Consider the following 288,358-nt stretch of genomic DNA (forward strand, 5'->3'; position numbering starts at 1 on the left):
TAATTGCAACTTTTTTTTTAAAAGATACAATAGTGTTTCGGCGGCAAGTACATACATACCACCGAGCGCTAGCGTGTAACATATGCAGCAAGCTTGACCGTCCCAATTTTCAAACTGATTTATCTTTGTGAATGATCTATTGTCATGATTGAAGTAATGCTTTTCTTGAAATGGTTTTGAACAAGCTATTGTTTGAGACCATGAACATCAAAAACGGTTCATGCAATCTGGAAATCTCAGACTCTGTTATCTATATATAGGCTAAAATTAAAATTAGACCTAGTTTTTTCTCCTGAAACTAGAATGTTTGTCTCGACTATTTCTCCTAGAAATGCTTGTTTCGACCTGATGTACGTTGGCCGAACAATTCACATCATTTTTTCAGTACTATCAAACTAAATTTCAGCTGTTAGAAGAATTTTATCTGCTGTTATTTTTATAATAAAGTTACGTTTATTGCGATAATGTTTTTCACATAAATAATAATTACTTATATTGTGATTTTTAATGTGACAATTTTTCAAATTTAAAAAACAATTTAAATAATAATGATAGAAGGAGAACATAATTAGATAAGTATAACTTTATAATTTACAATACATGATGAAATATACTTTGTGGAGTTTCAGTTATAGGTTAAAATAAAATGAAACATTCCTTTTTTCATTGCTAAGGATAGAGGTGACTGAATTTATTAATATTGATATTTAAAAAATATTACTATTGAGAAGTTTACATTCAACGTTAATGTGCATTGATTATTATCAGGAGTATATTAATTGATACAATTTGTTAAGGTAATTGAAAATCATATGCTACCCTTTGAGGCATTGAAATTATTAACAAAATGCAGTTTTACTTTTTCTTTTCTTTAAACTGATATTACCATCTTTTAAAAGGCTATATCCTACATCCCCACAATGTAGCAGGAGACAATAAAGCTCTCTTATTATTACGATCAGATTTAATTAGACGAATATATGCTGATCATTATTTAATATTCAGTTATAATTATAAAGAAATATCAAAACCAAATATTAATTACAGTTTCAATCTCTATTCAGAATAAAAAGAAATTATTATCGTCCCCAACAAATTTTTCTAAATTTGGGATATGATCTATCAAGAAATTATGAAACGGTAGTACATACACGTAGATTTGACAGTTGGTGTACTTTTGAATTAAAAGTAAGCCAAAATGTTAATAGAAGCCGCCGACAAAACCAAACGAAGTCTCGATTTTACTGAGCGTTTCGTTATAGACGCTGCGAGAAACGTTATAGCCAAAGAGAATCTCACTGGAGTAAACCAGAAGGAGAAACAGTTTCCATGGATTTACTGAATCGCTGTGGCTTACGGTTCCTATTGGCTATGAAAGATTACAATTATATCATGAAATTTTAGCTACTGAAAGAGCTCAATTTCAAAAGCAAAGGATCTCGATAAACAAACTAGTTTGACCCATCCATTCACAGTCCGAAGATGAATTGTTACAATTGGTACCATCCCATACAGCACACTTGAATAAAAGTTCTCTAATAGACATTTTTTAGTCATTCAATTGACTAAAATAAGTCTTAAAGATGTTTTTTAGTCACTTGGTGCTGTATGGGATCTTACAGCATGGGTTAACCAAAATAGCCTGTACTGAAGTAACTAGGCGTTGATTGGTAGATTAGGAGTAACGTAGTTCTCAGAAAATATGTAGAAAAAGTAATCTAAGCAGCTTTCCAACAAAATCAAGATCCAGTGGACGCAGCGATTTATTATTTCGCCAAAGAGAAGAAAAATTTTGTTTGGGGTCTTTCTACAATTCAGATAGACGAAACAATGGCAGCATTCATCTTTAACAACTGTGCTGAGGATCGTAGAAGAAAAGCAACTTTTCAAAATATCCTTGTTTTTCTTTGGGGAAAAAAGATTTGAGTATGCAGCAGCATTTTGCTAATTAGCCAGGGCATTAAGGGATGCTATTGAAATTTGTTTGAATCAGTTAAATGACCTATAACTTGCAATGGTGCTAGGGAGCCTTTATAAGGACGATATAGCGTCACTAAATATGAAGAGTATATTGTACGAGGAATTTTAAGGATGTGAGAAGGAAGGACAAAATTAGGATATGCACTAGGTCTATACCGATTCTTTCCTGCGTAGTAAGGCGTTTCGGATTTTGAAAGACCATTCGGGCTCTCTGAATAAATTGCTGTTAACCAACGTCGGTACGATATATCCCCAATGCAATGATTAATCCTTTAAAGGTAGAAGGCACAACAAATAAGAACCGATATCTCTTAAATCATTCTATTATAATTTATTTATTTTGTTTTGCCTAATATACTGTTTTCACATTGTTTCAGCAAATCCAAATGTTTTCAATTTTTATGTATATTTTAGGTACGCACCCACCGTTCATCAGACAATATATCGCCTCAACAATGCCAGATAAAAAGAAGAATCATTCTGTAGTAATTTCTGGGTTCAGTTATGGTATTGTAAATCTTTTTATCTGAAATAAGAATTATTCCTTTAAACAGGTTTTCTTAGCTAAAGTTAAAAAAGCAATTCTTACCAGAACTTTTGCTTCTTCAGTTATTGCATTAAATTTACAATTGCAGAAATCGAATATCCAGGATACTTTATTTTTTTGTGTTGTAATTCTTAACTTTTCTCCATCAAATGGATATGCGTTAGTAAAGCAGCGGAATAATGTAACTCCCAGCGCCCATATGTCTACCTATATAAATCGTCTACCGTAAATAATATAGTAATATAGAGTTATTAATTTTAAAGAAACTGAAATTATTTTATTTCACCGTATTATACATGGATACAGCAATGCTCGCATCTTCGAGGCTTCGTCACGACTGACTCGACCTACACGACATTCACACACAATTTCCCACCCTCACTCATTACCCAATCATAACAATCACACACCTCATAGTCGAATCATACGCGCTAGGCAGTTCGTTAATTTCAAATATTCCTACAGTAATATAAAATATTTCAATTAACAATATCAGTGAAATCCATATTTTAGACAAGTATATATATATATATTTTTACCGTGGCAAAGGTTAAATTTAGAAGAAAAAAGTAGTAACATAAAAAAGTTACTTGTCGAACCTGTAATGTTCATACGTAAGTCACTATCTTACAATACAAGTGTTACTTTTTGTAATTTTAAAATATGGCGTTTTAATTCCACTACTTAAAAGCCATATTCAGTTATTAGTGCAAGTACATTTCAAGTACTGAGAATCTATACTTTATGTGACATAAACTATAGAATTTCAATACTTGAAGATTATTTGCAGTAATAAAGGAACACAACCACAACAGCCCTGGCAAGTAATTATTTGTCTTACTATTTTTTTTCAAACTTTAACTTTTGTCACGGTAAAAATATATACTTACCTAACATTTAGATTTCATTAATATTTTAATAGGAATATTTCATTTTACTATATTATTTACTCTAGACGATTTATGTACTTGCCGTTTTTGTACAGGCGAAACTTGTTTTTTTCTGGGATATACCCATATCTATACACGCATACTCGCATTCCACTTTTCATTGGCAAATCTTGCTTTGTTAACTGCACAATTCGATGCGCTTCGTTTCACATAATTAACTGGTACTATTTAGCATTATTGAAAGTATTATGACGCACTCGCTGCTTATTTCGCGTGAAATTCTATATATGTTTGTATAAAAGCATGCATATATATATATATATATATATATATATATATAGAGTAACGATACAGCCATACAAAAGATCGTTAATATCACGCGCTTATGCGTCTATTATTATTATACTATATATATATATATATATATATATCTGTGTACATAGAAGTGATGACGCAAATATAATGCTTCTTATTCGTTAAGCCGATGCTATTCCAACTGAGAGATCCATTGTGTCCCAACCAAACAATTCAGACACCTTAAACAAACATTTTACCATGATTGATGATATTTTTTGCTTGGCAGTTGAAACTATATGAAACCGTCGTTGCAACGGTGTAAAGTTTCTTGCGAGCTATATATGGCAATTCACGTGGTGTTATTGCTAAGTCTTAATTATTCATTCCTGTTGTTTTATAATGTAAAAACCCTGTCGGCACTTTGTTAACAGATACCGTGGAACTAGAGATGGTTGATGCGAGGCTCTGGCTCCCTGTAGTTGCTACGAGCTACGACTGGGCTTGATGCTTTGATGTAGGTACCTGTATCGGAAGGTTAAATTCGGATGCAGATTTCAGATGTTTGCGTGGTCTTCCAGCTACTACGAAATGGAGAAGCTGAGGCTGATTCGCATCACTAGTGTCAGTTGTATGTAGCAATTCGATTCATTTATATACGTACCATATTGTTTCGGCTCCTATACGTCGATTGTAATATAACAGGATTCTCTATTATCATGTGCCTATATTCATCTCTATATACGTTTATAATATATTGTATACAATCTCGTCGGAATCGTGCGCTTCGACCAATGACGTTTGAAATTCTATAGGAGAGAGGCAATTAAACGGAAAATCTTGGCTCTGTTTTAGCAGCGAGGGCAAGCGAAATTTTCAGCCATGACCGTTCGTTATCGGAGATCGATCTTCCCTCGTTCCCAGTTTATTGGTAAATACGCCAGTTGGACGTGTCGGCAGTTAGTCGCGTTAGACGAAGCGTGTCAGGTTGGGCGCGAAATTCTCTGCAATGCTCGACGGGAGAGAGAGAGAGAGAGAGAGATGGTGAGGGAGAATCTAGAGTGTGGGGAGGGGAGAGGGGATAGACAGGGTGGTATCGAACATATCTGAATGGAGATAATACGTGTCAAGTAAGTTATAGGCTGTGAGATATATATATATATATATATATATAGGGCGAATGAAAGGTAGGGTCGAAGGTCGGGGGAACGTGGGGTGGAAAAGGGGTGTACGGCATAGGCCAAAGAGAGGCCGGATTGGTTAATGCAGCATCAACGGCAGATCATATCAATAGCATTAGTAAATTATGCAGCCGACCTGCGTCATGTCCACGTATTCCGGGGACTAGCAAGTGCATAAGCAATATTTAACGGCTATTAGTGCCAAAGAGAATTTATCTTATGACCCTGATGCAAAACACAGGCCTCTTCGGCAAATGAACAACGTACAAATTATATAGGTACGCGTGATCGTTAGTTATCTGTTATTGATTTACTTTGGAGTTTACTGGTACCAGCTGCTCGTATGTTTATATATATATATATATATATGTAACGGAACGAATTTTCCCCCGTTATGACACATTATACCGCGAGAGTGTGCGTCTACCCTCTGGATTCAAGTTTACCGATTTGCCTGCCTTGGAAATTTCTGATTAGTGCTTTCCACTTCTCTCCCTCTCCTCGATCTTACACTAGCTAGGTGCCCGCTTTTCTCAAATTCACCTTCCAAGCTCGGCTATTCATTGCCGTTGAATACTCCATAGAGAGAAGTATGAATTTAGATCGATGGAGAAACTTCACTTGACATTCCCGATCCTTATGATTCAGAAATATTACTCCGCGTCGCGGAACGCTTTCGCGCAAAGAATTGTTTATCTTTGAAACTACCCACTAACGTTTTCAAAAGGCGCGGCGTGTATCAAGATATTCCAGAAGGAGAAACTTGCCTTCGCCATAAACGTACAGTGTGTTTGCAGAGGAAAGCTTTGATGTAGAGATAGAAATATAAATTACCAATACATTTCCATATCGCTACAGATGCATTTCTATAGTATATGCATTAGACAAATATCTCCTTTCGACGCTTTATTATTCTTTCTCTTAGAAGAAGAAAGAGAATTTGACTCGTTCGTTTTATTTTCACGAGGATCGTATCAACCCCGTTATTCGATATAAACGGAATTAATGGACAGAGTTTATTGGTTTTCAAAGTATGCCGAGATGAAGCCAGCGGTGATAGTAATGTTGCAAATATTGTTGTTGCGACTGTCTCCGACAAGTGCAGAAGAGATTCTAACACCGACTCCCGACGATCGCGGATAAGATTGTCTGCAGTGACGTTTGTACCTTTGACACACAGAGCAAGCTGTTTCCCTTGCTGTATCAGTGCCTGCGCCTGACACACGGAATCAACCGAATTAATGATTTTATCATTCTCTCAGGAAATGTGCTTGATGAAAAGCTTGACGAAATCCTTCAAATCCAATTAGCGAGTCCAACCTACTACTTACCCTACTACTTATATACCTTCTGCCGAATAATCCTCGACAGTTCAGATATTTATCTCTTGATAAATTGTTGAGAATATAAGCCTTTCGAGACCCATTATAAAATTTTAATCTGTATCTCTGACGTACAAACTTCTGGTAAGTTTTCTGGAATTATCGAATCCCGTTAAGCTTGCTCTTTTCTTCTCTGGATTGTAATAGATGCATAGTAAGCGGATTGTTTGAACATTTTCTGCTGGGTACTCAAAGTAGACAGTTCCTTATCCTTCTGTATATATAGCTATATATATTTAGTTTTATTCAGAGCTGTGCTAAATTACAGAGCTCTCTGACAGAATGCCAGTGAAGATCTGGTGAAAATTGCATGGGCTTAAATTATTTGTAAAAAATAAACAGAAACAGGATAGGAGGCTATCAAGGATTACTTCGGGAAGCAATAAAATAAAAATTAGTTTTGTCAAACGCGAATTTTTCATCCCTATTGTAGTTGATCTGTCGCGTCAAAATAAAACGCTACATTTTTTTCCCTTTAATCTTCGAGTGTTGTTGGACTTGTTTGACAAGTTCATAACTCGTGGTCAGTAAAATTAAAAAGTAGATATTGAGTTTAAGATCTCGTAAAAGCGGTGGTAGAGCTCTAGAAACAATATATCGCTCGTGATATAACTTACTTCTTTACTACGAAAATCTGAACGAATTCAATGTTATCGATGTAACTGTTATGGCAAAGGGACAAAAAAGGTAGGAATTATTTCTTTGCGAAGAGATTTTATAATGTGAAGCAGCTATGAAACGAGCAGGCATAAAACAATATTTATGGAAAAATATTCTACCGAGATAAAAAAAATCTAATGGAAGTTATCGCCAACTGTACATCAGGGTAAGTATTGCAGTCCAACGTAAGATTACGTCTGGGCACATACCTTATAATATTGTGATTAGTATTTCATGGACCATTAGCTACGTAGACATATATATAGGAAAACCTTTCAATACAAAGCTCTAAATTATTTCTGAAAACTTCCATTTGCGATCCGCGCATTTCCATCTATATCGCGTTTTAACTTTCCTCCAAAGTTTTACAAATAACCCATTTTTATCTGCGCTTCCTCTCTGATACTCGCACATTGGGGGGACTCTATAAAAACTTGGAAGTTATATCTCTACACGCACGAATTAGAAATATTTCAAAATAAATTTATATATTATTTTTCACTAGAAAAAACTAAAAGTTTTTGATTAAATTGTGCAGTATACGAGGATCGACAGCAGGTGTATCATATAGTTATAGTATTAATAAGTGCGAAGGATCGCTCTGAAAATATTTCACATCTACCTATAAGAATAATCGTCGATACATATTCCGCAGTGAAAATAGTGAGCAAGTGCGACACGAAGGAGAATCCAATTACGTTGGAGCATTGGTTTTCGCCTGAGGAAGCAGCTCTTTAATTCATTGATGTTTGGAAAATGGCGAGGGTCTGATAAAATCCCTGGTAGCTCGTTATCTTATCAGAGACCCTTCCGTCGTCGTAGCTGTAGCGCGTCCTGTACTCCCATATACCGTAGATCGGACTGAACCGGACGTCCCGCACCAAACCAACCCTCGCGAGAGTTGAGCGATAATAACACACGCTACTCCGAGTAGCCTCTCTCTCTCTCTCTCTCTCTCTCTCTCTCCACCTTTTCCTACCTCACCACACACATATATATACACACAAACACATCCTCACGCACACAAAGTCTCCACACTCCTCCACCTGCCACCAGGGAAAACTGATTTATCGTTCCGTAGTGCCGACGCCAACCAAGGCCGTCTTCGCATAAGAAGGACTCTCAACTCTTTGCAACTCGTCGCAAACCCTTGCAAGGACTTAGCTGGTAACCCCAAATACTCAGATTTCGACTGCCAACCAAGAAGGTTATATTTTCTTCCATTTTTCTACACTCTTCCCTCTCCTTTTTCTTCATTTCCTATACACAGTACACAGCTAGTCTACGTTCTTTTTATAGCACGTGTATATGGAAACGCCAGATTTCCCTATATTTATAAACTTTTAAGCAGCATCAAAACTATCAACATTTTTCTTTATAATCAAATAAATTGGCCAACGCTCGATTACTCGATGTGCATGCATTAAAAACTAATGGTTTTTGAGATTTGTGAAATTGGTGGGACTCGAGGAGATAACAGTGAAAACGTACTAAAAACGAGTGCGTATATACATATAACAGTTGGGTAGAGTAAAAATTGTAATAGACTTTGTGCACGCGTGCTATATACGTGATTGTAAAATACAGCAGCCTATACGCGGTGGGCGCGTTGAAAATGATAAGTAGCTATATTATTTTTAAAACACGATCCCGTATATCGATGCAAAAATCACTCTTCTTTTAATAAGAGGAGCGATCTTTTGTTACCTATATATGTATACTGCAGTAATAACATTTTTCTGACCGTAAAGAATGTCCGATGGAGTTTTTTTTCTGATTTAATGTTAAACTCAATGGGATATTTAAAAAGTGCGATAAATCAAGAGAGAGAAATGTTAACCGACGTAGGATGGAAAATTGATTTATCGCGGCAGACTATCGATACTGCTTAAGGTGCAAGGGAGAATCTCGAGCTTTATGCACGTGTGCATTTCTGGGCGAAAACATGGCTGCTTTTGAGCCGAGGGGGCGACGCACCCCGAGCTCCGTGAGAGACTACTTGTTATTAAGCATGTGTGAAATATTCTCACGACCAAATTGCGTCTTTTCCCTAGCTCGGATAAAAACATGAAATTTTCAACTTTTCTCAAATTCCCACCTCCCTTATTGCACCTTTCATTATATATAAAAATAGTTAAACTCGCTTGTGTGCTATTAAGCTTATTAATTAGCTTCATCGTAAATGAAATTAGCGTACAAAAGCAGATTTAAACTTGGTTTCTAGGTGACTATGTTTGCATGTGTATACATATGCACGGTGAGTATATGTTCCAAGTGCGTATGTGCGCGTGTGAAATTTCATGATATAAAACCGTGTCTGATATAAAGTGGGATATACTACTGGGACAAGCACTGATTCGGCTCTCGATGGATTAACTTTTTGCCGAGAAGCACCGCGCGTCGGTAAGACGCATGTCTTTCTAATATGACGAAAAAATATTGTTTGTACGTGGGAGACATTATTCATTGACGACATGGGAGCGGTCGTATAAGATAAAGGGGCATAGCAGGGGAGTCGAGGTGAGTGGCGGCGGATCAGCATGCGAATAAGTAGAAAAAGTGGAAATTCAGGGCAAAGCTGGAAAGGCAGATTTCAATAGGGCTCTCGAGGACTCGGCTGCTTTCATTCATGATCCACAACCAGCGTATATTGATTTATTGCTGGCTGACCCAGCATTTCACGCGAGGCGCAGATATTTCGTCTCGCACGATAGCCCGCGTGCTGCACTCGAAAATCCTGATACGCCATACGCCATGCGCCCTCAAAAATATGCTAGCCTATAATACACACGAGGCTTGACCTCGGCGAGCCAACTCGGCACTCCGTATAGCATTCGTCTTCGCCGACAAACCGAGCCGTGTACGATTTTTCTCCCTGCAGCCGAGCTTGACAGAGACGTAACGTGGCTTTATCGCGCCGGTCACCCGGGTTAAAGCGGCAAAAAAAAGGAAAAGAAAACGAAAAACGAAAGCTTTCTCTGATTTTGCCTTGCGTGAAATTTTCCGAGGGCACAAATAGGGTCGGGAGATAACATCATTCAGGACGAAAAAACAAAGGACAAAGATAAAATAGTGCTTTTGTTGGAGCAGGAAACTCTTGCAAAAGAATTAACGGAGAGTAAAAATGAGAGGACTATTTAGTTACCTGTTTCACAGTGCGCACTGTACAATATTATATAATTACGCGAATGTAGGTAAATGCATCCAGTAAAAAGTAAGCGAGAAGCAGGTGTATCCGTGTCAGTGAGTCAGTGAGGCAGCAAACGGGCACCGAAGGCCAAAGTAAAAGGGCGCGCGCGCGCTATTTTAGTGTCATGCCGAACAAAGTGTTCCTTTAAGCTCCCTCGTGTAATAAGCAAAAGCGACATGTCGAAGGATGCCAATTAGGGCGCGCTAGAAAAGCTTTTACAGAGAGAATACGGCCAGATAGTTGTATATGGATGGCAACAAGCGCCCATTCATAACCAGCTTTTAAAAGTAATTGGGTATTTAAGACCGCTTAAATGGAATTTACGAAAAAAAAAAGAAGAAGTAGAAGAAGATGAAGAAAAGAAAAATGAAGATCTTTCTGCGCTAAAGGTTAAAATGCGAGGTCTAACGCGAAGGGCTGTGTTAAGAGGGGAAGCTCGCCTACAATTGGACAGAGTATTAAAGGTGTAGGTAGTAAAAGGAAAGAAAAGTGGAGCGGGTATGGCATTTGTGTACTTAACACGGTCGAAGCGATTAGACTCGAGAGTTACGTGTAAAGAGATCCTCTTTAATCGCGCGCAATTGTGTTAAATTAAGTGCTGCAATGCCACGTTTTAAAAGTATAAAAGAAAACCGAGGAAGGACTGGAGGAACATTAAAGGCGAGACAAAGCATAGAGAGGAGAGAGAGAGAGAGAGAGAGAGAGAGAGAGAGAGATACTGCGAAGCAGCTGCAAAGATAAATAGACTATTCGCGTTAGGTATACGTAGGTCTAGTCTGACTTCTTCCCCCCCCCCCCCCCACCATTTCTTCCCTTCCCTCCCTCTCCCTCCCCCACCCTCATACCGTATATACAAGCCACACTATAAGGATTAAGATATACCAGCGAGAATAATATCATGATTGCGCGTAACAATGTGTACTCTGCTGCAGTTGTTTGCGAGGTTCTAAAATATCAAGAAAATTATTTGCCTCTCGAGTAAAAAGAAAAGTGATGCGTGCACTTGCGGATTCTGCGACTATCGCGATGAAAATTCGTCGACTCGAGCACCAAGACTTTTTGCACGGACGATCGATTTCAAAGTCCTGCGAATAAATCATTCGAGTGCAGGCTGTGAGATTCGAATGACGTAAGCGAAATTGGCCAGGTTTGTTATTGGACAAAGTTTTTCCATACAGCCTCGTATAGAGACATAAATGTATATCTATATGCATATATATATATATGTATATACTGGATATAATAATGGAAGGTAGCAATTAGGGCAGATTGAAACGATTCCAAATGCTAAATTGTACAATTAGTCATGGCCTCTGGCATGGCTATTGTGGTTTAACATCCATTCGAATAAAGGCAGTCCGGGATACATGATTAGAGCGATTGGTGGAAAAGGGTGATTTTTGTTGGTGAAGTAGTTTCGGAGCAATTCCGAGTGCTCGGTTAAATCGTCCGTTAAAGCGTCGAAGCTCCGAGCAGCAGGGGTGGCAGCCTTTACTGCAGGATTGGCTCTGCCGCCACGGCGTTCTGTACCGTAGACAGGGTTTGACGCAGAAGGCTCAAGTTTGACTAATCAAGGGAAACGGCGCGGCGGCTGATTACCAAATGGACGCGAAACTAATTCCGCAGGTATATAGGAGGGAAGCGTGCGGGATCTCTCTGCCGTTCTCCAAAGCGAATGGAGAGAGATCCGATAACGAGTCTGATTATATAGAGGCCTCTCAATTTCTTCCGCTCGCTATAGCACCGCGCGGCGCGGAGCGGCCGTTGCTTTCCTGCCAGTCCCACCCTTGTTTGACTTTGTCTTTCACTTGGCAAACGAGCCGAGGGACTCACCGGGCAATTAATGAAAAACATCCACTCTCGGCCCACTCGCCACCGCGCTCCCTCCTTATCGCTATAGACGCTAGACGCTGGCAAGCCTTCTCTATTCCCTTTTTCCTTTGACCACCGCAATCGCACCAATGCCTTTTCCTCCTCTTCGAGATATACACCCGCGCGCCCAATATAAGCTGCTTTATCTTTTCCCTCCTTCCTTGCACCTTTAGATGTTTCGCGTCGACGGTACACCCCCGTCTCTCGATTCGTTTCGTTCTCTTTCGACAAATATATCCCATCTGCGATTATTAGACTGGTTATAATTGCAGAGCTTGGGTTGAAGGATATAGAAATTCCTACGAAATAATACGCGTACATGGATCTATATCGTTGAGCCGCTGCTGAACGATGACAGAGGCAGACACGCTAGGAGAAATTAGCCAAGTGACTTATCGATTGCTCTTGGACGCGTTGAACTTGCTGTCTAGCCAAGGGATTTTGATTGCTGTATAGAAGTGCCCTTTGACATGTTGCAATCTCTCGAGTAGAACCTCATGCTCAGCGTATGTAGAATGTCAATTTGTAAGCAAAGTTCTGATTAGGAGACTCAAGCTAGTGACCAACGAGATACTATAGGGGATGGACTCGGTAGATCGATGAGTTTCCCCCTCCAGCATCACTAGCACCAGCACCAGCAGCAGCACCAGCAGCAGCTCAGAGGCATAAACTCCTATAGGAAACCCTTCCCTGCCGACGTGACTCGAATTAACGATCACAATTAATGGAATACGCTCATAGTGCAGTATTCTATCCTATATCCTATCCTATCCTACCCTATCTCATCCGATAGCAGCCCTCTTCCATAAATGATCCACATTGACTTCAAAGAGAGTGTAATACCAACGACGGAATAACAATCGAGCGACGGTGGCGGTGGTGGTGGTGGCGGAGCAACGGTAGCCCCTATCTTTCGCGATATACTCGTTGAGATTAAAAACGCGTGCCAGTTTTTCCGATGCTGCTTTGACGAAGCCGTGCATGGGAGCGAAAATTTTTCACAAAACCCTATTAACGTCTGGCTTAACGCGACATTATTCATATCCTTCTAGAATAGCACCCGATATATATATATATATATATATATATTCATCTATTAAATTGCAATGGACGAAAAACTTTGTAGTGCAGATTTGTTGAATTGTTTATTACTATGTCCTATTTATCGTTATATTGTTAATTTTAAATGGAAATTTCAGTAACGCTCTGCAGATTATTACACTGGATAAACAGTCTAAAATATCTACTAAATTATTGCAATAATCTAACAGCTGATAGGATAACGGGAGTTTCGTTCTAGATTTACTTTAGTTTTGAAGTTTGCCCATGCAAATATTCAGGGCTGCACGTGTGCATTATTATACTATTTCCAAGTATATAATCGAAGCTTTAATTAAATCTGCCAGCAATTCAAATCAATGATCTATTTTACTCCCTGTCATTATCTATCTTGATTACAAGACAAGCACTAATAATCACTAATGCCCTCTAATAACGCTTGGCTGATGGTAATTGGACTGATTTCTGTGGTCGAATGACAACACGTCTTGTAAATCATGTGGGAATATACCATTGGCTGAGTCCGATATATTCACCCCGTACACTGAATTTACAAATAGCCTTAATTGTTTACCAAAATTTGCACACCCTTCGAAAAATATAATATTCTTTATTTTAGCATTATCGACTATTAGCGTTATTATAATAATATAAATAATACACGAAAAATTTTCCTTGATCCATAATTTTGTCAGTAGGGTAAACGTTAGCTTCACATCACTTTCAAAGTTACCTTTTACCATTTAGTGTAGATGCGCGTAAATCTTGTTGATCTTAAATTATCATTATCGTTGTAGTAGTCCTGCATACGAAATTCGTATTCAGACGTACGAATATTCTACTTCAACGCTCACCTACCATGCTTACTCGGATCCCTATATACATATGTACAGGCTCGATCTCCTGCGAAATCCAGTCGAATGAAATAAGTAATTTAATATACTTGTTTATTTTTCCTTATCTTTGCCATAGTATATATTTTAATAAACTTTATAGTGATCACGATACTTTATGCTGAATATCATTCGGATATTCATTAGTGGAAGTAGCAAACTTTACAACAGATTAAGTTAGTCCGCTTATCAAGTAGTAAAATCAATCTTTTAGTCGGCAGCACGACCATATGTCCTTCGTACATACCAATAAGTAAATGAAAATTTTCTTCGATTCAAATTATATGTTAAAATAATTATTCAATATTGTTATACTTATAAAAATCGAAGTAAAAAATGTATGAAAACAATCGGTCAGCTAGTATAATAATAATGACATTATTTGAACGAACGAGCTCGGCAGGTGATTTCGAAGATTTGGGTAACTTGTGATAAGCCAGGATTAGAATTGGACCATTGGTATGTGTATATATATATAGATAGAGAGGATTGAGCGAATTGCGCGTACGTAGAAGCATGGTTGGCAGTTTGTAAATCGGTACATCCGGTTTATGCCGTACGCAAGCATGCGCGCGCTGGTTCATGGCGAGAACGATGCGAGCCATAAGCTTCCATTATACAGCCGGGGAAGTCACTTAGTATGATAATTTCGTAATTTGTTTCCCATTGTGCCTCGGCATATGATGTCCTGATCGATTTCTCATCGGATGCACGCGCATGAAATTGCACTTGCAGCACGTAAAGATTTATATTTTACTATTATAGGGAACCTCATACCGAATACCATTCAAAAACAACTCTAGAAAAATGTGAGGTATGAATAAATATTTCACAAACCAACTTCTTCATTTTAATAATAATAAGTGCCTTTATACATATATTTTTAAAAATCTGTGTGCCGATGAGTTATCGCCTATAAATTTCTTAATCGTTTCAGCATAAATCAATGATAGAGGAATTAGAAAGCCATAGTTATCCTCGTGTACAGTCGAGCTGTTGCAGAACTAATCTCAATCGGAGGATCAATTTAGTTTTATCAATTAAAAATAATCTTCGATATTTCGTACTATTATAGAAGCGGTCGCTTTAAGTATGCAAACTCGTATATAAATATATGTGAGTAGAATACATTGAGGCTGGACTTATTTTGCAGACTTGCCACCAACATCGATTGCTCTCCCTCTGGGACAAAATCGGCTAATTTCCCTCCGGACATTTTCGCTTGTACAATGTTTTTTCGGCTCTGTTTCTATTACCTCGTCCCTTTCTCTCTTCTCCATAGCGTTTCTTTCCTTCGCACCCTCTCTCTCTCACTCACACTCACACCCTTTCCGCTCTAGGTCCGTCCGTCCTTCTCCCACTCGTTTCCCAATACTCTCTCTATTCGAGTCTGCCGATTCACCGAAACGCAAACGAGTTGCGTGTTTGGTGAGTGCAACTCTCCCATGCTTTGTTTCAACGGTCAGTACATATTTTATCGAGGAAATCAACATTTTGCAGCGCACAGCGTGCTCCAACGACACTAACATCACTAGTCAGCTTCGATTGCAATAAAAACAAACGGCGAGTTGTAGGCGAATGTGTACGATTACTGATCAGGGGGATGTACCCTATTACAATTGCTCATCACATTGCTTTACCAAACCATACAAAGTTAATAGTTATATACATGTATATATATATATATATATTCCAGTAGAATAATTAATCATTCTCACTCTATTTTTCCTTCGACTTTGCACGGTATTTAAGGAAGAATAAAACATTCTGCTGTGGCGTTTGACAGTATAGGAAATTGGAAAATGAAGATAGAACGCTGTAGCTGTGGGGCCGTTTAATAGCGTGCAACGTATTTCAAAATTAGCATGCGATAATCACTAGGAGGATATAGTTCTGGAAAATTGAAGCGAGCGTTTAATGGTATATAAATACTAATAGAGGTTTCAGCATGTTTATTATAGATTAGGCTAACTGTCCATAATTCAATTCTACACATTTTCCAATGCTTTTTCGACGGTAGTTATCGAATCATTATTTGCACACATGTATTGCTTTCCAATTGAATGATAGATTGCTTTTAGATTTTGCTATTAAACGTCGATACACACGCGGCACGTATGCTCCTCCATTATTACTATTTCCTATTTGAAATCGTTTGTTACCATTCTCTCTCACTCTCCTGTTTTTTCCTCCTTTTTTTTTCAAAATTACCGTATGCGTTTCCATATCGCTTTTTTGGTTCACGGAATATCATTCGCACGATTCGTACCATATCCGCATATCAGAATTCACGTATCTTTCATCGGAAGCGGCTCCGGGCTATGCGTGAAAAAGCAAGGAAAATAAATCCTGACGAATGGAAATTAATTAGAGCGTATAGCATAATAATTTTTGTTCCACGATAGTATTTAAATTACAGTTTAAACAATTTGAAGCGCCGACTATACATGTTTGGAAGAAATTCCGTGGGTTTTCAGCATTACAATAGAAACCACAGAATTGTACCAATTCTCGTTTCGTCCTGATGGATTTTCGCGAATAAATTCTCGTGTAAAAACGCCTGTTTCCGCAGAGTATGTGGCAAAGAACATGAGAGAGAGAGAGAGAGAGAGAGAGAGAGAGAGAGAGAGAGAGAGAGGTGGAATATATTCCATTTGCTGGCTGAACTCGAATATCATCAGTGATTGAATTAAGGTTACGTAAAATCTAAGGCTATCGAGTATCATTTGGTAGATTCCTCATTGGTGCGGGTCGAATTGATTTTAAATGTTCAGGTGCATATGTACACGAACCCTATATATATATATATATATATATTTAGGGGAAGAAGGATGGAAATATATATATATATATATATATATATGGACACGATAACGAAGGTGAGAAGGTTGGAAGGGGTGGGTTTAAATCACCAGTAGGGGAATGTGCGTGCTTGGATGAAATGATGCTGGTCTCGTTTGATATCTGCACCATTTGCTAATTTGGTCGTTGTCGGATGGCCATAAAAGCATCCCTAAAGCCATTCCCTAGCGGGAAAAGGGTGCGATTTGAGCCGATGCGTTGAGCCGCATAGTAAATCCTAGCTAATTGCCTCGGACCCGGCTGATTTCAGTCTTCGCATTCGTTTGAACATTGCTGTAGCCACGCGTTGCGAGCTTTCTCGCCAACCTCTTAAATAATTTCCTCTATATATACGTCTCATTGATTAAAAGGAATCGTTGATGCTCATTGGGTGCGTCTAATGTCCTCCTTGGTGGGTAACGAGGCCGAAAGTAGGCAGACAGGCAAACAGGGAAGCAGCAACGCAGCAGCAGTGAATCGCTTCTCTGCAAACTCCCTGTAAAAGTCGAGACAGGATCGGGAGGAAAGTTCGTTCCAGCACCGTTGGGGAGGAAACGTCTTCCGGTAAAGAGGCCACCGGAGGATGTACATGGCTCCACGAAGACTCTATTTACCAACGCCCTCGAGCGTCCTTCAATTCACCAAAACAAATCATAATGTTAGATAGACTATATATAGTGCAAAACTTTCCGAGCCTTTATCAGCATTCAACATAATAACATTTGCGATAGTCAAGGTATGTGTATAAACGTGGAAGAAATTTTTTTCTAGTTAGTAAACATTTTTCATTGTTATATCAACCATTATCATTATTCCAATAAAAAATGCTTACTGCTTGAAACTATTTTTCTGTTCTTATATACATATATAAATAGGTATAGTGAAGGGAACGAGGAATTAAATATTCTATTGCTTGGATATAACCTGGAATAGAAACAGTGTCGAGTGATATTCAATTATTAGTTTTTTTTAAGACCATGCTAATTATTTGGATTCGTTTGAGCTGGTGTTTCGTAAACTATCAATTAAGTCGGCGAACATACTTAATGTTTTGCTTGGAGCTAATGAGACAGAGAGGAAGCGTTGCTTAATAACAAACTTGGGACGAAAGTCGCGAAGGATGACGAAGTAAGTTCTCCTAGGTAAGTCATTGACGAGCAAGCCTCTACGAGGAACTAGAGCACCAAAAATGTGCCAGATCCGGCAAACTTATTAGGTGGTTAAGAAAAATGAGCAGGGTTAATTGCTGAAACTCCCTTCAACGACTCAACGTTTCGTATATATACTACCAGCTAAAAGTATTATGAAAATAGTTTTTTTCCTCCTTTTTTGAAGAAGAAAAAAAAAAGAGAGAAGAACTGCTCGCTCGCGAGAGTCGTGAAATCTTTAATTATCTGTTAACTCTGCACACTTTATACCTTTACGTCAATTTTTCACATTAAATTTGAATATCAATATTCATTTTTGCGAAATCACTTTCCCGTTGGAGCATGATGAAAAAGTCATGCCTGGGTAACTAACAAAATGTCACGGTTTCTCGTTTCAGCTTGAAAAACCGTCATATTGCGTATCGTATGCAATGGCGACAATTTGCCGGTAAAAAAGTGTATAACTAAATTACGCGGATACGTCAGTGACATAAATCACCTTGTTGAAATGGCCACTGACGGATATAAAAGCAGCTGGCTGGATGCTGGATACCGATAGTAGCTGGAAATATACGAATGGTGTTGCGATCAGCCATTTAGCCTTATTGTTGTTTTATCGCTGCTACTGCGATCGATTTTAATTGTGAGGTAGCTTAGCTGGCGGAAATGAAGTTCCCGACCAATATATAGCTATATAGACCCGCTCGGATTACAACTACTATAGATACGAAAACTCGATAAAATATTCTACTTTCGATTCTATTATAAACATATCAAGTAACGGGTATCCATTAATTAATGTTAAAAATTAATCCTTTCTGGATGCACTTAACTCACGGTGCTTTTAGCTCGGCGAATTATCATCAAACTTTTATCGCTGTTGCTATCAATCATGCCTGCGATGCTCGAAATAATTTTTAATATAGTAAATAAGCAGCGCCTTCCATACATACCCCTCTCTATACTTGGCGTTTTTTCTTATTTAATCGTGCACGCTGGATCAAGGTAGTGTGCAGTGCGCACAGATAGGCATCTGTCCAACCGTCCATCAGCGGAGAATTAATCGATGTAATTAGAGGCGAAATCAGAGCGTCGAGTTGGTTCATACGTTATTAGATTTCGCAAGGTTCTGTAAGACAGATCGTAAAATAAAGTAGATTTAAATCCTTGCTTTGTAGGGGAAGTTTCTGGAAGAAAGTACGCTGCGCGTCATGCCAATGCGAGCTAATTTTAAGGACAGTCCCTCGGGGAGAAACAAAAGGCAAAGTAAACTTGCCGGAGAGAGAGAAACTTTCCCCAAAGATCCTCCACGTTCGAAACAAAATTTTAATTGAATTCATTTGTGGAAAGGTTAATGGAGAATGTGAAACGTATTTCTAAATAGCGAACGCTGTTAAGTTGGAAGGCTTTCTTGAGATATAGCTCGCGAAATGTTTAAGCTTTGGCGAAGAAAACAGCATAGCCATGGTGAGTATCCAGCAGCTATATAGTGTACCTCGACAACCAAGGAAACGACTAGAAGGGGGGATGGACTCGGGGATGAAACGAGAGCACAGATATTTGCGCGCATTTTAGAAGTTTCGCCTCGTTACTATTCGCTCGCATTCGCCGGAAAACGGAGGCAATATTTTTTAACGTAGAAATATATATATACGTCCTCCGGTTCGTTTTCCTCGTGTGTATACTGGAGGACGATCGAAGTAACGATATTTCCTGCACCGATACTGCATTTTTTTTTCACTCGCTTACAGATTTTTTCGTGTACCTATATATATAGATAAAGCATTTTATCGCTACGAATATTTACGAAGCTGAAAGAAAATTTAACAGTCTCATCGAGAAGCATCGAGATATTTATTGGGGGAGACGTTCGTGTGTGTATATATATATAGGAGCATTTGCCTAAATCTCGTTAGTGCCATGCATGACGATTTCGACGACACGATATGCATATATACGTGTGTCTGCGTGTACAAGAGAGATTCATTGAAAATATATATACTGCAGATAGGGTGATCCTTTTTCAAGAAGGATTTGTTTTATCCATTTGCTGGTTGGGGAAGGCTGGTGTTGGTCCGATATCGAAGGAGCGTAGTCAGCGATTAATACTCGTTTAGTAGGACGACGTATCTTCATCAGACAGAAAGTTATCAGCGGCAGCCACCGCAGCTATCGGTTCGGCGCTTCGCTATACAGCACGTCATTAACACTTGCTTAGTAAGGGTTATCTGAAATGAGAATGTACGCTATTACGGCCGACTGATTTTGCAGGAAATTCTCTTCCGGCAGTTTCATCCATTTTACTTCGTTTCACATCAACCACATCGCCAACTACCCTATTTTATGCAAAACCATTTCCATCCGAATTTTACATTACACGCATTTGCTTCTCATAACGTGAATAATATGAGAATACCCTACTTTATATGTTATCAACAAAAAACAGTAGTATTTTAAATAATTTCTAAAGACGCTCCACGTATAATATTCCATATCATAGAGAAAAGAAAACTGTAAGAGCTGCCATTATGGCATGCTACCAAATCCCCTCGATTGCGAGATATGACAATATTTCAATGTTACCAGGCAGAATTGGTAAAATAATAAATATTTTAGTGTAAATCAGTAAATTTGCTGAAATTGTCTTTAAAATGGATGATAATTGTCATCTAGCGATTGAGACGGTAATTTCTGCTTTTTTCCTACATAGTGAATTTTACCGTTCTGCACTGTAGTAATAATCGTTTCAAAATCGAGGATTTGCTGTTACGTATAACTCGAAAGATTGCCCTCATATTAGAGTAATTTTTAATATTTCCTGGAAAATTATGAGATTTTTTTAGGAAATCGTATATATTTCATGGGAAAAGTTGTTATTTTTGCTAAAGCGTTAAAATCACATTTTTCGTGTATCGTTTTTCGTGTATACTTTGTACAATGTATTATATCTATATATATTTATGTAGAGGGGAGACTGCGCGGAATCAATTGTAACAATTTGAGAGTCTCATTTTTTCCGAAAATCTTACTCGTGTTAAAATTCTAAAAAAAATGGTGATACTTACCGAATGTATCTAGAATACAAAATTTATTTTTATTACAGTGATATTTTAATTACTCTACACGCAAACTATATCTATACAGTATCGTGTGTGCAATTTGTTATGTTTGACACCAAGTAGGCTTCAATTAAAATACACTGATTTGGAATTGCAACCAGCTGCCCGTAATTTCTATTGTGTATGGGTATAAAAATAGTTGAAGGTGGTTCGGTAAAGCAAAAGTATATTCTCGAAAGGTTAACATACTTGAAGAAATGAAATTTACTTGTAAATTAATAAAATAACAACACTGACTGTTTTATAAAAATAATATTCTTTATTATACTTATATATATACAAAATAATTTTATTTTTTGTAGTATTTGAATATTTATTTTATAAGAACAATACTTTCATATTATAGTATGCAATAAATAATTGTTAGTGCGATAGAAGCATCTACCATTCTTCCCTATTCAATTGGCATTGTAAAAACAACACCAGTTTACTTTTTACAAAGGAAACCACTCGTTCGAAAATATTGCATAGTAAAATTTCGTCAACACACTTTAATATTTAAAAATCGCTCGTCGTTGAAAAATTTACTCAAATAAATGACAATTTCAGTTATATTTTCAATTTTAATATTTACACAATAGTATAAGTGAGCAGTTTGATGTTTTACCAAGAGTGCAGAGAACTTATTTTCTCATTTCTACAAACAATGGCTTATCATTGACAGCTTGATACTACTGCAACACAGCAGCTTATAGTATTGAAGAGAGGTACTGAACGGTTTTAAATTTCATTAACGGACGGAGCCACAAATTTGAATATTGCAATTGATTCTGGTCTCTTTTATATATATATTTATATATATGCTAATACTTAAACCTTAAATAACTAGGGTATTTCGAGGACTGTAACAATAAAAAAAACCGCGTCGAGTGGTAAAATTCGATTGATGAAAATTCTTTAGAGGTTTGATGAGAGTGGAATCCCTGGCAATTTTGGTAGAGAGGAAGTTATCGGGTCTCGTTGCAGGTATCGATTCAATGTTTGCCACCATTAACGAACATCATTAACACTTGTTTAGAGAGGGCTATCTGAATGGTGGACGCGCGCGTTGAATTACCAGCGTCCGAAAATTTCTCGTCTCCGTTTTTTCCTCTCTTTCATTGAGCAACTTGCACCGAAAGCTTTGGAAGCACAAAACTCGCCCTAGCCTCGCCTCGCTCGTGTAGTTATCTCGGTCCCTTTACACGGTTCTCCCTCATTCAGTTCTCAAATCAAAGGAAAACTCCCTTGTTGTTCAGTCGCTCGGCCAATTTCATTACGTACGGTCTGCTGTCGGCAGGACACCTTTCTACCACAGAGCACAAAATATTAATTTTACCTTATATTGAAAAACTGAAAATTCCTCCTGTCACTGTAAAAGTCACATCTCTTTCTCTCTCTATATATATATATTAATTTTTCGTTCAAATTTTTACTATTCAAATGACATGTGCTCTCTATAATTATACAACACGTATATGTATGTGACACAGGCTTCACACGGATAGGTAAGAATCAGCATCGTTTTTAGATGGTCCATTTATTCAGTGGCAGGCGGGAAACAATCTTTAATTAAACGCGGATCGGCCAAGGGGAGAAGATCAGGTGGCTGGTTTAATTGTTTCTTTCCGCTTCAATCTCCACGTTAGCCATTTAAGCTGTGCATCGCTTGGCACGCAAAGTGACACCTAGCCACTTGGAGAAGCCTGCGGTATCAATTTTCCGACTATCCTATTTATACACCGAGTAAACGGCCAGTCCCTTTCAATTAAGGGTATATATATTCCGATACCTATATATATATATATATATATATATATATACATATCACAGCTAAATATTTTCATCCGCAATTTCTGTCCGTGCGTCGCACATATATACATATATATATATATATATATATACGTGCATACAGGGTTTCTCTCATGGAGAAATTTGAGATTAGCAGCTGATGAAAATTAGGACGGTTGGACCTCGGGGAAGTAGCTGCATCAGGAAGCCATTTATCGAGGTCTTCTCGGGAAACGCGACAAGGAAAATGTGGGGAAAGTCGTCTTTACTCAAGTTCTCCTCTACGTTCTCCTTTTGTTCGCCGCTGCTAATGAGCAGCGCACGACATTTCAGAGGGTTTCGGGGACCGGAAATGGGATAGCAGATCGCGGACTGTCGTCATTGCAGAGTATATATATATATATAGCGGCGTAGCTCGATTGAAACGGGACGGCACTTTTACCATTCGATCGAAGACTGCAGCTTGATTTTTCCTAAATTGCAGATTGATGCAACTTCAACAAGTATTATCGGTGAAATATCATGCTCGCATTACTACCGAATCATATTTCCTTGATTTATGATAGTCTCTAGAAATTTAGCTGGGGAACAAAAGAGAGCCTGCACCGTCCCCTTTCGAAACTACTTTTACCATTTTCCAGTACACTTCGTAACGAGCGAGAGCCAGACGAAACTCTAATGATGCCCAGCCATGAGTTTCGCATTTCATCGCAAATAATCGTGAATATCGTCCTGCTAGTGACGCGAGGTTTTTCGCTAGATTTACCATGGCATCTCAAGCGCAATACGCTCCATTTTTCGCTTCGCTGACGATTAACTGAAATAACAATGGGTATAGCCAATGTCAGATTTTCGTTATGTACTCGCTCACTCTCTCTCTCTCTCTCTCTCTCTCTCTCTCTCTCTCTCTCTCTCTCTCTCCCATATCCTACATGTATATATATATAGATATGTACACCTGATTTTATCAGCTGACCGACTCTGACTGACCGACGAGCCGAATCTAAAATATTGTAGAGAAATATCTATATATATCGTTATACTCGCGCTTGTGAAATTGAAGTGGTGTTTTTAGCCGCTAGCTTTTACGCGTCCTAGCGATGGTAAAAGTCGGGATTTCTCGATGAGTCAAGGTTTTCACTGATTACAGGAAGCAGAAACGAAAGCCCGATTTCTTTTGTGCACTCTCAACAATACCGAAGAACCCTTGTACCTCTCGGAAACTTTGCTTTTGTGGCTTGGCCACTTTAGGGACCATTCTTTTTACGGTATGTCTTGATATGGCTTGTAATTAATGGTTGCAACAGCGCAGCTGAGATATTCTGCTAACGAGTACCCTCTCTGCACACTACGAGAAACTTACAATTTGCCATTCTCCAACTTACGACTGAATTCTGAAAGCTACAGGAACCATCCCTAATCAAATATTACGGATTCGAAGGAGCCAAAGTACCTTGCGAGCCTTTCAGGGTTCGCGCTGAGAGAACCAAGCCGGAACTTATAAATTGGTCGAATTAATTTACAATGTTGTCGGAATAATTTATGAATGCAAATGATGTGCTTGAATCTTGTACAAGTGCATTGAATAAGCTATATAAATAGGGCGGGGTAGCGTGGCCCTTTCAATAATTTTATATCGCGCCCCTTATTCAATATAGGTATATGTATCGCTATATGCTGGTTTGCGTATCGGTAAGTCTTATAAAGGGTAAAATAACACGTATTAGAGTGACGGCCGGGGGGGGAGGGGAAAGATGGAATCGGTTTAATAAAGTTCGATGAGACTATATTATTTATACGTAAGGCTTTTTTCATTGACTATCTCGAAGGCCCGTAAAACATGTATTGGCCTTTAGCGTCGTAATACCTTCTTGCATAAAAGTATGCTGCACAGATATTTATTAGAAAAACTGGGTGGAGCGTCAAAGTTCAAACCGGGTAAAAAGCGAGTTTCAGGGGGAAAGGATGGAAGGGGAGTCTGAAAAGGGAGGTTAAAGGTTTTCTTATCTGAATTTCAAGTGCCACCTGGTGGTAAGAAGAATGTTGTGCTTCCTGGTGCACAAGCTGTGCTATAACGTAGAAAACTTTAACGATATCGTTCAGGCTAATTAATGTACGATTTAAGGGGAAGCAATTACAGGCGATTTCATTTCATTTCTGTCCGACTTTAAAGTTTAAAGCCCAGTCGGAAAACTGGGTTGGCAGATGGTATTGGACATTACGGGGAAGTACTCTTTGTAATCTTCTCTCTCTCTTCCTCCCCCCTTCTCTCGATAAATTCTCTATATATATATATCGCTATCTATCTCTAACATACACTCTTTTGACTTGCAATCGCACATTTGCTCTTCCAAAACATGAAAGATCGTAGAAATATTTGATGAAGTACATTAAACTTTAATTTCCGCTACAAAAGCTTTGAAATGTGTTCGTCTTTTTCTTTGATGTAATATTTCGACAAAAAACGATCGAACAAATCCCTGAAACATCGAGGTATAAAGTTTAGCTTTTAAATCAATTAATGTAAATATTTGTACTTCTCTGCAGGGGTAATATAGGGAAATATGCTGATAATTTTCAAAATTGCGTAACAGCATTCTTGATTAATTAATATAGAAGTGCGGTATTCGTACAAAGAAGGTTAACGCGATATAATCCTGCAGAATGTTTAAAAATAAAGGTCGAGAGTGGTGTTTGGGAAACTAATTTCGTCTAAAACAATATTAAGAATTAATAATAAGCACGGGAATATATAGGGAAAGATCGAGGCAGAGGATGGTGCGCGTTCCTTGGTAGAATGCACGCAAGCTACGCAAGGTGCGATATAACTTTCTAAAGTTAGACGCGTTAAGGTGGCTCCATTTAAGCCGTGCTGTGGCTGCAGTGACACGCTTAGCACGTCGCCGTCGTCGCCCGTTGAACGTCAGCGTTTATCTGATTTACGGTGGAAATAATGAAAATTGCTGGTGCGACCGTGGAAGGACCGTGGCAGTTCAGGCCAAGGCGCATGTACTCCTCTGTAAGCACCCCCCCCCCCCCCCACACTTCAACCGGACGAATTTCGTTCTTGTCGCCCGCGTTTCACGAGCGGATAAGAATTTCACGATTCTCCTCCTCCTCTCTCTCTCTCTCTCTCTCTCTCTCCCGGTGTCCCTTTTATCGTCATCGGTGCATGAACGAGGAAGACGCGGCGCGTCGCGACACGGTCACGCGTGCGCGCGCTCGTGCACACCACGAACGATGAGATGCGATGGTGCAGCCTGTCGTTTTGTCGAGGCAATGGCAATGGGAAGTGGAAAGGTATGCACGAAAGTGGCGCAGCCACGCTCACAAAACTCTCTCGGTTGGATGATTAAAACTCGACGCGGATAGGAAAGTGGATTATTGCGGGACGTTTTCAAAAGTGCCGGAGCCGCCAATGGGAATTCCCCAACATTGTGTAGCCCTACTGATAAGTTCCATTGGCTTTTCCCATTTTTCTTTCCTTTTTTTCTCTCATTTTATTTCGACCCCTAGCTTCGACTAGCATTGTTTTTCCACCAACCGCGTTCCCTGCCAATATTTCCCGATTACACGCACCTATACCTCTGCTATTAGATTTACTTTATAAAAAAGGAGCGAAAATTTACTAAATTGAAGGTAGAGAGAAAGAGAGAGTATTGTACGCTGGTAATAATTGGAGATTAATTCTTTACCATAAATATTTAGAGAGCGGCTTTAGACGTGTAGTGGGTATATGATCGATAGCGCGCAATAAATATTTTACCTTTCAGTACTACGTTTGGAAACGAGGCGACGATCCGGGTCGATGTACTATAGAAAAACAGTATATACTATATAGCCTATATATATATATGTTATACTGGTAAGCTTACTTTTGAATGGTTCGGTTTTGGCAAACTCGCTGGGAAATCACGTCGACCAAAAAGATAGACGCGTTCTTTTCATCCCCACTCCCTTTTCATTTCATCCTCATCGCTTCCATTTTCCAGCCATTCTTATTCCCCAATGCATTTTTTAATAATGAACCACTTTAATCTCGAACGAGTAGGGGGTAGGCGGGGGGAGGGGTTGGGTAACCACGACTGCAATTCAGTTTCTTCGCATTTTTACCGCTGAAACGGGAAACAATTAATCAGGAACGAGAGCAAGAAATAATTTGATAAGCTCGAGCGCGACCATTTTCAGGATCACTCGTATAGCTGATTCTGATACGTCCCCTGATGAACCAAATTATGCGCGCACAAATACGATCCACGAGAGCTGCAGTGTGTGTATGGTAAAGCACGTTAATAGCTTTTCAACCAAATCTGTCAATTTCCTCATCGCCTGATCGCGCGCTAAATATAATATCAATCTGCCAGAGTGTTTTCCGTTATTAACTTTTAATAACCGTAGCGTTCAACTCGTAACTTTTGTTTAGCTAATTACGGATCAATAGCGCGATGTTACATGCGAAAATAGCGAGGGAGTGATAAAGGTTTTATTGATTCGATCGTTGTAAAAATAAAAGCAGACCTCCTGCATGTTACATATATATATATATATATATATATATCGATTACAACATTAACACACCGCCGTCTCGTTTATCCAGAGTTGCGATCACGTGTGACGAATCTGACATTATTTCACAGCGACGTACGTCGATGGTTCCCGTTTCGTAAGCAGAGTGCATGGTATCGCATATTCCATCGGTCATTCACACGTCGCTCTATGCAATCAGCTCCAACAGCAGAAGCCGTACTTTCCCTTTCAACGTCTATGCGCCAGCAAAGTTCACTCATGGTCAGCTGCAACTAGCTCCAATAATCCTCCAGTTACTTGCGGGAAGTATCATTTAATCAGTTGGCAGTATAGCGACGTGTGCACGATGATATTCCTATATTAAAACGACGCGACACTGTATATCGCGAGAAAATTTCTCGCACAACTAATATATATATATAGTGGAAAGAAAAGAAGTCATTTCGCATTGATGAGGGTTCTGTGAAAATTCAAAGAAATCCTCCATTAAAGGCAACAGCCCATAAAAGATTCAAGATGCAACGAAATTTTTTCATTTACGCAGTTGCGGTTATTGGGTTTTTGTCTGCGGTAAACGCTACCAAAATACTGGCCATTTTCCCATTCCAAGCTAAGAGTCACTACAAAGTTTACGAGCCACTGTTGATTGAATTGGCGGAGCGAGGCCACCAAGTTCACGCTGTCACGCACTTCCCACAGAAGATCAAACGGGTCAACTTTACGGATATCGACATCTCGCCATCGCTGCCCAGTCTAATCAGCAATCTACCCTTGCAGTCGGTACAGGACTTTACGATCTGGAAGAACACCAGATACCTCATGAGATATGCCGGTGTGGATGTCTGTCAGGCTGTGTTCAACAATTCCAAACTTCACAAACTTATTTCATCCAAAGATAAGTGAGTATTAATTATAGCTTCCTCGTACCGATCCTTTTGTAATTTACGTGCAGCTAGGAAGATGAAGAATAAGAACCCCGGGAAGAAGAATTAAGCGGAAAAGGATTTCATTTCAACTTTTGTCAAGACGATATAGAAGTAAGATAAATTTAATTATATCGAGCTCTAATATATTTAGCCAGAGATGGCAGAACTTATCATCCATATATATATTATATATACCATTTATAGGATATTATTATTATATATATATAGACGTTATATAGTTATTGAATTACCGCTCGATCCATTTTCACTAGATGTATCATTCGAATTCATTTCTTCAGGTACGACATGCTGATAGTGGAGATATTCGCAACGGATTGTTTATTGGGAATCTCGCACGTTTTGAAGATTCCAAGAGTGGTAGGTGTTATAACCAGTGTTGCCCTACCATGGTCGAACGATATTCTGAGAAATCCGGAGAATCCGAGTTATATTCCATATTGGTTTAGCTCTTACACGGACCGCATGAACTTTTATGAGAGGTTGACAAACACGATTGGCCTGCTGGCGAGCAAGATCTCTTACAGAATTCTATCGGATTGGCCGAGCTACGAGATCGCAAAAAAGTATCTGGGAGAAGATTTGCCAGACTTGGATGAGCTTCGATCGAAATTCTCGCTGATCCTGACGAACGGGCATCTGGCAGTCGGCGCTGCTCGTCCTTTGGTGCCAGCTTTCAAGGACATTGGCGGAATTCATATTCCGATATCGGGCCCGGATCCACTCGTCAACGATCTCAAGGATTATCTGGATTCTTTCGGCCAGCACGGAGTTATTTACTTTAGCATGGGCTCGCAAATAGATCCTGCCTCGATGAATCAGGTGTTTACCGTCCTCTATACAGCATTCGAACGAGTACCTCAACAAATACTCTGGAGTTGTGACCCGGAGAAAATGCCTGATCTTCCTAAGAACGTTAAGTGCATCGGATGGGCGCCTCAGCTATCCATACTCTGTACGTATCTATATATATATATATATGTTTTTTCGAGAGTCTATAAATATGCTTTACAGTTTTATACTCTACTTGTACATTTACTCATCCTACACATCATGTGCACTCTATATAGCATAGCATTTACGATGTTATTATTCAGCCCCGCGCGATGAGTCCTATAACTTTTTCAAGCATTCATTTGCCAAGATTATTATTGGAATTTTAAAACTGTATATATATACATATACAGGAATCGGTCGAAGTTCGATATATATATATATATATATATATATATATAATAAGCATCGAGTTATGAGCCCCTCATCTCAATCAATAAAGCTTTTTTCAGCAATATTCTTGGCACGTTATTGTCAGAGAGCAGCTGGTGGCCTAAATTGTATTTACTCCTCGTTCATTTCGTTGTTGAAATCGGCAGGTCATCCGAACGTTCGTCTGTTTATCTCACACGGAGGATTACTCGGGACGCAAGAGGCAGTTTATTGCGGAGTTCCGATCCTCGGAATGCCTCTATTCGGTGACCAGTATTTAAACATGGCCTACTCTGTGCAAAAAGGATTTGCCTTGCAGAACGATTTTCGACGGCTTACACTCGACAACTTCTCGGACAGTTTAAATCAGTTACTCACGAACAAAAGGTAGAATTAATTATTAATTAGTATGGAGAAGCACAATTATTAAATTCCACTTTAAGCCTCTTATGTAATTATCCTCGAGGTAATTAACTTCAACCGTCGAGCAAATTGTTTTCTGTTGTCCGCGAAATTGATAATTTAACTCGAATCTCTTTTATTTATTCGCTATTTTTATTACAATTTGGTCAATTATTTTACAGCTATGTGGATGCGGCGAAAAGAGCCTCATCGCGATTTAACGATCGACCGATCGCAGCTTTGCACGAAGCAGCTTTCTGGGTGGAATACGTACTTCGACACGGTTCTGAATCCCTGAAGACTTCGGCGCCAGATTTAGAGTGGTACCAGTTTTACTTATTGGACGTTGCTTTGGCAATTGTGCTTTTATCAGCGATACCTCTCTGGATGTTACACGTGTTTCTAAAGTTATTTTTAAAAACTCTTCATTTACTGCTAAAAAGTTTCTCTCGGCTATTTTGTCCTATCGAAACACCGGCTGCTCGTGAAAAGAAAAAAAAGTGATTATTGTAATAGCGATAAAGTTTCAAATAAATGTTTTCATTCGTTTATACATGCTAACGGCTCCATTATTCCATTCCTATCACGTACCGAACGTACGTGCTAACTTATCTTTGTCCTTTCTCTTGATAAAAATGCAAAACGATTTATACGATCGGCGAAATTGATTGCACCTATAATTGCGGCAAGAAGAATAAAGACTGCATAAGAACTTCCTTTCAGTTTCGTATCACGTTCAATACGTACGGGGAAGAATGAATCGACCAATCGATTTAGCTGACAGAATGACGTCAATAATCCTAAAAGGTTGAATTCCTGCTGCTCTCTAACCTTATCTATATAGATAGACAGTGTCGATTATATACCAAAAATTTCCAAGCACTAATTGCGATGAAATTCACTTGGAAGAATATCCTTCGTAATATTCATTAACACTGCAGAGTGTTTATTAAATGTATAAGAACGTTTCATCGCGATTACGAGTACTCTTATAAATATTAAATTATGGTGTTTACAATAGCTTATTGGTGTATCGCATAAATAGTATATACATATGTATACTCTTTGATTAATAACCTTAAATATGCATTGATAAATATTTGTTGGTATATACAAGCCTCGTGCAGCAGATTGCCGTTTGCACGAATTTAATAGTGAAATTTATGGTCTTAATGAACATTTTTACGGATATTATATCCTTTTTTTCGTCGAGTGTGGGTTAATAATAACGGTGCTCTGTGTGTGAAGCCGGTATAAAAACAATGGAGTTTATTGTGGTTTTAATTGTTGGTGGTTGTATCTTACGTTCAGGAAAGAAGCTTTTGCATATTCCAGACTTATATCATTTGCGTATTATACAAATGCAAAGTTGTGTAGTGGCAAAACAGGAAACCGGAAAAGCTAAGTGAAAGCAGCGTGCACAGTCGCGAGGAATAAAAGCTCTATACTATAAATTGGAGAAACCGAGTTTTCTTTGTGTCTCTGAATGCAATTAAATGAAGCATTTAAAAGCAGGCATTACGAGTGCAGTCTGACGATAAGAGAAAACTATGTAAAGATATCTACTGACTTTAACTTGAATGCGAGAAACCTACTTTGGAAAGAATACACGAACCTATTCACCATTCAAGAGAAATATAATTATTCTCAAACAATAACAATAGTTTCATAATGGCTACTCTACTAGATTCAAATAATTTTCTGAATTTTCTTAATTGCTTCCATTAAAAAGTGAAATAATTGCGATGATCAATTAGCGTAAGAATATTAGATTCTATTTATTCATTCTTTGATGTGCGGGAGACGATGATTTTATAGAATTAAAATGTAATAAGCAGCAGCGTGGTGCCTCGGCGTATATGTGGGATATTGTAAATCTTTAAAGCTACCAATTACTCAACAGGATTCGCAGCAAGATGGTCAAAAGAATAACTTTACAAAAGAACTGCTTTATGTTGAAGTAAGATACTAGGATGATGTATTGCGTTGCATAGTAAAACATAAGCAAGAAGAGAATAATAGCAGCAGTAAGAAATCGATGCATAATTTTTTACTGCACTGTCTTAAATAATATATGCTCTGCTTTAAAGTATCAAATGGTAGGCGAATTCTTTATTCTTCTCTGTTCATTTCTCACATTATCGATCCTTGGGAAGCAACGTGTGCATATCATTTTGTTTATCTCTGGTTTTATCACCAGACAGGTACTTTCTTTTAGACTGGAGAGCCTCATTTTCCACCCTTGCTCGTTACTGGGCATTCTGTTTTACACTATACCAGCCGGAAGAAGGGGACAAGACCGACAAGTTTGTATCTAATGAGCCTCTTGGTTACTTTATACGAGGACAGATAGGTGTGGATTTTCTGTGCCAAGCAAGCTGCCTCTAGTGTCTAGGAGCAACGACGCTCTTACATGTAAAGTTTCAAACTTTACACTAAAATTAAAAACATGTTGAATACATAATAATCGTCTCGACGTTTGAAAAGGACACGCGACACACGAGTCTAATGATCAAACGTTTCAGAGACGTTGCTTGCTGCGTTTAGTAACATACAAAGGATTTTTGTCCAACAACCAAACGAAGTAGCCAACTTCACTTTACTCGATTACACATCACTCGAACATTTTATAATGATATTTATAACGAACACTGAAGATTATCCAACCAAATTGATGCAAAATTAAAACTTTTGTGATACCATGAAACATGGATTGAAAATATTTCTATAGTTTAACAACTCAATTCCTATACATATATATATATTTGACCTTTGGAAAAAAGAGCCTGCAACATATCTATAGTAGAGTTCTTTTGGTCGAAGTGCGTGAAAATTTCACGTAATTCGTCGCTTTCAAAGCGAGGCTATGTTCAAAGAGCATAATGAAAATTGTTAAACGAGGTTAAGATAGCTTGAGCATTAAATTGTTATCAAGGCAAACGGTGAGAATGGCAAAGCAAGGTTTTCACTACTTTAGACACGGACATCTTCCCATTTACGAAGTAACATCTTTAAGAAACTTATCTCGTTTAAAGAGCTTTCATAGGGCATCTTTTGTAGGACGACTGTTCCTATGTGTGGAACATCCCCGTTAAGAAACGATGCGAATGGGTACGGACCACGAAGGATTGCTCATCCGACTCGCTGATTCAGTACGCTCAGCTGCTATTCTGCACCTTTGGAACCGAGAACATTCCTATGTTTATTCTGGGCCTAACGATCATCATTGCTTGGCTCCTCTATTTGTTCGTCATATTGGGAAGTACCGCCGACAACTTGTAAGTACCCATATAAGTTCCTTCCTAAGCCACGTACGTACCATGACACACAGGGACTATACTCGGACACCTTATATTGTCAATCCACCGTCATTCATGATATATCGCAATTTAACGCGTAACCGTGAACGATTAATCGGGATTTACGTCACTTTCATTTTACGAGAGCATTCGGAGCTGATGGAAAAACGCCAATGTATACGAGCTCATCCATCGAACGAAGCTTTAGAGATACTTCCGGGAACAAAGTAGTTGGAGAAATATATAAGATTTGTAATAAGTCGCGAGTAAATCAAGGAATATATCGAAAGAAATAAAAAAGTGGGAAACGTGCAGTGTGCAGTAGTTTTTCCTGGTGGTTTGCTTTTTCCTCCGTCAAATCCACCAATTTCGCAAGAGTTTTAAGCAGTGCGAGGGATTTCGTACAATTTAATTTTACGACGCGTAATATAAGAAGTACGCGGAAGATGATGGAAACAGAATCCGCTTCTTAGGTTGCTGCCTCTCTGGGAAGATAGACTTTTGTGTCGAATTTGGCACGATGCTGTATATAGCAACAGCCAGTACTCGATAACAGTCTGCTTGATAGAAAATAGTCTTTCGAAAGTAGACGATGATTCATTTTCTTTCAATTTTAAATACAATTGGACAGAATTTTATTCGAGCCATTCGCTTCGCCGTTGCAACCTAAATAAAAACTCCCGCTTGCGTTTAATAAAAGAAGAAAAAAAAAGGTAAAGATGCACGATATATTGATTTTTTCGCGAGCTAGAGATGTTACCGGTGTTTAATGTACGAAATAGAAGAATCGAGTTGGGTGTTCGTTTGATTTTTAACGCGAGAACGAAGGCACAACTCTGCGAGTACTAGTTCGTGTATGAAAAATTGGGGGAATTTTTCGTGTTATTGGATTAAAATACAGAATCATATGGTAAGATGCTGCAGCCATCATCGTGACTGCCTAATGAACAAGTACTGGTGGATGCTGGAGATAGGGAAGGACTCCGTCCGTCCGTCCGTCCGAGGCTGCTGGTTGATTTCACTGCTGACGTCATAAAAATCTCTTTCGATGATTTGGTTATACTTTATAACCACGAGAAGAGCGTGATTTAAAGAGCAAAGATGGGTATAAATTTGAGGATAATCGTTGCGAGTGTTTTACAGCTTTTAGTTTGAAAGAATCTTTGGGAAGTGGAGCTAATATAGAGCTGTAATTTTTATCGGGTGAATCAATAAAGCGTCGATGGGGTGCGGGGGGAAATCGCGCGCGCGAGGTTATCGTTAATCCATACTGTCCATTCATGTCATCATTTTATTAAGATAAAAAGTGGTCACCGGTGCACCGTTTGAATCACTTCTTTTAATGGGGGATCATAAACCGACTACTAGCTAGATTAAAATCAGATCGGTCACACGCAAAATGCAGGGCCGATATTAAAGTCGAGATGGCAGTTAAGATTCATGGCCGCGTCAAATGCCATACTTTTGACGGAAGCTTTATGCGCCATCATCATGGCTCGGCTATTGCAAAATTTTTATGAAAAATTTTAGTAACGAGGCAACCTACTTTTTTACCTGAATAAACGAGAAGCATTGGGAGACTGCCGGATTTTTCTTGTACCATAAATATTAAATTCCAATTACCTGTACGGACTGACTGCTCCTGTGTACGCTATGTGACAAAAAAATGAGAAACGATGAAATAGTAGAGTTGATGGAATGTCGGCTGCATCGAGATTGAACTAGATGACAAATTTTGCAGCTTCTGTCCATCGCTGGCAACAATAGCAGCCGTAATGCGGTTGTCCGACAATATAGCAGGTGTGACAATCCTCGCATTTGGAAATGGAGCACCGGACATTTTCACTTCGCTCGTGTCAGGCGGCACCGAGTCGATAATAATGTTGACCGAGCTGATTGGGGCTGGTGTCTTCGTAACGTCAGTGATCGCCGGCTCTGTTGCGGTGATAAGACCTTTCCGGGTTCATCTAAAGCCCCTGATGAGGGATACGTGCTTCTACATTATCGCGGTTGGCTGGATAAGCTACGTCATCCAGGACGAGAAAGTTTACCTGTGGGAAGCCATAAGTACGTGCCTTCCATTCTATAATAACAATAACTGGAAACTGAAAATTTAATTAAGTCACCCTTTCCCTCTCCACCCTCTCCACACCCCTCTCTATATACGTATCATTTTATTTTTCTATCTCAACACCAACGCGCTGCTCTCTCTCTCTCTCTATCTCTCTCTCTCTCTCTCTCTCTCTCTCTCTCTCTCCTCAGCCACAAATGCGCAATCTGACTCTCGATGAATTTTTGTTGGAATTTTGTAACGCACGTCGGCCAGGGGCTGAAATGAAAACCGAGATTAAAACGGAAAGCACTCCGTGGAGAAGAGTGAAAATATTATTTTTATTAATATTCAATTTGGACTTGTGCGTGTCTTTAATCTTTTCTTTGTCTCTCGCGCGAGCTTAAATTGCACACCTATTATACGCTTCTCATGTGCATCAGCAAAGGACAACCTACCTTTTCCTCCCTCTTGCAATTAAAGCATATATTCTATATACTTTCTTCATTTTTTTTTTCTCCTTTCTCCCGGTTCAATATTTTTTATTTAATTGTAGCAATTCAATGTCATTTCGTGTGCGCACGGTTTAATATACCAAAACTTTGGTAAATGCATAAACGCATCGATTGTAATCTTGATAACAGGATAAAGTCATTATTCAGCGTTTTAGATTTACCAAATGTCTGTATATGTATATATAGATACTCCTCATTTTATTCAATTAATATTATATAATTTATCGAATACGGATTTAATTTGAATTAAAACTTGTAATATCAATGCTGCATTATTGCAATTAAATCGAGCAATTTGTAACGTTAATTGGTATAACATTGCAAGAAATCCGGTGACTTTATTGCAGCAACATTTTGACATAATTAACTGATATTCGTGCAACGTATGCTTCAAATGCTGCAACTTGTTAATTTATCACAAAGATTCTCATTAGCTTGATAAAAAATGAGCCACTGGCCATTCGTTACATTGCACCATTGAAAGCTGTAGGGAAAACAGCTTTTAGCCTGCTGGTGCAACTGTGTTAGGTTAACTGTGCATATACTGATAAGTAAGTGGAGGAGGTACTAATGCACTTTAATTCTGATAAATTTTTATTACAGGTCTTATTTTGATTTACGTCTTGTTTATCGTGGCGGTGGTGCTGATGCAGATTTACGATAGCAGAGAGACGAATCTGAAAAGTGCGCCATGTCCTATGCCAGCTTCGAAAGTATCGATCTTCATGGCGAACGCTTACTCACGTTCTTTTAGGCAGGATCCCAAGTGTATCAGATCCGGATGTTTTGCGTACTTACCTAGCAAACCAGGACACCATCGCTATCCCTCGGATACCCACGAGAACGCGTTCTTTTGGTTTACGTACCAAGATAGGTAGGTAACGCGCGCGCGCGCCAAAGAAAGATCCTTCTCGTTTTTACTGCCACACAGCTCTAGCTAGACCTTGTGTCCCTCCCCCCCCCCCCCCCCCGCACCTCTCGCCCTTTTTATATTTACCCATAACAGAATACTCCTCGCGCAATTCGCTCCAACAAGTTTTCCTGTTCCATTCCTAGCACCAATTTCACTCCAATAGGGAGGCAAGCAAGAATAAATTACATTCGCAAAGAAGGATTCGACTCGCGTTGACGGATAAGAATTCCATCGAGATTACGTTTCACTCGCGCTCGTGCGTTATTTCTTATTTATTAATATTTATTTTTAGAAAATATTGCGTTTCCCTTCTCTCGCTCTCTCTCTCTCGCAAATGCAAAATCATAATTCGCGACGATATTATTATTGGCCAAACGGTGATATCCCGAACCCCCCCTCTTTTACTTCTCACTCGCTCCTTATACCTTGGAATTTGTTTTCGTTGAATAGACGTTGCCATTGCTGCGGAATTACAAGGTAGCCACGTAAGAAGGGAAGATGCGGAGACGACGAAAGGACCAACCGATCGACCGAAAGGTCTTGTGAAGGAATTTTTGTACGATGTCAATCCGATTAGTAGAGATGACTGGAACGAGGCAGACCATCTCGTTAAATTCATCCTCATTATACGCTCTCCATTTATGTTTCTTCTGCAATTATTTATACCAGTTGTAAACATAACCGCACCGAAGAAAGGCTGGTCTAAGCTACTAAATTGCTCGCAGTTGTGTCTAACGCCCATTCTGGCGTTGTTCCTACTAAATGGTAAGTTACGTTCTAAACACTTCAAGATGTTATACCTACGTAGAGTTTCTCTTGACCGTGTCTGTTAGTTTCTCCTGCACTGGTGTAACTTAAACTCCTGTGAATGTATTTATACTATATATATGTACCTTAATTGCTCAAATTCTCTGCCTCTCCCTCTCTCCATACATATACCGATCGAAGGAATATCGTGAAATACAGCAGACATTTTTTTGTTTTAAGAGAACTGATTGAGAACCAGTCGGAAGAAAGAAAAACGAACGGTTTAGGCAAACTCGGCCAAGGTATCAGAAGTTTGCGAAGAATTTCCGCTAGTTCGGTGACCTCCATTTTCATTCCTGGCATTCTTTCGCAGTCTGGCGGAGGACAATTGGCCCAGTGCCAATACTGCCGCTATTCCTCGTTGTCGGTGCCGTAATTGGTGTAATTGTATTCTTAACGAGTCACGTGGATCGTGTACCAAAGTTTCATAGCGTGAGTCTATCCGGCCAGGCAAGCAAGTCCTACTCGAAAAAGCATATCAGCCAAACTTTGCAGTTTCCAGCCCTCGGAAATTCCGTCTGGCAAGCATCCTGATGAGGATAAATTAATTGCAGGTTTTTGCATTTCTCGGATTTTTGGCTGCCATGCTGATAGTCTACTTGGTGGCAGGGGAAGTAGTGTCTGTCTTGCAATGCATAGGCTTTGCATGTAGCATATCCGATGCAATGCTGGGAATAACGTTTCTTGCCGTTGGCAACAGCGTTGGAGGTCAGTCGAATGTCAAACTTTTCCAATAAACACATTTTCTCTCTTAATTTACCAAATATTTCTGCGGATAAAAATCTCATCATCTCCCCTCCCCCCCCCCCTTTTTCAGATTTAATATCGAATATCACAATCGCACGACAGGGTTTTCCACGCATGGGCTACGCGGCTTGTTTTGGTGGGCCAATGTTTAATACATTACTGGGTCTTGGTCTGACCTATGGCGTAGCAGCTGCTTCGAGTCCAGATCACGCAGTAAAAATTCGTATAAGCGACATGGCACCTGGATGCATCGCATTCCTTTTATGCTCTTTACTCATTTCTATTATTTATTTGAACGCCACTGGTGCTTTCGCGCGTCGCTCTTATGGATACCTATTGTATTCCATTTATTTCATTTTTTTATTATTTCAGTTTCTCAGTGAATTGCACGTTATTCATCCCTTAGGCACGGATCATCGATCGGACGAGCACGATAAACACAATCCATTTATTTAAAATTATCTAACAATTTGTTCTTGGAAACTTTTGTATTATTGAAAATATAACGTTATACTTTTTTCTTGAAATTTATTTCTACACCAAACTGCTTCGATGTTTCACCATCGATAATCGCTAATATTCATTAATTCGGGAACACGGAAAATATCGTTGTGTGTATTTGATTGGTAGAATAAATCGTGAAATATATGGAATTTGCAAAGATGTAGGGATTTCATCCAAAAATTGCACAAAGCATTAGCCTTTGTTGCTTATTCTACGAGTGATAATACAATTAAGTCGTAGCTCGTTGGTATAATTAGCATCAAATTTGTGTAAGAGAAAAAGGATACGGAAAGAAAATAACAAACAAGCCGCTAGAGGGTAGAGTTAACGAGCTCATTCACCAAGCAACTGTTCGTCCTTGTATGTTAAAGCAGCGTTCGCGTCTTCAGCTCGTTTTTCGTATAAACATCTTCTGGTAGCGTTTAAACGAGTTTTCGCAGTAATTACGAAAAAAATCTTAATGACTCGTTACACATTTCAAATCAGCAAAATCAGTAAATTCACCAAAGAACTAATCAACGCTGTGAATTATGAACAAAACTTATTTATAAGAAAATGCAGCTTTGACAATGAAGTGGAAAATTGAAAGGAGCGGAGAGGACAATAGAAATGGTGAAGAAAACGGTGCGCGGAATAATAAGTAACATGGTTACCATGGAAAGAAATATATATATATATATATATATAGGTTTTTCCCCTTTATTTGTACGAAGGTCGAAAGGGTCTCTCCTCTTGTCAGAGGAATAATTAGTCATGTTTAATAACTTATAACTATCGTATAGGGACCGTGCAGTAGCAGTATTGTTCTGCTCCACACTGATGAATGCATATCTCGAGTCTCGACGTTGTAAAAGGTATAGGATTTATTCCGTCTGTTTGTTCAAGAGGAGGGACATATAAGATGATCGGGGGTACAGCTTCCAAGGTTAAGGCTTGCACGTGTACAAGGCTATAGAATTATGAGAGCGCAAACGCTAACATTCATTATTAGGGTAGCTTCTGGATACGTTGTCCGGCCATTGTTGCCCGACAGCTCTTTCACCTCTCTCTAATGCAACTTCACCATGCGGCCACTAATAATTTTCGTCCCATTGTTCTTGAATATAGTCAAGTCGCATCGGATAATTACCACGCTAATAAGCTAATAATATCCAATCATTCCAATAATTGCTTCATCCTCCTCAATTAGCAATATCCCTTCGGATCGTTATTCGTAAAACTATATGCCGGAATAAATCATTGGAATTAAGAGTGGACGATTATTTTATTGTTTACGAAATTCTCGAATTTACATTAATGCTCTTATGTACAGAGTCATTATTTTATGAGTTCATCAACCTGAATAAATGGAGGGCAGTAATAAATATTGAATTTTCCAAAGACACGTCAATTTTTTATTCGGGGGGGACATTGAATGATTATGTAAAAAATATACCAAGGGGAAGAGTATAAAAGTATAAAGGTCGCCTTGATTTTTTGCATGGAACAATATATTTTTTATTGCATATTACTGTAGCTCATATCAAGAGCGTTACAGAACCCTTCTGTTAATTTATCATCTCATTCACAGTGGTTCACCAGGTATTTTAATTTTTAAAACTGCTTTTGATATTTGTTGGTTTGAGTAAACTAGCGTATGCGTGACAGCTACACATACGCATGCATAGTTCCTCACCTACTTATAATTTCAAATCGCAATATCTGGCGATAGGTTAGTTCTAATGAGAAATTAATGTAGCGTTTTGGAGAACTTTTGAGATAAACTGCAAGAACATGCAATACGAAATATAGGATTCCATTTAAAGAAAATCAAATCGATCTTGACAGATTATATGTTTCGCGACCTATCATTTAAAGTCCCCCAAGAAAAAACAATTGACGTGCCTTTGGAAAAATCAATGTCTATCGCTGTTTTCCATTTACTCATGGTCGATGTCAATACTCATAAAAAAGAATGAGCCTCCATATCCATTTTAGGTATATTTATCGAACGTTTCGTACATTATTTAAAGATGTGTACACAGGGGTCTCGTCTTTGGGTCAAGATAATAAAATTATAGTAGCAAAGTGACATAAGAATAAAAAATAGTCGGCAGAGAGTACACTCGAAGCTCGCTGCCACGAATACTGTTCATGTGGAATAATTTTGGAATTTTATTGATCGTGTAAAAGCGTTCAAAGTTTTCGAATCTTCCGCTTCGCTAACTTTAGTGTGGACGAGGGGTACATACACAGGAAGGTATATGCAACGGGCGGCATGATTTGTTTACGCGGGCAAATGGGGTGCTATACGCATGAAAAGTTCTTCTAGTATAGTCAACTTTTCTCTATGCATGCTAGCTCATATACCTCGTGAAAACCATGAATTGTACAATTTTATTTTACGGCTTTCGGTGGTTTTTGATTTCGCTTCCTTATATATACGGTACCTTAGTTGAGATTGAATTTTAATGACACAGGACAGAGATATTACGCGTACGAGGAAACAAACGAAGGTTATGCTTGGTCTGTGTGCATAAGTATAGGTGCAAGCAGTTACGAGTTGATCCTTCAGGTTTACGCGAAGGGGTTAGCTGACGGGAGCACGCATAAAAAGGAAGACGCGTGGTTAAGGGACTGTGCAAGTAGTGCAAGTATGTACGATAGCAGACGGTATCGTTAATGTTAGTCCTGGCTCTTCTTCAGACCCCTTCGGGCCCTCAGATATTACGAAGGCATTGTTCCCACCAGTCCTTTCACCGTGTATGTCAAGGGAGCAGCTCATTGTTTCTGGCCAAAAGTTTAATTCCTAACTACCCTCCTGCGAGAATGCCGATAGGACAATGAACAAAGATGCCTTGACATGAAATGAAAGTTTTCCTACCGTTCGAATCATCCAGATTTCACTCACTCTTTGCTACGTCCTTGCTATGTATATACATATATATATAGCTAGTACATTCTTGTTAGATTCTGTAGGAATCTTAGCATCAGAACTTTGTCAGCTATCAACCAGCACTCCAGTTCATTTCTCTAGCAGTCTCTTTGCTCCAGTCTCATCATTCACAAATATATGTTATGCATTATATATATATATATAGGGTGGTATGGGAGAAGGACAACGTCGATGAAAAGAAATATTCCCATTTCGAAAAGGTGCATGCTTATATACAGACCTTAAAGAGGCCACCGAACAATTTTCCAGCGATCATCCCCTATAGTAATATATTGTAAATACTGGATCGATACCCGAGGTCTATAGAAAGTCTGGGATTTTACTGTATGCGCGCAAACTTGCATTCCTTTTTACCTGAAGCGTTTCTTTGAGCATGACGTTGCGAAGATATTGAATACTAACAAGCCCGAAGAATACGGAGCACGCTTACAATTTTGTCCTTTTTGCAAACTGGCCTGTCGAATTTTCTCAAAGCTTGATAACAAAAATAATTTGTAGCTTGCTAATGTCGATAAGGAAAATATGAGTAGTAAATTCCTATGGTAAAAGAGCAATTTAAATTTTGTAATATAGGTACATTGGTTATATTTGTAGCACACGTTTCTATAGAATTCATTGGGTAATAGTATAAGTATAGGCCGTCATTCCATGTTAATATTACGATCATCAAGATGTTTGCAGCATTTTGCAATACAACATATTGCGTTTGGATTACAGCCAGCTTAATGGTGAATGCATTTCTATATAGAAAGTACCTAGCAATATTTTTTGTCGGATTTAAAATAAATTTGTGAGGGACCAAAGTATCAAAGCTCCATATATTAGGTGAAATCCTTTCTAGTTTCTATCTGGATCAGTGCCCAATAACCGAAGGGAAAGAGATACTTTGTCCAGACTTCTCCGTGCCAAGAAGAGCTAACGTCTATCTCATCGGAGGCGCGTTCACCCGTGGTGTGGCGAAAGTAAAAAATATTACGTTTCGTTGCATTGGAATAACACGTAAGATACAGTATTTATTGCAGTTATACTTCCGAATTTGAAGTTTTTCAGAAGCTCGGCAATATATTACCTTGAATAAGAGGGTATCGAGTAAACTAACGGTATCAGTATAGCTGTTTTATCATTGTTCAAATCTCGGTAAAGTTTTAAGGATTTTCTTTAATAGAGCTTGCTGCGATGGAAAATTGAAATATACGGCCAGTAAGGGTAGTCGAGTTGAAAAGGCTAAAGGGGACATATACTGGACCAATGCCCATGATTCACGTGTAACATTCTGCTTGCGTGGTTGGAGGCTTCTATTAGGAAAGAAAAGGTTCGTGTTCCTATCCGGGGCGTTTCCTTGAGGGAGACTACACAGCTAGTATTCGAGACGCCGAACATTAACAAATAGAAGTAATGCCAGGACGGATCTACAGACGTTTATGTGCAAAAAGAAAATGACTGGAATCTCCGGCATAGAGGGGGCAAATGCTACATGTAGTTTGCCACGTCAGCGAGTATCGATATTGCCCTTTCCCTTCCATCCACCCTTTGTTCCTTTAACTACCTTGACTATAGCTGTAACATCCCTTCCTAGCTCCAAAAATAAACTTTCTTCAAATTTTAAGTTTTTCTTTCTCAACATACAAATATAATCTATAACGAGCTATTTCGCATGTTTAATTAGTAATTCGTAGCTGGCATGACAGCATATTATTGCATGATTCGAAATATTAGTTTGTACAATGAAAGTATATAGGAATTTGTGATTGCAACCTGTAAATTGTACAAACGATGAATGTTAATAATGTTGCTATTGATATAATGCGTTACATCAACATGTTACTTCTTATAAATACATCATTATTAACGCCAAGCTATTAGCATTATTATATTTATTACACTACCTTATTCAATATTGAATAGTGTTGTTGTCGGTTCCTAATTATAATTACGTTGATTATTGACATATTTCGCGCTACGCCAATACTCTTTAAATCGAATATGTCCGGCAAAATGTGCTTTTTACTTATTGTTTTGAGAATAGTTTAATCCCTGTCTATACAATTTCCAGAAAAGTTAATAAATTTGGGAGATATAACTTGCTGCATCGGTCTTTCCAGTGACATTTTTCTCTTGATACTGGTATACTAGCTCCGCGTTCAATGTTTCAACTGAATAAAGTAAAGTGGCCTGTGGCTTCGATATTGCTTTTGGACAACTTCCCGTATTAATTCGTCAAACTTTTAAAGGAAATAGACAAGTAATAACTGTCAACGTACTGTGAAATCACATCAAGTTTTTCTGGCTTAGAAATATTACCGAGATTGAGTATCATAGAATTTAAATAAAAATTGTCAAATTACAAATATATACTGTAGCTTGTAAGAGTTTATAATACATTGAAATATGTTGTAACTTTTCGAGCGAAGAATTTATTTTATCCTATACTGTAGAAAATCTGCTAGACTAATTCGTTGATCGGATACAGCTCAATATTTTCCGCTGAAACGGATCTTTCCGTTGGTCTGTATTAGCTTTCAGCCCAGTCTTGCGAAGTTTGATATTCTACCAGAAAATATATATTGTATTCAGATAGAATATATTACCCATGTGAGATATTATGACCGTATTACTTGCGCTGGTAAAATGGGAAATGGTGCAACTATGATAAACTGCACACTTATAGACAATTCCAGATGGATAAATCGATATCGGGCTTTTCGGTTTACCAACTGTGATTTACATCAGCGACACCCGTATCTTTGCTAAGAAACATGGCTCAGATTTATTTCTTAAAATAAATTTCAAAACCTACAAACTATAGAAACTTAAAATCTTCCGGTTTCAACGAAAACATAGCAATACATTTGCTTATTTATCCTTCGTGAAATTATACAGTATAGTTTTTAAGAGATAGGGTTTGCGTTTGACCGTACTATAATGCATTTTAGTACATATTAAGTAACGAGAATATAATAAAAGGATAGATGGAAGGATTATTGCAAACTAGGTTAAAATACTCCAACATTTCCTGTTATTATTATACACTCGTAATATTATACTGTTACATTGTGTGTGTGTGTGTGTGGGTAATTACAGTTATTAATTATTAAAATTAAAAGAATAATAATAAAGTAATTACAATTCCAACAAAATCACCGTGATTCTTTCTGAGACCATTACTTTATTACACCTCTAACCTTAGTAAAAACAGTTTCTTGGGCTAAGAGAGAAATCCTTAAAGGTCAAAGCAATTCTCTAATGAGATAGTTTTAAAGCTACAGAGTACTACTTGCAGCAAAAAGATTGTGCATATTCAAGTACTATTTTATCTATAATATATATATATATATTTATACTAATGTCCAATGTTTTTAATGGAGAAGCTAGACACGGTTTTGTAAAGAAAAATGCATAAAAATAATTGAGGAAAGGGCAATTTAGGTAGCCCCCCCCTTCTCTCTCTCTCTCTCTCTCTCTCTCTCTCTCTCTCTCTCTCTCTCTCCCTCTATTTATATACACCTATAAAAGAATTTATTGAAATAATTCTTCCGGCAAATGTACGTGATTCCACGTTAATGGCAGTGCAGTTCAAAACCGTGGATGGTATTTCTTTCAGAGGTTCTGGTCGGTAGAGACTTTCAGGCGCATGGATCGCTAAGCGAAATTCGAAATTGGAATAGCAGTTGCGCTCGTGCAGTCGTAAAAGCTGCGGGATTCGAATCGATGGAAGAGCTTTATAGTGGTGACTACCATCAGACTCGCTAACTTTTACGACTGGCCTGCTCCTGGGACCATTGCACGACCATCGTTGACTTTTCTCTTGAGAAAACAGATAGTTGATTGATGTGTATACCATTCTATACGTACGTGCTTACTAACACGGTGGGTTTTATTTTTCAAATTGTGCGAAGGACGCGGCAGGAGTTATTTGTCTTTTCGAAGTCTCGAAAAAGTATGGCTTTCTCTATATACATGTACGAAAGTATCGCATGTGCATGCATGGTGCATGGAGGATAATTTATGAGCGACTGAAATAAACATGCCTCGTTAGAGGAAAGGTTATCCATAACAGTATGAGAACAGTATACTATAGAAGGATATTTTGTTTATGTATATCTGGCATTCCCTCGGGCAACCAAGAGCGTTTATACACACTGTATATATATATATAGTATATGCGACCATGCGATATACGTAGGTGAGCAAATCCGTGCGTATAAGCTGCCGGTGGTAGGTCAGCTTTGGTTTGATCATCTTGCGTGTGTATGCATGCATCCTGTACTCACATACTTGATCATATCTTACCCACACAACGCCCTCGTACCCCAGACAGTACTAATTAACCATCGCTATTAGGCGATCTTGGTCAATTATACTTGCATCTTACCGTTGACGAATTCCACGAAACAATATTCATAATTTATAACAAACGAATAAATATTGTTTTATCACATCTTTGAATTATTATCGGTATATTGAATATCTTATCCGGTTTTCAAGGTTAACGAAAACTACTTATGAACTAATCAAACAATTTATGAAAGTTTCGCGTAGTCGATAATAAGCTCATTGAATAAGAAAAGTGTATTAGAATTCCTTGAAAGTTTAATAATTAAGTCTGACATACTTTGTATAATAATAGATGTTTTAATAAATTAAAATTCAGTTGGATTTGTAATTTGGCGAACTTATCACCTTAGCAATGTACGAGGTATCACATAGATCGGAAGATCAAAAGGGAAATTTATTTCCAGCCAAGTCGACTTTCCTCGAGTCAATTGGATATCTATCGAAGATCACGTTCCGAGATTGGGCTGAAATTGGCGAAAATGACCGAGAGAAACATCTCTTTTATGGGCCACGATAAAGTCTTATTTACTGCTTAATGTGGCAAACAAAACAATTCCCATAAAATTAGTGATGTCACTTAAATTCTCCGTATACAAGCTATCAATTGTTATAAACAACTAACATTGTTAGTATACATGTAATTAGAAAATAAATAAAAAAATATTCGAGAGAGTTACATTTGAGTCGCGTATAGTCGCGTACCAACGCACTTTACTATTCATTCATTTTATCGGAATGCTTTATTGCTTTGTTATGATCCAATTTAGTAAATTATATCAGTAAAGTTTCCTCTTCTGAGCAGACATCAAAGCAGCACCATTAATCCGTCGTACATTCCACGCGAGAGAGACAAGATATAATCGAGGTCAGCCTTTGATTCCAGAGAAAACTCAAGCAGTATTTCTTTGACCTAAACGTTTACTTATTAACGAATCATAATGAAATGATACTCCTTGTCGACTTGACTCTCTGACTGAGAAAGCCTGGATAACACTCTGTGGCTTTGCTACTCCAGCAGCCACCATTCCTACCAATTACTAATATAATTGCAGGATAATTAGTGATAATAATAAATATATATACATATTATTGAAGAGAGAGACGAGTATCTTTCATTTTTAAACTATACAAACACACACCTATACATACACACACACACAGAGATGGAGCTTGAATAAAATATGATTTGAAGCTGATAGAGAAAAGATTTGCTTGTTTTAGCTGAAAAAAGTATAAATGACTGAGGTTGAACCATTGTCGAGTTGTTCGCGAGGGGCAGTACGGATAACAATCAGGATTGCCCACCACACTCTCGGAGAACGACTAGAGTTGGCAATGTGTTGCGATATCAACATCGCAATATGACCTCGCTATATATATATAGGGAGAGAGAAAGAAAGAGAGACGGGTAGATAAGCTTTGTGCGATCGCAAAATTTTCTCCTCTAGTCTTTCAGGATTCCTGGCAGTATATATATCCTGTCCTCTAATTTGATGTCTCTCAGCAAACGGTTTTTATAGCCTTTATCAAGATTTATATAAACATTCGACTTCACAAATGATACTATCTATCTTTAGGTTTTATACTTTTTCCATACTAAAATGCAAAAAATATCTTTGTACACGCCGGGATACTTTGAGCTCGAAGCTCGATCTATTTGTTCCAGGAAAACGCAAGGAGTGATTGCTATTGTCGAAAGAATAAGCTCGCGAATAGAAAGATTCGGATATGATTTACCTAAACTACTCGCGGATAGACCGGAAACCATTCAGAAGCTATTTCATACTATTTTAGGAAAAAATTTTATGAAGAAAAAAATAGGTATCCGATATTGATTATTTTATTAAATATTAGTATAAGAAATTTCTCTACCGACAAGTAGTATATATAAGAATTTAGACGACTCGGAAAAAACTCGATAATCTCATAGTCTTATTATAAATAATCGATGAGCGCGCTCATTCGATTTCCAATCTCTCCTCTGCTCGTAAATTCTCTGTTGGAATAAAGCTTCGTGCGGTTACGCTATGCAAGCTTCAGATTTAATTTTCTGAATCCTGTGAACACTTTGACGGTTTCCCTCCATTTTCTCCTTGGAAATACAGCTTAGAATTGACGGGGGGAGGGGGGGGGGGGGCTGGAAGATATAGTATATATGGTTGCTTCGCACTCTTCTTCTCCTAATCAGTTACTGTAATGCTTCTTTTACACGCACATTATTTACTACGTTGTGTACTTTTTTCTTTGTATAACTTCTACCCCCATCTTTTTAAGAGTAGAATATACTTTTTTTTTAACCATTTACGTTCATCGTGGTTTACTACTTTTACTGCTTATTACCATTTGTACGTTGCAGGTTTCGGCGTACAGGCAGTTTAAAAAATTCATAAAAAGTTTCTTATCATTTATAACAGGCGAGTGTCGTAAAAAATACGAAATACGGTGCATCAAGAATCATAGTACGCTCGAACACTTACTAGTAATTATAGACTGTAATTAAATTTTCTCATACTAGTTTACTGTACCCACTATATCAATAAGTATACGGTATGGGCTCTCGGCTCGGGGAGAAGTAGAGCTTATAGAGTATTACTTGATAATTAAACACATGACTTGCTTGATATATATATATATATATATATATACCCAGCAAATTTTGTTTCGTTTCCAGATGTTGATTAATTTTCATGGGTATTCCTGATTTATTTCTAGCTTGTGAAAAATGTTGGAAATGACGGTATTATAAATGAAGCGAAGTGACGGTTTCACGAGTCCAGCCACAGCAATAAACAGTGGTATGTCGAAGGAAAGCGTAGTAATCCGAAACTAACAAGGCTGTCTCCGCACATCTACATGTGTATGTGGTGCAAGGGTGTAGCGAAAGATCGAGCTACCGCAGGATGAAGCGACGTCCGCTGGGAGGACAGTCCTGGACATAATTGTGAATCCGATGGCTGAACCTATATATATATATATATATATATATGTATCTACAAGTATATGTGTATGCAGGTAAAAGCACACAATTTGTTCGCCATATTTTCTGCGTATGTAACAGTTGTTCAACCTTCAATATTGAGTTTGAAAGCACTTCGTAGGCATGCCAAAAAGTATGGATTCCATTATATATACATACATATACCTATATATACACACTGCAGATGTAGATATAGGCACTAATGAAAGAAGCTTGCTACATGTACAACGTGCTACCGAAATATTGCTCAAGCTGGCCGATATCGTTTTTCGGATTGGAAAAGACGAGTTATTTCCGGGGTTTATGATGTTTGACGAAAAGATAATGCAGCTAATTTCAAACGACTATGTATATAGCTCTTTTCTGGTATATTGCTTGTAACAATATGCTATGATATATATGTGTATCTTGTGGAAGCAAGGCAATCGGAATAACATATATCACTTAAGCTGTGTAGTCTTGTAAATTTTTGTGAAAAAATTGCACGATTTACGTATAATCGCCAGGTTGAAAATCGGTAAATTACTGTGCACACGAAGCTGGGCGAAAGAGCATCTAGGCAAATATTTACACGAGGAAAATTGACCACGTTGGAATGTTATCTTACGGTAAATTGAGGTTGCGGCGTTTAATTTAAACTCAATTCAAACATTAAATAAATGAACCTTTACCTTTAATGACGAAAGAAGCCACTTTGCTTTCGGAGATCACTGATTTCCTATACCACAACTTTCGCTATATACCAAGGCATTTTCATATAGGACAGTGCCGCCAAAATAAAATAAAGAAAAAATTGGACTATTTCAAGCATATTTTTATTCGTATATATCCACAGCTGTGTATATAGATTATCCTCATTTAAATAATCTAATTGTGCGATGACTATATTTGGTTCGTGAATTCACGTTCTATGTCTGCCTTTGATTCGACATGTAGATATATATTATATTTTTTCTATACACTATTGCGGGAAGTTTAATTTTATTTAAATATATGGATCAAGAGCATTTGATATTGGTAGAAAATTTGGTATAATATATATAGCTTTCCTATTATTGAATCGATTCACCCACGCCAATGGCATATTGAATCAGTAACCATCACTTGCTCGAATTTAACGAGAATAGCCGTTAATAGTCAGCCAATCTCTATCGGTACGTGAATAGAACGGTGAGTATGTCATTTCGGTGAGTGGGACCAAGCAATTTCGTATTACTTGTGGGCAGAACTAAAAATTACTTTTTTCGCTTATGCGAAAATTGAAAATGCTGAAAATCAATAAAGTATTATTTACCAGCCGTCTATTTTACAGTTTTCGGAACTAGTCGTGTAAATTATTAGAGTCTCCGTTAATTGGACCTTGGGACGGATCGCATTTCTTACAAATCAATCGAGAATCATTTTAATATCAGTGAGTTTATTTTATGTAAGCTTTAGGAAAAGGTTTACTAGCAGACGTAAACTGAAGGAAGGCTGTAAAAGCCCTTATATCGCGTCTTTTTTTATTTATAGAAAAATTCGCCACTACATTTTCAAGAAATTTAGTTTACTCCGTCCCGAGATAAAAATGTAAGAAGTTTGAGGAAGGAAAATTGGTGATACAGTTGCAACGATGGTAGAATATTACGTGTGAAGTAGTAAAAAAGAAATGACACGAAATATGAAACCGTGGCCCCCATGCACACATTGGTATAAAATATGGATTTAAATGCAAATATAGATGCTATGAAGGGCCAACATCTAGATCTTTCGATTCTGTTTTATAAGATTTCAGCTAAGGCGCTACAGACGTTTTTAAGAATGCACTATATACACTTGTGAAACACGAAATAACAATGATAGAGTTACCATACATAATTCACACACGAAGCTGGAATCCTGCAGTATCCTCCTTATGGACTCGCCATTATATTTCTATTCCTTCTCGAAATCATGTACGGTGATGTACGAATAAAAATGAGTGAAAACGTGGATCGAAGCTTAATTGGAAGAGAAAGGGTAAAATATAAATAGGAGCTTTCTACCGATGTGTCGCGGGACGATAAGTCGCTGAATAAACGCTTTTAGTACCAGTGCTGCCAGAGCAAATATTATCGTGTGTTTCAAATCGCGTGCTCCGTGGAGTGCACCCTAATCGTGCTTGGCTATTACTTTCAGGAATATATTACAAAAACTACGTTAAAACGATAAAGCTATATATATATATATGATCGTTATTTTTCAATGGTCGCATCCCTCCTAATATTCGCAAATTTTATCCTATATTACCTGTAGCTTTTACGATTACATATTGTTCCCCAGGATGCTTTGTAACCTCGTTCTCACATTTACAACGTACACTCGACATCTAGATTGAGCAATTTGTGGTTATATGTCTGTAGCACATCGCACGTGGATCAACTGACTATTCAAGTTTAGTTCTACTCGAACGATTAATTGCTTTGGTCGGACTGTACTTGTTTAACACAATGTCGATACCCTTGCTGGCTCGAGCCCTCCCTCTAACGATTTTCTTTAAATGCCACCCCCTCTGTTCTTCGTAAAAGTGCAAAAGTCAGAAATTTACAAAGAGCTCGACGCCGCAACATTTATATTGGTACCAGGCTCCTATATATATATATATATATATATATATACATATAATACTATTTCCTAGCGTACGAATCTCGCTCGCCTGTTTTCAATATCTATTCTTGAGAAGCATATTGTGTAAATTTTATGCCAACTCGCTTAAAACGCTATAAATATTCTGATAATTGACTCGCTGATGACAGTCTTAAATGGTTTATATTTTATGACATTCTTATACTGGTATGCCGAGTATGCTCCTTCGCTGTTCTGCTTAGAATATCAGCATGCACCTCTGACTCACACAACTATATCTCGATGCTGGAACATATATATCTCTCGTCGGACCATGCACGATGGAGCTAAATTATCACTTCTCTCTGACCCCAGCGTGAACTTCGATAAACCATTATTTTCAATTATAAAACTTTCAGTGTTGTAGCCCCAGGATGGAGAATTTTTCCGCAAGCAGTAAGTATTAGCCTGATACTGCATCTCCTCGAATTTAGCTTAGTTTGTTTTTAGTTTAAAGGTAGAAAACTTTAAAGTAACCGAGTTAACATTATCCAAAGTTTATCAACATTAATTCCCATCGATCCACTTGTGCAGGGCTGATCGGTGATATTGCGCGAATAAGTACTGATTGAGTTACTGGCTTCTTTCTGGCAGAAACACAAAGTATAGTGCTGTTTGCATGCAATAAAGGTATAGTTGGTCGACTCTTTTTTGCCGCAAGATAGGAATGTAAAAGCCGTTTGAAAAGCAATCTGTTTCATTGAAAGAATATATATATATATATATATATATATATATAGGTGCACAAAAGCTATGCTATGCTGGCTTCTTTACTTTTCTCTTTGCATTGGTGGGACGAGCGCGTTTAACGAAACGACCGCGAATTCAGGGTTCGTTGAGTTGGATCAAAGGTCTGCTAACGTAATAACACGCTGTTTACACACTGCCATAACGTTTCCTCCTAAAAGCTCGAGTTATTTTTTGAATTAAATATGGAAACAGATCATGGACACCCAGCGCCTATTTTCCAGTTTGCTTCTTCGCGTGCTATGCTCCTCAAACTTTTTTTTCTATCATCGATCATATATAAATTAAGTTACAACGCTACGGACCACTTTCGTAAAAACTACCGAATGCTGCACATTAAGTTGTATCATTGGCGTACTCTCGTTCTGGAATATAGATGCTTTTTCGTTGCTTTCATCACTGGCTCGTTCTGTTCATATTAATAAACTTTTATATACCCCCTGTGGCCCTTGTAATAGTCGAAACGTACGACGACGAAAGAGAAATTAAATAGATGATGCGTACGAGTGAAAGATTCATTTTGCAGCTAAAGATCTACTGTGAAGTTTATTAGGTCTATAGTTCATAATTAAAGCGTTTTCAAGAGTGATATTTTTCTCTTGTGAATGAGTTAGGCTCTCGAATAAAAAATTTTTTAGTCGTAATGCGTATTTGATCTAAACATTTACAATATAAATATTTCTGTACCTTCAAACCTATAGCTATATATATATATATATAGTTTATTTAATACTTATGGATACATGCAGTTTTGAACTAATTACAAGAACACTATATATCTTGGTACTCGACTTTTAATTGGGTCATAATAACACTGAAACTTTAAAAATATAAAGTTCGATTTACGGCGATTCCGCTGTCTTCGCGGTTAATTGGAATAATGAGTTGTTTGAATAGTTAAATAGAAAATAGTTATCGAGAGAGAGAGAGAGAGAGATGGGAGAAATGGATAAATTAGAAAGAGCGAAGGGTAGGATGAAAAAATAGAGATCCGAGTCCCTTTGGACAAGTTATTTACTGGTGTTATTTTGTGCTGATCTCGTTCTATCAGCTTTCCCTTTCTATGTACGAGTTAGGGTGGAAACAGGATGAGGGCGCAGTATCCCGTCAAAAGTCCCCTACATGACGGATCGTTCGAAACATTAACAAATGGTTTTATCTGTCATAATGAATGAAAAGTAACAGGCGCAGGCAAGGCTGATAATTTATTTACGCAGTCTACCATATAACAGTGCTCGCAGTAGATACGTGTAAAGGCACTCTGTTAATTCGCATGCATGAATGCCCGTTAGAAAACAAGTGGACAAAAGTTAACAAAATGGAAAAAAAGTAAATAAATAAAAACTTATATCGCTTATACATTAGCTCGTTGGTCATTGCAACTCCACAGCTAATTGTCAATAAGGTATTGAAATGATAGACACTCCCGCAAATTTTATCCGTATTTATATACTTTTAATGGGGAAATATTATTGGTCATCCATGCATATAGCACGATGTTCCATCGTCGTTAATTCGTACATTGAAATTTTTACAGAAATATAACATTGATTCGCTTTGAAAATCCATCGGATAAGTTAAAATCGTAGGTAGTTATTAGTCGTGCGCCAACTGTTATTTGAATGTTAAGTTCAACGTATAGGATATCCATAGAGTGTGTATGGTCATTCATGTAGCTCCGAACCATTGAAAATCAGTCACCTCATTCAACATTGGTTGCTTTGACGAAACTAGACGAAAATCAAAAGCAGAGAAACGAAGTATTATGGCGATGAAAGGCTCCCTTTTCATTCGGCAACGAATAAAAACCGAGGCACCACCGATAACATCTCCCTTTTTTTAACCAAATTTTCATATATACGCAAGAGTTGCACTTTAACTTTTTTTTCAATGCAGATTTCGTAGCTGTTTATCGTTCTATTCTCGGGAGATATAGTGTTTCGTGCGAATTTTGCGGTAAAAAGGAAAAAAAGAATCGTCATTTTTAACCTTTCAATTCTGCATAATGAGAAAATTTATATATGCGTTGTGATAATAGGTACTTTTTGGAAAATTTCTCCAACACTCTGGAGGAAGATCAGCGAGCTCAAAGTTTCTAACATGGAAAACAATCGCCTTATTGCGACTTCACTTAATTCACCGCTTCCATTCGTTTGCCTACTAGACAGTTGTGTTTGCGCACGGTGAAACTTACAATGTTAACTATATTAACTAGTTAACAGTCAGATTATGCACACGAAATTTAGCTGCCGACTTTGTAGTATAGAAATGGGCTTATATGGTTCTATAGTCACGCTATAACCGAGAGGGGAGAGAGGTATATATATATATATATATATGTGTATAGTATATGTGCCAGGAGACTATATCTCCGTACATTGTCAAATTGATTATAAACTCAGGGATTTTATTAACCCTAAGGGAACCATGTGTAAATTACTAAAATAATATTAAACAATTTTATTTGAACATTTAATTGGATTTTTTATTAAGAGAGGTCGATCTTACGTTAATAACAATAATAAAATTATAATATTCAGTATTTTTCGATCCATTTGAAAAAAAAAGACGGTTTTTGAGTGATGAGAACTCCTCGTCATGTAAAGCTCGATCATCAAAGTTATGGGATGTAACGAGGACCCCAGAGTGGGCTTTTTGTCATACGGTAATAGTGTGGGGCTCTAGGGTTGATTGTGATATTCCGGATAATGAAATTAGCTACGTTGTAATTGTGCTTGTTGATAGTTCGAATGGCCTTGCTTATAGTATTATTAACGCATGTGCTTAATATAAACTAAATCTTTGAGGTTCGGTGTAAAAAGTTATGGTTGCTTATAGTATGATATATGTTTCCTATAGCTTTTTCTCCTTTTTAGTGAATTTAAAAGAAATCGCTCAATAAATTTTCTTCTATGCGATTTCCTGGATTCGATGCAATATTTTAAGCGGACAGAATAAGTTACGAGAAAAGATCGGAGTGACCGTACGATTTTCCCGGTTTAATATCGACACCTTGCATTATCGAATTTCAAAAAAATGGCTTTCTACCAATCGACTGGAACGCACACGTATAATAAATATATATAATATATACATAGGTATATATAGGCGCGAGTGATCGTTTAGATCAGAGAAATTTTTACTCTTCAAAGGAAATTCGCACTGATTTTTTACGAGTTATGTCAGATTGGAACCAACAGATATGTTTAACGTGGTATCTGCATCTCAGTAGTATATTGACTTGTCCCAAAAGATTTCATTTAAATTGTTGTGAAAAGATGAAAAATAATTTATAAAAAGTAACCGATAAAATAGGTACCTAGTTAGATCTCTTGCGTAGTGCACGCGCAATACTAGTGTAGTGCACTACTACGCAGACGGTCAAGCCAAGCCAGCCAATCATATGATTTTCTGAACTCAATTTAATTCCCGCGTTTTCTTTACCTGTTGCGTTTCGACAACATCAGGAAACGTGTTCATTCTTCGAAGGGATTTTCAATTTTATCTGCTTCTATTGATAAGAGCCTAAAAGGGTGTTAGTGTTTTCATTAATTAATATAGTAAAGTGTTTTCATTAATTGAATCGTTTTTTTTTTTATTGAACTAAGAAGTTTTTTGCTTTACTTAACCTCATTTTAATATCTGGTGTGCTGGTATTGTTTTTGTGTTGTTTTCATTTATCTCTATGCACATATTCATTAAATCGTACTCCAATTTTATATTAATGACAATGTGTCATTTAGTTTTTCATTGTTATATTTATTTTTTAGAGCTGCAGAGCACTATCCGTAAGAGATCCAGCTAACATGGCTGATCACATTTCTGCTGAATTAGCAGCCACTTGTGAGGCTTTAGGATATTATGATGGTCATAAATATCATTTAGATAAGCATTGTTTAGGTATAGTACAGCTGGTTGATATTTAAGTGACAGTCTTAAAAATTTTTGTATTTTTACATATCAATTAATTATTTCAATTTAGATGTAATAAAAGATCTTATCAAGTACTTAAAAAGAGATGATGATATTCATACAGTACGTCGTTACCTTGGTCAAACTAAACTTTTGCAAACCGATTTAATTAAAATTCTTATTGAGTATCCAGAAAAATATGAGTTGTGGGATGTATTATTAAGGTATTTGTAGACAATGTTTATATGATTTAAAAAGCAGCCATTCTTAAGACAGCTGGAATAAGAGCTAAAGAACTATGTACTTTTTCAGATTGATTATTAATTTAACAAGCTCTGCCTCAATAATATTTAATGAGCAGATGCCTACTGATAAAACAATGTGTAGCATTTATCAGGAAATAACAATATTCCAACAAACCTCTAAAGTAGTAATGACAGACGAACGTGTTTGGACTGCTATTAAATGTCGACTGGAAAAAATATTTATACTAGTAATTTTAAATTTCTGTTTCCATAATAACCCTTATTCAATGAAGATTTTAAGAAACTTACATGTTTATATTTAAGGAACCTTTTGAAAGGGGAGAGGAAAGAGAAATGACAATTGACAGAATCTTAATTTTAATTAGAAACGTTTTGCAAATTCCACCTGATGATAATGAAAAACGAGCAGATAATGATGCAACAATCCATGATCAGGTGAAAATATAATTTGCAATGTGAAATTTAATTTCTTGATACCATTCCCTAGTGACCAAGACCAAAGAGAAAAGATTTTTTACTTAACGAATAGCTATGTCAATGATTTAAATTTTAATGAATTTGATTTTAATGCTTATAGTGATTTGTATAAAAGCATTATATATTTTCTCTCTCTATGATCCTTCAATGGAGATTAATATAACCAATTATTATTAATCAAAAAACAAAATTTTTGTTTTAACATTTTTTAAAATGGTGCCTTGATTATAATATTTTTCTGCTCTAAAAAAATGTGTTGACGAAAATATTTTTTTAAATCACCAGGTATTATTTGCTTTGCATTCATCACAAATAGTAGATATACTTTTATATGTTGCCACAAATCATAATGAACAACAATATCATATACAAGTTTTAGAGGTATGTGCTTAACAAGCTTCATAATAATAGCATTGACATTGTTGAGATTTGTTTAATTGTTTGACTTTACATAGATAATATCCTTAATGTTCCAAGAGCAAAATGCAAGTAACCTGGCTTCAGCTGGGTTGCAACGCTGTACTGTAGAAAAGGAAAAAGACGAAGCACTTTTATTATCTGTACGTCAAAAAGAGATACAAGAAAAAATGGATAAAATGAAAAAATATGCTGGTTCAAGGTAAAAGATTTCTTTAATTAAGTCTTGTTCTACCTTTCAAATAACTACATGAAGTAATTAAACCTGTAATTAGAACCTGTTAGTTACTTTAAGGGTGATGAATAATTTAATGCACATGTAAATAAAGTCAACTGATATAAGTATGGTATGAAGGCAGGGACTGCATCTTACTTTGGGTGAGCCTTGAGGGAGAATCGCTTTGCTCTCGTGAAGCGATGTGAGACGTGTAATGAATATGACCTAATTCTTAAGACAGGCTCTTCCTCTGTATAAATGGAAGCTTTTATCCACTTGTTGGGGAAGAAGCTAACCACATTCTTGTAAGGGCTGCTAGTAATACCGGAAATGATACCATGCTATAAGATGATTTTTGCTGCTTAAATGTAGATAAAGGACGCAGTAGACTAATTAAGTTGCTTTTTACATCTTTTGTCGGTAATGAACGACGAATAAATCAAAAAAGGCTAAAAAAATTTAATCGAGCGCTTCCCTATTTTAATTAAACAAGCCTATGATGTTTGAAATTTGTAAATAAAATTTAGTATTTTTTTATGTAAGCTTGAATATTATTTGAAATGTTTAAGAACTGTAGGAAAATGAGTTGGGGTTGAAAGAATGGCCTTGTCGATGGAAGCACATCTTTGTCATTTAGCAAACTTTCTGTCGGTGACAGCCGCTTTCTATTCTATTGATTGGATTTTCAGGAGTCATGTCTGAAATTGGATTTAAATGATCATTTCCTTTTTAGTCTCGAAATAGCACTAGCTACTGATTCTTTTTTCGTTACAACGTAATAAATATGTAGCTTTTAGTTTTTTTATTTCAATTTACATAATTTTTCATTATTAGACATTCTCAGTTTGGTGGCACGTATGTTGTAACAAATATGAAGGCCATTGGTGAAAATCAACTAATTTGTCACAAGCCATTCAAGAATATAGAATCTGTGGAATTTGGTCTGGAAAAGGTAAATATAATTATGATTTAATTACTATACAGGGTGTTTTGCGTAAGACGCTCCAGAGCATGAATACAAAATGACGCGTATCTCTTTAACTGTAAAAGATATTCAATTTTTGCATAGGACCTATAGGACCTTTTCGAAACGTCTTACTATTTACATTCAAAAAGGTATAAAAATTGTTGATTTCCCTAATAATTATGACGATACGCGTCTTCTTGTATTTATGCTCCGAGGCGTTTTAAATGATGGACCCTGTATAAATATAGATATAGATCCAAATAATCAATTAATCTGCAATATTATATCCCCTTGAATGTTTGTATTATCAGTATGATTTTTGTCTGTTATAAATTAGAAAATCCTAAAAAGGCCGAAAAATAAACGAGCTATGATGGACATTAGTAGGGAACGTACTTCCGCCTTGAGTGTAAGACTATTTCTAAAGGAATTCTGCGTGGAATTTTTAATTGGTGCTTATAACCCTATCATGAGATATGCTAGATCTTGTGTTGTAAGTGGTAGCCACGAGATTCTATCGGATCCAACTTGCTATCTTTGGGCGTTGCGATTTTTTATGGAATTTAATCGCCATTACAACTTTCAGGTGAAATACGTAAGGTAAGTTCTCTGTGTTACCCTTGCACTAAAACTCGCGTCGTCGAGTTTCAGAGTGAATGTTTTTATAAAATTAGAAATATTTCAGACATTCGTTTAATTAATATATTTTTAAATTATAAATTAAGCGTTGACTGGTTTTTTGTTTAGTGAGACTATATCCACAGAGGTATTCCACTTGGTCCAACGTCAAATGGAACAATTTTATGAAATGATGGTAACCGATAAAAAAAAGATTCCTATTTGGTCACGAAGATTACACACTGCTCTTAAAGCTTATCAAGTAAGAATTTGTTTCCTATATACTCGCAGATTGGTATAACATATTTATCTGAAATATGTTTATTGGTGTCTAGGAGCTTCTTTTGACGCTATTAGAAATGGATAAGAGTAGCGATCAAGGCGTTAGAGATTCGAGTAAAGTTATTAAGAGTAACATATTTTACGTACCTGAATATAGAGAAACGATACTGTGCCAACTGTTAAATTTCGACGAAGTTAAAATGTCTCGGTGAGTAATAGAAATTAAATTTTTCATTGAAATAATATTAAAAGAGCGACGTGTATATAATTCTAAAATAAATACGCTATTTATCACTGCATTAATAAAATTTCCAATCGATCTTTCTTAAATGCTATAGAGCGTACTTAAAATTAGATGAGTCTTAGAAGTTCGTAGAACTAATTAATAACTTTCAAGCGATTCATCGAGTATCCTGGTAGTAACGAGATTGAAAAGTTTTAAAGTGTAGCAGCCGATGCCTGGATCTCGCGTCCGAGTTTTCAAAAGTTTACAAATTTTTTGTCTTTTTCGATTTGTCGTGGCATTGCGAATTTTTTAGTAAGATCTAATAATGCGGCATCTGTATAAAAATCTGAAATTTCTATTCAGTCACACGTATAAAAAGTTAAAAGTCGATGAGTTTACTTTTGCGAAGAAATAATCGGCAATTTTCGTTAAAAGTTTATTTCCTGCAGGGAGGAGAATAGCTGGAGTATTTAAGTTTTAGACATTTTATTCAATTTCTACTAATTTACGACATTTCCATCGTCATAAAAAGCTACGTTTGTTTATACAGCAGTCAATATGTAAAGAGCTATTTCCTTTCTTTCTAAAATGCGTTTGTAAGTTATTTTATGAAAATTATTGTACTATTTATATGTTTATGTGTATTTTTGATCACTGTCAAATAATTGATTTTCCGTGTATATATAGCAAGAAGAGGGTAACAAAGGTATAGAAAATGTTGCCAAATGGAATAACTGTTTACCGAAAGTTTTATCTTCAGCAGACAGGCATATTCACTTTCGGATCAATCGGATCGGCTAGTCAGGAAGCCACTCGTGCTCCACCCGATTTCGTTTGGCCATTTCTCTTTCCTTTCCTCGATTTTCCATCCTCTTTGTGCCTCTCACTATTTTCTTTCTTCGTTTCTTGGCGGAATAAACAACTTTTATCGACCTTCCGGTCGGTGAAATGGGAAAAGGCGGTGGGCGTTTAACTTTCTAAGAGTTTGACGGGTTTAGCAAGGATTTTCGCGACGGAATTGTAAGAACGAAGGTATATGCTGTGATACTGCAGTTACTTGACAAAAGTGACAGTGACGAAAGCGCTATGACATGTTGCCGGCGAAACTTTGCTAAAGATACGAAAGTTATTATTCTGATTATTAAATTGCGGTAATTTTGACAAGGACTCTTCAAACTTTTTCCACTACTCGTTATGAAACTCCCAATGCATTCTCCCCTATTAAATAAACAATCGTACAACCTTTTGTAGTTGACAATGTTATTGTGTACAAAAAATAGTTTAATAGTTTCGTTCTTTCTTACAGAAAATATCTGGCTGACCTAGTTACAACTACTCATATTTTCTTGAAGATGTTGGAACACTCCTGCAGCAAAGGACACCGCAGTCTGGTTGTACAGAAAGTTAAGCATAAGAAAAAAACTAAGAGTCAGAAAAGTGAGTATTTCAGATATATTCCTGTGTTTTAATTCTTTTACCTTTATTTATTGCATGTTTATCGTAAAAAATTTAAATATTGTTCGTTAAAGAAAAGGAGAAGCCGAAAGCACCCCTTCCAAGCTTGGACGAGCTTTGGGACGATACTGGTCCAGAACTTTCCGCTGTGATGCGAGAAGGTGTGATTCCAGAGGTGGTGCCATTCGATGCCGCTTCGGATAAAGCAATCGATGATCAAAAGTACGTTTCCCATGAATCGACACCTCGAATCTCGCTGAGAATTATGTAGTCTTATTTAATATTGATGTTTTAGGGAGGATGCCATGAAAAAAATTCAAAGACTGTTACGTCAAAAGCAGTTGGAGCAAGCTACCGGACTGTTTCGTTCGGCAAGGTAAGCGTTTCTTTCTCGGAGAAGAATGAAACAGTGGAGAAGAAAAGAGGGGAGAGAAAAAATCAGCTTATCTCATAAGTGACAGTGACATTAAATCGCTGTAATAGCACGAAGGGCGCAGTGTTTATTTTGAAAATCGATCTTGCTTGTAAAGTAACTCGTTGACATGCAAGGACTTTGCTCCGCTCTTCAGTCTTCCAGCGTGAGGATGAGATTGGAAGTGGTGCCGTGCCGATAACGTTCGTCAACCTCGCTGAATTTCAGCGCGATCTTTAACGTCACGGACAATTTTTACTCGGACCAATTTTATTGCAGAGAGGATGGAAAGAAACCCCGACTGTATAGCGTGTCTCGCCAGAAGCTTGCTACTTTTTAGTGAATCGCGCGACCCCCTTTTTTTTACAGTGGAGCACAATACACTTGGACCGAAGGTGGCGAGAGTGGCTCTGAGTAACTGTGTGACGCAGGGTTGGGGCTTCTGCGGAAGCTTTGTTTTAGCAAACAAAGGCACTCGGTGTAATGGGGTTAGAAAGTGAACGGAAAGTTGGGATTTATTCTCCTGCAGCTGGGGGAATATTTGACCACGGCTCTGGCGAACCTTGTACCGACGACTGACTTGAAAAGCATACCTCTTTTATACTTGGCACTTTCCCTCTTTCGAGTGTTACCCGTTAACATTAGCATGACAAGAATAAACTCTGCTGCGAGCAGAAAAACAAAAGGTGGAATTTACGTTTATAAAATTTGGTTGGGAGAAGGAATCGAAAGGATATTGGACGGTGAGCCAGCGAAGATTGAGAGATTTTTGGCGCTGTGCTGCACAGGGAGCGATATCGATTCGCTATGAAATTTTCGTCGTTCATCGTTCCTTCAGACTCTGCGGCCAATTAAGCAACGAACGGCCGAGCGCTTGCGTTACCGCAGATATTTACATTACATTAAATCTGAAAGGGGCGCCTCCTTCTGGAATATAGGGGCGTATATCGGTTCATCGAAGTGCACTGGCACCTACACCCGCCTCTTTGAAGCGCTCCACCTCTAAACGCGTCCATTTGTACAGTTTTGCCTACTCTACCCGGCTTGTTTCTCCGTTCCACTTCACCAAGCTTTCCAGTTGGAAAGCTTAATCACTGTTCCAAGCTATCTTGTTGCAAAACAGTCTGTAGATAAAATTCCTCCTCGCGAGCGAACCTTTTTTAAGACGTCAATTTGCGTTACTCTGCTTCCGCAAAGATAGATAGGGCTGCGTTAAAAACTCTACAGTGCGGAGGTTGCGTTAAGTAAACGTTAAGATTTGTAATTTTTGTTATCGCGTCACTGTTCCCTTCTCCACACGGTGAAAAGCTCGAGATGGGTTCTTCCCTTATAATAATTCTCGAGTGCTCGTTTCACGGGTAGGAGGATAAATTTATCTCGATCCACGATTAAAATGGAAGCTGGCAATTTCATGGTTGTAGGACGACCTTGTGCACACAACATAATAAAAGGGGAGATCATATTGTTGACTGTTGCATACAGCTCCAGATGGCTGGAGACAATATTATTAATAACACGTTTATGGTAATATCCTCCTAGGTATTAGAGTAAACAATCTAATACCGGATGCAGTGGCTCAAGACTATATATACATGTTCCTTTAGAGCTTACGAGTGGTTCCCGGTGATCGTGTTTCGTTTGCCTAGCAAATACTTGGTCGTTTCGGTATCAGCTTCAATCCCTAATTTTCTCCTCGCCGTCTGCCAGCAGCGGTGCACTCGGCAATGTATGTCGACTTTGGTGCGGTCTCGCCTCGCGCAGCTAAGATAATCAAGCAACAGCAGTTGTATGGAAAGAGTCCAGTCCTTTCCGCTTTCGACCTGACTTTAAAAATTTTAGAAAAAAAAGAACCGTGCGATTTTTCGGAACAAGCAAGGCAGCAGCGTTATTCGCACATGACAGGAGGATCGGACAGCGAATGCGCTCTATTACGGGGAATGGAGGAGAATGGTGGTGGTAGGACGCGTGGGATGACCGAGCGATAATTATTATTCGTGCAGCGCTGCTATAGCGTGCACACCTATTAGGATAGGAATAAGAGATGTGCGCGTTCGATGGAAGACCCCGATGCTTCGCGTCGCGTTGCGTCGGGGAGAGATTCCATTGTCACGGGACTCGAAATCGGGGGATAATGGGGATTGTACGGCGGTGGATTTCTATTCAGACAGACTTTGCCCCGGCAGAGCTACAGCCCTGCACCCCTTTCGGCCCCCGGGCCGTCGAGACTCTTCTTCCGCCTCGGGGACAGCGCCAGCCGAGCCCAGTCGCTCTTATTGGATTCACCCTGGACGGGGATTTTGCACTTTCGGGAAAGCTCTCCCCGAGTACTCGGGGGTTCCCTGACCCCCCTCCCACCCTCTCTTCGATACGTATCCCGGATTACATCTTTCGCTTCGTATGTAAACGAAACTCCACGCTCAACCGTTCCCATTCCCATTCCTATATGTATATATGCATCTTTATTTAATATATAGTAGCAAAACTCAATTCCTCCAATATTCCGATTGGCCTTTACGATTTTTTTCTCCATCCTCTTTCCATACACCTCTAATCGCGAGGGTCGAATTCAATTCTGGACCCTGTGTATATTTATGCTCGAGCGAAGGCGATACACGGTGACGCGCGAAGAAGATGAATAAGCAACTATAATGTCTTTGGTTATTCAGGATATTGGCTGAAAAGCAAGTGCTTCGATGTAAGAAAGAGGCCAACTTTCCAGTTTTACGTTAATCGGGTTTTACAAAGAAGCTAGCCAGGCTGCTTATAGGATTTAGCTTGATTCTGCGCTTCGGAAGAGTTTTCCAAGTTGTCCGTGGCATTCGCCGCTAAGCGCCATGCACCGTGTATGTATACGTCTATATAGTATGTGTACGTAAGTATCTCGCGTATAGGATTACGTTTCTGTTCGTATGTAAACTAAGGGAAGTTTAGGGTTAGGGGTGAGCAGGGAACGGACGCGCGTGACTCTGTGTGTACACAGAGGCACCATTTGACTAAAAACAATATGAAACGCTACTACACGTGGAGAGAGTGACAGTGAGGTATGTGTAAGTATATATATATATATAGTTAGACGCAGGAAAATACTATAGGTGTGCACCGCGTGGTCGTTGAAATCGCTCCTAAGTGGAATTTCGTGTCAAGTGACCGAAGCGATTCTCAGATTTTAATGCTATTCCAGCATTGTGCGGTAACATCGAGAGGAAATAAAACATGGGCTTTCCTGGTTTTCCAACCTCTTTCGATCTTTTGTTTCCACTGACTTATCGGTTCCGTTAAAGGCTCGTTAATTGCATCACCGCGCGCGGTATTTGTTTACTACTGGAGCGTTCGGTACAGCAGAGATCGAGCTGCTGCTGCGATGGGCTCGTACGAAAGAAAAGTAGTATTTGCTTATAACGCAATTAGAGGGAAGCAGTCCTATGTAGATGCATCGAGTTTTATATCGCAGAACGGGCAAATCCTATTACGCAGCTCAACTTTTATCCACGACTTCTTTTGACGTCTTTGAGATCTCTCACGATATTCCTCCAGATATACGTGCTGCACTTGGTTTTTAATGAAAACTCTGGATGAACAGAGCATTTTTTACGCGAGCAGCTTGGTATCTGGCACAGGGTTAAGAGTCTTCCACCATTAACTACACCCTATTCAGTGCCTTCCGCCAAGGTGAAGACGTGATTTTACCTTTGTCCTCCAGTCACGTACGCAGACTTTCGCCGTTCTCCTCTCTCTCTCTCTCGACTCTCACAGGGAATAGGACGTTCGTGGAACCGTCGAGTCCTCTTTTCCTTTATGGAATTGCAAAGTCTCCCTTATAGACCTTCACGGAGAACGGAGGACCGTCGACCGCTGCTTCCACCATTCCTTCCAACAGAATTCATAAAGAAGGCCCCTTAAATAAAATTGAAAACTCGCTCTTTATCGATTTCATTATTTCTCCCTGAATAGCGAGCTTCATTGAAATTCACTGTATAATGGTACACTACTCATTTCCCGACAGTTTTGCAATGGAATATTTTAAGCTACCATCAACAGAGATACGTATTAGATCTACGGTGGAGGAGCACGCTTGGTAACCTGGTAACCTATAGCAGCCTTGCCAACCTGGCAGCCTGGCTACCGATAGTTGCTCACCTCCTCTATGCTTGATAGATGTAATGAAAGTCAAGCAGGGCATGCTCGTGCCATCATTCCATCGGAGGTTTTCTTCCAAGGTCCCCTGTTCTCCGGGCTTGGCCTCGAGAGTAACTTGGTCTCCCGAGCTGACGGGAACAAAGGCACTTTGCAAAGGTGATGCATGTACGGCACAGGCCACTCGCTACGGCGCTAGTGGTCGTCTAAAGGTAGGATGCGCCCGTTGGTGAAGAATGGGGAGGGGGGGGGGTGGGTGGGGGTGGAAGACTATGACGCTACGAGGCTAAGGCACTTGACGCGCAACCAGCCGGATGTTGGTATAGATCCTGCCGAGGGAGGCTCTCGTGCTTCGGCTAGCCTCCTTCGAGACCCATTCAGTTTACCACCCGGACCTCCACCCCCCCTATACTTCTTCCTTCGCCCAACGCCTGCTGCGCTCCACATTTGACACCCCCTCCCCTCCTGATATAACGAATAACTCGACGAACCGTTCGACTGCTCGCTTTCGATCTTCTTAATCATGCGTCACTCGTTAACGCTCAGGTTTGATGGCGATCCATCATTTTCTTGGCGAAAAACAACCAAGCAAATATATACCTCCCGCAGTGATGACACGTTTTGCCTCGTGTAAGCAGATCGCTACTGCAATTAAAAGAATGGATGCTGATGATCAAAGCGTCGATTCTCCTCTCCGTCTCACAAGTATCTTGTTCCTTTTTCATGGTTTGCGTCTGACGTTTCGCCATTAAACTGTCTTTGCGTGTTTGTTTTTTCAGAGAAGTGTGGCCGGAGAACGATTGTTTTGGTCGTGCCGGTATACCTGTGGAAGAAGAATTCCTAGCTCTTCGCGAAATCTTCTTTGCGGATCTCGGTGGTGAGTAGTTTTTCTAATATTTGCATACTCAGACTCACTTAAAGTTTTCAACCGGATTCGTATACTATATTAGAATTTTAATCTACCGTTACTTCCAAAGTAATCTCGTATTATAGCATGATGTAAATTGGCAAAATTACTTATTTTATGCCAGCATTTAATTTCTCAGTTTAGGGACCTATTAATATGTAAAGCTTTAGGATTAAACGTTACATTTTATGAAATCCTCCTAGTTAAAGGCCAAAGTATATAAGTATAAGCTGACGATCTTTGACAAAATTTAAAAATCATTTATTATTGTCTGGGGTAATGGTTCATTGAGCATAAAATTTAAGTCTTCCATTTTTCACCTCGAGCTTATATAAGTATACGCGATAACTGAAGTTTATTGAAAAAATGATATGCTCGGCATACTAATCCCTCGAGAGAAATGCATCCGTTACGTTACAAACTTTGCCATTACAAAAAAGTTAAAGTAACTTAAATCGTGGAAATACGAATTTTCTCTAAGCTCGCGCTACGTTGAAAGTTATCTATTTCTTGAATAATTCATTCGAGCTTGAGATTTGAGCAGAAAAAAATGATGATTATTTCCTAGATAAAAACAATATTTGCCTCTGTGAGGTTAGCAGGTGTTATTTCCTTTAAGAAAATATAAAGCGCGAAAAAACTTATAAATACGTGATTTTACTGAGGGAAACTCAGACAGGGGTGGTTGTAATAACTGGCACATACATCATGACACGAATTTAATTAAACGCGCTGCTGGTATTCATTTCACGCTTCTAATTTATGTATGAATAACTGCTCCGTTAACTGTTGAGATTTTCTGACGATCCTTTCCCGTAATATAGCTATTTATCTCTATTTATTGCCTACCTAGCAAAAGCAACCTGATTTTCAACCGTTTTAAATGCCAAATAAAGAGCAGAAATCAATATTGTTGCCAAAAGAAAGGATTTATAATTAAAGATTGAACAGATGGAAAACGGAATATTCCATGATAAGCGAATCTATTTTATACGGAATAACGATCGCGAAATTATATAAGGCTACCAGTTATTTCGGCTCCACATCTGATTTCTATACATTTTTGATAACAAGTTAAAATTCATCGCGGTTACGACTTTACGAATTACTCGGTTGAAAATTTTTTCCTGTTTCTGACGTGACAACGGTGGTTCATATAGTCGTCAATGGGCTGGTGAAGTCGTTAAATGTTAATTCCCCTTTTACAACTTAGCAGCGCCTTGCGATGGCAGCTAACCATTCACGATGGTTTATATAAAACAGCCAAGACGACATCCGGACAGCTTTATTTTATGACGCGAGCAGTCCGAAGTGCACCCCATTATCTCCTTGTCACTTCAAGATTTAGCGTGGGCCAAGGACAAGCGCAGTGTATTGTTCTTTCTGCTTATTCTTTATTTTAATTAGAAAGCAGCTAGATAACCGAGCTGCGAATAAATTCTAAAGCAGAATCTTTTATACTGCGTCAAGTGTATTAAGAAAAAGTTTAAATTTCTTGTCCACTGTAATTTATCGCGAGTGTATACTACTCGACGAGTTTTTCTTAACTGCAAGGTACATTTACAAACTTCTTTTTTCTGCAAATTCAATATGCTCGTGTAAAGAGTTCTATTTATTCACGTCACTTTTGAGGAATGCAATATACAAGTACAAATTACTTCGCGTTTCGACGTCTTTGCTTTCTTTAAAAAATATAAATACATGCAGGGTGACATGCGATATGCTCTGCTTTTAAAAACTCATTTTTTCCTAGTTTTCTTTACATTTACCTTCCCTTTTGAAGGGAAAACGTACACTTATGCTTACGTTTCGCTTCGGCCTCTTTCATACGTAGATACAATTCTAGTCTGTTGGCCAGTGATGGATGAATGAAAAAAGAGACTACTTTCTATTTTTCACAGAGGGATCGTTTGATGAATGAAGACTAAGTCGAAAGTCTAACTGCTGATTCGATAAAGCTTGTAAACATTTACCTTTTGTGTGTGTTCAACCGATTGACACATGGTGAAAATATTCAAGTCAATTTTATTGCGTATCCGCACGTCTAACGTCATATTTTTACATTCCAAGGAAAAATTAATGAATTTCAATGGCATTTAACGTTTTACACATCAGTAATTGTAATAATATTATTCGTTTAGGAGAAAAAATCCAAACATTTATAGAGATATAAATAAATATTTGTAAACATTATTTTTTACAAATGTGCACAAGTTATAAACATTATGAATGATACTTAAAAAAAAGTTAAATACAATTTTTCCTGTTTATTACGTTAATTTTTCATTCAAAGAAATTGACATTGAAATGAAAACTTCAATATTAGCATTTGTATCAAACGTGTTTTCTACAGTAAACTTTGTACTGCGCGATTAACTAAATCTTATTTAGAGGTTTATAATTGTGCCACTTGAGGCGTTCTTAACATTATTTCACATATCTCGCTAGTATACCAAGAAAAATGGAAATAGTATAACTTGATCTTTACAGTCTCAACTATATATATTTACAAAATACCTTATCAAGAACGATTTTATTATCGTTGTCTATATTATATTTGATATATATGATTAACTATAAAAGTATAATAGTAGCTTGAAAATATAGTAAGTCTTATATTGTGCACAGTGGGTTTAACAAACCGCTGATTTAATTACGGTTAGTATCAAAATGTATACATAGATATTCCCCACTGTGTCAGAAGACAGTAATCTCATCTAGAAAATCACTGGAAGTATAACCAGCATACAGGGTAGACCGGGACTAAAAGTAACAGGGACAGGCTGTAACAAAGTTTATATCTTAAGAGAAAAATAAATATGCAAGATGTTAGAAGCTTTTATTTGCACATTCAAACATTGAGAAGCGGCGTGTGCAAATGTTTTATATCAGTATAGCTTAAATGCATATGCAGAATGATTTTTTGATTCAAGAAGTAAAAGTATCACCTTAGTTTAAAATTCCACTTATTAGGGAAGAGAGTGGGGTAAAATAATCTCTCTAAGGAAAAATCCATCACAGTGACGCTAATATCGATTTTAACGTAGCACAAATTGTATGGAACAAAGATCATATGTTACTTTACATTTTTGCATGACTGCCACAAAATTAAATTGTTAAAGATATACTTTGTAGTAATCAATTTAAAGTAAACCTTACAAAAAGGTCATTTTATCCTTACTCGTAGGATCAAATGATCCCATGGCGAATAATTTAAATTATTATCTTTTACCTATATAGATACGATAGACAGAAGCTATAATATTTTCAATAAGGAAGTAGAAAAGTATATTTTAGTGCTAACATTCTGCTTTTTATAAAAAAAAAAATTATTCAAGTATGAGTGAAAAGAGTGAAAAAAGTACATTGGATTCAATCTTCTCTATAAAACTCAATTTTTAAACCGTTTTTTGCCTATAAAATACATTAGTCATCATCATCGTTACTACTTTTTGTGCCTTGGACTGATTCTTACCGATGAATCCACTATAGGATCATTTTGCCCTAAATGCGTTGCTCATCTTGCATCGAATTTTAAACTTGACCAAAGTCGATTTTAAATTAATTTTAAGAGAAAATGAAAGTTCATACTTATTATTATGATTTACTCAATTGAGCGATTTGAAAAGTATTCCCATATTATTTTTCTGTAGATGATTGAAAAATCGTTTATTTTACAGGAAAACGCTGATGAACATATAAATGCTGCTAACAACTTTTTACGTATTAAAAATAGACATTGTTATATTATATTATGTATTTCAAAACTTATGTTTTGATATGGATTGATTTTGAAACGAATGATACACTGATAGCAAAAATTGTTTTAATTAAATAAATTTTGCTTTCTTTGGAGTAAATATTTATTTGAAGATTTTCACGAGTAAATCGATAGATTTCATTTTAATGTGTGTGTGTGTGTGTGTGTATCTGCTTAAAATTAAAAAATTATGTACTTAAAATATTTACTTAAAAAATGCAATATTCATTTACAGCAAGCATGTATAGAGTATACGTAAATGTTAATGTGTTTCGTTTATAGTGATATATATAGTTGCCATTACTATACAGCTCTCTATAGCTGAGGAAAAATGTAACTACATATTTAATAGTTCCGGGATCAAATCTTTTTTCTTATCGTACATATAGTGCCTCTGGATTTGTATATTTAAGGGAAGTTTGACTTTACATAATATGTATGAAGTACGCGCGCGCGCGTGATACTTTCCATATACTGTACTCTATGTATATACATGTATGTTTTCTATGACAATTGGAGACTTTTTTAAATGTTTTATAGAATTATAAAGCAAAAGTTTGTTTTTGTAATAATATTTGTTATTAAGCAAATGTTTGTGGGTTGGTAAGTCAATGAATTGTGCAAGCGAATGTTAATATTTTGAAGCTTTTACTGCAAACACAGTACAAATTTCTAGTAGATCTATACAAAAGCCACACTACTCAGCAAATTTAGAAACTAACTGAATATTACTATAGCTTTTACTTACGGACATTGGGATCACAGTAAAAGCTCGTGTTTCTTTTTAATAATTGGGTTTTTGTTGATTTTTACAGTGTGCGCTTTATAACTTAGAAATTTGAAAAGATATGACGACAGTGCTCTAAAATAGAATATAAATGTCTGATTTTCACTATATTTAGCTGTAATATTCTCTCTATATGCGCAGTATGTTACTTTTTTGCCACATTTTGTTTGCATATTGATTTCTCTGTTTATTTTAGACTACATTTAATATTTTCTATATTCTATCAATGCATTTTTATCACAATTATCTTGCAGACATTTTTTTGTATCCTGAAAAGAGATGCTGCATCTTTGAAATTTTTATAATAGATTATAAATGTGTTCTACATTGATACGATCAATGTATTCCTATCACTAACACAGTGCGCGCAGTATACCTGAGAAGGACGAATAACATATACGAGATCTGGCTGATTCCGTATTGTTCAGACATGCAAACGCTTATACTTGTGTTCTTGGGGGAAAAAGAGGGTCGCCAAGGGGAATCGAGTTGTTCAAAGACAGTATTCTTTCGGTGTAACCTTGTTTATTTGCTCTCGGCCTTTCCCCCTTATCAACTATATCTTCTTTCATATGTTTTTCTTTCCCTGTTTTCAACGCGAGCCAGAAAAGTAATGACAAGAGACACAGTTGTGTATTTCTCCTTTTCTACTTCCCCCAACCCCCCCCCCCCCCCTCCTTCTCTCACCCCAAAGATTTATAATTCACAAATTAAATCGTCAGTGGGTCAATCCTCATGATTGCTCCCGTATATATCACACACGAAACCCGTATAAAGTCAATTCCAATAAGTTGAGCAGAAATACTTTCATTATTGTCAACTTCATTTAACTAATTAATTGATTCTTGGAGCTCAAAGCTGACTTGTGCAATTGATCGTTTAGTGGTTGAATTTAGTTGGAGAGCACCAGGGATATATAGATTTCCCGTTCGTTCTTAGCTTCCCATTTGTTTCAGCTCGCAATTTGGAGCATTAATGATTGGATTGGATAGCATTGTCGATATAAGCGTTTGCGATGGAGAGGAATACAAAAGCTGTTGATTCTTCGATTCTCCGACTGAATAAAAATATAATTCGCATTTACGTGTAGAGGTAGCGGAGCGTTTGATTCTGTTTAAAAGTATGAAGCGTGCGTACACCGATAATAGACTCATATATTACAGGTTTTGAGTGTGTGTGTGTGCGCGCGCGCAGCAGCGTAATTCCGAAGAACAATGACTGAATGGAACAATCGTAGCGGGATCCTTGAAGTGGAGCAATGGTTGGAATTTACATCCCTTGCTCGCCCGGACGATCGCCGCCATATGTCTGCATCCCCGAGTCATCCCTTGGCACCGCCTACGCCCTCGTGACTCCGCTGCTGCTTGCTCCTCCAATTTACCTAGAATCGGCAGCACGTTCACCTTCCTTCGATCAAATTGCGATTCGCTACGTTACTTCCGCGATTCCGGGACAAACCAATTCGACGTCTGCTGTCCGACTACAGCTTTCCCAGCCCGAGCTTCGCATAAAATATGGACACGAAACTATTGCGAATCCGATCGTTTCGTCACGATTGGAATTTTGCACCGAACCTCTGCATCCCCTCCGATATTTTCTACGATCAAATCTTTCCCCCATAAATTTAAGAGAATTCTTTAATTTTATTTCTACTCTGGAATCGCTGGCATTTTCTGTTCCGTCTTTAACACTAATTTTTGGGGGAATTTCCGCGAAATGCATGATGGGGCAATGGGTAAGAGTGTCCGTTTTTATGGTGGGAAAGCACGTTGACACGGTGTTACCGCATCAATGTTCGAGCATTAACGACAATTGCTCTTATCTTTTCGCCCGCGTGCTTTATGCCTTTTGTTGAAACAAGTTTTTCTTTCCGAGTCACGCCATTTATCCATGGCTATAATCTTGCGCTACTTGCCTTGAATACGACCTTCTTATTCTCACTTTATACTCGCCGAGGGAAAAACTGACGATTTAAAAAAAAAAAGAGAGAGAAGAGAATAGAGACAGACACATTTGTTTGCGGGGTGAACACTTTTCGCCGCTATCTGCAACTTTTATAAGGTATACAAATGGGATACCGAGAAGACCAAGAGTGCTTCATGTCTGTAAGCTCCTTATACCCTCCCTAACCTATCCCTGCCACTTGTTAATGAAGTTATGATTGAAGGTTAAATTGCATGAAATTGCTTCGCTTATTACGGATACGGCTTACTATAAATGCAAATTAGAGTATAAGGTATATTAATTTTTTTGTTGCTTCGGACGCCTTTACTTAAATGAGTTTTTGGTTAGTTAGTACCCACGCTCAGACGTGCTGTACGCGTATACCGTTACATAAATACTCTTCCTCTGAAAATAATAAAATCGAGAAGACGTGGAAAGTTTCATTTTAAAAATAGCTTCTCCATCGGTCGGGGTATTTGATAAAGTCGGTGCGATAAGGGGATCCATCGAGTTGGCCGACGACGCTTCTTCTCTGAATAATCCGGAGAGAGTCTTGCGATTCAAGGTCAAGAGGCATCCTTTGTACGGGAAACGACTTTGTACTCTCTACAGGGCTTATATTTTGTCTTTGTATTATCTCCACGGAGTTTCGCCTTCTCGATTTTTCACGGATAATTCAAAGAAAGCCGCGGATTCGCGTTTCCTGCCGGTAGCGCGTACACCGTAAAATAATAATGCATTTGTGACTTACGTAGAAATTGAATAACAGTCGTGCTTGAATAATACAGATATGTAAATGGAAGTTAGTCCAAACTGCACGGGGTGCCGACGGGATCATTTATATTGTATCCAAGCCGACGTTTTCTCTCCTATCTGCACAGCCGGAGTTTCGAACCTCCGGCACGTTCCTCCTCTCATTCTCTCCCGGCCACCTCTATAGATATGTACCTACACTCTCTCCTCCAATTCCTCCCTTCTTCACTTACAAACAACCGTGAAAATCTAAACATTCGAGCATTCGTCTGTGTATATATTGGCCACCCTCGCCATCCTTTTCCTTAATTCCTCTTCTTCGTTTCATTTTTTCAACCAATCCTTGAGTCCTGCAATGTTCGATTATCAACATTTATCTCGACGGATAAAATCTTTTATCACATCTCTTAAAAGTTAAACAATATTCCTAACTATATACATATAATAATTATTTGAAATGCTGTCGGTGTTTTAAGTGTGCAGGATTAGCTCGTCAAATTCATTGTTTACATTATACTGTTATCGATTTTTGTCAATTATCTCTCGGTATCACCGTCAGTCGTCGTCCTTTCGAATCCAGTACGTGACGCATATTGTCATTTAATTGTAATTTATTCATTTTCGCTTCGTATGGTAGAGTTTTTTAATCACTCAAAGTTCAATAAAATTAAAAGTATGCTATAGGTATATACACTCAAAAATATTGTACATTGTGTTTTCGACCCCATTAACAGTCAATCCCAGTATCAATAAATTTAATTTATAAATGTTAATGGGGTCAAATACAATGTACAATTTTTCCGAGTGTCTATAGAGAAATGGTCAAAAGACCAGAGCAGCATATTTGTTCGAGTTTTTGAATGTTCAGTGGAGTAATAGGTATATAGATACCGGGAAATATTTCTGTTGCGCTCATAGAGAAGCCCGGGCGCAGTATTCAGTCGGCTTCTACATTTCGCTTGTCTCGCATAGATCATGCCGTCGACATATCGCCGGGGGTGAATTCGCTCATTCGTTCGTGGAAAACCGCGCGGAGCAATGTCTCGTATAATACCTACGGCATTGCGGTTGTTGGATCCTGCTGAAAGAAGCTCTCATCTTTCTATCCCGTTCTCGCGCGCGTCTTTCGTACCTATACATTCGAATATTTCAAATCTCAGAAGGAGGAATCTCCAAAATATAATAGCGAGCAATGGAATTTATCCGAGTGTCAAAATGGCAAATAAGCCTCCGACGTTATATATATCCCGAAAAAGATTTGGAGAAAAAAATGAGCGAAATTGGTAGCCATCATTCTGATATATATATATATATATATATGTAGGTACATGTGTATACGTATAGAGAACCGTAGGACGATTATGGAAAATTTTGCTGGACTCGGTGCTGCTGCGCGTATAATTTCGCATTGATCGGCAAAAGTTTCTGGTACTTTAATAACTGGAGATTTCGATGGATTATATTCGATCGTCACGAAATTCAAGCTTACGGTGCTCAAATATTTCTCTAGTAGGTGAACGCTTGTGTCAGCGACCACCTATGGTATTTCGGAACCCTCTTCTCGCCTAAAACTTTTGTCGGAAAATTGAATGCGACTCGATGCCGTGGTTTCCACGATAATTGGTTCTGAGAATTTGTTCGGCTATGCGAAATCAAGCTGAAAGCTTGCCTGGCAGGCGTATTTAAAAGGGGTAGTTAGGGGAGGGTAAAGGATACTGGCACAGCGAATGATCGATGGACTGTATCAGCGGTGATAAATCTGACTTTTCACGAAGAAAAATGATTTTTACGAATTGCCGTTGATGGTTTGCGTATCTGAATTCAAAGTATTCGTATATTTCTTCAGAGATTTTGCACTCGCAACGGCATCTCCCAGCACCCTCTTTCCGCGCGAAACTTTCGCCAGAAAATTGAATTCGAATCGATGGCGCGGCGAATGCGCTTCTACCGAGTTATTTATTTCGCGACCAGAGAGTCACTGCATATAGAGAGGTCTTGAATTGCGAAATAAAGAAAGCTGGAGAAAGAGAGAGAGAAAGGAGATGGAGGAAATAGTGGGGCGGGGGAAGGGGGGGGGGGGGCTAAGAAGAGAAGAAAAGAAGAAGAGGTGAGGAGGAAGGGGAGGGGGTGGTAAAAGGATAGGAAAAAAGTGCACAAGCCGAACGGAAGCGAGAGCGTAGCTGCAAAAGACAGGGAGCAGATGAGATATAGGAATCGAAGCGTGAAGGAATGATCAATGCAGAGAAATAAGCCGAAAGATGAGAGTAAAGTGGAGAGGAGCGGTAAAGAGTGGAGGCAGGAAAGATGAGAATAGCTGGTCTGGGAGATGGAGAGATGCGAAGCGTTGGAGAAGCTGGTTCAGCCACGAAAAGATATAGTGGGAGCACGGTGGAGATTGCGGAAGACAGGTTTAAGGGTTGTGGGAGAGAGGGCAAAGGAAGCAGCAGCAGCAGCAGCAGGGAAGAGAATGAGAGAAAACGGAGAGAGACGCCCGGGCCGGGCTTGGCCCAATGAGATAGGAGATTTCATCTGAGGAACTCAATGACTCAATAACCAATTATCGTTTTTTACGGTCTTAGAAAGAACCGCATTTTACCGTGGGGCTATCCTTGTGTCCCTCCAGCACTATTTATGCAAATTGCTACGAGGCTTTGGTGAGGCAGGCTAACTGTAAAGTACGGTTAGGAATTTGGTTACATCCTCGACTTCTCATTACGCTCCTATCCGGCGCTCCCCTATCTACACATCGAGATTTCCTTCAACGACCAAATTGTCCTTTTACTGTCCTATGAAGTCTCCTGCAAAAGAACGAGGAGGAAGAAAAATAGAAAACCGCGTTATCCGAACGCCTTCCGGAGCTTTAAGCGCACATACAGAATATCGAAATGTGCGTGTTATATATATATATATATACACAAATACCATATATACGACAGTTATGAAAAGAAAGAAAGAAACCAGAAGAAAGAATTAATCTTATTCTCGGTGGTATAGTGCAACTAAAAATGTGCAAAGTTTGCTTTCTTTGCCACGTAACTTTTTTATTCAATACAGCCAGGAGTAAGGAAAAGGGAAGTTTCGTTGTGGAGAACAGCAGAGCGGTGAGAAAAAGTCTTTTGTATGGAAATCACGGTTGCACAATTTTGAGCAGTTGCATTTAAGAATAGCGCTACCTTTTACGGTTTATTAAGGTAAATCATTTGGAGAGGTAGTATATATATATATATATATATATAGGTGTGTATAGCGTAGCTCAGGGGTAGAGGTGACGCGATGCGTTATTCAGAAATATTTTGGGCGGAAAATATAATATGTGCATAAGCTACCTTGCATCCGCTTGAGTCGACAGCTTCAAAGGCTTGCAAGTGACAAGCTAGTTTTAATGACTTCTCAACGACTACAATTAAGTTGGCGCAAAACGAGGAGAAATAAATTTGTGTGTATCAGTCCAGCGCGCAGGCTTTCGCATGGAGCGCGAAAAGGAATAGCTGGAGAGGTTGGGGGTGGCTGGCGCGAGAGAGGTAGGCTGCAAGTATATATATATATAGTGCATGCGTATAGTATAAGCCGGACGAAGCTTCGGTGCGCTAGCTCAGAGGGAAATAGCCCGTTGCCTTTTATCATGATCCACTATTCCTAATAAGGGCAAAAAAAGTAGGAAGGTAGGTGGGCATATCGTCGTATATATGCATGCAGGGGGCTCTCGATGATCTATATTGAAACGAAATTACAGCACTGAGAGATAATGTAGGTTTCGTTGCAGGGATGGGCTAGATTCAGCAGCAGCATCACGCGAAACGACATTTTCACGCTAATGGCCTTCTACGCAAATCTTACTCGACCATAAAATTTTTTATCACCCGGAGCTTCTGCTTTCCTTTATCGCCGCTTTGACTAATGAGAAAATCTTGCCCGAATTAACGAACGATTTTAGTTGGACCGGCATGCTCTTTGCTTCGACTGTTTCGCTGGATTAATATTCGATCATCAATATTTATAAATCGTAAATCTTTTACAGCTGCACACTGGCTATCGCGAGCAAACAGCATTCGATGTTAATTTATAGATCGACCAACGGTCTCCCGAACTTGGACACTCGCCATAACACTCGCAAGCTGTAGGGTTGGTTTTACTATACGCCGAATAAATTTCCTAAAAGCACACGGAGTTGCCCATAAAGAAAGAAATGTTCGGTAGGTGGCTCTCTCTCTCTCTCTCTCTTTCTCCCTCTTATCATACATTTTCACTTTCATCCTTCTTCTTCTTCTTCTTCTTCTTGTTCGGCCCGCTTTATTTTCGCAGGCTTAAACCACGGCCACTTTTTGTTGAACAAGCGGAGAAAAATTGAGGAAAAAGTGATTTATTAAGGTAGATTTTGGAAGATGAAGCATTTCCTATATATTCGCAGATAGTCGATGAGGTTGGCCACTACAAGAGAGCCAACCTTTGCTTCGTAAAAAAGATGGTCGGTAAAAGTCGCAAGGGAGAGACTAGACTTGTCGTTACATTGCTGAGCCATGATTTGTCCGAGTTGACGGAAAATCAATAAAGACCCGTCAATAAGAAGACCTCTACTTTCTGCGTCTATATCCATAAGCTTCCAACGATGACGGTCAAATCTTGTAAATTATGCTCACTTTCTACTCTTTTTTTTCCCTCTTTCTTTTTTTTTCTCCAAGACCAAGCAACGCGAAATCTGAAATCCAAGCGGCAAGTGAATCTCACTTTCAAAACCAAGTCTTTTTTTTATTTGATACGCATTAAAATGGTAATTATCGCGCGAAATTACTTCAAGTGTTTTATCCGCGCTTACATTTTCCCTTCAACTTCAAAGTTTGTTAGATCTTGCTTTTTGAGCTTTGTAGGTCCTAATGAAGGATCAAGATAAAGGGAAAGTTGAAGGTGGCGACCCTAAAGCATTCGCTTTCCATCGCGATGGCTGTTGGCGACCCGTGGATAAGCAAAGTTCTTCAAAGACCAAATGTACTTACGACAAAATTGTATGTAAATTAAAAGAAAGAGGGGGTAGGCGAGACTGCTACAAAAAATGTTATTGCGGTTTCCGAGAGAAGATGGTGTGATTTGGCGACGGGGTTCCGAGATTGAACGAGCGACTTAGAGAGGCTCTTAGAAGTCAAGAATGGTAGAAAGTCGACGGGGTACACAGAGAAACGTACTCGTTTCGACTAGATTTGGTTAGGCAACCCCTCCTGGATAAAAGTGCAGAGCAGTTGTCTTTTCTCCACCGAGAAATCTCGGGCATAATAATTTTATACTTGTCCCCGCGCGTATTTCGCCTCTCGGAGAACATTCTCTCCCCAAACTACCTGCAGTAGTTAATTGGTGGCATAATTGAATCCTAAGCTGTAGCGCTGATCCAGTATTGATAAAATTCAGGCAATTTCTGCTGGCTAAACGAATGATTCCGACTTAACTTTAATCCTATAAATGTCATCGTGGCTCGTTTAAAGGACAGATTGACTTATTAATATATAATTTAACTTTAATATATTGGAATATAAGAAAATGTGAGACGTGTATTACGGTATATACAATGACCATATAGTTTTCGCAGCAACAGGCGGTAGTTGAATAACGTTGGTTTAAATGCGAGCCTTGTATAACAGATTTGTAGACACGTCAAGGAAAAAAAGAAGGAAAAAAAAAGAATTAATGGAATACTCTATTGAAACGGTATCGTATTTTCTCCTATTATGCGATATTTCGTATTCAATTTCCATACCGAGCTATAGTAGTCTGGTGATTAGGTTTTGATAAAAATTCAGAATTTATTTCTAACAGAGAACTGTGTGGAGGACACATAACCCGTTTGTCTTGTATCCCCTCGTTTGTGATATGGTTTATTGGGATCGTCTACGTGTAACGCTGCTCCCCTAATTTGGTGTATTCTCCGCTTCCGTCGGAGCCAATTATCCGTTTCACCTTTGACGTTAGCTACCTTTCATGGATGTTTGCAGCAAACAGCTCGATCCTGCCTCGACAAAAGGTCTTTCTGCAAGTCGCCGTTGGTAGGAGGATTTTATTTTCCCAATAGTTTGTTGCCAAAAGCAGCGACGAGCAACCATATACTTTTATCCAAGAACAAAACTACTCGACCCATCCAAAGATTTACTTCCTCTTAAATACATGTTCCTCTCTACGAAGCTGTCGCGATGAGAAATTTTCGACGGGAATACTAATCGCAGTCTCGCATAGCAATGTGGAAGATAATTTTTCGAAGGCTGAAAAGTTTGCGCGAAGCGCGTTTGTACGATTCGTCGAGTGGCTGGTGGACCCGGTGTTAATTTCATCTCGGAGATCGAAAATCGTAAAGCTGTGGACCGCCAAAAGGAAAACGGCTTAAAACAGAAACGTGAGGGAGTTACAAAGTCTCCGGCAGAAATCCGAGCCTTGCGTTGTGGAAAATTTTCACCGAAGAGATTCCATCTCGTATTTCTCAATTGCGACGGATATTCGCTCTCGTCTGTACACGGCAAGTCGTAAAATTTCATGACGCGCGTATGTTATCCCGGTGAAGAGCCGTCGAATAAAATGCACTATTCTTCGAGACCGCGAAAAACGTCCGTTGCTATTTGCAGAATACGACATGATTTCAATTTGCTGGCATTTCCTGTAGTCTCATCTTCCTCCTTGTCGCTTAAATAAAAGCCACGCGAGGCAGATTTTTGGTTTACTTGATTTGAGATTTGCCTGTGCGCGGCCGGAAACAGATTTCCACCGTTATATACGCGAATTAAGCAATTTTTTCGCGGCCTCGATCCTTGTCTACCTGAATTACATTAATCATCTCGGCTTGTAAAATAATAAAATTGCTTTATTTCGTTAAACTCGCGCTGCTAGCTTTGTTAAAAAAAATTAATTATCCGTTTTTTGACGAACGCTCCTCGGTCTTTGTAGCTATACATATACCTAGATATACATGGCATTTATCATCAAAACATTTAACCATAGTTATTCGTATTATTTCTTAATCGTCTATTCGAGCGAATGCAGTTTATTACTTTGTATCTCATTTAAAATTAAACGCTGTGGTATTAGTAAAACGAATTAAAGATCTTTTGTCGTATTTGCGATATCGAGAATTGGTCGATTAAGATAATTGGATTTTAGGGATAAATGCGAGCCTTTGACATCTAATTTATTTGCGAATTTCCAGTCTCAAATTATGGCAAACGTTTAAGTTATCGTAATAAGTAAATTTCGAAGGGTTTATTATCATTTAATGTTGTAATATTGTATCGACGAATGTACGAGTAAATTTAGCACTTTGAAACATGCGTATTGCAGGGATATTGAAAATCTTATTGTATATTTCAGCAGTGTATCAGATGTGTGTACACTTAGTCTACGTACTAATTAGATGAAGCTTCTTACGTTTGCATTTCGTTGGCTCTCCATGCGTTTCCCATTCACTTTCGCTCCCCTTCGTTACGGGGTTCAAAGTCGAAAGCAAACAAGGGATGAATTCTTTACTACAGCTATAATAAGGTGTATTAATATTTGTTCGTTATTCAAATAATAAGTTGGAGGATAATTCAAAGTCTCCGAGGGCTGGAGATGGACTCATCGTCTCGCACAACTACTAATTTCCTCGTGCAATCTGAGAAGAGTCATGTCTTATGCAAAATCCAGCTACGTAATATCGTTGTATCAAGTAAGTGCGTGCATTTGTTATATGTTCCTTTAATTGCATCTAATTCCGTTTTGTGGTATATCGAGCGAGTAAGAAAGAGAGATTTTCCCCGAATCTAAAATCTCATGCTGCAGTTATGTGGTAATATCGAAGTAGTAAAAGACGTTCAAGTAATCCCCCGTTCTTATATTGGCAGAATACTCTTGGCTCACACACAGGCACAGTCATTCCAATTTGAGTATTAAGGCAATAATTGCAAGACTCTCTTGTTCGTAATTGGCTAGCAATAAGATAGTGCAGGAAAATGAGATGGGCTTCTCTCGACATGTTCGCATTGCTTTTTTGTCCTACTTTTTGCAGTTATCGTCTTTTAAACTTTCGAGGTCATATATATTACCGTTATCTGACCTCGCCAGTACGAACCGTCTTCTCAAAATTGCATTTTTATGTAATTAAAATGTGCCTTGCCACCTATTACAAAGTTCTATAATAGTGCTATTACTCTCTCTCTCTCTCTCTCTCTCGCTCTTTCTTGGTAGAATATTCAGCGAATTTTGAATATCTACATTTAAGAGATTGGCACTTTTTACTAATCATGAACGATTGACGAGGACTTTAAAATTGTCCTTTCTCTTTTTATTATTTATTCTTTATTTTTATATTTATTGTTGCAAGGGAAGAACTAACTAATATCATATACGTAATTGCGGGAGGAGCTTTGGAAAAACAAACAACGATATATTTTTTAGAATCGAGTTCACTCCACTCATTATTGATCCTCAAAAAACCTTATTTTCGCCACGAGGTATCACTTGATATTATAAGAGATCGATTCGTTTGGCTTTATCACTTGATGTATCGAAGTTTGGGTCGTAAATATTCTCGGAGATTTCCGCCTCGGAGATTGGTAATCCCGAAATATACGAGCAAGAGAGTGAGACAGAGAAGGAGAAAAAAAATCGATTTTCGTACGTATTTTTAGCAAATTGCTACTGTTAATAGCGAACAAAGGTACTGCTGTATGATAAAAATAGAGATAAAATTTACAACGACGACAAAAATTCAATCTCAAACAAATATTACTGCAAGCTTTTTATTGTCCAAATATAGCCAGCCTATGGGTTTGGCTATCTGCAGTAAATGCAATTAAACAGGATCTTTTAGCAGCTAAAACCGTGATGGCTAATTTGGTGTGACAGTAACTCTGTGCTCGATCAAACTAACTGCTGTAAAAGTTAGTATTGCAATTTTCATATTGCATCGGGTGTTGCGCAATTACAGGATTCACCAATCAGCGCACCGCTTCTTAACTCTTCGGGAAGATTTCGATACTAGGTTTTTTCCGCAGGTGCATTTTCAACTAACCTTTCTTTAATTCGAAGCATGTAATTTTTAGAGTAAAACTTTTATCATTTAATAAATTGACGATATTTGTGGCGAGAAATCGCCAATGTATGGCAATTCAATGAATATCGGTGCAAGCAGATATATATATATATATATATATATATATATACCTGTACGGTTTAGGGCTGAGAAACTGCAAGAGAAGCATGACCGTACAAGCGAGGGCGGAAGGCGTGAGTTGAAATTGCCACGTGATTCTCTCAGCAATCAATTTCAATTAACCGCCAGTTAGAAAGACTCAGCTTACTGCAAAAGTATGCGCTACAATCTCCGAGGGGAAATGAGATGCTTGGGTCAGCTACATTGAAATCAATCTCGAATCATCTATTAAGCGAGAATACGTCGCCAATTATTTTTCCGTCCGCTAAAGCAGAATTAAATTAATCGTATGCTCGAAACTGAATTGGCGAAAATAATTTGTCCTTGTCGGAAGAAACCTTCGTTCGTATATCAAGCTTATTTGAAAAACAAAAGCAGATTTTATTTCGCATAAAAATAGTTTTATATGCAAATAAAACAAATACGGAAGCTAGTTATAAAATTGATTTACGATTGCAATTTACTTTTTGATTAGTTTGCGCTTTTAAATAACTGAATTCAATCATTGTAGAAGAATTTGCATTTATTGATCTCAAATAAATATTTTTACGAAAATGTTATTACGAGCAGTGCGCGTAATTTTGCATCGTAAATGAAATTTGGTAACTGCTAATGATAATATAAACCTTTTACTAAACAATAAATTTGGAAATATTTATTCATGCAAATTATACCACAAAGTAGTTATGTAAATTGTATAATTAGCTGCGAATGTGAGGGAAACGCGACGAGTAAATAAAATTAATATAGTCGGTCAGCAAAAAAAAAATGTTAATTGTATCCTTCATTAAGTGGTTGTATGTTTCAATGTGAATTTTTTAGGGGCAATAGTCACGTCGTAAAGTGCTTCATGTTCATAAAACTAGTAAAAGTGGTATAAAGTTTCAGTTATACTTCGCTTCACGAATTCCTTACATAGGCGTCCAAAGATTCCTCGCTTGCCTCGTGCCTTTTTTCTTTACTTCCTTGTCTGACTTACACTCCCTTACTGCAACTGTGCGGTCGTACGAAAAAAAAAAAATGTTTTCTACCAAATTTATTCATCGAGTAATTCTTCTATTTAGAAAACAATTTAATATATTTGACACTGGCGTATTCTATGTTTATATTTATAAGCATATCTGGAAGAGGAGTCTCATATTCTCTATTTTATCATAACATTTTTAGGTGAAAATGCATGACATCTACGGACTTTCAAGCAGTACAAAGGAAGTGTTATAATTCTCTATTTTATATATGGCTCGCTACTACAGGATACTTTTCTTGTTCTCATTTTCACCTCCGGCGATGTACTCGTACATTCATTATATGTTGCTTCTCACTCCTGAATTTATTTAGCTTTAATATACCTATGTAGTATGTTTTCCTCGTGTTAAAAGAAAAATGAAGAAAATCGATAGTAATTATAAATCATCTATATATAATAAATTAGTTCTTATTCGATTGCAGTATAGTGTTGCGTATGAAAAATAATACTCAATGGATAAAATGTCAATACGAATCAATAAGAATATATTTAGCTTCAAAAAGCAGTTAGCAAACCGTTGGTTTCGCATCTGTTAAAACTCAATTATGTTAGTAAAAGTGGAACATTGGTGCATTTTTAAATAAATATCGATATACAGACTTTGCTATTAAAATATAATTCTATTGATTTTTTGTTGCGTTATTCAACTTGTTTTTCAATCAAATAAATAATGTAATTTCGAGCAGCAGAAATTGTAATTATGATTTGGTTGTAATTGCTCGGGAAGAAAGAAATTAAATAAAGGGAGAATCATTAATACAATTTAGTAGTAGAAAAGGACATTTCTTATTCAACTAATGTAAATTATTTCATTTTGGAGGATTATAGCTTTACTTGAAATGACGGCTCTAACTTTGATTGCGAAGCGTAATGATCAAATCTTCTTGGTCTAACTAGTTAAAACTCGAAGGAAATAAAAATACTGCTAAGTCGGAGAACCTGTAACAGCTGGTAAGATTGGTGGCTTTAAATGACCAATAACGAATGTTCCACTATTTCTCCTGCAATATTCCCCTTCTCGTTTCCTCAGTTCGAATCTTGATATATTATTTACACGCTTTAATTTCTTGTAACATTTCAGTTTTACATCTTTCAAAGGATAAAGTTTTTTTGAGAAAAGTATGAAATGATAATAATCGTAATCGTTTCGACGGAGCTATTTGATAAATTAAGGATTCGTATTACGTAATTTGCAACATTTGAACGAGGCGTTATATCTCGTGATGATACAGAATTACCAGTTTATATGCTGATTAGTTTGAAACTGAATTCTGTTTTTCATCGATGAAATCAATATTGCAAAATAGCATGAGCGTCTGGGTAAACCTGGTTGGTATACGATGGTACGGGTAACGAACTTCTGCAAGATGTTACTAAATTTGCCAGTTCCATAGCCTGAGGTGAACTGAGAGCTGCTATCCAGTAATTAAATTTATGAGTTCCACTTTGTAAAGGATTATTTCAAAGGAACTTCAAACAAAGACTTAAATAATAGGATTTTTGTAATGATTCACTTATCTGATATCCAATATTTCCGCGTGCATTATATTTGTGTCTCGATCAACAAAAGATGATGCAACGTACTATTCAATCTGTCAGGCAAAATACTCAATATTCTGACATGAATAATAATGATAATTGAAACAACGTGTACATTTTCCTAGTTGGTACAGAGATGTATTTATCAATAAAGAGTTAGAGGCAAGTGTTTTTGGTGGAAAGAGATTGAGGGTGATCGTGGAAGAATAAAGCGAGTAACGTGCATCTTTGTACATCGGTTTATTATCATAATGGTACTTTGACACTGGTTATTTTAAGAAAGATAATATCTAGCCTCTTCGTTATTTAATATCTTTTCTCTGTAATTTTTGTATTTTCTTGAGGAGTTTTGGAAGCATTCCAAACTGCCAGAATTAAGTTCGGAAGCAAGATTTCTGTACACAGGAGCTACCGTCGAGAGTGGTTTCTAGCCAGAGTTCTCCTCGCAATACTCGATAAAAGTTCCTCGGTCGGCATTCGCTCTCGCTTCTGTCATTCTCGTTCTGTCATTCGAACGGACGATCCTAACGCCACAATGAATTCCACGGCTTTACCATCCAGTCTATATCCCTACACTGCTTTACCTGTCCCCTCCGACTACTTCCACCGTTTCACTCTCCTTCCATTCTATACACCCTTCTTTCTTTTCCCGTCAACATTCTCTAGTCGCAGGATTTTCCAGGTATGCCGTGAGTCGTCGGGCTCGTAGCCTGCGGTAATCCGATAATTATTATTGTCATTCTTTTGTTTCTACTGTCTCTCCGAATTTGAACGAGCAGTACTTATTATTGCCACCTACAAAATTTCGATGCACCCTTCGTTACAAGGACGCTCTGCCCTTGTTTCTCCCTGACTCCCAATCTCACCCCCTCCCCCTCCTCGCCCCGCACGTTTCACAAAGTTCAACCAGCTATGAGCTGCCTCGTAACGTGTCCCAACTTTAGAGATTTAGTGCCGAAAACTTTCTCTACGTTTTTTTTTCGCTCTCACTGGCTAATTTCTCACTCTAATGCGCTGAAAAGCATAAATACGATGTTTGACAACGAATCTTGATGCTCTCTCTATTAAAAAATATTTTCAATCTTCCCGATGACGCACCTTTCTCTTGATGGCGGCTGCAAAAGATGTGAGGGGACAGTGTTTCACGATGAGTAAGCTCGGAGGAAGAGAACACAAAACTTGAAAATGATTTTTTCGTTTGTTCGAGTAGTATACATCAACGTTCATCCTTTGTTTACATAGCGCGCGAGAAGAGCTTTCACAATTTCATTATTTTCCTTAAAAATACTATTTCTCATTATTTTTGGCACTATTATAGCTCGCGATTTCTCTTCCCTGTTCGAATAAGACTCTCATTTTACAAGGGACAATTTACAAGGGAGTTTTGTATAAAACCATTTCTGTAAATTTATCTCTTGGAGTAAATTGGCCATGGCAGAGTTTATAGCTTGTCAGCATAGGTCCATTCCAAGTTATTCTTTCGGAAGCTGGATAAAGTTCGTGCGTCATTTATATTTTTTTGCATTCCTTTTTCGAGCAATGTATTATTAAGAAAGAGTATAAAACGATGAAAAGTTGCGATAAGGTATGATTGCAAACTTCGTAGTGCAAAGCAAGTTTAGTTTTCGTCGGTTGGCCAAGAATTTGACATTTGATTCTTACATCGAAGTTGGTAAACAGTTATTGCGAAATCTATAGGATGGATGGATGTATCTGTGCGTGGTACTCGTCGGAATTGATATTTCGCCAAACTCTCTCGAGGCTCGTAATTATCCAACGTTCCAGCAAATACTCTCCCCATCTATGGCTACAAAACGAATGAATTTTTGGAAACATCTGTCCTCGGACGGCGGATGCATTGAAACGGTGCTGCGAAGCTAGCAACGCATGGTCAACGTCTCCTTGTCGAATTATTGCACGTATCGCGTCTTAAATTGCCGCAGTCCTCGATGCCCACAGCATTTGGTAGAACATTGTCGTTTTGGTGTGTCATAGCGTGTGTTGCGCCATCACGATAATCGTTTGAACATTGTCCAGTGTATGACCAGGTTAAAACGCGAGATGACAGGATGTCTGTCCGTCCGCACGATTCACATACTATATACATCCGTTTCGGCAAATGTACGATGACAGGTCGGTGCAGATGCTACACTCGAGCTAACTCAATTTGGGTCAAGCGAGGTTTCTGCGCTGTATCCACACACAACATGGGCCAACGTCAGGCAGCTGTTGCTATTATTTCCAAATGGCTCGGAAGCATCGACCGATAAAACGTGTCTTTGCCGAGGGAGGCCTGCCAGAGATATCCTCGGTGCTCTGGCAGCAACTGTTGGCATTCGATGACTCGCCGTTATCTTGCTGATCGAAGAGCCGGGTGCAATAGTCCGATTCTGGTCACCAAAGTTCCATGGCCGGGGTCAGGGTATGAACTTCGATGTTCTCGTGGCGATGATACCTCTCCCGTCTGCGAATCGTGGCCCGCCTCGAAAGAACCACCGTCAGTGCCGCGGCTGCGCCCAGTGCTGCACCGGTCAACACTAACATTCCCGGATGAGTACCCGCGGAAAGGGATTCCGAAACCTGAGCACCAGAGTCCGTGGCTCGACCGCTGAATTCCTCGGCAATAGTATTCGAGCTCGAGCTATCCTCCATGATCAAGTTTTCCTTCGTCAGATTGTTCCGCTGCGTCAAATAGTTTCCCAGGCCTTTCTTCCGCTCGCGATCAAACCCAACTTTCGATGACGTCGACTTTGAGGGAACGATCTTACTCCGCGATGCGTCGAGTTTATTCAGTCTTTCGCTCTTCTGCTTCCGCCTTGTACCATCCACGCGGCTATCAGAACTTTGCAAATTTGAACTCCCCCGCACTATAATGGGCAACGAGACAGTGCCTCCTCTGCCGGTGCTACCATCGTATTTCGAAGAATTTCGATCAACCGCTGATCCCTCCGCAGTCTTACGGGACTCGATATCAATTTTTTCTTCGTTCCTCGGGCTCTTTGACTTGCGCAACGTTACCTGCTGCTGCTGCTGCTGCTGCTGCTGCTGCTCCTTGGTAGCATTCCTGAATGACGTCGGAGCTTCGTAAATTGGATACATGGCTGTAGTAGCGACTGTTGAAAAAGCCGATTTGCTCGAAATGGCTTCCGTCCGAGCGTCGCGAATATTGCCTTCGCTACCTTTCGTACTGACACTGACAGAGTGTTCGATATCGCCACTTGACTCCGTGCTTTCATTCCAAGAAACGCTGCTAGACATACTAATGTTGTCCATCCTGGAAGAAGCGGGAATATTGAATGTGCTGGAATAAATTGTTGGCTCCATCGTAGACGGCTCATCAAGCGTTGTTGTGGGAGGGTAAGCGGGTAGTGGATCACGTGGTACCGGTAAGTCGTGGAGAAACGTGCCGAGTAGTTGCTGGGGGAGGGAGCATTGCGCCAGATGATATTCATTTTTGTGATGTCTGATCCAGTCACCGAGCCAATAAAGATCTTCCGTGCAATTCCAGCCATTGTCGGCCAATTCCAAACGTTGCAATTGTGGTAGCTTATAGGTCAAATCGGATCTCAGGGTGGTTAGATTATTACCAGCGAGATTGAGATCCCGTAGGCTCTTGCAGGCTGACAGTGTCGCGTCGTCGGCCAGGAATTGTCCTACCAGGACTGGACTGCGCGAAACATCGAGTACAACGAGCCTCTCGGGGCTTGGTAACGGGAACGTCATGTCACCCTGCATTTGCCTCTCCCATTGGAGCAAACTTAGACCGGACATGCGAAGTGTGGCAAGATTGCTCGGTCCAGTTAGGGCATTAGCGGCTAATGCTTTGATGGGATTATCGGATAGATCCAACTCGGTTAAAACGGGCAGTTGACCGAGCGAGCCCTCTTCGATCTCGCTGATGTCATTGTCGTTCAGGATCAAGCATTTGAGATTGTACAATCCTTGGGTATCGCTGAACCTCAACGCGGTTATGGCATTCCTTCGAAGGTCGAGGTGCGTCAAACTATTGGGCAAGCTTCGGGGTATGTTGACCAGTGCATTTCCAGATACGTTGAGCTCTTCGAGTACTTCGAGCCTTCCCAATGCGTCGTCCTCGACGTCCACTAAGAGATTGTCCGAGATATCCAGGGTACGCAACAAAGGATAGCTATCCAAATCGCCACCTCTGATTATGGTAAGCTTGTTACCGGCTAATCTCAACGTTCTGACCGAACGCGTTAGGGCAGCAGGGACTCTGGCCAATCCCGTATGGGAAGCATCGACCGTCTCCAGTTTCCTGCCCGTTCCCAACAGCAACGAGACATCTCTCTCTTTCAATGGATTTTCAGCCAATCTGAGCACTGATAATCCCGGCAAGGGCTGAAGGGCTCCGGGGGCGGCTCTGGCCAGACCATTTCGCGAAACGTCAAGCTCCCTCAATCTATCCAAGCTTTCGAACAGTCTGGCACCCAGGACTTGCAGTTGATTCCCACTGAGATCCAATTTTTGCAGAGAGTAAAGCGACGTCAGGGCACTATCAGGCAAATCGGACAAACGGTTATCCGACAGATCTAGACTCTCCAACTGATCCAAACCGTGGAAGGCATCCTCGTGCACCGTCGCTATAGCATTCCTCTTCAAAGTTAATCGCGTCAATCCGGCAAGCGTCCTGAAGCTATTGGCACTGATGTCTGTCAATAAATTCTGAGAGAAGTCGAGATTCATCAGTCTGGTGAGATTGATCATACTGTCAACTTGCGCGTCGCTCAAACTGGCGAGGTCATTGCACGAGAGGTTCAACGCTCGCATACGTTCCAGCCCGAGCCACGAAATGTTCAAGGATGCCAGGGAGCAGTTGGTCACAGCCAGCTCGTCCAGGCATGGCAATCCTCTGGTTGTTCCATTGGCCGCGCTGCTATTGCTGCTGCTCTCGTCGAATCCGTCCAGCCTGGACAACACTTCGAGTTCCTTCAAAAGACTGGCCACTTGACTCTCGTCAGCACCATTCACGAAAAGTCTCCTGGTCTCTGCGGGCAATTCCGAGAGTCCTGGTGCACGTCCGTTGCACACCACATCCGTGAAGACAGGGGAACCGCTCGGGCCACTCTTCCGACGACACTCGCACAGATCTGGACACGCAGAACTGCTCGCCATCAAGGCCAGCAGCATCACTGGAAGCCACATTGCTTCCCGTGAGTCGTCTTCACATTTCGATTAGTCGCAAATTCGTCAAGGTACACGTCCGATCGGAACACTGGGACGATCCGGACGACCTCACCGTCGTCGCACTCATCTACGAAAGGATCGCAAGCGTCGACTCGATCGAATAACTATGATCACGGGCAACTGCCGCCAAAAATATACGTCAGGAATGGAGGACTATCAGCCGCGACGGACGTGATATCCATACGAAGGACTGACAAATACTGCGGCACCCAACTCGCAGCTGCACCCGTTTCTCTCTTCTCTCGTCATCTCTCTTCCCTCCCTCCCACTACCACCCCTTCCCCGTCCTTCTCCTTCCCTTTCCCTTCGCACACGCATCCCTCCTTTTTTACCACCCTCGATTCGCCCTTTCTATCGCGTACACTTTCCCCTCTATTCCTTCTCCTTTCCACCTGTTCTCTATCGTCTTTATACTCTCCCTCTATGCCTCGTCTCTTCTCCACCAGATCCATCCCTCTCTTTCACCCTTGGCTCCAACTCGACTGCGCGCTACCATCAACTACCCGCTACCACCCTCCTCCCACCATCTTCCCCTCTATTCTACCTTCCTACCACCGTCGCTTTTGCTCTCGAACTCGATAAGGGGGTGCGCGCGCGCGCTCTTGCGTCCTCTCGCAACCTTTTCATGCGTAGCTGTATCTACGATTTCACAAGCTACCGCCGCTGACCGGCCGGCCGGCATTGCTCCTGCCTGCCTGCTTAACTTCTATACTACTTACCTTAGCGAACCAGTATAGCGCACACTTCTTAACCACTCCTTTCTCTTTTGGTATACTCCATTGTAAATCTATAATATTAATTTCAATTGATTCGTTTCACTTTGCTGCTGCACTTATACGCCATTACACACGCAGGTGAATACCTCTACACAAGTTTGATTCTATATTAAACGCAGCACGAATGGAAATGGTTGCGCTAGCTCAATCCTTATATACGATGACAGCGAACGGTTTGACGTATTAATTTTGGTCAATTTTTTATTCATTCTTTACGTATTTTTATATCCTTGTCTGTGTATGTTTATAGTGCAGCAGCAATCGCAAAACAAAGTTTTGAACGATCAGTTTCTATGGTTCTTTGATAGTACGTCACTTTTCCTATTTTTATTAATTAAAGTCAGAGAATAAAACATTAGCGGGTAAAAAGCTGTTAAACAAAAAGTATTAAAAGTTTATTTTCACTGAATAGCAGTAGCTATATGTTTTCGCACATATTTGCAAACGCTACAATGATTGATTTTCTCTCTTTTAAATAAACCTCTTAAATCACCCCTTCTTTTGTTTTAGTAAATCATAATGTGGTGCGGCGTGAAAAAAGTTTTACGATCATATAGGATGCAATAAAAATTAATGTGGATTTTATATTGTTAGAGTTTGTTAGCGGAAAGGGTTGCTCTAATTTCAAACTGTTCCTTGCACGAATTTCATTTTATACGGTTTTACTGTAGCGACAACATATAAATGACGAGAGAATAATTCTGCTTTTCCTGTTTCACCGTTTCTAACAAGGGAGTATTTGGACATTCAAAGGACAGATAGCCTGTGCAAAGCCGGAATGCTTTCCCGGTCCATAAATTAGTTTCTCAACGTGTCTAAACCCCAGAGAATTACAACACTACTAGCCAGACTTGGAAACGATCGAATGTGATCTTGAAGCGAGCATATCGCTCGATATTTCGCTCCAGCTGTTGCGAAAGCATTAATTCGTCAAGGGCAGTCTTTTCATACACGTGGATGGTCCCTGCAGAAGATTCGCACAAACTCACTTGCGCAATGCGCGTGTATCCTCGGTGAGCGACAACCTCCTTCTTATCGACCATCTGCAGTGTCTCTGTTTTTACTTAAAAGCTGACTCGATGATCGAAAGTTTAATCAGTCATCGAGGAGCTGCGGCTACCTTTACCGAGCACTCACAGAAAGCTATTGATCAAAGCTTAATAGGATGCTTTAATGGTCGACTTGACAAAATATTCATCAGATCCGCAGTGTATTCGGTGCAGCCAATATCGGATTTGTGCGGAAAGCAGAAATAGACACGTACAATTAGTCTTCTCGGACCCAGAACGCTTTCGAGGACCATAAATTAGTTGGCCGCGTCTGAAATCCCCCTGGAATTACGGCAGTACTTGCCGGACTTGCGAAACGATCGAACGTGATCTTGGCGTACTTGGGTTACCCGATATTCCGTTCCAGCTGGTAAACGATCACTGACAAAGTTACCGCCGGTTAAACACTTGAGCCAGAGGACTTAAAGAGAGATCTCGGCGGTTCCTGTCGGCGGCATAGCTACTACGCGACTTCGCCGACAAGATACCTACTCAGACAAAGTTCCAAAGTTCGAAGAATGGGCTAATCTCGCGTCAATGCTACATAAATTATAAATAATATATACCGCCTGATGAACCCCTAACGCGTTAACCACTCTGAACTTTAACCTTCGTATTCTCCAAATTCAATGCAAATATATAATACAATAATTTTCAAACAATTTAACTTGATTCCTCTGACAATTGTTAAATGCATTTTACAATTGGTTGAATTTTATTCTACGCAGAGGTGAGAAAGCGATGAGAATTTTGTGGATTTAACTTTACGTTATAAAAGTGTTAAGCGCTGTTCAATATGAATATCACTTGCGCTTCTTCGCTGCGTTAATACGAACGAAAGGATATATACGAAAATTTGATAATAGAATAACATAATTTTGCTCTAAATTTGAATTTTACAACTTTAAACAGTTTCCACTTAATCTCTCTTTGGATTATATATATATATATATATATATATATATATATATATATATATACGTTTATGCACGGTTCATGTATTTTGCTGAGAAAATTGAACGTTATAAAATTAATAGTTCTGACATAACGAGTTTTGAATTTGGTCGTTTCGTTAAAGGGTGGTGAGAATGAATTCGGTGCAGGGGGAGAAGGTACGGTTGAATAAGCGAGGGGTAAGGAAAGTGAGATAGAGAGTCGTCTTGATAAGGGAAATCTTTCGGGCCTGTGGTGCAGGAGGGCATGTAATTTCAGCGAAATGGAGGACAGAATCCTGCAGGATACTGCCCGTGCCAAGGTTACAAAGTTAGTTTTACGAGAGGTGTGCAAATGTAAATGCGTAGTGCGAGCTGAAAAGACGCACAGAGAGGGGTTGCACCAAAGGAGAAAGAGAAAAATGAGGTGGCTGACTAGGGGAGAGGGAATGTTAGGGGAGTAGGTGGGAGATAAAGATGTGGAGCGAGTAAAGCTCAACTATGGGACGAAGAATGAGAGGGAGGCCGGGTAAATGCTGACAGAGCATGAGGCAGCGTACCGAAGCGGAAGTACCGAAAGAATCGGAGCTTATACAGAGCTAATTTACGGAATAGAGAAGTTTAAGCGAGAAAGCTAGCATTAAGAATGGAGCGCGAGGAAAGCTTAGGCTTGGATAAAAGGTTAAAATTTTGAACGAGAGACGTGAAATAGCTAGAGCGAGTGATATATGTGAATTGAGAGGAAGAGGAATTGGTAGAAACAAATATGATGGACGCAGTGGGAGTAAGGGTGGGTAAGGGACACAGGGGCACAGCCATGGAAGCGAGAGAATGTAATAAAGCGTTACAGAAAATTATGGTGTGGGACTGTAGTTTGAAGCGTGGAGAATGCGAGTCGAGGGTGCACGAGTATAAGAAAGAGATAGGGAGGAGTAGGAGGAGAGGGATGGGGATAGTGAAATAAGGGAAGGTAAGGGGAATGGAACAGGGAGAGTTTGTAATTGCAGCGGCTTTAACGCGCTGGTGATAGCCGATGGCACTCGGAACGAAGGTAATGGTCTGCAGCAAATGTCTTTTCTTGCACGAGAGAAAGCCGCGCGTATAGAGAGAGAGAGAGAGAGAGAGAGAGAGAGGACACGATGAGGCTGCTGGGCCGAGAGAGTCTGGAGAGAGGAAGAAAAGAGAGTAGCGAAGAGATCGCGCGCAGGGTTGGGCTGGAAACTGATCGAGACACACACGGATCCCCTCGTCCCTTTCCCGCAAGAATCTTCGCTCGTTCGCTTTTCCCTGCACTCGACGACCCTTCAAAGCTGCTGGCATCAGCTTCCTCTTGCTTTGCTATTTGCTCCCACTGATCTCCGCCAAGGATATAAGCTGCTGAGCAACAAGCCACTTGCTGTCGAAATATTTATGCCTGATGATTCCGAATATTTCGCAGCAGTGCTGCTCGACGAATCAGGCTAACCTTCGCAAGCCTCCTCTACACCACTAAATGCTACTTTTTTCCCATCTACATTCCCCTTACTCGGCATACCAACTCGTGCTTCTTTCCCCCAATCCTCGCAACGCGCTCGACGAAATGTATTATTTTTAATTCGGCTCCTCTCTCGTCGATTCTCTTTCCTAATATTTATATATTGGTCCAACTTAGTACCCAATACGGCTTGCTGATTTTTGTTATTTCGTTAAAATCCAAGCTAAAAAGTATCGATTGGGGGGGGGGGGGGGCGATGTGATAAAAACTGTGGAATCAGAGAGCGAAAGACTCCGACGTCGTAAAAAATTTCCGTCCCTCCAGCCATGGCTTTACTTAACTTCTGCCGTGGACTTTAACTTTCTCTTCTTTTTCCCCCAACGTTCGGGATTCCAAGTATCAACTATTGAATGTGAAACAAGCCACTTTCTGGGCAAATATTTAAATTGTATGACACTGCTCGTTCACTTTCTCAAGAGAGACAACTTTATCGTCAGCTTTCGGATTGTTTACATGAAAATTATTGGGCAATGCGAGGCTTGAAATCATTTTTGAAAATTGCTTTTTCATTTTCTATATATCTCAAATGACTCAAAACGTTCGTTAAACGTCTTTTCTAACCCGACCTTATTATTAGAATGCATTCATATCTATTTTTAACGAGCAGCCATTACGTAACCGTGTATGTATGTGTTATTTATTGAATTTTATCTCGGGCTTGATGTGTGTTCTTAAAAGTCTGGTCTTGCTTGGCCTCCAAGGACAATTTGCATAATGCTGTGGCTTTGCGTTGGTCGTAAGATCAAGGTTCAATATTCAGTAGCCCACTTTAAGGGAGGAACTCAATCGTTGTTAAAAACTTGCACGAATGCGGATAGCGCTTTTCTTCCTACGAAACGTCACGTTCACTTCATTCCAGCCAAGATCAGCCAGAGTGTCTTTGAAACGACAACGCTTATGCTATATGACGCATACGCGAGCTGTATGGCTTTAATGCTTGTCACGCGAAACAGAGGCGATGGCTCAGCTCTCTGATAGACGACTTCAAAATTCAAAGGATTTTAGACATATTGATCCGTCAATATTATTGTGAGTCACGTTCTGCTATTCAATAAGGATATATATATATATATACCTATAGCTTGCCTATATAATAACGATATAAGAATATTACATGTTATTTAACTGTGCTATAAATAAATATAAATATATCTCTGCCACTAATTTTTTGTCGTTCAATATTAAAGTATCTAATAACGGTGGTTACTTAAATTTTACATCGTGGATAAGCGTAGATTCCATTTTAGTGATATTACGTCCCCAATGAATAAAATAGAGAGTCACAGGTTCGCAGTTATTCCCAAGAGTGTTGCACACGGGATGGAATTGGGCGTAGAATGGAGGACAGGTACAAATGTTACGAGAGATGAGTAAAAGGGAAGAAAAGCGTCTAGGGGGTCATTTGATATCTTACAGATAAAATAGGACCAGTAGTACGGTTAGAGAAAGGAAAACTATGCTACGGTATGTATGTCACGGGGCAGGATCTTATTTTCGAACGGTATACTATATAGAGTATGTACACTTTCAAGCGCAATCCTCTTCTATCTTAAACGGGTCGTTCTCGATATTTTGCAGTTTTGCATCTGATAATCCCTTCGAAAGAATCTGCTAAATTGACTATTTTATATGGCTCAAGATATACGCAATGTTGCAATTCATTTTCAACCGCAAATTATATTTCCCTTCTTGATAAGATCAACAGAATTTTCCCTTTCTTAGTTTTGTGTAATTTTATCCATATTGCATGTTTAGGATACAAAACACCAATGTAATTTGCTATTTAACGTTTTATACGAATCTGGCATATACACATATTTCATTTTGGTGGTATAACATTGGTGTAATAAGGGCACTAAGATAATACATTTTGTAATTAAAAAGTCAAATTTAAGAAAATGTTACGTTTTAAATAAATTAAGGGTTTGTTGTTACATAAACTTATTATGGCTATCAGAAAGTTTTCATCAGAATTTAATTTATTTTTTTCGCTAAACAGCAGTGATCTATTGTTCTTTGTCGTCCCTTCTTTCACGAAATCTTGATTTCAACGGTGAATTGGTTGAACACCATTTCGTGGTCGTTGAGTATTTGATGGATCTTTTGGGATAAGTTAGTGGTAGTGCTTGTACATGCAGGAAGGTCACAGTAACACTTTTTTGCCCTTATCTCCATCACTGTACAATACTGAAGCTTTTGTAACAAAAGATTTATGTTCATGACATAAATTTACGTCCTTTTCTCGCTTTGAAATCTTTTTCACAAAGTAGCTTTCCTCATTTTTTTTAGGAAGTAATGAACATTTTATTAAATAAATGAATAAAACCTTAAATGCAATAATTAATTTACAAAGGGCACCCAACTAAGGATTCAATTAGATCGAATTGATAATTATTATGTTCGATTTTATTAAGAAAACATTTCCAAAAAAAAACATCTTTTCTGCCAACATTTGAGTCTTAGGTAATATTAATCAGGCTTCTTTTGATTGAGCTTGCCAGCTTTGTGGTTGTCTTATATCCTGAAACGTATAATTAATCATCAGGAATCGTTGCGCGAGCGATCATTTTTTATTCGAGTCTCTGGAGCTGTCGGTAAAACTGCCTCAGCTGCTCTTATATATAACGTCGATTCCAGTTTTTGCAACTGATTATTTCTCGTCCAATGTTTACATTTTCTAGACGCACACATTCGACAGAACCAATTACATAGCGTTCTTAAATTACGTAAAGCCATAATCAGGACGAAACACGGATATATTTCGAGGAAGCATTCGCAATATCATCGAAAAGTAGGAAGGTATCTCTGAATGTTTAATTGTATTTACTTCGTTGTAACTATGTAAACTATAACGCGATGCACGGAGGTGATAATATTACACTATATTGTTGAACCACCAATTTGTGAACTGACAAGCTATCGGTTATACGTGGTCAATGCTTTGAACCAGAACGTAGTTGAAGCCTGTTAAATTAGTGAAATCAACCCAGAAAGCGCAATCAATTTAAACCAATAGCGTTAGAGAAGAGTTCGCTCAACTTGCGCAATAATTTTTATTTCAACCGTTATAGATGTAATTAAGCTTATGTTTAGTTTTAACGTCCCTTCTCGTTGCATATTTTCCATAAGGCATTGCTAAATATTTTTATAATACGTTTGAGTTTAACAACGTCTTCTGTGAGCTTTTGCAGAAAACTAGTCCTTCCAGTCGTTAGCCTCGGAAATGATAAACAAAGCCACGCTCGATGATGGAAGACACTTGTGCATTGCACAAACTGAATTAGTTAGTCAAACATGGTGGCATTAGAAACTTTCCTTTGTGGGGGTTTTGCACGAAACAATGTAAATTCTAATTAAAAAGCTTCGCTCACTTTGACACAAAATTTTTACATTTTGCTTTCGTTCTTCAACATAATATTTGTGTAAACGTTACTGAACAAGTAAAATACTTGTCTTGACTGTAGAACTTTATGGTGATAATACGAGCGTTCAACGACAGCTTGAAGTGTACCTCTCAGTTCGCACACAACTCTCGGTCTTGTTATGCATGCTTTTCGAGCATGCACTACACGCGCTACAGTTCCAAATCCGGACGACCATTAATTTTCAGATGCTTAGTTTTGCCCCTACACGTCACTTTTCAGTCATTCTAACGATATATTACCTTTTTTCTAACCTATCACACCACCATTTTCTCCTACCACACGTTCTTTCGATCTTGGCCCGTAATTAATCATAACAGACGACCGACTTATATGCGATATTAAATTATATCATCTGCTAAATAATATGATAATGCTATGAACAATCATATTGCTTCGTTAAACTCATAGAGAGCAGCACAAGTTCAAAAGATTTTTATTTCTCTATTTCATTCCGAATTAAATTATTTTCAAATTTAATCAACGTTTAGAAATTACTATACTAAAGGCTGCTTTATTGATTTGCACAAAATACGAGTAATGATAGTTTGATTATACGATATGCACATGGTGTTATATCAATCATCAAATGGTAATTGTGTTTCAAATAAGGCTAAATTTGTTTGTATTTACAATAAACGTTTAGTTTCATATTAGTTTACAAACTAAGGTATAACTTGTATATTTGTAGATTGTAACGATTTTATCTGGTCAAATAGTTGGGCAGTTTACATACGTGGCTAGTTATATGCATTTGTCACATAATCTAGTTTTGCTCATCAATACTCCCTTTCGTCCAACGAATGCATTCAAACTTATTTTAATGACATGCGACTATATATGATAATAGGAATTTAATTGTAGCATGCTTATTCTATTTGCATAATCAGCAATCTATCAATCAAATGATGTTTGAATTTTAAATGGTTTCTTATGTATCTGTTAGAAATAGCTCGACTTTTACACACAAAAGTTATTTATACATTGCATCAGCAATGTACGACAAGCCCCAAGATCTTGGAGCATTCTGTATGCGGATAGCAACCATGCTATTAGTATTTAGATGTATATATTAATTCTACGATTAGGTAATCTCTAAAGGGAGGAGTCATAATAGTTTAATTGACATGCAAATAGAAACAACTAATATTTGTATTATTAAATCATGCAAAATCATTGAATTTCGCAATCTATACTCGGAAGATAGTGCTATAATCGGTACGCGCGCGCGAGTGACATATTTAGTGAATCAAAACAATTCGATAGAGCGTTATTAGTTTATTTGAAACTCTGTTATTAGCAACGGTAGATATCACATGAAAATATATTAATAGGATTAAGTTATTTCCAAACCTTAAGAGCATAATACGTGGATTCAGCCAAAATATTTTAATTAAATATTAGACTCTGCTCAGATTTATATATATATATATATGTATATCGAGCGTGTCAGTTCGCAGTCGTCGCAGCATCAACGTACTTAGCGTAACAAGCGAGGTCGCATCTAGCGAGAATAATCCGACCGATAATTTTAAAGACGACTGCAATTCTCCCACAGGCTAGCAGAAGGGTTCTTCCCTTGAGGAGAAGCCCAGGATCTGCAAACACCAAGATCAAACAAAATTTCTAGCACCGAATCCATGCATCCTTATGCAAATCCCCGCGAGCTCGCTAGGTAGAGTCTAAAAGGAAAGTATATCTGTACACATAATAACCAAATGACATAAAGAAATATCCATGTATGACGCAATACAATAATGCAATCCTCAATTTCGCCACAGCTAAACTGCGACAGAAAATAAGTAATATATGAGAAATTCGAATTATTAATAAATATTACTTGGTACAAAATTGTAAAATCCCACCAACTTTTTCCAGAAATTCTTATAATAGCCTTTAATGTCGTTTGGAGTCAATCAATATTTTCAATGAATTTGTTTTCGTGCAAATATCTGCATTCTTAGCTGCATAAGGTTTGTGGGGTGGGAACGTATAGCTATCCCCGAAATGGCCCCGAGGAATATCCAACGCTTAACGCAGTAGTATACATAAATAACAAGCTCTACCAGGTATATGTAGGCTTTCACTAGCCGTGCACAGAGCAGTAGATGCGTGCAAAGTTGAAATTAATTCATTTTGCACCACAGTTGGGCCCACTACGAATACCAGTACTTATTTGCCACACCATCCATATTCATTCACTTGCACTATCATCTCTTAACATGGTATACCCTCGGGTGGTGCATATTGGTCTACTTAAAACATTTCCACTCTCTCACACAAACGCATATCCACATACACACTTGATTTGGATCACTGGCAAATTAGGCTAAATCTCCTTTTCTAGTTCAAACTAACTTTTCACAGAAACGAGTCTTAAGTTTAAATATATTAATTTATTACACCGCAAGAGGTACACAGATTAATTGGATGCCTGCAAAGTAGCGAGGTACCTCGACACTTTATTCACCGATACTTATCGCAAGAGTTCTTACTTTTTCTTTGTTTTTCTTGGCTGATCGTCAGCCAGCGCAGTAATATAAAGCTTCTAAATTGACTGACTTTTGCAATTAATTTCGAATCAGTGCACAGTATAGCTAGTACAATATAGCTCTTCCTTACCTTAAGTAGTGTTAGCTAAAGTACAAAGACTAAACGCTTTCCGCGTGCCTTGTTGCGGTAAACAAGAATATATTTATCTTAATATTCGGCTATTTTACGTCTTGTAAGTTACGTATAGTGAGTTTTCATTGTCGTGAAAATTAGCCCGGGTAGAGTTTCCCAGTTGGTATTATTCTGATCGTATTTCACACTCTATTATGAACTCCACATTACTTCACCCTCGTCGCTGCTGATACCTCGGAACTTTCCAACTTTTTAAAACTAGTGCGTCAGACGAATAATTCTTTCGTTTACACAGTGTAAGCTCCCTACTATGGCTCTCCGCCTGAGCAAACTGAGAAGGACAATATACTAACAATCTTTTGAATTTTGTTTGCACAGTATAACTTTACAAACGATCATACTAACAGAATAGCTTTCCTTAATTAATTATAATTACCTTGAGTTTTACCTGTATTTATAGAAATTCTATTTCTTCCTTTCAGTTTTCCTTCCACTATTGATTTTTCTTTGCCATCTCAAGTGATGGAAAGCAACTGTTAGTGAATGAACAAGTTTCTTCTGTTCTAGTTTTGGCGAGATCACATTTCTGAGAGAAGAAAGCAGTAGCAATAACAGAAGCTAGGTAGTTTGCGAGCTTCTTTGAAAAAAATTTAATTTATATCCTGAGACTCGATTTGATACACAGCCGTGAGCGGAAAAGCTTGCGACCGCGAATCCAATTCCTCTTAAAGTTGGGCTTACTGGATCGTACCCGTTATGTATCATTTTTGCTCCTACTTTCAATAACACTGTTTACACGGTGTCGAGATGCTTTCTGATACTCGAGGTTAGCACTGAATATGCACGTGTGTCTATTATACAATACCTTGATTCTGTCAACCTTGTCCAATGGTGATGCTAAGTCATACTCGCGACCCTTGTAAAATCTATATGTCCTACAATATCTGAACGATAATTGAATAATAAATCGATTTGCGGGAAAAAGAAAGTAGCAAGTTGAAGCTTTGCCACAGGTTTCCTGCCAAGTTTGCATTACTAGGCAAAAATCTCTTTTGACCCCAATCCCCCCATTGATATTATTTGAAATAATAAAATATATCAATATACCTTCATATTGTTCGTCATGGGAACAACCGGGCAGAATATGATTCCGGTGGCAACGATATCTGTACAATGAAAGGGATAACAATGACGAAGGATACTGCCCGAAGCTGCAATATTCCGTATTCATGCCTTCTGAATAAGCATTTCTAACGTTGCCATTCACAATAGATCCGCTTAGGAAGATTGCAGCCTGATTGCAATTGTTGTTCATTAAACGGTTTATTGTCGAGTTGGATGTCTGTTATGAATATACGCCTCATAAACTAACTCTCTTATTGCACGAAATCCACCTTTTAAAAATCAACAATTATTTAATCAAAAGAAAAGAGTAAGAAGAATCTTGAATCTTGAAAAAAATTTATTCTCATTTTACCTTAAAGATTTCTGCTTTTAGCACGAAGAGCCAGTTTGCAAAAGCTGAGGATGAGATGCATAAAAGTCCAATCGTCTTCCGCGAAGTTTCATGAGAAAAGGAATAAAATTAGTAGAAAAAAAAAGATAGGCAGTAAGAATTTAAACTTTTGAAATTCGAGCTCGTATCATTTATGATCTTTTTCTTCCTTATCTGGCAATATGGGGGGACTCTAATAGTAGAGAAAATTTTTGCTATGGTAGATTTTGGTCAGCATGAATAGCTGGCTGTATGCAAATTTACATTGTGCATTTTTGCATTCACGTGCAGGCAGAGCAATGAGGCTGGATTTATTCCGGGCCTGGGGCATGAGTTAGGCAAGAAGGAAGAAGGGGAGAGCAACGATAGAACGTTATCCCGATATTCTAGCACTGCAACGCAAGTTCATTAAGCCGCATTGTCTCGTAATGGGGCGTAAGAGACGCCTGCGATACAGACGCGTGCATTATACCCCGAGGAGCTCCCTCAAACGTGGTGCCTACACCTTCAAACATCTTATATTTACACTTTTCTTCATAAATATCGTGACGATACGCGAACAGTGCTATTAATAACAAATGACAGTATTTTCGTCGAAGCATGAATACAGTGTGCTTCGGAAAATGAACAATTACTCTTTTGCCCAATTGAAATTAATTCCACACCAATGAAGGAAATATTATTTCTTTTTTAATTAAATTGCTTTGATAGAAATCTAAGCATGTGTGTGTATACAAGATGCGATAGAAGAAACGAGAGGGATAGATGTGCATGGATAAGAGGTTATTCGACCGAGGTTACGGACGTGACAAAGGCGACGCAATAGGGAGGATGCTAATGCAGGATGGTGAAGATAACGCTGGAAGATGACAGCAGCAGGAGATGGATCGAAATGGAAGAAAGAAATGGAAAAGAGGGATAGAATGGTATTGACGATATCGGGCGTGGCACATGTATTGTTTGATAGTAGTTGCATGCTCATCCTATTACTCGTCTGATGTCAGGAGGATGACACTAAATGGAAACTGCATGGAGCGATCCCTATTCAAAAGCAGCAGACTGGCTGACTTTGCTACTGGAATCAAGAGAGATTACTAATAGAACCATTGAGAAATAAGCTGCGAGCCGTTTCATAGAGATATTACACCTGGTCGCGTGCTGCTGCTGCTCTGATGCTTTAACACAATGACACCCAATGAACAAGCATTTACACAGCTGGAGGATATCGCGTGACCACCGTGAGATACCTCAATAACGAATGTCTTAGCACCGAGGTCGCATCGTGAGGACACTTTTTCACGTGCGGCAAGTGCATCGTTGGCGCCAATTCAATTCCAGCCGGAAAAATATCCCCCAATCAACCATAATACCATTATTAACCCGACGTCGTAAGTTTAATGCTCCATTTCAGTTTCAATGCAATCTTTCCGTTTTCACTCTTCCTTTTTGTCCTTTTTATTAAGCCAATCGCAATTGCAGGCAGAAGAACCTTTATCTTGGTGCGGTCACAACTTTGTTAACGAGTTTCAGAAACACTAAACGCACTTTTAGTGGCAATTTCTGGACAACTATAACCGCAACTGTAACCGCTATGCACCAACAGCAACTCCATTTAGTATTTACGAGAATCCTTTGGATTTATAGGATCAAGTCTGCAAACTGTACATCGCGGGAGAAGCTTACACCCGATAAATAAAATTTACCCGTCAAACAACCGGGATCTATTATTCTCAGTTTTCCAGTTTAAGAAACCAAAGAAATTTTCATTTATCTTTCTGTCTGAATTTTAATTTTCTTCGCTATACACACACACACACACACATATATATATATATATACAGGATCTCATTTCGTGGACGAGCTTAATACACAATACAATTCGCTATCTTCGAATGAAAGATTTTTTCTGGCTTCTCTTTTTCCTCCCTTTCATTTGCTTATTTCGTTTTCGTCCTATTGCCGAGTGCCGAGGTGAATGAGCTGTCGCTGTAAAAAGTTTCTCAACGGATTAGCCCACTGGAGCTATGCTGTGTACATCGTTACGTCACGATCACTTCGGTTTTCCAAGTAGCGAGTACCACTGTTTACCCAACAAACTTGTATCAAAAATGTAAAATAGCCTTGCCGATGTGTTTACTCTCCCTCTCGGATAAAACAAAAACAAAGTAACAATGGTGAAAAAGCAAAATCAAGAAATGGTGATTGATTGTTAGTTTACACGACGTATCTAGACTCTTTTGTTCTGATTGACTACACGCTCCTATGTGTACCTGACTGTCGTTGCTGGTCTAGAATAGAATGCAATTACATTTTATTCTCAACTAAATCTCTCTTTTCAGCCGTATATTTTGCGATCACGTTATCGGCTGTAACGGATTTCCGATTTGCTCTTCGTTTTAATTAATGCTCAAAGAACTTCATTAGGATAGTACGATAAAGCCTGAATAGTTAAAGTAACTCAATCTGTGCGTTGGGTCTTTAGATTGGTTTGTATCTCTTACCAACGAAGAGAAAGAAATAATCTTTGAGAAATAAGAAAGAATTATTTTTCAAATCAAAGATTATCATTTCGTTTAAGAAAGTGCTTGGGTTGATGGTATAAGATCTTGCATTTTATTTCCAAAATGTCTTAGTTAACATCAGACACTATTTTGTAGCAAGAGTATCTTTTCTCTGAATTTTTTAGATGTTTCAGACGTCGCTTCGAAGCGTCGCGGGACTACAGAAAGCGCGGCAGCTACTGACTTTTTTTATCACTATAGTAGATTTTCATGTACCGTGTCCTCTACACTTCTCCCTTTTCTCTTTATCCTTTTACCTCCGAATTTCCTTTTCCCTCCCAGTTTTTTCCCTCTTTTATTCGCATATACACATCCTTGCTTCTTTATTGAAAGTTACGAAATGCTTTACGTTAAGTTTATACCAAACAACTTTCATTGTATATAAATTTCTTTAAACATACACATATATATGCATAATTATGATGAGTATAGCGAACGATTACGAATATTGTTACGATTAACGTCCAGTAGATAATTATGGTTTTAGCTGTAATCGTACAATTCCTCCAGGAGAAAAAGAGCGATGCATGAAATTGAGCGAACGGTCAGTTTGTTGAAGCCGGTAGCGGAGACATAACATTTTAATAAAACGGTGAAAGAGAAGAAGAAATAAGAATGTCGAGCATTCGTGTTAGAATTCAAGTTATATGGAATTGTACAGGATGAAACTGAAAGCGATAAAAGTGAAAGTATCATTTTTCTTGAAGTTACACGCGGAGTGTTTCGGTGTTACATGAACAGCTTTTTCACAAGGTATAAAATATTGAGACAAAATTTAAATTAACATGCATTAAAGAGAGTGGAATTATGGGTGAGTGCTCGGTTTTCCATAAAATGGAAGCAACGATGGGTGATCGTGGTCGAGAGAGAAAAGGCCGACTACGAGGTAAACGAGTCGATTGTGCCAGGTGTAACCATTTAGGCAACCGAAACGAAGATCAAGGGTTTAACAGGTTTCCACTGGTTCTTCTCCGCAGATAACTCCAAGGTCCGTTTACTTGCTCAGCCGCCGATTTGTCCGTAGAACCGTGCAAGGAAAGTCGGTGTATGCTGGCCGTGCTGGCTCGAAGCTCCTCAGCCTTCACCTCCGATAACGTTATTTCACTCCGTGAGAGTCTCCTCCCTCAGGAAAACCGTGCTAGTGCCTTCGTGTAAAATCTAATACTGGCGGCGTTTCGTCGGTCTATACGGACCCTTCTTAAACGAAACTTTTCAAGGGAAAAGCTCGTGCTTTCTTTCTATAGGTATATTAGTCGTTGCGAATGGTACAACTGCTTTTCCCTCTCAAAAAAAGGAGATCGCATTTTGTCGAAGAACGAGCTCTTTCAGAAATTTCACAGTACTATACAGACAGCTCTGAATTTCAATTCTTTTGTTGCAACGTAGCTTTCTTTATGAATGCTGAAATCTAATTTTGCCAAGAAATTTTCGTGAGAAACGCCTCGCGCGACCTTCGGCGATTCCCCTTCTAATTCATCCCCAACTTTATTTATTTTCCCGTCAGTGCGCCAATTATTTCTCGTAGTTTTTGCTACAACATTTTCACCTGGAGAGCAAAATGATGCTTCTATCAAAAAGTGGAGGCAAAAAGTTAGCGCTACAGCCAGTTTTCACTTATTTTTGCATGACGTGTTTTTAGTTTCTTTTTTTACTGTGCAAAAAGTAAAACAAAATTATACAGAGGATGGCAAAAGTGGAACACGTTCTACCAGAGAAATGAATTCTTTAAAGGATCTTAAGATTGCTGTACATGCTGCACTTGAACTTGTTTCGTAGCTTAAACTTCCTTCCTTACTCTGTAGTTTCTGGACAATATCTTCAAACCTGATGCTTCTTATGAAAAACTTTTATTTTACACTCTACTCGCGTATTATCAATGTATTGATCGTATCTTGTGGCTGAAAGTTGGAGCATAAGTTTAAAAGGTAATTTAGAAGTTTTAATTAAATAAAACAAATGATATATATTTCAGTTGAAAAAAGCTTCTCCGGATGGAAATGTGCAAGTACAGACTTGGTAATTAGCTTTTTCGAATAAATCGTTGAGAGAGGGTAGAGAGATAAAGAGGAGGAGGAGGAGGAGGAGGGGGGGGGGGGGGGGGGGTGCCTTGGTAGGAAAGAAAGGATGGAGGGGGGGGGGGGAGTAAGAAGTTGGTATTATTTCAGAAAAATAACGTGCCACAAGTGTTAAAATCTAATTCCGGCGTTAGCGCTTCTCAATGGAGAGCTCGAGTCTTTCTTAAATGAAAGTTTTTAAGTAGAACGCTACCGTTTTCTGCCTCACGGGTTTATTATTTCTTCAGAGAAGCACCGGCGCTTTTTCTTCCATAAAATGCCAAGCCTGCTTTCCCGAAGAAATGAATTTCTTATAAGATCACCTATTCGGTTTAGCAGGATGGCCGTGTTTTTCTTTTCCTTTTGCATCTTTTGGTATAAGCAGCTCTCGGAGTGCCATCGTTATCTGGCCAAGTTTACCGGATAAAGCATCTCTGGCTAATGCTAGATCCAATGGCCAACTACATCGGCCATATAATTTTAACGTTTCCGCTAGCAGAAATATACGGCAAAAATATTATTCGAAACAGCAACAGTCGTGTTACCTGACGGCCGCAGAAAAACCACATTACCTTTGCAGTTTTACTGCTTTACTGAAAAGTGACGCGCAACTGTCGCATAAAAAGTTATACCAAGCGGTTATCATACACCGTAAAATTGGTTATGTTTTTTAAAATATTAAAGCGTTATCAAAATTATTAATTTTACTTTATCAATGGGAATATCTTTTCTTACTCGTCAAGCGTGTGTATCGAACATTCGTTAACTTTGATAAGATGGAGAGAACCCATCTACCTTGCTTTCATAACAGAGATATCATTTGGAATAAATTACGAAAGTTGTCCATCCCTTTTCCAGTGTATTTGATTTCCCCCAAGAGATTGATGACCACAGAGAGGGACATATTTTTCCAAGAATCCTTTAATTAGTCTTTCGAAGACTCTTCGTTCCAATTTCGTTGCTCCCGCAAAACGTGTATCAGTTTCTCTGGGTACACCAAAACAAACGTAGCTGGTACACTTTTATCAACGCTTATACGTAACCAGCATTTTCATCAATGCGACGGTGTTTTCCCTGCTTCTTCGTTTGTCTTTATTAATGAAATTTCTCAAGCTCGAAGGGGCGTTATTCGACGCCTGCCAAATTTTATACAAGAAAATTGGTTTGATGAAAAGTCGAGGAAATCTTCTTTTTTACGATCAGCGGGATAAACTTGATTACCGGAAGCGACTTTGTTTCAATCTTCCGCAACTTTGTCAGGCGTTTAGCTTCGACAGCATTGAACGCCACATTAAATCCGCATCCTTTTCCCCGCTCGCTATCCAATTTATGAACGTGTACGTGTGCCAGAAGGATTACAGGGGTATACTTAACGTCCTCTCCGTAATTCCGCCATCTTGCTTACCGGCGTACGATGTTACGCTGGAAACTTTGAAATTTACGAGGAAAACATGTCCCCGCGATAAAGTACACCAACTCATAAACGAAAGATAACTCGTTGAAGAGTGGAAAGCAAGGGAGTCGTCGGCGGACAGCGGCAAGGTGATTATGATACGTCTATAGATATATAGGAGGGTAGCAATAAGGTATATATATATATATACATATAGCTATAGGCATCGCATCTCATACTTGGCCCAGATCGCAAGCTCCAATGTACAGGCATGTTTTTCCCAACGCCTACTCCACCCCCCCGCCTTATCATCCAACCGTGCCAAACCTCCGGTACCATATATCGTATATACCATAGGAGAATGGATCAAGATCTCACCTGGGTATTGGAACGTAACCTCGTAACAATAAACGATCTATGATATGCCCAGAGCTCCACTAGAATTGTTCTTCCTCCAGCCAGGCAGTTTTATCATCTCCTCCTACCTTCTCTTTCTTCTTCCTTTTCCAGCACTCTTCTTTTTACAATATATAGACCTCTCATTGTTTTTTTCAAGTTTATTCATTGCTCTCCGAATTTCTCCCGAGCGTCGCGCGCTTTCGCGCAAAAAGCTTTTATATCGGCGTGTCCTGCTACCATTGTCCACTTTCTCCACTTTCTCCTCAATGGACGGTCTAGCAGCGTTTCATTTAAGGACCATCGATGTCGCTTCATTTGCCTCGAGCCTCGACCGTATTTAAAGAGTAGTCCGCGCAGCATCTTCCGGTGTTACGATTCAAAAACAGACGGGAAATTTTTACGCGAATGAGCATGGCCGATTCGACGCGAACGACTCTCCTCCCTCCTTCTCCCCACCCTCTATACCTTGCCTCATTATGCTTCCGCGTACTTTCACGACTTTCCGTATTTCTTTTCTGTCTCCAGCGCAGAAAAGTTTTCCTATCTACGATCTCCCTTACACCCAGCCCACTCCCAGCCTCGTTCGAAACCCGAGGAGTCAACACTCGAAGCTTACACTTAATTTAAGAGCCATCGACGTGACGAGAAAATTACTGCACAACTTTTCCACCCCCGCATAGATGTTCCAGGGTAAACAGAAAAAGTCGAATTTACTCGCGAGAGCTTTAAAACTCACCGATCCTCTCGGATATGACACGTCAAAATGAATCTTCCGTGCTTTCTCCTCCTTCCCTATTTTCTATTACCGTGCTCTTTTATACGATATATATAGCCTTCTTCTTATTTCGTAGATCAGTGAATTTTTATCAGGGTTAGAAAATTCGTCGTTTGGTAGCAAGCTCGGTGGTGGGTAGTGGTGGTGGTGAAGGAGGACGCGAGGGGTGCGGATGAGATGATACGCAGTCCTAAAAGGGAAAAGAGTACGTCGTCGAAAGAGCCGACCCTTCGCCAGGGCTTTTGCTGAAAAAGTTTCGCGACTATTACACGGGAAATGAGCTGGTCTAAAGAGAAGAACGCGCCGAGGTAACCATTACTCACAATTAGGTCCAGTTTTTCAATTAAGGTTTAAGGCTTGGCCCGGCTTAAGCTCATAAATATGTATGTGCTAAAGCACGGTTTTTATTTCGGCCTCCGACGGAATGTGGCTCGGGACTTAATTACGAAACCCGCTCAGTGGCTCAGGAAATGTGCTATATACGTGCTTTAAGTCGTTGAATCGCATTACGTCGGGTTCGATAACAGCATACTCTTAGCTGGGGCCAACCGCGCGCGTATACTGGCCCAGAGCTCGAGGTTCGCTCGCGGACCCTCGCACAATGCCTCTTCGTCTCTAACTTGTCTGCAGTATAGGAAGGGTGCCCCTTCTGAAAGATTTCGATGTGAGAAACTATGCTATTCTGCTCTGAAAATAATTATAGTCCTCGAGAGGAGCATTGGGTATAGGATACCCTAAAAAAAAAGATCATCATATTTTCATCATTTTTCATGAATTTTATTCTAATTTTACGATTACCTTAGGAATACTCTTATTCTATGAACCATTTAATCAACATGATCAATTACTACATCTTGCGAAGCGTCGATTTTAAAAAAGAATGTTTGAATCGATTAATTTAATCGTCGGATGCGAATGATTAAAGATATACTGGTTTGATGTACTCGTGTGCTCCTGAATTGAGAATTAAGCCATGATAGTGCTCCTCTCGAGGATTATTCCACCATCTCCAATCATGCATTACTTAAAGACCTATATGTACTTTAATTCTGCTCGCCCAGACACTTTTTTCTTTAGTCTTTTGCCATTTGGTTCAACTCGTGAGAAATAGTAACTGTACATGTACAAAGGTTGGCGTGTCTGTTGAACTCGTGTTATCATTAATAAATCGCTCTCCGTGTACCGTACGATACGATACAACAACGACAATAGCACCATTTCCGTTAGATATCTAAAAATATCCTTCCTGTTCTTGGCAGATGCAATTACAAAACGTCGGGCCAGAAATGCAGTTTCATTTAGATAGAGTTACTTAAAAGTTGGACAAAAAAAAGGAATCCCATCTCTACACCGCACAAATTCATCATTCTTAGTTGGATTTGGTAGAAAAATGAAGAAAGTGGAAATGATTCGCAACATTTGAAAGGAATAAAGTTTTATTTCTCGAAGCTCGCCTATTGCGCTTTTAATGGTTGAAACGTTTTAATTCTGATGGTGAAGAGGCTCGAAAGTAGAGCATAAATCGTGCACAATGTGGTACGCCATAAGTGCGAGGGCTACTGGCATTGGAAAGCAGCAGACAATCGGTTCTTCTGTATAATGTATGTGATGTCAGCATTAAGAGAGTCGATTCCGAAAGAAGGAAAATTGAATCTATTGTAATGGTTCCTTATCCGTTGATGGGGAGTCTCCCTCCTTGACCTTATTCCAGCTGAATTATCATCTTCCGATTTTTACCACTATCGAATTCTTCGCCTACTTTGCCTGGCCGCCCCTGATGTGCCAGCCTGCATGCCACAATACTTGGTATTCATGAATTTTATACGATCCAGATATCGTTCGCACATACCATTCTACTTTACACATTTTTCCCAGTATTCCCTTTAACGCTATGGTAATTCATTTCCAATTTGCGCATTATTCGCCAAGTCTATAATTAACGGCAAACTCGTAGTAAATTGCAACTAACACGCGCGTATGTCGGCTCTAATACACGTAGCAATGACGAAAAGTTACATTCGGTGATATTATTTTGATTGTACGATGGAGTTTGGTATGACGTCGACAGGTTCGCAATACCTGTTACGGCGCAATCACTGGAAATAATATTGTTTTCAGTACCAATGGCTCTGGTTTAAAAGAAAATTTACGAGAAAACGGGTATCTTGCCGAGCTTCGCGAAGAAGAGTAAATCTTTGTGCTTAAAAGCAATGTCATATGGTATATCTGTGCAGCTGTGGCTAAACTGAGCACAGCTTGAAAAATTAGGGCAAAGATTAAATCTTCGGCGAGAAAAATGTCAAGCATGAACTGTACGCTGTTGAAATTTCTAAAGAGAATAAACTCAACGGCAGACATCGACTTTAATTAGTTGGTACAGCTGGGTCTTGTTGTATGTGTGTGTGTGTAGGAAAAAATATAGAGAAATAAGAATAGCAGAGAGTTGTGCGCGAGTAATCTAGTTGAAATAAAAAATCAAAAGAGAAAATTGTCTCAGAGTTTTAAGATCTATCGGATTGCTAACGTGGAGGGAAATGGTGCCACTGGCAATATTCGCGATGAGGTAACGTTATTGAAAGCGATGGCGTCGAATTTTATATAGGTACTCACACCCTGCCTAGCCCAAGGATCAGCCATCGTCGATTCTTCCTTCCGAAAGTCAAATCGGAGGACTGACACGGTTCGTTTATATCCGAAATGGACTTTTAAGTTCGACACTCGGCTGATTTTATGCTACCTTCGTCCTCGCTGAACTCTTTCAGTAACATCCAAGATTTCTTACCATCCACTGTATTAGAGAGAAATCTAGTTGCGTGCAACTTTTGTCACCAGCATTTCGTTCAAACATTTTATCCAGCCTTTCAATACCTTATTGCTTTTAGCAATTTTTAAAATACATTTTACCTTGCTATTTGTCTACGAAAATTTGATTAAAATAATAATTGCTTTTACGTGTTAATGGATATCACAGACTTCAAATCGCATATTAAATTTATCATCATGGCTATTGGACTCGAACCGTTCGATATCGTAAAGCGTAATTGACAGGTTATTGATCCAATAACTTTCAGGTTACGCCACTGGCGTTATTAATGAAATTCCTATTTCAATGAAAAGTTTTCTGAGAAATGCAAATACTTGTAAAGACTTTATTATTTTTTATTTTTTTCACCAGCTTGAAAGCAATTAGATTTCTACCGCAAGGAGAGAAGCGTGGAGTAAAAACAAGACACGCAAAAAGCTGCTAGATGTATCAAGGATAATTAGACGATGTTCCCAGTTGTAATAATGCTCGTAAAGAAAAAGTTTAAAGCTAAGCAATGCGAAAGATCGATAAAATCTAACGTCATTTTCATAGGTTTTAACCATAACACGCTGATCATTCAAATGAAGATAAATTACTTTCTGACTCGCGAAGCAGCTCCTATAAGGGGATACCCAGCTAATCTTGGAAAACACTTAAAGGCGGAGGAACGGATTATTCAGATCCCAGTGATGCTTCAAGACGAATAAGGCTCATAGCAAACTCATTTGAGAAGTATTCATCGATAGACTGGCGAGGTCAAATGAAAGGAATGAAAGCTCCACTGGAATACGACTCAATATTCTTCACTTTTGTGACTTCCAACACACACACACAAACACCTAAATCCTAATCATTCAAGTTTTAACGATAGAAGTTGGTCGAGAAGAATTTAATATCTACTTTCTCAAAAACATCTCGAAAGTCTGATTGTTTTCTCCTTTCTTTAACTTGTTTTGCACGTAATCATTACGAGTATATATATATATATATATATATATATATATATACTGCACCAATATACACATAAAATAGAGTACATGAAATAGTTTGCGTGTCGCTTTACTCGACCCGCTTGATTAGTCACGAATTAATTATACCTCTAATAAAGCATCGATAGCAATCAGAGTGCATTGTTTAATGCATGCGAGCATTTATCCACCTCTATTTCCGACTTATGACACAATCGACAATTAAATAATTTCTCATTTACAAAACAGTTAAAAGTTTAGCTGACAAAAGCTTTAAACATTTTCACGCTTTAATGCAACTGAATTATTGGTATTGTGCACGCAACAGTTACTCCCAACAGAGAGAGCATACGGTTGTAAACTGACGGACTTAAGGTATTATAGCGATGACTACTGAAACTTTAATTCGCTTCCATCTATAGTATACTCTCGTGCGAATGCGATGTAAAGTGTCATTGTTGAATTCATTGTGACTCGTGCTACCGATGAATTACTTCGATGCAACCATTTTATGCATGAAACATATATACAATTGATGCAATTTGAATCCATGAATATTCCGCTGCATCGTCAGAAACCACTCGTTAATTATTAAATTTTCTCCTTTCTTCATTCACATTATTATCGTGCTCTGACGAACGTGCTTTATTTGCTGAACTTGCACCAAGTATGTAGATCGTCGGAGGGTCTTTTTCTCTCACAGATTAAATTGATAAGTGTATAATTAAGGTCGAAGCTTATCACGAGTGGCTGAGATTTGTCCTTTGACGTTATCGAATAAATAGGAGAAATCTGCACGAAGATTCCGTGGATAATCTATTTATATTAAAAATATTTCAAGGGGTATGAATGTGTGCGTGGAATAACGATAATTTCGATGTTTGTATATTCAGCAGCTACTTTGCGAAGCAATAAGTCATATATTTTTTAGTCATTAAATCCGTAGAGTCGGTGGATAGCACGGTTTGCTTTTACAGTTGTTATTTTATCCAGCGTAACTGTTTCCTTCCTGATATTCTATTTATTCTATAGCCACGTTGAACCGACGTGATATCGCAAACGTATGGCGAAGGCGGCATAAAGATACCACCATGCGAGGGAATGGAATAACATTCCTCGCGTGTATATTATGTCTGGCATATTGAAACGAATAAGAGACGTTGGGACAGCGCGCGAAATAAAATAGGAATTGCTCGGGAATAGACGTGTGCAGCGCGAGAAAAGTGTCGAATTAAAAAAGACTTTCCATTCATGAGCTATATATGTTACAAACCCCCCGCCACCAACCCCTTTTATTACGGGATTTCATATACTTATTCGACTAATCGTAGCAGTTAGGAGCCGTTAAATAAAATTGACGATGATCACTGAGCCCCTCGGTAGTTGGTTCCATCAGCGCGCGGATCAGTATTACCTGAATCATTCAGAATGGATGTATATGTATATATAGTAATGTTGCATCGATTTGCCATATTCCGTGTAATTTCAATAACCATATTTTTACAAACGCAGCGCGATTTTATCGACTGTCGACTAATTCAATATAATATTCTTTTCATTTCTATATATATATATATATAATTCTTTTTTAAAATAGTACATTAAGTTCTATTTTCAGAGCTTTGAGTTTTAATCCTGTATTTGAAGTAAAGTCAAGAGGAAAATCGGATTTATAATATTAGTAGCGATTAAAGTCCATTATAGCTACTAGCGAATTAGGTAAAATGCATGGAAAATAGAGAGCGAGCGCAATTTATTTTTCGATGTAGAGGTAGCTGAATCTGTGCGCGCGAGCTATACGCACGACATATATGATTTAGTCGTCTCCCCGCGTTTCCGATGCTCGCCGACGCGACGCGACGCGACGCTTCCATTTCGTTGACTGACGGGATGAACCACGCTGACTTTTGCCGTTGATTCGCGGGACTATTTTTTGCACCAGTCAACGCTTGGCAATTAAACGAAATGAATCGTTGAAACAACTCGCCCTGCACACACGCGCGCGCCGTCCGATACACGCACCAATTTCACGTGTATGTACAAGCAAATAGTAAGCGCCCTTCTCTTTCCCGACAAATTATTTTTCGACTGAAACTTTTTTCTTTGTCCAACGATTATTTACCGCTACAATAAATCCATACACATACTATGTATGTGCTGTACTATATATATATATATATATATACCACTGGCGATACGAGAAAAAAGAGAAAGAAAATCAGGTACTCTCTCTCTCTCTCGCTGTTACAGTGTCTACTAGATTTTTAAAGTTAAAAAATCTTGTTGAGCGAGCCAAGAAAATCTCTAGTACTCTCCCATTATATGTTCGAGTGATCGATTCTGTTACGGTATCCAAAATTTGCATATTTCGTCTCACGAGCGAATAACTGAACGGAACTAATTTGTTTAAAAGTTCGTCGTGTGTTGGTTGAGTCGCAAAGCGTTTCAACGAGCGAGGAGGAGGCGAGAGTGTAAAAAGAGAAAGCTCCAAGGTTATATAGGTATATATAAGTGTAACTAGAGAGGCACACGCGACAAACGCGCAAACAAAGGCATATATGTATATGTATATATTCGTGTGCAGTCATAGAGGGTTTAGTCCGCAGTTTAAACCTAGGAAGCCAGTCGTCATGGAAAGCTAATTGGCAAAATTGAATTAAATTTCTCGTCGAGACGATGACGACGAGGGGACGCGAAGGTGGGTGCGAAGGATATAAAGTTGGCCCGACTTCCAGGAAAACTCTCCAAGGAGGTAAAGTGCTTGGCAACGACCATTTTCAGCTTTCTTGCGCCATTTTCGTCAAATAAAGCGATTTTCGAACCTCGCATTGAGCTTTTATACGTATTTGGCAAGCTGGTAGCATGCAAGGCGCGCGCATTCCCGGGGATGGACTCGATGAATTTGCATCTGAAAGCTAGCTCTCTACCCTTTTCAACAGCCGACCGGTCCTGAATGAAAGAAGGGCCGACGGCCAACCACAGTATTTACCCGCCGTAAATACCTGATTACGAGGGAGCTTGTGACTTTTATATTGATTCTAGCCCTGCGTTTCACCCTTTCTCCTCCCCCCACTCCCCCCCCCCCCCACACACACACACACGCGCGTATATATGTATACAACTCTTCTCATTCGCCAGAAGTAAGCCGCTATAGCCGATACGTGCCTCATAAACGGCATCCCAACGAAGGAAGCCGATCTTCGGTATTTTTCGGGAAGCATCCAGCCAGCGAGGGAACTTTGAGATTTATCGTCCGATTTACCTCGAGATTTCATTGGCGTGCAAAGTTTCGACCACGCAGTCGCCTCTTATAGTCAGCGACTTCTTCCAGAGCTAACACTTTTCTTTTATTTGCCGAATATTTTATGCTCAACGAAGAAAAACTTTTCTTAGTTAAATCTGCCGGATCTTCGATAACGCTAGTGGCTGTAATAAAGTTACCACGGAGCTTTATTGAGTTTTATATCGATACGCGCACTTCCCATCGCAATGACAAGTTTCTTCACGGACAACTTCCAGCCAATGTGATCTCAAGGATTTTTCGGGAGCATCTGCCGCCAAAAGTTTGAGATTTATCAAGCCGTTTACTAGGGGTTTCCATTGCCATGGAAAGTTTCTACTACTCGCATTGGTACTTCTTGCGTGTTCCGATCGGCTGCTATTCCTTTTTTTCTTTATCCTTTTTTTTACTTGTTTTCATCCCTCGGCAAACTTGGCGAACGCCGCTCCTCAAAGATGTTTCGAATCAAGGATCCAGTATGGATGCTGTAGTATAGCGTCGGAAACGTCAAATTGATAAGGTTCGATTGATAAGGGTCCGAATAGTTAAGGTTAATGTCCGGAGTGAGCAAACGATAGGCAATTTCTCAGATGATCCAGGCCAGCCTGACTGCACGTAGTAGCAATTTCGCGGAGTATTTATTGCGACTCGTAAAGACGTTCAGTGGCTGTTATGCTTGTATTCGAAAGAGAGACAAATGCCCATCACATATCACTAGGAGCGCTGAAAGCAAGCGCTGTTGGCTCGGTGATAGCTGGGCGAGAGGCTTTGCCCTTTCTCCTTGTATACAGATTGTGTTTTGACGATCGATAGAGTGGGAGAGGGGGGTGGTGCGCAGGGGGAATCGGCCCTATACTGCGCGGCATGCTCCTCTACACTAACCGTCTATAGCTGCTGTGCTGCGTATACCGACGATGACGTTCGACAGCGCGATCGTAAACCCTACCGAATAAGCTTCCGTAAAGCACGCTGCCGAAAATTGACTCGAAACTTTTTACGGGACCTCCCTCGCCGTCTTCCATTCCAAGTTGCTTGCCCCCACCCACACCCACACACACACACAGCAACCTCCGCAGAATGACATCGTTCGTCGGAAGATTCGTCTCGCAATAAATTAGAAATATTTCCTCTTGGCCTCTCGTGCACCCCCCCCCCCCCTCCCCTTCTGTGGCAAATCTGCCCACTGTCGATTCACTTCAGTCCGAATCATCGCAAAATCTCATAATGCTCGAAATTTATCCATCCCAGCTCTTTTTCGATACATCCAAAGCCGCGTGCTCCGCTTTAAGAAAACCATTCTAGTTTTATTGCTGCTGCTTCGATTTGCAGTTTCCTTATGTCTCATGCTTAACAAAGAATTCGCGTCTTATGCTAAATTCTCCGGCCAACTTTATTTAATATCTTCCAACGCGGAACACTTTACGGCTCAGACTTTTCAGACGATTATTCGGTAGCTTCGCTTTTTGCCAAGGGAGTATTATAATGCGATAGAAATCCGGTCTGTGTATAGGTGCTTACCTATCCGGATGTTTCTGACGAATTGGGTGCTTTTACGGTATGCAGCCGTCTGCTATCATAAAATTAAAATCGATAAGAAGCTGGAAGCTCGAGACAATATTGAACAGTCTAAATTGCATTCCGTGTGATGCGTTCACGGCGAATCGTACGCTTCGCAGATTAACTGCGAGCACGAGTGTAGCCATGAAAGGGAGCGCTCCTCCACTATTTACAGTTAAAACCTTAGTTTTCTTCCTGCATCTATAATTACATTATTGACAGGATTCTAATAAATGTTCCCCTGCTTTCCCGGAAGCCGCTATAAGCAGTCGAATTCGTTTCATCGTAACGGGACTCGCGTTTGCCTTTCAGGGCTCGACAGCGTGCTTTCCCGTTCCGACGAGAGAACCGACAGGATCGTCCTCAGGGATGAAAGGAAATCTAATAACGTTAGCGGACTCGTTGTTTTCCTTCACGGATCGCTGTAATCCCGTTTTATAGAATCGTGTGCGAAAACATCCTGCATGTATACGTTAACCCTCCTCTGAGAACGCGCGTTTGTGAATCTTGCTAACTCTCCGAGCACAATTGGTAAACCTGGTATATATATATATATATATATATATATATATATACGTATACTAAATGCGAAAAGTCGCGTTTCATGGAAATCGCTCTTTCCACTTATCTTCCTTTAAAAGATGTATAGGTAGACACGCAGACTGTTTGAAAGAAAGCTATAGTGTTGGGTACATTCCTAATTTCTCCCTCGATATCGCCTTCTACTACCGACTCGCGTTCCTTCCGCCACATTGAAGAATCTAATGCGAGTTTCTAGCATGCTAGACGTTACTTTCAATCAATGCGCCAAATTTACCGTTTAACATTGAAACTCCTGCAGCAAAATCGCTTTTCTTTCTTGCCCCTAGCTCTCTCCGCGACTCGGATAGGATCATTGATATTTTTTCAGACTCTTTAAAAATGTACAGCTCTCGGTGCGGGATAAGAGATCCGGGCAAAGCGTGAATCATCCTTAAAGCTCGTTTCTCCCCATTTCTACATTTCTCTTATGACTCGTGTATATCGTGCCGTTAGCACAGCCTGAATGTTTTATAACGCGAGGCATACCATTTCTGGATTAACGTCAGCTCAATTGTACACCGTTAAGATTCTTCGCCTGCTTGGAATACTCAGGAGGAGTATTTGGAAAGAGCAGGCTTGCAGCAGCAGCACGTATAGCTACGAGGATCGTTGCATTATGTCGCTCTACTTGCTCCTTTCTAGAATCCTGAATGCAAGATGGTCAAAGGGTTTGTGTGTGATGCAAGGAGCACATTTGGTAGCTCGGTACTTGCGGTGAACTGAAATCCGCCCATCCCAGTGAACAATGAAAACCATCAATCCGCTCCCGAAACGGAGCAGAGAATTCTACTTCAGCCTCGCATATCGTGACGGTGCATACGTTTGCTGGAGCACCCACACACAAACACACCCACAAGGAGAAACACAATTTTCCCTGAAAAGACTTCGATCCATGACTAAATATTATAATCGTTATATAGAGGTCAACGACCTCTGCTTTAAACATTGTCGACCGATAGAATCAAGCTTTGATACGTCGAAGACGGATCGAGTTGATGAACGTAGTGGTACTTTGTTGTTATCGTTGTCAAGTGCATATGTGTTGGAACCCCTATCGTAAAAGTATATACAGAATGGGTTGAAATTAGGGATTCAAAGCACGAATAAAGCGACACGTGCATACGTTGGTAAGTTCCGAGGAGACTCACGTAAGACGTATTCGCGCGTCAACGACGTAGCATCATAATGCATGAAGCGCTTATGCGCTGGAGGTGCAATTGATACGCTTTACCCGATTACCAACCGCGAATGCGGCTTACCAGCGTCTTTCAACCCCCCTAGCGTATGTCTTCCATTTCAGCAAGCTCCGTAGCAGCTTAAGCTTCCAATTGCCGAGGCGAATGTATCGATTTCGGTACGGTCAATACGGAATCGTGACGATAAACTACGTCCCAAAAGGCTCCTAACTGCATATTTTTCCGTGCGTTTACCTTGTTTCTCGGAGACCAAACGTGACGGTTATATGCTCGGGAAATAAGCCCAGTCCCATACCTTCGCAATCTTTTCCTCCCCGAGAACCACTTTCTGGACCACTCGCGAGGGTCTCTTACTTCCTTATATCCGTATTCCAGAATACATTCCACTGCGAGTTCATTTTCTTCGGACAATTCGGTTACCTTATTGTACTTACTTCCCTCCCCTTTCACTCTTTTCCCCTTCTTTGCCCTTATCCAACATATTGGCTCTGGAGAAATTGACTGTATATTCTATACAAGGATACACACCCTAAGGCTCCGCTGCGAATTACCTACCTTCTGCAAGTATATCTAATTCAACACCGATTCGCTACAAATGTTATTTGCCTTTACTGCTATTCGTCTTGTATTATAATTAACATTATAGAAAATCTACTACATAAGTTTTTTTTTTTGACATATATAATATGGAATAAAGTAGAATGTTACTTCTCAATATATAAATTATACGGAGAATATATCGAAGCAAACTTTACTTACTGTGTCCACGGTTATGTTGCTTTATCTTTTCATTTGAATGAAAAGTGATTTAATTTCAGTGGCATTTAAAACTTTGCATAGTAAATCATAATATAATTTCTCGAATAGGAAAAATTAAACGATTTATGGTGAACTAAATGGATAAATACTTTTTAGCCACATTAATTTTTAAAAAAGTGCGCAGGAAAAATAATATTAGATAATACTTCAAAAACCGTAATATATATTTTACAATAATTTGTAGTTTAAAAATTTGAGATTAGATTGAAAATAACATTACTGGCATTTCTATGAAATGTAATCAGTTTTTTCGTACTGTGATTAAATAAGCTTTATTTAGGGGTTCGAAACTCTGCCACCATAGATGGCTAAGGGGTTTTTAAGGTTATCTGGTATTCTCGCTCGTAATCCTTATATGCCTCTCGACTAGGGAATTAGTTTAACCCTATATATACAGTGTATATATATGTATACAAGAGTGTGTGTGATGTTCCCCATATACCGTGTTATGTGCTAATGCTCTCCATAATAACTTCATATTTTTCACATGATTTATAGATGCAGAAAGCAACCAGTTTATTCGTGTAATACACGTGTGTTAAGCAACTGTTCGAGTGATGCTAAGTGAATGAATGGCGCTAAGTAATTCAGTTGTTTTTAAGCTTTCACCACAAACACAGTAAACACTCCAGTAGATTCATGCAAAAGTTGCATTCAACAATTTCAGAAACTAATTCAATAAATCTCCAGCTTTGACTTGGCCATCACAGTAAAATTTCATGTAGAGTTTTTTGTAATAATTAATATTATATATAGCAGCTACACACAGTGTCCTTATTTTTACAGTATTCGCTTCTAGAATGTACAAAATTGAAAAAATGTGACGAGGTACTGCAAAATACATATATATAGTAAAAATCCCTATGTTTTTCTCAAAGCTCAATTATAATATACTCTTCACGTATACCAATGATGATCGATTATATTCATCCCGTCCTTGGTGAATCGTGTTTCCAATAATCTCCCACGCACCGTTGCGTCGACTCTTTTACCGGTATAAAAATCACGGAAGAATTTCCATCTCGAAAAGATTTCACTCGGTGTGTATCCAGAGACACGTATCTCTATTTTCTCCGTGATGGTGAAACAGTAACTCGTTAGAGAGGAATAAGGGATGAACGTAAGCGCTTAGGGTGGTCAGCAGCTGATATGAAGTCGGGAAGATGCGCGCTAGCTTTTCAACGCGAAAATAGCGGGAATGCCATGGATTCCCGTCATATCGAGTGAAGAGCGGAGAAGGACAGAGCGTCTCGCTCGCTCCTTTTCCGGTTGGTACTCTCGTCGTTTTCCCTGTCTAAGCCGGCTATTCTACGATACCTCGAACGAAGCAGCAGCGGCGAAGAAGCAGGACATTCGGAGGCGGCCCATTCCTTCTCATTTCCTCTTTCTACGCCTTATCCGTCCATCTGTCTTTGTCTCGGAACGTTTGCCACTTGCCCCTTGCCCCTCGCTCCCTTCCTCGCTCATCAGCACACTTTCCTCTTTGGCTTCTCTTCATTTCCTCCCCTGTCCCTTTTTCATTCCTAGCCTCGTCCTCTTTCTGCCAAACCGATTATCCCACAGCGGCAGCGATAAAGCGATTAGGATGCTTCGTTGTGTGCGCCCGGCTTAAGGAGAAACCAGGCCGTAGGCGAGAGAGCCTCGCACTCTCTCCGAGCTTTCGGAAGGAGAAGGGACGCTCTGACGAGTCGACGTCGACGTCGACGTCGACTTCTCTGCCTTATAATACGCGGGATGCCTTTAAATACGAAATTCCGACGCATCGATTATTCCAGATATGCCGCTAATACGCATTCTGTTCGTGCTTCGACGCACTCGTATCGCTCCACGTGAAAACTATAGTTTACTTTTCTCATAAATATGTATGCTATAAACGAGCCATTTATCAATCCTGCCTGTAATTGTCATCGGCTTGAGAAATCCTAGGGCGCGCGAGATTCGTTAGGCTGAAGAAAAAATCAGCGCGTATCGATCGCTGATCCTGAGACCTTTAACATTTTTTAGCCAATCGGAACTCGTGATGTTGCATGGCTTTTTTTGTGCAAATTTATATCTTTCGGATTGTCGATATTGTTACAGATAAGTAAATGTGTAGAGTGGGCGTAGGGAAAGAGCATTAATGTATATACGATAGAAGAATTTCCTTTTGATTTTTGAGTACCTACTCTTCTGGTAGAAACGCGAGTGCACGCGTTATCCATTTCACCAGGTTTCCCGTAGTCTGCACGTGACGCATAATAGTGTTTCATAGCGTTCGATATAAATATGCATAGTCCGCCGCTTCGTTTAATTTATGCCCGAGATTATTCAATTACAAGCCTCATGGCACGTTCTGACGACTGGGGTTATTTAATAAGACTTGGCGCGGCTTAATTTATCCCTCCGCGCGTTTAAACAAGTTTTTGGGGGATCTGTGCATTTAATGAGAAAATAAGCGAAATAAGAAAAGGGCAAGGGGAATAATTTCAAGATCGATTAATGCAACGACGAGAGCTTTCGTTCGATTTTTCTTTAAAGAGGTTTTCAGGATTTCAGGATCCGATGCTTGCCGATTATAATCGTTCATTTCTATAATATTGCGTCTTGGCTCGGAGAGTTTGCTCCGTAAGCCGATGGGCTAACACAAGACTATGCTCGGACAATTCCCCCAAGTCCCCGATGAGATGCGGGTGGAGGGCTATTATTAAGCAAGAGCACGTACAAATTTCCTTTCATCGACCACAGGCGTGATGTTAATCCCAGAACGAAGGATTAAAACTCGTTTCGTTTCCCCGATCATTATTTGAAGCTTCTCGTTATCGAGAGATTAATCATTCTTGGAAAACTACGAGGACAGCAGGTGCAACTGATCGATCGACGCCTTCCTTCAGTTAAATATTTGCTCGATAATTAATGAGATTTCTCCCTTGAGCGAGAGAGTGTGACTCATTCTTTAGCGATTTATCCCCATTACCGGAAATTCGCTGACTCTCTCCTTTCCAAGTCAATCGCATAACTCGGGGGCTTTGATTTTTATGCAAATTCGGTGCTACTGCACTCCGATAGGAAACGATTCGTATATACTACCGTCATTGCCAAACTTTTCAGCTTTTCCCCTCGTAGGGCATCGTAAAAGAAATCGATTTCGATCCCCTCGAGAGAGACCAAGAGCGTTTTTATTAGAATTTTTCAATTCTGCCACGTGGCGCTGTCTTTGCTATTTCACAAAGCTCACGGAACACGCTTCAACTGTGCATATCCAAACATTGAGAGCTTAGGAGAGCGCATTGAAAATTTTACCCTTATGAAATTTGGGCTGAAATCTTCAAAAGAGACTTTTTCCCCCCCCCCCCCCTTTTTTTTTGTTTTTTATTAACGTCGCACCACAGTATTTCTTTCCTCCTCTCCTACCTCAATACAAGTCGTTTAACTTCGATCCAGCCAGTTGCCACGTATACGTCGCACCTTCCTACATGTATGCTGTATTCTCTATATACTTTTCACATTATTCTCTTTTGGTATAGCTCCGTCAATTCAATCTCTCCAATTAATATTTTTGTATATTCAACCAAACGTTATGCGCTAATGAGAAATTATTGATTATAAAGCTGCACATTTAGATGTGTACACTCTCTAATATCAACTTTCATTAAATTCTACTCGATTTTGCGGTAAATGCAATCATAATAATTTCTATCCATGGATACAAATTATAGCACTCTCATTAAATGCTCATTTAACGCGTATGTCGCGTGAATTATTTCGCACTCTAGGAATATCAATAATGGTGAAATATTGTCCATAGTTCAGTTTTATTAGGCAATAATGCGAGTTATACAGGTGTTTTGCAAGAGTTTTGCTCAAAGTGGTGTGTGTGTGTGTGTGTGTGTGTTTGTAAGCCATTATTATAATTGCCTAACACAAAATGATCCATTTTATTTGAATTGAGAAAAGCATACGTAGCAATGACGAGTAGTCTTACGATAACGCTAATGGAATATTCTATTTGCAGTTACAAGATTATGTAAACTTTCAATTATGTGCGGTAGGTGCAACAGTTTACTTTAAATTATAATGTTGTATGAAAATTATTAAAACGGAGAACGAGAAGACAGGCCTGGGGCGACTTAACCTACTTTGTAAGATTTTATACTGAATTTTTCGTGAAAGACAGAAACTCGATAAAAATGCTCGCTCTCCTTTTGTCTGGTAACTACTCCCTCGCTTTATAAAATAATAAGTAAAAGGTAATTTTTAATCGATCCTTTGCACTATGCAATTAAGCCATTCACACTTTTCAAATTCTTCGGTTGGTTAAGCATCCACTATTAATGTAGTAGAATTTTTTGCGAAAACGAGCAAATTGAAAGTTTAGCCAAATTGCATGAAAATGTAGGGTGCTAAATTAATATTAAAAGCAAATTTCATTACGGTCGAGAAAGTTTATTATTGAAACTGGGCCGATGCATAGCTATATGCCGAATTGAAATGAGAAACGGTAAAGGTTTTGAAGCTTTTGCTGTTTATAATAACAGAGAGTCAAATGGTTATCAGGAAAACCGCATGGCAGGTGGTGTCGACAGTCGGGTCGCGACAACGAAATTTTCACGTTCGACAGCCGCCTGGACAAATGAAATTTGAAAATTTAGGTCATATAGAGAAGAGGACGAGACAGTTTGCGAATTACGAAGTCAAAACAATGATGATAAATTTTACGCTGTCCAAAACCGCTCGGAATATATTTATTAATAATCTATTATCTTCGATACCTTGCACAGATTATAGACAAGAGAGACACAAACTGACCGCTGAATTACAGAATTTGCAATTTTAATGCTTTGCCAAGCGGAAATAATAGATTACAGATTTGCGGAAAAGCTCTCTGTGTGCACTAGATAAACTCTTACAGACTCAGGGGCTTTTCATGATTAATCTATTAACTCTCGGATGTGCTCCAACTTACATCCTATACATATTTCTGAGCGAAAAAAATAAAAACTTCTCAATACGAGTTCCATTGCAGGGTTTGTGTAGGGCATGCATGAAAAAACATTTAAATTTATGCATTTTATTGAACTATCACCGCGCGGGTTATCTGGCCTATTCTCCGACTACAATATGTAAATTCGGTAACTACTGTGTAGCAAAGAGTTTGTATTACGTATATATTTTGTCTTTAATGTCTCCCCAAGTGGAAATAATGGTTCGCACTTTTGTGGCCGAGCTGACACGGTGGCGCAGTAGTAAATTCTCCGAGATCGTAACTTTTTATGATTAATCGATTAACTCCATGATAGATCCCAAGTTTTCTATTCCAGTGAATGTGCTGTGCGAAACAAGGAAGCAGTTATTTGGAACTTGGACAATATTAAACTACGTTGAGTATGCTGCAGGTTATGCAACGTTTTATACTTAGTCTTCAAATTTGACGTTCAATTGACTAAAGCTCATAAACTATGCTAACAATGGTAGTAGGAATTCCTAAAACTCTAGAAATTTGTGGTGTAGCTGAATAATGTGATTGCGAATATTCTCTGCTCCACTTGGGTCCAGTTTACACGCTATATTTTTATGATTTGCCATCTTTTAATTCTTTGTATTTTCTTGTTTTCTGTCTTTTATTTTATTTTTCAAAAAAGAGATAAATTTACAAATCGGAAATGATAAACACATGATTATGCAGGGTATGAATAATGTAGCGTGTAGCCGAAGGATAGGTAAAGTCTTGTGTGCGGGGCTGAGGTCGAGTAATATAATGCGGGGAAAAAGTTGACGTTAACCGAGTTATTATGCCCAGTGGATTTGTGGCGGAAAAAGATGAGTGTAAAATTTTATTTTCTACGAGCGATTTGCCGTCCTCTGAAATGTGCTCCGTGTCTTTTCTAGTTTTTACTCAGTGGACAGACTCATGCGTAACGAAGCTCCAGCATATTTTCGCCTACCTTATTTGGCACATCCTCACTGCCACGCTATCCGTTGTTTATCTCGACATAGCAGGTTTGTAAGAATTCACGTGGAAGTCGCACCGGTTGCTTCGTGAAATATTTAAAAGACTAGCTGTACTACCCAAAGCCGCGATGAATCCAGCGCAAGAATTGTTCTTTTACACCCAAAAACGGCTTCTCTCCTAATTATTTATTTACATATTTTTACCGATGTACGCCGGCATGTCATTCGCGAATTAAAAGTTTACGTCGCATTACACCGGAGCCTCTCCCCTCGTATAAATTCTCAAATACCACGTTAAGCAGGCGATATACATATCTAACGTTTCACCACCCTTAATTATTATAATCACTGTGAAATATTTAAGAGGAAGGGGATGTGCTTAGTCCTCTGTAATCCGATGCATTTGAAAGTATAGTCAGCAATATTATCGGTTTCACCGTTCGCAACTCCCTTCTCCCAACTACTACAGAGATTAGTAATTAATTATTCGGTTCTCCTAAAATTTCTATCGAATTTCAAATGATTTCGATCAATTCTGCTATTTAAAGGATCTGTAACGTACTTTCGGAATATTGCAAAATACGAAATAGATGAATTCTACTTTGATTATACGTCGATAAATGTTACAGATGGTGAAAGCTTATCGTATAGATACGGTTAAAAAGCAACAGCCCTGTATTTTCGTATTGCTATTTACTTTATATTGATTTAACGAATGAGAGAATATGAAAATAATTGGTGAAAATCAGATAAAAATTAATTGTACACAGTGGCGTTTGAAATTTCAGTTGACACCTGCACGATGAAACATTCGGCTAGGCTCCCGGTACAAATCGTCATCACACAATTACGGTTCGGTGCTTGGACGCAGCATTGCCCAGAACTGACGCATACGATGAAATGGGTTAGGGTGGGATGGAATGGAATGGCCCTTCGTGGTTTGCGAAATAAATGGCTAGGCTCGGCTGCAGTACGCCATCCTGCTCAACCTACGCGGCTCGATAGAGCATTTAAATGAATTAAGCTAGCGCAAAACACGAGTTTAATCGATCCTCCATATTTGGTTCGCGGCACAAATTTTTCAACTTTGCTCAATTCTGAAAAACGGCCCTGATATTTTCGACCCTCTCGCAAATACGTTTTAATAATGTATTAGGAGGAAAGTAGCTATATATATCGTTGGCCATATTGCAATTCAATATTTTTTTGCGTGCACCTCGTTGGTAGTTTTCGTTATGAAATGACGCAACAAAGCTTGATAAAAAAATTGTGAGCAGGAATTGTGCATTTCTCTGGCGTTGAAAAGCTCCATGGTGGTAAAAAAAACGGTGGACCCTGAGGGACCGGTCAATTTAGCTTGGCTTGACATTGCCGGTAACCCGTTGAATCGGAGCAGAAGTGCGTACGCCAATCATGCCATCGTAGAGGCGTTAATATTCCGCACACTGAATAGATACGTCAGCCCCGTCTCGCGCATATTAATCCCATTTCTACGTTTGCACATGCGTTCACACATGATACGTTTATTGCGCAATATTAAACACGGCTAAAGACCCCCATTGTCCGTCCAAAATGGCGCAGACTTTGCAAGACACTTCATACCTCGATTCGTACACTCAAATGACGAATGCGACATGCGTACACTCAATTGCGGACAAGCGCGTGACCCTAACAGTCTGCATATTTCAAATACTACGTATACTGACAGCCAGTAATCGAATAAAAACGGTTATTCGATAAGAGCAGACGTGCGAATTTTCTTCAACTTTTATTGCCACGTTTCACCCAACTGTAAAACGACCCATCAAATTCACCAGCGTTTATTTTATTTATCAAGAGTAATTTATGACTTTTTCATGTTTAATTTTAAATATCGGCAGGATCGCTCGATTTTGAGTTGTCGTTGCCGCACGATCGTAACAGCTGCTACACGAAACAACTATTTACTACACAAAACAGAGAGATTTTAATCCCATTGTGCACCTAGATCCGTGCTAAAACGAAAATTCGCAAATTCTTTCTTTTTTTTTTTTTGTTTTTTTGCTATCGAGCAATTGAGTCAATCATTAAAAAAAGGGGTAAAAACTAGAAATAACGTAAGTGGATATGAACCGAATGTTTTTCCATAGGAAAGGCTGAAAAACTTTATTTTATTCCAGAGTTACGCACAACAGTGTACCAATTTCGGTCTTCCACTAGCTTTGTCTCAACTGTAATTTCAACCTTCAACGCTTCTATTTCGCCGTTTCTGCATACGTTTCACTCTTGTCCCTGACGCAATTGTACCAGCATAATTTACTCGCACCCTGAGAATTACATGTTCCTTGACAACCCTAGTGATTAACGTTTTTCATTTTTCTTTTATTTCTTACAAAGAATAGACGCGCGCGTTGTCCGAAACAGTTTATTGACTTTCCTTGCTCGCTATAGCGCCTATTCGTTTTTTTCTGTTTACAAAATATTCAAAAAGAAATCTGGAGGACAAGACTCAATCAACTTGTATTCTGCTGTTTCTACAACGGAATTGGAATAAATTTGCGTACGTGTATAGTCTGTTGGTGAGCGAAGGAATATATAACTATGGAAAGATTGCGCAGTGGTGGTCAGTGACCTTTTGCTTTAGAGTGCTTAATTTGTTTGGTAAATGATCAAACACAATGCATATTGTGTCGCAGACGGCAAATTTACGTACACGGTCAAAAGTTGGCTCGCTCTCTCGCTAATTCGGAACGACCGACAATTCGACACGGGACTGAAGTTTGATCCTTGCGTGAGGTTCGACTAATTACATGCACTAATTACAAGTATTACATTTGAATTTAACACCCAGGAGAGTATGGAAAATGTTTCCATCCTTGCCACGCATAGCGGCTCTGATCCATGCCCGTTAATTACAGGGAACAGACGAGAAAATCTCGAGAGTGTGGGATAAATGAGTGGGACTAAAGGAGGACTGAATCGTTTCGTCTAAACATTTCTCGACTCCCTGACAATTTCGTTTTACCACAAAGTTGCGCATGTAATAAGCTTCTGATTTATGCTAACTAGTTATCACGATAAATTTCACTAATACGCTTAAACGAAAACTCTGGGTTATCCTGGAATATCTTCAGCCATCTTTATGCACGATATCTCCACATCACCACCACCTCCCCCCTCCCCCTACTTGTTGCTACTTGTTGAGAAATATTACAGAGGACACGGTCGCTACCATTATTGGATTCTAACGACACATTGCACGTATGTACTTTCTTCCTTTTCCAAATCCCTCCTCATAATGATTAAACAGACCGTACTTTATTTCCATGTCCTTTCCTCTTTCAATTTTTATCTCCCAATTTGGTTAATTGGAATGACTAAGACTTCTGGGCTATAGGGAGAAAATCCATCGGTAGAAGAAGCTTGGTTCCATAATAGGACGATGAACGATAATGTGGTCTAGTTATCGCGCTACCTGATTTATGACACCATTATACTAAAGCGGATCGATTCACCAGTACCCATGACGTTATCATCATAAAATAGCAATAAAAATTTATTGGCACTCCCTTACCGCACCTTAAAAATAACACAGAGTATAGACCCTTTCCCCTCGTTTTTTAACTGATGACGCACGCAGCTCATATTACCCTTAGCTTTCGAGCAGGTTAATACAGAGCTTTGTGGAATAATGCACAGCGGGGATAAGGGCTTGAAACTCGTTACGCCTAGCTTGATTAGTCAATATCAAACATCTCGCAGCTGTTATCGCACACAACATCCTGCTTATTTTTATTTCCCTCGTCTCTCGTCGGATCTTCGATAAAAATTCAGAATTTAAATCACGCTGAAATAGTTGGATCAAGGACCCATAGACCGTAAATAATACAAGTTTAATCCTTGAAGATTATCGCTGTTCGAAAAAGAGAGTGTCGTGTATCACCTTTTTCGTGACTCTATTTGAGGAAAGCAGTGCGTAGTATTCCGCTGGGTAAAAAATTACCACGGGGGTCGCGCACAGAGTCTGTAGACTGCTGGAAAATTTGGATTGATGCGAGTATAGAGGTGCGGGATATCGCGGATTAGATCGGCCGTGTAAAGGCGAGGCGAAGAGAAGTGGTGAAATGGGAAACTCGTTCGTTTACCTTCGTTGATGAGAATCGATACTACCATCGGCGATACATCGTAGGGCTTTCTACGCTTATATATCCACCAATGACCGATCGCGACAATAAATCGCAATTCGTTCGAACTATATATATAGCATATAACAAGCTGTAATTCAAACCATCTTTACCGAAATTCACGCCTCGTTGTTATCGTTGTCAAACGGAAATATTTAATTAGTCATGTTCCACGTTTAATGACCGAAAATATCAATCATTAATTTCAGACTAGCAAATTTACCATGTATGAAAGGAGAAATTCAATACCTACCGTGATTCGCTAGAAAGTTCAACTTTATCGAACAGTTTCGGTACATCAATCAATTTATTATCTTTATATATATATATATATATATACAGGAAACTGATGCGGTTTAAATTAATGCTAGCCACAATTAATGAGAGTATAAAATATTAATTATAATTCCCCTATATGAAATGAGATAGATTGATTAATATTTGATTTCATGTCTGCACCTTGTACAGTGTATCTCGTATCCTGTAAAATTACACACAAAGGATTTAGATATTTTACTTTTAGATTCACACAGCGAGTGGTACACGTATGTAAGCTGCGCTAAAATTTGCATCGTCGTCAAATGTTCCTAAACTTCTTGATATGTAGGAGCAGCTTTGCTTGGGCTCTTAGGTGGGCAAAATTAAATGAAAAGTTACTCGAGGATCTCGTGAGGTGAGCTGACGTCGATGAAAAGTCGTCGAAATGGGTTTTGAAGAAACCAGGTTTTTTTTGCCAATCCCAAATGGGTGATGGCATGAGTCCTATAAAAGCCACGAATCTTTTATCCCACTTCTTCCACTCTGAAATGTCTCCTTGATCTATGATGGCAGTCTGAGTAGCCTTATCCATCAGCCATTTACTGTCACGGTAAACCTCGTTTGACTCTAGCCTACCACGATGGGACCGACGTTATTTGTTCCTGCCGAGAGTCCGACGAAAACGTATGTTGAGCACGACCCTCTTCTTATTTCACTGATAATCCTGACACTTGTGGCCTTTCAACAATTTATAAGGCTAAAGTGTAAAACGTTTCTAAAGGATCAATGTTTTCACTGACCTGGATACCTTTAAAATCTACCTACGCTTTCTATACCTCGATGACGCTAAAGTAATAAAAACTTTATACTATTCTAATAAAAATTACCATGCCACAGAATTGAGAGTAATTTGCTATAATTTTAATTCATGATGTAACTTATTTATGTTTAGTCGTACCTCATCCTTAACTCGATTATTGGCATAAGTAAAATAATTTTCAATGCGACTATTTTTTATTTTTTACAAATTACGGTTTAGTATCATCGATATATCCCTTTGCCACACATATAGTTTTGCAGATATTTGAAGTATAAATTTATTGCCTTTTAAATCCTATTTTCTATTACCTACCGATGTTCATACCGAACTTCTCTCGCGGCTATGGGAAATCGCAGATAACGGAATTATAAATGACATCTTTCAATTTCTCTCTTATTCGACGATTCTCAAGTGGGAAGAGTCCATGAGAAATTTAAAATATTAGGAAAATACTAAGTTATATCCCGTCTTATAAGTATTATCTTATTTTACGTAGCTAATATATTTATCTGATTTACGAATTTTCGACTTTTAAAACAAAGATTTAATGCAAGTTTAATTTGACAATATAAATGATATTGTAAAGTAGATTGAATAATTTTTATTGACATTGAAATGTGTTCTTTTTTTTATCGTTTTTTCGATTCAGCATGACATATCTATATGACGGCTCGCATCAATATTTTCTATTTCTGCCATGTAGTTTACATAATTTATGTTGTCCTAATGCGAAATATCTACTGAATGTGAATTTCATAAAATGATTATAAGATTTGGTATGTGATAGACGATTACACTATATTGATAAATTATGAAAGTATAAATTACACATTTTTGAATATTTTATTAACCCCTAAGTAGAGCTTGAAATTAGTAGGCTATTACCAATTGAGTCAAAATAGTGACCGTATTTTTAAGCGATGAAAAATAAGTTTATAATTATAGAAAATAATTAGTTTACTTGTTAAACTCCTTTACGACAATCTGTAAATTATATTTTTAATATTTCATTAAATGGAATTGAATTATTTTAACACTTAAACTTAACTTGACTAGTGAAGTCTGTTTGGTGAGATAGATTTAGCTAAATATTAACAATTTTTCGATAATCCAAATTAATATTCCACAAGCAAATCCTGTTAATAAAGTAAACGTTAGGAGTTGTATTTCGAAATTTTTAGGTTACCTAAAAAAGTTATATTTTTAAATTTATATCATTTGTTAATTGAATTTAGTTTCTTATAAATAGATATTTTAACACATTTCCATATCAATTATGTACTATAGAGCACATTTACAAACGTTTATTATTCAAAAACTAGACGATCAGTATTTTTAAAAAAATTCTATTCTATCTATTGAATATTTATAAGTAATATACTAAATTTTCACACGTTCACCGTTTCAAAGCACATTCGTGGCTCAATAACCTTAAGAAATGTTTAAAGGTGTAAAAATAAATATTAAAATAGCAGTTTATTCAAGCGAATACGACTGATATCCTGCTAAAAAGCAAGGAAACCGTATTTCTACGTTGTTTTTTGGATCAACTATCACAAAATTTGCTGGCCTTTCTCTATTTCCGTGGGGATATTGACCATTTTCACGGTAACTTCCATAGTTGGGAGGAAAACGAGTTGACCTCAAGGTAGACCACGAATTATACCGATGGATAAAAGTGGGAGTAGAAAATCGAGTGAGATTACTTTAGCATTGGCTGCTAAAGGGACATGCGATAGGAGCTGATCCGGTAGGAAAAATGAAATCGTTTCCTCGGTGGTAAGTGGATCTCAAGTGGAAGCTGCGCTAGAGAAAAAGGGAAACAGTAAAGGAGGAAAGACGTGATGCTTGGCTTTTCGGGTAGACACGGCAAGCCGATACCACTTCTCGCGTCAAGAGTTCTATTCAAACTGAAAATAAAACTATTCTAATTGTTTTACAGTTGAACGAACACTTTTCAATAATCTCAAACCGTACGATAACATATACGTTATCAATGTCAATTCTTCAAGAATTATACGTGTAATAATCTGTACAATCTTCAAACTAAATCACTCACAGAAAAATTATAAGCTGCTATCTCTTTCCATTGATTATGATATTAACGAATTAGACTTGCAACTATTGCTGAATTTCGAAAGAAATTCTAAATGCCAATTACATTTTAGTTAAAGTTAAAAGGTATATATATGACGAAGTCTTCCGGTGTCCTGTACAATAAACCAAGGCAAAAGTTCGGTACTTGTTTATGTGATATTGAAACTCATAGGTTTAAACTTTTTGTACAGTATTAATAGCTGGATATCATATTGCAATGTTAATTGTAGGTATCAAAGGCAGGTTTACAGAGTACTCTGCACTTTCAAATTTTCCTTTTCAGGTCTTCGGTGCATCGTCCAGTGTGCATCGCCCTAGGTAGTAATCAGTATTACCAATACTCTAACAGGATTTGTCTTCTAGCTCGGATCTTGTCCGTGTGCATAGCATCCCAAGTCCCATTACGAGGTCACGAAGTTGAAACTATCCAACGAGCATGCTCTCCTACACATACCTATTCCAATTGTCGAACTCTTCCAAACTTTCTCAACTTTTTGTATGGACGAGCATTGGCTAACTGAGACAATTATTAGATTTAATGTGATTATGGTAGCTGTTTTGCTCTCTCTCTCATTTGACCTCGTTCAACGATAGTGTTTTATTATAAACGAATAAGGCTTTTCACCTCTTCCATTTGTTTGAAGCTTTTCAGTTAAATTATAAGCTTATACAAGCCATTATTTTACTTGCATTATAAAGTTTTCTGCTACCTAGTATGAAACTTTTAATTGTTATTGTTTCAGTTTAGCTAGAAATTCCGTAAATATGTCCATTCACTTCAAGAGTTAAAGTTGAATTAAAGGTGAACGAGAAAACAATGTTTTTTAACGATATTCAGATCTGGAAAATAATCTTTATAATCTTTGGAAAGTAACAGATGTAAGTGGGAGCAAGGGTTGTTTAAATCTATAAGACTGATAAATCAATATAAGACGGATTTTGTTTTTGGTGCCGGCTGCAGGTGCCTAATGCTTTAGATTAGATTTAGACAGCAAACACCAAGTACTTGAAGGCACATGTTACCTGGATGCCTGCTGCAGTCTGGACATTTGGATAGGCGGATAATCTCGTTACTCCTGTGTACTAAGTACCGCGTGTATCACGTGATTACAATTGCTTGTACAATCGATATTAAATATTTAAGTGGAATGGCCTTTAGCGATTTGAAAATGTTTGCAAATCAATTATCTTTGGTCGCCCTTTATTATAGCAACGTAATGCTTATTTTACGTTTCAATAGACCTTTTAGCGTGGTCACTCAAATTGGAACAATTTAACATTTTTTTTTGTACAAATAGAATATATTCATCGTTAAAAATCTCCCTATAAGAAAATATTTTGTGCCAATATTTCTCCATAGGGCTTATTTATAAATTATAAGCATTATTATCATTAAATAAATACGCAAAAAGCTATATGTCTATGAACACTTATTAATTTATCACGAGGAGATAACGTAATTCAGCGTATACTGCAATTTCGAAATGTTTTACAGACATGCTCTTTCATCGTTTTTGTTGGCTGGTGAAAGAGTGACGAAAGTTGACAGAAAGTTTCAGTGGTCATAAATCATGTCAAGCGGAAAACTGGCGAATCGTGAGAAACTGGCAAAATTATCTGACATTTTGAGAATCGGTTGTAAATGAATGGATGACAAAAGTGGAGAACTCCGGTCGGGTAGAAATTTTGATCCATCAGCCGGTTGCTATTGAAAAGTTTAAAAGTTATGTCAAATAATATGGTTAGTCAAGTTGAAGGAGATTTAATTACATTTCGCTACTTATAAAGATATTCCAGACAGCTGAGATAAAACGAACGGAAAGATAATAAGCAAACAAGGCTGGCTGCACCGGTGGCTATGAGCGCATTGTTAGTTAAGTCGAGAGATAGCCGTAATTTAGAGCGGGAACGTAGGACACAGCGAGAAAGCGTAGGCGGAGTTGGAAAACGAGCTAGCTACAGAACTACAGGCATACCAATGGCTAAAGGACAGCTTGATTCGCACTCTTACGCAAACTTTGACTACAGTCGTACTCTGCATAAATTTCCTTTGTTCACCCACATCCTTGTAATATCTCCGACAAACCATCCAGCCACTTATTCAACTCTTATCAGCAAAAAGACTCCGCTATCAATACATGCACCACTTTCCTATAAACTCCATAGCTTCGTTGTTTCTCGTATACATGCAAGCAAGCTAACCCACATATTTACAGCAATATTTTATTAAGCTCTTAATTACTTTTGCTGCGTTCATTGTACTCGCTACGCCTGGGCAAATTAAAAACTACGTCGCGAAAATGTTTACGTTTCACTGGGTATTTTCCGAGAAGTCTGCAATGGATTATATTCGTTACGGTACGAAAGTCGTTTGAACGCGAGAGATAAAGGGAGACGAAATATAATGAGCGGGGAAGCGTGTCGTAAGCTTTGGGTAACTGTGCACGCATTGTTAGTTAAGCCAGGAGATTGGTATGATTTAGAGGAGGATCGAGGATATACGCAGGATCCTCGTCGAATCGTGCGAGGTGGGAGAAGCAGGATGGCCATCATGGGTAAAGGGCTAAAACAATGATGGTTCTAGGAAAATGGGTGTTTGGCTGGTAAGAGGGTGAGAGTTAGGGTAAGGGGGTGGGGTGTAGAAGCTGGAGAAACAATGCTGAGGTATGTATATCCATGAGCGGACAGGCAAGTGAGCAAGAGGGGAAAGGGGGAGCCGATCTGCTAGCTGAAATGGCAATGGGCCATGGGGATACCTCGTAATTACCGGTTGGTCCTCAAGTGGCAACGACGTCGGTCAATTTCGCCCCCTCGGAACCGCGACACCGCAGAGACCCCTTTTACGTTCGGCATACACTACTAGGATTTGGTCTGGATTATGCTAGACACGGGCTATCCGTAATTCGATAGTCTCCAAGTGATCGAGGTAGCAGTGCTAGTAGCCTGGTCGAACAATCTTCTCGCCCCATAGCGGATACCACTTTGCCTCGTGCTATTCGGAACAAGCCTGTATCGCTTTGCGTATACTTACCTCATAATTTGCACATTTGTTCACGTATAGAACATTCGTTATCGAATCGTAACTCACCCAGCATCATCTGCGACACGTTCCTGTATTATCCCCCATTTATCGTTTGCTTTATTCCTTCTCCTCCCTTTTGTTTCGATGTATAAATATCGAGTCGAACCAAAGTTTAGGGACACACAGTGTCTTTTGGAGAAAAGTTTTAGTATTGTCTCGGAACAATTTCCCTGATGGAATAAGGTAAGATGGTACATTTGGTATGCAATTTAATGAAGATTTTGAGGATTACGGCAACCGGGGGACAAGGCAGCTACTAGATAGTCCCCGAATGATCGAGATAACTATGCTACCGACTATTCCAATCTAGAGCAACCTCAGTCATTGCGAGGGACTAACTCTCTCGTATCACCGATTATTAATACTGTTACACCGTAATGCGACTGCTATGCATTCGAATATCCTAAACTATCACCAGTATACCGAATTATTCCTTTTTTCTCTCTCTCTCTCTCTCTCTCTCTCTCTCTCTATAGCAAGATCGTAACAGGAAACAAAGCCTAAACGCTGGCAATTGTTGAATACGTAATTAGTTTTCACAACTAAGTTAAGTTTAGTTGTGTAATTGCAAATCAGGACAGACATCAAGAAGTTATGTAAATCTTGGATAATCCAAAGTCTGCTGCATTCCGCATAAGTGCTTTTCTAGATCTCTCAGACATTCGGTTGTATACTCTGTCTTACCGATTTCCACCAAAATCCACTTTAACATCTTTCCCCCCAATTGTGTTGCCTGGCGAATCCTAATCCTTACCCGTTAAATAAATCCACTGCCAGCTTCACTAAATATATTCGCACTGATGGAATTCAAGATTAGAAGCTGACGCGAAACGGTAAGACCCTATCAAGGAAAATACCTTGCATCAATCTGCTTAAATTTTTAGAAGAAGCTCTCTCTCTCTCTCTCTCCCTCCCTCTCTCTCACTTATCCACTCTTCTATTTTCTTCGGGTAATCCTTTTCCAGATCGTTCCTACCATCGGAGTGATCGATCAGTCCAACAGATTTCAAACTAAAATCTTTCGGTAAGTTTTCAATCAATGATCGAAGCTTGTGTCAGCTCGACGAGTAAATACTTTCGTCAAGTTTTTGCCGGGAAAATCCTTGGAAAGAAATATTTGTTATTTAACAAATGGCGAAGAAGAGGCGAGCAGGTGTACAGGGGTCGATCGATATAACTGTTTGGAGTCAGAGGTGTTCGCTTAGGAATGCATTGGTCATCTCTGGGGAGCAGCGAAGCTGGACCATGGGAATTCCTAAAGCCCTTTAATCCTCGCCTATGCCTCGTGTCCTTAACCAGACGCTATCGTCTTGTGATCGACCTACAAAGGCAACGAAGCTTCACTGATTAATCGTGTATTCATCTTCAGCGGACCACAGATTATTTTGAAGACTTACCGTAAACTTGGGGAATCTCTTAGCACGAAAGCCTCGGGATCCTCGCTTCGCTTCCGGTGAACCTGGATATAGGTGCTATCGGAGCCCTGAATCGCTAGAAATATCACGCTTGCAATTGAATGGCTCAAATTTATCCATCAACAAGATTTAATTTAGAGGCTGGCGTCTGGATTATGGAGAACCAGGAAATAATTCCTAACGCTTCATTTAATTTCATGCGTCAAGAGGAAAATTAGAAATTTGCATCATCTATATTATTAGGTTGTTCCTATTATCTCCATCCTCCCTTTCTTATGTTTGAACAAACCTCTATAAATTCCACTTAACCAACGACTAAATAATCCGGCAGGCTTGCTAAGACGATTTAATCGATTTTCCGCTGAGTATAATTCACTCCTTGCCCATTCTTCTATACCAATATCAACTTGTATAGTTTAAGAGACTAGTAAGTTTTGCTATATTACTTATTCCGAGGGTTATAAAGTAGACAAGTGAAAAGTCAACGCTTGATGAATGTCTGGAGGATAAGTCTTGCTTATAGGGTTGACTCAACGATCATCTTCGGTGGGTCTTTTGTGCCGGGTAAATAAGCGTAAGACTTACACGCTGTCTCTCCCTCTTTTAGCAGGGATCACTCGCAATAAGCAGCCACTGACAAATACTTGAGCAGTAGAGTATAAAGTGGTAGGAAGAAGAGGGAGAGGAGAAGAGAGAGAGAGATGGCCATAGAGGGGGGACGACAAAATATGTTGAAAATGAAGGGTTAGCGGTATATATATATATATATATATGTATAGGGATTGTTGCGTAGCAAACTGGGCCAAGTTGCTCGACTGTGCACATGGTAGGACTGTGGTTTTATATTTGCCCGTGGCTGCTTTATATGTATAGAAATACAACTGATACACTGTAGCATGTATTATATGTATAAGGTAATGAAAATGATATAAGCAAGGTCAACCCCGAGCAAACGTATCCTTACGCTGACACTTATTGTCCGGAAAGTTTCGCGTTTTCCGCAATTTTCCTCTATATGCGACGATCCAGGAATTCCTGGTTGGACACGTATGTCCCCACAATCGGGTTTAACCAAGTGCAGAGGAGGTGACAGACAAACCACAATGAAAGAGGAGGTGGCGTTAAACTGACCACAAGCATCACACACGAAATATTCGGATTTTTGCACTGCTTCATCTAAGAATCCTCGCTCACCCGTATATTATATATTTATATATACGCCCACTCAGAAATATTTTCAAATTACAAGCTATCGAATTTCATGGCAGCTATACCGCGCGAAGAGATCTTTTTAGGCAAACTCTGGAAGCCCGATAATACTGTAAGTAAGTTGAGAAAGCACTCGCAAAAAGCTTTTGCTACTTTGAAACATCCTTGAGAGCCGATTATAGTTTAGAAAAAAACTTGAATCTTTATTTTATTTCGTCTACTGCGAAATGAGAATGTCTTGCTCATATCGTGCGTTATTCGCATAGCTTTCGCACAGTAGGAAATATTCATTCCGGAAGTGGCTTCTCCGCAATCGGTTTCTAAGAGTACCTACTACTCGCGTATGTAGGTACTATACATATGTGTGTGTGTGTGTGTGTGTGTGTGTGTGTGTGTACAGAGCAGTTGGAAAGGGCTTGAAAAAAAAGCCTTGCCAAACTTGGTACACTTTATTATCCGCTTAAATTTGAGATGCAAGTTCATTTTGCACGATAATGGTTGGTATTTTATTCCACCCAAACGATTTTATCAGATTCCTTTCTTTGGACTTGATCCAGAACTAGCTAGGATGAGTGTCGCCCAACGAAATTGCCTTCGTAACATAAAATGCCATCGTAGAAAAATAATCGTCTGGTACTTGGTCCTATCTAGCGCCGACCCATCGATCGATGGCTTATCGCGAAAAAGCCCGCGGAAGTTGGAGCGTCGATTGTTAGAAGTTTCTGCCAGCAACCTTGACTTTTTTCTTTTTTTGCCAGAACGCTGCTCCTAGCTACGCAGTCTCGAGCGTCGTCTCTCTCTTTCTCTCTCTCTCTCTCTCTCTCTCTCTAATACCTATTACTCTTTTGGACTCGGAAAAAAATTAACCGACGTAAACACAGACGCAATAATATGCGCATAATATTAATTATATCAGCCGATTCCACACAAAAATCTACCAGCAAATACCGTGATTTGTTGTGTTTCCGGCAAACTTATCCAATTAACTTCTTCGTTAGCTGCACGGAATTAATTATTCAGAAGTAATATGTACGTTCATGGATAGTTGAAGTTATTTGGCAAAGGATGCCAATTCTTTTTGCTGTTCAATTTCTGCAGATACGCGCGACTCAAGTAGATGGTGTACGTGTGAAAAAATAGGGGGGAGAAATAATAAATGGTACCGAAGGCTGCAGTGTAGAGAGCCATATTTAACTTTCTTTTTTAGATTAAATTAGTCTCGCTCACTTTCCACGCACGTAAAATGATTAATTGCTACGAAACACGTAGCGTCGTAAACGTCACAGTTGTTAAAATTTTTTGGCAAGGCTGAACAATTTTTTACCAGGGCTTGGGGGTGGCAATGAAGAATGTGTTTTCGGAGGATTTCATGAAAACAATTTGCATAGCAGTTCGGATCTATTATTCGTATTGCGCGTAACATAATAATAGTATGATATTTTATACTTCCTACTTTATTCCCTAATTTATTTTGTTTCTCATGCATATATGTATATACAATTTCTTTAATAATTCAATTGTTAATTTTGAAAGGCATGATAAAAAAGAGTAGGTGTGCATCGTTTGTTACTTCAGAATTTCACACTACATATATGGATTAAACGATTAAGCAACGGCTGATGATCGACCGCACTCTGATACGGAAAACTGGTATTTTTAAAGAACAATAGGAAGTATATTTCACACATTTTGCACAGTCGGTAAATCTCTCGCTCGCAATCGTCCATCATTCTTCTTAGGTTGGACAAAGCACGGACCAAACTCGTTAACCCGAATGACAGATACCCATTTTACTTGCACTTCCATTTTCCCGTTATATGTCTTGGTTCGAAGATATATCACGTATGTATGTTTTGAGGGAGTATGCTTCAGATAGAGGTCGCCGCGGGTGGTAGTGGTGGTTATTGGAAATCGGAGCACTGGAATGCATTTTTGTTAATCTCTTTCTGGCCGCTACGAAACATAAATATACGCTCGACATTGTGGCAAGCCACCGACGAATTGTTTGGCCACCCTGTAATATATAAACCCTCCCGCGTTTATTTATCCGAGCTCCACGTTAAATCTGAAAATTCCAAACGAATGGTAATCGAAATCAACTTGATAATTTTCAATCGAGATCAATGACATTATTGGAGACTGCCATCTGCCACACTGGCTGGCACAAAAACTCGTTTTATCCTCTGTAAAAAGTTAATTAAAGCGATAAGAGAGATTATAAAGTATCTCCCGGGAAAATAGAACGTATATTATGTTTAACCTTTGAAAATAGAACAAGAAATGGATAAATTCCCATTCTATTTGTCTTAGCCTATTATTAGTTCAACGTTATTTTTTCCAGCATGATCAATACGCCTGTCGATATAAACTTGTATATACTTATGTATATAGATACACAAGAGTGTAGCTATATAACGAGTACTCTCTCTCTCTCTCTCTCTCTCTCTCATTTAACAACAAAGTTTTTAAACCTGCTGCTTTATTTATGGGGTTTCAAGTTCTTTAGTAACATAGTTTTACCTCCTGTATAATAGTATTGCAATGAAATGTACGCCTTGATCGTCTTTTTTTATTTTAATGGGGAAAACAAAGTAAGAAAGGTAATGGCTAACTGTGGAGGGCCCCGAGCAGATTATCGGGCTCACGGTAACTGTTGCCTAAGTCGTAAAAAGGCTTTGAGAAAATTCCCGTAGCGAAGGTCGCGACACGTCGCGGTCATTATCGCAGATAGAAGCCAGGAGACAATAGCAGAAGCGGGCGGAGGACACGGACTTTCCGAGAAACTCACTGTGTAGTAACTGCAAGTTTTCCAGAGAATCAACGAGGGAGAGAGAGAGAGAGACTGTGGAGTATGTTCAAGCCTAATGTTCCACTAATGGGTGAAAACTGCCACGCAGATTGCAGATATCGAACGACCTGTCGCGCTCCGTAAAGCGCGAAACGACGTTTTAATTTAAGATAAAACCAAAGTCCTCTTTACTTCCTCTTCTCTATATTTCTCTTCTCAGTTCTATCTCTTACCGTCCCTGTCCCATCACCTCACTCGCGCTGCATTTCGTATCGCTGTGGCAAACCTTGAGAGGAAAGTCATTTAATTAAATACGCTTGATGTGCAGAAATTAATAGAATCTATTAGTTCATGTGGAAAAGGACGTTGATACCCCATTTGGTTGTATTCTTGGGTAATATTTTACAATTTGTTTCGCCGAGTAGTTTTTCGAAAATTGCCGGAAAATTTCTCTTTTAACGGTAGGAGTTCTTTAGCGCTGCTAATGAAACGAGCAGAGTGAAAGAAGACGAACAAAAGTAACGGGAAAAGGCTTATTCGAAGCACTTTTGAGCGGTACTAGAAAGCTTTCCGCTGCTTTTCACCGGAGTAGCTTCGATAACGACGCATGCTGCGCTATATCGCTACGTGTGGCAAAGGAACAAATTTGTAAACTTCGCCCCTATGAGATATGATTACTGCTTCCTGACAAATGACAAGCATTGAATAATTCAGTGCTGGTAGCTAGGTTTTGTAGCTGGGATTTCTAAAAATCTCGCTAGAATATTTTTCCTTCCACGTATATGTATACAAACTATATTCACGCTCGGAAATCGTTTGCCATGTCTCACACTTTTCCTCCTATCCAGCACAATCTTGCAGATTTTCTTTTTAATTTTGCTCTTCGATTCAATCATAAAAAATTATTCACTCGCGCAAACTTTTACACTTTTTCGGGATCCATATGCATGTTTCATAATTTAAACTTTGCTCGAATTCGTTGGTATAATTTTAAAATAAAATTATGCATACCATCGTTTCACTTGATTCGAGCGTCGATATATTTGCATGAAATACTTCAAGGCATTCGTAATTTTCCATCGGGGAGGATATCTGGCAAGTAGTATGTAGATTTGTCAGAGAGTGAGAGAGAGAGAGAGGGGTGGTAAGGGGGAGGGGGTGAGAGAGAGAGAGAACGAGTGCCTAACAGTGGGCAAATAGGAGAACGATGTTAATTGGACCATATGCTAGACGCATCAATATATCTAACCCTCAAGCACTAATAATGTTGACGTATACCTACAGGATTGGTGGTATAGCACACACATGTACGGTTTATGGTCGGTCAGTCTCATTGAAGGGAAGGTAACCAGACGGATCAATATCACATTAGTATAAATAATTAATTAGGGCTACTGAGGTTACACGTGCTACATGCCGCATGGTCACTCTCCGTTCCCCATTCTCTTTCTACTTTCCCTTTCTTTAATCGTATAGCAAACAATTTCCTCGTCTTTAATCATATAAAATATTTTTCTTCTTTTTCCTATTCTGATTGGTGGTAGCACGAAGGGCAAAAACCTAGGAGACTGAATATTTCCCATAGTATGTACGGGGATAACCTCGATTATTAGCATGAAAATTCGAGTAACGGAAATTGTACTCGATCCTAAGTATGAGATTGCTAATACACAACGCACAATATCGCGACGTCAAAGTCATAAAGGGTCGTAAAGGGGATAGCCTTTACGGATAATTAGATGAAGACAATATACTATATGTTCTACGCATATATACATGCATGTACATTCAATATGTATGTATAACATATAGGTATGTATAAGCGTAGAAACATAGTGTACTAAATAGTAACTAGTATCGCTGGAGCTTTTGAAAGGCTAAACCAATGGCCCTGTTCGGCAAGCTCCGCATGCTGCTACTATCATGCATGATACTCTCTATAATAACTTGAGGGCATGCGTTCTAATTAAAGCGTCAGAGACATATCTGATAGAGTTCCGATAACCTTCATTAATGATACAAGTGCTCAGCAATTATCGTGCGATAAGGTAAGATTTACCTGACGCGCGAAAGAACAGATTCGATCAAGAATTGTAAAAAAATACCTTTTGTCTCTTTAGTATAATAGGTATACCTATATGTGCTACACTATCCGCGTGAGTCAATTAACAGCAATGGCAAGAATGTGGATAGCTTCTGTTGATTATCTCCTTTCGGATTTTCCCTCTCTCTGCGCCACTATATATATATATATATATACATGTATCCCCCACCTAATTGATCGAATTTCTTGGGAAATTTTTTATATTAATCCATTGGCCAGCAGCAATAATAAAAAGAAATCTCCGGATACCTTAAGCCCACTCCCAGGTTCATATCGAGAGTGCACTTTTTACTTGGGGCGAATTACGATCACCTTGGGAGGTAACCTATTGGCTCCCTGCAGGTGCACAAGCCAATGTAAGATAACTCTATGTATAGGTATTTACAGCAACTCGTAAAAGCAGGTGTCGTAAAAAGCAGACACGGTACATGCAATGTATAGTTTAACATTGCTTATCCACTACTCGTCTTAAGATCTACCTGTTAAATAATCGAGTCCAACTGCGAAGCTTCGGTGTACTCGATATTTGTTATTTCATGTCACACGGATCTCTCTCTCTCTCCCTCTCTCCTTCATACATGCACGTTCAATTGCATAGAAAGACTAAACTGCATTCGCTAGGAGGTTTTCATACGACAAGCTTTCCTTTTCCATTGGATGAGATGAAAGCCATTTACGCAGGAGACATGTCTAGGCTGATGTTTGCGATCTCGTTTGCCATTCTTCCTGTCTCTGGATTACTCGAGAGAGAGAGAGAGAGAAGGTCCGGCTGTTTCTCGGAGTGCCGCTCAAAGAAATGGGGGAGAAACTGGGGAATAATAAAAGTGCAGCTAAACAACGTGGGAGGCCAACTTGAGATAAAGGATACTACCAGGAGAAAAAAGAAGCGACTGCAGTTTTGCCCTCTTTCTGCTGTTACTGCATCGTTACGGAAAAGGCTAGTAAGTCGATAGTGGGGCTCGAGTCTCGACGCTGAGAGTACGTGCCCGCGTTGACAAGACTCTTGAGAAAGGGGGCGTTTTGGCGAACGATCCGGTTTGAATAAGTAGTTGCCGACCTAATAGTAGTACCGGACTCTGACGACTGGTGAATACGGAATTTTCCTGGAGGCGCGCGGTACAACAACAAGCAGATTGTCCATGACGAAGAACGTACGAACGTGGTCGGGAGCGATCCCTGCGACATCTAATTCTACATCTCAACAGCCGTATTATGTCGCCTGCATAAACACCAAAGCTCACGCTTCGAGAATTTTTATCTTTACCGGAGGGAGACAATCTTCCATCAATCGTTCGAACGATCCTTTTTGTCATTTGTCGACGATACTGCTCGCATATGTACACCCACCTCATCTCTATATATATCTACACCTATACCCTTTATATTGCGAATTTAACTCGCACGACTTGACGCATACAACGGCAGGCATTTAGCGATCAAAACCAGAGCCACGTTCCTTTCTATGAATAAATCATATTTTTCAGCCTTTTTTTTCTCTTTTTTTTATTACCCTTCAAAACAGTGATTATTCGACACAAATATTTTTCTGGAAATTCAACGGACGGAGTAGAGATGAAATCAAACTAATACAAGTCTCTAATTATTATGCACTGATTCTCTAATTTATAATTATATACCATAATCTACCGTACGAAGCGAGTGGCACTTTCTATTCGCATTAATTCGTTTGACTGCATCAAACAAACTCCGATCAAATATAGGCTCCGGCACACAATGTGGATTATATTAAATTATAACGAATATTATTTATCGTTGCAAATTGTGTATCGATTAGCTATTTCAACGCTTTTATGTCATGGGCTTTTATACATGTGCCAAGTACCAGGAGAGCCATTGAATACAGGATTTCGGGGATACAAAACGGGTTGATGTGTGGCAGAGGGTCGCGCTGAACGTGGTCAGAGATTTCATCAGGGATTCAAAGCTACGCCTGCAGCATTAAACGATCGTAAACATAGAATCCCATTCTTTTGGTACTTAGCTTCTGGCTCTGCCATTTATATTTATTATAATAGAGAAAGGCCATGTTGCTCCATTGTATCCTTCTATTAATTTCAGCCACGAGAAACCTTAACGAGTTTGCACAGATTCAAAGAGTCGCTGTTCCGATATTCTTTATTCGTGGAAGAACATGAGAATTGTTGATTCAAATCTTATTTTTAAGTTTATTAATGTCAAGAGGGTTTGATAATATTCTATGAGGCTTTAGTTGAGAGAGCTCGAGGGGTTTAATGCATTATCTATACTCTGTGTTGCAAGTTGTACGTGTAGCTATAGCAGCATGCGATGTTTCGAAATATACACATACCTACAATGTACGATAGCCGTCTCTCGGACTACGTCGCGACGATACAGGACGATGTAAAACTTTTTACGAAGAAGTCTTCGTTTCCCAGAGAGCTCGAGCGTAGTGTCTAGAAGAAAACAAGATTATATTGCAGTGCAAAAGTGACGATAAAATTTGTAGAGGACAGGGAAGAAATAGAGCACATATAACACATCGCCTACTATATATATATATATATATATATACATGTCCTACGTCAGTGCGAAATTAGGATATTTTAGGACTAACTTTATTTATTTACACCCTTTTACTATATTATTCCTGGCGCTGTGGATATCATTCATTCCTCGCACGCATGAATTTTTCACGGGGAACGAGATTTTATCTGAGTATACTATATACATATATAGTATACTAACGTCAACATAAGCAATAATTTTTTGCTCGCGATAGCAACACGTTCCTTAAAGCAAAGCCTCTTCCGATGATAATTATTCGAAAGACCGAAGATTACTGAGCTCTCTCAGATTTAATTGGATTTCGTAAAATTGACTTTCATTGTTAAAGAAGGAAGCAAGTTTGAAAGTATAAGATAGTTCGATTCCAGAAGCATTATACAGTCAGTACGTGGTAAAATGGGAATCGTAATACGATCTTTTGGGGCCCTTTCGATATTTTTCGTTTATCCACAAGGTGGAAGAAATCGATCCATTGGAGCATTAACTAACAATGGGTTTCATTGAAAACTTGATATCGATGAGTTTTTCTGCTCGAGTAATCAAGCGATGGAAAAAAGACTGGAGTCTGTCGGATAAGATCAGTAGACTCCTGGGTTCCCTCGAGAGCGAATTTAGCCAATCAATCGCCATTTTCGACCGGGCTGTCTCTTATTTCTTTGTCTCACAGATTGAAAGTTGATGTTTTCTTAGGGTAAACTGAAAGTGGTTTGATTTATGAAGCGTATAATAATTTTATCTACTCGAGATTGCTTTCTCAGACGAGATTTTGTGCAAGACATTAAATATATATTATTATACATTCTCTATACATATATACATATACGTAGGTTGATTTAAATCTTTTAATGTGACTAATTTTGAAAATTTAAAGTGCTCTTGAGGTAAGGTTGGAGAGATAAGAGTGATGTAGAGAGCTAGGGACCTACGGAAGGGTATAGAAGAGGTTTAGAAATTTCGCGGTTTCAAAGGTGGATGAGCGGCTTCACGAGCAAAGTGTAGAATGTCGAATAGTCGACGAACCGTATCACGTTGCAGACAACCATCCGGTTTTCGCTTTTCTTTGCGCAAAGTCAGAAGCTTCTCTTTTAGAGGGTCTTTCGTACATTAATTACGTTAATAAGCTGGTTAACTAGAGGTTTGTGAGAGTCACGTTGCCATTATAATAATGAGGGTAAGCTCTTTCTAGTCAAGGCGTTCCTCGGTTCCTAGCGATGGAGTCTTCCACTTATACTCGCTACGTACAAGGAGAGGGCCAGCCAGCCAGCCAGGCTTTGGATCACTTTAATAATTTCCATTCCGACGACGAAGGTCACTTATTGCGCTCATCATACTTGAAAGTGTCCTTCTCGAGCCTTAATGTAAGAAAATGCAGCTTCGAGCTAGGAGCCCTGCTCTAATATAATCTCATATATCTTCAGCCAGAAGCGAAGAAGATTAAACTGGGATTTAAATGATCACGTGTCATCTCTCTCTCTCTCTCTCTCTCTCTCTCTCTCTCTTCAGTATCGATGTTTTAGGAAATTCCATAGATTCGAGTAAATCTCACTGGAACATGCAATAGATTTTAAGATAATATAATAAATTTCTCACTATATGTATATATGGCAACTGGGAATCGCAGGCGCGAGGAATATTCATTCACTCAACCCTTTACTAATTTTCCTAGTTGATTCCACAAAATTGAAGCACCGGGGCGTGTATACAGGGACGATAAGAGGGAGGGAGGTATAATTGAGCTAGATATACACTATATATATATATATATATATATATATATATATATCAACGCGCGAGTATTATTCTTTTCGGAGATTGCCTGCCTTTTTTAAATGCAATAGATAATGGGAATAAAAAAAGCCTGACGATACCGTGACGGGAAGCGTGCAGGATGAGGACGGCGCGACGCGCGGTGGTGGTTATTATCTCCTCACAAATTACATCGAGCCTCGTCCCTGCTGGGTTTTGGACTCGCAGCCTTGATAAGCCTCCTCGTTTCTCTTCCACCCTCGCTCTTCTCTCTCTCTCTCTCTCTCTCTCTCTTTCTCGCTCTGACTTACCTATAGGCCAATATAGAGAGCGCGCAAACCCCATCTACGTCGGGCAACGCTCATTACCCGGCTAATACAATCGCATGGTGCTGCTCTGCTCCGCTTCGGTCTTCTTCGCACCTCCGATAATGCCCAATTTAACAGCCCTTATATACTATCTCTCCTAAGATGTAGACTCGAGGCTATTGACGATAATGAGACAGCAGCCAAACCATCCTTATCTTTTTCCTTCCGTCCAATACATTTTCCTTTCAAGCATACTACCCAGTCACGGAAGCGCAACAATGGAACTTGTCACTCATCGCTTTCTTCATTACCATATCAACAGATTTCACCACTTTTTCCTTTCCTAATGAGATTCTAATGTGAATTATTCAAGTGTTTCGATCTAAATAATTATTATACATTTTTAAAAGTATAGCGTCACAAGTCAGCCAAATACGCTTTTAATAGTTTTAATTGAGACTGGAGCTTAATTAATAGTCTAATAGACTGGAATGAACTTTTAATTGTTTATATAGGCAAAAGTTTATTTCCGTGATTTTCTAATACGCTCGAGAAATAAAAGTTGTGGTTTGTATCTGAATTCGTTATCGTTGTATGTGTATCATGGCACGAACTGTGGGTTATTTAAGTTCTCGGTACCGAATATAGTGCATGCCTCTTATTTGCTCGGGGCTGCGCAGCACTTATGATTAAGGCAGAGGAACGCTCCCAAGTTTCCAAATGCAGGCGTGTCTTCAATAGAGACAACATTATTAACGGTTTTAGAGGTGGAACGCTCCTCCTCCCCACGTAATGCAAATTTCGCGATTGCTCTTTTCTTTCATTACCAGTTCTTCGTTCAATACAAAATCTCCGAGGATTTCCACCAATGAGCCCCTCCCCTGCAGATTGAAATCTGATGGAACGGGGCTTCAATTAAAATAATTGAGAACTCGACTTTAGCAACAAGTTATCCGAGTAATGTTTTTCAAAATGGCATCGTTACACATTTTATAGTTTGGTACGGGGAATTTGGTTGGCGATATAACGCAGTATAATCATAACCGAATTACGCACTGACTATCCCGCTACGTTTTCCACTGGCATGCACTATACGCGGGTGGTGTCGTATTCCATTATGTTGTCATTAGAGTGGAGAATGACGTAATAGCCGAGTTCTTCCCAGACTATTCCGCTCTCCGTTACACCTTCTTCAACGGCAGAGAAGCACGCAACGTCTACCACGCGATGTTTTCTAGCTTGCCTCTGTTATTTCACCGTCGTAATTGTTCAAAAGCTCGAAAGAAGGAGAGACGATATAATTTATTGTATATAGACATATATATATATATATATGTTTCAAGTACTATATATTCGCAACAATTAAATGGTTAAATTTCCTATTGAATCTCAAGGATAATGTATAATATTATTACTATAGTTCAAGTATAACGGGCCAATAAACTGCAAATGTGCAGCCGAGCCATAACGCGTTACCACAAAATTCCTCCAGGAGCACTGATACACTTATATATATATATATATATATACCTTTTAACAGCACCCTGGAGTACATACATTCTATTGTTCATTTTAGAAAATATCCTTTATGTTTATACAGCATGAACAATCAATTCGGAATAGCAGGTCGGAGTATCGCGTCGATAAATAGGAATAATGACAATAATAATAGCATTAGTAGTATATAGCAGCAATATAAAGAGCTTTTCTCAACCCTGTTTATCAAGACTCGTATTTTCAAAGTTCTCGGAGAGCGTTAGGGTATCCATGCAACGGTACCAGTCGAAAGAGCAATAGTAACGACAGCGGTACAAAATGCACACCAAAAGCTGGCTCGATCGATGCGAACGAAATGCGAGTGATGCTGTAACACGTTACTACCAATTTCCGGCATGAGCTACAGCTCACCTGTACCTCACGTGGAAGCACATCCATTAATGAAGCTTCCGCGCACTAGAGTTATTTTCTTTTAAACAAGTTTCTTCATTTAGAAAATAATTTCAAATTACTTTTCCAATTACGCACACCGATACGTACCAATCTCTTTAGAATATATATAGCATATATATCTGTTGAAATCTGCGGACGAATGTAATTTTTTGCCACGCAGTCCTGCTCCGCGGTGATTCAATTATGGTTAAATCCGGGATATTGCGGGGGAGAGGGTAGATTGGTACTGGCGCATCAAATAATCAGATAGATAATATTAAGATAAGGGAGGAAAGAGCTATCGATCGTCGTATTAGGAGTCGAGTGGACGAGGTTTGGGAATTGCAGGAAGGGGATGGGGGTGGCTGGAAAAATGGTCCAAGATCGAGAGACGCGCCTGTTAATTGCTCGGTAAAATCGTGCCAGTGAGAATAGTGCGTATTAGGAATAACCAAGCGAGAATCGGTGGAAGAATGCCGAGTGGGAGCAACATGCACGTACGGAGTAACGCGTTACTGCCAATTTCCTCGACGATCGTTAGCACATCTACGCGCTTATCAGAGACGCAGCTTTGGTGGGGTCTGCTGCGAATGCTGCGATGGCAGAACCTCCAGCAGGTATACATACATATATATATATATATATATAGAAGCCTGCACTGCGAGCGAAGGGAAAGGTATAGCGCGCGCGGACGCCGGAGCGGAAGCGTTCCTCTCACGATGGTGCAAATTGTACCATGCCAGTGCCACCCGATCGATCGATAGCCAAGCGTCGAGTTATCGAAAGACTTTGACACGCTGTGGACGTGCCAACTTCGACTTTCATCATTCTTCCATCAAACACATCCATCATTCCATACTTCAAGCTGGGCCAATCGTTATTAATAAATAACAGCTTATTATACCTAGCACCTTTCATCTCTATTCGAGGAACGACGTTAAAGCTTTGCCATTCTCTCGTGTATATATATATATATATATATATATATGCTCTCGCTAATTCATATTGCTGTGATATCCGACAGCTCTTCGATAATGTATATATATATATATTTAATAAGTAAATAGCATTTCTTTTCCTCGATGTTATATTTCCTCTGCTAAATAGAATCTTCACAGATTTGTTTGATCAACCCGTGATGCTCGAGGTATATGGAGGAGATTATATTTTTACGCTGTGCTATATATATATATATATATAAACGATTGTCAATATTAGGGTCGAGCGGAAGAATATAGAAGCGATTCTTTATTGTTGCTATACACTATAAGAGTGTACCAGAAGGGGGGGGGGGTATTTTTCTCCATGTACATTTTCCATCTAGGAAAGTTCTCTCCGGAGATAGTACTAGTTGCTGCATTACGACGAAACTGGGAGCATTTTGTATTCCTAGTTTTAGGTGAGAAATGTTTGTCTGCTGCTGGAGAAAGATGATTTTCGAGATAATGTACTGTTCTCCGAGCACGAAGACGAGATTACGTATTCAACGTTCGGCGTTCACGTTCGTGCTCGTCTGGAAACGCGCGAGGATCGTACAACCACATTCAGCATCAGCGAAGCAGCGCGACAAAACTCTCCGATTACCAGCGAAGCTCCCCCAGCGTGTTTCTCGGCATCTATATGCACTTTCACGAACGATTAAGTTCTCACCCCCGCACACGCCACGCCGCTGCAGCCGGTGCATATCGGTTAACTTTGCTACCCGATAAAAGCTTAATATGTATATATGTATGCGTATTCAGCCTGCACAAGTATAAACTATACTAATTGGACGTAAAAGCAAGAATAAAAGGAGCAATAAAACTCGCAACTTCGTTTTCCGCTTCATATACGAAGCAGCTACTTTTATCACAGATCTTATATTAACGATAAAAGTTGTGGATCTAAAGAGATGAAAATGCTCGTGCGGCCTGCAGACTCGCTCGCCTGGAATTATTAGCAAAAGCGAAAATCTTTCAGCGTTAGGGATTGGCTATCAGTTGCATCGAAAACTTTCGAGGGAAGTAAACAATTGTCCGGTACAATGGGGAAGTTTTCTTTTAATACCGTTGCGCGCCCGGTTGTGCCATGTTAAAATCTTAAAGAGTGCGCAGCTTGATAGAGAGAGAGAGAGAGAGAGAGCGTGGATCGGAAGAGAGCTTTATTTTATCTGGAATACCGTTTCGAGTCGAGGAAACCACGAGCGGAGACAATTAAAACTTTAAGCTGAAATAGTAGCGGCCGGGACCCCCCGTCAGCGTCACTTGGACAAACTGGATTCTTCAGTGGAGTATAGGTATCTTTTTTCAGACGACGACGACGGCGGCAGCGACGCGTTGCAGAGTGCAGCTACCGCTAGGGCGCTTTAAAGAAAGCTTTGCGAGATGATTTAAAATGTTTCGCAACGGTAATTTTAAGCCCCGGTACCCTACGCTGTTCAGCCAGTGAATTCCTTTTGATATATCTTCCGTATCTCCAGCGTGAAATGATAACAAATGTTCGGTCGGTAAATAAGAAAACGGGGCAAGATATTCTTGATCGTGCCAAAGCTTTAATATTCCAACCTAATGTCCACTGCTCTGTAAAAAGAGAAAGTCTTCCATTGTCCAATCTCTTCTGCTTTTTACGTTCCTTAGCTTCAACTTGGGTATATATATAGGTATATCTTAGAGAAATAGAGAACCTAGCTATTATATTTCACCATTTGTCTCCACTTGTTTTTCTTTGGCTTTTCTTACTTGACGCTAATAGCTATAAAGTGACGGTAATCGATATATACATCTATATACTTTCGCATGTTTGCACGAGTCTGACACGAGCAAACAGCCGGGACACTCGATTTATTCGCATATATTTTTATAGACCCTAATATCATTTCCATTATCGTTAGCGAACTTTACGCCCTTGTATTTTGATAAACTTTTTACTCCACATAAATCTCACCTTTCAAACTTACCTGTTGATTTTCTTCTTCTCTTCTTTAATCCGATAGAGGTATAGCCGTAGACACGCAGTGAAAAATAACTCGAGACAGGCAATATGCAGCAGGAGACGCGTGTCGCAAATGAGTTTTTTAGTTTCGTCGCGCTCATTACACATGTATATGGCCTTTTGTATATATATGGAAACAATTGTCAACGTCTCTCCTTTGCGACGAAAATTTCAGCTCGAGGCGTGAAAATCGTTATAAAGGAAAAAAAGAAAAGCGAGGTCCGAGTGATAATCGCCCGCGGTCGCTTAATTCATTCGGGGAATCTCTCGTGGAACGAAGGAAAAAGGATAGTTCAAAATCTGGGGGGATGGGATTTGATCGGATTCCGCATTTCCACGCATACATCCGGAGTCCGTTTCCATCGGTTGCTACGTTACTCTCTGCGCTCCCCAGAAATTCCGAGTCGCGCAAATTAATCCTAGGCCGCTTTTTTACCTCGTTCTTTTCACCATTGGATTTCACCCCACGCTCCCTGCAACGCGAAGCTTTCACAGCTCCTGCAGATCCTCTCTCCAATCCCATTCGAATCTTAAACAACTTGATTTTTAAATCACTTTTACTTTAGACTTTCTTTTTAAAGCAACTGCGCGACGATAAGATTTTATCTCCTATTTAATTATTATTATTATACGTCTGACAACTAATCAAACGTGATTTTAGTTACAGACGAAGCAGATCCTGTTGAAGATGTCCGGATCGAATCTGAAAACATGGAGAATACGCTTAATCACGAGCCAGGTATATTTTATTCTTACCTTCGTTACATATATATATATATATATACTTATCCTAATATTTTTATAACGCACATATTTTACTCTTAAAAGTATATGCTAATGTTGTAGAGTACGACGAAGATGACGATGACGAGGAGGACGAGGAGGCTGAAAGAACGTCAGTCATGGAAACTGAATTTAAATTTAACGAATTTATGCAAAGGTAATGATAAGAGAAGCGCAGTCTTTGCATTTGCACGCAAGAGACTTTAGAATTTAGAGGAGATAAGGGATCGCACTTTCATGCAATGTTTCTTTCAGATTCGCCAATGTACGAATGGTGAGAGCTCTGGCCCTTCTCCTCCAGCAATTTGACAAGAACACCCCTGAAGTCAATCATTACATAACGAAATTATTACATCGCATCGCCTGGGACTGCAAGATGCCAGGCATGATTTTTCAAGCATCCATTTTTCGTATTTTTCAAAGGATCCTAGAATCGAAACGACCCGATCACAAGGTAAGCGATCCACGCTTAGTGAATTGAATCCCGAGCTTTTGCAGGACCTCGTGTCATCCTTCGCCATTACTTAAGTGTTACTTTTAACGCGACAGTTCATAAGAAGCTGGACAGAGGTTCTTTGGGCAAACTCCAGTTTGAAAACTATTTCACTCGCGCTGGCTTAATGGCCAGCGGAGGTAGACTCGACCCTTTCTTAAAGGATCGATTTTTGCTTCAGGAACTGCAAAAGTTCGCCGTCTTCATAATCCGTCGCTTCACCGAAGTCGCGCAGAAGAACCGGAAGTCGTACATGGAGCTTCTCTTCTGGAAGAGTACTCGCGATGCGACTGAGGTTATAGATGGCTATGGTACGGCAGAACCTAACAAGAAAGTTTCTCGCGCACTCTGGACAGAAACAGAAGAGGATGAATTACGCACACTCTTCATGGAGCATCAGACTAACAAGTATTCCCAAGGTTGGGCCCATTATGATATTTCTCTCGATTTTCTCGTCTCACTGCCCCTCTCTTCGATTACGTATACCTGATGAAACGTTATATCGTTTTAATCCAAGGGACTATTTAATTCTTCTCCTTTTTATCGCACTTGGTGTGGGAAAAAGTCGATCGTGTGAATTACAGGAGAAACTAATAAATCGTCAATAACGTTAGCTTCGTTTCTTAGTTAAGCGAATCACGTACATTGGATGTGATGCAGTTATCCTTTCCACTCTGCAGCTCGATTTATAGACAATATTGATCAAGTGTAAATTGTATGGTCAACGGGGCTATTGAATCAGCGCCTTTGTTCAGAACCGTATACATAAATAATTGGCTTCTGTGTTTCCATAAGTATATGCGCTATGATTGCCGGCCAAATTTATTCGTGGAATAAGCATGAAATTTCTATACGCTTCAGAAGCTGGATGCAGGGTAAAATATGATAGCAGCATGATGCTTCAAAATCAAAACAATTTCTTTCTGCCCCTTTGGCGTTAGTAAAATAAAATTGATGAACTTGCAGGGGAGAGAGATAAAGTAAATGTTAGTTTGATTTTCTTTTTTTTCTTTTTGCTAAATGCTGTTTTGCCTTTTTTCTTTTTTCTTCAAGACCTGATCGATTGGCTGCTGGAAAACATAATCAACAAGGATCGAACTCGAAGAGGTATCATGAAGAAGCTCAAAGAAATGTTTTTAATCGTCAATTCGAAGGTAAGTAAACCCAATCGAAACTGTTTTATGTGTTTGTGTATCCGCTTCCAAGATTTGATCAGAAAAATATCAATAAAAAGTTAAAGCTACCTTGGAGAATAGCTTTCGATATAGCATAATCGAAGCTTTGCTTTCTATCCGAAGCGTTATCGTAGGTAAAATGAAACTCAAATTTTGATAGGAATTAAGGCAATTGGATAGATAGGGCAGAATAACAAAGAGTCATTCGAAAGCAAAGTTTTGCCCAACGGTTTGCCAAAGTTTATTTTTCTTTTGCCCTCCACTTTACTACGTTCCTTACAAACTCCAATGTCTGGAATGCTATGTACTTTGCACACGAAATCATGCAAAAATCTACAGTTGGGAATTGATAGTAATGACAAATTGATTTCTTTAAAAAAATACGACATCGCGAAAAAATAAAGTCGCGAAAGTTTACTATAGGAAAGAGGATTCGAAGACATTAGCCACATGTCATAGATTCAAGATAGAAACAGAGCCAAGAGTAAAATGCAATTTCTAGTAAAATTAATGCGTTGTCAGAGATTGAAGGTTGTATAGGAAGAAATGGCGTAAAAAAATAAAAGAGCCTGAGACAGCAATCTCGAAGATTGTTTTTCCCGCTCTCCAAGTCGTATATGAATATCACGCACAATGTAGTAGGTCCGTATATTCGTGGCCAGTTTCCCCTGCCAGGTCTGTCAGGATCAATGATTTATGAGAATTTAGAGAGAGAGAGAGAGAGAGAGAGAGAGAGAGAGAGAGAGAGAGAGGGTGGGGAAAAGAAGAAACGCGAAGAAACCCTAGCGAAACCGAAAATAAGTTTCTGGACTGCCGCCGCCGCTGACGGGGTGAACATATGCAAAAAAACGGAGCCAGCGAATTGCTGTAGAAACTGTAAATCCTCGAGAGACAATTCGTAGAGGGTTGTTTCCACCACTCTTGGGCCCCATCCTTGCATCACCGGATCACAGCTTCCGGTGAGAGTTTTCCTACTCTTGTGTCGCGTTTCGTTGCTAGCGCCAAAATATTCGTCGTGCTTTCCATGTCAGCAGGCGCCACCCCCCCCCCCCCCTCCCCCGCCCTCTCCACAATCCTCCTTACCCACCACCCCCTGCGTAACTCGAAAAGCTATCACCCTGTTTCCCCTTGCCCTGTTAGACACGTACAAACATTTGCATTGTCCTTTGGCTTGAAAGTAAGGCGGGTCACGTTCTCTCTACGTCAGCCACCTTGTTGTTTGACACTTGTTTGACACGCCAAGAAATGGCGTGGAATAAAGCTAACTTTATTCGAAGATTACTATACCGCTACTGCATATTTTAAATCGCTAACGTACTTTATACTCCATCCGAGTATCCGACGCAAACACGATGCTTTCGTAGATTTATGTTTGCCGGTATAATCATTTGTAAGATTAAACTTTCAATGTTGTATCAAAGTAATTTGCTTATTTTTCAAATTCATTTATCAGAATTCTTAAGTGTTTCGTAGTCTGGATTTTAATTAATTAATTCATTCATTTTAAACTTGACAATTAATCACGGGGGTACGGAAACTGTCTAGCGAGCAAAGCTGCTTCCGCTGTAGCTAAATCTGCGAGAGGGAAAAGGGAGTGGGAACGCGAGTGGGATAGGAAGAGAGGGTAGAAAGGGAGAGAAAGCTAGACTATTGATTCTTTGACAAACTTCCTGAGGTGACTTAGGCGTGTATATATAGGAGCAATACATTTAAATAATTTGATGCGCCAAATCGTGGCGTGGCGTGGAGTTTCGGATGCTCTCGCCTATCCTCTCTAAACCCATCTCGAATTTCAACTTTATTTCGCCCATTATGCCATCCATTTCTTCATTGAATAACTCTGATCATTCTCCGTCTCTCTATACATGCATATATTCTTCTATGAGAAACAATCGAATTCTAGTAAAGCGAGTAATGAAAGGAAGAAAGCAGAAACGCGCGAGAGAGTGACAAACTTATTTATATTAAAATATTGTTTCATCCTTCATCCTGTAATTATTCATTTGTTGAGTACGAATGTATTCAAGCGTTGAGTATGAGCTTTTGATTTAAATAATTTCATGCGTGAGTACCCTTTGCCCGCAAGTAATATGTTAAGTGTTCATTTGACATTCATTTGGACCGTGAAAGCTCCTCGCCGTCTGACTTTGCGCAATACAGCCACTTGAAACGTCTTATCAGAATAAATTATGCTCGTTGGAAAATATCGAATTTCCTCGGAATACTGCAAAGACTAAATAGTAGTAGACGTAGCGAGTGAGACAATCTTAAATATTCTTTTCGTCCGTTTTCTCCAATAGATGGTTGTTATCTTAAAATCGTGGTACATCCCGACTGAAACTCTGCATTCGATCGATATGATTATTTCGACAATTAAGCTTTAAATAACGAACGGACCTACGATTATATTTTCGGTAAAGTTGTGAGAAATTGGAGTGATTCAATACAAAATGGTATCATTTAAATAATTTCATGCGTGAGTACTCTTCCTCCCCTAGTCGCAGGGATGAGTGTTCATTTGACATTCATTTAGTCAGTAAAGCCGTTCGGCATCTCACAGCGTGTTCTCTTGAAGGGTTTCGGGAGGGCGTGAGGTAATCGTTGGAAAACGAGGAGAACGTTTCTTCAAATGCCTTATAAGACTAAGATTATACAAATGATAATTTCTTCTCTGCTCTGTATTCCCTTCGGCAAAACCTTGAAATTAATTTTACTGTGGGAAACAGCAGGCAAATTATATTGTACCGTCTCTGTGATTCGAATTTCGTCTCACTTAATCACAATTTATATAGCTTTCTCCTATATTAAATTCTTGCGTTGTCTTGTCGCGCGGCACACGCAATGAGATTTTTTAACGGAAGATATTTTCGCCATAGGCTGTGAGGAGCGAGATACAAAAGAGGCTACCAAAAGAATGGGCCGAGGACGAGATTGCACAGTTGACACAATTGTGGGAAGAGCTGAAGGATGACGATGGTAATTATATATATGTATATCTAATTCCTCTCTTAGAAATATGCTGTAAAGAACTTTCCTCCTTTTCCTCTTTTGTCATATTCAACGACAATGATTCTTAGCTATGGACAGAAATTTAGTTAGCCGAATTGAACATTCATTTGATCGCATTTGGGAGACGTCAAAGTATTTCGCAAAGGCCCTGTACATTGAGTCGGTTAACACCAAGCCAACTCTGCGAATTTAATTAAGCGCCGAAGATCGGACAAGCTGGGCTGCTGCTTTTAGTAATAATTTTGAATTCGCCGGGACGAGCGAAGAATAATAGCTGGCTGACAGAAACACTCCCAAGAAATCTTAAGAAACTATAACTTGTTTCATTTTCGCGCACAGTCCCCCTTCACAGGGCTGCTGATTCTCTGTAACTTTACACTTGAAATATTAGCGTTATATAATTACACTCGGTGAGTTGTTTCTACACCTTTGACTATCGTTCGTATTACTGTACAATTCGTAGCTTTTTCAAACAAAATTAGTTATTAATGGAAATGAAATAGCTAGGAGAAATGAAAACTCACCTTAGTTCTCCGAATGGCTGACGCGACGCAGCAGCAGCCGTTGTCTTTGAAGTAGCGCGCTGATAAAAGTTTAATTAACGATCTTATGTAAAAATTTTGACTTTACTGGACAGATCCAATCGGCTTGATCTACAATGGGCTGAGAATAAAACGTCCGCAGCCAAAGATCAAGGAGAAGCTTTTGGAGCTGGGATTGGCGAAGGATCGTAAGGAATTGCGCAAAAAGCGAAGCAGAAAAAACAACCATGGTAAGCTCTCCCTCATTCGCCATCGTTCTTTCTCCCTCGTACTTTTACGTCTCAACCCTGTCTGAAGCACTCCTTGTTCCGGGCAATCCTAACCCATCCCACCCCGTCCCATCCCATTCCATTCGCATCTGTCTTTCTTGCCATCCACGGATTCTGTGACTATTCCCATTCGATCAGTCTTCTGGTAACACAATTGCCCGAGACTGCATAGGGCAAGATCGTTTTTCGGGAAAGAGCACAGATCGATTTGTACAGTGGAATCTTCTTCTTCCGGTCTCCACTCGATCCTTTATTCTACCAAGAAGGAAACCGATGTTCGATATTGCCAACGGAGACAGCCCGAAACCAATAACAAACCCGATCGATTAACCCATTAAGCAATAAGCTTAATTGATCGTTTAATTTGCACATTTTAATTACTATACTTTGCGGACTCGTCATATTTCTTCTGCGGCTTGTCGATGTAGAAACAGAACTTTCTAGATATAGGTATAGCCGACGAAACAACATATATCAAGATAGCCACGTTAGCGGCTCGACGGCAAGTACATTGGACTGCACAGTCGAGACACTCTACGTACTACTGTATACAGCAAGTTTTGGTCTCATTCAATTTTCATATCAATTTCTTTCGTCGTATTATTAATTTAGAAGTTTCATTTAAGTTTAAATGTTTTCTGCATTCAAAGATCTTTCAAACGAGCCTTCAACCATGAAAACCGGTCCACGCATTCCAGAGATATAGAAGCCGTAAGACCGAATTTTCACGAGCACTTAAATCTTTTTTTTTTCCATTTTCTTCTTCCGAGTATGTCTTACCCTGAACTTGGCTACTTATGGATTAACGATCGATTGTCGATGAATAATCGAATGTTTATTATCAATTATTGATCAATAATTGAAGATCGATTATTCATTAACGATGGATATGTACGTACACTTACACACACGTAACTAACAAGTAAGCAAACAAACAAATAATCATTTTATGTTTACGGCAATTTTATGTGATAATTATCAATTTTCTTATAATTTATTTGTTTACAAAGTGTCTTCATTTCGAGCGATTTGAATTCGAAAATTGCTTTTTTTTTGTCTTCAAATTCTGTGATTTTGAGTTCTGAATTTGCGAACATTTTGCCGACCATACGTCGGAATATAGGATCATTAAAAAACGTTGTTCTCTAGAATGCACGATTAAGTATGTACAGTTACCTGCTTTTTCTTTACTTATCGCAGTCATTAAAAAACTTTTTGGGATACCAAAGAAACAATAGCTTCGCCTGTAAAAAAACGAACGACAAGTACATACCTAACCGATCCTATTATCAATAATTAAAATTAGTATTCCAATTAAAAAACGTAGTGAGATACATGTAATGGGCAAGTATTTTTATCTTTATTAATGCACGTTAGAAAAATATTCAATACACAGAAAAGTTACATGCCGGGCCCGTAATTTTCATACGTATAAGTCACTACCTTACAATGGTAGCATTCAACAGAGACAACAGTTGGGGGCTATATTATTGGCTATTACTCTTAGATCCTACAATTAAACTCAATAGAATTAGAAATTTAAAAGGAATTATTTAATAGTTCCGCAACTGTTGTTTCTGCTGAACGCTACCAATACAAAGGTTGTTTCTCGCAATTTCATAATGTGGCTGTTTCATGTTATTGCATACAACTGGCCCGGCAAGTAACTTTTTTGTGTTTTGAACATTTTTCCAGCGTGCATTAATAAAGATAAAAATGTTTGCTCATAACTTGTATCTCACTACGTTTTTTAATTGGAATATTAATTTTAATAATTTAATAATAAGATCGGTTTAGGTAGGATCAATGTAGTTGCCATTCGTTTTTGTACAGGCGAAGCCTGTTTTTTGGGGTTATATACCTACTGCTAACTAATCACCAGTTATTTATGAGAAAATTTATTTAGAGCGCGCTGCGTTACTGTTGCTGCTGTTATTAGCGATATTAACTGAGAATGCTTTGATGCTGTGGCTATAGATAATTGATAAAGCCTGCGATACAGCCCTCCCATTTCATAATCGAGCGTACTCTAAATTGCACTAATGTGTATTGTTATTTTACATTCTCAATGCTATTAATTTAATTAATATTTCCTTGCTGCTAAAAAATTTACAAATGCTTCGTTATTTATAAACGAAAGCGAAAAGTTTGTAAGCTGCCGTTCGTTTCCACAATCTTGTCATCTTTTATCTTTTTTTCCATCATACGAATCTTGTTATTTATTATCGAAAAATGCAAATTCCCTGTCGTACTTTTCTTGCTTGCGAGCCAATATCACTTCTACCTGCATCCCATTATAGCACCCTGAAGAATTTTTTTTTTATCACGGATATCATTTCTTCCATTTAAGTCTTATTTGTATTCAATGGATTGCAGTGGATCTTGTAGTACTTGGTACATATATGTCAATCATATATAAAGTATAAAGAATAAGATTAAATTTTTTGAATCCCCCTGTATGATATCGAATATGTCATAATTTTGCGCACACAAACCATTCTTCTTTGTGGTTAATTTTAAACTAGAAAATTCTTTGTATCTCAACACGTTCCTAGGTCCTTACTTGGGATACTTGGCAAGTGTTAGAGTGAATAAGGGAATGCACATTGTATATTTTTTCATACATAAATAGATTGACACACTTGAGCTTCAAATATTATTCATTGCTCATTCGGTGCGAAGCTTATCGGCACCAAAATCACGTACCCTACGCGAAATACAAAGATTTAGACAAATTAGATCGATAGTCGATCGACTAACTTTGTCAGGAGATTTTCCAGCACTATCCTGGCAATATGTGCGCGCCATACGCGTGTAGGAACCGGTCGTTCACGCTATTTCTTTTTGTTCGTGGATAGTTTATGATACCGTTAAATATTCCGAAACCTTTGAACTCGTGACACTGGTCAAATTTCTGGCTATATAGCATATTCCCCACAAACACACTCAGAAGAAGTAATTATTCTTATATCAATGCGCAACAGTTTGTCAGGAGGTAGATGATAAATCATAGTATAGAGCTTTTTGGAAAGTTTTTTACCACCCTCGTGGGTTTTGTGCAAAGGAAAATCATCGTGGGAAACACAGTCTGTCGGTAATTCTGACGACGACAGAGATTCGGACGAAGAAAGTGAGAAATCTTCGGGTCACGCGATAGCAGTAGCTGGGAAGTCAAGGAAAAAGGATTCAAGAAAGAAAAGTTCACGAAAGCAACCGACCATCGTGTACAGCGACGCTCAATTGTCTGGGTTGTTAAAGGATGTCATCGACAAAAGTAAGTACCTACACGAGCTTCCTCTTTAATGATTTATGAGAATGACGACATCGCGATGCTACTATTTTTTTCCTTACTAACAGTCTCCTTTAAGGCTAAAGCCTGCCTTTGAGGATCTAAAAAAGACCTCGACAACTTCTGACTTTCCTCGGTATGCCTAGGAGAAAAAAAAATATATATATATAATGGCTCGTCGCCAACAAAACGTTAGCAAGGACTAAAACGTAAAGCATAGAAAAATCTATGGTGTCCTCAAGGACAAATCTTGCAAAAGCCATCGTTAAAAATGACGCTGCTTTTCCTTTATGCCAAGTCGATACGGCTGTCACACTTTGTCGCAATCGAGTTTAAAACGAAAGGGGGCCAAAAGGGACTCGTTTACCGACAGTTTTGAACTAAACGTGACACATTTTCCTATAACACGGATGAGATCTGCTTCTTGAAAGCTATAGGGTGATTCGAAAATCCTTTGTGGAGTTAGTGTCGAGGAGCTTGACAAATAGACGTTAAGCCCGGTGCTTGAAATCGATCAAATCTTGATTAAGACTCGATTAAAAGTGTGTATCCGATACACGAGAGAATAATATTTAACTCATACGATATTTCAACATAAATTTTTTGCTCCGAAGCTTATGCTTCATTAATAATCTGTCCAAATCGCACACCACATTATTCGGGATTTCAGCACATCATTTGTTCATTTTTTCGACGAGTTACGTGAATTGGAATCATTATATCGAATGGGGATTTAAGGGAAAGATCGATGACAGTCAGTTAATTATTTAAGAACCTTTGCATCGTGCATACGTAAAAAACATAATTTCTAAGTTAGCTGTTTTGTGATATTGTCATCCGTTCGCGGAATCATCTCGAATTCTAATCCAAATCTGGTGTCAGTCTCCTAAGATTCGAGGAACAACTTACCACTCTGGGTTCCACTTTGATTTTTGGAAAATAGACGTCTCAGCCTATAATAATAGCGGTCTGGTTCTCGCGGAAGAATCAGATTCCGTGCGATAAACACAGGGTGGTCTGTAATTTAAATGGTAGGATGAGTTCTGGCGACGGTACCCGATGACGGGCGGGTGGTCTAACTAAGGAGATTAACTTATTAGATAACAATTGTAACTAAAAAACTGTCAAGTCAATTCATTTGTTCAATTCAGTAAAATTCTTATTTCGGCTTTTTTCATGCAACGAGAGTTTTTTACGCCTAGACAAATAGCTTTGTATCAACGAAATTCTGTGTTAAATTTTTTCATTGCTGTTACACATCAAATGTTCTATCATATTTTTCCTTATGAGAATTATGCTATTTATTCTTAACGATCCTGCGCGAACCACATTGATACGTACCTACTCTTGATTATCTTGAATAATAATTGAAACAATGGAAATATTAACGATAATATTTTGTTCTTAATAATTGATTCAAAATAATTAATTATGCACAAAATTTTCTGTTTTATTATAAAATATCTTAATTTTAAATTAGACATGAGCGACGCTTTGGAATGGGTCAAGGAATCTCTGGAAGATGCTGTAGAAGATCGTGATGAGGAAAACGTAGAAGGCATTCCTCTAGTACCATTGACGGATAATTCATTGACAGCCATGGATTCTCCAAACTTTCAAAAGCTTCTCCTTGCTATGGGAATAAGCCCACCAGCTGACGAGCAAGAAGTTTATTGGCGTATCCCAGCTCAAATACTTACTTCGACAATTAAAAAACGCTGTGACCTTATCTCTAATGCCCTAGAAGGAAAATTCGTAATGGAAGGTAATTAGACTTTTTACATCTTCAGTGATCCACGTAATCCTATTTATTATACTTTTCCAGAGCCACTTCCATCGACTAGTCGATCTATTTCAAATAACGATAAAGGAAGTAGTGACAGCAGTGATGATGAGGATGTTCTTGAAAATGTTAAAAAATTCTTTACACCAAAAGGTATGATAATAATAGTAAAGTATATAGGAATAAATGAATAATTGCAGATCGTGTATTCTGTATTGTAGCTCCAATATCGCAAACATCCGAGGATTCTGAAATAAATAACAGAGCTAAGCCTCCTAAGGTTACGAAGCCTAAAGTGTTAAAGAAGAATCTGAAGACAAGGAAAGGCGCAAATAGTTGGGAAGACGCAAATAATTCTGAGACAGGTATTGCTATAGGAAGCTCGCGGCTAGTCGATACGTGTTACTCTTACTAATATATTAGTCCGGGTGCCTGCCATTTTGAGTAAATCATTTAAGGAAATCTGAGAATGCTTGTGTGCTACTGTTCATTTCGTCTTGCTAATAAACGAAGTGAACGTCAGCTTGCTTGGAGCAGTGGGTGTAATTGCAGCAGCCTTCCGTACGCGTAAAATTAAAAAAAAAAATAAATAAATAAAATAAATTTGATGAAAGCTGAGACTTTGTTGGTATGTCTGCTATGATCTAAACAAACGAAAAAAGTGTAGCAAATGAAATAGTCGTTTGGATTTAATGAATATTACATAAATTCAAACAAATAATTGCAGTGTGCATACCGTTATTAAACTAATTTATTTGATTTTATTGAATTCATTTGAATTTAACGAATTATGTTTTTGAAATATTGAATTGTATTCAGAAGCAATATTTCTTTAGAGCAAATAATACTTATTGAAATAAGAAAAAATATTTATTTGGGTTGAGATTTCTTTATTCCTTTGACAAAATTATTTAATCCAGTCATCCAATACAAGTTTAAACAAAATGAATATTTTTTCGTAGCATGCAAAATTCATTAAGTACACACATGAATTGAATATTCGTTTGTAAGAAATAAATATTTGTTGATATGTATCACATATTGGTTGACTGTATTAATTATTTGTTGCAACTAAATTAATATATGTTCGTACAAAAAATAAATATTTGTATGCCTGATATAAATATTTGTTAAATTTGATCAAATATTAATTTAGTTACAATAAGTATTTAAACCAATCATCCAACATATGATGCATTTCAAGAAATATTTATTTCGTATAAAGGAATGTATTTATGCGTTCTTAATGAATTTTACATATCTGCGAAAAAATATTCATTTCGTTGAAACCCATATTAGATGACTGGGTTAAATAATTGTTTGAAAAGGACAAAGAAAGTTCAATAGTAATAAATATTTTCGAAATCCAATTAAATTTTTGTTTTTATGCAATAAATATAATTTGTTCCAACTACCTATTGCTTCTAAACTATTCAATACTTCAGAAATATGGTTCGTTATTTTGAAATGAATTCATTAAAATGAAATAAATAAGTCCAACGGCGGTATTCACTGCAGATATTTATTTGAATTTATGCAATATTCATTAAATCCAAACAATTTTATGCTCAGTGCGCCCTATCGTCCAGTCGTCAGTTGATCACTTCTCCACCGCGAAACACTAAGCCAGCTCAGTTTTTTACGAAACTGTTGTAGTCAACTATCACTTCCCTAAATTTCACCTCTCATAGTATTATTTTACTCAACTCATATATTTTACATGTTTCAGCGTGAAGCTAATATACAACCCTCCACCATAATATCAACTGATTACTCTTTTCGTTTGTTGCATCATAACAAATATACCAGCAAAATCTCAGCTGTCTTATTTTTTTTCATAATTCTACGTATGTAGGAGGCTGCCGCGGCTGCAACCACCGTAAATGGACAAATTGACGGCCACTTAGTTTGCTATAACAATACTAAATGATCTATAAAACCAAATCTTAGTTTCCTTAATTTTGGTTATCAAAAATGGGACCTAGTTCCTGGACTATATGTACCATACCGATCGAGATACAACGTACAATGTAAAGTTTGATGCCCTCTATTTGTAAAGGCAGAAACTATTGAAACGTTAAAGACTTACCAACATAGGGATAATAAGCTTATAAGATAGAAAATCCAAAAATAACGAAGCATCTAGTATTTTCTCATGTTTATAAATACTCAATATTATGATTTAAGCGAGAAAATACTATACTTTTTATATATTCTAATATATGTGAGGTTTATAATAATTAAAATACTTCTTAGATTCAACGGATAAAAAGAAAGCAGGTAGTCGATTAAGGGCTGTCGTCGTTTCATCGGACTCGGAAATGGAAATAAACGATGTCTATTCAACTAATGATGAAGGTAAGTTGAGTGATGACATATATGTATTGCGTTATCCTTTTGACAAAAATTGTAGTTGTCTGTTGCGATTTTAATACTCATAATATTAATTATATATATAATTATTGAAAGACCATATCGTTGTATATACAGACACTAATATATTTTTCAATTTCTAATGCTGATTTATTACATTAAAGTGTGTTTTAAGCTAACACACACACAATGGAATAAAAACTTTGGTTGTTATTTTGCTTATAACCGCCAACACTATGATCATGAAGATCATCTTTACTTAATTCTTCGTAAATAGGTTTCACAACCCAATAAACATTTTTATTAAGGGCAGGTTTATGTTTATAATTGTGCAAATTATTCATGGCTTTGGCTCTTTGGCGGGATCACCATAGATCACCGTGAATCGATCCCAATAGGACACTTATCGTGTTGCGGTTTATCATTTGTAAATAATAGGTGATATTATGTCGCCCATATGTCATTTCTCATCTTTTCAACGGAATTATTATTTCTACGAGTAGCTAATCCATAATATATAGAAAGTTTAAATCACTGCACAAAATACGCTGAATTTATACTATACGGGGCATCGGACCCGCACTGCACGATATGGCACATTAGTTGAAGAAGCGTAAAAGTATTTTCTGTACTCCTTCAACCAACCTGTCGTGTCGTGCCGTGCCGTGCCGTGCTGATCCGGAGCAGTATAGTATAAATCGGGCTTTAGTCGACTATACGATGCTTATGTGATACATGTGTGATTGTATTCTTATACAAAACAAGATGAAATTCGTTTAGATCTAAGAATGTTATCACAATAAAAAATATACAATCGCACAAAGCGCGTCTTTGAATCATGAGAAGCCGGACTTCGTATATAAGTTGAGCCAATCTAACCGCGAGGCGCCGTGGTAAAATTGAAAATTCGGGTACTTGGAAAGTTTTGCGGGCCAAAATAATTTAAAATGATATTTTTTAGATCCTTACGCAACTTTTAAAACAAATCAAAATATTAGAATGGTTTAATTCCTTAACTACAAAAAATTTTTGAAGTAATGAAACATTGAAAAACTTTGAATTAAATAAAAGTTAGTATCGAATGAACTAAATTTAATCGTGCCTAAAAAATATTAATTTCCGTATAGCTAATGTTATCTTTGTTACAATAAAACAATTTTAATTATGGAATAAATACGATTCATTAGAATTATTTTAATCGAGATAAGTAATTAAAGCAATACAAATTTCATTAACATCTAATTAAATAAACAGTGGAATTTATAGATTTTATTTAATTATATTATATTAATAGTTTTTTTCAAATAATATCGTATCTTTATTTGAAGTAACTGAATTGTTTAGTTATTAAAAATCAATTAAATCCTTAGTCAATTCAATACAAAATTTAATTAAAGCAAAAGTATGATGTCTTTGATTCAACTAAATATTCTTTGATTCTAACTTATTAATTGCTTTTTTCAAAGAGCGTTTAAACAACTTATTTTCTCTTTCAAACAATTAATAATTATTTCTATAGCAATAAAATAATTTAGTTAATCTGATACAATTTTTGTACTAAGCAAAAATTATTTGATTTAACTAATTATTTCGTCTCAATTCAGTAAAATATTTTATAGGATTAATTAATTTTGAATTTAAATAGAAATGTAATTAGGTAATTCAGCTAAACCTTATTTTCAGCGCAGTAATAGATAAGTAACAATTCGCTGATATACATTTTGTAATATTATATTTTACAGAAGAATCAAAGAGAAATCGATCGGATAATTCGGATATAGAAAATCCGACGAAAAAGAAGCGACGCTTTCTTGACAGTGACGAAGAAGATGAAGAACCTCTGGCGGAGGATACTCAGCCTCAGGCCAAAGCTAACAGAAACAATATTAGCGACGAAGAAGAGACTGATGAGCTGGAAAATAATAAGCATTCTTTACATTAATCTCATCGGTACTAATAGACATTATATTTTTTTTATTTTTAATATATTATTTTGTATGTACTGTAATATGTATGGATAAATAATTCTAACTCCGATTCTCTGGTCGAAACACTTCGTCAATTTTATTACATATATATCTTTTCTACAGCTTTGTGCGACACGTCTCTTCACTCCAAGCACCATATCCCAACTGCCTCGTCAAGCAGTGTTGTCACTTCGTCCTCTAATCGCATTTCAAATTTTATTCGTTAGCCTACCTTACAGTACTATTTGATTTGTCTTTTTTTGTTGCCGGATGAGCCAAAAATTGTAGATCCACCATGTTTCGCCGAATAATTAGCGAAGATGAAAAAGAGAAAGATGAGATTTCTCAGCAGACCTTATTAGAAAATGCTGACAGGCGAATTAACGTTAAAAAGGAACCTTCGGAGATAAAGAAGGAGCAATATGGAAAAAATGATGAAGCTAGTATGGACCAATCTACAAACGATAAAGAATCCGAAGAGGACAACGAACTTATTAAAAGAAAAACTCTTCCCAAAATTACTAGCGACATTACTTTTTAATGATCGCGTCAATACTTACGAAATGGATACCTGAGAAAGAGAAGCGTCAAGTGTGAGGTATGATGAACGATTTGAGCTACAAGATTTCTACTGTATCAACCGATATCGGTAATGTCGTAATGCTTGCGAAGTCACGTTTCGAAGACCACGGGAGATGCGTCAAGCTGCACGTAGCAGTCTTTTCTCACGATACGTATTTATGGATAAATGCTTTTCGTCGAGGTATACTTGAGGATGCCAAGGAAAACAGTTCCCGAAAGGCGTCCACATTTCGCCAAGTAACGACGAAGAGAACATGTGAAGCGAGTGGTGTCGTTGCCAGCGTGATTCCAAGTGGCGCCACGGCGCGGTAACCAATGCCAGACCAGCCAAACGAATGAGCGACCTGCTAGAGCGCATGTTCGCCGAGTTGCTGGTTAGCCAATGTGGATGACTTTACGTCTTTTGATGGGCAGGTGAGGAGTCTTGGCGAGTGTCAAAGATTTATACGTGTATATCAGTACATAATCGTGACCAAAGACCAGCCCTTACCTTTCACGAACAACTTCTACGCCGACCGTCGTCGTGTCCGATGCGTATGTCAGCACAAGGACTTCGCGACCCGCGGATATGCGATCAGGCGATCATACTGTTGTAGGAATCATGAAAAACTCTCCGCACTGTATATTAATTTCTTCACCGATAATCACTCCTATACCAATAACTTTTTCAACGTATCGATGCAGCTAAGTCGGACGTTACTTTCTTTTAACCAGTGTACTTTATATAGTTCTTTATAGCTTTCTTTAAATAAATTAAGCTCAATTTTAAGGGTAATTAAGATACTAGAATTTTTCATTTTATATTAATTTTACTGCAAGGAAAAACTGAACGGTCTGATGATTTTATTTTAATATTTTCGAATCTAAGATTATTTAGATTTCGCTTACTTACTTCATTTGCTAAGTGTACAAAATTATTAATTAATAATGGTATTTATAAAATACCTTCCACTTGTGTTTAATTAAAGGCCCATTTATATATTAATCATACAGTCTCTTTGTTTGTTAATAAATGATTTAGTGTAAAATTATTTAAACCATTCTTTTACGTAGAGGTTTTTTGCTTAATTTTAATAATTTAAAAATGGTATGCGATATCTGTATGTATGTATTACTTCTATATTTGAGTATCTAACATAGCGCTCCGTAAAAATGATGGAACGGCAAGACTCCAGAAGAACGAGCACGTGCATTCTAATCTCAACTTCCTGTTACGCGGCTAATATGAGAGTAGAGGAGCTAGACGACTCGCGACGAGTCCACTCTTCGAACTAAAGTGCCTCGTCGTGACATGTGGCCATTGTGCCAAGGTAATATGCGCCAGAGATGGTGCTCGACTGGCTGCCTTCTTTTCCTGCTCTCCTGTTATAAGCGCGGGCTCCTTATACGGTTGTAGGTGGATGATGGCGTCCTCTCTCTTTCTCCCCACTACCATTGTACTCTTCCCCCTCCAGCCTGCCGATACTAATAGTCGCGAACGCCCACTTCAAACGACCTGCGTTCATGGATATGTAACACACACTTATACCAATGCACTTATACTTGTAGCGAGCAGCATGCTACTACTCATACTTCATACATTGACTAATCAGCGTATGATACAACTACACAATTTCATAATTAAATACTCACACTGACTGTTTTAAACTAATTACTTATTTCATTAGACAATATGATAGAATAAATCCTTTATGTAATTTCTATTAAGGTAATTTTGAGTTTGTATGTTTTCTGTTACCATTTGTATCTGTAAATGTTAGATAACTGGTGAGATATTTTAATAAAATTATTGTTTGTACAACTTATGTAATTTTTAGTTTGCGATATTAATAGTCATTATTTAATTTTTAATGGCTGATGTATGTAAAAATTAACAGTAACATTAAAGTGCCAATGAAAACGTAATATTTACCATTGTACCGACCGTGCGAGTCATCTATGATTCGCTTTTGATTTACTAGGATAACATAAAGTGAATCGGAAGAGGAGGAATAATAATTAATCACCCTAATTTATTTCTTATTATTTATATGTATAGCGTTTCTTAGACGTAATTTTTTTATTTAAAAAGCACTGTAAACGACAGATTCGCTAAATATCAGACTACGAAATAGTGTCGTTCTAGCTTGAATCTACTCCTTATCTCCGAATTGCGCGAATTTGGATTTTTTTTACTTAATTAAAATATTAATTAAATATTATTAAAAAAATCAATAAAATATTTCATTGTTTGCTCAATATAAAGCATAAGAACCTCTTCCTATTGGTTCCAAAGAACTAATTATGATTATTCTAAGTTACCTTTTTTATTATAACAATAAATAATTTATTTGATAGGTTCGTTTTAATATTCGGTAAATAGTCAGTGTCTGGAAATATTATGCATGTAATTTAATGAAACTAGACAGATTTTAAGAATCTATGCGCTGTTTAGGATTAGGTAATGCTAGTATAAAAACTGTTTCTAAAGAGTGTGCGCGCAATTGCTTTAATTATATAAAGAAATATTTCCATGTCAATATTCACGCATGCAAGCACTCAAATCATGAGAGGCAAATATTCCGCGTGCACCGAGTACACAAGGGAGATTTCAGCTCCTGTTTCGTATATTCCCCGGTTACTTGTACTCCGGACAATTACGTACGTTACGTCAGGAGACTTGAAAATCATATGTACTCAAACGTCTTGCGGTTCATGAAGCGCAACTAAATTTTTCTGTAATGAACTTTTTTTTTCCAAACTAACGCAAGCATTATAAGATTTTTTAAAAACTATGTTTTATTAAGAAAAAAAAGAAGATGTTTAATTAAAAGATATGTTAAAAATATGAAAGGATTAACCGTTTCAAATTTCGCTTTTACACTTTTATAAAATAGAAATAAGAAGTGTGCGTATACTTCTTTTTATTATAGTAATGAAACGTTCTTATTAACTTAATCATTATATTTAAACGAGTTAAAATTTAAATTATCTGGCCTTTTTACAATAGAGGTTTTGTTTGTACTTGTCGGTAGGCCGCCGCTAATAGCAGCTTCCATTTCAATCTATTCAGCTGTAAGGAATGGATATATTATAAATTTGAAAACGCGAGTTGTGTTATTGATGATCCTTGTTTAAAAAATGCAAGTTTGTATGATAGAGTAGTTACATTATTGACTTTACTATTGATACAGAAGTATGCTTGCAGGTTAATTCGGTGTCCGCGATGTACTTAGTATAGTATAAAGTTGGTATGCGCGGCGCGTGCGTGTAAATAGGAGTCTCACACACTGAAAGAGATGGCCCGAGTTTTCGGAAGTATCGAACGGGTTCCACGGCCCCTATCCCCCTGCCCTTACCCCTGTCTCGGCCCCGGGCGTCCTCTGGTACCGAGAGAACTCTACTTTGGTGATGGTACCCTGCCGCTCGTGTTGTCCAACGCGTTGCCGAAATTCAGTGATGATTGATGGTCATTGAAGACTGGGTTAACCTTGTTCCGCGGTACAACGTTCGATGGACTTTTACAAACAGAATTAACGAACGTGCCACGTCTGATAATAATTATTACTTGTCACTAGCACTAAATTTCAGGAGCGTGCTTAGCTATCTGGAGAACCCCGTCTATTTCACTACCACTTTCAACCCAAGCTCTTTTTAGCAAAATTAATTGGTTTTGTCCATATTATGATTAAAATTTGTTTTGCTTCATGCCTTAGTAAGAAATGACTTACTCACCAATGGTATTACCTATATTGTTGGTAAAAAAATAACAGCGTTAACCACTACCAAGTAGATTGATATCAGGGAAGAAATATGGTTTGAATCAAAACACAATAAAGCATTAAACTTTATTTTTATAAAACTAAGCCAAGGTAAATTAATATTGGTTATTTTCGTAATAATGCGAAAGATTTAAGAGAAAGCTTTTGATTGTAGCCATAGGTCATAAGTTTTACATAGTGCTCGGTCAGTGTTTTGGATGAAATATGATTGTAACTGCGATATAACGGTGATTCTATGAATTTAATAGTGAAAAAGCGAAAAGGGAAAGGGGGTGGTGGCTCACCGGGCGTAGCTGGAAAGGTCAAAGGTTTCAGGTGTGTTTGCATCTCGTGTATGCGCTGCTACAGGTGCAGCCTCTTCCGCGTCTCTGCTCGCCGTTGCAAGAGCAACATGTATGGCTCTTTATTAACAACAATTAACATTTTCCTATTGTTCATACGTCACTCTTTTTCAATTCAGATTATTCCCTTCAATTATCCATCATTATTTATCGGTTAACGAACACCTAATTCGAGCTACGGAAAAACTCATTGAGATCGGTAGCTTTATAACCGTTTTTTGCATTGCATAAAGTAGGAAAAACGGTGGCCCTTTACAACAAATTTTAATAAGCATTCGAGCATGTAATTTACCTTGGAGTGTAAACTTGTAAGTGTAATAATGATATTACTTTATTACATATGCTTTGTAATATAATAATAAGGACAGTGTTATTTTATGCATTCGAAGAAACGTTGTAAATATTACATATTGTAATTATTAAACTGTAAAATTAGTAACGGAAGCACATATTGTAATCATTAATTATTACAATTGTAAAAACGACACTTAAACAAGGTGAAAGGCATTCGATGAACAATTTTACTCCTTTGCACTGATAACGCAATAAAACTTTATTATTACTTTTGTAATTTTTAATTAAATAATAGTGATAAAATGTTTATTGCTCAAATAAAGATGCAGTAATAAACTGATTTACTATATCTTTTAATAAACTAGTGACTGCCTACTTAATAATTCCATTTGATCAGCAGAGATTCTCTACGTACCTGCAGGCTGCAGCATATAATTGAATGAATTATGTCATTTGAAACAATTAAACGTCTCTTTGGTAAACCTGCTTGGAGACGTTGCCAATTCGTGCGACTAATATTTGTCAGGCATGATATGGCGCAAACGGCCAGCTGATAGCATTCGCCGATAGCAGGCAAGCATAAAAAGTCTCGTACCGTTCGGAACGCGCAACTCCCAACTCCCAACTCCCTACTCCCTATGCTATTTTATATCGTATAGTGACGTATAGCGATATGCGTGCAACAGGCCGCCGGCGATGCTTACTCCTGCTGTATGAGCTCCTAGTACAAAGATTTACCAGTCTCCGGTTATGTTTGATGCACCATTATGTTTTTGATTACGGTAGGTTAGTTGCATCGGTAACGTCACGTCTAAGCGTCGAAATACGAAATCAATAGTACTACGTCACATTACGACGTAATTACTCTCCCCTACTACCAATCAACTACGTCATACCTTCACTCCCACCGTCTCACCTAGATCTACACGTTTCAGCCAATGTTCAATGTCTACACAATTTGCAGATTGCACCGAATGTATATAGGTATATACGTTCATTATAATCTTATCTTCACCTACCGAAGTATAACTGGTCAAACATACCTTCTATAATCATTGCTCTGTACGTTTTGTAATTCTCTATCGTTAGAAGCAGCTTGGTTTGATTATCTGGTTACTATAATAATCTTTAAATATTTTATACCGAACAAAATGTTTTTAAGTAATTTTATACTCCAACTTTAATGGTTCAATGCATTTTAGATAAAATAGTATTATGTTTAGGCCTTTGCAGTTTTACGATAGTGGTAACATACGTTGGATATTTTCAAGTATAGATAAACTCTTTTCAGCTTTAGCAAAAGATAGTAGGAAAGGTCGGCAAATAGGATACTTTGGTAACAGAGTAGCAGGATGAACAGAAGCTCACTTAAATCAATCAACATAAAACAGCAGTAATCTTTACCTCATGAATGGTAAATAAGCAGAATTATATCTTTATGCAATTCGAAAACAAAATTAAATGTATATGATAATAACAAGTCATCTCTGTGGATTTATTACACATACCTGTATTTACAATATTAACTTTATAACGTATAGTTATACACGATGTTTTAAACATGATATAAAATTGGTCATCGATTCGATGCATTCATTCACATAAAATCTTTCATTCGCCACTGGCAGTTTGATCATAAAAAAATGTTGGTTTCTTGCAATAATTTAAGTATCGCGATTATTTCAACCGCGTCACACACATATCTTTACCTGGAATAGACAGTTTGTAACGTTTTACAACAAACATGCTTCGACTCTACAAGGACAAGCATAATATCTGAAATGTATAGTATATTACAATGTTAGAAATTTATATCGTATATTTCCATTTTGGACGGATGTAAATAATAGTCTTAACAACTTATATTTATCAATGGGACGGAAGAATAACATTATCATTATAACAAGATTTTATAAGAGTTATCGTCTCTCGCACTCTCTGCAGGCCTTCGTAACTCGGTATATATTTTTCTTTGCACTTTACGTACAATATCTTTTCTTCATTGAATAATCTACTGGAGGGTTTAGGATGGAGGAGTTGTACTGTCCGCTCTAAGTTGAGATGGAGCGGCTTCGCTGTAAGCAATATCGAAAACACTTTTTTTCTCGAGCAGTTGCTGATGACGAAGCCGGTTACCACCTTGCAAAGAGACCGCGATCCCGGAATCAAGGTCATCGTCCGGTCGTCTACATTCCATCGCCTGGCTTTCACAGAGCTCGGGAGATAATTGCGGGGATGGATGTGGCGGGGGAGGTGGGGGATGCAAGTAGAAAGGTACTGGCATTTTTTCGTATTTGTATTCCGAATGCTGTATCAAATGATGATCCTTGTGCTCGGGTGGAGAGCTTGCAAAAATTTCAATCGACGGATCCTCGGCTTTACCCTCGGCCTTTCTCAATTTACGACCTTGACGCACGATAGCTTTCAACTGTTCCGACTCAACGTTCACCAATGGTTTAACCTTGCGTCCCGTCCGAGGAGTCGTATCTGGCGTTTTGGACTTTTTTTTTTGCTCATTTCGTATGGCCTTCTTATAACTCAAACTTCTCCTGAGCCATCTGGGCAACTGCTCCTCATCCTCGTTCCTCCTCAGTTCCATCCTCCTCTTTTCCATTTCTTCCCGTTTTTGCTTGTACCACGCCATGTACTTAGATTGGGTTTTGCTGGTATCGATATCAGGACCAATCTTTGAAGGACTAATAGAACGGCTACCCCATGTTTTTTTGTCTCTCTCAGTTTTTCCTTTCACCGATGGTTGCTGTTTTTGCTGATCCTCCACCTTCTTTTTCCTCTGTCTAGCATGTTCCTGGCTTTTCTTTCTTTCACTCGCCTCGCTCTTGGTCTTCCTAGCCTCGTGTCGAGATTGCTGCGACGTTCCAGCCCCCTGTCGTTCACCACTCTTTTCTTCATTTATATTTTGCAAAGTACCCTTTCCCTTGTCAATCGATTCTTTAACTTTTTCCGACACCGAGTCAGATTTGCTAGTCCTTTCTTTTAGAGTTTTCGTTGTTTGCTTATCACTCTCTATTGCTTTCTCGTTACTCTCTGATATTTCGCTTCTCTTAGCGTCCACCTTTGCGTCGCTACTTCGTATTTCCCCCTGCTTGCCTTTGCCATTTACATCAGCCGTTTTCGAAGCTTCCATACCAACGAGCACCGCTGCCTCTTTTGACATTGAAACTACAGTGTCCATGACACGAATACTATCTTTTATGGCATTTTCACGTGACAATTTTTCATCTACCGAAGCGGGATCCATATCAGCTTTAGTGGCTGGGGAATGACCTTTGGAACCTATATTTACATCATCTACTCGTTCTATCTCTACATCCTTCCGTTCAATCTCCGTATCTTCTATGCTCGAAATCTGGTCCTCGCTTTCAGCTGATTCTTTGGTATCGTCGGATTTCAATTCCGCATACTCTATCTCTTCATGCTCCGCTGTTCTTTCCCGTGGACTGTGACGAGGTGTTTGATAAGGTGCAATCTTCAGTGCAGTTTTTCCAGAAATATCACTGATCTCACTAGAGCTGCTGGAGTCACTGTCTTCTGAACTTTTTAGTCCAGCTGTTATAGCACAAGCATAAGGAGGAAGCTCTACGTCTATATATCGCATACCATAAGCTTCGTCCGATTTATCCACATAATCGTCTATAAACGCCAAAGGTTTCGTCACTTTCAGACTTTTCAACAAATTTTCTTCAGCATTTAATTCATTTTTAAATATTTCTTTCAGTTCATCGTCCTCGGTATCGTGCGATAAGTTTTCACTCATAGTCAAATTTTCAACTTCTTTCGACATTATTTTTGTTGAAATTGAAGCCGCGCCTGATAATAGAATATCTGCTGATTTAACCTCATCCTTTATGATCTCGCTAGGTTCACTTTTGATTCCTTCCTTCTCGTCCAACTTTTCCGATTCAGATATTTTTTTTGTCCCATCTGTACTCGCTTCAATCTTCATAAGCTCACTTTGTACAGTATCAGGGGGAGCTATATGCGTCAAATCCGTCTCTTCGCTAGATATTGATGCATTTGCTATATCCGCTTCCAATGCTTCAATTGGCTTGATATCTGGTAGTTTCATATCAGCTTCACTTTTGTCAATTTCGATCTGGAAAGTTTGACGAACAGGAGATTTCGATTTTGCAATCTTTTCCCCGGATAAATCAATTTCTTCATCGATATCCCCTTCCCCTTTTGTATCTTCCTTTTCATTAATCTGATCATTTGTACTTTTCGCAGTTTCCCGTTTAATTTCAATATGAGGAATACTCGTATCAAGTTCCGTAACATTTTCCTTTGCTGATAACGATGAACTAATGGCAGTTAAATTATCAGTCTCAGTATCAATTTTTTTTTTATCATCCACACTAGACTCAACTGGTTCCACTAGTTCAACACTTATGCCATCTTTATGTCCAATTGGCGAGACAGACTTTTTCTCTAATATATCCTTATCATCGATCGCGTCCTCTTTTTTAATTTTATCGCTATCAGTTGTTACACTGACCAAATTACCTTCTTTACTTGTGCTTAAATCTTTGCCAACAACCATATTTATCTGTATACTAGTTGATTTAATTATTAACTCGTCAGCCTCTTCATTCTTTTCTTTAATAACTTTAATAGACCTTTCCCTATTTAATTGGTTCATTGTAACATCGTCCTCTGTACTACCTCGGTCGAATGCAGCTTGTTTTATCAGAATAGCTTTCTCTGCTTTTTTAGATGAATCGCCAACAAGTTTTTCACTCTCAAAGCGAGGCTCAGCATTATCTACAAGTTGCTCTTTAACAACCCCAACATCTGACTCGGCCGATTGTTTTCCTTGTTCCACTATGGCAAAGTTCATTAGCATCTCTTTTAATGAAATTGCACTTTCTTCCTCCCGAACTTCGCCTACTGCAGCTTGCACAATATTATCCGTGATTGTTCTTGCTACTGTCTCAATATCCAACGCAAGCTTCTCTTTAGGTTTCTCTTCTTGTTTCTCCGCCTTATCCTTGGAATGCATTTTATTTTCTTTCCGAGCTTCTATAAACTGCTCTTCCATGCTCTCTGTTTTAGCGTTTATTTGTTCCTGAACTTTTTTAGATTTACGTATGGTATGCTTGGAAGAACGATCAAAGGAATTCTCTTTCTTAGTTTCCGTCCTATCAGAGTACGTTTTAGACTCTGATTCCTCCTTCACGTGCTCCCTACGACCAACTACAGCAAGCTTCTGAGGACGTATTTTACAAAGCTCTCTCACCGTTTTCTCACTTTTCGCGTCGACTTTATATTCTTTATACGACGTTTTCTTACCATCATTATCATGTTCTGCAATTTTCTTTTGATCACTCTTCTCAGCCTGCGTTGGTTTTTTTACTTTGGCTGGAGGAATCACCTGCTTCTGCTTTGTAGATTCAGCAGGAGCTTGCTTCTTGCGTTTCTCAAATGTCTCGTCATATTCGGAACTTCCTGTACTTATAACCGGTGTGTGTTGATACTTTAATTTATGTCTGGCTTTAGCCAAAGTCGCGTCCTTATCTTGAGCAGTGGTACGATCCGGTAAAATGCTCTTTTCCGTTTGCTTTACTTCGGCACAGTGCATATGGTGTCTTTTCTTACTAGTCTTTTTAACAGTCTCCTTCTTGAACTCTTTCTTCGAGGCGTCCTTTTCGTGTACCCTAATATCTTTAGCGTTACCCTCTACGTTTTTTTTATCTCCAAATTTGCTAAGTTTCTTGGCCAGTAATGTAATCTCCTTTTCTAAAATTCGAAAGCTCGGTTCCGAACCTTGTTTCTGACCACTTTTCAATTTGCATATTTTCTTGGGACTCTTTGCCACAGACGTTGCATAAGCTTCGCTCTCGTGCTTACCATAAGTCTCCGGCGACGAGGTAGAGCCATTAACATCGATATTCGTATCAGTCTCCCTGTCCGCGCTATCGTATTTGCCCCCAGCAGTTCCTACGGAAGATCGCCAATCAATGGTATCATCGCGCAGTCTTCTATATCTACTATTCGCTTGCTCTTTAGATATTTTATACATCTTTTTTGTACTCTCTTCATCCTCCCTACAAGAATGGGAACTTCCATTTCCATCCAAAGAATCAGAAATTTCTCTCAATACAGCAGGCTCGAGAGACAATTTCTTAGCACACTTGACTTCTTCAAATTTTTTTCTCAAATAATTCAACTTCTGATCAAAGGTAGGATTTTCCTCTTCCTCGATTGGCGATTTCATCCAGAACGCTCTGGTTCTTTTCGAGTCATAATCGCCAATTCGCTTCTTCGATCTATATTTCCTCTTAAACCTAGAGTCGTCGTCTGATTCGTCATTATCGCTTCTGCTTCTATTGTGACGTTCCGTTTGAGTGGACGCAGTTCTGTCGGTTTGCGTAGCGATTGCTACCTGTCCAGGTAAGCTCTGAGTCTCCAAATAGCTGGCAGCATCTATCAGGGCAGCACCGACTACTCTGGCCTCTTTTTCCAACAGCAAGCGAGTCAACAGAGCGTTGTGTCTAATTAATTCTATATCGTGATAAGTGTACGGGGCGTTCGCCGTTGATTGGGTTTGTTCCATGGTAACCGTTGATGGTTTTCCTTTAGCATGGAATACACCAGGTGGTATGCCCGACGCCACTGCTTCTCTCTGGGTCTCTGACATGTCTTGCTCGTGCCTACTGCCAGCATAAGAGCTATGATCGATAAGTAATCTTTGCACCGACGGTCCAACCTCCTCCAAATGTTGCCTGTGCTCAATATCCAATCTTTCAGGCATTATAATAATTTCCGTTTGTTTGGCCATCGTGTCCTTGGCTCGTTGATGGGATTCCATACTCCTAGCTGCTTCGATATCGTGCATCGCGTTCTCGTGCCTCATCTTTTGATCCTCCATAAATCTTTGCAGAAGGATATCCTTGCCGTCCACGACCGGATGTCGTAAATGCGATTGGATCATTCCAGTTTCCTCTATTTCGCCTCGAGTCACCAAACGCAGTACCTCGGCATTTCCTTCGCGATAAAAGTGCTGCTCCCGCATTTCTGCATCCTCGCGTCTCTCGCGATCGGTATATCTGTAATGATCGTTTACATCAGTGATTCTTCTCTTTGGGGTAGGAATATTATTATAGGGGAGACCGGGGTAAAACAAGGACCCATTAATATAACATAAACTACATTTCTGATTCAGTCATTAATGAAGGTATGTAATGGTGCCACTTGAAGATATTTGTCAGCAAAAATTTGTAAACATTGGAGCTTGATTACTTTCCAAACGCTTTATTTTTCATTTTTGCACATAATTCTTAAAAGTTTCCGATAATTTCGAAGTGTTCAGTACAAAATCTGGACTAATAGAGTAAATTTTCACTTAAGTCACTTAATTTGTAATATTTTTAACTATAATTTCGTTAGTCGTATTTTTAATTTACATACGATATATGTCTGTATAATATTTAAACACACTTTGTATGGTTAAGGGGCAAAACCGTACGGAGTAAAATCGGAGCTCATACCTTCATTAATGACTGAATCAGGAATATAATTTTTGTTATATTAATGGGTTCTTGTTTTACCCTGGTACCCTATTTTACCTAGGTTTCCCCTAATAAATGTATTTATTGCAAAGAAATATGCGGATTAACAAAATTACAAGCAGGATGAGTACAATGCATAAAAAATTTAAAATGGGCTCATGAAGGATGAACTGACTAGAAAATTGAAGATTTACATAATTTCTCATGTAATACATGCTACGTTTGTATCAATTTTTTGTATCCAATTTGAATCCGTGGAGTACCCTATTTTACTCATGGGTCGGGGTAAAACCGTAAATTGTTATGTTTTTTTTTAAATTAAGATTTGATTGATCAAAAATAAAAATAATTATTTAATTTTGTGTCACCACTTTAAAGAAGGTTTATATTAAATCAAAGTCGTTTTATTTTCAATTTTTTTTAATAATAACCTAAATATAAGCCTTTATCCTTAAGGGTACCGTTTTACCCCGGTCTCCCCTATATATGGTTATAAGAAACCCCGTGTTGCTTTATTAATGTGCTTGCTTCACCTGTAAGTTTGACGATGATCGTCGGATCCTCTTTCCAATTCGTGTCTCCTCAAGGAATCCAGGTCGATCTTTTGACCCTCGACGTCTTCGATGTAAAGAACCTCTTCCTCCCGTCTTCTCGGCCCGTCATAACCGTCTCTTAATCTAAATGATTCTGCCCGCAGTTTCATTTCGTTGGCTTGTCCGGAAATATGGACCACATCACCCGGTAAAGAAGCTAAGCCGTGCTGTCTCGTATTTCGTCGATTAAATTGCCAATTTCTCCTTGTTGGATCAGCGCTCCAAGCTTCTTTTTTCTCTGGCCAGTCTATTTTCAAAATGTTTCTTTAAAAAGCGGAACAGTTTTGCTTCTTATATCGAGACTAAGAATATAACTAACTGTTATTCACTAAGTTTGGATGTTTTCGATGAAGGTGTCTTCTAGGTCTGCCATCTGCTCTAACGACCAATGTTTCGGAAGAATGTATCCTACGTTTTCTAGGCTCCATGTAAAATGGGCAGCCAGGACAGATGCAGCAGATTATCAGAATGGCTAAAGCCAAAAGTATCAAAAGACCAAGGATGATCAACAGCCAAAACAATAGTTTGTTTTCCGCCCTGTACAAAGTCTGAAAGAGCATTTTTTAATTATACAATTCGAACATAACAAAACTTAATGCAGAATTAGATAAATTACACTCACCACATCCTGATTATTTATAGCTGTATTATTATTACTAGTGGAGGAGGGATATCCATTGGTGGGATGGTCTGTATTCATTATACCATCCATACCATTCAAAATACCGACCCCGTTAGCTGCCAAGGCTTCCCGAATTTTATCTATATCAACCAGTGAACTAGTTCCCTTTTGATTTACTCGAGCTATTACTATACTTCTGTTAAAAAATAAAACAGGATTCACCGATGTATCAACATTTTGGTTTTTGAATATTTATAATTTTTTTCTACTCACTTTTTATCTCCCTCTGGAATATTTCCCGTGTGTCCGGAGTAGTTCTGCGGTACATAAGGTCGTATTTCCATAACAGTTACGTCCCCTCCTGTTATAGTGGTTAAAGTTCGCGTTGTTTTCGCTATATCCGGATGTTCTCCTGGCACCACGAACATCACTATGCGAGACTCCATTGCAGTTAGTCTAATTATGCGTATTTGAGTCTCGCTGTGAAGGTGAGGGACGCCTGGAATTTCATTAGCAAACTTATTAATACGGTGTGGCAAGTTAAATTCAACTATTATATAAACTTTAATCCCTGTTGCATCTTTAAACATCTAAGCAATGTATTTTTCACAGTTACTCAATTACCCAGATCGTAGGCTCTGGCAGTTAGAATGTATAACGTATCGTCTTCTTCCGCACGTTTTCTTCGATTTTTTGCTATTCCGTCTTGTTGATTTGGCACTATAGGCTGAATAATGCCAGGCTGAGACAACTCAGTCGTAGAATTTATAATTAAACTTTCATTAAGTGGAACCACTCTCCGTGTGTCTGCTCCTTTAGAACTCTTAAATGCTTTTGCCTCTTTCACGCTATTACTTTCGTGAATGCTTTGCTTCTTTCGTCGAATTTTCGTTATAGGCGATCGCAAAACTAATTCCCCAGTGACTTCGTTTAAATAAAATTTATTTTCGTAATTTCCTTGAATAAGCTCATATCTGACTATGTTGTTAGGCTCCTCTGCATCAGCATCGCTAGCCTAATAACAAACGAAGAAGCAATAATGAAATATTTCCTACGATATTCGAACAGAACAAGAGTGATCAAAATGTACAGCGACTATACCTTTATAAAAGCGGGCGTAGTAAAATTTGTGAGATCAGAATTTAGCATAAACTCGTAATTATCTTTTTCAAAAATAGGAGCATTGTCGTTAACATCCAACAGATTAACTATTAATGGAACCACACCCCTGTTGCCTTTGCCATTTTCATCGCGCGCTTCTACGGATAATTGCAGCTGGGCCGTTGTTTCACGGTCTAGCGAGGATCCCATAGCAACAGTTATTAATCCTGTATCAGGATCTATTGCAAATGCTTTGCTTCCTTCTCCAAGGATACCTGTGTACTTAACACTACCAAAAACTCCTGTATCTTTGTCCGAAGCATGAACCTGTAAAAATTGCAAGGATTAATTTTTTAATTAGCCTTGATGTGCTCAACGCAATTGTGTAATATTTTGTTTTAATCGAAGACGGTCTGACAAATAAATGAATAATCTGAAGATCAACCTCTTACTTGAACCACACGTGTTCCTGCAGTAACATTTTCCGATAAAGTTGCCTCGTACGACTCTTCGTCAAAAATGGGCGAATTGTCGTTCACATCTCTTATAAATATCGTAACTGGAACCGATGTTGATAAATTAGTGGCAGGTCCTACCTCCTGAGCCCTAATCTGCAAAACAATAGATTTATAATTATACTCTTACACTTTGTCCTCCTTTATCCTTCGAACCAACGTTTAATTTACCTCAAACGTTAAGACGTGATGCAGCTCGTAATCAATTAGAGTGTTATCACGAACAGTTATAATAAAATCCGCAGTACGTTCGGCAACGGTCGGCGTAATCTCAAAAGTGCCATTGTTATTGTCCAGTTTTAGCGCGAAAACACCAGCCTTCCCAATGTCCTCATCCCTGACTCTAGTAGAATACGCATCAGGGAATTTTATAATCGTTCCTGGTTCAAGATTTTCGTCAATCGTGACCATGTATCTAAAAATTCATATAACTCTTTACTCGAATTCCTTAGTTTTAGGAAACTCGATGAAACAAAGTGCCACTGCAATGAACAAATGACGTTGGATCAGACTGTGAAAATTGCAGGTACCAACTTATCACTTTCGAAGTAAGGAGGACTATTTCCTGGTTCTCCCAAAAGGAGGCCAACCTCGACGACCGTCGCCTGTGCGGGTGGCTCATCTCTCACCCGACGTATTTCCTCTGCTACAACGCTCAGCACAATAGGTGCTCCGACATGAGTAATTTTTGTCAATTCTTCCAATGGTCTGGCAAGAATTATTTCCCCTGAAAATAAGCCAAAAAACTGTCCAATTATATCCAAATTACCCTCATTCCTTTCAACAAGTTCTTCGTTAAATTCGCGCGGGGTACAGATCTACATGCCCAGATTAGTCAACTGATATAAATTCTAAGGATTTACAAAGGATTTCGTTAATGACGTTAACGTTCCATGGTATATATATATATAAATGTATAGGCATCGGTTTATTCTCACGATTCGCAAATCGTTCTTACGGAAAATGGGCTAACACTCATTGTGTAGCATAATTCCTCGAATGAATAATGCATGGGACGAGGACAAAGAATTATTTCTGGCGTGGAGCGTTAGACGCGGCAACACGTGGCGTGCGTACAACTCACGCAATGAAAACTTAATTTTATATACATGAAGAGAATATGTATGTACATACTCGACAGTGCAGGATATAAGACTGTGTGTAACGCCCATGTAAGAAGTTGCCAGGAGCACGAGTGTTATTAGTATGCGTGAATACGTACACATACACATTGGAGCTACAGCCACGTGTCGTCGAGTGTTCCTTGCCACAAAATGATAAGCATCGCAGTCTGAAAAGCTGAGACTGACCCTTTCCGTGGTCGATACTCGACTTTAGCCACGGGAGCTGACCGCTCTTGTTCTCGGCTAGCTTTTAGCTTTCTCCGCTCACCCTGACCAATTTGACTTCCTTAGGGCCAATTTCAATCGACTCGATGCCCCCCTTATCCTCCGCTCTGACTCACTTATACTCTCATTAGTTTGACTTCCACGAAAAACCTAGATTTTCGATCCTGACAGATAAATTTTTACCAACCGAATTATTTTAACCGATAACAACGAAATAACGCTGTAACACGCAACCTTCACCCTTCCCACGGTATTTACATTGCTCAAACTTCTTTTTCGTCGTTTATACTACTGTTTATGCGGTACATATATGCATTTGACTGATTCCCTCTTTATTATATATATATATGTATACACGCTTTTCCATACGCTCGCTTCTTTTTCTAGAATCTAAAACTTGAATCGCTCTATATGAATTATTGCTAAACGTGAGATTGCGATCGGCGAACATTGGCAGAATTTATTCGCCGCTTTAATCATTGTCCGAAGCTGAAAGGAGGTCAGCGGTATACGCGCGACGGATGTAAATGACCACGTCTCTCTATCGATCTGTTTTTCTCCAAAACTTTATCTCGTCGTGTAATAAACAGATTTAACAGATTTATGAGGTACTTAAACTGTTAAGGGAAACGGAACGATAGAAAATATTAGAAAAGTGGAGCAACCGTGCAGAGTCTATAATAATAATAAAGATAGAAATCAAAAGATGCCTATAGGAAGTATCCGAGTGAAGTTTTGCTGTATTCCTTACCGGTAGTTTCCGAGATGTTGAAAAATGGTGTAAAAGGATTGCCTTCAGACACGAGACCGTACGTGATTTCTCGCGGAACACCCTTGTCTCCATCTTCCGCGTGCACTCGCAATACCACATCACCCTATAATAATATGTAAAATTATTTTTATTCCTTCCTTTCCGATGATTCAAACTGATACTTTGGAACAAAGTAACTTCTCGACAGATCGATTTTTCGTATCGCAACTTGCTAGAGAAATTGCGGAATTACGTTTCTCGTACATTAATTATAGGGTATATATGGCTTACTGGTTGAATGGAATTATTGATCTTCGTTAAAGGCGGTGCTAATGTGAAAATTGGTGGAACGTCCTGTACATCTTGTACAATGACTACAACGTTTAAACCAGCAATGTTTCTAGTGTCTTTTCCTGGCTCGGTGTAAGGGTCCTGTAATCGAAAGTTTCTTTAATTAAGGCAAACGTTTCAGTGTCCGTAACGAGTCAATTAGGAGGTTCGCGTACAGTGGCATACATGGTGAGCGTGTACATCGATTGCGTTTCAAAATCCAATTCGCCAATTAGAGTGATGATCCCTCTTGTCTGCGAAGGTGTTTGTCTTTGTCTGATGGTAAATAATTCCTTCGGTTGCTAAACAAAGGAGCAGCGTATTTTCATTATCAGTATTTATATACGTATATAAATTTGAAAAATTCGTTGAATTCGTTAAACAAATACATACCCACAATTCGATGTACACAGGCTTACCGCTCCATTGATTGGATCTCACCAACAAGTAATCCAATTCCGTGCCTGGTTTGGTATTCTTAGAAAAAAAAGAAGAAAATTGTATTATTTCATGCGAGGAATCGAATGAAAGAGAAGTTAATTAATTGTTTGCTGAAAGTTTGCGAGACGACCCACCTCCGGAACCATAATGAGGGAGGGAATGTGTGGGAAAATGGTGTCACGCGGTGTTGTGGCATTTGTAACTGAAATAGTAGCTTGCATCGAATTCGAGTCCCCCTTTGAGTCCCGAACTCTGACGGCAAAGTCGTGCAGACGACCAGGAATCAAACGTCTGGTGAGAACCACATTGGCCTGGCACACTTTGTTATAAAGCGTGCACGGTAGGTTGTCAATTCTGACCACAGGTGTAATGGCTGCTAAATAGGTTAAAAAATAAATTATTACCAGTCGTTTATATCGATAAATGCGGGTGGCTTCGTGTTAAAGGGGACACATAAATCGACATAGTTTTTAATCTACCGTGGAATATTTAACGAGATACATTTTATTAGGAATTTTATTACGGTCAGTAGGGAACGAGTGAATGAAATTGAAATAGTTACCAGCTATGTCAAACGTGAGAGGAAAATCGGCATCCTGATCGGTAGCACGTAATCGAAAAATAACTGATTCTATTTCCGCATCAGCTGGAACCAAAACCAATCCCATATCGGTGGACGTGTCAAATCGAGGACGTGCTCCTTTGGTCCATCCACAAACGAAACCCAAATAAATCCATATTCTGAACCATGCTCCTTTCAGGGGCATTCTGAAAAAAAGTTATGCTCTGCACAATTTCTGCAAACGATATTGTCTTCACTATATATAATTATTCAAAAAGCCTGTCATTGGAGCTCTGATCCATTTCGTAACCGGAACCTAAAAGTACTTACTATGTATTGCACAGATAATTAAGAATAATAAATGAGTTTATAGAACAGTTTTTTTCCTGCATTACGAGTTTTTATTGTTTTTCATCAGGCGGGAATGAGTATATAGTAGCAGCGTTTGATCTAAGTAGCAGCACAGCTATAGCCGTAACAACACTTATTAAATTCGTCACGGTTGGCTCATTGAACAAAGATAATCTACGCAAGGCTTCAATTGTAGCAGATCTTGACTTTCGATAAAGTCCTATATATTGATTTTATAATTACGGAATGGGGTCGTGACCATTCATTATCTATATTTGTATTAAGCACGCTTCTAATACTTATTCCAAAAGCGAATGATTCTCTTTGTCATGCAATTATACAATGTAATTACTCAACACGTGATTTTCAGTTTGATCAAGTCTAAAATTTAGCCGCGAGGTAGATGTATGTTATTTTTAATGTCAAAGCAGCTCTGACAGATTCGTTGCAAAACTGACACTATTACCCTCCCATAGAGCATCTAGTAGCTTTAAGACAACTTTTAGGTGTCTTTTAGTCAATTGGATAACTAAAAGAAGTCTATAAGACAACGTTTAGTCAATTGTGCTGTATAGAGCTGCTTCCATTTTCTTACGATTCCTTGAAAATTAAATCAAAAGTTGGTACACAAATTAAATAGGAAACTTTGTGCTCTTTATCGCTTCGCACCTTTAGCTTAATTAAGAAGCGCTTCAGCTTTTCCACGATTTCAAATTAAGTTTATTGCCCGTCCGTCACTTTTACTGGCAGAAGTGCTTCGTCACTTGAACACCCGGCCGCAAAACCAACTCTTCGCATTACCATTACAGGATTTACAGGTGCTATTGTTGGCTAACGATAAAATCGCTGGGCAAGCATCGTATATCTGTGTTTTTTTTGTTAGTAAGAAATGATTGCAACGCGAAGATGGAGAAAACTGTACAATAGACAAATAACTCTACTTGAAAAGGTGTTCCATATGGAGTTTTTTAATATTTAATAATTTTCGTCCTAATTTTTTTATTTTTTAGATAAATTTGAAATTAACCAATTTGACATGTATAGGAGTATAATTGGTAAAAATTATCTAGAATTTCGTGACATGATCTCAAGAACCAATAGCGTGCAAGGTGAGACTAGATAAAGTGCGTGACTACTAGTGAGTACTTCAGCTGTAGATAGCAGGTCAAATTCTTCTATCCTCGCTTATCGATCCCTTTCTTTCTGTGTGTATCCTGCCGCGGCTATTATTTTTAACGAGCGGGCTTTCTCGCCTTTAGCTGAGCCTCATAGGAAATTCCTCTCTAGCAACTTTTCAATGGTACAAAGCTTTATGCCACATATTCATATAATCTTTGTATCAAAAAAAAAAAAATTATAAATTAATGATCGTTTAATTTGAAAGCTTTTAACATTATTTTCTTTACCGTTTGTGTTACCGGAACGCATTTTCCAGTGTCCATTGATCGATTGTGATTATATTTTTCTGTTCTCTACATTTTCCATGCAACGGAATTGTTCGACGTACAATCGATATTCGCGCAGGAAATTGATTCGATTGAAAGGCCCAAGTAAAATTACTCCGGCTATTGACAAATTTACTCGCATATATATTTTTCAGCGAAATCGTAATTTTTGACATTAGCTACTGCCAAATGTTATAAAAGAAAAGTAAGTTTATAGATAAATTTTCTCACATTTAATATAATTGATGCATAATGCAGTAATAAAATAAAAGTTAATGTAGAACGATCGAGTATCTTGACTGTTTATTATACGGCTTTAATATATCCTAATGGAGCATTAACGCATGTCCTATAGCTGTGGAGAACTGGTCCACGTATACAAAGACTTATTATTTTACATACATTATAGCATTTATTTCTTATTTCCAGAAAATGTTAGCAATACTAATAACTTTATTATTATTCGATTAAATTCTCTTGTGTTTCGATATATTATAGACACAAAACAAAAGAGGAGTATATATTGGGTGACACTCTCTCTCTTTAAAACCTGTAAACTTTAAATAAATCTATTCTTACCTGATCGTAGATTCATTCAGAATCTTGCAACCATCAAATTCATATCGAGTTGAAATGGAAAATTGGTCAAATGTTAAACTGGAAAGTTATCCACGTCATAGCACATTCTTATAAAGGCCATCTCTATGCAACAGCAACTAATGTATTAATTGAAATTAGTGAAATGTTAACAATGAAACAAATGAATTATTACTAACACAATAGGCAAGTATGATTCTTAATGAAATTTCTGATCGTTGCTACAACTTTGAAACTTTTATAGTTGGCCGAGCGAACCGGTGATTTTTGGGTAGTTGTTTGAACACTCAAGAAGCGCGCCAGGATGTTGCGGATCAACCGTGATCCAGGGCTGACATTTTCGTAGGTGGAATACTTCACGTGGCCGCGAGCGGCGGGCATTTGAAAGGGGTTGTCAGAACCGACCCTTTAGGCTCGACGCCGGCGCTGCTTTTGCGCGTCGTCACGTGTACATAGCGTCACGAATCCTCAAGCCCCTCTTAACTCCCAACAACAGCGTCTAGTATCAATTTCTATTTCTTTTACTCGTTTCCCTATATTACCCGAGAAATTTTTGCAAAACCTACAAAATTTGTACTTTCTTAGTCCTGTAAACTTGCGCCTCCTTGGAACTTTTCTACAATGTTATGTACACATATAGCAAAATGGTAAAAGCATAAAATAAAAGTTTTGTACAGTTTCGAACAAACTGTAATTGAGAAAATTCTGAGGTGGATAATATCGGGGGAAAACAATTTTGTAGGTATTCGTAGAAGTGCATTTATCGACGTAATACAAAATGCGGCATAAAACCGATGATGACTCAGGCTTCGATAGCTTTGGGGCTAAAAAGGGCGTAAAGGTCCCTAACGCAAAAACTGCTTCGCATGTGGGGTCAGCTATATACTTGCACAAGAAGGCAGTCACCTGCAGACATCGTTAACGAGGTTCTTCCAGCAATGATATACTTGATAATTCTCAAGTACTGCTTGAATCATCAAAGAGAACGGATTAGATACTTTTTGGGTTAAACTCGTTGAGAGAATATTGGCGAACTGGCATTAGAGGTAAATGAAATTTTGAGTTAATACATGCCAGTCGAGTTTTTACCTGAAATGGTATCGGGTTTGATTTACGATTGATCGTATAAGGTAGCACACGTTGAGGAAGTAGCCGTGATTGTATTCCGCAGAGTCAGACGAATCGCGTAGGTTGGAAAAGGTCGAGAGGGAGGAGAAAGCGAGAGAGCAGGAGAGAAGGGTAGTACCTGAAGGAGAACGGAAAGGAGAGAGAAGAGGAGGGGAGAGGAGAGGGTAGCAAGTGGGGTAAAATCAAGTACTGACCAGTAGCTTATATAGCTTTCTTGATTAGCATAGCGCTGCACGCGAAGCTGATGCCCAGCAAGACGATAAGGGAATGGATGTACGTTCTTTCGACCGCCTTACCTTTCAACCTATTACCTACAGGGTGCGTACCAACAATACACATCAATAATAATTATTTATTCCCCATTTGCCTCTTTCCTTTTATGCGAATAGCTTAATAATATTATTTTAACCATCGTCTCACGAGACTCGACCCTACTTTTTTTATCTCTTCGATGCTCTCGTATATATACTACTATAGTATAGTACAGTTTCTGCTTTAATGTCTATGTATAACTTTAACTTTAAAATTTTTCTCCTGCACAGTCAGTATAATCTTTGGTTTTTCCAAGTTGAAAATAAATACAATTCATATGCACCTATCGAGTACCTTGATTATTCAGGAATCACTTTGATTGGTCGGATAAAAAAGTACTTTGCTGTTTTAATCAGGTTTGAAGAACGTGATTCAGCAGTGGTGTATTCTTTTGCAAGGATTTTTGCTATAGGCCAAAATTAAAATTCAGTCTCGGCTGGGGTTAATTGGACGATAGCGTGTTGACCAAGCGTAAATGTTAAGTAGAAAATGCCCGCATTATCCTGCACGATAAAACACGAAAGGGTGAAAGGGGTCTTGAAGTGTGACTGACCCATAGAGGTCGTAGTACCTACTGTTCCCGATTTGCATTTAAACAGTGAATTCTTCTTGATATTCGTTTGTTTTCACTCGTGATATTATCCGCACGAAGAAGCTCTCTTGCATAAGTTGATTTACTATTAATAATATGTGAGCGTACGTACACTAATAACGTACCCTCTCTATTATAACTATTGAGAGGAAGTACTATGAAGGAAAACGTGAGAGATTACAGCATTTTACCAAAAATTCGTTTATTCGGTATAAAACTTTTTTTACAATCCATATAACTTTTTTATGCAGTTTTCTAAACTATGATAAAAATGGCTAATGCGGGGCAATATTTCTAGAATTTGTGCTCACTTTTGCATACGAGTATGCAACAACTGTTGTAACAAATTTTATATTAATATATTACAAATGGAGTCCTTTCTTGTTTTATTTTACTGTAGCTAATACATTAGGTATCATTATAAATATACGATATTTAAAATTACTATGCAATAAATAAATATTGATATTTTCATAGTTTCTATAATTATTGGATATTATTTACAAAAGTGCAACGGTGTATTGCAATATAATACTTGGGCATTAATAATATATTTATTATAAGTAAGGTACGATAAACTTTATATTCCTCACAACTCCGTAGTCTCAACCTTCTTCCCGAGAGGATTCACAATTGATTGATGTTGCCCACGGAATATTGGAGATTTACGACTAAAATCGTTCGGTATATCAACGACACTCTCTGAACTGAGAACAAAGAAAATTCTTTAATTAGAATAAAATTCTTTTGCATCGAATCTGTTATAAGCTACTGTCTCTGTCTTGCTTACACGAGATTGTTCGCCTTACCTAGATATCGAAGAAACTCTGGGTTCGATGTAATAGGGCTTATCTTCGGTTCTATGGTTCGAATTAGCTTCGTTCATAATTTCCTCGTTATTTAAAGCATTTTCATCGAGAGAATCTCGCTCGGATGTATGACTGTAAGATTCGTCGTTTTTAAACCATTCGTTTTCATAGGCGTGCATCCAAATTGGATTTGATCCTTCGACGCTGTGTTTATTCGTATTGGGTACTCGCCCAGGACCGCGCGTGAATTCAGAGTCTGTAGCACCTAAATTTTTACAAAGGTGATACAATGATACTGATATCGATACTATATATAACTATAGGTGAAATGCAATTAATAAATGTGAATGATTATTAATTACCAAATGTAGAAGCATTCGCTGCTTTTAATTGTCTTTGAAAGGAAGCTCGTTGAGAGAGACACAATGCTATGCATAAGATCAGAAGCGCACCTAGGAATAGAGTTAAAGTCAATAGCCAGAATGTCATTCCTGCTTGTTCATACTGAATGATTGGCTGGGATTGCGCTGGTTGCGTGTCCAAGACGTTGAACTCTTTAAATAGGTCATCCAGCTTTTCAATGTTCCGGTCTATCACCTCGAGGACCTCGGTAACCTCGAGTATTGAATTATCCCGTCGATTCACCAGATGCAAATACAAATCCGTTTTCGTCCTGTCCACCGATCCATCGTGGTTTTCATGAATTTTATATTCGTCCACGTTAACGATTGCTCCGGTCACATTACCGAGCGTTCTACAAACAATAAATTTACATAACGAGACCATTATTAGATACTTTAAAATTCCATTCTTCCCAAAACATTGCTTACTCTCTAAAAGTTTCAATTTTATTTCGGACTTCCGGTGGATGTTGACGAAGAACAAATCGCACTCTTTGGTCTTCTCTCAGAAGGTATATGAATACTCTTGCTGTATCGTGTAATCCATGTGTATCATTTGCCATTACCTGCAGAGGAAATTAGTCTTGGTTAAGCATAGAATATTCTTATTGTTTTGAAGCTTTCATAATTACAAAACCTTACCATGAAGTCAAAGTAGCCTTTCATTCCACGTTGTGGGTCAAAATTTAAACTGACTGCTCCAGTCATTTTATTTACCAAAAATGGCTGAATTCGCACATCGTCCAGTCCTTCCGTTAAAGTCATATGGACCTTTCCAACTTGATAATAACTCACTTTTGCATTCTCTCCTACATCTAAATCCAGCGCCTAAGAAATAAAATAATTCATATCACACGAATATCCCCCTTTCTTTCAGTAAAATTAACAAACTGGTTTTTTACCTTCACGTGCATAAATATAGTTCCAAAGTCAGCTTCGGTTGTTACACCGCCAGTGAAAATTTTATTTATAAATTTTGGAGGATTGTCGTTAATGTCTTTGACACTCACTACAACTTTTAACATTGTATCGTCTGCTTCGTCAAAGAAGCTAACATTGGCTGGTACACTTCCACAGTCTTCAGTTGCTTTTATCAATAATAAATGCTGATATTGTTTCTCCCGATCTAATGTCTTGGCAGTCTAAAAATGCTAAATATTAACATTGTGTGAAAATTTATTTCTAAATATATAAATATTTGTATTAAACGTACACTTAATTCATGTTTAAAAATATCTAACGTAAACTGTCCATCCTCATTCCCACTGACAATAAAATAACAAACTTGAGTTGGAGGATCATCGAGATCATCAACCTCGTCTCTGTCCACAGTCTCGGGTAGCATAATAATTTCTGATCCAGGAGTCTTTTCTTCTGTGATATTTACATTAAATACATCTACCAAAAATTGCGGCTCGTAATCGTTAATATTTCGAACATAAATAATCAGATCAAGATCAGAGCTCAATGGTGTTGGGGTTCCTAGATCGTACGCTTCTATTCTTATCTAGAAGAAAAGTGTTAACAATTTTATAACAATATGAAGCTTGAGAGAACAATTAGTCTTACTATGTACAATGACATACTTCGTATAGTCTTTGAGTTTCCCTATCTAATGGCAGTTTTAAAGATACGACTCCAGTCTTATCGTCAATGTGAAATGTTCTCCAATGACCCGCTAGATCTTGCTTTAAGCGATAATGAACATCGCCATTTGGCCCTGTATCAGCATCTTCAGCCTCTATTTGTATAATAGGCGTTCCAACGGTAACGTTCTGTAATAAAAACGTACATTTGTCATTTGTCACATTTACGGGTCGACGCGTATAGCATTATGTAATTTTCAGCGTCGAAATTACCTCCGGAATTCTAAAAGTGGTATTATGCTGAGGACTGGTAAAGAGCGGAGGATTATCATTGTAATCCGTAATGCAAATATCGAAAATACTGGTGTCCTTGAGGGGAGGAGTTCCTAAATCGCGTGCTTCTATATGCAAGGAGTAATTTCCAAATTTCCCTCTTAGAGGTCGTACTGCCTTTACTTTGGCAGTCCAATAATCAATCTGTTCCAATGCAAACAAGTCTAATTCATTTCCTGATAGGACTCTAATCAAGACACGACCATTAGGCATCGTTGGATCGTCAGCGTCCTTAACTTTGATCATTCCAATTACGTCTCTAATATCATGAAACTCCGAAATCGTGATACATCCCTGTGATGCATCGATTTTCGGTGCGTTATCGTTAATGTCAATTATGCTTAATTGAATTTGTTTAAATGCATTTCTAGACTCCCCGGCGGTGTAGCCAAATTGATAATTATCCCATGCTTCTATAACTAGAACATAGCTATGAGTTGTTTCCCAATCTAAGTTATCAGCTACTGTCAAACTGCCAGATTCTGGATGGATAGCGAATTTTCCCTACAAAATTTAAGTATAGAAAAATCAATAAGGTATATATAAGCATGGAGTAAAATTCATGTGAAATTTTGTCAACTCACTTGTGATGACATTCTGTCCAAAAGGTATGTTATTTTTCCATAATCTCCACTATCTGCATCCTTCGCTTGAATAACGATAATTTCTGTTCCAATCTTCGCATTTTCCATTACAGTGATATTATTAGCATCCGTAAGAAAATATGGATTATTGTCATTTTCATCGAGTACTTGTACATACACTTCGGACAAGCTGGACCTACAAGAAATATTCATAATACTACATTGAATCTTCATTGATTTTAACGAGATTGCAATACCTCGGTGGAATTCCAGAGTCAGTTGCTCGAACAGTTAAATTTAACCATGCATATTGTTCTCTATCAATTTTATTGGCTACCACCATTTCACCAGTCTCAGAGTCCAAATGAACCAGATCCGTCAATTCTTTCGGACTTTCCAAAGAATATGTTATACTACGATTCTTATCAGCGTCATCAGCAACAATGCTGGCGATATTCACTCCATTCTTGCTGTTTTCCGTAACGGACCTCCTGTAAAATGGACGCCGAAATTTTGGATTATTGTCGTTCTCATCCTCGATAATTATGCTCAAAGTGGCAGATGCTGTCTGTAATCCTGTAACTGCAGCAAGATCCTCGACGACGAGAGCCAATCTTATAGTTTCAACTCTTTCCCTGTCCAACAGTCTTATTACTCTCAATAGTCCATCGATGGCATTAAGTTCCAATGCTGCCAAATAATCATATTCCTGGGAACGTATCAGTGTTCCCTCTTCATTTCGTGCTTCGGACGAATTAGGGTCGATGCGATATCGTAGAATTGGTGCTATATCAGGATCGATCGCTATAACCCGATGTACATAAGCACCAACCTAGTATAAAAATGATGATACAATTAAAACTTTGGATGTTTATAATTATCCTTATTGTTCTTACATTTAGAGTATATGACATTTAATTGACAAATATACAAACTTGTGTGTTTTCCCTAATCGTGACAGTTCCAGGATCAAGGAAAACTGGAGGTTTGTTGTTCACATCAATGATTGTAATGTTTACCAGAACCTCGGCAGTTCTTTGGACTTCCGTACCACTGTCAATTGCGACAACATTAAGACTATAGCGGGTTGTCTTGGGCGACGTTAAGTCAGGATCTAAATTTGATCCCGGAGCTACCCTGATGACACCTGTCTCAGGACTAATTACAAATTTGTCACCGGCTCCACTTTGTATTCGATAGACCAGTTTATTGTTGGGGGATGAGAGATCTTTGTCCCATGCTTTAACCTGGAGAATATTTATCTTGCAATGACAATTTATATAGAGAATATATATTGAAAACTTGTTTGTTTGAGAAAAATGCAGTATACCTGCATTACACTGGTTCCTCCTGGAAGATCTTCTGGAATACTTCTCTTATACAGAGCTCTCTCGAACAATGGTCCATTATCATTGACGTCTTTCAAATATACTATCAAAGGAGCATCGGAGCTCAAACTAGGCGTGCCCATGTCTCTCGCCCTGACAGTTAATTTTAGTGCTCGTACAGCAGCTTCGCGTTGTCCTTGATTAATCGGCAAAGCTTCGTAGTCCATAGGATTCAAAGGTGTGATATAACCAAGCTTTGGATCGATGGTGAAATTTCGAGAAAACTCATTTGACACCAAAGCGTAAACGATTTCGCTATTCTTTGTCCCTGTGACATATTAATCATTATGAGTACATTTTGTACATTGAGAAATGTATTAATTTTAAAAAGGCTGGCAATTCTCAGCTTGATGTTTCGTGTACCATTTAAGTCGACGTCAAACGCTTCCACGATTAACGGTGACTGAAAGTGGTCTTCGTTTTCCAATAATACTGCTTCATATTTATTTTGTAAAAATATTGGTGGGTTATCATTGACGTCGTTAATGTTAACTATTAATTGCGCTGTGTTTCGATTGCCTTTTCCAAGATCATCGCGCGCTTCCACTGTTAAATAATGCCGTGACATCAGCTCTCGGTCGAAACTTGGTCCAGCCTGTTTTACGGTAATCACTCCGGTGGAGGAATCTAGTGTCAGCCTAAAAATGTATCGTAAAGTTTTCTTTTTGTATCCTTAGTATATTTTAACATTTTTTATGTCGAAAATATCGAAGGAGCTTTGAACTTACGCATGAGCGATGCTACCACCCAAATTTGTGTACCTTATTCCTCGAGTACCAAAATTACCACTGTCATCGTCCAAGGCTTGAACCCAGGCCACAGTGCTACCAGTTACACAATTTTCTGGAATAGATATTTCATAAACGTTTTCCGTGAATTCAGGGTAATTATCGTTTTGATCTTTTATGAATACTGTAACAGGTACTACGCTTTGCTTCGGTGAGCTTGTCGAAATTTCTTTGGCGATCAGAGTGAAATTTACAACTGAAAAAAAAATAAAATCTCAGATAAAGTTAGTCGGTAAAAGTTGATAGACAGATTGCTTGATTTAGATTTTGTAGGCAAATTACCCGCTCGTTTTTCGAAATCTAATTTACTAGGGTCTTTGACCCGTATCAAAAACGGAGCTTCGTTGATTCCTCGTGAAGGTGAAACATCAAATATTCCATTATCACCTTCGATAAGGATTCGAAATGTGCCATTTGTTCCCTGTAAGAGAGAATAAAATTATTAATAGCCAAAACAGAGAATATTTTTACCAAAATTCAAAGTAGACGCGTACTAAATCATGGTCATAGACTTCCGGTATAGCATCCCCTAGAAAATGTACTGGTGTATTTTGCGGAGCATTCTCGTTAATCTCAGCTCGATACGATGAACTTCGAAATGTTGGAGTTTCGTCATTAACGTCCATTAGAATGATAGTAACTTCTGTTGATACCGAGGGTGCGGGAACCATCTTGGAAATTTCTTTTACTGTTATTTCCAGGATAAAAGTGCCATCTAAATTTTCGTCGGCCTCTCTGTCTAACTGTGCTCTGGTGAACACCAAGCCTGATGTAGCATCGATATCGAACAGGTACCTTGGACCCTTGGTAATGCTATATGTTACTTTGTTATTGATACCTTTATCGCCATCAGCGGCGCGAACTATAATTAATATACACGAAGTAAATTGATAACGTTGCGAGAGAAAATTAATTTATCGTCGAGAAAATTAAGCCTTAATTCTCTACCTTGCAATACAGAAGTACCTATCCTGGCATTTTCACTGATCCTGGCAACGGGTGTCATGGCTATGAATTCAGGTGGCTGATCTTCGACGTCTTGAACTTTAACTAGAATAGCAGCCGTTCCCGTATTTACCTGGAATAATGAATAAATAATGGATTTTTTAAGGGAAGTATCTCATTACTTCTAGACGCCTGCATTCCAGTGCTATATATACCTATCATTATTTACGCTCTCAATTATGGCAAGTTCCCCTATACCAATAGAATAGAATAGAATAGACACTTCTAGTGTTATAAGCCTAATTATTTTCAAGAAAATTTATATTTTCGATGTAACAATAATAAAAAACCTATTAGAATGATTTACTCCTGAAAAAGAGCCCTACTCTTTATACAGTATAGGGGTGTTATCTGCCAGTGAACTTTTTATCTATTTCCCTCATGATATTTTTTATCTTATACAAAGCTTTGTTCGGCACCTTTTCATTGATAGCCCGGTCTACAGCCAGAACTCGGAGTTGGTACAAGTATTTCCTTTCATAGTCCAAATGGCCGACCAAACGAATGACGCCCTTTCCATTAACAGTTGTAATGGTGAACATGTCATTGTCTCCATCGAGCTCCTGCAGGTAGTAGACCACCTGGCCATGAGCACCTTCGTCAGCGTCAGTTGCTTCCACGGTCGTTAAAACACCAGGACTGGCATCTTCGCGAACCGTCAATGACGTCGGATGTGGACGAAAAATTGGCACATTGTCATTAATGTCCTCGACCAGCAGTAACAGACTTTGCGTAATGTAGTTGCCCTCGCCAAGTTTTCCATCGGTCAGTGTTAGGACTAGAGCGTACTCATCCTTTGTCTATATATATATACAATAAAATAATATTTGCAAATTATCATAATTATCTAATTATTCAATTATCCATCGTTTAAAATTGATACAATTATTTAATTCCCCAAGTGCTTGTCATGATATTAACATTCTCTTTAAGAATAAATTATTCTTTAAAAATTCTCCCTTTGTATTCGAATCGAGTTATATATTCGAATGAATCCGGTTTGCCATGAAGCTGATTTGCGAAGCTATAAAGGCAATCACGTGAAACGGCAAAGAAGTACCATTGCGGTTTTCTCTCACGAGCAATGATCGAAGTTCATGGCCAAAGTCCATGTCCCATTGAAGTTGGGGGAAAGGGACGAAAAGAGGAGAAGAAATTGGAAGAAGAAAAGAGTTTTTATTTTAAAGAGAAAAACCTAATTATTCCCGAAGAGTTAAGTTGAAAATTGTTTCTGGCAGGAATTCCTCTAACGCGATAGATTATATTGGGTGGTCTCGGACCTCGGTAGGATATTAGTCACAAGGTGATTGCCTGTGAAGGTAACTATACTTTGATTATCGCGTTGGATCCTTGCGTTCGTCACAAATTACCTCTCTGTCCAGCAATTTGTTGAGGTAAATATTGGCTTCGTTGACTCCGATGTTCTCCACGCGAATCACGTTGCTCCCTGGCTGGTCTCTCACGCCGAAGGTTAAAGTATCGCCGTCAGGATCTACGCCCCGCAGTCTGTAGATTAAGCTACCTGTAATAGCCACGTGCTGGCCTTAATAAAATAGCATCGCTCTATACGTATATTTATATATGTATACATTGAAGCAAAACGAATTTAGCAACGGACAACCGTACTTCGCAAATGTTAACAATTGTCATAAATATATAGTTGGAACGCAGATATAATTGTGCAATAGGAAAATAGGCATAAATATAATTTTCTTGCATAGTCGCAATTCCGTAATCTCTATACTTTTTCTACGGTGATGATTCCATAATAACAATAATGCGAGATAAGGTTGGCACGGACTAATCCGCCGAGGAGATTTTTCTTATCCTGGCTGATCGCGAGAATAGCATAGAGGATGCAGTACCGTTCTTCGGAATGATGTTCGAAGGGCGGGTATATAAAATGGGTAAGAAATTTTGTGAACCGTGGCTGAAGATAAATATATACCGCGAAGCTCTTCCGTGAGCAGCCGAGTTGAACCGAGATGCTTACCAAGCGGCGTCTCCGTGCCTTCCTTCAGCCGGAGGACTATTTCGGTTTGTCCATCGATGAGAAAGCGTGGCGGATTGTTCCTGGCCGAACTGCTCGACAGGAGGCAAGCCACGATCAGAAGAATGCATTCTCCCTTGAATCTACTCCTTTTGTACGAGCGTAACAGCCAGGAAGACGACTCGCTGGTCTTCTTCAACGTCATCTTGTCAGAAAGTCCTCCCTAATTGACATGATCACCGCTGCAAACTTGTCCCTCGCTTTGTCTCATTTGTTCCTGCAAAACCAATGCATCGGTATCAGCAATAACAATCATAACACTTTTCTGCAAACTTTATCATTACATACTGCAACTAATTTTAACACGTTTGCTTTGGGATCAAAGTGCAATTGATGGTAAATAATTTGAGAAATCTTCTGCACACGGAATATTTTTTAAATAAATCAAAGAGGATAATAAATTTAATCGGTAAATATTTCATGGACGATTAACGTTTCACAGATAAATCAGAGATGCAGTTAGCGATAGATTCGTGTGAAGATGCACCAGTGTTGGTCGTTTATCGTTACAAACTGATACTGGGTACACTTTCTTCAGATTTATCGTACCATCAGCGCGATATCTTATTGTCACTTTCACGCCTGTGTAATGCAATTAATTCTTTATTGTCCTAGCAGCGTCATTGTTTCCAAGCTTAATGAGCAGTATATGTATACAGTCTCCAATTAGCTCAACGAAATCTGAATGGCGGATTGCACCTTCTCAGGACCCAGATGCCGTAATTGGCCAAAAAGAGAAAACACGCTTGAGCGAGTGAAACTCCTGGTCTGGAAAGAAGAAGCATCTCGATTGAGAAACGAGATCGGTCGGATGAAAGCGCGATTAAATCGGTGGAAGAAAAATATTAGCATATTGATTTTCACGCATCACAGCGACTGCAGATTTCTCCGTTGCACTGCAATATCTATATAAAATGTTGAAGAAATTGTCCAAGAGGAAGCACCTTGAGTAACGATAACACATTTCTTCAAGGAAGCTATAAATCTTTAGCGTTTTTCCTGAAAGCTTACGCAGCATTTCAATCCGTTAGACGCGATAATCATTTGCGAATCATCAACGCTAAAGCTGAATTTAAGATAAACAGGATTATCGCAACGTGATGTTTTGTTCGTTACGATAAAATTATTAGCCGTCCGTATTATGCAATTTAGATAATTATATCTCTATCACGATTGTATTCTACAAAGAGATTTAAAAATCAGTTTCCTCTGTTTAATGTAGATTGATGGTAAACATTAATAGCTTGACTAATGAAACACACGTAGTAATATTTTGCAACGGTAAATATAATTATCCATTAATGTCTGGTTAATTTAAAGTATATTAAATAGATTCTTGTTGATAGTATAAGCGTAACACGCTTACCTCTGTATTGCGTTCTAATTGATCTAATTGGTAATCGATTAACAGCTTTTTTTCCATCTAATCGCGAATGAGCGCTTTCTCTTTATAAAACGCTTCACGCAATGTCAAGATTGTTATTGCGAGTGACCACGAGAATAATTAGTCAGAGTGAAAGCATGCCGGAAGATTCAACTGGGTTTCTCACGGTGAACTTGCTTTGACGTTGAAATATAATAATAGAGAAAAAAAATGTATCTTATATGAGAAGCAGTAGATTGAAAACGGAATCATGTTGAGAGGGAAAGCCTTATGGTCTCTTTAAGGTAAGTATAGAGTTGTAATATTTCTATACATATAATAGTCGCTTGACGAGAGTCGACCACGTATCAAAATTATTGATTTTAATTGTGCTAATTATGGAAAGTGAAATTATGATATCGGCAGACACACGAAACGCTGCGTTTGTACGCATTGAGTTGAGTTGCTGTGGGTTTTATTGGCTCTTTATGAGGTATGTCTCAGCTGGTGCATGAGATGAAAGGTGAGTAAAGGGAATAAAAGGCTGGTCGGTTGTTGAACCTCTCGGACTATGTTCATTAAACCTCGTTTACTGGGCTCTCGCTGGTTATTCTTTCGCTCTTTGTAGACGAGAGCATCCGGCCGTGGTCAGTGGTCTGCAAGGCCGATGTCCGGAAACCAGATAACTATGCAAGATTACGAAACGGTATTAGCTTCAATCCTGAAGGGTATCTAGATTCTAAAGGTCGTAAATAGGGGATTCAAGGAACTCGGATGCATTTCACCATTCGCATCTATATATGTAACTATACGATATTACGAAGTAGGCCAATCGATACACTTCAACTTCATCCAATACACCTTAACCCCCTCCCCCTCTCTCACTCTCTTTCTCTCTCTTTAACTTCACCAATTAAACCTCTCATATGCCTCGTAAAGGTTCAATTGGAACATTCGTGCAATCAGACAGATATCGATAAAACTGTTGTACGCTTCAAAATAATGTAACGATACGGTTGCTTTACGAATTTATTTCGCATACGAGTAATAATTAATTGGATTATACTATATATTTTTTATGTCGGTTATTTAAACCGTTTGGCAAAGGTAATGGCAACTATTCTGCGAATGTATTCGAAAGAAATGCTCCTTTTGCCAACGAGCTGTGTCGAATGAACTCTGCACTTTTTACAGAATTTTTACTTTTTTTTTTTTTTAAATTCTCTGTCTATTATTCCCCATTTATGTGCGAGTAACTATTGTTCAATCACGCTCCGCTTCAAAGAATTTAAACTTATACAATTAGTTATAAGAAGCAAATATTACTTTCGTATGTGCTTGTGAGCGCTCGCGTGTTCCTAATGATTTTTGAAAAGTAGTTTACTCTCCCCTAGCTGGATATAATTTAAGGAAAAACTGGAATAGGCATGAAGCTTTTAGAAACTTTGGAGCTTCGAGTAATCTGAGAGCTTCGACAAAATTTTAATTTAAAAAGTCGATGGATCTTCGTTACACGTGATAGATTAATAGATATTTCAACTGAATAAGGGTAATTTTACGTAAGAATGAGCACTTTTGAGAAAAAGTGGAAATATGGAAAAATAGTTGAAAGAAGTAAGGTGTCGGTGGTAATTGTATAAAGTTTCTTGTTTGGCGTAGAAGGAATGGCTATAGTTTACTTCCTCGAGAGAGCAGGAAAGAGAGGAAGTTTTTTGTATAGGGCAGAGTATAATAGCACGTAAGGCCGTGCTTAAAATGGGGAATGGGGATATCCTCAGGTGCATGACGTCATTTCCTACACCTGCCATGCATGCTTCCGAATGATAACACCGCATGGGGTATTTGCCCACCCCACAATACCGTACGTCTGCTATTCAGCCCCCACAGTCCACACCCCATACAGAATAGTGTTGCGTGACTCGAGTTGCATGGTGTTACAGACAGTAGGGGAAAATCCTTCAACACCAATACGCAAATGCTACGACCATATGGTGTGGTAGTCCCAAAAATATACAATATGCATTCTCATCAATAATTTATAATCGGCATAGAACTACCAATTACACTAGCATCGTTACAGTATCGTTCCCATGGTTAAGTTTTACTTTCTTTCTTGAGAAAATGAAGCATGTCAGAAAGAGCACTAATTGGATAGTGTTAAGATTACGCTTTTAATTACAAGTGTTAATGACTGCGGATGCTCGAACCTTTAAGGATACCACTCATTGACATAATGATTGCAATGGTGCTTTCTAGAAATGGGTTATGCAGCGGCTCGCACGCAACAGAATATATTTCGCGTTAAATGATAGATTTGTGCAGCACGAAGCGGTCTTTACGGAGGAAATCGGATCATGATTCGGACAATCGGCATCAAGAAAGCACGGATCAGCGAATATCGAGATCGGGAAATCGTTTGTCGATACTGTCAGACGGTATAATTGGATAATTGGAAGACGACTTTATGGGAATGTTTTATTCTTTCAATTCGCAACTAGTGTGCTGCGTCAAGCCCGGTTCAACATGTAGGTTAGTCTCTTTTGAAGTTCGCCTCAGGTAAATAACGAGGCCGAAACACCTATTCTTTTCTTATTTTTGTCTAAAACCACCGATTTTTTATACCGAAAGTACTTAGATCTTGCTGATAAACGACATTCTCACTTTTTAAGTAGAACAATGAGCAAATATCAGAATCGTCGTTTTACAGTTTCGTTCTTATATTGAGTCCCAACATCTTTTTCAGAGGGCATTGTTATTCTTACATCGCATCCGTTGCCACATCGCTATTTATAATTAATTGTTAATTGCAGTATCATCAAAAAATATAGGACGCGGCTATGAGGCACAACTTTTGTAATAACAGTATTCGGTCACCGTTTTGCAATGATCGGGAATTATAAAATCATGTGCATCATCATACAGTTCCTGGAATAGCAAAGTACACAGTGCCCAATAATTTGCTGCATTTCGCATTACGCGTATAATTTTCAGCTGCCTGATTCTATGACGAATATAATTTTTTGTATAGTAGAATGAGAAAAGACTGATAAAGCTCTAGTTTAATGTGAAATATGATAAGAACATTTTGAATGTATACAGAATGCACTTTTGCATAATTTCCGAGATGTCCGGTTATGACGAAAATAAATCGGTTATTCGAAGAATGGTGGAAGAATGAAAGGTGAGAGCTGTGCGAGTTGCGTTAGGCGGCAAAGCTTGTAATTGCACGTCAACTTGTTGGAAATATTCCACACCGGGCTAAATCAAACCGACACGTTTTTCCTGATGGACGTACCGTCTGTCAGTGTCATCCAAAACTTCTCAAGTTGCGCGAAGAATGGTCTAATTCTATCGATCGAATTGGAGCGAAGGAGAAGCGAGAGTGTTCCTCGGAAAACAATGAGAGTTTTCTGAAGATGAGCGTCCAAACTTTCTTTCGCTAACTCATCCACGGAAATTTTATCTTCCGACCGAGCAATGAATAATCACACTTTCACTATTTCTTTTCTTTTGTAAATACAGGTGACAAATTATAAGGCACGTTTCAAACGATCCGTAGCACCGAAAGCGACAAAGTGTTTTCTTGCGCGTATCTATCGCCTCTGCTGTTGCAGATCAATGATAAAAAAGTAACATTCTTAAACATCATGCTCCATAAGAAGAGACTCGACGTGCGCGAGCAAATTCACGCCGGTAAATTGAAAACTTCTCACATGTCTGACAAACCGCAGCTAATATTGCATAATTCTATACAGGAACTCTCCTAAGACGTTTATAAGAAAAATGCAAACAGTGAAAGCACAGAAAATACATAATTACTTATATATATATACATCCTCAAAAATATTAAACTGCTACAATATTAAAAATTCTTTAATAGCATTCCACAAAAATATACACTGACCCAACAAACGTATACAAAAACAACGAACAAAAATGTCTAATTGTCGAATAAAGAAATACATGCATAGCACACAGCGATTTACATACTTTTTTTCGAACTTCCTGTACAGGAAATCAGCAGGAGTATTTCGAGTGCTACTACATAATTAGGAAGCACACAACGGTCGATCGCGAAAACAATGAAACGTTCGAAGCGGTTTACGAGTGCGGTGGATATTCGTGGAGGAATATATCGAATGGTTTCGAATAGGCGGAGAAGGAGCCGAAAGTTTGAAATGCAAGAATCGATCGCGCGTTTCCTGTTAGCTCGGCCGCTCAGGTGAGCTTACGGAGGTAAACTGAAAGTTTGAACGAGAAGCCGGTGGCATGGCGTGGCGTGGCGTGGCATTGGTACTCTTCGTAGTGGCGCACCACGTCCGTATCGTTGCTAGCTGTTGTGCTGTTGCTGCTGCTCGTTCTACCGCGTGAGCACTGACCGTACACAGAACACCACAAAACGTACGGTTGTTCGGAATTAAATTCAGCCCATCGTGTTCCACGAGGCGTGCAAGGGTTCCCCTTGCCATCTCCGGTCACCTGTACTTTATGCATCTACACCAACGAATCTCTGTGCGCGTCTGTCCATGTGCGCCTGTAAACGTATGTAAGATATATATACCGAGCCGCTTGGGAATCGGTAAGAACCACCGAGCAGTATCGATCGATCGATCGTCTAATTGATCGAGACGACAGAGTTCCGAGCCGTAAGAGTTCCGCTGCTGCACTTCCCAAAGAAACTAACAAAAGTGCGAACAATCACGATTCGATCGTATGGTATATGGCAATTACGATCCGAGCTGATAATGCAATTTACCTTCTTCCTTATTGAATAATGGTAGCAGTTAACTAACAAAACTAAAAGTCTTTGCAGAAATAAAACAATTGAATATTGATTACGTTGTACGTTATTGTACTGCAGAATATTTAAATTTCTTGGAACTTATTTTTTACGTAATCAAATTCATCGAGCAACGCGTAGGAATCCAGAGATTTAAATAAGATTATTTATCCGGAGAGACCGGTTCTAGAACTAGTTCATCTAGCTCTGAATTCCTACGTAAGCCATCGAACCTGCCTTATCACTCGGAGATTACGATCGGTACAACTTTGAACCTGACCGACGAGGAATGTAGATTTTTATTGCGGCTGTATCAAAAGCAGTGGTGATACCTACTGAGAAATCTCTGACTATGTTTTTCAATGAAACTGACATGATTTTGTGTGGTAGGTATATATCAACTACCAGCAAGTTCATTGAACCTGGCTGGTAAGAATTATGGAGCCTCGGTACGTTATCTTCGGACGATTGTTTCAAGCTTTCCATCAATAATCGATAAATATATCGTTTCACGGTTGCCTAGAATTTTTCTATTTAAACAAAATAAATAGAATACGATTATTTTTCGTAGATTATTTAGTTTTAACAAATCAGACATTAATTTATCTCTGTATCATTGAGTTTCGCTACTTTCCCGACTAGATGGCAGTACTTTTCGTGTACATTCTGTCCGGTGAGTAGAACGCGTCCTTATCGACGCTGTGCACTATCGTAAGATAAGAAATAACATTTGTCAAATAGTTCCAGCAACGTGAAAAAAAGTGATCGATCAACCACAATGACAACAGAAATAATCGCTTAAAGACACTATTTTAAATATTCGATGGTTTAAATTAAAAGAAAGCTGCACTTAATTTAGAAGTTTTAAAAGTTCGCAGTTTGTTATTGAAAGCTCCTGAAAATGGAGGAAGAGTTTATTTATTTATATGGACGATAGTGTGAGAAATCGCGATATATAACGATAGGGGAGAAAGGTTCGTTGATTCTGGCGCGAGCAGTCAGTTATACGGATGTCGTGTCAGCGAGCAAAGGACATGGTCCGTGTAGAAAGAAGAGCTGCACTTCCGAGACGCGAAGAGAAGAACAGAGTAGAGCAGAGAAGAAGGATATAGTGTGGAAGAAAAAGAAAAGGGATGGTAGGTTTTTTCCCGTTGGGTAAGCGTGCCTTTGCACAGGCATTAACCTCTCCCACCCCCTCATCTTTTGTCTCTTGGCCTTTATCGTCGTGTCTCCGTCTTACAGCATAACTACACAGTCAACGTTTTCTCTTTTAGGGGCCGCGCACTCGGGCTGCCAGATGAATGTATATAACCGGTTCGCAGCTGCAGCCAAACTGGAGACTGCACGAGAGCTCTGAACAGTCTGGGCATCCTGGCCATAGCGAGCCTCTGAGCATCATCGAGCAATGGCAAACGGGTAAACGCGGACAAACGCACAGGATGCCGCGGTACGTATACGTAGCACGCATCGTGGCGCCAGGGGCGGATTCGTAGGTTCACCGATCAACCACCACTAACAGCGCAACGCTACTCCATACGCTACATCGCTTAAAAAACAACGAAAGAGGAACGAGGCAGATAAATTAAAGCCAGGAGAAGCCAACAGCATCCGCGAGGAGTTTCTTTACGAGCTGGTCCCACACACCGTTACCCTTTGTATCCTCGAAACTTGAGTGACGCACTTTCTCATTTTGCATACGTATTTAACCAAACGGTATAACACTGAGCATAAATATTCATCGTGATAAAAAATTAATAATATTTATATAATTTGCAATTATTTTCAATTATATCGAATGAAAGAAGAATTTGTTCGATAGCTATGAGAGGTGACGTATGAAAAGTTTGAAAAAGAACATTGAAATAAACGAATTTTATCCTCCGCGAGCTAATCTCTGATACAGCGCTCAGGCAGCAGAGGTCAATCACCCGATTCGATCTGAAATCTCGTTGATCCTGTGGCTCTTCCCGAAAGGGATGAGAAGGTTGACTGGATCCAAACGCGTGACAGCCTCGAAGAAACGAAAGGGACTGCAGGCAGGTATGGTGCAGCATACGAGAGTATAGTTGATGGGGAGGGGGAGGAGGAGGAGGGGGTGTGTCCAGGTGGCCTCTGCCAAACTGTCCTTCACCCTCCTTCCCAAAATTTCTTCGCATTTTTCTTTGCCTCCTTAAACATCCTTCCTCGTTCCAAGTCCCATTCCACTCATGCCACTGTCTTACACGATTAATATCCGCTATCTGCTCTCTCCCGTAACTCGCTTCATGGTTATACCGTTACAGTACTCGAACAATTATCTCCCAATCCCCTCTCTTAGACTTAATTACTATTTTATCCACTTTTCTTCGTTAATATACACGCATACCAGTGACTCCCACTACTCTTCGCACATCCTATTCTTCTCTCCCCCTCTCCCCCTTCCGATATCTATACTCTCTCTCTCTCTCTCTCTCTCTCTCTCTCTCTCTTCGGCTACTCGTTGCCCTTCCCCAAGCTCTCGAGAGCTTCTAGCCTCTGGAAGGGAGTCTCGTCTTCCTCTCCTCTCCTCCTTCCCACCCCCCCCCCCCCTCTCTTATCCACTATGCTGGCCATTAGCGATTGCCGCACACACCGTATCACTGGGCCCCCTAGTAATGGGACCTCTTACGGCTCGCGAGATCAGTTGTTGGTCGCGCGTCTTTCGAAACTTGGGCTGAACGGTGATTCGCGCGACCACTTCTCTCTGGCTTCTCGCTTCGAAACACGTGAGCCTTTGGCCTACCTGGCTGACGCATACTCCGCCTTTATCGCACTTCTGCCTTTCAACAGTCTGTGCGCGATTGCTGATCCGTATACACGCGTACCTCAGTGATATAATTCCCTTTACTATACTAGCGAAAGGTAATTTAACTCCATTACATTTTCCAAACGTATTTTTCACAAAACTAACACCTTCGAAGTTCACCGCGATCATTTTGCTCGCGATCCTATGAGAATGTTTTGCATTTGAATCCTCGAGTGAGTTTTCCATGTTTATTGATTCGCATCATCGATACTTTCTGAATTCTTTGCCCATGACTCGAATGATCATTCTCCTGACGCATAAATTTAGTTTTTTCGTTGACACTTTCGAATAACGTCGCCCGAGGCGCATCTCGATGATTGATTTATTTGAATATTCCACGATCGTAATTATAGTAGCCTTTATCGAAACCAGTTGTGTTTATCGATTTTTCCAATCGGGGATTCGGATAATGTTCTTCTTATCCATTGCAATGTCTCAATCATTCGGATATATATATGTATGTAGTATTTTCTGTGCGTTTGCAATGCATAAAATTGCAATGATTTAAATTTAATTAAACTTGTAAGACTAAAGCTACCGTTTGCCGGTGAAAATGACTTTTTTAAATGTAAACACGCGTGTATAAAAAATCCTAGGCAAGTTTAGTGTTAAATAAATATAAAAATGTAGATCGATATTTTTGTTTATATTACGTTGGTTTCTTATATTAGGTCATCCATTTGACTTTTGATACTCTATAGTCTATGTTTACAATAATTTATATTTAGATTGAAATTTTGAATGAACTTGAGTAGTTTTGATTGTCATTATTAAAATCGGTATATATACACGCGATAGAAGCATGTATTATTTATTCTTATCATATGTTTGCAACGAATTCGTGATATATTGGTAGCAGGTAGAGACGCGCACATGACTTGTGTATAATTCTTTTTACTTCTTCTAACATTAACGTTAGCTAATTTAAAAGTTTTCAAAAAATGATTTAAGGCCCATTTGGTGAGTTTTTTATGGCACTGCTCCACCCAGGTCATATGCTATCATCTGCTGCTATGTTGTAGAGAAGTTATGCATTGACGACGGCAATGAAAACGTTTAAAAAGTTGCACCAGCAACAGTGAAACTCACAGTCTTTATTTTTATGCCATTTTATTTTTTTTTTTTTCTTTTGAATTTCAACTTAAAGGTATTCTTGAGCGAATTAATAAAAGTAGTACATTTGAAATTTGTAAGTTTTACCTGTGTGCAAATGTGATATTTTTATGTAATTCTTGAAAACCCGTAAGAATAGCTGGCATTTTGTGAGAATAACGTGAACAGAATAATTGTGAAAAAGGCTCGAGAAGAAAAAGAGCAGCCCAATGGGAAGTGATGTTTACCTACTATGGCAGACCCGTTTTCCAGCAAATTTTTCGACGCTAAGGTAAGAGGCTCGAATATATATATATATACCTTTTTCCTTTTGTATACCATTCAAATTATAGCGATAAATCAGTGGACGTTCATCTATATGCGTTGTTTAAAAATTTTCAAAACTATAAATTCCCTAAGATAAAATGATTCTATTCTCATTGATAAAAGAAACGAAGGAAGGGGGGGGGGGTGTACGCTTGGAATTCGAGCAGACGACAGATATTTATTACAAACACGAAGCTCATAAATAATACTTTTATTGTAATGATGCGCCGGAGTAATTTGTTCTAAAAGTGGTGCAGAGCTTAAAATTTTCAAGAGGGCGTCAGAACATTTCTCTTCTGTAGGTTTAATTCTGCACAACTAAGCTCCATTAATCTTGGACCTATTTTGAGTTACGAAGAAGATAATTCTGATAGATTTTACCGTAACTCTAATATCCTTGCGAAAGGTTAACTTTAATAATAATGCATGCGAGGGAGAAGAGCAAAAATAGTTGCTGCAGGCAGCGGCGAGAATCTAATTTTTGTATTAAGATGGATCGAATTAATTAGGAGAGTATAGTGATTATCTGCAACAATTTGAGTTATGAGTTGTCACGAAGCTGACATTGACATATGCACGGCTTTTACTTGCCCACGAGGCTACATCGGAGATCGTGTAAATACAGGTCCCACAGTTGAGTGTGTAATTTTCATGTAGGATTCCACCTCGCACCAGTCGCACCCCCCCCTCCTCCTTATTCTTAGCGACCAAAACGATTGCGGGCACGCAAGCGAAACAGCATTTGCTTGAAAATTTGCGCACGTGCTTACGTGTCTTCCCTGGCTTACGTGTGGAGCACACGCACGTGTACCAGAGTCAACGAGCTTTGCTCGTCTTTAGCAAAATTTCACAAAATAACAAGATTCTTCTTCGCTTTCCCATTTTTTGAGTAATCTCTTCGAACCTTTATCGGAAGTTATGAATCTTGTTTTTTTTTTTTTTATCAAAGTAAAGGATCGGGGATAGACTGTCTTCCGAAACGCCTCTTCTCTACGGGAGAAAAACATGCATACGAGATTTCTCTCCAAGTTTGTAGCAAGATTTATTACAGAGTTTTTTGAATAATTATAAAATCACTCCAAAACTAATATTTCTCGTTAGAAGCACAAGAGCATCGTTGTGTGTGTGATAGTTTACAGCTTCCTTTCTCACAATCTTAATGAACTATTTTTTTTTTTTTTTTAATATTTCAGCGTTTAAAAATTTTAACACTATTTTTTTACACTGGAAACATCATGCAGTATGAATTTGCGATATTCAAGTTTCTCTGTTTGAGAAAAAAAGAAGGTTATAAGCAAGAAACGCGTGCACGTTATGTTTAAACGACACTGGAGGCGAGGAAACTTTTTGCCAAAGGACAAAAACTTTTACGGCAGTTTCTTCATCTGTGAGTTTCTGATGCAGCTTCACCGTCGAAGTAAGCTGTGAATCTTGTAACTTGACTCGAAGGGACAAGAAACGTAACTGATTATTACTAGCTGCTTCATAAAAAAAGTGTGAAATATTATTGGAATCCGCACGGTGCATCACAGAATAATCGAAGCCTTGGTCGCGTTCGTTCAACATCGATGGAAAAAAGGAGCAATTTCATCATTTGCATTGCATGTATTTATTTGTAAAGAAATAACATTACCAATACTATTTCACACACACACACACACACACACACACAGAGTCATAGAAACAATAAAATTAAATGGACAGGAAAATAGTTCGTTTTAAGCAGCAATAAAGTACTCTCGAATACCAGATGTTTCTTCAACGTCTTATTAACCCTACATCGATTGGTACTCGAGTCCCTCAAACGTACTACCTTGACTCAACGAGCGATTATCGCATAGAGCAAATAACTTGTTTCCGCCCTATGAAAATAAACGTTGATCTCATCCGAACGATTATCTCGGGATGTAAAATCATTAATTACTGATCGTTCGAGCCGTAGTATAGAATTATTCTAAAGCAAACACGCGTGTCGTCTGACAATAACCGAGCAAAACCCCATTGAAACGGATGATGCACGCAGCGTCTCGATACGAAATTAGATATTAATAATTCTCGCAAATATATGCATACGAGCTTGGAGGTGCCTGAAAATTTGGCATTGAGGTGGAGGTGGAATGAGGAGCATTGGAGGAAAGGAGACCAAAGAATTGGTGGGAGTAGTATACATATATATAGAAGCAAAGGAAGAGCGGGAGTCGTGTGCACGCATGGTGAACGACGGGGGACGACCTTGCAAGTGTGCAGCGGGGCTCGTTGTTGCGTTGCTGCTGGCTAGTGTGGTAGTGCTGCTGGTAACGAGCCAGTCGAACAGAGCTGACTATCCAAAGTCCCCCCCCCCTTCTCCGCGCGCGCAAGAAATCACAAGTCTCCTTAGAGAGAAGCTCGTCAGGGCGAGGATTCCTTAAGAGTGGTTCGCGCCTACAGTGCCTTATTACTCGTGTTCGAAACTTACCTCTACAGAGTGTATCGTGTCGCGTACCCAATAGCGTGTTCTCTTTTTACTCGCTTCGCTTAGTTGTCATCCTCGTCACTTTCCGATATCCAACGCCACGCCACGGCACCGCTCCCATGGATTTTCCACTCCAACTACCGCCTACCAATTTGTATCTTCGGTTCGTCATTCGCGTGGCCATTAAAGCTTGACGTAACGACCCTGGCTGTGCCATTGATAAGATTATCTCCTCGCTCGTCCTTTTCACTCGACACACGTACATCCTGCTGGTTCAAGCACGTTCGCGTCAAAGCTATTTCCTCCTATTCGAATGATCTCTCAGTTTCATTAGACCAAGAATCCTCGGCTAAAGTGCACGTATGCGTTACTGATAACGCGCTTTAATCTACCTCGGAGTATTTTCATTCTATTCGACCACTCCACTTGGTCTTCAGCCTCGAGCAAAGTGGCCGATGCCACAGCAATGTGCTTCCAGTTGCAAATTTTCTCCCATGCAGTATTACAGCGCTCTTGGACTCGCGTGTGCTTGCAACCGGCTGTTCGCGTCAGGTGTTTATCAGTGCTCGCGAGAAATAATAGATAAACGCACGCTGGATTTTTTTCAATGTTATATTTTGTTAATTTTTATGATCGCATATGTGGTGAAAGGAAATTATTCGCTGACGCAGCAAATTTGTTGATTTCTGGCTGTTAACAATTTAATTAGATGCAAAGGTGAAAATTATGCAGCTCGAGGTATGCGTCTCGTACACTAAATAATGCGATATTACTTGTTATTTCTCTTTTGGCATGCGTGGATTATTCTTACATACGTTGCATAAATTTTTTCTCCGAGCAGATTAATGTTTGCACGATGGTATTTTTGCGAAGAATGCGATGGAGCATTTCCACAATAAAGTGTGCGTTCGCTGTCCAAACGAAATTCTGAATTACAAAATTTCTCGAAGCTCGATCGTCGACCATTGTATTCAGTGTGTGCGAGACAATAAAGTGTATTACGAATTGTACATAATATGCATATCACAGAAGCAATGCATACTTTTTTTAATGCCATTGTCTATGAACACACAGCTCGGAGGGTATAATCCGACATATTTTATGCCGAGTCGCTTCTGGCAATACATCTTTGCTGTAACTTGACAAGTGGGTGACAAAGGAAGATCGATCGATGAGCATAAAACGTCAGAGTCAGAAAACGTACCAATAACCGCACGTGAATGAAAGAGAAAGATTGCTAAAAGACCGGAACTATGTAGGATCATCTTCACGAGTCCTTTTATTGCGCGTCTCGAATTCGCCCAACTCGTATACGGAATGTAAATATTTAAGCGTAATATAGATTTAAATTACACTTTTGATTATATTATGGTACTCGCTCTCTTAGATTCTCGTCTGTATAGCGGAGGGCTTGGCAAATGTTTGCTTGCCGATATTACGTACTAAATGCATATCGCTTATACGTCCTTACCGATTCATCCTCGCAATTCTTAGTTACAGTATTTACGCATCTTTCCACTTTCACGTTCGTTCGCGAAAATTTCTTTTGTTTCTGCCAACTTTGCCCGAGAACAACTTTTACCTTTCGCGAGCCAATCTTTGTCTCGTTAGCTTGTCTCTGTCATCGGTTCATTGGTATACACGTTCAGAAGCGTTTAGAAATTAGCAAAGGTCCGTTAAAGTCCTCCCACTGTGGATGTGCATTAATTATGTAAGAAAATTAATTTATCCTTGATCAGGTCGAATTCCGGGTTCGCGCGAGTCGAATTACACAATATATCACTCTACTCAACGTTGTAATACTATATATATATATATAATACTTTCTAAGATGATCAGCAATGTTTTGGCACTTAAATAAAAGCTCGTTATTCCTACCCACGTGTGTCACAGTGGATAAATAATTGTTTTGAAAGTAGTTAATTGCGAGTTTAATTGAATAGCAGTTATGCGTGATATTGATCGAGGTTTGGTAGAGTCAGGGAAGTTAGCAGCGTTATTCATCCGAAGTATGGCTTCGCCATGGTCGAAAACGAGTGTTCCAACGTTGAAAATCATAGTGGGTCGGAGGTCGTATTGCGCAATAAATTTGAGCAATCGAGTACCGTAAGGTATGAACCGATGTGGTATGTGGTATATATATATATATATATATAGTAGATGCCGCAGTGGTTGTACAGTTTGAAGAAATAACGAATGAAACGATACACCGGTCGGTGATTAAATGCCGTGCACGTTTTACGCAACTCGTCGCGTCAAGATTTTGCGGTGGAGACGCGCGAGGGTTCCGCGACGAAATGTCAACGATGCAACGTGACCGTGGGTGTCCGCGCGCACGCATACTGTGCAAATTCTACATAGATGCAATTTCATTGGTGACGATGAGCTGCAACGGACGAAAAGAGGCGACCGCGACGACGACGCCACTGCGGGACACTTGGAACGCACACACGCACATGGCATCCAGTGAATTATTCCCCCTTTGTGCTATGCAGCAACAACTGCTCGGAGCAACTTGCATCGCGCGCCACGCCACCACGTGTGCCGTGCAGCTGAGGTGTTGAATGCAGCTGCGTACAGCTGCACCTCGCGACACCACCGGACTAATCACTGACATGATATCCTTTTAATTGGATTTACAACTTATTTGCAAATTCATTGGCCAATCTAAATCTCATTACATTGCCCCAACTATTCTCATTTTCATCTTCCATTTTTCTTGCATGCGCGCGCGTGTTTATATATTCTGTTTGTACCATAGTTCGAGCGCACGTTTCGCAATCGCTGAAGAAAAAGAAATATATGAGCAAAGAGATTGTATGAGTATTATGGGCAAGAGCGGGTGACGGATATGCTGAATTAATTTATGATTGAGATTGTAAATGTAAGAGCCAGTCGTGAGTTGTGGCTCGACTGGGCAATGTGCATATGATGTGTCTAGAATTAAAAGTGGTGGGATTTTTCAAGTGTGTATAGCGATGTTTCGAGTGTCATCTTACTTTCTTCCAAGTTCACTTGTTATGCCACTAACGAAACCGCTCTACAGCACTGCTCTACGTATACGTATGTATACGCTATATTATATTCGTCCCGTGCAGTAGGTTAAGATTCTCGTAAAAGCATGGTCAGGGACGTACGGACCAAAGTGTTATTTTAGTAGAACCAGTTCAACACGAGATGTACCTCTCGAGCTGCTGTGTACCTTTTCTTTGGAGAACTATAACGGTGAATACTCGCTGTTTCAGATTAATTCTGGTAGAAGAGATTATTTTCATGGAGACTTTGGTGATAAATCATGTTGGATGTATAATGTCCCGTGTGTCACGTGCTATTTAATTGTTAAAAGATTGGTAAAAAAGAAACGAGAGTCTGCAGTGTTTTAACTCTATAACATATAAAGGTGAAAATAGCTTTGAATACAATAATGTCTCGCGTCGAGGGATTTATAAACAATAAAGTCTTAGTGATGGCGAGTATGCAAGCCGGAGAGCAATTAGAGAAGTATGCAATTAAAAGGACGTCCAAACGCGGGTAATTGAAGAATCCAGTAGGAAGGAAATCCAGGCAGAACATCAAAATGCCAGAACCGACGCTCAAAATATTCAGCGGCATTCAGGTGGGATGGACACATCATCCAATTTACGTAACTTTGTACTAAACGAAATGCAGCTAGAATAATTAAGAATTAAAAATGATCTCATAAAAAAACCCATTATTCTCTGCTTCCCTCAATATTACATTATTTTATTAAATTTTAAATTCAATTCATATCTACCTACTCAGACTCAGCTACCATCTAAATTGTAAATTAATGTGTGAAATTTATATTCTTAATATCATCTGGTAAATTTATAAAGCTGAAAATACTCAACAATATTAAATTGATATATGGTTATTTAATTAAAAAATTATTCACTCATGACTCTTAGATTTTTTATAGCTCCCCCCCCCCCCTCCCATTGTAAAAGATATAAATATTTGAAGTACTTGGAGAGCAATCTGTTATTGCCATGCATGGCTTATTCCACAAAATATTTGCATCTGTTTAAAAGTATTTAAATTCTAGAGTATAATAATGACACAAGGAGAAAACTATGTCAATTATCTGTGTCATAGTTCTGAGAAAACTATCTAAAGGATAAACAGCATTGCAATATAGCAAACACTCATGGTGCTGAAATTTATCTGATGATTATATAAGCTGTCACACGATCGCTCTATCAAAATACATTTGATAAGTTGCTTCGGAAAAATTCATTGAACAGTAACGATCATTTTTAATAAACTATATTTATATAGAATAGGAATAATTAAAAAATCAGAATATGAAAGAATGATTAGATTTGCTAATCGCACAAGATTTCTGATTGCACTTATAGGTGCAACTATTTATTATATCAGTAGCATCCACCCTAAGAAACATTTATTGATTGTCGTTATAAGGGGGGTTGCTATTTTTATCGATCATATAATCGTTGAACGACGTGTTTGACCAAGATAAGATATACTGCCAAAAGAAATAGGAAACCTTCTGAACTTTATCCTTTCTCTTTTTCCCTTTTACTTTTCCAGTCGTGGAAAAGTTTATATAAATCAAACTAATATTTCTTACGTGAAAAATCCATGTTTCGTAAAAGGGGCTTGGGGTTTATTGTTTTAACGTAAAATGTACGAGTGAAAAGATGTAAGTTTAAAATATTGCGGAATAATGGTAAAAATGCTTTAACATAACAGACTCTTATTATCACTGATTATATATAAGCTGTATGAAATTTGTTGTATCGATTGTTTTATTAAAGGAATGTTAATTTTTGTCTTACAGTATATGGGTTCGTTTCCTGTCGCAATTCCGGAGACCGCCAGTCGAGCGAACTTGGTGCGGGCTCAGTTGGAAGCTCTCAGAGTGAGTATTCCTTTGAGAAATTGTAGAATGAATAGTACTATAGAGAGGAAAGATTTGGATGTCAGTCACTGGGAAACGTAGCCTATGCAATATTTATCGTTTATGTCCTTAACGGAGCATCGGCCGCCATTCTGTTTTTCCCGAAGGTCTCCGAGAAAAATCTGATACTTGCATGGTATATAGGAAAGATATTCCAATAGGTTCCATCGCATAGTAAGAATCAATGAGATATCGAGATATAATGGCTCGCGGCGCGCACTGTCACAATTTTCATCCTATTTGTTTTCCAGTTTTGTATGCATGATGAATATAGAGAATTTTATATTCAAGCCCTCGTGCCAGTCCGGTGAACGCTAGTCGAGTTGTTCCGTGAGTCTGAATATGAAAGTAGCTAAGAGCTTTCGCATAAATTAAATGAAATTTAGTAGTTATATGTGAGTTTTTGCTCTATACACACACACACACACACACACAGATATATATATATATATGGTACAAACGTAGAATACAGTAGCCTTGCCCCAGGTAAAACGAAAATTTCGTGATAATTGAAGAAGTAATTCTAGGTATAAGGAGGCTACTGTTGGTTAATTAAACATATATAGAGCGAGATATCGGTGAAATAATACGATCGCGTTAATTAGTGATGGCGGGCGGTATAATATAATTAGGAAAGGCTTAAATGTGCTATAAACACAAATGGAAGAGAATCAAACAACAGATTTGCGGAGCGAAATAAACTTTGGTTCCTGCTGGTTATTATTTTAAGCCGGGGCTACCGCTGTGTAAACCTTGTAATGACCGCCGACTCTGAAGGGATCAGCAGAATTTCGAACCACGGCTTCATTGGAGTTGAATATTCGCCTGCTCGACACGGACCAACTTGTGCAAGCTCCGCGCGGTACTCTTTCCTCCCGATCAACGTATGTGTGCATGCAACTCCACCGAGAGAGTTACGAGCCTGAATTTTATGAAGGCATTAAAGAATATCTTCTTGCACTTTCGCTCGCTGCTGATAGTATTCCATTAGAGTCTGATGGACATATTTTTATGAATACATATCTCGTATAAATACTCGTGTTACCCATCCGAAAAATATCCCGCTCGCTTAGTAAAGATTAATCTCCTACTCTCTTTATGCGATACCACCAAAAGTCTCCGATCTCGTAATGGCCGAAGAAGCATGCTTTGCATATCGATTAAGATTTCAGTAGCCACTATACAAGCTTTTAAACAGTTTTTAAGTATTTCCTCATGGCTGAAATAAATTTCAAACTATAAGCGGAATATCCTCCCTTTTATTGCTAAAAATTACTATACACCTGCTACTTTATGTCCTTGCGATTAAATTTATTATTTTTTAACATTATATATATATATATACGTATATGAACAAATTACGATTCCTCGACCGCACTGACCAAACCGCGGAGGTATTATTATTTTTAACCCCAACAGGATTCGCTTTAATGATAATCGTGCATGCGCGAGTCTAGTATCTCATTTTGTTCTAGAATAATATATATAAACGTAGATTTCAGAAAGGTTCATTATTCCAAAGAAAAAGCTTTTCTGTTGTAATCCGTAAAAAGACACCTCTACATTAGCCCGTATATTGTCAATTCTGTGTTTAAAATGTCTTTGTCGCGTATCACTTTTTCTCTCTCAGCGATACCTCTTTTATCCTATTTTATTCCTTTTATTCCGACTTTCAGAAGCGACTGGTGTTTTGCGGAAGATAATAAAGCGTATTTTGCACCGTGCTCCCTCGTTTCTCGCGTTTCTACAAAGTACTATGTGTTTTTATCGTCAGAAAAATTCTTTTCTCCAAAACGTTACTCCATTCCAAATGCATATATACAATAGGTATGTGTGCAGATAATTTCCAACTAATTATTTATGCACATCACACACACACAATCCTCAGGGATTTTCTTTCATTATTCAGGTTTTATTTGCTTTCTTGACGAAAGATTATTCCTATCAGTCCGAAACTTTTTATGCGCTACCATCGAACAAAATATTTTATCACATGTCTCTTTTATGGCCAATAAGGAACTCCGATTCAGCAATTTGTCCTCTCCAATCTTCTCAATCGTGACGTAATCAAGTCAAGTAGATCAAATTCGAATAAATGAGGAGTCTTCTCATTATAGCTGGCGTTCATATATACGCCTGCGCCAATATTTATCAAATAAACACACTCTTTCCTGTGCATACTTACCTTAATTATGGAAAAAGCAAATCCATTGTATCAGAGAATATCTGTTTTTCTTATCTCATACACGTTTTCTGCCATCTAATTTGATTTATTAAATTGGCCTCTATTTTCCTCAAGCTCTTTCACCCTCAAATTCGTAGCCCGATACCTGTGAAAAAAGTGTTTAAAAATCTCATTTAGCCTGACCAAATAACATTCTGTATTAACGGGAATTTATTTATTAGCTCAAGTGCAATCCTAGGAACAATTTGATCACTTTCAGCCGAAACGAATTTTGGATCTCGCGCGTAACTTGTCAAAGCCATCTGCTGTAATTGCCAATTACACCGAGCACTTTCACCAAGTGTCAAATAGCGGTTCTGGCTCGTCTCGAAATATCCAACCATATGGTACTTTGTTTCAACGCTGAAACCAAGGAAAATAGAGCGTGAATAGAAAAATGGAATAAAATCAGCTTTTTATAGTTCGTTGTTAAAAATATATATATTTAACGAGAAGCGACCTCGTTCCTATTAAAAATGTATATACGATATTTTCCGAACGTCGCGATAAAATCTGACGCGTTACACATATTTTCACGGAATTTAAAATTAAATCGATAAACCGGACTTAATTCGCGGAATGCAATTTAACGGGGAGAAGAATCCAATGCATCGATTCCATGCATTGCAGTACCATGAAGGTGTTAACAATAATTTCGATTTATTCATCTTTAGATTTTTGTGGTTGAACGCGGGCAAAAAAAATCGGTAACTGTCTAATATTCCTTTGTAAAATGGGTCATGAAGTGTGAAAAGTGCAGGTGTAGACATTTGATAAAAATGAGTGAGATTTTTCCATTGATAATATTTGTGTGGTATCCACTATAATTCTAATATCGAAAGAGAAATTTGTCGCAGTGAGCAGTGGCATGGAAGGGAAGAAGCCGACTTAGTTTCATCGATTATAATGAATGAGGCAGTTTGTCAAGTTCTAGGGCCTCTTGCTTCATGTGGTCGGAGTGTTGAAGGGCGTCTATGATCCCTCGCACGTGTAAGGGATTGCTCGAAGATAGGCATTCATATTGATTTACTAAACGATCTTGGTCACCATCGTCTTTCACTCAGACTACTTCGTGCTTCCCTATCATTGATCCAATCCACCGAAACGGAATAAAACGTTGATATGGAATTCCCCTGGGATATCATTCTCTAAACGATTCATATGGGATTACTTAATGTTCTAGTCCTACGGTTATAGTTGACAGCAATCCTAATATAGCTGTTACGTAAGAAACTTAAAAAAAGATTTATTTGAGGATAGAAGCTTTATACCTTGCTATTTTCCCCTATTAAATATATTAACATCATAAATTATAATTTCCTCGTTATATTTAAAACAATAATTGTGTTTTCTTTATAGTCCAAAAATAAAAAATCAAAATATACCTACTGCTTCAATTGGTAAAAGCTGGATTTTGTTCCGGACTGAGAAATTATCTTTTACCTTATTTAAATGTATACGAATACTATATAAAACTAAATATTTTTTGTTTTAATTTATTCTATGCAGCAAATTTTTGGTAAGGTATCGATTTGGATGGTCTGGGAAAAAATACGTATAAAACCTATTATTAATCATTTACGTGTAGAGCAATAGTGCAGGGGTGATACGGGAGTTTGTGTTGGTTGTCTCCAGTACCGGTCTCCCACTCTCGGTATGCCTCTTTTATTCCTTGTTCTCCCGAAGCATGCACCCCCGAGATTTCGTTCCTCTTGAATCACTCGAATTTTCTCTGAGAGAAATTTTTCTGTAGGACGATTCTTTGTAGGCAGTTTTATTACGAAGATCTCACGTGTCTTTTGCCTTTACCAGTGTCAAATTCGTCCCTCCGCTTGCTATCGCTGTCGGCATTGATCTCCAGAGTCGCACGCCAATCCTGTTCATTCCTGCAGACTAGCGCGATCCTTTTAATAGCATTACGCATTTACGGCACACTAAGCTTTGCCACGGTGGTTTAACGCGATGTAGACGAACTTTAATGTGATACACTCGGTTCACGACTTCCTCCTCCGAATAGCTATATATATATATATATATATATATATATATATATATAATATTCTCGCGAATTTCCCACTCGGTTCCCTCCAAATAGAGCCCTCTAAGACTAGACCTCTGCTGAAACTTCTAATATACCATATATATACACCATATTATTAGATATTCAGCATTGGCCTACTTTGCTAGAGCACGAACCGCAAGACTTTGCTCGCCTAATTCTAAATGCCACTTGTCCCCCTCATATATATTTCAATATAATTATACACGAATAATGAAAATATATATCTCGATCGGTAAAATGCTTTCGCAGCACTCGCTGCGGTGTGCGCATCCTCCTTTCCTATTTCGTCCCAAAGAATCTGAATGGAATTTCAAGAACGTCAATTCGTTCAATGACACAGGCAATCCGCAAACCAGTTCTATCAGGCTTGGATTATGGTTCTAAGTTTTTTAAGAGACGAGAGAGCGCGTGCAAAGGAGAGGTCGCGAGAAAGCAAAAGCGGGGAATTTTTTAAATTACATTTTCTGTTCAATTTAAAGACTTTATATATATATATATATATATAGAGCGATGAATCGAACGGCACGGTAGCTAGGATTTGAAAAACAAGTGTATTTGAAAAACCGTGATAGACGATGCTGAAATTGATCCGAGGATCGAGTACGCTCCTCTAGCACGGCGTTCCAATTTCCATTATTCACGAGGCGCTTTCAAATCGTTGAAAGTCTGTCTAAAAGTCAGGCGCAGTTCCGTCGATGGATTTCCTGCTGCATGCTAACGTTGGTTTATCGGCAAACTAGGCCAGTCGTGCTTTCCTCTAGAGCATACGCTAATTAAACATCATCGGCCCGAACAGAATCTTATTAGTAAACTGGCTAAGGCTATTATGCATTATTACTCAATAATCTGATTATGCTGCTTAAGCAAGAAACATCAAATTGAATTATAATTCTTTTCAAGTCCTCTGCAACGTCGATTCCGGAAGAGTATGACAAAGTCTGATATATCGAACCTTTGACAATCGATAAAACAAAACATTGACAAAGGAATTAATAAACCTTCGAAACGGTAAATTAGGGGAGAGGGGGGGGGGGGGGGTGATCGAGTATCCAGCATCCTTTAAGAGATTCAATGGGATATTCGACTCGTCGTTTCGCAAAGCCAACCTGAAACGTCAGCACTCTCACTTGTGACGCGTGCAAAGGTTGTACCCAATGATATAGGTGGTATATATGGTACACGTATTGCCAAAAACGGCCGACTGCCGCGGTACCCCGGCATTCCTCGTATTCCTGGGTCGTCGAACCCGTGCACTGTCCTTCCTCCGATGACACATGCACGCGCACACCCCAGCATATCCGTTCAAATGCGTTATTACTTTTTGCTCGCGCTTCCTTATGTCGCGCGCTCGCGCGCGCGACCGAACCGACTCTACCAGAGCCCATCCTGTATAAGTTTCTCTATTTCAGTCCTTCAAACTATTTACATTCCTGCTTTGAAGATCGTACACGGCCAGGTTGTTTGAACAACTGGAACTGCATCGAGGCGAGCCTCATTTTCAGAACAGGACTCGAATACAGTTATTCCATTTATTACGACATCTTCAAAGCACTATATCGAACATTTTTTTTTAAACATACCTGTAAGATTGAGAACTTTACGGAGAGGAGGAGAGTCGAGGTCCTCGGCAAATAACACAGTTATGCTGCTTGTTTGTGAATGTACTATTTATATATATTATATCTATTAGAACCGCAAGTGATATAATAGAGAAGCAAGCGTTAGGTTTTCGGGGGCGTAGGAGCAGGATGGATTAAATTGTGCGAGGGTTGATTGAAAATTCCTGGCAAGTATTTTGCGATTTCCTGGCACATACGCTAACGCAACGTAGCACCGATCGCTGAGCAATACGAGACGTCTTATCTGCCGTCTTTTTATTACTCTCTCGGGCTCAATTTTACGAGAGGATCCGCCAGTCAGACTGCCAATAGGATCTTTTTGAGGCTGTGCCTCTTTTTCTCTCGTTTCCCTTATTTCATTCCCTGCCTCGTCCCCTGCACAAGCCTAGCTCTCTCTCTCTCTCTCTCTCTCTCTCTCTTCTCTGATCCTCTGCCATCTTCGCTCTCCTCAGCGCGCACTCTATAGCTTTCGCTCAATTTTCCTCAGCTTTAAATACGCGCGTGTTTTATACTCTTATTGGTTTATGGCGTATAGATGCGCTGATTCGTTTCAATTCGCTTGAAACGGCTAATGGATAAGTTGCTTTTATAGAGATTTCATTTGGATTATCTCGCTTTGGTATATATATATATATATATATATGTGTGTGAGTTTAGCAGGAGGATTTTTCTCAGCGAACGAATTAAATTATCTCTCGAGGCCCGGTTTGTACTCGTTTACTTTTGCTTTGAAAAAACACGGGTAGAAATGGAAGGAAGCGGACAAGTCGCGATACCTAATGTAGATGGCGCAAGAAAGACATGTCGCTTTCAGACGTTTTCACGCGTGATGTAAGACGAACCATTTTTGGCGATGTCACGTTCTGAGACGGTGTTGGCAGCAGCGTCTTTTGCTTAGCGACGTGGAATCGTGTTTCTTTCCATGCTGGTCCCCCAAACCTCGATCTACCTTCTATGTTATGCAGAGACGTTTCCTCGTGCTCTCGTAATCTTCGACGAAAAATGCTAGTGAAAATATTCGAGCATCGCGAATAGCGTAAAAGACTTGCAGATCTACGATCAGCGCGAACAATTTATCCGAGTTCTTGCGCGTTTTCCCCATGCATCTGCATAATTTGCCAGATTTAACATATTTAGAAATTTCCTCCGAGCAAATAATTATTAGTAAAAAAGGAAAGCATTAGAAAGATTGGCTCGATGAATACAAATTGTGGGAATATATACGTTGAGTACGTTTTAAAATTTTGTTTTGTGAAATTACATCGATAATGGTGCGACACTTTTAACCAAGAATTTATTTATATAAATTTACGCAAAAGAGGAAATTTACAAAAAGAAAGTAATATCTCATTTTCAATGTAATATTGCATATTCAAACGTATAGGAAAAATAAATTATATTTTGTTATACATTTCCGATACAGTAAACGATGAAACATATTCATAATCGTAAATTACAAAGATGCTGTATATAGGAATAATAATTTTTATCTAAATATTACATGAACGGAATTAAAGATGATTTATTTCCGATCGGGTAAAAATATATTATGTGAAATTAAAATTGCAAAACTACAAGTATTATCAAAAACCAATATGCAATATTACTTTCTTTTAATAAAAATGCAAATTGGATGATTAATTTGTGTTGATGTTAAAAAGAAGCTTTCATATTTTGAAATTTCTATTTTAAATATTACAAAATTATATTGTACGTTTTGGTAAAATTCTGTATACCCTTTATTATTTGGGTACGTATTTTATTTCTCCAGTAGTAATTCTAGGTAATAAACTGTCACGGTATAGTTAACACATGTGTATTCAGCATATACTTATAATGTATCAGAACTACACTATTGAATTTCAAGACACATATATTAATAAATGCAATAAAAGCTTGTTATATACAAACTGCATAATAGACTGTCATTCGTGAGAAAAGGCAGCTTTCGAGGATCAGAATTGAACTATAGTTTCATATTATTAAATGTAATATTGAGTGAAATATGAGTAAATGCTGTGCAAATATAGTAAACTTCATATCGCAATGTGTAACATGTTGTATATAAAGAAATAAATAATATTAATAACTATTTGCAACCACAATATTGTACTTGAACTCGGTGAAAATTTCACGAGTTATCCCAACTACATTTTATATATATATATATATAAGACTTTTCACTACAATATGTACATATATTTTAAAGAAAATTTCATATGAATCTTTATTTTATATTTGATCTTCAATAAAAATAAAAGAAATGTTAATGATTTTAAGTCAATTTAAGAAATAGAATTTGCAAATATAGTATTTATCGTAAATATACAATTTCTAATTTAGTATACTATTTTGATTATTGTAAAACTACAAAATTTATGGATAATAGAAAATTAAAAATATTTCGAAATTTTATATTTTTTTTAAGCAATATAAAGTAGTTTTTATAAAAAAAAATATAGGAAAATTCTATATGAAATTGTATTTTAGGCGTAATTTTCTAAACAGCAAAATCAATATTTATTACTTTAAATATATTTAAAAAACAGAGCTTGCAGATATATTAGTTATTATACTTACACATTTCTGCTTATAATTTTGCGATTCTCGTTGTAAAAATGTAAATTTACAAATATTATTTCAAAAATTGTATTTTTTCAACTAATATCATCTTATTTTTACATAAAAATGAAAAAATAATTGTAATATTATATATTACGAATAGTTGTAAATATATATACATATATATTTTTTCGAGTGTAAGAGAGCACAGAGATTTTATTAAGAAGCTACTGTTGTGTGGTTGACTGTATAAATGAGATGGCAAGTGTTAAATTAGTTTGAAGGTTCGGATTTGAATAATACAATTTGTAGTGACGGGCGAGTTATATAATTTTCATGTTTGACTTTTAAACGTTGATTTAATGCTTTAACCGAGAATACTAGTCGCTGGTGGGATTTTGAAGGTAAATGTATTTCTTCGGGGCTTCAGATCGCGCCTGGCTATTATAAATCCAGGCACATGCGCCTTTCTGAGACAGAATCGTCGCCCGGATAAAGCAATATTTTACCCTGACGTTAAGTGCCAATCAAGTTGGTCCCGAAGCGCAAATAATTTATAGAAAATCGAAGTGTACAAGTCACTCAAATTCATTCATTGCAGATGCGCGGAACTGGCAAACGTACACGCTGATATCGACTAAAATATTAAATGCCTTCAAAATAGCATTCAGATAATAAATAATAAATAACAAAATCTATTTTTTATTTTATTTATTTATTTTTTCTTAAAGGGTTACGTTCAATTATTTTCCGAAAAAACCTGTTATTTCGAATTTTTTTTTAAAGAATTTCTACATGCTTTAAAGAAATCTAAGTAAATTATACATGATGCAGAAGTAATAGAGTCAGTAAGTGCATATGAATTTTAACAAACAACAAAAATAATTTTTGTGGCGTCAGCATGCGACGTCCTGGATGGTCTTTCAAAAAACGATGTCAGCAGTGAGCAGGATTTTTTAGTACTGGATCATCTGCGGACAAAAATGGCGATATATTTCGAAAATAGAATAGTTTATCTCGGCCTTAAACGAAGGATATTCAAAAATAATAAACAATTGAGCTAAATGGCGACATTTTAAAAATTGAAATAGAATTTTGATAAAAAAAATAATGGTATTTTTAGGCGAGAAAAAAAAGTATTCAAGATAATAAAGAATCCTTCGATTGAGGTCGGAATTCTTATCCTAAATAAAAGTGTGTGAAATTTGAAAGCTATATGTTGAACCATTTTGTAGTAACCTTTCTCACTGTTTTGAAAAATCATGTTTTGAGATAATCGCATTGAAGTTATAAGTTATAATGATAGAAGTCGTTAACGCACTGTACATTTTAACCCAGTAAATGACCAAATTTGATTAAAAAAGTATAAAACTTTGGCAAAATATTTCTAAGGGTTAGTACTTTGAAGAAATGTAAAAGTGAACAAATCGATTTTTTCAAATTAACTGACTGCACCTATAACCCCTTAACTTATGCTTCGTGATTCTGCACAAATATAAAGTTTTTTGGTAATATTAACGAATGACATATATTAGTGAGAAGTTTGTACAATAAACAAATATGTTGATCGATATACATATACAATGTATACTCTATATATATCAGTTAATAAACTTAATTTGTGTTAATATCACACATCAATGTACGTTAATTCAATGTATAATTGACATTGAGACAGCGAATTTATTATTTATTTAATGCGTTTGAATGTTAATAGTACAAAATTGTTTAAAAGATTTCTAAGGATAATTTCAACTTTCGTTGAATTAATGTATCAAAATATCAAATGAGGAACTAAATTCATTACAACAATGTATGATTGCATAAATTGATAAACTTTTACATGAAATCAATGTTCAAATTGCATTATATTCATGCAAATATCTACAAATTTTTAAGTACTCTAGTTTATTAAATTAACGCACATGTTTATTACCTAATAAACTCACGCATCACTTAATGCACTGAACTACTAATTAATAATAATAAATTTTATCATTGGAGAAATTTTTATAAGTGCATCGATTTAATGTACTTTGTCATTCTATTTACGTACCTTTTTGGTTCTGCCTGTCCTAATTTTTTAAGACCCTCTGTGTAACCCGGTGTAAAATTTAAATATCCATTTTCGTGAAGCAGCAAAGGTCAATAACCTACATTTCTCATTGAAATAACAGAAAATTGCACGATTGCTTTTTGCAGCTGGAAACCATATAATCTTGTGGCTACCAAGTGTTTTGTAGAAAGGGAGTAAAGTGGGCAGATTGTTGCTCGTTTGACATAGAGATGTTATTCGAGAAGGAACCATATGGGAATATGGTATGGTTGAAGTTATTAATGAAAAGAAGGAAAACATCGGTATGCTATTAGTTTCGACAAGTAAAGTGTAGAGGCGGACAGAGAAAAAACAGAGAAAAATACGAAAGCACGCTAATTGGCATATACACATCTTAAAATAGGAGTTGGTTCACTAGAAGCTTTTCCTTAGTATATAAGGTACTTGCATTCTCTTCTCCATACGAGTAAGATATTTATGGATCAACTTTCAAAAGATACGATTATTCCTACACTACTGTAAAATTAACAATCTTATCAAAAACGAGCTATATAGGTTTCTCTATTGATTAAATTCTCTGATTTGACAAATAACCAGTAATATCACCCCTGGTCCTGAAAATTTATGTATTCTTTCGGAGCCCTCATATTAAAGCTGTAAATTCTCGATGGAACGTTTCAGAGCGTTACACCTTCCTGGAAAAAAAAAATATTTCTCTTCAGAATAGAACTTAATTTGTAAGAGAAATGTTTGTTACATCGAAATATGTTTATTACTACAATAATATTTTTTGATCTCGAGTGCAGGTATCACTCTGGAAATCCGGTTTACAGTGGGATCGCAATAAGTTATGAAGTGTATTTTCATGGGAATGAGCTGGAAGGCTTTGCTGGTGTTACTAGCTGAGAATCCTGTGCAGGACCATTTGGCCAACGAGCCTGTTCATTGTGAGCGTCAAGAAAGCCGGGCAGCACCGGATATTTACAGTCTGTAGTCTACGTGCCGCTTCTACTTTAATATCCTGTCATTGCCTCTGACAAACGCGCAAAGACAAGCGCACACACACACACACACAGGGCTGGTCCAGGAGATACGGCCCGGCTGGAAACAGCCGGATAGACGGAGATGGAGAGTGAGAGGGGGAGGGAGAGCTCAGCTTTGGCAAGAAAAGGAAAAGGAGAAATAAGCAGGAAGTTGAGAAAGAAAGCTCACTTTGCTAATGACCCGATCACAAATCTCGGCGATATTTTTGCCTACAGCTACTGGATTTATTTTGAGTAACAAGTAACCATGAAACGACTCGGTTGCCACGGCTATTCTTATCGACAGATTTATAAAGTTAATCCCTTGTTTCTTAGAGTTCCACTCGAATTGCTCATATATATATATATATATATATAAAAAGACACTATTAATTTACGTTTATCCGAGCGTAAAATTTCATTGAAAGGGTATCGCGAAGGAGCAAGCTTTGAACCCCGACGAAAAGGAAAAAGCGGATAAAGATCGAGACTCCTTTGGAGCATTATCCAGCTTCTGTTTTCTTGGCAGTAGGACGTACACGTTGAAAGTTTCGTAAGAATGTGCGATAGATAAGAGGTAAGGGTAGGTGGGAGCTTTACTCATATCTCTGCGGAGAAAGTAGCCGGAGGACTGTGCATGGCTGTGTTTTCAGGAAAATATGCGGCTTTCTTATCGCTTCCAAGTGTTGATTGTATCTTTGCGTAAAGGTATAGCTATAGATATAGCGTAGGTATATATGTGTAGAAGGCACATGTCGCAGAGGGTGGATCCTCAATGCTTATACGCGCGGGGCGCGTCTATCTGGCATCCGCGGTTGCATATCTCGACTGTACACTATGAAACGAGTGCATTCGAGTAAGAGAGGACATCTTTTATTCCCAGTTGAACTCACCGAGCAACGCTGAACACTCGTCCAAAGCGCCATCCCCCTCGGCCTTGGTCGCTCGTCGCTCGAGCTCCAACCAAGTAAAGCTAGAAAGCCTCTCGTTGCGCAGAATAGAGATCGGGTCGCGATGTCTGTGCTCTCCTGCTATTACTCGCTGCTACTGGACTCCAGCCCATCCCTTAAATTCCAAACTATTTCGAATATCATTTTCTTTCTCTCGCTCGACCCTCCACGCTACCCCACACTCCGTTTGTCTATATCGCAGCTGATCAATTGTCAAATTTGCCAACAATTTTATTTTTCATCTGTTATTTGCTTCGTCGCTCAAAAAAAGTATAATACTTTCTCGAATCATCGTGATAAATAGATTCTTTTGTTTTATGTAAAATGTGTATGTGTATGAGAGAGATACGCAGGCTATGTACTCCTTTTTCCAGTGAAAAGTCCATGGCGAAATATCTTGTTCGCTCAACAGACTCTTTGCCTTTGGTGAAAGAGACGAAAGCACTTAATTAATTAAATACTCGAATATTATCTTCAGTGTAATTGAAAAACAGCAAGTATTCTACCTTTGACGAAATGCTAGCAAATTAAGCGAATATTCCCGTACAAATATTTATAAAATTTTATCCCTTTTGAGACCTTTGGTGCTAATTTAATTCAAATAAGTCAAACTTGGCAGGAAATTTTGTTCGTTATGCGTGCGTTAATGGTAACTCGCAATTAATTATTAATTTAATAGCAGTCTTCGTACCCCTGCGTATGTGTAATATAAATTTTCGTGTCCAGCTACGTAGGTGGTCGTTGGTGAGATTGTCGAACGTCTCGAGGCTGTCGCGTACTTTCTGCCTACATCGTCTTTTATACGGAAAGAAACAATAATATCTTATTACACCATTATCAGTGACAATTATGCCAGGCGACAACTTATTTATTGCTAAAAAGGAGCGATAACTTTTCGTTTTCTCAAATTACATCATTTTAGTAGTTTTTTAACATATTAGCATTACCAGAATGGAGACACGAGTATGAATAATTTTCCAACAGAGAAAGGCAAATATAATTTTATGTTATGCTCGACTCGGGCTTAAACCTCCTTTACATTTCCATGGTGAAGAAAGAAAGGAAAATCTGTAGGAGGGAGAAAGTAAGAGAGCGCTACAAAACACGTGGATGCATACACGCAGAGGTTTCGAGAGGGTGTGGAGGTAGGAGCTAGGTGGAGAGAGGTTAGGGTATTTACACATGAATACGAGTCTGGGCTTATCACTGCGTGAATAGAAGCAGGAGGATATATTGGTTCCGCAAAGAGCCGATGAAGGCACCGTACGATATCAAACTTATGCGTCTAGGGACGAGAACCAAAATATCTGTGAGCTGTCGATATTACAATCCGAGCATATTTCTTTCTGCATATTCCTACCCCCTTTAATGCGGATTTAATTTCACTTTAAAGCTGCAAACATTATTCCAAAAACTCGCTTTCCTCCCAAACCAAATATTTTTGTATAACTATTATATTTACACGTTGATTTCCTCCTGGAAATATTAAATATTGCGTTAAAGCAGATTAAGGGCTCTCCGCTCTTTCTTCGAATAATTATTATTATTATCATGAAACATTTAATAAGCGAGTTATAATAAAGTTTGAATCTAAAATGGATTTGTTTTGAAATATACCTCAAGTAGAATCCAGCAAATAGTTACTCAAGATTGGTTGGACGCAATCTAGTGCAGGCTGTGTGTTCGTGGCTGGGCACACAGGCCGGTACTTATGGGAGCTACGAGTGCTCATCGACCGCCCGGAAAGACGTCGTCGTGAAGAGGCTGGGTGACCCCTTTGTTTGAGAAACTTTTATACCCCGTGTGTACTTATACACTTTGAAGGAAATTATCACATACTTGGTCCATCGCTCCAGACGGGAACTCGAGTACTTGGCCTTTTATACGGATTTTCCCTATCAATAAATTTAAAACAATACCCCCTTTGAGCCACTACCTTCGATACTCTATTTCCCATCGTGTACGAAATCAAATGAGTTCCAAATATAAGAGCGATATATATATATATATAGATCTATAGATCGTCGAGGGGACTGCGTGTAAAATTATTAAACTCTGCTCCTCGATCATTATTAACACTTTGCCAGTAACGAGGGCATCTTTACAAATATCTCATGAGCATACTCTGACAATTTTCCCGAGTAATAACACCACTTACGTTGATTTTGCGAAACTTGATATTATTCGACCATTTTCATCTCAACCCAGTTTTTCGTTTCATCTAAAATTCCGGACGTGCAAGAAAAGAGAAGTTGAACGATTACTGCGAATTCATCAAACCATCCTGTGCTTCAATCGGTGTAAAAAAATTTCTTACGTCCTTCGCCATGATTAAACCAGTTCTTTTGGCGCGACAACTTATACCAGTACTAGCTATAATCAAGCGTGCAACTCATCAAAGAATCAACAATTTTTACAAGTACCACAATTTATAAATCTGAGCATTACGTAATTTAAAAGCGAACGTGCTCTTCCCCAATTACATGTAAACACGAAGAAACTTTGAATATATATATATAACTGCGATTTCCTGGCAAATTTTAATCGAGTTTCATCTGCATGCGATACAATGGTTTGCCGAGCAGTTTCAAGTATATATATATCTCGTTTTATTCGCCTTGTTCGGATAAGCTGTGTTCAAAATTCAAGTTTTACCTGACAGCCAGCAAGGTGAAAATATTTAGTGATTATTTTAAAAATGTATATATAGTATAATTTTATTTTCATCAATTAGTACACATCGCAAGAACGGCGCTGCGGCGTTACGGCGCAGACCGTTACGCCGTTCGCAGCATTCGTATTCATTTTCCGTCGGAGCTGTTTTCTCTCGCATTCGTAATTCGGCTTTTCCTGGCATTTTGATTTATCGTCGCGATAAAAGCAACATTAGACCCAACAGAACAACTCCGGGCTCTTGCACGCCTCCCCCGAGTGCTCGTATTATCTGCTCATAACAGTGCTCAGAAGCGCGTGTTCTAACGACGCAACGTACGTAACGAAATGTAACGTAACGCAGGATCGTAGGCGTGCGAAACTCAACTTTACCAAGATGAATCATTTCCCCCTTGCAAAGAGAGCAAAAAAAGCAACCGTTACCATTTTAATTTCAGATCAGTTATAATAGTCTGTATCGTTGGAAATTGCAACATTAACGAGACCGCAGCACCTTAATTTTCACAAGCTTATCACACTCTGTAATTGGTATTACATTAGGCAGGATTCGGTGGAAATGAGAAAATGTTTTATTAAAATCCAACTGATACTCGCTCGTTAATTTCAATTATAATAACAATTTCATCACGCGTATAACTTGATAGAAAATAATAGATTATTAATTATCGTTCAAGATATATATAATTACGCTTACGCGATTGATCGAGATTGGCTTAGAAGGCTCACCGGCCGGCCGTTCTCATAGGAGCTAAATGAATCACGAGCGTGGAGTGGAGGTGAAGTGATTATTAATCGGCCACGTCAATTAGTCGTATATTCTTCGCTGCTGATTTATTCGGCAGTTAGTTTTTAATACCTTGTTTGTACAGTAGGACGTTAATCGTACGGGGAGGAGGACCCGCGTGTATATTTCGTGCGGCTGGATGCGGTTCCTCTGCTTGCTGAAATTGTCGACGATGAGGCATTAAAAATATGCGCGCGCGTGAGGGTATGTAACAGTATGTATTCGTGCATGTGAGCAGGGGAGCCGACTCCCTGCCATCCAAAGCCAATTCAATTTATTTTAGATGCTCACCGTATACACTCGCACTTTTATTACTATTTACGAAGCAAGAGATAACTGCTTCTCCTCCTACTCCACCCCCCCCCCCTCCCCCCTTAGACACCATTTCACTCACTATGAAAGAAATAAAGAAGGAATAAGAATTAAAGAGTTATACACATATATATATACATACATGCAGAGGCGCGGCATCGTAGGTTGGCGCACGTTCAAGAAACCTAATGCGCGCGAGCTGTTAGAGATGCTTCGACGTACGAGAGTTGCAGATTAATATTCACCGGGCAAAGCCACCGTGCGAAATGGCAAGCTTTTTAAGCGAAAAGCCATAACCGAGAATCTAACGTGGCGCAACGACCAAAAAGTGGCTCGGCAGGAAGAAAAACAAAACGACGTTGAGTAACTGGTGTAATGACTACCTTCGGGGAAAGAGCGACTACATAGTCCGGATGCTCTGAAATACCGTCGAGCCTCTCTGACACTCAAAAATACTGCTCCAGGGATTCTCCCCGTGTACCTATATATATATATATATATATATATATATACGTATTATCATCTCGCGCACGGCTAAACCTCCTACAATTATACTGCAAAATCTACCCTAATATGCTCTCACCATTTTTAGTCCGAACCCTATATTTATCTTGTACTTTTGAAGAAAACAGAGAAATCAGTGTGAGAATAAAATTAAAAAAGTATCTTCTCCCAATGATAACCAGGGAAACGTTGGAAGAAGTGTGGTGAGACGTCGGAGTTGGGGGGGGGGGGGGGGGGGTGAAAATTATTCGCCGTCTCGAAGAAAAGGGGTGCGATTGATGTTCGATGGTAAGGAGGGGGGGGGGGGGGAATGGGTAAAACCGTCGACGATTCGGTGCCTGCGAAACAGTTTCGGTTGAAGGAGTAGCCTGTGGAAGGGGGAGCGGAAGCCGAAGCCGTCACGATTTTCTTTATGGGGTGCCACGGGGGTTCGGTGCATAAAAGATGGGGAGGCTGGTAACGGCAGTACGCATGAAAAAAGTCAAAATGCTCGTTCACCATGTAAAGGGTATAATACCCTCTTAAATTTACTGATACTTTTTGTTGATTCCGACCGAATAAATTTATGCACCTCTCTCACTCCCTCTTTCTTCCTCTTCCATTTATTTTCATGCCAGGGGAATATTTACGTATGCAAATCTCCAAATAGAGCTTTGATTTCTGCCTCGAATGATCAAAAATTAATCAGGATGGACTTGTGTTTGAGGAAGAAGAGTGAGATCTTGGAGAATAATGATCGTTTAGCGGTATATATACAACATGATAAACCTGACCGGAGCAGCCATGTGCCTTGTCTGCAGACAGTTTGGATTATCGGACGCTCGACTCGATCGAATCACGTGTCAACAACACGTCTTTCTCGTATATATATATATATATATATCAGGAAAGTTTTACGCCGAGCAACCTTTCGGGACAAAAGCAAAAAGCCATCAAGTACGAGGTATATATATACACATATATATAGCAAGATGCGAGATGTTGAAACAAATTCCCAACGTAAAATCAAAGCAGGATGCAGAGTCGCGTATCAGCGGAGGAAGATACGTGAAAAAGTGGCTGCGCCGAGATGGATTTATTAGCCGACAAACGTTTCTCGTAGGTGTGTCAGCAGCTTTGTTTCTGAATCTCGAAAAGCAGCGTTGAGACGTGGCTGAGCGGGAAAAAGTATATAAGAGAAGAAGGAGCAGAGAGAGAGAGAGAGAGAGTGGAAGGGGGGGGGGGAGGATGGTTGGCGTTGGCGGTACTTTTCAGCATTTCCGCGGTTAAAAGGTACTATATTGCGACCGAACACGCCCACCTAAAGCACCTGCTAAGAGCCTTTCCTATTTCATTCGTTGTGCGTCGACTGTGCGCGCCGCAGTCACGAGGTATAAAAGCTTTAAAGTACGCCGGCATCGTGCGATATTACACGATATTGCACGATGACGATCGTATCATGCCACTCTATTGTCCTTGAAACGAGAAGCACTTGCCACAGTTCATGCACCTACCGACCTTTCTACGTGCATACTTTTTTCCGTCCGGCTTATATAGCTTCTTTCCGTTCTGGATGCGTTACGTGTCATCCCCCCCCCCCTCCCCCCATTCTTCAACACGGCAACAAATCCTTTATACCGATCTTGCTAATCATATATATATATATATATATATAGCAAGGAATATTAATAATTTACCGCATTAACTAAACAAGCTCCGTAACACACTTTATCCTTGAAATCAAGGTCACCCGCAGCATTGGTCGATGGCGCGTCACACGAATCGTGCACGAGGCTCGAATAATCTTAATTGGCGCGTGTGCACGCGGTCTTGTTTAGAGGGAAAAAGATAAATTTTAGATCGGAATAGCGATTCGAAGGAACGGTGAACGCAGCGAGGGAGCAGCTATAGTGGACGTAATAATTTCAGCGTATCGTTCATCGAACGGCCTTTCAATTGAGTCAGCTCTCGGTGCTCCTTATCTGACCCGTGGAAATTATGGCAAAGTGTAGTTACCACGAATCGACTGGACGGTGATTTCTGGCTGGAACGAAGCTTTGCTGCTCGCCGATCTGATATTCTCAAAGTTTGCAAATGGAGGGGACCACCTAACTGTCCCATTCGTACATGCATGTGTACATATAGTACAGCAGTCGGTCCTCTCGACAGCAGTATATGTGTATAGTAAATGACGCAACGCGAACTCGAGTCTCGTAAAATCTATAAACTGGCCTGCTCCTGCCTTCGCTACGATCCTCGCTCCTTCCAACTAATTTCCGTAGACGAAACACGAGGATAAGCTCACTTAATCCTCCCTGTCAAGCGTATATACATTTATCGACAGATTGTCAGCTTTCTGCCATGTGTCCAACTCGTATTTCCTCCTGACCCATCTCACATGTATCTCATACAGTGTATGTATATATATAATTCCTCGCGACGATTCTCGCGACTGTTTTCAGACACTATTTCCTAAAACAAGACTTTCATTCGAGGAATGAATCTATTCGACTATGGAATTCCATCGACTCTGTGGCAATGATTGAACTGAAGAACGATACATTTTTAAGGAAAGTGTTACGGATAAATTTCATCGATCGAGACTGTTACAATTTCTGCCTCGTTAACTTATTGATATTTGAGAAAAGTAAAAAAAAGGAAAAATGCTGAAAGTGATTCTGAAAAGGATATATCGTCCGCTTTTCTGTGCTATGATAAATGATCCAGCTTTATCAATGACACGCTTGTACGATACTCCGTTTACATTTCACAGCTGAAGAAACTAATCCTATTCATGATTCAGTGTAGTTGACGCGATACGGTGCGAAAGTCTTGGAAGGCGAAAATTGTGAAATGAGGCATGAAAGAAAGTTTGTTAGAGACGAGGGTGGCTCTTAGGTAGCATAGATCGATCATTCTCGTTTATGTATATATATATATATAAGAAGCAAAGTATGCAGAGAGACTGTGTAGCTATACGCACGGTCCATCTCGTTATCTCGCCAAGAACATGGAGCTGAGTGCTTTTGCTGGGTTACAGTTTTCCTTCGACTTGACTTTGTCCACGCGTTATCATATTTTTATATAAAAATCTGTTTTACCTTAAATTACATATATATATATATATATATATGTATGCGTAGACGATTGAATGACAATTATTCAAAAACTTTGCCAATTCCACTCGAACGTTTTAAACTCCTCCTTGTTAAATGAACAAGCTACAAGAGCTGAAAATACTTTGCCAATTTAATTATCGAGATTTCATTGTATTTGGATTTTTCTCTCGAGGAGACCCTGTCTCTTGTTTCAAGATAATCCGGTAATTTATTTGTTTAAATGCTAAAGTTAATAGAAGCATTATTGAGGCAAATGAGAAAAACTGGAATATTTTTCTGACAAAGGACAAAAAGCTGTTTTACGAGAATCAGGGAAGGAAGGGTTTGAGTTTTGCAGTGTCAAAGTTTTCCTTTCTTCCAGTACGTTCTAAATGCTGAAGCGGCAGTTTCAACGAGTGTGAAATGCACCATTTACTTTCGTTTTCACACTGTGTATTCGAAAAGAGTTGGAAGTTCGATACAGTGAACTCATTCACTCGCATTTATAAATGTATACAAAAAATATAAGAAATACAAGAAAAAATAACAGTGTTCAATTTAAAATATTTACACACACTCAAACAATATCAAGCCATATATATATATATATATATATATATTAGAAAAAATGGTGAGAATAATTGAATTTCTTAAGGAATTTCGTAGTGGGTTAAAGCGTTATTTTAGGTAAAAGTTTCGATTTCCCCTTTTTCGTGGTGAGTCTGCGTCTGCGAATGACTACTGTATTTTAGTGAGAATTGCGGGAAGCCGGGTAGAAAACGTTGACGAGGCTTGGGCTGCTCGTTCAGCTGCTAAATCATGCAAATACTAATAATGGAAAGGCGAAGTGTCGGATAATTGAAATGTAAACAGCACGCGGTTGCCCGTCGTTTGGATTATAGCAGGCTCAGTCAGTCTGCAATCTGTTAGAGAAGACGAGGAGGAGAGGAGAGGAGAGGAGCAGGAGCCCGGCACGAGAATGTGAGAGATTCACAGACTATGTCGACGTAGTAATATTGCTGTCAAGCCCCGTTTCTGCAAAATACGCGCCTGACGTGACAGCTCGCCGCGCAGAGACAGCTTTCCTAATCGAGCGATTAACAATGAGTCGCTTCACCGGTTGAAATTCATTTGGAAATCCTGACATGCCCCTGTTTAAACACGCAATCCCTCTACATACTTATATATATATATATATATATATATAGTGCACCATTGAAATTCTTTAATTCACACCTCTATTATTGTATAAAAGGCCGGGCCACTATAAGATTCTTTAGATATACGAACACGACGATCCAATTAGCGGTATATATTTAAGCTCTAATGCGTAACCGAACAGGAATAATCGCCATCAGAGTGGAAACAGAACCCACGGGAGATACATACATGCGCTGGCTGATATATATGCGAGAAATAAGATTATATTAACATTAATTAACGCGGGTCCGTTTAAGCCAGCGAATTAATTCACAAAGCCCTCTTGGTATTAGCTGCGCTAATATATATATATGCGTGTTTCAGATAGCAATTTTGCATCGGCAATTTTTTGCATCGGAGTGCGGTGTAAGCGTCGATAATTAAACGTGGGTTTTCGCTCTCGTACCTTGATGTTTTATTTCCCACTTCTTTTTTATTCCTCTTTGATACGTCGGTCTGTTTCCTCACGCGCATGCAGCAGCAGTCTAGCTCTCAATGAAACACGAGAGATTCGTGGATTTGTGGACGAAACGGATGGATCACGTTTGGTTCATCCGGCCTTCTTGGCGAAACAAAAGCGCGTCTAATTAACACGCTTGAGACAGAGAGTGCTACCGAGCTTCCCAGTCATCTCGCGTGGTTGCTCCCGGTGTCGGTACTCGGTGCATGTATATGCGCTATACATATATAGAGTCGCCGCAGTCGGCTTTCTGGAAAAGGGGCTGCTGCTGGCCTGGCCTGGCCTGGCCTGGGTGGCTGGCCCTACTTCTCAGACTGTGCAGGAAGGGACGACGGCCACGGAGCGGCGCGGCTCGGCGCGAGTAGAAGGGACGCTAAAGGGGAAATCCGATGGCTACTGTAACGATTCAAACAAGCCACGGTAATTAGCAGTTTCCCGCAGAACAAGAAGCCGCCTTGCCTCGCTTTCAACGCTCGTCCCTCGCTACTCCCCAAATACACCCCCCTCCCCATCCTACTCGAGCCACGGTCCATTCACATCCGTCACCCCCATCTTCCGATTCTTACCCCAACATTTCAATTAACTCTCTCGTCCTATTGTGGATATACTCTGAAAATATTTGTTCAGTCCTGCTACAGCCACATCAGCTTTTTCTCTTATTCTCGTGTGCCAAAGGAGACTCTCCGTGCGTATACGAAATTATTCGCTCCATCTCTCTCGTTAAAATCATGGCACCCATTTTTCTTTCCTCCCCCTCACTCTTATTTCCACTGTTACCGCTGTATATGGAAAAGCATGTAAATCCAAATAACGAATCCCATTTTCATTGTCTCACAATCGCTGTTACAGTGTTATTTAAAGTCTCCCAGCGCGTAATTGAATTGCCACTAATTGAAAATAATTGCTATTAAGACCACGACTGCTCCGGCTCTCTTGATCTCGGCCAGTCTAGAATAATGTCAGCATGCAGATAAACGCGCGTTTCCAAGAATGCCTTTCGATATAGTTTCGTTTCTCCACCGTCTCTCGTTCGACTATGTATATAGTACACACACTATATATATATATACCATTTGATAAATGATTTATTTCAGTATAGATCCAACGGTTAAAACACTGGCGTGCCGTGTTTGGCAAATAACTTTTTCCCTTGCTCGTTGAGTTATTTGGAGCATAAATAAAGAAACGTCTGCTATCAATCATTTACATTGCGCAAAGTATCGGATAACGAGAGAGCTAGAGCACATTAGGACCTCGAGCAGTCTATAGCAACGCCACGTGATTTAAATCAACTTGTACCTTGCTAAAAGATTATCACACCGATTGCGTCAATCAACGCACTTTACATATACACTATACATATTCCACGCTCTTTTATATAGTAATTGCATTCGCAATTATGATCGGACTCCTACTGAAATTTCCTCTGCTCCATTTCCCATTTACCGAATTAATTTCAATTCCAAGCTGCACGGAAAATTTGGTAAAATAGGGGATTCGGCACAATTCATTTATATCTTAATTACATCTGTTGTGACACGATACTGTTTCATTTAGTGACCTAGCGTGAACAATTTCACGCTCCGTTGATCTGAAAGTCTATAGCCAAAAGTGACCTTCTAAAGCATTGGCTGGCCACGCAGTATAGCTGGCGAATTATAGTCGTTGCAAAGTATTCGTAATAGAATTTGCAAAGATATTATACCGTGACTATTGTCACTCGATCACAAACTGTCATTTACTCGTTATTACACACCTGATATCTCTGTAACTATTATAAACTCGTTTTACGTCGATTATCCAGCAAGTTTATTCGAGTAATATGAATACATTGAAAGGAAATGTTCGTTGTGCAGCGTTAAGAAGATTTCTTTGGGATTGCAGTGGTGTAAAAATGATTTGGTAATGAAGGAAAAAATAGGAGTAAGCGAGGCGCGTTTGAAGTTCGAATAGAGCAATGTTGTGCGCAAGTCAGAAATGGTGGTTGAACGTTGTGTGGAGGTCTATCGACGGTGGTCGCGAGTTTGTGTGAGTATTCATAGGGTGGTTGGAGCCCACGTGGCGCAACACGGTGCTGTCAGTCGCGTCCGGCGAGTCATACGAGATCTACGTCTGCTACGTCACTACGTAATTATAAGTATAGGCGCCGCGCAAAGGGTGTCTCTTCCTCTTTTCCATCGGTTACGTGGCTCTTCTGGGTATTAAGTGCTCGCTACAGTTTGTTTCCTTCAAACTTTGTGCGTGAATTATTTTTTCTTCTTCCTTCAAAGGTAAGAGTGCTCTTGCTAATAAAATACGTTACCTCTACCCTCCTCCGTGATTAATCAGGATTTAATCATTTTTTTGTGTTTCGTCGATATATGCACTAATTATGACAGTTATTCGTGAATATAAACACGAATTTTGGGAAAAAAGTGAGATTATTCATCTTTACACAGATCGTATGCACATATATAGGTTACTATTTTTACGGTCGGAAATTATCGAGTGCTCCGATGTTTCGCAGACTTGCTGAAAAGCAATTTTATTGGAAGTTTGGTTTCCAGTATTGCGCTAACACGAGCTTGTTTATTCCTGTATTTCTATTGTTACACAGTGTAATAGCTCTCGGCTCTCAATGAAATATCGATCAACTACGAATAACAGTGCGTTTTTCAGTATAAGCTGTTCGGAGCGTGACTAATCGCAACAAAACCAATCAATTTAGTTGGCAAAAAAGAAAGTGCAAAAAATTGCAGGTTCTCCACTATCTCGGTGATCATTTCCAGCGATCATAAACCATGGGGGGCTTCTTATTAAATTAACAATTTTTATATTTATTAGACTCTGGCGCGATGTGAATTTCGACGGCGCGTAAGAATTAAGATTGATCGTTCGGGCGATCCTAATAACAGTTTTCCTCCAACAGTCGATGATATCGTTGAACGATAACGAATAAAGAATATATTATTTAATAAAGCAGCAGAGATCGAGAGGCAATGGAAACTCGTCGACGCGCGTTGTTCTCCATGTGTTGGCGCAGGTGGTTCGACCAGGGTTAATTACTTTGCTAAATAACATTAATCTTGCTAGCATCTATATGCTGCGGAACGTATAGTACGTCAATTTGCTGGCAGAGTTAATTCCTCTGAAGGGTCTTACCGAGGAAATCACATTGGTGAATGACCGTAGCTCGGCTTTCGTGGCAGCTTAACTGTAAGAACTTGCTTAATTTATTCAGGAGCGTCACACGAAGGACCGAGCTGACGCGACGGAAGGTGATCGATCAATTAACTCGAAAGACTGGACGAAACAATCGTTCCTTCATTATCCACCATTCGATTTCGTTTCATTGAAATCCTCCGCAGCTTCGTCGGTCTCCATATATATTCCGCTGCTTCAGCTACCGGAACAGGACTGTTGACAATCTCCCACCTGGAAACCGACTTTTACGATTCGACACTCTTTTCGAGCGATCACGCATTAAACATTTAGATATTTGTAGATTTTTAAATAATTTTTCTCAATTTGAAGGGAAATACCATTGTTTATCAGATAGAAATGCCAAAGCTTTTTATCTCGATGTTAGGCTATAGATTTTTCGTACAGTGATCAGCTTCCACTCGATTCAAAGTAATGTGTAATTAGTAGGGGGACATTTTGCATAGCTATTTTATCAATTGATTGAAAAGTAGTATTTTGTATCTGGTTTTTCTACATGCCGCAATTTTTCGTTAGAGTCCCTTTGTGCACCTGTGCAGCCTTCCGTTCGAGCGGACTACGCTGATTGGTTTTGTAGCCAGTCGCCTGTAAAGCGAATAAATTGCTTAAAAAAAATCGGTTTGTCGAAAGGATAACTACCAGTCGACGGCCATCCAATGAGACATGCATACTTAAGCAGTCTAACAAAGAAAGCCTACACTTAATTTACTCCTAACAATGTACTTATCAAAACGTGACTTTGCCAATTTCTACTTTAGAAAATCTATTTAAATAATGGTCCAGAGAATAACATGGAATGAGTGAACAAAGAAACGCTCGACTGCAATTTAGACGAAAGTAATTTTCATCGCTACAAAAATGCTTTGCGCCTCTTTTTTTCTTTTCTTCTCTCCATTTTTTTGCAAGAAAAAATTACATGCTTGTTCATTGTCTGTGGAAAACGAGGAGGCAGGGTTGCATAATTAATTCGTGCGCGTTCAGCGTTGAGTAACTTTAACTTAGATAGATTTACGCGTCCAGGGTGCATGGTAGTGGTGGTGGAAGGGTCCGTGAAAAAGGGAGCTTGTGCGAAACGAAATGTCCATGGGAATATCAATTTAAAAAAGAAAAGCAGGAGGAAAGTGAAAATAGAGGTGCACGCGGACGATATTACAACATTGGTTGCCGAGCAATCTCGGTATGAATGAAACGATAAGGAGTAGAGACAAGGTGCGCGTCATTGGCTATAAACAACGTGGCCAATATGTATAGGAATCAAGCGTATAGGGGGACCCATCTCCCACAGGTCTGTTTTTGATAGGTTGCCTGCGCCTGACGTCTCGATAAACAGCCATCGCTTATACTCCGCAAGTATATACTTTTTCTTTGTTCGTTCGTTCGTTCCTTTATCGACTGACTTCCTCCTCCCGCAGTTTCCCTCAAACAGCCGAATCTCGTGAATTGTTGCGCTAGTAATTTTCTTCTATCGAACCCTTATATTTCTTATCGATCTTTTCTCCTTAAGTTTAAAACTTGCATTATATTCGACAATTTCAAAAAACTGATATAATTCGATCCTTCTAGAGCTTGTAAATAATCGTGTTATTTTTGGAGTATCCATTCGTTTTACTAATGCAATTTACCCATGAGGAAAATGAGAATGCTGCTCTCTCAGCAATACAATATCGATGAAAATATTTAATTTACGCAACGCACTAATGAACAGTAATGTAAATCGATTTTACGGTTATAATGGCAAATAAGCAATAGATGACCCAGCGAGTGTTAGTTGTTTCACAGTCGAACGTTTTCTCTTAATAATTGGAACTGATGCTACAACTGCAGATCCGTGTGAGGATCTTTTCGGTGAGAAAATTTTCATCGAGACAAAATTAGTGAAAAACTCTAAAATTGCTTTGATTTCAAATGACACGGCTCTATTCGAGAGGTGATATTGACTTTACGATTAAGGTCAGACCAATTCTCTCCCTACTCAGCTATAAATACACACGGTTAGACAGAGTTTTTGACCCGAAAGCTGTTGCAACATTTATACGACTGAAATCAATTCTCTATAAAAAGAGCAATGAAATATTAAAGAGCTTTGAGAGTAACCAAAAATGGAATGGCGATACCAATTTTAGATTACTTTAACATAGTTTTTTGTTTCTTCCAACTGTTATGAGCTTTGCAGCGGATAACGATAATTAAATGGAGCTTACAAATAGCTTTTTTAAAATCCCTCCATTGTATCGTAATATCGTTATAGAATTTTGCTGGTATTATTAATTGCGCATGACCCTATTCAGGTTTACGCAACACACCGAGTTCTGTCAATGGCAAAGGCCATTGTGCTAGGTAGAATGGAGATTAGCATAAGGTAGGTATCATGTGCTGGTGGATCCTAATTCACCAAAGTAAATATCTAGTTCATGATTTCGAGATGAGGGAAGACTCCGAGCAGATGCGACAGGCCGTTATTTTTAACAATAAATCAGACGTGATTAAACTAGTCGAGAATTAATTACCACCTTTGGCCCTTTAGCATTAGTGATGTTGTCCCAGTGACCTCAGATTAATGGCGCGATAACCATAATTTTCCAGGCATTACAATTTCAATGAGAAGCAGTTTTGACGAATACATTTTGCTCCCTCGACTATACAGCTATTCATGCCAGGCGAGAGCTGTACAAATCCCAGCTTTTCGAAACATTTTATGGTTTTCAACGAGTTTGAAATTTACATCAAACAGCTACTGAACTCTTAATATGACCGTATAGCGTTGAGGTTTTTTTTATAAATCTCAGAAATGGGGCGAAAACGATCTTCCTCTAACGACAGAGAGTCCCCTTTATCGACTAAATGAAATTAAGGCAAACCACATTATGACGTAAGAGGACTGTGTACATCCAGTAGGGTGTTCTTGTGTGGGGAATCTCTGCTGTCACAAATGTATCAAGCTTAACTCAACTACTTAATACCAGCTTTTATTGAATTTTACTCCCCTGTAACTGAGATATTTATTATAAATTTTTTAAGTTTTATAAAATACCAAAGGGATAATTGTGCTTGAATCTACTACATATAGTATAGTATATAACATATCGAATTTAAAGTAAATTGAAGTGGCATGAAGCGTTGAGCATCATCGCCCATAATACCGATGCTAAGCTCTTCGGATGTTTTATTGAAAGTGAATTAGATGAAATTTCGGCTTCCTGAAAAGGCCGATAAAGAAAGGTGAATGTTGCATCTCGATGGATAGAGTTTGAGGGGTGGGTAAGGTCGGGCAATCTAATCTGGCCGCGGCTTCGCCAAGTAGATACGTGGGGGTGGGGGTGGGGAAGCCCTAACATCCTCCGTCCAGCGGCTTTCGAGTCGATCACTCACTCGATCATCCCTCGCTTCGTTTTATCATCCGTCCGCCATCTTGTATGGTGGTGGTGCTCCATCGTATTCGAGCATTTGTACTTGGAACCGACTCTCCACACAGCTTCTCGTAAAAACTCTCCGCTCTTGATTAACACCAGGATGGCATTTTATTCGAGGGACTCGTGAGGGATGGTTGACCTGGACATGAGTTTTTCCGGATGGCTCATCGTGACAACAGAAGAATCACCACGGATCCTACGACCCATTTCTCCTAACCACATCAGATCCGATCCAGATTTATCGATCCCAATCCCATCTACATCCCTTCTACTCTACTTGCCACTTTGCCACATCCAATCAACCTGATAAACTGTAGAAGCACGTTTTACATATTATTTGCGTCTGCTTTTCAGCACTATATATATATATATATATATAGTATTTATTGTTAAAATTTAAATTATCAATCATTTTTATTCCACTTGATTCCGAAGCAGGTTTATCTTAAAGCAATTTTACTTTGCGATTTGAATAGGTTAAATAATAGTTCTCGTCTCTAAAATTTTTTTTATATCTTAGGGGGGTCTATAAGTGATTTATTTTGCGACTTATGGCTTACACTGCATATAGGTTTGTGCGAAAAAGATTGAGAGAGATGAAGTTGGAGTTTCCTACGTAGTGCACATTCTGTTATTAATAGATGTTTTCCAACGGAATTATCCTAGCGTAAAGTAATGAGATATGAATGCCGAGATAGTTCTCCAAGTAAAACTAGTACATGGGGAGTATAAGGTCAGAGAGTCCAAACCCCAGGGGAGTTTTCGAAATGTTCCAGCATTACAAGCAGCCTTTTAAACTAATTTTTCAAAAGCATTTTCAAAAAAATCGTTACGAGGCTAAAAAATTTTGCATCCTACGTCAATAGGGGATGATGAAAGCATTAATGACGTTCTTCCTACAAAGTCGCGTCTATTGCATCAAAAAAATTTTTCATACTCTTTCACTGCACACCCTTTTACGCGAACATCGAACGCTTTATCGTCACTGACTGGACAGTGGCCGAGCTTCGATCGTAAATCATGTTTCTTTGACAAAACTCTAACAGGGAAAAGCACGAGCTTCTGGGATTTTTACATTGCCACTGGGTGACGAATAATGCGTATATATATAGTATATGGATGGAGTGGAGTGTCCATGCCGTTGCCCCGAGACCTGGCAAATTTTTTGGAAAAAAAGGGGCAGTGGAAATTGTAGGGCAGGTCAGACGTTTTAAGTGGAAAAGAGAAAAGGGGCGAAATAGATAAAGAGGGAAGAAAAAAAGGTGAGTGAGAGATATGTTCTCGATTCTCCCTGGAGTTGGAAACGAATAGCAACTTTGCTGCTGAGTACAGCTCTTCCATCATCTTATTTCAGTATATAGAATCATAAATCTAAACTCCACGAATAGGCGTTTACCTATCCCATCGTTTCTGCCCGAAATTTCGTCCCTTTATTGACCATTAACTCGTGTATTCTTAACAACAATTGCTCTCTTCTGCTAGACTCCTTCAACCACGTCCTGTTTAAACCTTTGCCACAGGACTGACATCAGGTATACAAATAAATATATCACGCGTAGAATTTTCTATTTTAGTTTAATTTTGTTTAAATTTTCGATAAGCTGTGAAATTGTTATCCAAGTTTGTTTTGCGAGAAGCGGGAAATTTGATGAAATATATTTCATCCACCTTATGACAAAAGACGATGATAATGTGTTAGTCGCTACTGCACGACTCTGTTAGGTTTTCCTCGAATTTCAGCCAAACAAACAGTCTGTTACAGATCTGTGAGCGTTGCCTCCGTCAATTTATAATGGTGACCTTTTGTATCACGGAAAATGAGGGTGTACCAAATACGACGAGGGGCGGTAGGGTATACGGTAAGCCATCACTGAATGAAGAAAGAGAACGTTACCATCAAATATCAAGAGACCATTATCGTTTACCTACCTTCGCTTGTTCCCACTATTATTACCATTCTCCCCTTCATTCCACAGCATCTTCCGATTTTCCATCCAAAATCTGAAAACTCAGTCGCTAATTGTATCTCGTGATTCTAGCCCTAGCTCCGCTTCACCTCGCTCTGCATCTTCGGTGATTTTTGTACGAAAAGCACGGGAAGTTTCGTGGAATAAGAATTCGTTTAACGAGTAATTCTATTCTTCAAAATAATAGAATTCGGTTTCCCTCGTTGAGAAAATTAGAGGCACGCCTTCGTGGTAGGGAAAAAGGAATAGTTGAAATAGTTGCGTCCGACACTTCAACCTGCGGTGCTTCCGATGACGCAAGGGTGAAGGAAATTATCTCACCGTCTTCTCAATTGAGCGTAAACAAGGGATACCTTATTTCCCATGGAAGGTGCTCCTGGCAGACTTGAATATCAAACATCGAAGCTACATATATATATATATATAAGAGATGTCCTCGTAGATTAATCAGTTTCCTCGCGTTATGCTTCTCTCAGGAACGACGTTCCAAACTTTCGTTTCTTTTGCAAATTTATAATTCCATTTCTCCGCTTGTTAAGGTTAACTTTTCTTCTATCTATAATCCTCGTTTCTCTTTTTACATTCCACGCCAGGTTCAACATCCATCCACGGTTTAAAAAATTCTTGACCTCTACTTTAATTTCTACTTATTGTCCCCCCCCCCCCCTGATTCTCGCTCTCCTATCTCACTCGAGCCTCATTTGAAGTCCCTTACACGCTGGCTACAGCCACATCCCTCCAGCGTTAAACGCCTTTCCTTCCTTTCCCAGTCCTCGTAACAGAATCCTCATTGGTGCCGACGAGTGGCTGTTTGCGGGGTCAGCTTATTTCTTCGGCTTCGTATTATGAATATTCGCGGCTTTCGTTCGCTGGCTGGCTCCGCTTTCAACTCTACCTCCCTCGTGCGCCGGAGGTTAAAGCATATTAGACCTGCTCTCCAGTCTGGCCGGTTGCAAATGGGGAGTTTCACAGCACCGCCTACGCCTCCGTCTCTCCTCCTCCTCTCGACCTCCTTTATGTCTATACGCGTACTGACCGGTACTTAAAAATTCGAAGCATTGCTACCCTACTCCACCTCGCGGCCTTTGCGTACACCGGATTATTAATTCTCCCCAATTTCAAACAGCGCGAAATCCCTCAACTTTCCTGCTTTTTCTTCCTTCTAAATGACTCAGCAATGAGCGCGCGCGCACGGTAAAAGCATTGCACCTGTGCTTCGCAACGCTCACTCTGAAATTAAGATAAATGGTGGATCGATCTAATGTATGTGCACACGCAGGCGAGTATTAACGATGTCGTAAATATTAATATGGACCGGTCGATAATTCCAATGCAACCGGCACCTTCCATTAATACTCTTTTATATAATCCACCTATTTTTTCTCTCTTCGATAAATGTTTCACCGTTCGAGTCCTTCATACAACTATCAAATAATCAGTAGTTGTGCGAATCGAGCAACCTCTTAATGCTACGTACACTGCAGTGTTTACAGGAATAAAAAGTATTTTCCGGAGATATCTTCTGGTACATTTGTATGAAAGAATATTATATCTTTATAGAAAAAGATGGTAATGCTGTGCACGTAATAGAAGAAGCGTCACGTCTCAGCGAGCAATGTGGAGAAGCAGCATGTGCTTCGCTGCTGCAGTCGTCGAGACATGTTAGTAGGCGTGCAAAGAGAGAGAGAGAGAGAGAGAGAGAGAGGTAATCTTTAAAGAGAAGCAAGGTACGCGCGAGCTCTCTCCCGCCTCGACTTGGAATATCAGCTGCAAATACACGCAGCTGCAGTAATGTCAAGATGCAAGTTGTCGTTGTTTTCCAGAAATAAAGTAGGAACTGTAACGCCCACGCCTCGAGGCCCAGACAGATTACGTCGTCGACTGACTAGAGAGTAGGATGATCCGTCAAAGAAACGCTATGGCTTTCCATAAAGGAAAATCTCTCGTCCTCAACGATCGTCTTTGGACTCCTACCAAAGTATCCCGACTCCGGATCAAAGACTCTGTTGACTTCGGATTGGTACTGATCGATCAGTCTCGCGTGATCGATCTCCCTCTTCTTCCCATCGAGCCAATATCATTCCTTCCCCTTTCTCATTCCTGTCCAAAGCTTTATATTACATATTTCCATTTAATCAGGAATTTCATTTTCACAAGCGATAGAAACTTTATTCTCGCTCCCGGTACTCGCTGCCTTCGAGCTTGAGATTGACTCCTCCTTGCTTATCGACGTGAGATTTAACAAAAAATCCTATGAATTCTAGCACACGTATTATCGAAAGAGAGAGAGCCTGAGTAAACGTCATACCGAGATTAATGCAATTTTATATTTCCTGCAGTTGCAATTTATTTTGTATTATACTTTGTGATATTAGGGAGGGAGTAAAGGGACGATAAAGAATCAAAGTTGTTACACAAGGGATTGATGAGTCGAGTGTGTAAATAATATTTTAAATGTTTAATTTCATCTCTCGTAGTAAGTTTGAGGAAGCACGATTAACCCTTGCTCGATATAGAGAGTGTAAGTGAACCATGTCAAACTTATCTTCCCCTATATGTTCCACGACCTTGCACCATTCTGTGATTCATCGTTGTATTACACTAATTGAGCTAAACACTTGACGATTCGATTATTGCGAAGTATTAATTGTAAATATTATATTATTATAACCCATGATAAGCTGCAGGGTAAAAGTTGAAAGTTTCGCTCGTTGAATTATTTTGTTCCATATTCCAATATCGTTCATGATTTTTTTGACGCACCCTATACAAGCAGTGATACACCGACTACAGCGAGCAGCCATCTTCACCGATCAGTTGAAATGTTGCTGCCTGTCAACCTTTTCTTCGGCCTTGACGACAGTCAAATCCCAGTGAATCTGGAACCAAGTTGACACGAACATTTCGAGGATGAAAGTATCCAGTATCACGTTTTACGCACAGCATCATCTTCGGATACTCGTAATGCATTCTATCTCGAGTTTATTCTCACTGCATTATTCTTGGCGCGTCACTCTCCTTTCAAATATACACTGGTAGCTCGCTGCATCTGTTCCTTATTAAACTACTTCCTCCGCTACTGCTTACCTTTTATTTTAACACTTTTCAACCATAACATTGTTCTTCTCTTAAAAAAATAAAGCTATTACGAGTATTCGAGTCTGGAATCTTTAATTCGGTTTACGAATAATAAGTCGAAACTCCATAATAATGATATAATGCCTTTCAGTCGAGTGACAAAAGTTTTGCATCCTCGCACAAAAACTGACGAGGCTATACATTATTTGTCAGAGTTAGCATGGAAAGAGAAGATTTTTTAATACGGATATAAATACTGCGCAACCATATCATCTGCAAGAACCATTGAATGCAACGCCATGGTATTGTGAAGAAAATAATATGTTCGAGTAATATATCCTGAATCATGGAGAGGAAGTCTGCTGCAGTTTGTTGTTTCTGCTGGCTAATTATTATGGGGATCTTAGCTCCCAGAAGCATCGAGCTTCAATAACCAGCTCTTCGAGGCTTTCGTCCGGGAAGCACTCAAGCTCGGCGGGTAGACGTTAAGATATTTCCGAGCTTGATTTTTCTATTGATAAAAGAGATTTCAAGCAAAGTGAAGATTGAATTCTTCATACAAGATTCTTATTCATCGCTAATGGGGCTAATGTAAATAGTGCCATTAAAGTTGAATTTAACGAAACTCTTATATACAAGAGGGTGGTCGTTTCAGGGTGGTAGATTCACGAGGGTCTGATGGAAGCTTGCAGCACAGGTGCAGGTCGTGCGCTTCTCTTTCTTGCTCGGGATACCCTTCGGTAGGGCCCTGCCCTGTACCTAACTGCTATTGTAGCAAAGTTTGATCTCGCATAGCGTGTATATATATATATATATATATATATATGTATATAGGCACACAGTGTTATTGTCTTTTGCTCTTGTTTTTTTTCTCCCAGTCTCCCCTGCCATCCCATATCTCCGTTGGTGTCTGCTTATCCCCAAAGCAATCGAATTACGCGCGACGTAAGGACGTTATTCAATTACGCGGCTCGAAGGAGGAAAGTAATTTGCAGTGAGATTCGATTACCCTTATCGCGCGTTGCTATCGGTACGACGGTTGCGTACTAATTACTTTCCAACGACACGTTGCAACACCGCGACTACGAGGGCGAGGATGAGGAGGGGGAGGAGGAGGAGGACGAGCCTTCGCCCTACAACACAAGCACAACTATTACGTTTATCGCATCTGCCTTTATCTCTTATCATTCGCCAATGCGATTTGACAAACGTTGCAAAATCTATCACAAAGCAAAACACCATTTCTCGCTAATCGAACGTTTATTAAATACCCTTTGCCCTTTAACTTACAGATCTTCTTCGTTTCAACATATCGTCCAATTGATCAATTTAACGATAATTAACATACCGACACGAATATTCCGATGAAAACTTTATTCCGATGAAGCATGCTCGCAAATTGTAATTAGTTTCCAACGGTGTAATATGTGGACATCACGCAACGTAATAACACGTTCCATGTTATTAGCCGGGTCCGCTGTATAGTCGAAAGGAGCGAAGCGTTTGATTAATTTGTGCAGTAAATTTACAATCAGGTTCGCGTAACGGTACAACAATTGGATAACTATTTTATTATTAAAATATAGACTCTAATTGTTTGCTTCAATTATACCTATATATATATATATATATATATATATATATATATAGATCGCGAGTTGTAACAAAGTACAGGGTACGGGGAAAAGTTGCAAAGTCAACTGTGTAGTGTATACATATATATATAAGCTTTAACAGGAAGATATGAAAAAACGTGTAATTCTGTGTGCTTAGCTGTGGTGCTTTTAAGGGACTTTGTACGATAGTACGGTTATCAGAGGAAATTGCTTTATTTGCCGTTGGTAGAAGCCAGTATTTCTTCCGCTCTGCATAGTTTTCCGGCTTACTCCTAATTTCGCGGAGATTGAATCCGGAAAATGAAATCTTCCGTGTAATCGTTATGCACTGCCAAACATAGAGGCACGTAGCTACCGGTTCTCTCCCGTTGTCGCGCAGCTGCAAACGTAATCGTTTGGTTATTCGGTTATACGCTAGCTCCCCTACTTTCTGCAGCACCCCCCCCCCCCTCCTAGCCTCGCCTTACCCCGCAACGCCCGGTCCATATCGCAGCTTCCATGCTAATATCCGTGTGGAAGTTGAAGAGTCGCAGGATGAAAGGGGGTCGGTCTCGTCGACATCAAGAGCATTCGAGAATCCTTAGAAGGCTTTCATTATTCTTATTGCAGTGTCGTCGACCGCCGACGTACACCGGCGTCGACGTTGACGTCGTATCCGCCCTCCATCCCCCGACATCTATATATATACAGCTTCCTCCCCTCTTTTTGCCTCTTTATAGACTTTTCGTTCTTTGGCCAAGACAAGCCGATGTCCTCTTCGAACCGTGCAAGATATCAACGATTCGTCCTACTCCTTGGTATATCTTTCTCGGAAAATCCTGCGAGTATCGCGTGGACCACCTTGAGGGATAAAGTTGCATGTGGCACCCGGTGTAAAGTCTCGATAGGCAGACCCAGGCTGAAATCGACTCGGTATGGGTAAAAGCTGCTCGAAAGAATGAATCGAGGCGCCTGACCCTGCGATTATATCGACTCCGAAGTGGAACACGTAGCTCTGAAATTCTCCAGCGATATCTCGTTTGCTGGAAACCTGCAGGAGCGACGCTTGAATGGATATGACTTTGGCAAGACCAATAAAGAGTGGATGAACCTTCTTCCCTATCATATATATAGTTTACCAATCGATCTGCACCTGCACGAAAAACGCTACCACTGCGCGCGTTCACCTTCCCGATACTTATTATTCCCATGAAGAAAAACGCTTGAATATTTTAGTATTTAATAAACTTGTAGCGTGGTGGAGCTTTCTTTTCTTCTCTTGGCCTTGGGTCGGCTGAATATGCAAATACGGATCGCTCCTGTACACATATATATGTATATAGAGACGAAGACGCGAGCTCGCGTGGAGCATCCATGCACGACTCGACATGCTGCAAGACGTGGACGAAGCATCATCGTGTCAATATCAATGTAATTAGACGCCACGAAGCCCGGCCTAAGCTACTCCATTTGCTAATTATTTCCCTAAGGTTTCTAACGTGAGATTGTTTCATGTTATAATAATGGCCCTTGAGGGCAATTTTTCATCAGGCACTCAACGCTGTCTGCCGAATTCCATTATTGCATTTTCTTCTCTTGAATTTCCCCAAGACTCTGTATATATATATATATATATATATATATATATGTATATACGCGAAGAGTCGACGCGGGCAGCTGTAAAACACTGTGTATATCCCATAGAAATAATTGACACTTTAATCGATAGCTGGAATAGGAATAACGCGAATAGCTAATTGGAGTTTTATCAAAGTGCCTCGAGTTGTTGCGGTATATTTTCTTCGGGCAATAAACTTGTCCCCAAAGGCTTGTTTCCAGGGTAACGAAGGATGTTGCAGCAGCACGGAGATAAGCTGTCGAATTGGCGATCGTTCAGCTGGAAACGGATATAAACGGCGTAGCAGGTACACTTTGCGATGTTATATGTATATATATGTATATCTCCGAGCTCTGGCTATTGCAAGCTCTCTCTCTCTCTCTCACCCTCCCTCCCTCCCTCTCTGCATTACCGTGACTTCTATGCACCAAATATCGAACTGCTTTCGTTCAAATATTTCCCTCGCAAAAATGATCTCTCCACTCATTTTTCCATAATCAACTTACGAGGATTTTCTTTTCGTTATTGAAATAATTAATGGTAATTTTAGAATTTTAACGTACAACTATATATACATAATAAAATATTCTATAAATTTGTTAAGATTCAAATTGCATTTTTATTATAGATCGAAAGAAAATTCCAATTAGTTCGTTGAAGCGATTTTCCTCCTTTTCTTCTCTCGATAGCCTTCCATTTGTTCCTTCGAGTAATCGTTTTAAGACGATTTATATCGTTGATGAGGAAAAGGATGAGAAGGACGAGGAGGGGTGGGGGTGAGATGGCGAGAGAGGGGATATTAAGAATAGCTGGGTACATAATGATGTCACCGAAGGTTCGCAGCGAGAGAGAGAGAGAGAGAGAGAGAGCGAACGATTAGAGATGGAGAAAAAAGTGGGTGAGGAAATTTTCGAATAAGAGAGCGCGAGAGAGAAAGGGGTGGGGGTGATCGGCGGGATAAAGGGAAGCCCGAGTGGCTTCGTAATAATATGACGCTAATTGGACGAGAGAGGCCCACTTCCTAATTAACGGAGATGATGACGTTAAAAGAGCACTGCTATTATCAATTAGCCGCGCCGATTGATACAGGCAATCATTGCACCGGAACTGCCTTTCATGGCCGCGAGAAACTTTTCACTGTCACAATTTCGAGTGTACATGCATGTACATACGTGCTACGAGCCGGCTTTATTCTTTAATCTCACTTTTAATTTACGTATGGACTTTGGCAGAGACTCGTTCGAATCTTTGACAAAACTGCAGGTTTCGCTCTTCAAACGGTTTAACCGTGTCATCTCTGTAGCTCTCAAATAAGTTACTTATACTCGTTCCTGTCAATCTTTCTTCCACTATTGTTTTTTTCTTTTTATTAAACTGTACAGTTTTATCTCAATTGTAAAATAAGTTTTTTTTCTCAATATACTATTTATAGGACGAGCGGATAAATGTAATAAAAGAATCAGTATCGATGATGAATAATGGATTGCTGTTTTTGTGTGAAATAGCAGAATGAAGGTGGAAGGGGGAGAGAGATGAAATGAAAAAAAGAGTGAAGAATTGGTGAAAAAGCGTAGTGAGAACATAGGCAAATAAAAGCTTCGGGGATTTGCCCGACAAACCCAAACCCAAGCTCCATTGGCAACTGGTCTAGTAGGTTCAGAGACAGCTATACAGCACAGCATTCTTCTGTGATAATAGGGAAATGGAATGGCGCTTCCTTTCAATAGAATTAAAGCTGAATAATCGAAGCGTGCGTCAGAAAACTTTGGACGATTGTGCGACGATTGTTTCCCAGAGATCAGCCATCTTTGAAAATGATTTGTTAACACGTCGCACGAAAGGTTTAGAGATAAAATTGAAAGTTTATTTTTTAGGCCGGCTGCAGTAGCAATTGTATTTTTTAATTTTATTTCCACACGGTTTAAGAACCTCGGTCGTTAAAGTTGGGTGGAGATTTTACGACGTTAATATCTTCAGAGTTATCGGTTATCCTTAGTAAAAGCGATACGGCGAGCTACTCCTGTAAGTATCGATGTAAAGCCATGAAAGAAGGCTCTGACGCTCGAAAAGCGAAACTTTGGTGCTTTAACCAAACTGCGTAACTTTGTTTCCTTGCCGACGCAACGATACTCCGTGCTAGTGCGAAACTACCGGAAGAAAAATATCTGATTTTCTCTAGTACTCTCCTTTTTATGCTATCTCTTTGGAATTAGATTAGAGCCAATGGTCGTGCCGGAACATTCTTTCCCATTAATTTCATCCGTCGATCGTCCAGCAAATCGGAAATGCGTTGTAACTTTCAAGATATTCTACGTTAAATCTACAAGAGACTCGACAATAATCTGTTTCCTGCCCAACGCTGTCTCAATTCTCCACAAATATCCGCTTCACACGCGCGAGTGTGATAAAAGTATACCTATATGCACGTGAAAGAGAAATGTCAATAAAATTAACGAACAATCCTTCTATTTCTAAATTGTTTAATTTTGTATTGCCAACGAAAGAAAGAAAAGAATCGTTTCTCATCCCTCCTTTTTGGCTGGCGTAATTAGAGAATTGAGGGAGAAAATATGGCGGTGGTAACTCTGCAAGAGCATTTGGACGCTTGTTGCGCAAAGCGGCCGTAGAAATTAATAACGTTGGCCGCAAATCGCGCGTACGTGACACGCGAAACAGAAAATGCAATTAAATCCTTGGTCTGTCTGTGTTTAAGTGCGGAGCAAGAGAAAAATGATAAGCGTTGCGCCCTTAACTTCCATCTCGACTGAAAGCGTCAAGTTACGATTGCAAAACAGATACAACAAACATTGTACTAAATTCTTATCGTGTCCATGAAGCTATATACCGTTCCATTTCCATGCTTTCCATTCAAAATTCTCTCTAGACTCTCTCATTATTCTTCGACAGGTTTTGTTATTCTTTTTACGTAACAACTCATCATCATATATATATACAAAAAATGAAATGTCGATAATAATTTTATATTTGCACTTTACGACGTGCGTTTGATAATTGAATGAAATCTGATAGGATTCGAGTGAGAAGTAAGGGATTGTCGGACGTGATTAGCATCGAATAGAGAATCGGATACATTTGTTAAGAAATTAATATGTCCCGCCGCAAATTTCGCGTACGTGGGGTAGAAAATGTAGAAGCCAATTAAATGGCTAATGCCCGAATGCTGGCTGGCTGCGTAAGGGAACGAGGTGTCCTCCAGATAACCAACGATCCTTTGCCCGCATGTTACGAGTATTTACGGGGTTGAAATAGATAACCCCCGTGAGCCAGCGGGTCTGTACGAAATTAGCCCCGGTCTCACCCCATTCCGACCACCCATACATTACCACCCAAGCCAGATACGCCTCTGCGCGTTTCTGCTACCGCTTAATCAGTATTGCGAATAAATTATTTCCCTTTTTCTCAACATGATCTGTCAGTGGATAAACCGCCACTCGGACTTATTGCACCCTCGAGTCTCGATAGACCCACATCGAGAGAATCAGTTTAAGAAAAAACATTCCCTACCACTTTATTCCTCTTCTTGTATTTCTATACGTATATATATATATATATATATGTATATAAGGGAGGGATATTTATGGACTTGAAAATTCGCTGAGAAAGTTTTCCTAATGAAAACTTGTGGCCTAATTCGGGTACTCGATAAAGATAATTCTCTGGAGAGAAATTCATTTCGGTCTGTATATAGCCTCCCTTTGGACGTATATAAGCAGTTTATCCATTGGCGAAAAGTGCAAACTTGAGTGGGCAAGCTTGAAATTCTTTAGAGTGTCTTCGGGAATCCATGGTGACGTCGCCTGAGGGAAACGTAGAGGGTATAGTCGCGAATACTAGAGGGTATACTTTACACGCTATTAGCGAGCAGTCATGAGAGAGCTGGCCCGGAAGCGACCAAGTAATGTCTGAGAAAGCCCCTAAAAGTTCCTGAAAGCCTCGCCGCCGCCGCCGCCGCCATGCACCACTGAGAGGAGAGGTCGTACATGCAACTATTTTTGCCCCGAAACCAACAGCCAACCTTTATACCATATACCTATAATACTCATCTCTGCACTTGTATATTTTCCTCTAAATTTCATCCACACACACACACACACGTGCGCGAGATATCATAATAAACTTACGTAGCAGCAAACGTTTGTTTGATAAAATTGAAGCCCCGTTAGGGGAGGGGGAGAATCAATAAGATTACGCAAATGAATTCAGTCGTCGGGAGAAATTTATGTGAGGAGTAAACACACAGCTGGGATAGGAGGTGGAAAATTCGTGATAGCGAATCGACTCTGTAGAATTCCTCATAGAACTTTGTAGAATTTGGCCGAGAGATGTTTCGTTGATGGGTGAGTGGTGGCTGTAGGTCGTGGTGAGGAGGAGGAGGAGAGGGGGGGGGGGGGAGGGTTATTGCTATAGGCTGGAGGATGATCCGATGAATAAATTTGTGGCGCGGAGCGGCAGCGAAGAGCCGAACGAGTCTGCACGGCATAAGAATCGGAAGGATAGGGCTCGTGGATCGGTGAACGGGATAAAGCCGAAAGGGTGGCGCATGGCGGCGTTAATTACCACGCCTCTTCCACGTATTCACAACCACGTCTGGCGGTTTCCTTAAACAAACCGAAAAGTCTGCTCGATGTTCTTTGTGAGAACGCACAGTTGTCCCGTTTTCATCCCCGTCAAAGATGGTAATGACTTCCCTCATTGTGTTAATGAGCGCTCTGCAACGAATCTCTTTGAGGCCGGGAGACACGGTAAATTTCCAACATGTACCAACCATGCACACGCTTACTCGAAAAATTTACTCGAGACCTTTAACAGTACCTTCCTAAATGCTCCATCAATCGTGTATGGGGTGGGAACTACTCCCCGCCTCTTTTTCTTACTATATATATATATATAGGTATTTAGCTCCTCTTGCCAACCTTGACGATGAATTATTTCTACCGGATGGATGCAAACTTTGGGGCTAGCGTCTTTTCATTATATATAGTTCATCTTTGCCACGAGTTTAATCAACTTCAAAGCTTTCGACCATTCCCAAGCTTATGAAAATTAAGGTTTTTAGTATCTCTTTACGATTTGTCGGTAGTAATTAATTAATAATTGAGTTTGGCCCTTGGCATCGCTCTGGATAAGTATTTCTCGTTCTGTTAAGCTCGATCTGTCAAACTTCAACGAAACTGGCTTCAAGCGGTAAACTGGAAGCCTGATTATTGCCGATCTTCGTAATTTCCGCTAAGAAGGACACTGATTTAATTAAACTTCTCCGCCTCTCTGACGAGAAGATAATTATACGATGCGCAATGATCATCGAACTTGGTAAAATCCAATCAGTCTACGCGACAAGATCTCGGAAAACAATTCTCCAATCACGCTGCAATTTTTCTACATAAACTATTTCATGCAAATATGTACATTTGAAAAGATCAAATTGCAAAACCTGTCGCTTTACCTTTAAAAATATGCAATTTTTTCTCTAACGTGGCATAAAAATACGTAGAAATTTGGAAATGTTTAAACTTCTCTATGCTAAATATTGCACGCATGAAAATTGCATCAGCTTTCCAGCAATAATACTTTATAACCGCCGGCATTGTTTGCGGTTCGTACTCGAAACTGTAAAATCATTCTTTTATATTTCATAAAAGCTTTTTTCCGTTCAACGTTTATTTATTTCAAAAAATATTTGTAAATCCGTATATTATTCCTCTCATCTAGTACAGTTGACTTTATTATGGCCTAAAAATAAAAATCGAACAAAGAAACAACAATCTCGAAAAAAGCATAACCGCTCTCGCATAATAAATTGAAAATAAACGAATGGAAAGTTCAAAGGTTCGGTGGTGAGTAATTTGTCTATTGTTGTGGTAGAGCTTTGGGTTATTTTCGTATCAGTGTAGAGCAGTTACGAGAGAGTACGGGGTAGAGTCGAGCATAAGCGGATAACTAGGAAGAAAGGCGGAAGAAGTGGTGTATATAAGGATGGGGTGACACGTGCAAATGACCAGGTCCTTGGTAAAATAGGGTGGTAATAGAGAGGGGGGGGGGGGGAAGGTCGGATAAAGCAAGGTGTGTAGGTGAAAGGGGGTGTAGAGAGGGTTGCATGGTTAGGGTGAAGAGCAAGTGGAGGATGACCACGATCCACTTATTCGAACCAATGCATAGGTTACTGCGCCAAGGCGTGTCTGCATGGGCACTCGCGTGCTAGCTAGATTGTGGATTCAATTTCAGAGGCGTCCGAGCAGTTAACCCGGTCCCCCCTATTCTAACTCTCTCTCTCTCTCTCTCTCTCTTCCTTCCGAAGATTGCAAAGCTACGGCTCGCTGAATATGAAATACGCATCGCTGATTGTCCCTGGCTATTCCATCCCATCACCGTAGCTTTCTCCTTTCCTTCTCCCTTTCCCTTTCCCATTACGCATACCTCCGCACACTGGCTTGTTCAACTGTACGTTTAACCAACATTAAACCAGCCGTGCACATTGCTGCTACCACTCTCATTCTCCGCCTCGCGGGTTTACAACATACGTATACGATACCAATCTGGAAATTCCTAATCCCGCTTTTGCGCGTTTCACCAATCACCATTGGAATCGCATCATTCGATTTGGCCATTACGTATTATTGGAATTCCCTCGCTAGAAATAATTCTGATCTTCCTATATATATATATATATATGTGTGTATAACATACGTGTGATCACGTTGATTCGTTGATTAACTTTAATAAGTTTGGATGCTTCGATTTGCGCGAGACTCGATAAATTGGTTTTGCGCCAAGCCAAGGGAGTCGCTTTGTTTTTGTCTCATCGGCTTAAATAAGGGTCGCGTCCAAAGGCGAACCATTATCCGTGGTTGAGTGCTAATAGCTGCAGAGCGAGCGCGGGGGAGCAAAGGAGTAGATCCCTTGGATCCTTCTGGTTCACTCGCAAGAGGCCCCGGCCCCAGCAGCCAGTTTTCTTGTCTCGCCATACAGCACCCACCACCACCACCAGCACCACCCTGACCTCGAGGAGCGAGAGTGAGATTTTGCATATTCAAACGCGTGCAGCCTGCCTGGAGCTGACTGCGCCACCGAGCCAGCAGCTCCTACGCCTTCCTTTTAATTATTGCGATTAATTAAGCCGTAACAAGTCCGTGCAGAGTAAGGAAGAGGGACGGAACGGAACGGGGTGTAAGCGTCGACTATGCAGAGTTCGGGCCTGAATTCATTACCTCCCAGCACTACTCGAGCCTCGCCTGTAAATCACGCACGCAGAATTGTTAATATCGATACTGTTCCCTTTACACCCCCCCCCCTCATCCTCCTCCCCTTCACTATCCGAACGATATAGTCTTAAACGGATTTACCGACAGAAAACTTGAGTTTCCATGCAATTAATATAGCCACGCCCGCTTGTAATAGACTTAGTAAACACACAAGTAAATCATACGATAACACTCGAATTTTGATGCTTCAATTTCCATAATGCGTCAAGTTTGCATAATACACTTGAATTAATTTCATAACACTCTACTACTCTATGTACGTTGGAATCATTCGCAACTACATGTATATATATATATATATATATATTTCATTTTAACGTTCATTCAATTTAACTTTATACTGATTTGACTTGATAAATAATTCTTCGCGAAAGTTGGCAAGAAAAGTTTTCATTTTAACTTCATACATAATTAATCTCATTTAGCTGGGAGCACAATAGAACGTGCATACGGTTAAACAATAAGAAAAGAAATACAAGAGAAGTCGAACTCGTTAATTGAGAAGGAAGAGGAGAATTTTAATTACACGTGAGCTTCGAGTGTTATTAAAAGCAATTTTTCCATGGCACGAGACCAAAAGGTCGATTTAAATCGTATATATACAAGCCCTTGCACCGAAGGAGCTGAATTTCATTATGCGAGTAATAATAAGGGAAGAAATTTTTATCCCAAGTTAATTGTTGGCCCGGTTCCGGAGCTTCGCGTTTCTCCGCTTCTTTATACGGCTCGTTAGAGTTAAAATGCACAAGTGCTCCGATATGGGGATGCCCGCGGTGCCCGTCGCGTCGCCCGATATTATTCGATACCTCGTTACGACCGAATGTCAGGAATTCCCCGAAGATCCAAAAGAAGTGGAGAGAAAGAGGAGCGCGCAAAATCCAGAAAGAATGGAATAAGAGACGCGTACGTCCCTAAGAAACTTGTTCCAACGCTTTTGGAGAATCGCCATATTCTACGAAGCGATAAAGCGCGAGACATTTCATGACGTTAAACGCAAACACAGTACAGTGTAGTGCTATGAAAACTGTGGAAACGAAGCTTACAATTATAACAAAGTCCGTCGTTCGATTTATTGGCAATCAATTGCAGTCCTTTTAATAAGTTTGAAGGCTCCCTTTAAATAGCTATAGAGAGAGAGAGAGAGAGAGAGAAACGGAAATATAGCTTAATTCATGGTTAAAGACCGTTAAACAAGCAATTTCGAGAAATACTTTAAGCTCAATTATTCAATTTGTTTCGGATTGGTCGAGTTAAAGGGACACTTGACATTTCGCAAAATGTCAATGGGACTTTATATATATATAGCGTGGCAGTAGGTACCTGTAAAATGGAAAACGTGCTCATTATGCATGCCTGTATAGATGGGGAGGAGTGGAGGCAATGGACGGTGGGAGCGCATAATTTAATGTACTCCAAGTGGCTTCGAAGAGGCGAGAGCCCCTCCTTTTCGAGGGACGACAATAATTAGGGGACCTCCTTATAATAAGAATGCCGTGTAATAAGGAAGGAAAGACCCCATGCTTTCAATGCTCTTTACCGAGTCGCGTGCAGCTTCGAGTTTAACACAATCGCACCGAGCCACACACCCTAACCTCGCTTGCTAATGATTTCCACAAACTGTTGTGTATATATATATATATATTTGTACTACCACGCTTAATTACGTTTTCTTCCAACGACTGTTAATCGACGTTTCATAATCTAGTGGTCACCATTGAAATTTTTTCTATTTCTTCAATCGATTCGTTAAACCATCAAAACTCGAAAACACTTAATTGATATAAGTCTATATGCGTTGTTCATCTTTTTAACAATAAATTATATAATACAGAGAGCTAGCTGAAATTTAAGTGTCATAAAATATAATTGCAGAGGTTTTTATTCTTTTTTCGTAAATATACATCAGTATTGAAATTAAAAAGTAATTAAAGAGAAATATCTAATCAGCATTTTATTAGTGGTTAGCAGCTTGATGTGTTTTCCTCGGTTCTTGCAAGCTCTTAAAGCTGGAGTTTATTGAAAACGTTTGCACGTTGGTGGAGGTGTATAACTGTATAGCATAGGCTCCTGATCCTGCTTCTGCCTGATTTATTACGTAGTCTCTGCTTTTACCCCTAGCTGTAGCACTGTCCCCGTGTCACTATGCGGCTGGAAGCTGAGGGTATCCAGGCTGAAACATATTGGCACGTTATTAAATTCTTGCCTAATACGCTGGAATAATGACGCTTTAACACTGGCTTGATATTGTAAAACGTTCAAAAAAAATCCTCAAGAACATCTCACTATCCTACGCTATAAACTTTTGCCCCTTCCACGTTATACGTTACAGGAATTATGCAAATGATCGTACGATCAAACGTGAAACGCGATGAGAACGAGTTATTAAAATTCTCTTTATTGTATTTTTCCATTACTCATGCTGTGATTCAATGGTGTATCAAATTTCTTTATTGTAACTCGCAGGGATCGAAGTAGTACACTTTTCGATCTCTGACTCACTCGTCCCCCACGTCTGACAATTAGATCTCACTTCTACTGTCAACAGATATAGCACAACATACACAGCACAGGAAATTACTGACAGAAGCTAATGCACGCTTGCTATATCCGTTGGATTACATTTTCCTCGGTTGCTTTGACTTCTTACCCCCCCCCCCCCCCTCTCCACCCTTCGTCCAAGGCCGCTCCCCTATTTATTTAAGTAGCACACGAGTAGCAAAAAGCCATGTAGCACTGTGCTACACTTATACTTTCAACAAAATCCATTTCCAAAGATAAAAAAAAAATTGATAAGTTAAAGTGATAGATTTTACACACGATTGAAGCAAATGATTCTTGGAAAGCTGAGTCATTCGTTTGGTCATGCAAGAGCGAGAGCTTTCTGCCGTGTCATGCACGAAGCGAATGCATCCTGAAGTTTGTAAGAACGAATGCAATTCGTCAATTTAGTATCAGCGCGAGCCCCACCCTTGGGGCTGTCGGGTATAAATCCAGCGATGACTACCGCGTTACGCCCTATTACATCGGTAAATAGGCTTGGCATTTCCGTCGAAGCGGTGGTGGTCCTTTCTACGAAGGGATGTTACGATCGATTTGGATTATCACCCTTGTTCCACGTTATTTGACATTCGGTGCTGCATTTACATGAGATTCGTTGAAAACTCCGATGCTTCGACCCACATATATCATATCGTACCAGATTTTTGACAGGACGCTTAAATCCTGTGACATCTATAAAACGTGTAATTTGTTACTCTCGATCGCTCACGGTAAATATAATAACCGATTAATTACGTAATTCAATTATTTTTCAAACTTGCATCCGAGCATGATAAACTGCATATTCCTTGTAGCACAATTGGCACAACCCAGTCGATGTTTCACCTATTAGCAATTTTATAGCAGTGTGTTTTGGCATGCCAGGAGCACGTTTCGCTGAAGAAACAAATTTGCAAGGATTACATTTGTCCGATGTATCTCAACTTGCAACAAGTTGTTGACAAATGCTTCTGTGATACTCGATAGCACACCCACACATCGTTGAATCTGAAAAGAATTAACGAGAAATGGTTCAAAAGTGTACGGTGCTTGCGTATAATCCTAACGAAATGTACGGTTCTTGAAAATTGCACGTGCATTAGATAGTCTTGCGAGTGTAACGACATAAAATAAAATAATATTAAAAATAGTGTAATTTAAAATTAAAAAATACGAAGCTACCTGCATATGGCACAGTTGCCATCGCTATGGTGAAAATCCATCTCCATTAGAGGTCGCTGGCTTATTCCCATGGCAACGTCCCCCAATGTTATGAGTCTCTCTATTTTCTCTGAAAATCTGCGTACACGTGTTCCTCATTTCCAAGCGTACATGCAGGAAAACATGTATGTATATCCACTGTCCTCGTAACGTTCAATACTTGCAAGGGTACAAGCTTTAAGTATAAGAAAGCTTTAAAATAGCAGCCCTGATAATCAGGTGCTAAAGGCACTTATTACTCTACAGCCCAGCCCATAAACTTTGCACGGGGCTGTAATTAATTACCACTCTTGTATCTTTTCGCAAGAGCCCCGAGAGAAAATTTACTCCAGCAATCTGTCAATATTCTAACAATGTGGGAATATGCATTGTTTCGAAAAATGTCAAACGATACAATATTTGAGCAGAAATAGTAGGGATATCGACGAAAGTGATTCCCTGCAAGCTTTATCGAGCTTTTATTCGGATCTTAAGCTCGATTAAGGATTCGACGTGTGTTTCAGCAGCTTCCTTCCTATAGGAACGAAATCATTTTAACCGAATGTTAAACGAAACGGCATAGACAGTTTCCTTACGCATCTGCAGTAACTCTATGCACTTACTATTTTCTGCAACATAAGACGAAACAGCTAGACATTGAATTTCAGAGTATATTCCAAGTTATCGCACGCGATAAAGCGTTTATGCACCTTCATTGGGAGAAAGATAGAGAAGGGGAGAGGAGAGAACCCATAGCTGAGAAAAGAATTCTCTTTGGTTCCCGTAAATTCGCTCTATTGCTTTGGAATCTCATGTGCAGAAGCTTTTCAATGGAACCGAGTGAAACAACTGTGAAAAAGAACACATTTCCACATTATTCACAAACACCCAGCAAAATATTATTATTACAAAATTATACACAGTTCTGTAGACTATATAATCCAAATAACATGCATAATTCTATTAATTTGTGAAAAGTACTTATGTGTATATATCTCTTGATGAATATGTATATATATAGCCGAAAGATATCGATCCTCTGCAAGGCAGGAAGCGTTTGTATAATCCTTGTTCTCTTTTCTCATATATAGCTGTAACGACGTACGGGTCACGAATATCGAAATCCTCCGCTTGTTACCCTATCCATGCGAATCAGAATGATCAGAATATTCTCGTAAACAGACCTGTATAGATATATACATATACAGGAAGGCCATATTTTGTCACATGGAATAATTATCGTAAAAGTAAGTTTATGCTTAACGGTCACGATGTTCTTTTATATAGATTATACCGATATACATTGCATATATATATATATATATATATATATATAGCTCCTATTAATAAGCAAGGAAGCTTCGGCGAGTGGTCATTGGCTATTAAATAAGAGAAGAGGGAAGCCGTAATAAATAACGACGCTCGAAATTAGCCTGATAAGAGGGGATCCGGAGAAAAGCGACGCTGGCGGTCGAGGGATGAAATGAAAATATTTGAAATCGGAGCTAAACGAATAAGTAAGAGTAAATTGAGAAAGCGAAAGAACGTTAAAGGAAAAAGGAAGCAGTAGTGTATGAAAGTGATGGAGGTACAGAGAGATGAGAGGGTGAAGCGTGGAGTCTGTGGCAGATAGCGGTTGGCAAAAACAAAGCGAGAGCTAGGATGGGTGAGCGAGTAGCGGGAAGAAACCGTCGGGTGATGACGCCAAGAGCCCATTCGGGGTTGTACCCGATGCGCTTAATGGCCGTACACACCAGCTACACTGCGGACCAGTTATCCCACGCTTTTTTCTTCCTTTTCCATCTTGCTTTATCGGCTGCTCTGCCTCCCCCCCCCCCCATCCTTATCCCTTTTCTCTCTTTGCCTTTTGCGTAGCTGTTGATCTCCTTCGCAAGCACGCTGTCATTCCATCTACCTATCACGGTCTCTCGTGTCATTCCACCACCGCAACTCACTCAGCAAGTTTTTAATCACCCCTGTGGAACAAAGGTACCGACCCAACGGGTGTCCCAAAATGAGAGCAGCCGTTGTACGTACGTCCTTATATCTGCCAGTCGATATACCCCTTCATCTCCCCTCGTCATCGTCGCACCAAAGCTACCTTCATATTGGCTCGATTGTGCAGACTTCAAAGAATCCATGCACGTACCACATCTTCGCTAATTGATACATCCTGAAAAAGCCACGAAGCCACTCGATTGCCCGACGATAATTTCAATTCAACCACCACCGCGGATGAAACTCGCCAATAGCATTCGTTGTTGCTACGTAAATATTGCGGATCTTTCAGAAATGTATTCTAATTTTCTACGCCTCATTTAAACCACGGTTATTTCGTTTATACGTAAAAACATCGTTGAGCGAGGCGAATTTGCAAGGTGCTCGGGTAAAACGAGCTGTCGGATGGTATACGCGAGTTATAAAACATTTTTACTGTGGCGAATGCTTTAATGAATAATGTATATCTTCGGGAGGAAAGAATAGCTATATGTGGTTAACAATTTTTTCATGAAAATGAGTTCAGTCTATGGGATTTTATTTAGTATGGTACAAGTTGAATGTAATTAGGCTGCAGGGAAGAGGAGAAATTTGAGAGAATCTGTGTGATGCCTGGCTCGATTGCTGTTTTTGTGCCATTAGGAATTAGAGGAGTATCGGGTGTGCGATGTTAAAAGGAGTAGGGTCCGAGAGCTCGAAAAACGTGGGGATGTCGCGCAGATCACCCCCCCCCCTCCCCCCCGGTTGAGAGAAAAGAAGCCCAAGCTCCTCCATCCGTAAGAATCGTCCTTTCGTCCTTTGCGTTATGTATATAGTAATTACAGCAAGGAAGGATCCCCTCCGTATATATAGAACCATCATCCATCCACCTCGGCAACTTTTTAAGCAATCAGACGTATTTTTAAGGCACGTTATATATTGGTACCTCTGCTCCATTTTCAACCACGTCCGCACCAACGTAGCTTCTCTATCTTTGCCAAGTTTTCAATTCTGGAATTAGACGTCCGCTTGCAGTCCAATCCAAAAGCAGCCTCTTTTATCCTGCTAAGACGATGGATCCACGACCCTACTCTAAGCATTTTTCTTTTCCTTTTTTTTTTGTTCTATTCAAGCTTAAGGAAAAGTTTACCCTCGGAAAGCAAGCCTTTCCACTATTCGCAGAGCATACAGGCATTTCGACCAATCGCATATATCCCCAATGGCAAAAATATCCTAAGGATATATCTACATGTCCATTGGACATATATGCCGAAACCAAATGTCTTCTAGAAATATGTATATGTATATGCATTGACTATCTAGAGTCTAAAAAGATATTATTATTTAATCTGTTTATATTGCTAAAACAATAATACACAACGATATTCTAATGGCATATTTTTTATTTGATTTTTTTAGTGCAGTGATCGGTCCACTTCTGTCCTCTTAATAGTGTCGCTCGCGGGCATCAAAGTATGCAGCCCAGATGGAAAGGTAAGTGCACAATTGAACGTAATAGTTACATATGGGCGAAACGATCCTTGCACCTGGGTAATACGTAGAAACTTTTTTACACGCGTACGTCCCAAGAACAATAGGACAGTAGCATAAAAAAATTAATATAGCTGGCCTTTTATAGTATCTCTGAGAAACGGGCCACAAAGAAAGTCCAACAAGCTGCAATGTGCAGTAAACATATGCGTTTGATTCGAACGTTAGTTGCTTTTTATGAAAGCTTTTAGCTTTCGACTATTTAGGTAGAGGAGCACTTTAATGGCTCCACTGCACGTCCGTCCGTCAGTACATGAAATAGTAGACGCCTTTTATAATTAATGACTTGTCCACCGGCGAGCATCATAATTTATTTCTACAAATTTTTCATAATCTACCGCAATAAAACTTGTAATACTCGTAGTTGGTTTAATCGTGTCATAATTTAAAAAAAGTTTTTTTGCTCGTACGTATATATATATATATATATATACGTGCAGTTATTAAAATTATTTAAAGGCACAAAATTGCTTGTTGAGACTTTACATTAAAAAAGTTTTGACGCAGCGACGGAACTGCTCTTGAAATGGTGAATTGATAATTGTTGCAAGTCAAGAGGGATGTGAAAGATTTTTTATTTCCAAAGGAAAGTTTCTTCAGATTTTTTATTTAATTTACCAGAGTAATTAAAGTTTATTTGCGAGTAATGTTGCATTAGAAAAAAGGGAATTTATAATGAAATTGGAGTAAGGTGATCGAAGGAAGAAACTCGTAGCGCGAGGGAAGCTAGTAGAGTTAACAGTTTACGGAAGCTGGTTAAAGGTTAAGTTGTAAAATGTAAAGTTGTTAACTCGCTATTAGAGATTAATTCGCGTATATATATATATATATATATACAAGAAAGCTGCAAGCGTACCACGTATATATATATATAGTATCCTCTCGAGTTTGGTAGAGTCGAGACTGATCGTGGTGGATGCATGGTGGAGCGTTATGTAGTATAACGTGGGTTCGTGCTCTCCCTCGGGGCCTCGGAGTTTCCTCGTGATTGGCAGCGTGAATGAATCCACGAGGCATAGACTAATGTGACTTTGGTCTCTCCTATATCGGTGCCATCCTGATTGATAATCCCTTTTCTCGCATTCTTCGATCGCGTCCTTGAGCTCCTCCACTTGGAATCCTGTTTGAAACTTTTCGAGGAAACTACGGCGGCCGCGCGCGGCCAAAAGGCTTCGAGAAAAGTCTTTTTCACTCGAGAGTCGAGTGCCCGGCTGGCTGGCTAGCTGTCCCTGCAAAAAAGGGGCTAAACTTTCAAACTTAATCTTGCTAATGCAAGAAATCTTACGGCTGCATTTTGAAATATCGCTGCAGACATTCGTACGCCCCATGCTATACGCAAATATATATATATAACATATTAATTTCACTATTTACGAATATAATTGTTCAAACGCCTTAGGGATAAGGCGAGTATCTAATTGGGATAGAATTTTAATTTCTCTCTAACCAGAGTAGTACCTACAAGTGTGTGTACAATCCATAAAAGAAGGATACAGAGGGTCGAGAGATGTTGCCATGACAACGAATGGAGAACGAAGCCTTGCGCTTGACCGTTGCATCATATCAAGAGACAATTTTCCAATCGGATCGCTCCCACGGAATATATGATATTCAGGATCGAGGAGGAGAAAATGCAACGCGGAAGTTGATAGTAATTCGATGATGCTACTTCGGTCTACAGCATTCTGCTGTGTCCTGCATATCAAATCGAAGATACGAACCGCAGATTTCTATCTCCATAGGAACGCCGTTGCGCCATTTCCATTCGTTTTGCTCGCACTGCGATCGTCTCCGACTCTTCCAAACAGCTGCATGACCATTGCTAGACCGAGTAACGGATACATCTGGATCGACTGACCGAGCATATCAGCAAAAAACGGAACAAGTCCTCTTTGCACGTCCATTAAATTTTATTCCTTTGCGAAGAACGACAGTGTGCTAAGAATTAAAAAATACACGGAGGAAATTATTCTCCCTTTAATGCGGATTACCTCGTGTCGCAACAACCGGAAAGCTTATTTATGAGATACTGACGACGTGTTTAGCCGATAGTTAGACACCACGACGCTCTAAAAATAATGGATCCATGGTAAAAGCGTCAGCTTTAATCTTGCTCGACCTAACTAAGAATAATATCTCAAGTTAGTTGTCATTTGAGGAAACTTTAACCGACGCGACGCTTTTTGCGCTGGATCAACATTTTTCTTCCTTATTTTATTTCCAAACTGTATCATTTAGCACTGACGTCATTATTATTACAGATTATTTCCCCGGTAATTTATTGGCTCGATGAAAATCATGATTTTGCGAAAGGCTATGATTAAGTTTTATTATATGTATTTAAGTATTCTAGGGACATTGATTACTTAAGAAAAACAATTAATTTTTACATGCGTCGGTGTATTACACGTGCATGTAAGAGTAAATAGAAAGAGATGGAGTATAAACTCGCAAATAGAAATCCTGTCTGCATCTACTCTCTCTTTTTTCCCTTTCCATTACCTAGCGGAGGTTTCATTAACGTCCTCAGAATTTTTCTGCGTTTTGTTTTGATTGGTTGAAAAGAAAACAAAAAATAAGCCAGGATCCGATATCCAGACCGTGCTTCTATTAAAATGTCGATTCCAGTTTGCAGATAAAAAATCGTCCGGATGGCGCTTTTCTTTGCCTTAATTATTAAAATATTTGTTCAGATGAGAGAAAATTTCAATGGATATTTGCCTGCAAAGATATTTCAGCTACGATAGATAATTTTTTCTACTGATTGAAAGGTGCTTATCTTTATACTAAAATGCACAGTTATCTCGAACAGAAACTTTTTTAAATCGCGCCTGTTGTCCGCTATATTAATATAGTTAATATTATAATCTTATTAAAGAGAGAGAGAGAGAGAGAGAGAGAGAGAAGAAGGCCACCAGGAAACAATTGAATTGTTGATCTCAGATTTTGGGAAGGAGCTCCACAGCTATATAGCACACTCCGTCACTGACTGATCCAATTTCCTTCAAGGTTCCACGCGATAACTTTTCTAATATAACTGAACGAGACTTTCTCTCTGAAGTGCTGGAGTTTCAGTTAGCTCATGCCACCTGTTACGCAGCTAACATGACACTAGATTGGAAGAAAATTGTGCGTGGTACACGTATCACAGCTTTTTCGAATCTGATACCAAAACAAATAGACAGTTGTCACGCAAACTTTTCAATGACCAAAAATGTCGATACTTTCATACTCGAAATAGTTTATTCGATCGTTGTATCCTTTAAACGAATATGCTATAGTATTCATTCCACGTTATTGTTTAATAGGTCGTCTTTATTCGATATTAAATGTTCATATTTAATATCGAATAAAATGATTTCGATTTAGAGATTTGATCTGTTTTTATCTGGATATAATTGATAATATAGCTAAAAGCCTTATATATAGAGTAACCTTGAATTTTTTAAGGAGAGTTTCTTACGATTTTCTGGCGCTCTAGCAGAAAGCACATAAGCTCTATCCTGTCGCGTGTTACAAAGAAGTTTCTTCTTGCTTTGCGGCAAAGTTCCGTATAGGAATTCTGCCGAAAACCCTCTTTCCCTCTTCTCCTTCAATCCTGCCGTCAAAGAGTGAAAAAACTTTCCGGTGTGTCTGTTCCGGGAGCTTCTCTCTTTTCAAACTGTCCTTCCTTGGACATTCTCCACTCACGTAATGGCCATAAGTTTTGACCAATGCCCACCCTTATCCACCGTTCCGCATCAATTTTACAGCTTCTCCAATTGAAATTTCTCGAAATCTCTTGTTAAGTGCAAACTTATTGTTTCGTAGCATCGAAACCTTCGGTACGATATACCTATATATATATATATATATATATATATATTTATTAGTTTTGAATTACTACTCATCGATTAATCATATATACTGATAATTATACGTGCAACTAGTCAATTAAAGAATTTTTCTGTCGTTTCTACTGGTTCGTTTCATACATGCATAGCAGAGCAATATCTTTAAAACACGAATCTCGTTGTATAATTTTTTGAGAAATGTCTCAGCGTCGGCCATTTCATTATACCGAGAGTGCAGAGTTTTCAAGGAGGTGGAGACACGAAACGAGAAGCAGTTGGAGCGGATGTCCGGAATGAACAAAACTTTTGAAAGAATTTTCTCTAATACCCTGCAAGGCGCGGACATGCTAAACAACTTTCACGCGAATAAGTAATTTGATAAATCTCTTCTCAAGTTTGTATTACGATTTCTCTCGTGTCCGAGAAGATTTTCATTATAAATCTTATTATATTTTCGAATCTAAACAATGCATCCGCATTGGCGTAAGAACGTTGGATCCTCTTTTAATGGAGTACATCTTAGCAATTAATACCTAATAAAGCTTCCAGCTGCGAGCAATGACGTGCTTACTTGGCAAAATTGCATTGTTGCAACGATGCTTGCTACAATAATGCTAATAATGGCGCAGCATTATGAAAGAGGAAGAAAACAGCCTCTTTTCCTTTTATGCATTCCTCAAACTGCCTTTTATTCTTAGTGCTTTCATTCATTAATTAAGTACGCATTGTTGGACAATTCAAGGTACGGTTCTGCTATATACCAACTTGAGCATTGCCACTATAATATGAGCTTACTAGAATTGACTGACGTATCGCTAAGCTGCTGCACGTATAGCTTACTCGACTCGTTTGAAACAGTGGAGCACTGAAGCTTCGAAACAATTACTCTGGAATATCATTGAAGTCCGAATAAACAGATGATTTAACTGATTCGCGGAATAACGTTAAATTGCCTCAAAAAGCGAGAAAGTACGAAAACTTTTATTTCACCAAGTACCATCAAAAACTTTACTTTCACATTCTTCTTTTGTTGGAGTTTTAATCTTGGTATAATAAAAAAACGCATTGTCTCGCAAAGCTTGCATATTCGCTTTAAAAAAAAGGAGCCAGAGCCAGGACTTTAAAGCTCAAGGTATGGAGAGTCAGATGTAAAATCGGAAATTTTAATCTTTATACAGGATCTGCAGGAAGCTTTAGGGTTCCTGTGTTCAGCTGGGCACTATTTCCATGCCAGTCAGACAATACCAGAGAAGATTATGTGATTAACCTATTCCAAATTCAGAAGCTTTCATACATGTCCCGTTGGGCCTTGCAATGTTCTAGCAATACTTTGATACTTTACTCCCTAGCATTAGAATTTCGAGTAGTATTTAATACCACGGCTATATACAACTTCAAAACTGCAGTGCACTATTCGGCAAACATCGCTGTTGAATAGAGTAAAACGCGTATAGGAATACCAACTGAGTATGCCTCTCTGTATCACATAGGAATATGACTGCTGCAAAAATTAAGCAATTATATATAAAAGAATATTTAATATTCCCAAACATTCAGCAGCTTTATTTCTGACGATGAAGACTTCGAAAAAGCCTTAAAATCGTCCAAATCATTTCAACAAGTTACACAGGGATTATCGAGCTTTTAAACGAAGGACGTGGAAAATTTAACTAGGCTCTGCGACTATATACAAGCTCTTTTGCTTTTCACTCGACAGCAACTTCAGCTGTTCACTGTTTTTTTCCGCTTACTACACTACATACTATACGTCCTTCTTTGACGAGCTTGTCATCAAGGTCCGCCGAATTTCAGCATTGACTTTCTTCGCCCTCGATCTTTCTGTCCAAGTCGAACCCTCGATGCCTTCTCGCTTGACTCTGGCTCCCTTGCTCGGTTTCTCAGTATTCCCATCGAGCTCTCTGACAGGCACTCTCGCGAAAACTCCCCTTACACTCGGCTAGATGTTAAAGACTGGCAGCAGCACGCGACATACGCCTAAACCTGCATCGCATGTCGATCAGCCCTGAAATGCAGGCGTTTACCCTTCCTCCCTCAGATCTACACCCCCCCCCCCCCTCCCCCATCGTACACCCCAGCTCCACACCACTCTCACGCTCTCCTTCTCTCCAAATCACTCCCTAATGCATACTGTACTCAAGAGTTCTTCAATTCTTAATGCATGCTATCCGCAAGGATATCGCTCGAGCATTTTCGTGCAAAAACCAAGCCACTCGGGGGCTGTGCGAACTTGCGCGAGGAACATCAAACTTTTTACATGCGATAAATTTCAGAAAAAATCCTTTTGCATAAAAATCATGTTGAATGAAATATGAGAATGAGGAAGGTGCGAGAGAACGTTTTAAAAGATTTCGAGGTTGAGGGGGTTTGTAGATGGCCGATGGGCCATCGGTGCCCGTAGCTACATATATACATGTATATGTGGACCAAGAGTGGAAGGAACAGCGTTTATATATATATATATATGCATACACATACATACAGTATATATCCGTAGAAGATTAACTCGATAAAATCGTTGCCTGCGTCACGAAGGATTTTCAAGGTGGTATTCGCAAGGGATAACAAGCAAAGTGAGCGGGTTATGGGCTTCGGTGGCTATCGATTCCTAGTTCCTGAAGGAGCGAGCTAAGGGTCAGTAAGACTGCAAAATGGTGAATTGGAGGGATGAGGCGAATAAGGGAAAAGGTGCAGGAGTTAGGATGGAGAGTGGAGCAGGGGTTAAGTGTCGGATAGCTAGAAATTGTGAGAAAAGGGTGGAAAGGACTGCGAGAATCGCAGAGAGCCTGCGGCTGAGCACTCGCTTATAGCTTTTCCGGCCTCCTGGGTGCACTATCTTTGTCAATAGTGTCCCCGATACTACATCACTCTGGTTTATGGTGTCTAAAGTCCCCCGAAAAGAGCACACAGCGCTGCGTTCCGCTCTCATCTCTCTCTCTCTCTCTCTCTTTACGACCACAACTAACGTCGAACAGCACTCTGTGCCCCGCGCCACGCCAAATCTCCTCAAATTTTTATCACCTTCTTTTATTTCTCAGTCATCGATATACATTACCCAAATTTACACGAAATGTTCGTCGATTACTTTACAAGCTGCGCTAAAGTCTGGAAAATTGCACACGGTGCATCCCCCCCCCCCCCCCCCCTCTAACATGCACGAGCCAAGAGTTGACTTCCACTATAGAAAAGCCAAATCTCTTCGCATATTTATCGGTACGTACCTCGTTCCGAGGTAAATTATTTTTAAAGCCAATGATAGCTCGACCGAAGTATTCGTCATTTTCAGAAACTGCGTCCAGAGTAATGCGAATATTTCCGCGGAATTGCAGTTTATGGCATTCGAACGACGCGACAAAGAGACAAGTTCGCGAACTGGCGAATCTTCGGGAGACTGGCGCTTATGCGGCAAAGACGCCCGAGACGAGGCCATTGAAAACTTGGCCGAGCGAGCGACGCGGGGTAATAATTTCAGTGAGAGCGCAGGCAAAGGAAACGGGCGAATAATTCAAGCGAGGATCGCCCTTTTTATTATTCCCGCGGCTTTAATTGGCCAGTCGTAATCCTTCGCGCGCGCATCTCTCTGTACTCGTATAATATTTCCAAGGTATACGTCGCAGAGCACTGCAGGTATACACCGCCGAGCCCCAAACTATCTCGGAGACTCTCTATCCCGATCAAACTCGGCAGCTAATAATAAATATACATGCCTCGAGTGCTTTCTACACGAAACGCACCAACGACTCAACGTATTAATCTTTTATTTCCTGCAGACTTCCTCGCTTCTGTTATATACAAGCGTTCGTTTTAATTTTCTACCTGAGATCACTCTTACCTTACCTCCTCTTTATAATCCCCAAAATGACGAGTCGGCGAGAAACGACGGGAATCTAATATGTAGCTCGATGAAACGTATTGCAACGAGGACAATTTACTAATTATTTTTTTGGAGTACAATTCATTGGATTCGGTTTATTGGTGCATCAGGGATCGTTTCTATCGATTAGGTATCGTACAAATAAAGTGGGTCAAGAAAGCCTAAACTAATCCTGGTATAGTCGCTGTCTTAAACTGGGAATAGCAGTACTTAATGTCCGCTGCAACAAGTTTCCGTTCCATTAAATCATCTTACACGAGCACGTACCACAATGATAATACCTTGGAAAGTTTCTCTCGTATGTCGTAGCCTGGAACATTAAAGATGACAATTATACCCTGCGGAGAGCGTCGCTCTATTTTACTGCGATTACTCGTCATACCAGGATTATTATATATATATATATATATATAGGTTCGAGAAAATTAACCGTGGAATTTGTTATTCCGAAGCTGAAGGAACTGATTCGGTGTAAAAATCGTGAAAAAGCAGCTGATAAAATTGCAGGGTACTGTGAAAGCAGAGTAAGAGAGGATCCAGAGGTATTTTTCGAAGGATAATTAGCTCGAGGAAAGGAATGAAATTGAGAGAGAGAAAAAGAGGTCTGGCGTGCTCTCTACGATCACTCGGATGAGAATTTAATCGGGAGCCGTTTCGCATTGAGTGCGTGTCTGCTTTTAGGTTGGCATTTGATCTAATCCGCCCCCGCGCCTCGCCGCTCACCGTCATGCTGGATTGCCAGAGAAATCTACCGAAAGCATCATGACAATTGCCGCCGGGCAAAAAACCAGACTGCGGAGGCGTGTTTTGAATTCGGTGTCAAAACGCGAAAGGGTGCGTTCCCGTTGGGCCGTTCCGAAATTTCGTTCCGAGCAATTAGCCGTCACGCCTCGAAATGCCACGAACGCTTTGCACGCACCTTTAAAATTCACACCTCGCGCTTCCTCGTCGAGTCCAGCTTAGTCCAGCCGAGTACCTAAATATATATATGTATGTATATATATATATAGTGCCTGCTGCAGTCTTTATCATCTACTTATTTTCCCAACAAACGATGCAGTAAAAGAAACTTTGCGTAACAGTCAGTTTTCTCTCATCCTCCCGCTCCTCTTTTAATTCAACTCTATCGCCTTTAAACTATCCTGACACGGCTCGTTATATTGCAGCGTTGGAAAAGTGATTTTAAAAAATGAAAAGTAATTTGTAGCCACGTTCATATTTGTCCCTCCCTCGAATGTCAATTTCATTAACTGCTCTGTAATATTGTAATAAAATGACACGATCCAATAGGAGCTGTCTGCGTTCACGCTGAAATTACCCTGGAAAAATATTCAACGCGTAAAAGCGTAATTAAAAAGGAATATCGCGTCGGGCCAATGTTACATCATATTATTATTTGCCAATAAAAGAATTCATGATTTGTTATTGGTTCGCAAATATTTGCATAGCGATTTCCGGGCTCTCTGCTTATTGCCAATAAAATATTGCAATGCCTCGATAATCCTCCATTCTCTCTTATATTTCCTCCAATATATGATAATATCGATTCGACTTTGTTTGCTCTCCGATTTTCAATTGATAGCCCAGTTTTTCCGCTCACGACAGATTGGAAAGAAGAAAGTACATTACGGAGACAACTAAAAGCTCCGAACCACTTGTCACATTGAAAATCCCGCTGATGGGAATACGATCCCCTTGCTTCGATGTCGAGCACGCGCGTTAACGTTAAAATCTTACTGCGGTTCTTCCACGCATCGATTGCTCCGAAAGAAAAGCGTAATGTCCTTATACTTGTCTTGCAGACATCGTGTCTCCCCCTCTCTCTCCAGGGTGTAACGGCAATGATGCTTTTAATTTTAATCACATATTATTGAGTATAAAATAAGTATAAAGTCCTATATTATGACATTCGTAAAAGCATAATTGCTGAGATAAATCAATTTTAAAACAATAAATCAGAGTTTAGATTCAACGGAAAAATTACATTACTCTCACTTTCGTTGACATTTCTCTTTCGCGGAAACAAAAGATGTTCATGCTTCACCGTTCCGTATTGCCACACATACACATGCAAAAATATATCAATTACAAATATTACCTCCTGACGTTCTACATTCCTGCTCATGCACCCTGTATATAATACACAAGTTTTATAAAATAATACAGGATATAATATGGCAAATTGCTAGAAACAAAATTTATCTAAAAATATATATTCTTGTATATATGTACTACGAATCCGTGCGCAATATACGTGGTTGCGTGTTATAAAAACAATCCATCAAATGCAAGTACGATAGCTATCAAGTTAGGATTAAAAAGAAAATCGGATATCACCGGGTCTTTTGTATCGGGGAAAATATGAATGGGAGCGGTGAATCGAGGAAAAAAAAGTGGGCTTCTGCGGCTAGTAGATAAGCACACAGTGATAAAACAACGCGGCAAGCTTTGAACTTGGCGGAAGGGTGAGACCAATGTGGCCTCGACAGACTTACCGTGATCGCAGCGGCTTTTTACCCTCTACCTGCGGATTTGCTGGTGCATACACGAAACAGCACTCTGCTCTGCCGAAACGTATCTCTGCCATTCAGCCCCCTCTCGCTACTCTTTTCCTCCTCCCTAACCTTTATTCACTATCACATTCATCTCCCAGTTAATCACCTCCTAAAATTCCTACCAGTGATTCTATACTTTGAAAGAAAAGAAAAAAACACTAGGAGAAATTTCATGATGCGTATCTTTGGTCGATCGCTGGAAAATCGGTGACGATTCGTCGGATTTACGTGATAAAATGTATACAAATCTGAATTTATTTGATCGAAGAAGCGATCGTCGAATAAAAGAGTGACGTACTTCCGATGGGATTAAGTATCAATGAAATACGCGCGCGAAAAAAGCAAGTTGATGGATGAATGGAGGAGGTGAAAAGGGCGCGAAGCTTTGAGCTTATGTTAGGGAAGAGATGGGTGTCGAGATCCATAGGGACCTTGACTCTATCGTTGCTGTGCTGCTTACCCTTTCTACCTGCGGATTTAGCCGTGCATACACGAAACGGCACTCAACAGGAAAACACATCTCTCGATGATCTACCCTTGGCAAAAAGGCGCCTGCTCTTCTCTCTCCCTCTGTGTGTATCGGTAAATCTATGTATATATGTATGCTAGCCAATTTGAATGAAGCGCAACAATTCCGCAAGTCCTCATCAGGAACCTTTCAAGCATTAAAATCCGGTCCAAAAGGATTTTCCAAATCCTTTCATGTCATTCTATTCGCGAAAGAGTCGAAACGAGGCTTTTTTCGACAAAGCTCCAATATATGCACGTGTATACGCGTCTGTGTAGATTTACAAAAAACAGCTGTTTTATTTGCTATCTCGTGGAGAGCGTTATTGAGGGTTTATCAGTTTTCACGAGGACAAACGCGCACGTATGCTGCGGGATGACAGGGTTGGGAAGGGAAGAAGGCAGATTTTTGGTAGCAGGGTATTAAAAGCTCGAATCGCAAACAGGGAGACGAAAGTAGGCAACGATATACATATATATATATATATATAGCGAAACGTATTTATTCTCCACCTGCTTCAACTTACCCATGCATACACGAAACAGCACTCACGCTGGAAGCGCATTTGTTTCTTGCCTCTATTGGACTTTAATCCCCCCCCCCCCCCCCCAACCCTCCACTCCTTCCATTTTGTCCAACAAACGTCCGTTAGTCATGTTCCCTGCACAGAGTTCGTCAGGAAGCAGTTTAACGCTAACGACACTCACCAATACATCAGCTTCGTTAAAAACCTTTCTCTCCCGCTATACTTTCCTTCAAAAGCTTGCACCACTAACGAACACAGAAAGCAGATCACTGACCTTCACCGTCCCATTAATCTTCGCGTCGCGTCTTGTCAACGTAATACTTTCCCTTCGCGCTCTCTCTCTCTCTCTCTCTCTCTCTCGCCACTCACCAATTTGCGATGACAATAAATAAGCGAAATTGCATGTTGCAAAAATTTTCCCATGTACAATTGTTTTCGTTTTGTATCGATATATACAATTGGAATTATTATTAAATTGTACCAAATTGGCGATTGTGGAGAAAAGTCTGCAATCTTTGAGGTCTTTTGCATAGACGTTTGTGCATCGAGTGGCGAACGCGAGACGCGAGTTGGAACCGCAATCAGAGAGCCAGGACGCCGAAGAGGAAACATATTATCAGCGTGGTCTAGCCAGAAGATTGGCGCATCGGTGTTTTACGAGCAGTCCCCTGCATCGCCGCGTCCGTAAACACCGCTGAAAAATGCATTCGACCCCTTCGCTGTTGCAGCATCGTCGCTCTTTATGGAACTCGTAACTGCGAACCATATGTGCGTGAATTTTCATCGTTTACATTGGTACGACTCTGCTGATGTCACGCCGACATACGTGCAAATTGCTGTGGGAGAAATAATTGATAAAACATTAAAATTTCACTTATTATTATTATTATACCAATTTATGCGTCCAACAATTGAACGTTTAAACTCTCCTCTATGGTCTGTGTACGGTGAACGAAAAAGAATGGGAGAATAAAATGTAAGCGGTAGAAACGTTTGAGCGAAGCAATGCGAGCAAAGTGCAGACACAGACAAACGAAAGGTTTTCACCACTGGGGCTCAACATCTAGCAGATGCTCGAAAGGGATGCTGGAATTTCTGTAAAAATGACCAAAGTTCATACATTAGGCGAAGTGTGTGCTTTAAACCTTGGCTAGCTACTGTTTATTCTGCAATCTGCCACCAATGAGGACCAAGATATTTAACATTGCATGTATACACCTCTTGCACTGGCAAATGTATAAATTAGTGTACGTACCATCGGACCAGCACACATATACACTACCGTTCCAACCCATTCAGAACCACGAAGACGAAACAAATAAGCCGTATTGTACAGCGGAGAACGCCTTCCTTTGTAAATATGCCTTCATACACCATTATACTAGAAAGTTATACGTGTTGTATCTACATTCTGTATTAGCTTTAACCTATAAGATATTGATACGGATACTCTTTGGATCCCTAAAAGCGTCTATAAAGTCTGCACGCGCATTTTCAATAAAACGGAGAACATTTTTATGCAATTTTAGTTATTTATCGAATTTATCGAGACCGTGAATTATGCTCGATTAATTAGTAATTTGATCAATGCTTTCTTCCATAAAATTATGCGAGAGTGCATTGGCACAATCATATGCATAAATACACGTATATGAATATTTAATGTTGCGAGAAACGTATGCATAAAAGGGTACTCGAATGCAACCAATTGTTCATGAACATAAATATAGATATTTATAGGTATATACACACACACGCGTAGAGAAGGAAGCATTTTTATGCATTTGTAGTAGGTAAAATCATTCTGAAAATCCTGTAAATGTTTGTTGTTATAAATGTAACGATTAATCTCCCCGCGATAATATCGGATCCTTTCCCGACGAAGAAATCGAGTCTGTCTCTTTTGCAAGAGACTAGAAATAAAAGTAGATAAAAGCTCGTATAAATATCTGCGAAGACTCGAGTAAAACGACTGGTATCGTATGGCTTTGGACAGTCTCAAATTACTTTTTGCTCTTGCACGATGCGTTTCCACGCGACATTGGCTTGGGTCTCCGCATTTTCCGCATGCCGAATCTCTGCTCGACCGTACACCAGTTACGTTCAAGCTCAATCGCCAAATACTTTGGCCTCGACGAATGAAATCTGTCAGATATATACGCGCTAAATCGATTACCCCGAGCCCGTCCCTTTATTTCAAATTCATGACTATCATGGCTCACACCTCAAAGTCCATCATCATTTTCAGCGTGCATTTTTTCCAAATTCATTGGCACAAACTATTCCAGCAAATCAATCATTCGCGCAAGTACCTGCACTCCATTGATATTGATCGCGCGACGTTATAAAATCTAATAAATGGATCTAGCGCAAGATTGTTTTGCGGGTATATTGGAGAATTCGAATAGAATGTAAAAAAGAGAAAATTGGGTGAGTATACGAGTAAAGGTGGAGATAAAAATAACGAAGGAAGGATGGAGGTGGATGGGGGGCACGAGGTATTCTGAAAAGAGGATCGAGAGTCGTTTGTCCCGGTAGAGCGATTTGTATTTCGCATAAGAATCATTCTGGAAGAGTTTTTCCATTTTCCGTCCTTCCATGGACACTTTAGCTACTCGGCCACGACTGCTTCTCCACGACCTGCCCATATCTCGTAACACTAACAATGCGTCCACTCCTCCCCTCCAAATGTATCTTATTACGAGACACAAACCTCGGAATATTCGGCGCAATTAAAGTAATGTTTTTGAGAATCCAGCTCGAGCGTACATTATTAAAATGGTACAGGAGAGAGATTTTGGATCGTTATAAAAAGTTACCTAACGTAAATGGAGTAGGACGTAACATGATAATATTCTAGAGTTTTCCTAACTTATGCAAAACCCTCCCCCACTGTATCCCTGAGAGCTTACCGTTGAATTTTACTTTTTCATTCGTTCGATTGTTCGTTCGAGAAAGGGAGACAAACTCCCCTAACAAGCTAGGCATTGTGAACATAATAACAATATTCTTGCACGAAAATTTGTACAACCTTATACCATGAGGGACTGCGATGATGATAGGAGTATGGAGAAGAAGAGGTCCTCGAAAAGACGGTACAGTGAAATACGTTTGGGAAGGGTCGAAAGGACCATAGGAAAGATGATATATATATAGAAAAATTGAGAAAGATAGAAAGAGAGAGAGAGAGAGAGAGTACTTTCCTCTCGTGGAGGAAAAGAGGCTTGAGAGAAAAGAAGAAAAGTTATTGATGGTGTTGGCGCAGCAGGATCGTTTATATCTTTCGCGCGTAACAGTCGCCACTCGAAGTGAATACACACAGATCATGACTCTCTCTCTCTCTCTCTCTCTCTCTCTCTCTCTCTCCCTCTCTCTCATAAAAGATTCTTGGAGGAAAACGTGCTAGACACTGGTAGACCTGTAGAGGTTTCCTCGCAACTGCCAATTATGCCATGCTGCATACAGGCACCCAATTTTGTTCACCAACATATCCCCCTCCTCGATCGCGACCAACCACTCTCAGCTGTCGATAGAGAGACGAGGATGCGTGTAGTTCGTGTGCTATATATAGCACGAAGGATGATACGCGTCAGTGGATTTTTATCTCTCGCAAATGTTTCCTCGTAAAAAGAAATCAATCTGCGATGCAGGCTGATAAGGGAGGAGCTAGGCTCTCGGCAAGAACTCGTACGAGCCGTGCGCCGCGCGATTGAAGTATATACCTATACGTCGCGTCTACCAACTTGCTGTTTTTATGCGTGATTAACGTGCGAGTGGAGAAGAAGCTCGAATATAATTTTTCCGGCCAGCTACCTATACTTGCCCTGCACTGCAGCATCATCAGCATGCCTATAGGCTCGCGATGATATCCAGCAAAATGATCCTTCTTCCCTTTCATTTCGTGCAAACTACCGTCTAATGATGGCAATAACAGGACTGACATAACGGCTGCTCGTACAACAGCTCGAAAAAATGACCTCGACACTCGAGCATCATTTATATCCTTCGCTCGTAGAGCTTTAGCACTTTGAACGAATACGCCGTGGATCATGAAAAATTCAGTTGCGGTGCTGGGAAATCTACTTCCACCCTGCTGTTTAAATTTGTTCTTCGTGTCGATTACACGCGCGTGCTTTTTTCATCGGAGGAAATCATATCGACGATCATCACTCACGGCAAATGTATTTGCGCGGTGCGATCGTTCAATGGTTGTGTTTTAAAATACAGCTATATATGTGTGTATAGGTTTAAAGTGTGGCAGTGGTACCCCAGGAGCATGAAAATTGTATGCATGTACAGAGGTGGCGTGGTCAAGCTTTTACAACTGCTGAAAGTTTTAGTGACTCTGAATAAAAAATTAATCAAGTGCTTTCAAGAATTTTGCGCGCGCCCTGCTAAACCGAAAGTACGCGAGCTGTATTACCTATTGGTAATATAAATTTCAGCGAAGCGTTGCCTCGAAATAACTGACGCGAGCTACGTTGAACATTTCAGAAATAACGACGAGTACTTATGTTAATTAAAATTCTCCGGCGTATTAAAATCAATAAGATTACTAGCCGAAGATTCTCGAACGAGCACGGAACAATATTTCGAAACTGCTTGAAACTTCGGAATCAGACTTCGCACGGCTTCCCAGCGAGAACTTTCTACGAATTTTCTCTGAACAATCCTAAAAGTGAGCCATTAAAAGTTTCATGTTACTAAACGAATCTGATGAGCGAAACTTGGAGCGAACAGGCCTCGAACGCTTCAAGTGGCCAATAATTACAATTTATTCGCTCGTTTTTGCTTCCTGCAAAGTACAAATAGAAGTCTCATAATTGTCGCTTAATTAACGGATTCGCGCAATACAACAGTCCTAACACCGACTAAAATAATTTATGACAGTTCAGTGCTAAGAGTATAATTTCGTTCGACAACTCTGCATTTAAACTGTTCTATATATACAATATTAATATTTGTTTACCTCAAGATTAACTGCAGGAATAATTAGAAAATATGTATCAAGGGCTTAATTTCGATACAATAGTATCGAACGGAGGAAAAATAATATATCGAAGAGTGAAAATTTTTTATCTATAAGAATATATTGTATATGTACGTACGCGATCATCCTGCCGATACTTTGTGCAAGACAGCGATCTCTAACGACGATACTCCAAACTATCAGTCCCTTGCGGTCGCCTACGTGTATGCAGGTAGCGTCGGTACCGCAGATATTTCAAGGAAGCACCTGTATACTACACGAGCATTCTCTGCTTATCTTCCCTCCACCATATGTATACTCCGTTCATAATATATATTTCTACATTCGAAAACTCTCAAGATCATCCCTCCCAAACCTTTTAAACGACGCTTATGTGTATATATGTTCTATTTATTATTATTATTATTCAATAAAATTGAATGGTTATTATGGTAGTTGACAGCACAATGTCGATTATTTATCCAGCAGTACGAAACTACCATTGTGATTGCTCAAAGAGCGCCTCCCACGCTTCTAATTGTGTATAAAGTTAACCGAAAGATTTACGCGAATACTACTAACGACCCTTGATATTTTTGACGCGCGTCTATGGCTGACACGTAAAAGTGATATTTATGGGAGCTCGGACTAATGGGACTAATAAGGATACGGCTTACGCAATAGATCCGAAGCACGCTACAATCTCTCTGATGAAACGTGAATCGTGCGCTCAGACATGTTTATTCTAATAAATTGCCAGACTACACGTATTTGTAAAAGAAATTATTCATATTTTTATTTCTACCCTCTCACATTCGCTCGTTGATCCATGTAAACGAGGCTTAATTGAGAACATCAAAATTACAGTTTTTCCTCGTAATACAAGGAGAATTTTCAAAGGTATTTTTCACACTAATTTGAGTAATATGCTAATTTCACTGACAACCTTCGGTTGAAATGGCATTGTTTTGTATAAAAAGTTTGATAGGTACATGGGAATGGTTTGTTTCTTGTTACAGTGCGTGCAAATGGCGCACGCGTTAAGGCGCATATCGTATGCAACCTGTGAACCCCTTCACGCACAATTCAGTTTCCTGGCTCGAGAACCCAAGGCTCACTTCAGCAT

General features: G+C 39.0%; 6 protein-coding genes across 8 annotated transcripts; 3 read left to right on the forward strand and 3 right to left on the reverse strand.

Moving 5' to 3' along the window:
* The first annotated feature begins 27,810 nt into the window (after positions 1-27,810).
* Positions 27,811-30,456, forward strand: LOC136784682 (UDP-glycosyltransferase UGT5-like). Its single transcript, XM_066745531.1, has 4 exons — positions 27,811-28,252; positions 28,579-29,252; positions 29,671-29,890; positions 30,088-30,456. The coding sequence occupies exons 1-4, from the start codon at positions 27,870-27,872 to the stop codon at positions 30,407-30,409; spliced, it is 1,599 nt and encodes a 532-aa protein (XP_066601628.1). The 5' UTR covers positions 27,811-27,869; the 3' UTR covers positions 30,410-30,456.
* A 2,397-nt stretch (positions 30,457-32,853) lies between these two features.
* On the forward strand, positions 32,854-38,692 carry LOC136784677 (mitochondrial sodium/calcium exchanger protein-like). Its single transcript, XM_066745525.1, has 9 exons — positions 32,854-32,907; positions 32,966-33,183; positions 34,946-35,271; positions 36,373-36,453; positions 36,524-36,643; positions 37,133-37,447; positions 37,803-37,921; positions 38,044-38,197; positions 38,307-38,692. The coding sequence occupies exons 1-9, from the start codon at positions 32,854-32,856 to the stop codon at positions 38,690-38,692; spliced, it is 1,773 nt and encodes a 590-aa protein (XP_066601622.1).
* A 17,096-nt stretch (positions 38,693-55,788) lies between these two features.
* On the forward strand, positions 55,789-170,196 carry timeout (circadian regulator timeout). 2 transcript variants are annotated; one of them, XM_066745521.1, is made up of 28 exons: positions 55,789-55,912; positions 56,148-56,277; positions 56,360-56,513; positions 56,602-56,782; positions 56,859-56,990; positions 57,318-57,413; positions 57,488-57,651; positions 58,501-58,618; positions 58,971-59,233; positions 59,381-59,513; positions 59,587-59,741; positions 61,066-61,196; positions 61,289-61,436; positions 61,510-61,590; positions 66,540-66,637; positions 155,091-155,168; positions 155,276-155,369; positions 155,468-155,666; positions 155,887-156,124; positions 156,759-156,859; positions 159,757-159,856; positions 160,527-160,661; positions 163,765-163,974; positions 165,470-165,754; positions 165,815-165,925; positions 165,994-166,137; positions 168,029-168,130; positions 169,888-170,196. In XM_066745521.1, the coding sequence occupies exons 2-28, from the start codon at positions 56,184-56,186 to the stop codon at positions 170,085-170,087; spliced, it is 3,945 nt and encodes a 1,314-aa protein (XP_066601618.1). In that variant the 5' UTR covers positions 55,789-55,912; positions 56,148-56,183; the 3' UTR covers positions 170,088-170,196. The 2 variants fall into 2 exon arrangements, with proteins under 2 accessions (XP_066601618.1, XP_066601619.1); XM_066745522.1 differs by lacking the exon at positions 55,789-55,912 and adding an exon at positions 55,926-56,030.
* On the reverse strand, positions 85,865-91,018 carry LOC136784676 (insulin-like growth factor-binding protein complex acid labile subunit). Its single transcript, XM_066745524.1, has one exon. The coding sequence runs from the start codon at positions 90,798-90,800 to the stop codon at positions 88,032-88,034; it is 2,769 nt and encodes a 922-aa protein (XP_066601621.1). The 5' UTR covers positions 90,801-91,018; the 3' UTR covers positions 85,865-88,031.
* Positions 170,197-176,662: 6,466 nt separating the features above from the next.
* Positions 176,663-189,085, reverse strand: Cad86C (Cadherin 86C). Its single transcript, XM_066745526.1, has 16 exons — positions 188,881-189,085; positions 188,453-188,694; positions 188,271-188,354; positions 188,054-188,170; positions 187,839-187,979; positions 187,548-187,671; positions 185,982-186,174; positions 185,619-185,862; positions 185,385-185,543; positions 184,933-185,259; positions 184,456-184,846; positions 184,105-184,330; positions 183,832-184,027; positions 183,529-183,757; positions 183,150-183,447; positions 176,663-182,154 (listed from the first exon to the last, which is right to left on the reverse strand). The coding sequence occupies exons 1-16, from the start codon at positions 189,083-189,085 to the stop codon at positions 177,114-177,116; spliced, it is 8,217 nt and encodes a 2,738-aa protein (XP_066601623.1). The 3' UTR covers positions 176,663-177,113.
* A 4,430-nt stretch (positions 189,086-193,515) lies between these two features.
* On the reverse strand, positions 193,516-207,855 carry Cad88C (cadherin-88C). 2 transcript variants are annotated; one of them, XM_066745515.1, is made up of 22 exons: positions 207,603-207,855; positions 202,193-202,466; positions 201,570-201,721; positions 200,619-200,999; positions 200,143-200,272; positions 199,689-200,056; positions 199,477-199,615; positions 199,135-199,390; positions 198,770-199,044; positions 198,349-198,674; positions 197,954-198,265; positions 197,276-197,850; positions 197,019-197,214; positions 196,375-196,938; positions 196,102-196,290; positions 195,729-196,022; positions 195,418-195,657; positions 195,158-195,343; positions 194,945-195,081; positions 194,477-194,868; positions 194,115-194,379; positions 193,516-194,012 (listed from the first exon to the last, which is right to left on the reverse strand). In XM_066745515.1, exons 2-22 carry the CDS (start codon positions 202,392-202,394, stop codon positions 193,895-193,897), a joined length of 5,697 nt encoding a protein of 1,898 aa, XP_066601612.1. In that variant the 5' UTR covers positions 202,395-202,466; positions 207,603-207,855; the 3' UTR covers positions 193,516-193,894. The 2 variants fall into 2 exon arrangements, with proteins under 2 accessions (XP_066601612.1, XP_066601613.1); XM_066745516.1 differs by lacking the exon at positions 207,603-207,855 and adding an exon at positions 202,538-202,668.
* Positions 207,856-288,358: the final 80,503 nt, after the last annotated feature.

Source organism: Prorops nasuta, unplaced genomic scaffold, assembly GCF_024137725.1.
Source record: "Prorops nasuta isolate Cenicafe-Biocafe unplaced genomic scaffold, Cenicafe_Pnas_1.2 PNAS00063, whole genome shotgun sequence".
Lineage (NCBI taxonomy): Eukaryota > Metazoa > Arthropoda > Insecta > Hymenoptera > Bethylidae > Prorops > Prorops nasuta.

Bases quoted from the DNA above. Each gene is read 5' to 3' on its own strand.
- LOC136784677 (XM_066745525.1), top strand. From the start codon at position 32,854: ATGGCAAAGCAAGGTTTTCACTACTTTAGACACGGACATCTTCCCATT. The intron at 37,922-38,043 runs GTGAGTCTATCC...AATTAATTGCAG, and splicing joins GTGTACCAAAGTTTCATAGC to GTTTTTGCATTTCTCGGATT. The intron at 38,198-38,306 runs GTCAGTCGAATG...CCCCTTTTTCAG, and splicing joins CGTTGGCAACAGCGTTGGAG to ATTTAATATCGAATATCACA.
- Cad88C (XM_066745515.1), bottom strand. From the start codon at position 202,394: ATGACGTTGAAGAAGACCAGCGAGTCGTCTTCCTGGCTGTTACGCTCG. The intron at 201,722-202,192 runs GTAAGCATCTCG...TGGCTATTACAG, and splicing joins AGGCACGGAGACGCCGCTTG to GTAGCTTAATCTACAGACTG. The intron at 201,000-201,569 runs GTAATTTGTGAC...ATATATATATAG, and splicing joins ACAAATTGCTGGACAGAGAG to ACAAAGGATGAGTACGCTCT.
- LOC136784676 (XM_066745524.1), bottom strand. From the start codon at position 90,800: ATGTGGCTTCCAGTGATGCTGCTGGCCTTGATGGCGAGCAGTTCTGCG.
- LOC136784682 (XM_066745531.1), top strand. From the start codon at position 27,870: ATGCAACGAAATTTTTTCATTTACGCAGTTGCGGTTATTGGGTTTTTG. The intron at 28,253-28,578 runs GTGAGTATTAAT...TCATTTCTTCAG, and splicing joins CTTATTTCATCCAAAGATAA to GTACGACATGCTGATAGTGG. The intron at 29,253-29,670 runs GTACGTATCTAT...TGAAATCGGCAG, and splicing joins GCCTCAGCTATCCATACTCT to GTCATCCGAACGTTCGTCTG.
- Cad86C (XM_066745526.1), bottom strand. From the start codon at position 189,085: ATGCCCCTGAAAGGAGCATGGTTCAGAATATGGATTTATTTGGGTTTC. The intron at 187,980-188,053 runs GTACGCGAACCT...TTTCGATTACAG, and splicing joins CGCTCACCATGTATGCCACT to GACCCTTACACCGAGCCAGG. The intron at 184,028-184,104 runs GTGAGTAGAAAA...ATTTTTTAACAG, and splicing joins ATTCCAGAGGGAGATAAAAA to AAGTATAGTAATAGCTCGAG.
- timeout (XM_066745521.1), top strand. From the start codon at position 56,184: ATGGCTGATCACATTTCTGCTGAATTAGCAGCCACTTGTGAGGCTTTA. The intron at 57,414-57,487 runs GTATGTGCTTAA...GACTTTACATAG, and splicing joins ATCATATACAAGTTTTAGAG to ATAATATCCTTAATGTTCCA. The intron at 155,667-155,886 runs GTAAGCGATCCA...TTTTTGCTTCAG, and splicing joins CGAAACGACCCGATCACAAG to GAACTGCAAAAGTTCGCCGT.